This window comes from Bicyclus anynana, chromosome 3 (genome assembly GCF_947172395.1).
Source record: "Bicyclus anynana chromosome 3, ilBicAnyn1.1, whole genome shotgun sequence".
NCBI lineage: Eukaryota > Metazoa > Arthropoda > Insecta > Lepidoptera > Nymphalidae > Bicyclus > Bicyclus anynana.
Window position 1 is genome coordinate 16961193 of NC_069085.1, and position 245546 is coordinate 17206738.

Sequence of the window (245546 nt, forward strand, 5' to 3'; positions counted from 1 at the left end):
AGCTTTATCTTCTTATTTACTTACTTATTTTTCTTAATTGAATATGTTTAGCCACGCTAGCGAGTCCCTCGAGCGCTGCTGAGGCGCCAATGGATGTGCCAACACAACCTTCGCCTGTAGCGTCGCCTTCACTGAATGAAGATTCCAACGATGCTAAGGTACGTCCATTGATGAATGGTATAGAGACAAACAGGATTATAGATTCAAATTTAATTAAGGCATCATATTGCATAATTAGGTCTCAATAATGTTGGATCATTCTGAAACGTTGAATTTTAGGTTCCTAAATTATAATTATGTCTCTGATAATATAAGTAATATAACGAAATACATCATCAGTACGAAAACTGAACTTACAATTGAATTTTGATGTTAATTTTATGTTTTTGAAGTATTATTTTTTCTAAGTTTATAATAATTGAATGTATCACATATTAATGTGTGTTAATCACGTTAGCTTTATTAAATGTTTATATCAACATTTATCAAGGACGCGTAAACGTCCTTGATAAATCTTGATATAAGCGTTTAAAAAAATATCTTCACAATGCACAGCCTCCACTACTCCAGTAGTATTTAAAAAGAACTCCTGTGGTGGTAACAAAAGATGAAAGTTTGTCTAAAAATTCTTGTTCTGAAGAAATTTAGAATTATATCCAAGTCGCGCACATTAGCTTTTTATTTTTGCCATTATTTAGCATTGCAGATAACACTGCAGTTGTAATATGCGGGGGTTCAGCCCCCAAAAGTATGACTTTCAAAATTATGTTATTAATTTCATTATCGCGTGTTTCACGGCGGAACGTCGGAAGCGCGTTAAAAGTAATATCAAAGTATTAACTACAAAGTTTATTGCCTGTAAAGCCGGGTAGGCGCTTTATTATAACTTTGTACTGAGCACTCAGTTTTATACTTCGAGTTATATTTCACTTTATTTTTATTGACCTTAGACCTCGAAGACAATATAGACACATACATCTCTCCCGTTTAATAAGTAACGGAAAACATATTTTGCATTATAGCATTGAAAACCAATTAATACTGTTATATAACAAACTCTCTGGTGCAGTTGGGAAAGCCTTGTCTTTTAGCCGAGAGGGCCTAAATTGGATAGATTAACTTCTATTAATTTGAATCTGGTGGTAACGCCAAAATGATAAATGACTTAGCATTTATTTATTGGTTGAATAAATTGGCTACCATTTTAGACTGCATCCTCATTGAATTAAAAAAAATGTTTTTTTCAATTAGACTTACTTTACAAGCACTTTCGAAACGTAATAATATTATTAGATAATGGTGATAATAATTGGTCGAAAACTTAAAATTAAAGTTACGAGAGTTCCAAAGCGCTATTGTCTGAAAATAACCCACAACAAACTCAGCCAGGGTATATTTTATGAAGTAGGTTCACAGTTCACACACACACTTTATACTCACGCTCTTGTATAGTCTACAGTTTTAAATATTCTTCCACAGTCTGACAAAGTAACAGTAGCAACACAAACCGGTTGCTCGCCTGCAGTGATAGCGTCGGCGACGACTGCTGGTGCCACTGGTGGCGCGACTGGGACGGTCGCAAACGCTGGTAGCTCAACCGGCAACGACGCGCTGACACCGGACCCACATTGCTACGAGTGTCGCGTGCGATACAGAGACCCGAGGCCGAGAGACCTTGTCATGTATCTGCATGCTTGGAAATACAAGGTTAGTCATCATCGTCATCTTCATCATCATCATCGTCATCATCATCATCATCAGCAACAACATTAGCATCATCATCATCATCATCAATACACATATCATTATCATTAGCCCTGTTAACTCATCGTATATCTTGTTGGTAATGGTTTCAAATGGTGCATAAGTTCGATTCCAAGTTTCGATTTTATGTTTCCAGGCTGTGGTTAGTTACCTCCTTACAGACAAAAAAAATGATGCACCGTGAAATGATTTAACGTTTCCATCTGATATCCGTAGATATACTTGAATTTCAAATGGAAGTACCGATGAAAATGAAATACTATTTGAAATAATACAACACTTGTAACAAATAAAAAACAATAGAAAATAATAAAAAGAAATCTATACAGGTTCAACTTATTAAACATATTTGATACTTAATTGTTTTAATATTTTATTTTTATTTTATTCTTTACAAGTTAGCCCTTGACTCACCTGATGGTAAGTGATGATGCAGTCTAAGATGGAAGCGGGCTAACTTGTTAGAATGAGGATGAAAATCCTCACCCCTTAATTAAGCTTCAGTTCTACAAATTAACTTTAGTAGTACCAGTATAAATCTAGAAATGCTCTAAAATGTCGTAATCTAACTTAAACTAGTAGCATATACTTCAGAGACCTAAATCCTTTTACGAATACGTTTCAAACCATTTGGGAACGGTAACGTACCGTTTCAAAGCGCATATATTTTCAAACTACAAAGTTAATCAAAGTAACTTCAAGTGATCTTGAGCATGGGCAAAGTACGCCACGAGCGCATGCAATATGAAATAGAAGGCAAATTCATGTTATTTGTTTTAGACTTTAACTTACGCCTTAATTTTAATTACGAATACTTTATTATGATATTTTAGAATATATTTTTAATCAAGAAATAAAAGGAAATCATAACTTTAATGAAGCCAATGATTATAAATAGCGAAATATTGATTTGGAGAAATTATCACTACGGATATTTTTACCAGCTTTTATTTATTCGTAAAAGATCATATTATGAACAAACTGCACCGAATATTATGAACAAACTGTACCGAATTCAATGATTCTTATTTTACACTAAATTATATGTTTAAGAGAATTCAAATAATAAAAAGACATGGAACAAAAAGAAATGCAATTGATTTAAAATAATGTGACGGTGACGCCGTAGTGGTTCCGCAGGGAGCTATCGGCACCTACTCAGACAGAAAAAAAAAATTAAAATAATGTTACTTAATTTGATCTTTTTAAGGACGCAAAAAATTTTAATGTGGTTTTCATCACTAAATACGAGTAATTATATTGATACATGAAGATATATTATATGTATATCTAACATTCTTATATTGTTATATAGCTAAAAATTAGTAGTAATTTATATTACAACGTAATTTACTTCCTGCAGGGACCCGGCTGGGAGTACGAGACGGAGCTGCCACAGTGGGCGAGCGTCGACTGGGAGGAGCCGGAGAGTTCATAGTTATACGTTTTGACACCACTGCAGACGCGCCTCGCCACCAGTCTCCACATCTCTAACAATAATGAACACGTGATTTAGGATAAACTGATCGAGATTCTTCCAGGTCCACGTTACAATGTCAGGGCCAATATTTGTACGAATATTAGCGTGTGTAGAAATGTCATCGTTTGTCAAAACACAACAATGTAGTGATAGAGCCTCCTGTGTAAAGGTTTTTGGAGTGGTCAGTTCTATAGACTTTTGTTTCACCTAGTAGATCATTATATACGCAAAATTGTAAAGACCTTTAAAGGGACAATACAATAGTTTTACTTTAATAATCAGATCAAAAATATCGCCTAACAACAATTTGGAGAAAATGTCTTTTTTAAATGTTAGTGTAATAAAAACGAATGTATTTATGTCTACAATAAGAAATAATATGTTAAAAAATGTATGCGGAATAATATGATATAGATTCGATTACGAATAGTAAAAAACTACTCAAGAAGAAGGTGGTAATAGGTATGGCAATTTTATTAAAACAGACCATACATAAACGGAAAATGTAAATATTGATCAACGTAATGTTTTTATTGATTAAAAAGTTGACTGCGAGGCGCTAAATGACAGGGTTCTTATAAGTACGAACCTAGTGACAAAATGGATGACACCGCTAAAACTTGGCTGTTATATCTTAATGCTGAGGTAAGTTTTTATAATTAAGGATAAATTAGTTGTAAGGTAAAACTATTTTATATGCAATCATTGCACTATCAATTTTATGTTCTAGTTTCTATTCTCTTGTTTTCTAGTGGATTTGTAGACACGATTTTTTTATAGTTAGAGTTTAAATTGTAGGGTTTATTTTACCTGTTCAGTTCCTATCGGTCTAGGATGTTTCTTGAAGCTTGTTGTAGCCTAGAGTTAAGGGAATGTAACAATTTTTGTAAAAATATCACTACCATTAAAGATATAGATTTATCGCTTTAACGAGGCAGGGTCTGAACCACGATCATAAATGAATATAATAATGATATTTTAATCAAAGTCGTTTTAATATGTCACAAATGGGATAGCTCTTCTAAAAATATTTTAGTTTAATCCAAAAAAAAACTCTACAATAAAGTTTAAATTTTCAGTTTTAATAATATGGAGGTAAATAAAAGGCCCAAGCTTCTTTCGAAAAGAATATACCTTACTCTTACATAAACAGTGAAACCTGATATAAGCAATTATAAAAATAAAACAATAGTTAAATATAAAAACTTTTTTGGAATAAATACCAGGAGGTTTGTCTTTAAAAAAAGATCGTAGATCAAATTTGAGATTCCCGCCTATTAGTATGAAGCCAAAAATGAATCGGACTAATTCCTCACTGCTATTAAATAAAATAGAAACGTAACCTGATGCAGATTTAAAATTTTTATTTTTTCATGTACAAATAGGGACTCATTTATCATCATTCTGAAGAGAAAAATTTTATTTTTTAATTTAACCTTAATATTATAAATGTAAAAATATTGGACCACTGCTAAATATTTTCTTATTAAACTCGTTCATAGGACCACTCTTACTAATAGAAAAGCTATCTCTATATCGTAAATTTACAAATAAAGGCGTAAGTATAAATTTAAAACAAATTGATAATGCATTTTCGTAAGCAGTGCTAGTATCACTGCTGCGTTTTGGCTTCCATAGTTTTGAGTAGATATTTAGGTATTCTCAAGGATTTTGTACTTTAAATACAGTAATAATATTAGCGATTTTGCTAAAAAATTAAAATATTTTTTCATTTTTTATTTTCAAAGGTTCACATTCATCATCAAAATGACCGGTGCATTTACTGTTTCTTTCATTTCCAAGATCGAATAATTTTGAAAAGACATCTATTTGAAATTTCCATTCTGATTTCATTTTATTTCCTTTGTTTGTAATAACCAAAGTCGTAGACGTATTTCCAAAGAGGTGTGATTAAATGCCAAGTTAGAGTCGGTTTAAGAACATTTTCGAAGCAGCAGTTTTAAAGACATGAATAATGTTTGTTTTCATAATTCATAAGTTTTGCGTGTTTTAGGAATTAAGTGATACCAGTTTGATTTGGACGTCGATTTATTATTTATTTTTTGGATTGTTAAATAATATTCATTTATTAATACAAAATTATATACGACAGTACATTTCATTGAATCGTCATCGCTGGTAAATTCATTAGGTACATTAGTAAGTATTAAAATATAAAAGACAATTCTTGTAACTCTAAAAATATTTTCACGAGCTTTCATAAATTAATTGTATACAAAATTATATATTTTTCTTACTTGTAGTGTAGCAGTAGTGAGCGTATATTAATACGTATATGTATTATGTCTATGTACAATTTGATTTTTATACGTATATTTGCGATTATTCAGGACAAAAAAGTGTTTAATATATATTATCTGTGTTATTAAATTAGATGCCAAGTACTCGAACAACTTTTTTTTGGGATAACTGTTTTATTTACTGTTGCAACACAATATTGCACTATTGCTATATATAAAATGACTGTATATATGCTTAGTGTTAGAAGGCCTTTAGATTTTTTGTATAACGTTGCCAGTTCTTACTACCCCAATGTTAGTTAACTTGTATGTTTTGGGATCAAATCTTGTAATTAAGCATTGAGTGAAATTGCTATGAAAATTGGTGTTATCAACATTTATGTGGAAAAGTATTTTGGTTTTATGTCTTACTATCAACCGATGCCATTTTGAAAATACGAGTTCACTAAGGTTACAATTTTACACGTCGTATCTATTATAAAAAAAAACTAGCTATTCATGTTTGGTGTCAAATTATTTACCAGGATATAATAAGATTATTAAAAAAAATCATCGAAAAGGAGCGAATCCCATAGAATAATTGCATCTGGTTCAGTACCAATAATTCTCTATATTGCTTTATAAAAGAGTAAAATAGAACACACTCTAATTAGCTGGAAATACTGGAATTCTACTAACGAGTGTACCGAATAGTAAACGTATGTTATTGTCATCAATTTCTCTTGTAACTTGAAAATAAAACACATCTCTCAAACACAAAACAAAGGTGCTTTGAGGTAAAGGAAATATGGATGTATTTCTAATGTTACTATTTTTACCGATGGCAACACTAGGCTCACTCTTCTATACAGTTATATATCTCTAATTTGTGCAGTTACATGTTGATAATGAGATGTAATTCTTCATTAATTTCTATACTTTTAAAGTTTCGTCCCTTTTCGTCTTTTTTATTTAAAGTAATCGAAGACTTCGTCAGGTCATAAATGTCTGCATGTTACGTGCACGTTTTGTGATTTTTCATATATTTTGTAACTTTTTGGTAATAAGTTTTAATTTGACAATTTGCTTTGACTTCAGTACTTATTTTTATATGGCATCGGTTGATTATATATAATATATTGTGTAGTTTACCGGTTGAATTTAAAATATATGGTAGCGTATATAATATAGTCTGTGGCATATCACGTAACAGGAAGTTGATTTGACTATTTAAAAATTGTCGAATGAGCTTCTCAGGTGGATGTTGTTGTATTTTTATATAGTTGGTAAGATTGTTCATATACATTTTGTTGGATGTACGACGTAAAATATAAAGGGGTAAACGATCGAGTGTATTCGAGTAAGGTTAGGGGTATAAAATAGCGATTTTTGTCGCGAAAAACGAAATAGTTTTACTTCATTTTAAAAGAGACAAAACTATTTTTTTTTTTAAACCTTGATGCCATTCTCTGATCTTTTCCGCTTTAAAAAAAACATAAACAACTTTTGTTTATTCATTTATTAATAAGGGATTTTCATGTGCCTTCACAAAATATTGAAGAATAAAGATAAAATTGTTAATGTATGCTTTTCATTATGGCTATTTGTAATTTTTACACGTTTTTTAAATGTAGGTTTACATTTTTTGGTGATGGCGGGTTGTCTTTATAAAGTGTGACCAGAATGATATGAAATGTTTAAAAGAATCAGACGTTTGTAACATTAGTACAATTTTAATCGCAATAACTTGGGAATATTTTTGATTAAACCCAAAATTGTATTCAATATTGTTCAGTTTAATTTAGCTAAACAGGAAATTATAAAATATTTTTTATTCTGGCCACACTGACGCCCGTCAAAAGCACTTCCGCAGATTATAAAATAATAATATGTGTTGCGTGATGTAAACCAGTAATTAAAAATATGTTAATTTGTTTTGATTTCTGTTTACGATGGTGCCATACTAAATGGCGTTAAATGTACACCGACACAAAGTTATTGTTTGAATTTTATTTGGACGATGACAAGAAAGACATTTTGTTATTTTATATAAGTAATTTGGTAATTAAGGTTATAATAGTGTTCCCTTCTTTAGATTCGTGTTATGATAATTCATGTTTCCACTTAAATTTAATTAGAGTAAAATTCATCTTTGACACGCTGTGTTTTATTTACACCACCAACCACCACCTTTTTTTATTCTTTACAAGTTAGCTCTTGACTACAATCTCACCTGATGGTAAGTGATGATGCAATCTAAGATGGAATCGGGCTAACTTGTTAGGAGGAGGATGTAAATCCACACCCCTTTTCAGTTTCTACACAACATCGTACCGGAACGCTAAATCGCTTAGCGGTACATCTTTATCGGAAAAGATTCCACTGAAGGTTTCTAAGTTCAATTGCAATCAAAACTGGGAGAAATGTACTCACTTTAATATAGTATCAGATGATGGACTGACTTATGAATGGCCTACCTGATAGTAAGTGAAAAACCCATCGCCTATAAACAGCAATTATACCTCGTATGGCGAATGAGGAACACGTTCCGTTCACGTTCAGGTTCGTATTCTAGTTAGTCTATCTACCTTAGGTGTTGGTGTTAAGCCTTATGCGCCTGCAATTAAACACTTATAATTTACTAGGGGACGCCCGCGACTTCGTCCGCGTGAAATTTAGTTTTTCACAAATCCCTCGGGGTCCTATATTTTTCCGGGATACAAACTAATGTATGTGACAATCCAGAGTAAAATCTATTTCCATTATAAATTTCAGTCAAATCGGTACGTGTACTACCAAGAAAAATATTTAAAAAAAAATTTCAAAATTTTAGTTTTTTTAATATAATTAAGTGTTTTGAGTTATATTTTTGTTGTGGACTAGATATTAATAGAAGGTGGTAAAATAGGGGTTAAAAGTTTACATCCAGTTGCAGGCGAAGTTGCGGGCTTCCGCTTGTACATAATAAGTTTGGCGGTAATAGTTCCCTGGACAATATCTGACACTAAAAGCCTAAAAGCTTCTACTTCTACTAAATTTCTCTTTTGCTCCGCAAACTAAAGTGAAGCTAAAACGATCACGCTCCTTTATTTACAATTGCAGTTCCGTATCGAAGGTAATCGTATCGCAGTTCTTGTCCGTTAATGATGACCGAATCCACAAATTTTCATTTTTTTTTATCAACCCATAATCGGCTCACTGCTGAGCTCGAGTCTCTCAGAATGAGAGGGTTTAGGCCAATAGTCTACCACGCTGGCCCAATGCGAATTGGCAGACTTCACAGTTCACATACGCAGAGAATTACAAAAATTCTTTGGTATGCAGGTTTCCTCACGATGTTTTTCCTTCACCGTTAGAGACACGTGATATTTAATTTCTGAAAATGCACACAACTGATAAGTTGGAGGTGCATGCCACGGACCGGATTCGAACCCACACCCTCCAGAATCGGAGACAGAAGTCGTATCCACTGGGCTATCACGGGTCTAAATTTTCATTGGTGGGGGTTAATTCTTTGAAAACACGAACCACTATCTGCTTTTATTGAATTCTAAACTGACATGAATTTAGCTACAACCAATAATCGAAGTATAAAGCAAAATTTTCATACGTAGTACGTAATATTAAGCACACTAATACTCAGAGAGAGAGAACTCATAGTTCGAAGAGCCGATGGACGTTGGGATCCCAAGCTATTGAAATGGCGACCCCGCACTAGTAAGCGCAGCTTGGTCGACCCACCACCAGGTTAGTGTTGAGTAGGACATACAAGAGGCAGGACATTTGTCCCGTACATGACGTCACAATGTAAGAGCGGCTCAACATTTAAAAATGTACTACTTCACATTTTCTGTCGCGGTAGTTGCTTTACTCGTACGCGAGAGAAAGCGAGACACTAGTACAAAAGTCGAATGGGACGTCATTCTGTGGTCCTGTCATATAATTTTGTACTATATTCCTTAACGCGACGGAAATAGTATACGATGCGTTTAGAAATATTATTTTTTGAATTTGGATTTATTCAATTGAAAATAACTTAATAATTTAAAAACTGAAATATAATAACCAAGGTGAATCGATCTATTTTATAGGTTAAAAATAGGTTTGGCATTTAATATCAGTATGTAAGACAAGAAGTATTACTAACATAGAATACTTGTACCGAATCGTAAATCTATGATTACTAAGCTATATAATTGTACTAGTACAAACATGACATTTGTACACGTTGCTTCAAACAAAGTTCAAATATGACATTTGTATTCGTTACTTCAAAATTCAAATGTGGTGCCAAGCTTCAGTACGCCTCGCCTCATTTGAAGTGGGACATTGTACTGCCTCGGTACAAAAAAGAGGCAACACTTACAAACTCTTTTTCAAGTCATGTCCTACCCAACACTACACCAGGTGGACTGCCGACATCAAGCGAGTCGCAGGGATTCACTGGATGAAGATGCTTGGAGGCCGTTGGATCAGCTTCCACCTTCACACAGAAAGTAAAACTATAAGAAATGTAAACAGTAATTGTTATTAATTGTAAATTATAATACTGTATGACTTTTTCAAAAGAGCAACTGTTGAGTTTCTTGCCGGTATCTTCTCAGCAGAACCTGCCTTCCGAACCGGTGGTAGAATCTTTACAAATAGTCAACTGACGTGTCAAAAGTGCTTGTAAACTGAGCCTACTTGAAATAAATGATTTTTGATTTGATTTTGATTTGATTTGAAGGCGGCTCAGGATTGTGATGTTTGGAAGTCCCTACAAAAGGCCTATGTTCTGCAGTGGACGTCCATCGGCTGTTATGATGATGGTGATGATGAATACTCAGAGGGACTCGAACCAACAATCGGAACAGAAATTGCAGAAATTGCGTAAAAGATAAGAAAAACATTTCTAAGAAAAGGCAATTTGTAGGCCGTATTTCTGCAAGCGCTCTTAATATTCGTACTTTATTCATCCACCTATTGTATACGGATTCGGTTAATGGTTTCGGTCGTTTGCTCCGTTCGCGTTTAATTTTGAATACGCTTATTGTATTCAAATATTTTGTCGATAATTTATTTTAATTGCACACCATTAGGTTAACGCAAATGTTATTCAATTTATACAATACTGTCGCGTAAATATATCGGTTATGTTGGACCGTTTTAGTTTGAAAAGGACGACTTTATTTGTAAAAATAAAAAAATATACAATAATGTTCATTATTGTACAGTCATCTGGTAGTTGCTTATACATGGTTTTCTGGAAGATTTTTAAATAGGCATTTTTATAGATTCATCATCATTAGCAATCCATATTCAACTCACCGTTTAGCACGAGTCTTCTCTCAGAATGAGAGGGGTCATGCCAATAGTCCACCACGCTGTCCCAATGCGGATTGGCAGACTTCACACACCTACTTAATTAAGAAATCTCAGGTATGCAGGTTTCCTCACGATGTTTTCCTTCACCGTTTGAGACACGTGATATTTAATCTCTTAAAATGCACATAACTGAAATTTGGAGGTGCATGCCCCGGTCCGGATTCGAACCTACGCCCTCCGAATCGAAGGCGGAGGTCATATCCACTGGGCTATCACGGCTGTTTTTTATAGATTGCGATGTGATTTTTCCGAATTTTAAATTTAGCACTTCATATATTTGCACCGCAATATTTAACATTTACACAAAGTATAAGTAGGTAGAGAAAAATTTCCTGCAACTGCAAAAGTTGCAACCTCAAACAATGACGCAACGTTAAGGCGGAATTATATAAATCTGACGTGTCGTATCGTAACGCATCAGAAAAGAACCGGTAATACATTTTATATGCAACAAATCAGAAGCCATCACGACAAGTCAGAACACATAAGTGTAAACGTAGCAATACAAAATGGATACCGATTCTGTTCTGATGCGTCACGACACGACACGTCAGACAAATATAATTCCGCCTTTACGTTACGAAAACATTGTAATTAAAAATAGCAACTAATATAATTGCCAGCGCCACAAAATGTCGCCATAATTATGCCAATAACTGGCCGCTCCAATTAGCTACGAGCATACTAGACCTACGAGTACTTTGTCCATTCCATCCGTGAGGACTAATAAGTGCCTACTTTTAATTTGCGGAACAACTTTCCGACACTTAACGAAAGCTTCCCAATAGTACTACATTTTAAATAAATGTGAGAGAGAGTGATACTTATAGTCAGCCATTGACTGTTAATTATTCTCACGTTTCTGCAGCGCAAACGGCAGCGAAGACGTTTTATAAGTCGAGGCGTCATGCACGCAGTGGTGTCTTAATTTCATTTAGTCGCTTATTAAACAGCGAACGTTATTTAAACAAATAATACGTAAATATCGTCTATAATGTCGAGTTATATGGTCAGGAAGTGTAAACACTATATATACTGAAATATACTATAACGGAATTAAAGACAAAATGCATGTGTGCGCTCAGTAATGTAGCTAAATTCGTATCACTTTTTGCGGTGATTTTGTAATCATTAGCAACCCATATTCGGCTCACTGCTGAGAACGAGTCTCCTCTCAAAATGACTCGGATTAGGCCAATAGTCCACCACGGTGGCCCAATGTGGATTAGGTAGGTTACGTACCTACCTAATCCACATTGGGCCGGTAGGTAGTAATAGGTTTAGGCAGTTATTTTAGTTAAATATTATTGTTACTTATATGATATATTAATACTTAATGAGTTACTTTTGATTAATACACAAAAAAAATTGTTTTTTCCATTTTTGTTATTGAGTAGGGCAAAGAATGTAATTGCCCGACCCAGATCTCAAAATCAGATCCTTATTATCTAAACCTAAACGCTAACTACCTAATAGGTATACCAAAGCTTATGACTAAATCACGTAAAAATAATATTCTGACCAATTATGTAGTCACGAAAATCGGTTGTCACGTCAGTCAACCTCCCTATTATGACAAGGGTCGGATTATTGACGATTTGTCGCCTCAACCTGCCGACCATGTCAATCTGATCTTTGCTATAAAGAGAGATATTATTCATGGCACAATTTCGTAATAAAGGTATTTTTTATACAATAACATATGACAAGCTAAGTTGTAGTCTGGGGTGGAAAGCGCTTGCCTTGAATATGCTTATTCGCTCTTTACTTCAATTTGGTTGAGCTACATCCCCGATACCAACGCTGATTGTAGATCTCGACGCCCAAAAAACGTCCTTTACGATCCTGACGATGACATAACGAACGACAATGCTTCCCAGGCAACACAAACACAGGCTACACAAACACAGGCTACACAGCGTCTTCGTCGGCGAAGATGAGGTCCCCGATATCTGACGTCACCCAGACGTGGGCTTTTTAACTCACGATCTCGGGGGCGCCCAGACTGATACACTCAGGCCAAAACACTCTTCCCGAACGGCCCTCTAAGTCGAGGTCCGAGTCTCAGAGGAGACGCCCTTAGAGAGTCGTTCCGCCGATCTACACTGCTACTGCCTTCGGGCTCCATCAGGGCTCGCCAAACCCCCAGTGACGCCGCTTAGGTCCCATAAAGAGCCTACGTCACTTACACAATCGAGAACAAAAAATCTTTACTTCATGGTATCCACGTAGTTAGTATGTGAAAACTAAAAAGTATAGGAGGTAATGGACATTGCGAAGACGGAACCAAAATGTTTTAAACTCTATCAATCATGCAGGTAAAACAATGACTTGTCCACCAGGGAACATAAAAAAAGCAAAATTATCTGCAGTGTTGCTTCCGTGCGTACACAAGGGTGCTCAGGTATGCAAAGTCACGTCAAATATAATTTTTGAAAAAAAAAATTGAAAATTCTTGAAATTTTGAACAACTTTTTTGTTCTTTTTACCTGTCTGATTATCCGGACTAATTTCCGTGATGGCTGAATCGATTTTACTGGGAGTTTTACTGATAAATAGAGGAGGATATCGAGCAACATAATAAGAAAGAATATTCAAGGTTTCATGCGACGAAGTAATAATAGATATCATGTGTCTATCTATATAAGCAAGAGCAAGGCCAACGCCTTGCTTGCTCTTTCTCAGGCTCAATCACGTTCCGTTACCCAATTGTACCATCATCATCATCATTATCAGCCGATAGACGTCCACTGCTGGACATAGGCCTCTTGCATGGACTTCTAAACACAACCGTCTCGAGACGCCAGCATCCAGCGGTTTCCTGCAACCCACTTGATATCCTCGGTCCACCTAGTGGAGTGTCGAACAACACTGCGCTTTCCGTTGCGGGGTCGCCATTCCAGCACCTTGAGACCCCAACGTCCATCGGCTCTTCGAACTATATGGTGTTTTTGTATCATTGTGTAGTGTAAGTAATAATTATTATTCAGTCCATAAATTGGGTTAGTGTACTAGCTAGTTAGTTACATTATTCAGTTGGTAGCATTTGGTAGCGTGTTAGCAAAGTTTCGAAGTTTCTTGTCATTGTCATGTTAAGCAATTTAACTTACACTCGTTAGTCATTTTGAACTTAAGGATTCTTGTTTCGGTATTTGCATGACTTGCTGGAAAGTTATCAAATTAATTGGCCTTCACTAAATGCCAAATAACTAACGTTGAAATTAATGATCTGTTCGTGTTTTTAAAGTGAATGCCAAAATTTCAATAAAAGATATTATTATTGTGACACCACGTTCGTATTCGTTTTTAGATTACCAAAAATACTTGAGGTAATTTAAGTAGTACCTAATAAGTATAAAATACAAAACTTCGACGAACACTTAAGAATCTTTTGCTTGGGTAGAAGCTTTCTGTACCCTTGTGTAGGATACTGAAGGCAGAGATGACAGAAGCGCGTATTGTAAGAAGGTTCCTCACCCTGAAGCCCTGGCCACCAACTTGTGACCAAGCAACTGCTTGGGCATTACTATATCTCTATCTAACTATATCTCTATTTAGTAATAAATTGTTCAAAATACTATATCGGGTAAAAACACAGTGCGATGGCTTACTTATTTCCGCCAATGTAAATGGAGGCCTAAGTGGAAACTGCCTAAAAGATTATACAAACCATTTTTGACGCATACACTTCCCATCAAGAATAGCGGCGAAAAGCCACGAAGCAGTGAAAATGGCGATACGCGACACCGTTGAATATGAATTTGGCATGCAAAGGAACCGCAAACGATATTCTACTGTACCACATTCACATAAAGTTGAATGTCGGTTGTTGGAAAACAATCCAGGTTCATAATTGACGGGTACTGTTGTCTGCAGTGCATTTGTTACATGTAAATTAGAAGCTAGGCTCTACTTTTTTCTTTTGGTCTTATTTTAGCGCGGAAAATGGAAAATGTATGGAGATTGACTCAGCTTGGGTAATTATATCTGAATGAGTTATGAAAAAGTACTTTTAGCAGACTCAGAAGTGGATTACTAAAATAAGAAAACAAAAGTCAAACAAAGGTTATAAAGGTTATTCACAACATTTGTCAGGACAACTTAATTAAATCAAAATGTAAGTAAAACAAAACATAATTCAATACTCGAGACAAAAAGAGATTCTCCGTGCTTAATTCAGAATAATTCATCATCATCATATTAGCCAATGGACGTCCACTGCAGGACATAGGCCTTTTGTAGGCCAAACATCCCGATACTGAGCCGCCTGCAGCAAATCCCTACGACTCCCTTGATGTCGTCAGTCCACCTGGTGGGGGGTCGACCAACACTGCGCTTACTAGAGCGGGGTCGCCATCGCAGCACTTTGGGAGCCCAACGTCCATCGGCTCTTCGAACTTTGTGACTAGTTTGAAGAGTCAGAATAATTACTCCACGAGAAATGTTGGTGCATCGGCCATCAACAGAACACCCTAACGGACCGTACGGCGAGCGCCTTATATTGCAAGCCACTCCTGCCAGTTTGCTATTCCTTACTCGTCACGGAAACAACTAGCGCCACCTAGCGTCAGCACAAGTCGACTGAATTATTCCGACAATAGTCGAGTGAAGTCATATCCTTCTCAGACTACTATTATTCTAACACTACATTATCTTTATATCATCACTATGATATGGCCTCCTCTGTCCTAAGTATATGAATAATATTTGGAGTTTAAACCCACCACATTGCTCACAATACAGGATGCCGAGGGTTATATGTATTAACTAGCTTTATAACAACTAGCATTGAAATTTGTGTAACATCACCATCTTCTAAACTCCGAAATGAAACAGAAGAATATGTATGAAACAGAATTATATGTAGAAGAGAGCCCGAATATTTCCATGGCCCAGCCCAGGGCTTGAACCCAATCATCATCATTATTAACCCATATTCGGCTCACTGCTGAGCTCGAGTCTCAGAATGAGGGGGGTTAGGCCAATCGTAGGTACACCACGCTTGTCCAACGCAGATTGGCAGACTCCACATACGCAGAGAATTAAGAAAATTCTCTGGTATGCAGGTTTCCTCACGATGTTTTTCCTTCACCGTTTGTAACACGTGAACTGAAAAGTTGGAAGTGCATGCCCCGGACCGGATTCGAACCCACACTTTCCGGAATCGGAGGTAGAGTTCATATCCCTTGGGCTATCACGGCTTTGGCATATCCTTCTCAGACAACTCTTTTCCAATAAAATATTATTTAAAAAACACTACATGAAAAGTATACACTTACGTAGGCTGAGTAAAAATTATTTATTTTTCAAATTATTCTCTTTTGCCTCCGATTACTTTCTCTTCCTAAAAAAAAGAGATGCCTATAATTGAGTGACAGTTTCAGGTTGAGTGGACTTAGCGGCGATTGTGCTCAAGCATCCGGTTACATCACTCTCATTTCCCGTTTAACCGCTGGTTAAACGGCGCTGCAAGTTATAAGAGACTTCATCTATTTATTGGAGTTATGATTTTCATTTGCACTTATAAAATCCAGTTGACTTTGTTGGAGCATTGAATAAAATAGGACAAAGCGATAAAATAAAACCAACAAGAATTGTGCTAAATTGTTGCAAAATGCAGCAATTTGGTACAATTGTCACTATTAGTATTATTTGTATACAAGTACGTATATCATAATAACTAATTACTATAATTAATAAAATAATTATAATTGTATACCCTATATGATAATCTATTTTTTTAATAAATTGCAATTGATAATTTATTGTTTTAATCCAAACACCTATCTGTTATTTTTAATTTTAAGCATTTTTTTTGTTTACAACATTAATAACTATTTTACACATATAAATGATCTAGATGATTATATTAAGGCTCGTATTCAAATGAGGAAACGCAACGACGAACGTATGTACATCTCATAACGATTATAATGGCTGGCGTTGAAATTAACTTGACAATCAATAAACTTATCAAGTAGTCCACAAAACTAATGATTCTGACCCTAACAGCTGATGTCAACTTCGCATCTCGCAACTTCAGTCCCGCGTGACCATGATCCATGCAACTGGGTCGAAAAATCGACATTAAAAATCTCGTCGTTTGTCGTGTATGTACCCGTGCGGGTACATACCCGATTAAAAATCGTGGTATGTACCCGTTTAAATAATATTCGTAGTCCACAGAAGTCAACAAGAGCATACGAGTAGCTTATACTTTTTAAAAAATAGTGTTCAACCGGATATACATTTGTCTGACGTGTCGTGTCGTGATGCATCGATCATCATCATCAGAACTTATCGCGACATGTCACAACACGTAAATGTAAACATAAAATGTATAATACCGATTCTGTTCTAATGGTCACGACACGATACGTCAGACATATATAAATCCGGCTTTATTTACACTTGCTGTTCAAACTAAAGCATACTGTAAAACATTATAATGTAGTCACATTACAAAACCGCTACCTCTTATAACTGAAACCACACGTCATGGTGTAATCGACTCCTGATAACTAAGTTTATTTCCTCGCCGGATATAACTTTTTTCTTGCAGGACACTGTTTGATGATTGATGACAACTTGATTAAGATCATTTTTTGCCGCCTAATGGCTTTTCTGGCTGATTACCCTAATGGCCAATCTTAATAGCTATTTCCTTTCCCAAAACTCTATTGTGCTCTGTAATAGGCTCGGTATAATATCCATATTTAAAGAGATTACGAGTTAATCGAGTCGATGTCGTTTGTGGATTTCCGCTTATGGCAGACGTCCACTGCCATAAGCCGCATCGTACGTATCGGACGCATCGCATCAAATGGATTTTTAATTTTACGATAGATAAAATCCCTTCCATGCCATCCGTACGATGCGATGCACTTGTATGACTTTCTAAACAAAGAATACTAAAATCCGTTTGATGCGATCAAAGAAGCAGAATAGGGTAGTTGACTCATATCAAATATATTAATTTCGATTAGTACATGGAATAAGGGGATATATATCGATATTAATTAATAAAAGTTAAGGATTTCTTACAAAACTTAATATAATAATCATGATTCTTTTTAATTTTCTAAACGTCAAAAACGTTGTCGTCCATTTTGTGATGTCACAAGGTTACTTGATGTACTAAACGCACCGTTTGTAATCCCTTACAAACGGTGCGTTTCACAAAAATATAAGTTAACAATATTAGAACTTATATTTTTGTGAAACGCACCGTTTGTAAGGGATTTGTTATAGTGACGTCATGAAACATTTGAAATAACCATAATGGCCGACAGGCGTTTTGGCTCGTATTGTCAAAATCATATTTAAAAACTAAAATTTTCAATCTAATAGAACGATAATGAACTTCTTAACCCCACTTAAAAAAAGTGTCAAGTAGCCTATTATATTTTCAAAAATTTTACTTTCCTAATTAAGCCAACATAATAACTTTAATTACAATAATATTGGTGAAAGTTCAAAGGACGCAGTCATCCAAAATCAAAATGAATTACGAAACACGCTGAAATGGTCAACACGTAAACAAAATGCTGAAAAATTGCTACCATACAAACAAAATGTGAAATTAATAAATTGTAGGCAGGCGACGAAGCGCACTTCCGCCGAATACCGGAAGAGATACAGCTTCAATGTTTTAAATTTATGTGACGACACATTTTCAGTAATGAAATGGCCGTGTTGGTATTAATTTACTTCGGTGCCCTTAGTTCGAAATCACCCTTCGAGTATCGAGGTATCGAAGAACTTTTTTTGTTTTATCAATGAGTCAATAGACTCATCCTACTTCCAACTAATATTATAAACGTTTGTATGGATGTTTGTTACTCTTTAACGCCGCTACTACTAAAGCGATTAGGCTGAAATTTAAAATGGAAAAAGATTGTACTCTGGATTAACACATAGGCTACTTTTGATCCCGAAAAAATCCATGGTTTCCGAGATATGCGAAAAGTGATGATTTTGATGATATGAATGTCTGTTACTCTTTCACGCCTCAACTACTGAACAAAATTAGCTGAAATTTGATATTGAGATATATTATAGCATGGATTAACACGCGGGCGGGATTTCGCGGGCGTCCGCTAGTTAATATATAACAGAATCTTCTTTAATCCAATTTCTTTGTACTGATGTTAGTGACATAACACTAACAGCTCTCTTCATACCACATACACACAAAATATATCTTCATAAGTATAAGTCTCAGACCAATTATTGTATAGGACCTGCCTCGCTAGACGTTACTATTCTGTCAAAGTATATGATCAACGATCTAATGCGATTATAAAACTGTCTCTTTAGTATCTATGTTTCATAGTTGTAATCGTGTTCATCGGTTAAATAGCTCCGTAAAAACACTTTTTTGTGTAATTGAATTGTGTAAAAAACGGACAAAAACTTCTAGTTTATTATAAGATATATACAAAATCTAAGCTTGTTTTCTTCAGAAAATTACAGACAATTTTGTTTGTGACTATGAATACGATTCAGGTCCTTCTATAATTGGTCTGAGGTATAAGTATAAAAGTATGTTTCTATGACATTACTGTGTTTCGATGATCGAGAATCGTCATGCATACAATTTCGTACTAAGACTGTTGGTTAATGTAGTTTTAATAATGAATTTGGTGACATTTTCGGCGCTATTTAAAGCTTATTTTAACATTAAAAAGGTAACTTTTTTAGTGTTCCGCGCCACTGGCTGTGCATTTATTTCTGGACACCAGAAAAAAATGCAGAGTTAATTTTTACACGAAGACTTTTAGTCTCCAAAGGACAATAAGCAGTTTTATACGATCATAGCTTCAAATAAACTGTTAATTTAACAATACTGCTATTTAAATATATATTTGTACCCATTCGTAGTCTTTTCCAACTAATTGGAATGGAAGATAATATTGGTCACATTTAAAAAGATATATATGGCTTTTTTAAAATAGTCTCAGCCAACAATTATTAACTTCGTCTTTATTTATTAACCAATCACTCCTTTACTTCCTCTGCTACGTAGAACTGTCCTTGGTGCCAATTATCCTATTCCTAGATTATGTAATACCTATGATAATATCAGTTCTAAAGTTAACATTTACTCTGAATCATATACAGTTTTCGGAAAAAAATCATCTCTACTTGGTACTCTTATGACTAAAATGTGCTCATCTCATTTCATTTTCTTTCTTTCTCTTATTTTTTCTTCTTTTTCAGTTAATAATACTAGGGTGTATGTTTTTTATTTGTGATCTTTTATTTTGTAAAGGGCCAGGCTCAATAAAAACACAGCTTTTGGTAAAATCGGCTTATTTCTTTGGATACGTGTGTGGTGACCGTTGCTCGGGTGAAGTAAGAGTCGTTGGTTTTCAAATTGGTTGTCAACGAGTGACGTTTTGATTTTACTGACATTGACGTTTACCACACACGTTCCGTTTCGCCTTTTATTTAAACTCAGATATATAATACATTTAGGTAGGTACATAATATTATTAATACGCGTCGGTGACACTCTCCACCCCAGTGCGCTTTAGCACTCGCTCTTCACTGGTAGTACTGCGACGCGTGCCACCGGTCGCCTCAGCAGCCCCGACTTCGTCCGCACGTCCACGACCCGTACGCGTCCGTCCTTGCCTGGCAGCACGGCTTCCACTATGCCCCGGGGCCATACTCCTCGTGGCATATTTGGATCGGCGATGACCACCAAGTCCCCGACCTGTACCGGCTGGGACTCTCCTAGCCACTTAGTTCTTGGCAGCATCTGTGGAAGGACCTCCTTTACCCAGCGACGCCAGAAGCAGTCAGCCAGGAGCTGGGATGTACGCCATTGCCTCCTCAGGAACCTGCCAGAGTCGTTGAACTCCCCCAGCACAGGAAGGTTTGACGAGGTACCTATAAGAAAATGGTTAGGTGTGATGGCTTCTGCCGAGGCGGGCTCGACAGATACGTGAGTAAGTGGCCTGCTGTTGACAATCTGCTCCACCTCCGCCATCAGCGTGAGCAGAACCTCTTCTTTCGGGGCCTGTTCTGTGAGAACAACTTTGAGAGCTGTCTTCACGCTTTTGATTAATCTTTCCCACGCTCCACCCCAGTGGGGACTACGTGGGGGTATAAAGGTCCACGTGGTTCCATAGTTAACGGCCTCTCTCTTAAGCACTTCTTGATCTAGATCTTCAATCGACTTTCTTAACTCGGTATCAGCTCCTCTTAGGTTGGTTCCGTTATCCGAGAACAATCTTAAAGGCCATGATTTGCGTGCCGCCATTCTTCTGAGCGCCATTATCAGAGAGTCCGTCGTGAGGGTGTGTACTATTTCTATATGTATGGCTCTTATCGTCATACATGTGAATAGCACTCCATATCGAATTTGGTGTCGACGTCCTACTGTGATTTTCATTGGACCAAAGAGATCCAAACCACAGAATGTGAATGGTCGCTGATGATGTGCTAGTCGTGCTTCTGGTAAGTCTCCCATTCGAGGTGGTTGCGGTTGGGCTTTGCGAATACGACAAAGCATGCATTTCGATGCAACGGTTCTGACCGTAGGGCGCAGGCGTGTTATCCAATATCGTTGTTTCAATTCATTTACTATTGTTTCATGATTCCCGTGAGCGAATTTTTTATGATAATGCATTACAATAAGTCTTGCAATAGGATGACGCCCGTCTAATATAATAGGATGCTTGACTTCTCTTGGGATTCCAGTTGCAGCGTCGATGCGGCCACCCACTCGAAGAATGCCTTGCTCGTCTAAGAATGGCGTTAAGGTAAGTAATTTACTTTTCTTGTCTAAAATGTTTTGATTTTTCAGGTGTTCCAGGTCTTCAGCAAATGACTGAGCTTGTGCGTACAGCATCAATAACCGCTCCGCTCGCGCCATCATGGCACCATCAACTTCGCCGGTAAGCTTTTTACACACTTTATCCACGAACGCTAACACCATGCATGTAGACTTTAACAGCCGTAGCCAAGAAGAGAACCTCGCCGGATCGGGACAAGCAGGTAAGCAAGTAAACTTATTTTCTATAATGATCGTATTTACACATTCTGTGATAATTTGCTCTGTTTCAGTACCAGTCATATCTTCCGGCCATTCATCCGCATCGCAGCATAGAAAAGTAGGCCCGTACAGCCATGCGCCGCTGAATAAGGTCATATCACACACTTCTCTTGTAGCCGCGTCCGCGACATTCAGTTTTGTGGGTATATAACGCCATTCGCTTGCACGAGTAAGTTCGTCTATTTCTCCCAATCGATGTGCTACGAACATTTTATAATTTCGCGCGCTATTTTTTACCCAGTGTAATACAGTTGTGGAATCACTCCAAAAATATTTCCTGTGCGGCTTAATTCTATGCTGTTTAATTATTGTTTCCGCCAATCTAGCTCCTATAACGGCAGCTTGAAGTTCTAGCCGAGGAACCGACATTAATTGTTTTACTGGTGCTACCTTACACTTACTTGCAATGAAGGCAACGCGTATTATCTTGTTTTCTTCCCACCGCCAGTATGCGACGGCGCACATCGCTTTTATTGACGCGTCCGTAAAAACATGTAATTCCAGTTTCGAATAGGCATTATAATCGCTTGCACTGTTCGGTGCAACATACATTGCGTTCTCCATCTCGCTCGCGCGCGCGGCCGCTTGATAGTGACGCGGTAGGTATATCTTATTGATGCCTTTTAGCAAAGTTAACCATTCGGTCCACTTAGAATAAAGTTCACTATTAAGTGGTTCGTCCCATTCGATTCCAGATCGCCATGTCTCTTGTAATATTAATTTTCCTTTGATTGTGAATGGCGCTAGAAATCCAAACACATCAAATATTGACATAATCACTCTTAAAATTTCTCTTTTCGTAGGTATCTTTTTCCCCGAAAGTATGTCTGAAGGGATGCGCTTAAAAGATACATCAAAACCTAACGTGTCTATGTTAGGAGACCACATGAGGCCTAAAGTACGTTCGGAGTGCTGTTCAATGTTGAGTTTTATAGCACTAGGCCCCAATGCTTCAGTAGGGATGACTTTTAAAACATTGTCACAATTACTTGCCCAGTTACGTATTTCAAAGCCGCCTTGCTTGTGTATATAAGTTATATCTTCTATTAATTTTTTCGAAGTTTCTATATTTTCAATGCTGTCAATATAATCATCCATGTAGTGCTGTAAACGGATCGCGCTCACCGCGGCTGGCTTCGATGACTCAAACATTTGTGCGTTTTTATTTTTGATGAATTGAGCGATGAAAGGCGAACAATTTGCACCAAAGATCAAGGATGTCATGGCGCAGATTTTAAGTTTTTTCTTAGGGTTGTCACGCCATAGGAACCGTAATGCATCTTGATCTTCAGGTAAGATTTTTATTCTAAGAAACATGTCCTTTATGTCCCCCATTATTCCGATTTTATGTTCCCGGAACCTCATCATTATGCCCAGCAGTGAAACGAGCAAATCAGGACCCGTCAGCAGGTAATCGTTCAAACTTAGATTATGACACTTTGCAGCCGCATCGAAAACCAAACGCAACTTCTGCTTGTGCGGGTTGTCCACACCAAAATGGGGCAAGTACCATGTTCGCGGGCTCGGAGACAAATCTATCACCTCTCCAGCAAATTCGTTTTGAAACAAATGATTTATTCTTTCCCTATATCTTTCAGCAAAGCCCTCGCTAGCGTTCATTTTTCTTTCTATTCCCTTTAGCCTGGTCATTGCGCAATTAAAAGAATTAGGCATCCTAGCATTAGTATCTTTCCACGGCAACCCAACATGCCACCTTCCATCTATTAATTTACTAGTCTGTTCCAGATAAGCCCGAGCCCGCAGGTCATCGGAGTTTTCTCGCGGCTCAGCTGTTATACCTAAAGATTCAATCGCGAAGAACTGCCGTACTTCTTCATGAATCTCGCGAAGTAAGTATCCATTTTCTATATCTGTACTCCTGTGATTCGAGCTGAGAAGGAGAGAGGAATGCAGTAAGCTATATGAGGTTTTTCTGGTCTGTCCATGGATACACCACCCAAGCGGCGTAAGAGTTGCAAAAGGTTCTCCTGCTTTGCCTTCAAGTACTTGTAGTGGTAATAATAAATGATAATTATCTTGCCCTATCAATATTTCGGGCTTATAATGTGCGAGATTAATTTTATTTTTTACTTCAGATAAATAATCGTATCGCGTAATGCATAAATTCGAGGAATCTTGCGCAGGTAAACTCAAGTTGTCTACACTATTTCCCGTTAGCGAGTATAGTTGGCCGTCTCTGTTTGTCACAGTAAATTTCAGTGACTCGCTGTCGCATTCTATTGCATTGTTCCATGCGCCACACACGCGCATCTTTGTGTGACGTCCGTGTAAACCAACGCGCGCCGCCAGCTCCGAGTTTATTAGTGTGACAGTTGACCCGTCGTCGAGTAACGCGCTTGTAGTCTCGGTTCCGCTCGGTCCATGTATGTGCAAAGTTACTACCTTTAGAAGTACATTACGTCTATCCATAATGTGTGTTACTTGCTGCGCTTCCGTGTTCATCTCGCTGTCGTTCGGTCGAAACTCGGACTCAGGCGCGGCCGTGATGTTTTCATTTCGTAAATTGTGGTTATCGTAGTGCAATAATCGGTGGTGCGCCTTACCGCAGCCGTCCTTGTCGCACCTAGGCGCCGGGCAATGGTCTCTGTCGTGCTTAATAGGTGCAAGACATTGAAAACATAAACGATATCGTTTCACGTGATGCCAGCGATCCTTGCGTAGTGCCTTCTTAAATAATTTGCAGTCCGGTAGATTGTGAACTTTGGACCCATCGCGATCGTTACAGTAGCTGCATTTTATTCTTACATTTGTGTTAGACTCGCTTTGCACTAATACGTTATGCGACTTCGTGTAGTTTTCGGCGTATGGTTTTCTTTTATAACTGTGCTCGGGCTTAATGTAATTAATAATACTTGCGGTTTTTGTTGTTTTGACTGCTTCGTCCGTTAAAAACTCGGATAGTATGACGAGCTTAGGTTTTGTTCCGTCTATAATTCGCGGATAACTGTAGTCCGTCCATTTTGCTAACAGGACCGTCGGGAACTTAGCTAATACGGCCGATATGATGTTCATGTTTTTCAGGTACTCATCCTCTCCGATCGCGACGACTGCTGCCACGAAGTTCTGGATCTTGACCGCGAACTTGACTATATCTTTATGATATTCGTCTGCTAAGGTGGGTAATTTTTGTACATCCATTATTATTCTGGAAATAATTATGTTTGGGTTGCCAAACTGTAATTCCAGCGCCGACATTATTTTGTCGGGGGTTGTGGCTCCAATTAATAACCCCGTGACCGCCTCCTTGGCCGGTCCGCGTAGGCAGCTCCGCAGTCTCCATAGATTTTCTTTTTCGCTGAAACTGCAAACCTGCGTGGACTCGTCATATGCCTGCTTAAAATGGAGCCACTCCATCGGGTCACCCATAAATACCGGTAGCTCTTTTTGCAAGCTGTTACGGCTGATGTTGCTTGGGGCGTTGCGCAGAGAAAGGGCTGCCATATCCTTTATAGCTGTGGCCAGCGTCTGGAGCGTCCCTTCAGTGCCGCCGCTTGCTGCGACGGGCGGGCACGGCTCGTGTACAGCGGGCCGTGCTGCCTGCTCCTGCTGGCTACGGTCTAGCCATTCCTCTACATTACTAGTAGTACGCACCTCATCTTGTGGACTGTATTCATCTTCGTCATCTAGCGCCGCTACTTCAGCTTCTAACCTTTTATTTATTAGTTCTTTATCAATGCGAGCTTTTGCCTCCGCTGCCGCTAGCTCCAGCTGTGCCTTTTTCGCCCGGATGGAGGCTGAGGACCGCTTTGAATGTGCAGAAGCCCTGCTACGTGCAACTGATATGTTGCTTGGGCCACTAGGGCCCGCTTCTGCAGTATCAAAAAGTTTTTTCCGGATTTCCTCTTTAATGAGAACTTGCCTTTCGATTTCAGTGTCGCGGTGTTTCTGCTCCCGTTCCTGCCTTCCTTCGGTACGCGCAGGATTTGCCATGATGCTTGGCGGCGGAGTTTGAAACATACCTTTTATCGGCTCAAGATTTGGCTCGAAGACCACTTTGTAAAGGGCCAGGCTCAATAAAAACACAGCTTTTGGTAAAATCGGCTTATTTCTTTGGATACGTGTGTGGTGACCGTTGCTCGGGTGAAGTAAGAGTCGTTGGTTTTCAAATTGGTTGTCAACGAGTGACGTTTTGATTTTACTGACATTGACGTTTACCACACACGTTCCGTTTCGCCTTTTATTTAAACTCAGATATATAATACATTTAGGTAGGTACATAATATTATTAATACGCGTCGGTGACATATTTACTGTTCTTCTTTATTTCATGCTGTGTTTATTTGTAAATAATCACTACATAATAACCACCACACCTTAAGAAGCTTTCGCTTAAACTGTTGGATCAAGAGTCGGATACAAAAGTGATTCTTGAGACGGCGCGTATTGTGAGGAGGTTCCTCACTCTGGAGCCCTGACCACCGGTTGCTTGGACACTCAAATGTCCCGCAGCGGGAGGGTGAATTTTTTTTTTTAAATTTTTAATAATTATTTACTTATATTGTTAAAAATTAAAAAAAAAGAAGTAATAAATAAATGAGAGCCTAAAAATCTACATGATGATTTATAATTTAGTTACATTTTAGTTAGTGTAAATAAACTAAAATAATAAGTGATTGTAAATAAACCTAATAAATAAATAAATAAACTAGAAGTACATATTGGTCGTTTAGTAAAAAGTGATGCCTCGTTCTATTTTATATAACTTTTCAAATATATTATTCAGCTGTGAATAACTTTCTTCCAGGTTTCGACAGAAACATTCTATTTTTGCAGTAGGATGAAAATATTATTGAGCCAAGTTTTAAGAACTTTCTTGAGAGCGTTTGCAGTTACTTGCCATAAATCCAAAGCGCAGATTATTAAAAAACTTCTGTACTACATTTAGTTCTATGACCGCGGAACGAGCTATCCGTACACATTTTCACACTAAATTTTACCTACATGTATTTTATACAAAATTAATAAGTAAATCGTGAAAGTGAATCTAAATTTTATGACGTCCTTATTGCTATTGATTTTAAGTTTGAAATCGTGCGGGTGTAAACAATGACAGTGGTATTTGTATGTTTGTTTTGGTAAGACTCAGATGTTGAAGTGTTCGCATTCATATTCAAATAGCGCGAAGCTGCAACAGCTGAAAATTGTATGCAACTCGTCATTTAATACGTACGGGTTTAAATAAAATAAAATAAATAAATATACTTAAACAATACACATCACTATCTAGCCCCAAAGTAAGCATACAGAGTAGCTTGTGTTATGGGTGCTAAGATAGTTGATATTATAATATTAATATACATTTATATACTACATATAAATACTTATATAATGAATAAATACACACAGACACTGGAAAACACCCATGCTCATCACACAAATATTTTCCAGTTGTGGGAATCGAACCCACGGCCTTGGATGCAGAAAGCAGGGTCACTGCCCACTGCGCCACGCGGCTGTCAACTTCGTTTGCGCGGGTTACTTCATTTGTGTACGTAATATATCAAGTAAGCAATTAGGCTGAAACTAAAATAGTATGAATGACAATAATCTTTTTAACAAAAAATGGAACCCACTTCAAGGACGTATTTCAGTTTTTTTTATTTTAACTCAAAATTATTAAACCGATTTTCATGAAAATGGAATGGAACCAATCTGGAAGTATACTCTTTCAAACAAAAAAATATTTTTCAAAATTGGTTAATAAGTGACAAAGTTATGAGGTAACAAAAATTTTTTTTAATGTTTCATAACTTCGTAATTTACTAACCAATTTTTAAAATTATTTTTTGTTTGGAATTCTTCCAGATTGGTCCCATTTCATTTTAATGAAAATCGGTTTAGTAATTTGGTGTTAAAATCAAAATATTAACGTCTTTAAAGTCGGTTCCATTTTTATGTTAAAAATATTATTTTAAATATTAATGTTTAAAATATAAAAAAAAAAATTTTAAACGTAAATTTTTACATTACAGTACATACATTTTGTTTAATGAAAAACAACTTTATATATTTCGTTCTTCTCTTTGTTAGTTTTTGTTTTTAGACAAACATATCATATCAAATTTATGAGCATACTCTGTTAAAAACAACACATCCAGTCAAGGAAAAATTAAAGTTACTTTAAGTTTAATTGCAAAATAAGCTCGTTATTCATAACTTCATACAACTTTGATATTCATTCTGGTAGTCTTCCAAAACTGGGTTGCTACTTGAATAATAAACAAACTCAAATATCTCATTAACTTATCCCGAAAGTAGCTTCGCTACAGTCATTGAGTTACTACGTACTAGAGAAGACCACTTAATATTGCATCGCGTTCAACTGTGGCGATATCGCCGCATTTCACAGTTTCTTGTAACTTACTATATTAAGCGAAACGCTTAAGCGTCACGTAATTCAAATTTACCACGTTTTGGTCGCTAGAAAACAATCTAAACTAATATTATAATTGCAAAAGTAAGTTTGTCTGTCTGTCTGTTACCTTTTCACGGCTAAACCGTTGAACCGATTTGAAAGAAATTTGGAATAAGTGGAGAACTTAGGCTACTTTTTTCCCAGAATAATTCACGGACTAAAAAAAACAGAGCTTACACAAACGAAGTTGCGGGCGTCCGCTAGTCTATAAGTCATCTAGCGCTGAATATTGAATTTTAATAAAGACTTAATTAACCTCTAATAGGCCGCATAGACTACTTTAGTATTTTAGTCGAGTACGAACAATTTTTGGATTTACCGCCCAAAAATTACTCGACTAAAATACTAAAGCAGCTCCAGCATAACTCGTACTTCAATTAGACGCTGCGCTGTTTTTATGTTGCGACATGTTTTTTGTTTGGAACAGCTTCTCTAGAACGTAATACATAGTAACTCAATGGTTTCAGTATGTATTTTTTGTTTATCTGTCCGCGGAGTCACTTCGTTAACTGTTGTTTGTGTTCAACAAAATGAATGGAAAAAGAGGAAAAAGTAAAAAGCGGAAGTGGGAAGTTTTCACGATCTAATTAGTATTTTTCATTTGCAGTACTCACTTGAACTTTTTATTCGTTTAAGTGGAACAACGATCAGTGGAGTGAAAATCTATACGTTTTCCAATTGCTATTGTTAAGCGTCGTGTTAGTAGTGGTTTTCTCTTTGTGAGAAGATCATTGATTTCAATAAAGAACCCCAATTTAAGTAAAACAAGGGAAAGAATTTAACTGCCTTTTAATAATGAAACCTTCTATATAAAATAATAGCAGACGCCCGCGACTTTGTCTGATCTTAAACTTCGGACCTCTCGCAAAATCAATTCCATTCATAACAAATGTCTATCAAAAAACTACCTCCCTGTCAAATTTCAACTTTGTACGTCAAACGGTTTCGATATTTCATGATGGACGGACCTTCCGCGTTTAAATTTAAAGATGTATTTAAATGATGAAATCCAATTAAAGTAGTTATTACAGAACAAAGAAAACGCTTACGTTGTTCGAGTAGTTAATACATGTTGATGTTTTCATTCATCAGATGTTTTGATCCACGTATCAAATCATAATTTTTGTCATACCAGAATAGACGAAATAATTTTATAATAGGTTCCCGTATTTATAGGCAAGTACCCTAATACGTAGGTAATATTAATGGTTAGTACCTACATTGGAATCCGTTTTGTTTGCAGACTTTCTTTGTGTAGCACAAGAAAAAGTAAAAAGAAAGTAGAGTGGGAAGTTTGCTACATCTACTTAATTAGTTTTATTCTTTGATGATTTATTATTTCTTTCGTAAGCCATGTTCTGATTAACTTCCTTGTTTGCTATGGTTTGTGGTTCGGCTTCGAATAATGAAGTCCAAGGTTTAAACTGGATGAAGCCAACAAAGAAAACGTTATCTAGTTTTCTTACAAGAACTTCTTTTCAGTTATTTGCGCAAGGTTTTAAACTAGGAGACACTATATGTATCTTACAAATTGTACAAAATGTAAAACTCCTTCTCCAATACAAGTTCGTAATAAGTAATAAGTACAGTATAGAGTAGACAACGCATTTTAGAATCTATTAGGAGTACGCCGTAAAATACTAGAAAACCGGTGTTAGCTCACTCACAGAGTAAACAAATCCGTCGATTCAGTTCGACTAAGATGTGTACCCTCTCTACATTTTCCTTATTCTAGGGATTTTAGTAGGAATTTTTATTTTCATCAGAAAAATATAACGCTAAGAGGCTTTTACGGACCCGACTAATCTTTTCAACGTTCTTAGAAGTTCTCTTTAAACCTTTAAATTGAATGTTATTTTCTTGTAGGTTTCGTCTTATATTTTCTAACTTGTCTATTGTCGCCAATTTTGTCTACAAAATGGGGTGTATTTAAATTGTTTTTGAGTATTAGTTTCTTCGTAACCTGTAAATCGGGTAAAAATTAAGAACCGAAATATAGACGATTTTTTTTTTTAATTTTGACAGACCGACCCAGGAAATGAACCAAGTAGGTGGTACATCATGGTACCTAGCTCACTATATTAGCTGACTATTTGCTATATATTTTGCTATTATGCTATTTGAGAGCCGTGATAGCCCAGTAGATATACCTCTGTCTCCGAATCCGGAGGATGGGGTTTCGAATCCGGTCCGGGGCATGCACCTCTAACTTTTCAGTTGTGAGCAATTTAAGAAATAAAATATCACGTGTTTCAAACGGTGAAAGAAAACATCGTGAGGAAACCTGCATATCAGAGAATTTTCTTAATTTTCTGAGTGTGTGAAGTCTGCCAATCCGCATTAGGCCAGCGTGGTGGACTATCGGCCTAACCTCTCTCATTCTGAGAGGAGACTCGAGCTCAACAGTGAGCCGAAAATGGGTTGGTAACGATGCTATTTGGCGTAGTATTATGCAGAAGGCAACGTTAAATCTCTATAATACTTGTACATAAGCCTTCTACGACTATATTCGGGTATGGTTCCGTTCAACCAAAGTTGTAACAACTTTAGTTATCACATGAATTCATAAACGCACCTGTGAATGTCGGTGTTAACAATGTTCTATTTATATTATTAGGTCGGACGAATGCAATGGGTAGGGGTCTACAGCATCGTGGTTTCGATTTCCACAACTGGAAAAGTGTGAAGAACATGTATGTTTTACATTGTTCATTCAGTAAGTAGAAATAGTAATATATGGGGATATATGACATCGAAACGCGTTAAACAAACCGATTTGTTGGTAAACAGGTTTCGTTATCCGCCTCCCTTTGTAACACACTAATAAGTTAAAATTTAAGGCGGAATTATATTTGTCTGACGTGTCGTGTCGTGACGCATCGATCAGCCATCACGACATGTCACAACACATAAGTGTAAACGTCAATATACAAAATGTATGATACCGATTCTGATCTGATGCGTCACCCCTAATAATTTAAAAATTTATTAAGTTCTGTTTTTCTGACATTGCTTTAATTTACACACACACAATAAATAGAACCTAAACCCACCGTGCCACTGCACCACTGATTACTGCCGAACCGCTGTGCACCTCAATATTACTAACTCAAGCAAAACGTTCATCATAAATTAAAATATCTACCTGCTTTTAATCAAACCTAGTTAGTTTTAATTAGTTCTTAATAATTGTCTTTAATAGTTTACGTAAAGTGTTGAACTGTGTGCGTGGCGGCACCTGAACTGGGTCCTAACTGAAAATCAGTGCTGCATACTTTTTTTATTGAAAGTATGCGGCAAAATGCTGAGTTGGGGCCTTTTTCTAGGTTGTGCCACATATTACAGGGAATTCTTTAGTGCTCCACTGTTTGAGTGGACAGTTAAGCCATAATCTATACTAATATTATAAAGAGGTAAAGTTTGTTAGTTTGTCAATTTGTCACATTCTTTAAATGGGGTAATCTTCGGAACTACTGGTCCGATTTCAAACATTTCACCAGTAGAGTGCTACATTATCGGGGAGTGCTATAGGCTATATTTTATATAGGTATTATATATATTAGCTGAGTTATCACAGTTTTTGTCATACAGGTCGGACCGAAAATCCTCTTAAACAGACTTATTCGCATGCGCTGCCTTAACTATTGTGTAAAATTGAAATTAATGTATGGAGGCTTTATGTATCTTTAAAAGTTCTACAAAAAAGTCCGCGACACCATATCTCTATCTTCTATATATTAGCAGATATAGTACCTTTTGTGTTTTAAAAATTATTAATTTTATATACTTTGTTTTACGTCATTATTTATGCAACTAAACTTTAATCCTTATTAAAATAAATTACTTAATAATCACAAGGATATTATGGAGATAAGATTTGCCCTTTACAGTATGTTAATTACTTAAATAGTTTCGGAGATAATACAAAATTTCTAAAAGACGCAGAAATTCCGCTATATGACGCCCCGCGCGTTAGTGGTAGGGTAGGGTAGGGGTAGGGTAGGGGTAGTAGTAAAGTTGACATCGAATTTTACGCGGACGAAGTCGCGGGCGTCCGCTAGTATGTTATAATTTAGATTTAATGTGATATGTGGCATTACTTAAAAATAAAGATCTTTCTTCTCCTTCTTCTTTTTAAAAAATATTTAAATTGTGTGGAACAATTTTTGGCCAGTCGTAAACGGGAGATGTAATAGCGCAATCACGTCCAATGGAACGATCCTAACAATTTGAGCGCGGAAATCGATTTGTCAGAGGCGTGAAAATTTTGCACAAAATGCGCGCTGAAAAATCGTCCGGCGGCTCCCTGACGCTATTTGTCAAGGTCACAAGGCCCTAGGTCCACGATTCATGGGAAATCGATGTAGAATTCTGAAATTCCATTTGGTTACATTTGGTAAGATTCAATAATTCGAGTTTTTTTTTTAAGTATGCAAGTACTTAGAACCTCTTTGTTTATGTTCTCTGTTTTGACTGTCACTATTATCGGTTCAGCAGTGCTATTGCTATTCGATATTCGTATTTATCTCTCTCAATCTCTCTGTGATTTGTTTTACAGAAAGCGAAATAGAGTCATTGTGAAGAGCTGAATAACAGACTCAATAGTTTTACTTTTAAAATATTTTCAATTTTTAATAATCTTTTTTAAATTTAAGTTTTAACGAGAGCAGCGCAGCGTATTAGCAGCCAGTATATCTTAACATTTACTAATACGTCGTTTAATTAAGACAAAAACTGGTCCAATTACTTGCAAGTAAAATAGGAAAATTCAATAAGGAATTAATCAATATGAATTTTAAACTATTTAAGTGCCAAATTTCAATTCAATGTCATTCTTTGTCGTGATTAGGAAAAAAATATGCCAGAATTTAAACATTCAGAAAAAAACTTTCATAATTGTAAATTAGCCGGATAGCAACATTAACCCGGCAAGTTTGTATTTGAGTACGATCTCATCTAATGTCGATGCAATCGTTATTGAAAATCTTGAAATGTAAATGTCCTTATCTGTTTCTTGGCAAAATAATGATACCAGAACAGCAAATCCTATCACATACATCGTCTAAATATAGAGGTCTGCAACTATGAAGAGGTTTCCACTGTGTTTGTTATGTAATATATTCTGAACTTAACCTAACCTATATACGTGACCTAATGTAATCACACTTCTTCTTAATACAACCACGTTATTATGTAGAAACGTAGATTGGTTGTAGACATTTGAAACGCCGGTTCTGAAACCTTTGGTCATTCTTGGAACATTTTTATGGAACCTGAGTTGACTATTACATTTAATCATTTGCACGCGTCGAGTAGCATGCTGTTAGCGGCGTAAATCTTGGAGGTTCGCTGGCCGCCAGACAAAATGACGGACGGATGAATGCAACAGCAAGGTCAGCGACCGCGTGGTGTCAGCTTCCATCATAAACGTCAGGTCGTACCTATTCTTTCTTTTGTTAAATGGAGTCATGCTAAAACTACTATTTTTATATATTGTTTTTTTTAAAAGGATGCGTTACATTAATTGTTGGTGGTGATTCGGATATACCGTTCAGATTACAATAAGATTTAGAGATAACTAGACCTCTTTCGTGAGTGTTTAAAATGCAACGTGTTTGTTGTCCCTTTAGTATAAACGTGTGTAATTGCTAAGCGAACTTAAATGGAATCATCCTTGTGGATTTGGCTGGTAGCGATGTGAATTCATAACTTCTAGTGCGTTGTTCGACGGACCCACTTTAAATACCTAGCCGTGGCAGTGGTTTGGTCAACAAAAATCCAAACGCTATATCGACACCATCTAATCCCCAAGGATTGGTATAATAAAACAAATATTTGAGATAACCACTGTTTATTTACAAAGTATGTACAAAGTAACTTAACATTTAGGAAACCTGGTTTTTTTATGTAATTTAACCCATTAATATTTTGTCCTTTTAGGGTTTCTCAAGGGTTTAGCATTACTTTTATATTGTAAAAAAAAGGTTCATCTAAAAATATAGAAGCCAAATACCGGTGATTACTGTAAAAGTGTTTTTTTGTTTACTTAACCCCGCATCCTCCTACGGGTATAGATCCGAAAGCCAGAATCTCGGTGGTAACATTTGAGATTCTGGTCTACAAGCTGTATGTTTGGCTGGTGACGCACTAGAAATTTCATCCAAATCGTTTCACAAAAACCGGCACAAACTACAAGGCTTGCAGTGGCGCCTGGGGATTTTTTTATTAATCCTAAAGGATCTGTACAACGTGGGAGAGAAAAGGGAATAATAGAATCATCCGAACACCACTCTAACAATATTTTTTTTGTTTTCTGTTCCAATTTCTATTACTATAAGATTTTGTTTCAGCATAAGCTTAATATAAAATAACCCATGATCATTTTTTTTGTGATGGTGTATTTGGCATAGTTAGTTATGTTTATAGAGAAATTTAATTACTGAATTTTTAGTTATTATTGTTATTTTAAGTAACTCAATATTAATTTAATGTTTTAAAAAATAGTTGTACCATCACCAATAAATAATGTCAGGTCATAAGGAAATACAGTTTCACTCTTTGAGGAAGGATGAGCTGGTATACGAGGTCTCGATCAGATCCGAGACTCCGGGTAGTACTGTAGATGAGCTTAGGAGGCAGATGCGAGGCCTCATGATTGAGTGCCCCTCGACTGCCATATTAGAAACAAATATAGACAGCAACACCGAATTAGTAATAATTAATGATAAGTTAAATGAACTAGCCACAATTATTGAAGGATGGGGAAAATCAGGTGATAGGGGATCTATAGCAAGGGCAGAGGCCCTAGCCTATCACCTGTTTCATAGAGTAAACAGATTGAAGGTCGACGAATCAGCTAAGGTTTCAGCCAAGGTCGGGGAGGCCAGACTGAGATTAGGAAAATTTATTGCAATCATTGAAGCGTCTGGAAAAAATGTTTCAGAACAATTGTCTACATCTTCTAAGCCGTCACCTTCAGCGGAGGCTTCGGAAATAGAGTGCTCCGGGGACAAAAACCTGGCGAAGTGGAACCTAAAATTTAATGGCTCCACCGATCCGCGCTCCTTCGTCGAACGAGTGGAGGAGCTTCAGCTTTGCTACGGTGTCTCTGAGGCTAAACTCTTCAGGTCGGCGGTTCAGCTGTTTGAAGATCAGGCACTACTCTGGTACAGAGGTATCAGAGATCAGGTACGCTCTTGGTCTGACCTTAAAAATCTTTTATTAGAGGAATTTGACCCCGTCGATTATGACTATAGGTTGCGAGGAGAGATAAGATCTAGGACGCAGGGGGCTGAAGAGCCCGTGCATATATATTTTTCTATAATGGCTTGCTTGTTTGCTCGGCTGAGGACTTCGATGTCCGAGGTCGAAAAATTAGAAATTCTATTACACAATGTACGCCCAAAGTTTTCGCAGCAGCTCGCGTTGACAACCATTTCATCCATATCGCAGCTGAAAGATGCATGCAGGAAACTCGAAGCGGCCAGTCAAAGGGCCACACAATTTGCTGAGCCCGGCCGTTCGAATTCTATTTTAACTCCTGAATTTACTTATAAAAATAAAAATAAAAATGTGGCATATTTGGACAACGAACAAAATTTTCATTCAAATCAGGTTCATAATGACCAGGGTCGTTATAAACAACATAGCAAGTTGCATCAAAATCGGTTTTATAACAGCCAGGGTAAATATGAACATGGTAACCCTCACAACAAAGGACGGGTTAATGATAATGACCAAACCAGGGCAGGGCCGTCACACACTGGTAACAAATATAGAAACCAGCGGTTAGTGAGGCATAACGTACACTGTTACGGTTGTAAAACCCCTGGGTACACGAAGTTTACGTGTCCAAAATGTAACAAAGCGGCTACTAGTCCAAAAAACTAGTCTGCTCGAACGATGCCAGCATAAATAAAAAATTTAAAAAATTAAAAAGTTTCGGCACTTTGGCATCTGTTCGATTTCAACCAAAAAAGAATGATATTAGGCCTTATCTTAAATTTAAAGTAGTCAACCTTAAAATTTGTGGTCTACTTGATTCAGGAGCATGCATCTCAATACTAGGTAACAACTCTCACGAAAACTTCATCAAAATTGGTTTCAAGCTAGAAAAATTTAGTAATATCTCCTGCACCGTGGCAAATGGTGTTAAGCTGGAAAGTATAGGTTACATGTACCTACCAATAACATGTCATGACACTACCTGTGCCATTAAATTTTTTGTTATACCTACAATAATATCGGATATAATATTAGGTATAGATTTTTGGAGGGCATTCAATATCGCCCCAGAGATACTAGACTGCATTGACTATAAGTATCAACCAGCGAGCTTCTGCGAGACTTTGAGTACGAATAGGGTAAACACTATTCAGTCTTTGGAAAATCTGTCAACCGAGCAGAAAGAACTAGCAAATGCCATTATAGGGAAATTCCATGACATCTCTTTTGAATTAAAAGGTCTTGGTAGGACGTCCTTAATAGAGCACGACATCGACACGGGTGATGCTCTACCCATTAGGGTAAAACAATATCCGCTATCGCCGGAAAAGAAGGTGGCGTTGCAGGAAGAGTTAAAAAAGATGTTGGCATTAGACGTCGTTACTCCCAGTGAAAGTCCGTGGAACAACCCAGTTATTTTAGTCAAAAAGGCAAATGGTGATTGGAGGTTCTGCTTGGACTGCAGGAAGCTAAACGCAGTGACAAAGAAGGACTCGTATGCTATACCATACATTCCTCAAATACTTGATAGTTTGAAGGAGGCCAAATTCCTGTCGACTATAGATCTGTCATCTTCATTTTGGCAGATACCTCTATCAGAACGTTCACAGGAAAAAGTGAGTTTCCAAATTGAAGGGGCAGGATTATTTAAATTCAAAGTTGTGGCCTTTGGACTTTGTAATGCTCCGGCGCGGCAACAAAGATTAATGGATAAATTAATAAATCAAAACTTTTGTAGTGACGTAGACAATGGTTATGTTTTTTGTTATATAGATGACATTGTGATATGTTCATCGGATTTCTCTACTCACTTGTTGTTGCTAAATAGAGTCCTGGATAAATTAAAGTCAGCTAACTTGACAGTGTCTTTTGACAAATGCAAATTCTTTAGGGAGTCAATCAAGTATTTAGGTTATGTAGTTGATGAGTTTGGGTTACATACGGATCCTGATAAGATCTCTTCAATTTTAAATTTTCCGACCCCAACCACAGCCCGGGAAGTAAAAGTATTTTTAGGAACTTGCTCTTGGTACAGGCGATTTATTCGTAACTTTTCAACAATTGCAGCACCGCTGAACAAGCTGACCAGCAAAGGGAGGAACGCGCCGAGGTTCCAGTGGAACGAGGCAGCTGACAAGGCCTTCTCGTTGCTAAAAAATGCATTGGTGTCAGCTCCAGTATTAGCAGTTCCTGATTTTAGTAAGCCTTTCACTGTCCATTGTGATGCTTCGTCGTACGGTTTGGGGGGAATGTTGTCACAGATGATCGAGGGTCACGATCATCCGATAGCTTATGTTAGTAGATCTTTAAATAAGAATGAAAGGAACTACAGTGCTACGGAACGGGAGGCCCTAGCAGTCATATTTGCAGTCGAAAAGTTCCAAGCGTACTTAGGAAGTAGGAAGTTCACGATAGTTACAGACCATTCGTCTTTAAAGTGGTTTTTGAATTTGGAAAATCCTTCTGGTAGGTTAGCTCGATGGGGTTGCCGACTGTCTCAATTCGATTTTGAGATAGAACATAGAAAAGGCACAGACAATGTAGTTCCTGATGCTCTATCGCGACTCATGAAAGTTGAGGCAATCCATGCAATGTCTGATACACCTACCTCAGGTATGAAAGATGAATGGTATGAGAGGATAAAAAATAATTGTGTTTCTAAACCTACACACTTTCCAAATTATATGGTTAAAGATAATATTTTATTTCGCTTAAGTAAAAGCAAGTATGATCTAATAAGCGAGTTTGATTGGAAAGAGGTCATTCCAAAAGGTTTGAGAAACAAAATTATAAGTGAGAACCATTGTGAACCAACAGCTGCACACCTAGGTGTTTTTAAAACACATAGACGCTTATGTTTAAGATATTTCTGGCCGGGTATGTACAAAGACATAGAAAATTTCGTAAAATCATGTGACGTATGTAAAGCATATAAACATTCTACACAAGCAGTCCCTGGTTTGATGGGGAAACCAAAGGTATGTTCACGTCCCTTCCAAGTAGTGAGTTTGGACTTAGCGGGTCCACTTCCACGAAGTAGGTCTGGATACACATACCTGCTAGTAATAACGTGCGTTTTCTCTAAATACACTCTACTATTTCCGTTACGCCGCGCAACATCAGCGTTGGTGGCTAAAAACTTCGAAGACGGGTTGGTCCTGGTACATGGAGCGCCGGAGACGGTAATCCTGGACAACGGAACACAAATGACCGGTTCCGAGTTCAGGAATGTCATAAAGCGCTACAACGTGCCAAGGCTTCACTATACTCCTCGTTACACTCCGCAAGTAAACCTGGTAGAACGCTACAACAAAACAATTATGACCGCTGTAGCGTCGTATGTAGAAGAGGATCATCGAACCTGGGACCTAAATCTAAGAAAGATCCAGTTCGCAATAAATAGCGCGATAAATGAATCGACTGGGTTTTCACCGTTTTTCTTAGTACACGCCCGTGAGCCAGTGATAAACGGAGATTTCTACTTAGATACGCAGAGTGAGTACAAGGTAGCTATGCCACGTGATGAATATGCTGGGAAGTTTGGATGCATGGAGGAGATTTATGATAGTGTTCGCAAGAAACTTCTAGAGGCACACGCTAGGAACGCACAATATTATAACCGTAGGCGAAGAAATGCTAGATTCGCAGTAGGGGATTGGGTATGGAAAACCACATATACACAAAGTGACGCGCAAAAATTCAAAATGGCAAAGCTTGCTCCTAAATACGAAAAGTGTAAAATAGTCAAAGTATTGTCACCACTAGTATACGAACTAGAGAGGAAAGACGGTACAAAAATAGGCTCTTGGCATATTAAAGACCTAAAACGGTAGACTAACTCATATATTCGTCCATAAAGTGTATAAATACTAAGTTAGGTACTTAAACACACAAGAAGAATGGTAAAGTACACTTATAAATACAAATAGGTTACTACAGTTTGATAGAGTGATGAATGAAAGGTCAGTATAAATGATGAGGTAGGTGTGTATTAGAAATGGATGGATCAAGTTGGATTGGGTTAGTCGGAAATTCCTGAAAGGTGATTAGAGAAATATTATTATCACGCTATGAACAAAATATAGTTCGTGAGATATTTACTGTGCTGTGTTTAACACAGAGACGCTTTGTTCCCAGAGATCTGTTAGCAATCGTTGTGCTAGGAATTATTCCCAGACTCTGGGCATTTATTATGGAGTCATATGAACTCATTTCACATGGAGACTCAGTCCCATGTTGGTATATGGTATAGTGATAACATGTATTACAGTTTGAAATAGGCTGTGTTAGATCAAGCTGCATGAAGCAACAAGATCGTTTATGATATTTTCATAAGTTATTCTCCAGTAGTGTTGTTTAGTTTTAGAATTTCTTATAGAGTTAGGTGGGCGTAGTTTAAAGAAGATAGTGAATAATTTAGGTGATTGAACCTAACATTATAATAGGTAGCCGGAAATTATTGTTATTAGTTGCCGACGAGCAAAAATAGATAGAGTTATTATGTTTGCTATTATTTTATGAGAGTATAAATTCAAGATGTAAAATAGAACCAGGCATTTTTGTTACAGCAAAGGGAAACCGGAACAAGTATCTACATCAACGTTAGTTATAGTTTAATTTTAGGTATCATCGGTATTTAGGTATATATATTTTTTTTTTCTTTTACTTATATTTTCTTTATGTAGTTTAGATGAGTGTTTTATTCCATTATCAGTGTTAGCATAGAGTGTTTTTTTTTTTTTTTTTTTATAACGTCGTTACAGATGATTGCTTCTTAGAGCGCTGAGGGCAGCGAAAGTTTTTTGGTAGCAAAAAACTTCTACTATTTTGGGGGGTATTGTAACGTCGTGGATTTTAATTTTGGGTGGTCAAATTTGGAATCTCTAGGTTTGTTTCGAAAGGCAGCGACATCGATGAATGTCGTAGAGATTACGAGGTTCGCTGCTAGATGGCGCTTATATTAAAGTGCTCAGACAAATAAATATGGACAAGTAGTTGGAGCTTTATAATCTGTATATAGACTTAATATATGGTTAGAGGTATTCCACAAGTAACGAAAGGTATGGAATCCGAAACCGACTTTAAAAACAAATGTCACATATTATCTGTGCAATTTGTTGATTGTACTCTGTAAGAAAGATGAATCGGTAACTTTATAGCTTTGCTATTGGTGAGGTTTTTTATGAAGAAAGTCCCGTTATCTTCTCGTTATATACTCGGGCACGTTCGAGTTTTTTCTTTTTTGGCTGGCTGAAATTTGGAGACTTGTAGTTGACTTTCCAAAACATTAAATTTACTTAGAGGCAGTGATGTAAGATACTTGTTCCGGTCAACCATAAAAATTTCCCGTGAGATGTTAAGATGGCTACCTACTGGGAACTAGGGCGGGATATCCTTTTAAGGATGGGAATGTAATATATTCTGAACTTAACCTAACCTATATACGTGACCTAATGTAATCACACTTCTTCTTAATACAACCACGTTATTATGTAGAAACGTAGATTGGTTGTAGACATTTGAAACGCCGGTTCTGAAACCTTTGGTCATTCTTGGAACATTTTTATGGAACCTGAGTTGACTATTACATTTAATCATTTGCACGCGTCGAGTAGCATGCTGTTAGCGGCGTAAATCTTGGAGGTTCGCTGGCCGCCAGACAAAATGACGGACGGATGAATGCAACAGCAAGGTCAGCGACCGCGTGGTGTCAGCTTCCATCATAAACGTCAGGTCGTACCTATTCTTTCTTTTGTTAAATGGAGTCATGCTAAAACTACTATTTTTATATATTGTTTTTTTTAAAAGGATGCGTTACATTAATTGTTGGTGGTGATTCGGATATACCGTTCAGATTACAATAAGATTTAGAGATAACTAGACCTCTTTCGTGAGTGTTTAAAATGCAACGTGTTTGTTGTCCCTTTAGTATAAACGTGTGTAATTGCTAAGCGAACTTAAATGGAATCATCCTTGTGGATTTGGCTGGTAGCGATGTGAATTCATAACTTCTAGTGCGTTGTTCGACGGACCCACTTTAAATACCTAGCCGTGGCAGTGGTTTGGTCAACAAAAATCCAAACGCTATATCGACACCATCTAATCCCCAAGGATTGGTATAATAAAACAAATATTTGAGATAACCACTGTTTATTTACAAAGTATGTACAAAGTAACTTAACATTTAGGAAACCTGGTTTTTTTATGTAATTTAACCCATTAATATTTTGTCCTTTTAGGGTTTCTCAAGGGTTTAGCATTACTTTTATATTGTAAAAAAAAGGTTCATCTAAAAATATAGAAGCCAAATACCGGTGATTACTGTAAAAGTGTTTTTTTGTTTACTTAACCCCGCATCCTCCTACGGGTATAGATCCGAAAGCCAGAATCTCGGTGGTAACATTTGAGATTCTGGTCTACAAGCTGTATGTTTGGCTGGTGACGCACTAGAAATTTCATCCAAATCGTTTCACAAAAACCGGCACAAACTAAAGGCTTGCAGTTAACTGGATGCGAACAGCCATAATCCCTATAGGAGCCGCAAGCTTGCGACCCAGAGCGCCCTCCCGCCTAATAAAGCTTACCGCGACCATAAATGCACATTTACACAACACGATCCGATATCGTAAGCAAAATAGATGCAACAGGTTTTGAGAAATAATATTTTATTACTTCGGTTTTTTCTAGTTGTAATTGACAAAAACAGTTGGTATGTTGATACAATTAAAGAGCTTTTTACCACTATAAGCATGCTTGCGCTAATCGAGCAAACTGGAATAAGTCGGGATGATGGCAAGAGATCTGATGGATTGTCAGTGGTTCCCGGGAAATGGGGCGAGCTTTAATACGTGGAAGACTACTTGCGTTGGATATGTTTCATATCAGGGACACAGTCAAGTCCGGAAGCTGCAACAGAAAATGCTGAAAAAGGGAAAATGCACAAATATGATCAAATAATCTCTGACTATAATGTAACTTTCTGATTGAAAGTTACATTTGTTCATATTTCTGAGGAGACCCTTGGCCATGGAGTCACAATTTCCGAATTATTTCACCGCGGCTAATTACACGACAGAAGGACTGGTTCATTTTTTGCACAAAGAATCAGCTTACCTGTCCAACGCATTAAATGCAGCCACCATAATTTGTAAAAGTTATTAAAATAATGTTAAATTTTTGTATTGTAAAGTATACAATTAAGTATAAAAGATTTTGTAGGTAAATTTTAATAAACAATGCAACGCACGATTGCTAATAATGTTCAGCCTATGTATTTAAAAAAAACACTTCACTCATATTGAGACGCGTGGAGAGCGTCAGCCAAATTGAGAGAACACAGCGACAAGGGCCTGTAGCCAAGTGGCACGTCGATTCTCTTTCTACGATCGCAAACGTTTCGAAAATTCAAAAATATATAGGAGTGATGTTTGCTATCGACAGGACATGATAAAGTTGTCAATCGGATCTGTCATTCCCATACATTTTTCTAATTATCGAAGCGTTAGCGATTGTAGAAAGAGAATCAAAGTGCCACTTGGCTACAGGCCAATGTATCTTTTTGTCCACTTTATAGTTACGCGTAAGACCAGACGACTAATCGTGAAGTGTAAAACCCCAGCATTACATCACTATGAGTGGCCACTTTAGGTTCTCGTATTCTTTTCTTCTTTAGTAGGCGAGATTAAGTGATCGCTTGGAGTAGATGCTACTCTATTATCCACTTAGCACTACTTTTTCTAGAAAATGAAAAAGCCGATAGTTTCTGTTTGTGCTTTAAATATCGAGAATTTAGAAACTGTGAATAAACGTATCGTTAGTTACCATTAGTTTAGAGTTTTAGTAGCTACAACGAATATATTTTTGTCGAAGAAGAAGTAATTTAGTGGCATTCTTAGTTAATCTAACTATACTATAATCTTGGTTACTAGGGCCTTTCTTGATGAGTAAGTACTTTACCAACAAATAAATTTAAAATGAGGCTATAAATCACTAGTCATTTCACACCTAATAAATAAGTGTAATAGACTTGTTCTTAAATTAATAAAAATAAATTTGATTAATAAGCTTAAAACAATTAGATATGGTCAATATATTTTATATAACATTTTATAAACAAACCTTAAAATAAACAAGTTATGAAACGACGTGCGTTTGATGTGTACCTAGTATAGTAAAGACCATAATTCTTCAAAAGCTAAAAATTAATATATTAGTACAAAGTACGTAGAATCTCTTTCATTAATTATTCACTAGCGGACGACCGCGACTTCGTTCGCGTGAAATTCTGATTGAAGTATGTATGTCGAAAAGTAGCCTATGTGTTAATTCAGGGTTTATTCTATATCGGCGTTAAGGAGTAACGCTAACATTTCGCCTTTATAATACCTATTATTGTGATAACACAAAAAAAGGAATGCCCATCCCTGGTCCAGTCCTACCCTAACCACACGGAAAATTATTTAATATATAAAAAAATCTTGATGATTCTACTTTAATGATGAAATCATTACTTTATCTAAAAAAGTTTGCTGCAACGTTTTACGACATCTTAGATTGGTCCACTACAAGCGGACAAGCTAAGAAGATTTGACCATACAGCCTGAGTTTTACGATATTTTTTGAAGACTTAAGATTGGTTTGTTTGCTCGTTTTCTTATTTGTTAAGCTTGTTGGTAACAGAAAAAAATAATACGAAAAAAAAACATCGGTTGTCTGTAAAGTCGGTTTACTGACAATAGTTGAACGTGACAATTTCCCATTTTCCCTAGAAAAGTGATAAAAAAATGTATTTTGCTTCGAGAAACATACTTTTAAGACAATTACTTAACTCGATCCTTGATCGACGTTGTATGAGCATTCCCCACCTACACTTTTGCAGTAAAACTAATATTATGTTACTCTATATTTACCCCTTTAATACCTTCTAGCATTTCCCTTCGTAATTAAAAAAAAATCTACCTCAATATGGCTGAAAGAAAACACCACTCACCCGTCCTTCGGAAAACTGTCACGCGATGCGACAAAAAAAGTTAATGATCTAAAAGTTTCTGCACCGGAAGCGGCGCCATCTTTTCTTGCGGGACCTGTTCGGGACGGGCCATCAATATAGTTCCATGCGGGACCTGGTCGGGACGGATTTGGTCGGGGCGGACCATCAATATAGTGCAATGTCCCAGACACAGCGTTTTGTTTCGCCGTCAAGTACTTGTTACTTTGTTGCCCTTTAGAAACTACTAGCGGACGCCCGCGACTTCGTCCGCGTGAAACCCTATTACTACCCTACCCCTATCCTACCTCTAACCTACCCCTACCCTACCCCTGCCCTATCCTTACCCTACCACTACCCTAACCCTACCCTACCCCTTCCCTACCACGCGACGGCGACGGAAGCTTAAAAAATGGAATATCTTCTCCCGTTTTCTCAACATTTCCCTTCACTGCTCTGCTCCTATTGATTGTAGCGTGATGAAAAGTATACTATAATCTGCCCAGGAGTGTGAAAAAATAATTGTACCAAGTTTTGTTAAAATCCGTTGAGTAGTTTTTGTTTCTATAACGAACATAGCACGCGACGGAAGCTTAAAAAATTGAGTAACTTCTCCCGCTTTCCCAACATTTTCCTTCACTGCTCTGCTCCTATTGATCATAGCGTGATGAAAAGTATACTATAACCTGCCCAGGAGTATAAAGAATAATTGTACCAAGTTTCGTTAAAATCCGTCGAGTAGTTTTTGTTTCTATAAAGAACATACAGACAGACAGACAGACAGACAGACAGACAGACAGACAGACAGACAGACAGACAGACAAAAATTTTACTGATTGCATTTTTGGCATCAGTATCGACCACTAATCACCCCCTGATAGTTATTTTGGAAATATATTTCATGTACAGAATTGACCTCTCTACAGATTTATTATAAGTATAGATAATACGATAGTTTCTTTAAAATAGTTTCTTGGTTTCCGATTTGGCCGAGTTTGCTCTTTTGTTTCTTTATAAATAATAGGTTTTTAATTGTTTCTTTTTTAATGCTTTCTTTATAATATAGGTCTGTTTACCGTGGGTGCGATTTGATCGAATTTTGGTTATTTAAGAATTCACGGTCTTCGCATTGATATTTTTTGATAAGGATTGGTTGTTTTTAGGCTTTATAGGGGGTAATTGACTGTACTTAAAACAGGCACTATTTTCCAAATATACCATTAAAGTGTTTTTCAGATAGCACGGTGACAGTTGCCTTTCGACGTTCATAATAGGTATACGTACTAATATCTTAAATAACTGCAAACTTTCAAGAGTGAAACGAACTGTCACCGTACCCATGCTATCTGAAAACACTATAAGTATTATATAAAACCTGTGCTAGCCCCTAGCACTGACTTTGGTCTGTTTAACAATTGTTTTTTTCTTATTGTTGTAAACGTAGTGAAAATTCATCATCAAAATTTACCATATTGAACTCACAGATTAATAAATAATATGCAGATGGTGCGTACGGATTACAACGCTGTCGTACCCGTCACGAATAATGAAATTCAAAAACGAATACGTTCTCTTGTCAGTACGATACGAACCGTCCCATCAGTAATTTTCAATATTATTCAAGAAAAATGGCGTCTTAAGTTTTTAAATATTTTGAAAACTGTTCTCAATAACTAAAGAAATAAGATGGAGTATTTTTATTGGTTATTATATTAACTTAAGTAATTTTTGTTAGTGTTAAATTTTGAAATACAAATTATAAAAAAAGTTTGTATAAGCGGATGTCAAGGAGACGCGTGACTTTTGTTTTTTCTATGGATTGCACCATCGTAAATTATTAAATTGACATTATTATTACATTGAATAAATAAAATCCATCACCATCGTAAATTATTAAATTGACATTATTATTACATTGAATAAATAAAATCCATCACCATCGTAAATTATTAAATTGACATTATTATTACATTGAATAAATAAAATCCATCACCATCGTAAATTATTAAATTGACATTATTATTACATTGAATAAATAAAATCCATCACCATCGTAAATTATTAAATTGACATTATTATTACATTGAATAAATAAAATCCATCACCATCGTAAATTATTAAATTGACATTATTATTACATTGAATAAATAAAATCCATCACCATCGTAAATTATTAAATTGACATTATTATTACATTGAATAAATAAAATCCATCACCATCGTAAATTATTAAATTGACATTATTATTACATTGAATAAATAAAATCCATCACCATCGTAAATTATTAAATTGACATTATTATTACATTGAATAAATAAAATCCATCACCATCGTAAATTATTAAATTGACATTATTATTACATTGAATAAATAAAATCCATCACCATCGTAAATTATTAAATTGACATTATTATTACATTGAATAAATAAAATCCATCACCATCGTAAATTATTAAATTGACATTATTATTACATTGAATAAATAAAATCCATCACCATCGTAAATTATTAAATTGACATTATTATTACATTGAATAAATAAAATACGAGTATTACTATATTGACATAAAATAATTTATTGTATATTGACATTTGTATAACTATTGTATATTGACAATTTTGTACCAATTATTGTAATTTGTATTGGTAATTGTAATTTGTAATGTATACCTAATTATTGTATAATGACAAATTTGTACAATTTAATGTAATTTGTATTGGTTATTGAAATAAAGGCTTATTTTATTATTATTATTATGGATTGCACCGGCTTCAGCACGCAGTTTTTACAGACTCTCTCTGGTTACTGATTGAACTATAGTGGGGTCGCCAAAATACGTCAATGTTCCATTAATAAACAGGTATCAAGAGACCTTATTGTGGGCCAAGTCTCAAAACACAACAAACGCAGTTCAAAGTCAAAAAGGGTTGTACTAGTTCACGCAAATAGAAAATACCTTTACCTTTGTAAATAAAAGGGGACATCGTGTAAAAATGGGGACATCGTATAAAAATGCGATGTGAGGGAACATTCATCACTTACTTCCTCTGACGTCAAATTGCCGCGGCACGCAGCCCTGGAAACAACCCTTTACATACGGAGTAAGTTTTTTTTTATTCTTTACAAGTTAGCTGTACGACATCGTACCGGAACGCTAAATCACTTGGCGGTACGTCTTTGTCGGTAGGGTGGTAACTAGCCACGGCCTAACTCTCCCACCAGCCAGACCTAGACCAATTAAGAAAACCTCAATCGGCCCAGCCGGAGCTCGTACCCAGGACCTCCGTCTTGTAAATCCACCGCGCATACCACTGCGCCACGGAGGTCGTCAAAGTAAAGTAATATTTGTATGTATATAGGTATTCTGTGTATTTAAATTAGATAGATTTCCTGACTTCAAAAACATATTGACTAAACTAAAAAACGAAAAAAATATCATACTAAGTTCTTTATATCATATTATGTACTAACTAATGATCAGTTTGAAGGAGGTGCTAGCCTGATGATGTACCTATTAATTTATGCCATGTAAGAATATCATATAGATTTAGGTTTTTCAGACAGTGTTAGTAGTTCTTTCAGAAACGGCTTGACACAATACCTGCTTAGCACCGCCTTCAAACTGATCATCAGTTAGTACATAATATGATATGATATAATAAAACGTATAACAAGCGATCACTTTCTGTTGTTTAATTTGTCTGAAATCGATATAAGGATTAGACGTGTGAAAATAGAGAATTAAAAAAATGCAAACTTCAAAAATCTTGTATATATTATAATGTATGGGCTTGTTGCGAGTTACTCAAATAAAAAATACCTAATCTCCAAAACTACTCAACTGAAAATTTGGGTTCGCGTTCAGAAAAAAAAAAGCTACGGTACTTGTAGAAACATAGGCTGACAAACTTTCAGCCTTTGTTAAATGAGGCATATCTGACTCTCGCAGGCTCTTAGTCCAATAGGCTTAGTATAAATTAGTGGCGTGCACTCCATAGAAGCAACAATGCACAATGCTTTGGAGAAGGATTTTTTCGTTTTGTAACCTAATTGTACATATAGTGCATACCCTATTTAAACACCCTGTGCACGCCACTGAAATACACTCCATTCGTTCGTATGTCCTGCAGTAATTAATCACTCCCTTAAAACATTATGTAAATTGTCACGCGCCCGTCCACCGCTCCCGTATACGAATTACGATTTGTATACGTCGTGAGGTACCATACAGCTATATATATTATGTTTTGATTAATATTTTAATTACTAGCTGATGCCGCGCGGTTTTACCCGCGTGGTTACCGTTCCTATAGAAATACGGGGATAATATATAGCCTATAACCTTCCTCGATAAATGGGCTATCTAACACTGAAAGATTTTTTCAAATCGGACCAGTAGTTCCTGAGATTAACGCGTTCAATCAAACAAACGAACTTATTATGTCTCTCATTTATTTATTACTTTTTTTTTTTAATTTTTAACAATATAAGTATAAAATACAAAACATTATTAAAAATTTATAAAAAAATTCCGCTGCGGGAAATTTGAGTGTCCAAGCAACCGGTGGTCAGGGCTCCAGAGTGAGGAACCTCCTCACAATACGCGCCGTCTCAAGAATCACTGCCTTTTGTATCCGACTCTTGATCCAACAGTTAAGAGAAAGCTTCTTAAGGTGTTGGTCGGAGCTTTTCGCTTATTATTATTAGCTTATAATAAGAGTCTTTTTACAAGCTTTCCAGTGTTTTCTAACACGTATGTTTGATTGCCTAATTTGTGCACTTTCAAATCAAGAGTTAATAACTTAATAAGTATCTTCAAGGCAAGTTAGCTCCAACCCCATGATTGCTTTCAATCACACATGATTGTACTCAACCCAACAATTGACAGTCACCCTCAGGAATTCTAGAAGGCTCTTGGATCTCCTAAGAATCCACAAGTGCTTCATTTGCATCTTAAATTGACCTCGTGGAATAGATAACATCCTCTAAACCTTTTAAACTGAAACTACAACTTGTGCTATTGCAAACCTACGACACAAAATCATGAGTTGACTATACTGGATGCTGGGGATTATTTTTCATAACTCTAGTTTCCCATGATTCTTTACCGAAAATTAATTAAAAATGTTCAAAGAACATGTGTTCTAAAACCTCCTCCTTTTTTTGAAGTCGGTTAAAAATGAATATTTTCGGAGTAAATAATATTTCTTTTGAAAATAGATCTTAATTGTGCCCCATAAACGCATCCTTAAAATTATGACGTAGCCAACGTAACTTGAAAAGTTTTAAATGCAGAGGTAGATAAAGGCACGTGTAACATGGATAATAAGAATTATAATTACTTTGAATGAAACATAAAAAGTTTTTTAGTTGAACATTACCTTGAAGTTATGGGAAAATCTCCCAAGCATCCTGTATAAGCGGTGATTTTTTTTAAATAAAACGTAATCAAATTATATCAGAGTATATCACCATCCAATTTACGATTTGCAAAGTCGAAAAATAATTAGGCGAGCAATATTTCCCCTTTAATGCGCCCCAGCTGGTATTAAAAAGCGAAATTGGGGAAATTATTCGCCGTTACGGCCATGACGTAGAAAATATTAGACATCTGACAGCTCGATATATGAAGTGATATAAAAAGGTTCTTGCATCCCCTGGGACACGCGAGTCCCGGAATTTAGCGAGACAACTAGATGAACGTAATATTTCAAGAAAAGTTATTTTTGGAAGACAAAAAAATAATAACTCTCTCTTTGGATTTCTAGATAATGCGTCTTTAAGATCACATTAACAACTGAAGACTCCGCGTAAAATATTACAAATCAAAATTGATTGGCTTTTAGACAAGTCATAAAATCTCTGTCGTCCGAGTCTGTCACAGAGGAGTGACTCTATCAACGGTTGAAAAGCAGATTCTTACGAGAAGAGCCAGCAGATGCTACTAGGCATTTAAAAAAAAAAACAATAATCATTCCACACACGAAACGTTTAATCAAATCCAGTAATTAATTAATTACAAGTCAACGGGCTATCAACCAGGCAGATGGCCTGCTTATAGCGTTTCATTGCTTTTAGCAAAAAGCGACACGTTTTCTCCCTTCGACAGGGGAGGAGATATCATAAAGATTCCCCTCTGGCAGTGAACTAGACCACTGGGTCATGAATATGAATGAAGCAAATTTTGATGGGCAGATATTTATTTTATATTATCAATGGAATGTTTAATGTTTTGTCGGTGAGACTGTCCATTATTTACATTCTGTACATTGAAGATATTTTGAAAATTTTTGTTGGGGGGCGTTATATAATCGATACTGAAGCTAAAAATATTTTTTTTCGATATTTTGTCTGTCTGTCCGTGTTTTTTGTTATTCGGATATCAAGCTGAAACTACTGATGAATTCAAATGAAACTTGGCACGGTTTAAGACCATAATACGGAGAAGGTTATAGGATACTTTTTATTGTAAAGATAAAATATGAAGGGAGTGAAATAGGGATGAAAGTTTGTATGGCAAGTCCTTCATTTTTAGAGTTACAAATTTAAAAAATTGTTTATACAACCATAAAAAAAATACGAAATATTAATAGATTCAAATTTTTTTTTTATTCAAACTCTAAAGTAGTGAAATAGAGCTTGAAAGTTTACATTGATTTCCACGCGGACGAAGTCGCGGGCGTCCGCTAGTTTTGTATAAAAGGTACGTCTGTCAGCATGTATGCCCACGATCCTCAGTTAATACGTAGAAACGTTATAATTAAATAACAGTAACATAAAATGCGATATATTTAGAATTATGTATCTTAGATGTTTCACTCAGTGACTCCTCTTGTTAATGATTGATGATGTTGGAATTTATGAAATTTTCGCAGACTTTTTTCGTTAGACATCCTAAAAAGGAAGCTATTAACTGCCGTTTTGGTGGCACGACCTCACTGAGGATCCGAAATGACTTATGATGCTGAAATGAGGACTCGAACCGCAAAAGGCAATATTTCTTTTCCATCTCAACTAAATACATAAATGGGATTTTTAAAAATAGAAATGTACTAAGAGCTTTTCCTATTCCTTTCTAATTTAGAGAAGCACTCCGTTCACTTTACGGGAGTTTTCACTATTCCTTTTTATGAAATAATAAAAAAATGTCAGTAGCTCTATGGCTCCACTAGTAGAGGTCTTGAATTCGATTTCCACCCATAGTGGTGTGCACTTCGTAGATGTAAATATGCACTGTCTACCCAAAGGACTCTTTAAGAACCTGCCCCCTAGCCACGTCGAATCTCTTTCTACGATCGTTAACGCTTCGAAAACTAGAAAGATGTATGGCAATGACATTTGCTATCGACAGGTCACGTGATCAAGATCTGTCATTCCCATACATTTTTCTAATTTCCGAAGCGTTAGCGATCGTAGAAAGAGGATCGACGTACTGCTTGGCTAGGGGGCTGTAACGTAGACGGAATTTTCCACTTTCTACAATTTGTACATAATATAATGCCTACCCTAGTTAAATGTATTGTGTAATCTGCATCCATGCTTTTGATAAAATAAAATATTCTCCAAAAATTCTTGTTAAATACTTGGACTGTATACCAGCATTCGGTTGCAATGTACCAAATATACGCTAACATAACCCCTTCAAAATCCGTGAATGTAATACACGCTTTAACAAACAATAACATCGGCTTCACGAAAGCTTAGCAAAATACGGATACGGATATACCGAATGTGGTTAGTCCGTACCGTTGATCTATGTAAAACCATAGACAAACTGAAATTTCATTGTCTATATATGACAGTGGCCAAGGATGGAATTTAGACGAAGGTAAGCCGTCCCAAGGAAAAGGAAATTCTTACCGCTTGATAAAAACTCCGGTTTCCCATACATCCATATATATTCATTACAATATTGATTATGTATGTATGGATTTTTAAAACTAGTCTAGACTAGAGATCACATATAGCCGAAAATAAAATGTCAAGTAACAAGGTACCCTAAAGTGTGACGTATATAAAATGAATACAGCTAAACGTGAGCTAGTGATATAAATTAGAAACAACAAGCGATTTTTCTTTTTAATTTTAATGAAATGTTTAGGTTCGCGCTTGACCACGATTTCACGTGATTGATAGGTAAGATTCTCACGTTTTAAATATGCCCCAGCAAGCGAAAATGGAGACGCAAATCACCCAGGTAGTAGTTCTAGGAATGTTAATGACATAGGGATGAAACCCACCCAGAATCTGGCAGTGCGATGAGAAAATGGTCAGTCGAGTAGCCTTTTTTGTTTTTTCAATATTTGTTATAGATGTTCAACACAGAGATAGTTTGTCGTCCAGGATTTGTAAGCCGTTTTATGGGCCCCTAAATGGGAGCCCTTGACGCATCGCTACGCTACGATAAGTATGCTTGTGTGCGTGTCGGCGAAGGTAGGTAGCTCTCTCGCGCTCAGATAGTCACAGAAGTGGCTTATGTTTGAAGTGAAAAACTGTTAGGTGTTACGGGACTACAATCTAAGATATATGTATTATTTCATCATCATCATCATCATCATCATCATCATCATAATTATCAGTCTAATTTAACGATGCAGTGTTTGTGTCTACTAAATAGATACCTATTCACTGTCTCATATATACTCGGAGTGGAGGGGTAAAGACCAGTCTGTCATTGTCGTTGGTGGAGATCGCACGTCCTGTGCTGGCCATAATAGTGTAATGGTGAAGCAGTGATTTACTGCTATTACAGTAAGGACAATTGCCCTTACAAACGGCCCACTACAGGATCAAGCTTATCTCCTAATAAGAAAGAAAATATGGAACTTAGGTCCACCAAGCAGTTATAAAGGGTGGCGGGCTTAGTGTGATAATGTTAAATTGTTTTAATTTGTTGTAAAAAATTAAATTGTTGTTGCGAACAGTATCAGATTTCAAAGAAAATGTCCGGTCCGGTCCGGTATTATTTTATTATTATTATTATCTTGGGTGTGTGTATATCATTGGTTAACAACACAAAATTTAAATCTGTCCGTCGGAGCGTCCATCTCTGGTTTGGTGTTAAAAGCCGGCCGCTCGCATAACAAATGGAGGCAAATTTGAATTTCAATCCGACACCCGGTCCGTCAATGCGAAGATAAAATACGTCACTGGGGCAACAGACAAATGTTGCTTTTATTCACAGAACTCGGTTTCTACGAGTCAGATTTACACTACGAGTATAGTAGATGCCCCGGCAAACTTAGTTCTGCCGTATAAGTTTGCTTTCATCATTATCAACTCATATCGGCTCACTGTCTCCTCTCAGAATGGGAGGGGTTAGGCCAATAGTCCACCTCGCTAGCCTAATGCAGATTGGCAGGCTTCACACACGTAGAGAATTAAGAAAATACTCTGGTAAGCAGGTTTCCTCACGATGTTTTTAATTCACCTTTTGTGATACGTGATATTTTTAGTTTCTTAGAATGTACAATAAAATGTACAACTGAAAAGTTGGAGGTACATGCCCCGAATTAGAATCCACACCCGCCGAAATCGAAGGCAGAAGTCATATCCACTATATTTAAAGACCACAATGTCCACTTTGTATGAGGGTTCCAAGGTTTAAAATGAACAGTCAATGAGAATGATAATTATATATTCATTTAGTACCATAAAATCTATACTTATAATAAATCTGTAGAGAGGTCAATTCTGTACATGAAATATATTTCCAAAATAACTATCAGGGGGTGATTAGTGATCGATACTGATGCCAAAAATGCAATTAGTAAAATTTTTGTCTGTCTGTCTGTCTGTCTGTATGTTCTTTATAGAAACAAAAACTACTGGACGGATTTTAATGAAACTTGGTACAATTATTCAACATACGCCTGGGCAGGTTATAGTATACTTTTCATTACGCTACAATCAATAGGAGCAGAGCAGTGAAGAGAAATGTTGAGAAAACGGGAGAAGTTACTCAATTTTTTAAGCTTCCGTCGCGTGTACAGCCTTAATGGTTAAAGCTACATAGAAATCATGTATGACGGAAATATTCTCCTTAAAATTATCTATAAAACACAATAACATATATATGTCTATCTTTTATGGTTGAATTACAATACACAATAAACACGTGTAACTCCCGATAGCTTAGCAGTTCGGAGCTTTCTAATTATATTTGTCGACTCTTATGTTTATAACACTCATCACTCATCCCTAATTAAAAAAAATAACATTATTACCTATTTAATAAAAAAAGAATCATACAAATCGGTAAAGAAACACCAAAGTTATACATGAAATACGCTAAGCCATTGCGCGTGAATACTAATTCATGCTTTAAGGACTTTAAGGATTATTTTTGTGTAACGGTTGCCGCGCTCGACGCGACTCGCGGTGGGAAGAATAAATAAAGAAGTGCAGCCTTAATGAGTAGGGTAGGGGTAGGGTAGGGAAGGGTAGGGGTAGGATATGGGTAGTGTAGGGTAGGGGTAGGGCAGGGGTAGGGTAGGGTGGGGGTAGGGTAGTGGTAGGGTAGGGGTAGGGTTGGGATAGGGTAGGGTAGGGGTAGGGTAGAGGTAGGTTAGGGTAGGGTAGGATAGGGGTACTTGAAAGTTTACAACGACTTTCACGCGGACGAAGTCGCGGGCGTCCGCTAGTAATTAAATAATAAGTAAAGTTTTGTGTCCAGGGTGATAGTAATTGTCCAACTAAAACAACCAAATATCAAACGCACTCATGAGCGCGCAACAAATCTGGCACAGAATCTGATTAAGCCATGCAGTGGCGTTTGTGCAATAACAAGTTGTACACAAATCCGCTGCAACCTGCCGCGCCTCTCGCCAGCGCCAGCGCCGTGAATTAATAAATACGCTGCTAACTTAACTACGCTGTATTTCGGCAGGCTACTGTCACACCGTTATTGAAATACAGCATATAATATAAATCATTGAATTATTAACAAAATCCCAATGTGGTCGATATTGATCTCTCGTGGATCGGCAGAAACAATGAGTAAATTGATAAAGTTTAAAATTTGCCCTTCTATCAATCCCATCTATCCCTATCTTCTATCCAAAATATCCTTATTTGAAAATTTCAAGATATTTTAATTATCGTCACTTTAAAATAGTTTACCAATATCACCCAAGTGGAACTTCAAACTTGTCTTCAAACTTGTTCCAAGATGTCATTGAAGTCCAAAATTTGCAGCGTTGTAACTGTCCCTTTGGACAGTTATAACGCTCATGGTGTCATATTTTGTTGTTTTCAAAGGAAAACGGCAAAATATAAGACCTCAGACCACTCATGAGCGCGCAACAAATCTGGCGCGGAATCTGATTAAGCCATGCAGTGGCGCACATTTGTGCAATAACAAGTTGTACACAAATCCGCTGCAACCTGCCACGCCTCTCGCCAGCGCCAGCGCCGTGAATTAATAAATACGCTGCTAACTTAACTACGCTGTATTTCGGCAGGCTACTGTCACACCGTTATTGAAATACAGATTGTGCCATGATTCTATATGGCACAAACCCCAACATGGTCGATATTAATTTCTCGGGGATCGGCAGAAACAATGAATAAGTTAATGAAGTCTAAAATTCGCCCTTCTATCCCCAAAATATCCTTATTTTAAACTTTCAAGATATTTTATCGTCGTTTTAAAATAGTTTACCAATATCACCCAAATTGAACTTTAAACTTGTTCCAAGATGTAACTAAAGTCCACTTGCAGCGTTGTAACTGTCCCTTTGGACAGTTATAACGCTCATGGTCTCATATTTTGTTGTTTTCAAAGGAAAACGGCAAAATATAAGACCTCAGACCACTCATGAGCGCGCAACAAATCTGGCACGGAATCTGATTAAGCCATGCAGTGGCGTACATTTGTGCAATAACAAGTTGTACACAAATCCGCTGCAACCTGCCGCGCCTCTCGCCAGCGCCAGCGCCGTGAATTAATAAATACGCTGCTAACTTAACTACGCTGTATTTCGGCAGGCTACTGTCACACCGTTATTGAAATATAGCATATAATATAAAACATCTAATTGATTCTATAGGGCACAAAATCCCAATGTGGTCGATGTTGATCTCTCTTCCGATCGGCAAAAATAATGAATAAATTAATGAAGTCTAAAATTCGCCCTTTTATCCTCAAAAGATCCTTATTTTAAATATTGAAGATATCGTCACATTAAAATAATTTACCAATATCACCCAAATTGAACTTCAAACTTGTTCCAAGATGTAACTAAAGTCCACTTGCAGCGTTGTAACTGTCCCTTTGGACAGTTTTAGCCCTTATGGTCTCATATTTTGTTTTTTTTCAAAACACACTGTTCTTGAAAAACATAGCACCTATAAATCTATTAAATGTAGTTATGAATGTATTTAATAGTGTAGTAGTTACTACAAGACTGTAGCGAAGCCTAAAAAAGTGTTTTGAGATTGGCCTAAATAAATTCCTTATAAAATAGGCAGTATATGAAATAACTCAATTAATTTTGACAAATTATACATGGTGTTTTGAATACGATGTCAATGTTAAATGTTTCAGCGACTTCCATTATTTTCTTATTGACCAGTTGGCCATTTTAATAGGTTGATAATTGATAAAATTATCAACCTATTGAAATAAACAGCAAATCAACTGAGAAATGTCATCTACACACTGTATGATATGCACGAAGGGTTTTCAATGGACACCGGATGACATTTGTTACATAGAATCTTAATTTCGTATATCACTTAAACAAATTACGTAAAGTTAATGAATTAGCCTGCTGTTAATTAAAGTTTAAATAACAACGCTTAAATCTACACTAATATTATAAAGAGAAAAGATTTGTTTGTCGGTAACGAATAAACTTAGTTCTAGACCGAAAAACTCTTTCACCACCTAAATAATTATTTCCCCGTACTATAAAATTCTAAATTAATTTATTTATAAGCATTTTTGAAATGTCAAGCTATGTCATAATTTAATTTCATTTAATAGTGGTAATAATAGCCGAAAACTTAAAATTAAAGTTACTACGCGGGTGACACCACAAAGTACTGCTATTTACTAACATTTCAAGTCTGGTTCTGTGTTTGTGCCTTTGTGGTCTCATTCAATATTCTATTCAATAAGGCAACAAACATAAAACAGTGTACAAAAAGTTTGAATAAAATTCTATTGGAAATTTAACATTTCGGTGTAATAGAAAGCCAATGCGCGCAGTATCAGGAAAAATCCGCAACGCCTACGTAATTGTGTTTATTTATTTTATGCAAAGTCCACATGCGTCCAAACTATGGCTACGTTAACTTTCCACACAACACAATACAAGACTTAAGGACTTAGGTCTTAATATACTTATATTTCATAGCAGACACATGAACGAAGCTTTTCACATGTTTTTTTGGGATGGAAGTAGTCTCAATAGCCTTCTCTATCTTCCAGTGAAAAATTCATCATCATCATCATTATCAACCCATATTCAGTTCACTGCTGAGTTCAAGTCTCCTCTCAGAATGAGAGGGGTTAGGCCAATAGTCCACCACGCTGACCCAATGAGGATTGGCAGACTTCACACGCAGAGAATTTAGAAAATTCTCGGGTATGCAGGTTTCTTTACGATGTTTTCCCTTCACCGTTAGAGACACGTGATATTTAATTTCTTGAAATGCACACAACTGAAAAGTTGGAGGCACATGCCCCGGATTGGATACGAACCAACACCTTCCGGAATCATAGGCAGAGGTCCACTGGGCTATCACGGCCTTAGTAGCAGGGGTAAAAATTACAAAACAAGAACATTTGTATACCTATTAATGGTGAAACATTGTTACCTAATACATAAGAACATCTTTGTATAAATAAATTTAATGTTTCTTGCAAATAAACGATTCTGATTCTGATTCTGATTCTGAATGAATTGTGTTTTAACATTTTGTTATTTCTGATCCTCAAATATTGTTTGATAAGAATTTAAACTATCGTGAGTGTTATTTATATTAATTGATTATGACACACGGCTAAAACTCACGTGATATTAGCCGCTTCGCAGTTTGGATCGTGCCGCGATGCAAGAACCACGGCCTCCGTGGCGCAATGGTGTGCGCGGTGGATATACAAGACGGAGGTCCTGGGTTCGATCGCCGGCTGGGCAGATTGAGATTTTCTAAATTTGTCCAGGTCTGGCTGGTGGGAGGCTTCGGCCGTGGCTAGTTACCACCCTACCGGCAAAGACGTACCGCCAAGCGATTTAGCATTCCGGTACGATGCCGTGTAGAAACAGAAAGGGGTTTGGATTTTCATCCTCCTCCTAACAAGTTAGCCCGCTTCCATCTTAGACTGCATCATCACTTACCATCAGGGGAGATTGTAGTCAAGGGCTAACTTGTAAAGAATTAAAAAAAAAACCAGCTCATGACTAAGGGCTCCGTACGGGTTCGAAACTAGTCGGGCATACTCCGACTTAATACCACGTGAGTTTTAGCCGTGTTTCATAATCAATTATTATTGTTTGACAAGGTTCTTAGAAAGGCAACCCGTTCAATTTCGCAGAAAGATATATAGGTGAAACTTGTGGGTAAAACCAATTTTCAAAAGCGATTTTTGTTCCAGATCCCCCTCGAGACCGCGCCAGCCGTTATTTCACAAGTTAAATTGGCGATATCACTAATTCAGCACAAACGGAACTCGCACTAGTGGGTAGTGGGTTGGGGAGGGAAATTGGGTGTAATTTTTGATAGGTTACAATGTGGAAATGAAGAAACTTTCAAAAAGTTTCTCTAGCGATGCTAAACACATCGTTTCATTTCAGATATTCATATTGAGTTACTATTAATCTTCATCATCATCAGCCAGCTCAGACCAATTATAGAAGGACCTGTATCGTACTCATAGTCACGAACAAAATTGTCTGTCATTTTCTGAAGAAAACGAGCTTAGATTTGGTATATATCTTATACTAAACTAGAAGTTTTTGCCCGTTTTTACACAATTCAATTACACAAAAAGGTATTTTTACGGAGCTCTTTAACCGACGAACACGATTACAACTATTTAACATCGATACTATAGAGACAATTTTTATAATCGCATTAGATCGTTGATCATATACTTTGACAGAAAAGTAACGTCTAGCGAGGCAGGTCCTATACAATAATTGGTCTGAGTCAGATAGTGTCGTGCGCTCAATAGATGCAAAAATGCGCTGCCTAACCTGAGGAGTCAATAAGGAACCTGCTTTAGAAAAAGAATTTTCCATTTTGTAACTAAATTATACATATAGTGCATACAGGGTGTTCACCCAGGGTATGCAGTGCACTCTAGGTGACACCCTGTGCCACTATGTCAACCTATTCTTATTGATCGGCTTCATCTCTTATAAAATAGATTCTATTTTATAAGAGAGAAGGGTATGACGCTTAAACCCACAACGCCTTTAAGTTGTGTGATTTTTAATTACTATTAATTACTTAATTACTTGTACTTCTTCCAGTAAGCTCGCTTCCATCTTAGACTGCATCGTGAAGGTGAGAACATGAGGGTATAGGCGACTAGGGCGCCCTGCAAACTCAGACCAATTATTGTATAGGACCTGCCTTGCTAGACGTTACTTTTCTGTCAAAGTATATGATCAACGATCTAATGCGATTATAAAACCTGTCTGTATAGAATCGATGTTAAATAGTTGTAATCGTGTTCGTCGGTTAAAGAGCTCCGTTAAAATACCTTTTTGTGAAATTGAGTTGTGTAAAAAACGGGAAAAAACTTCTAGTTTAGTATAAGATATATACAAAATCTAAGCTCGTTTTCCTCAAAAAATGACAGACAATTATGTTCGTGACTATAAGTGCGATACAGGTCCTTCTATAATTGGTCTGAGCCTGCAAAGCTTCTGGAGCGAGCTCGGCTAGATGGAGTGAATCCAGAGGGAACCTACACCGAAGGACCCACGTGCAACGGTCAATCACACGGCCAAATGCGGAAACGTCCCAGAAGGAAGAAGAAGAAGAAGTAGAACGTTAGGTGAGATCATAGTCAAGTTACCTTTTCATTTAATAAAAAAAAATATTTACTATAGAAAGTAGGTTCTACTATTTTTAGGTTACTATGGAAAGTAGGTAGGTAAGTTTGACGACCTCCGTGGCGCACGAAGGTCCTGGGTTCGATCCCCAGCTGATTGAAGTTTTCTGGCTGGTGGGAGGCTTCAGCCGTGGCTAGTTACCACCCTACCGGCGAAGATGTACCAAGCGATTTAGCGTCCCGGTACGATGCCGTGTAGAAACCGAAAGGAGTGTGGATTTTGTTCCACACTCACAAGTTAGCCCGCTTCCATCTTAGATTGCATCATCACTTACCATCAGGTGAGATTGTAATCAAGGGCTAACTTGTAAATAATAAAAAAAAGGTAATAACAAACCTAAATACCTATAAGTATCTTCTATGTTTTCTATAGCAAATAAATAAAGCCACTAGAAAACGTTCCCCCAGCACTCAATTCCACACGAGGTTTTCTATTGCCAAGTCGAAAGTTCTAAACCGTAAAATGGCGGCCATTTGTAAAATTAAAGCACGGCTTAGGGTCTTTTAATGAGGAAAAAAGTGGGTCGGTCCAGCCGAGCGGATCAAATTTTTCTTCTTGTCGCCTCGCGACTAAATATAACGATATGGCACAAGTTATGAGATGTAAGAAATCCTAGCTAATATCATGGATACAAATATTTCTTACAGATTATTGTAGATTAACTGACGCCGCGCGGTTTCACCTGCGTGGTTCCCGTTTCCGTAATAATACAGGGATAATATATAGCCTATAGCCTTCCTCGATAAATGGGCTATCTAACACTAAAATAATTTTTCAAATCGGACCAGTAGTTCCTGAGATTAGTGTGTTCAATCAAACAAACAAACTCTTCAGCTTTATAATATTAGCACTTATAGATTTCTAGATGTTTTACAACAGTCTTGAGTGTTTATCTTCATTAGAAACGTCTTAGTTAACTAAAACGTTTTTACAATTAGATTTCATACAATCTGGCCTATTCACTAATTTGGTCTTTATTTATTATTTATTATTATTTATTAATAACAACCTATTAAAATAAACATCAAATCAATTGAGTGATTAATGTCGTCTACTCATACCTACTGTATGATATCCACGACGGGTTATCAGTAGGCACAGGATGACATATTTTAGATGTTACAGTCTCAATTTTGTATAATATGTCAACTAACATTCTTAAATGTCAAAGTTAGTGAATTAGCTGCTCAAAAGAGGAAATTTTCACATCTCATTGTTAGTTGTGGTCAACAACGAACGTTATTTAAACAAATAATACCTAAATATCGTCTACAATGTCGGGTTGTGTGTTCAGGAAGTGTAAAACTATATATACATAAATAAATAATGGAGTTAAATACAAAATTGTGCATGTGTGCGCTTAGTGTTTTAGCCTATTATTCGGATCACTTTTTGCGGTGTTTTTATAGGGACGTAACCGATCTACAGTATAAAATTATCATTGCCTGTATGTGGGGGTTGAAAATATTGTGGAACCACCTTTTTACCGCAGTACTGCCACTACCTGTTTCGTATAAGGCGCCAAACGGTCCAATGTTACCAACTGCACGACCACAGATAACGCACGATTTCCACAGACGACAACATTACGAATACGTTAATAACCACTATCGACTAGTATCCTACAACTTGCGCAGTAAATCGTCACGAGAACGGCCCTAAAACTTAACGTAAAAGATGGCGGCCGAGTTCCAGGAGGCGATGGAACACGACGAAAACTTCCCCGGCGCTAGACGGACGGACATGTAAATAATAGCATCTATTATTATACAAGGGCGCCCATTTTGTGGAACGAACGAGCTGCGGTTACATGACTTTGTTTTTAGGGTTTCCTTATCTGTACGCGGTCTTTGAATGAAGAAAAATGAAGATAATTTATACATTGGCCGTTTCTTTAATGAACATTACCGACATAATATCCTACTATTCTTTTATATGCGGTTTACCTACTGACACTAACATTTGGTACGGGATCGTAATGGAGTCAACGTGTTGCCATGGTTGCTCGACCGTACATCGCTAAAATCTGAAAATGTGTTACTACGCATAGTTCAACTTATAGTCCGCGTCAGCGTCAATGATTTTATACTATTAGATATGTCACTAGCGCGTCGAAACTCAGGCGATCAAAGGCTCATTGTCTTAATTTCATTTAGTGGCATAGTATACGGCTCACTGCTGAGCTCGAGTCTCCTCTCAGAATGAGAGGGGTTAGGCCAATAGTCCACCACGCTGACCCAATGCGGCTTGGCAGACTTCACACACGCAGAGAATTAAGAAATTCTCTGGTGTGCAGGTTTCCTCACGATGTTTGCCTTCGCCGTTTGAGACACGTGATATTTTGAAGATTTTGAAAAAAATTGAAGTTGGAGGTGCATGCCCCGGACCGGATTCGAACCCACACACTCCGGAATCGGAGGCAGAGGTCATATTCACTGAGCTATCACGATCTACGTGACTTGTTTACGTAATGTAAAAACAATTAGGGAGTTAGAGAGGTGTAACGATCGGTTAGCGGGAACGACTAGCTATAAAAAGCACTCGTCGTACGGTCGGCTTCAGGATGCTCGTGGCGGTCGAGCCGTCCACATTTCTTGTTGTGTAATTCTTTATGGGTTACTTGGGATAGGCGGGGAGAGTGGCATGAGTGGAAAAGGGGAGTCTTAGTTAACTGTCAAGCGATCTCTTAACCCTACATACAACGATCACAAGTTCGTGACTCAACTCAAGGTCATAATAAAATTTCTCTTCCATTCTAGTGTCTTATTTTGGATACAGTTTGAATTGTTAATTAATTTGTCCTGACAAAATATATTATGAATAAATAAATATATATTGTGAATAAGTATGTAAATAAAATAACCTTTGTTCGAAATTACTACTATACTAATCCTGTGTGCCTAGTCTTCATACAAAAAAATACACCAAATTCCAAACAAAGTAAATTGCAGCTAAAGTAAACACAACTCGTAATCCTAAAAAATAGGTAAAATTAACTGTTTGAAGTCCTTTCCCAATTGTAGGGCCATTCTCAATTTAAGAGCGTTCTGGTCCCAACACCCAACCCCGGCTTGTTGTAAATGAGAGCCATTTATATGTAGGGTCGCTTATTGTCGCGTGACCAGAATACAGCTACGAACTTGCACTATTAATGCCAACTAACTATTGAAATTCCCATGTTTAGGTAATGAACAACTTTGTAAGTGTTCAAAATCAAAATTCGTTTATTCCAAACTATTGGATAGAAGCAGGCGTTACTTTGCGGAAGTTCATCATGATTATATAATGAGTTATTTATTTTGCTATCATCCGCGAAAAGTCGACGAACCCATGCGACAACGTCACCCAGGTCCGACAAAATACTCTCTACGTACGTTTCACCCCGAAACCGGAGCATCCTCAGGAGATGTTGACTCTACAACGTGCAATTGCAAAGACTTTGAAACGGATGATAGCAAAATAAATAAATCATTATATATTCCAAACTAGCTGACGCCGCGCGGTTTCACGCGCGTGGTTCCCGTTCCCGTAGGAATACGGGAATAATATATAGCCTTATTATGAATAAGTACTTTAAACTGCGCGTGATTCTATCTCGTAACGAGGACGTACATTGTACTAGTACCTTGCACATTTTCACAATATTAAGTAATGACCGGACAGCGCAGCGGCGTGAATGCTTGCGTCTATGGAATCGCGACCGCGGGTTCAAACCTCACTTCTGGTATAACACATTTGTACTTTTTTAAATTGTTCCTATCGATTTGAGAGCAGTAGACATTTTGATGTGATATTAAAGCAGCTAATTTAATACTCGTATATCAAAAGGCAATTCAATTTGTTTCGGCCATATTGGTGTGGTGCTGTGGAGCGACGGTCGTCTGTGAAACCCACGGTGGCTTCCGTGTCACAGTACTGACATTTTGTAGTGCAATAAATAATTAGCACGTTACTTTTAGTTTTGATTGAGTAATTGCAGAACAATTCAGTGATTTGAAATTCATTAGTTTTGGTGTGTTTTGTCATCGTGCTTAGCGGGGTGAGTAGTAGGTTAAGTCATGCGCAAGATCTACGATAGGTTCGATATTATTTTGTCATTCATGCTTTGTTCTATTGTCGGTAGCCTAATGCAACGCCTTCTCGGTACGAGGTATCCTCCAAACGGATCCCTGAGGGTCTGCTCTAATGAGCTAACACTATTAGGCCTGGCAGGGTGCCTGTGAACATTAACAACAACCCCACAAAACTCTCCTGGCGTCCAACCATAGTTTTAAGTAGTCAAGTAGTTAGTTTTAGTAAAGTAGTTAGCAGTAGTATTATTGAAGTAATTGTATCTGTATAGTTGTAGTTGTAAAATAAACTCATTGTAAATTGGACTAGCTTCTGTTATTTATTAACTTAACCCATAACAGCCTATAGCCTTCCTCGATAAATGGGCTATCTAACACTGAATATTTTTTTCAAATCAGGCCAGTTGTTCCTGAGATTAGCGCGTTCAATCAAACAAACTCTTCAGCTTTATAATATTAGTATATTTATTTCGAATGGGCTCAGTTTAAAATAAAAAGGATAAAAGCTAAGTGCTAAGTAGGTAAATGACATTTTGTCAATTGATATGATGTTTATTTTAATAGATTAAGCCGTGATAGCCCAGTGGATATGACCTCTGCCTCCGATCCTGGAGAGCGTAGGTTCGAATCCGGTCCGGAATTATCTCCAACTTACGTAAATATCACGTGTCTCAAATGGTGAAGGAAAACATCGTGAGGAAACCTGCACACCAGAGAATGTTCTTACTTCTCTGCATGTGTGAAGTCTGGCAATCCGCATTGGGCCAGTGTGGTGGACTATTAGCCTAACCCCACTCATTCTGAGAGGAGACTCGAGCTCAGCAGTGGGCCGATTATGGGTTGATAATGATGATGATGATTAATAGGTTGATGATAATAAAGACCAAAATAGTGAATAGGCTAGCTGGTTAACTATTTGTAGAGACTACCACCGGTTTGGAAGGTAGGTTCTACTGAGAAGAGCCGCTCTTTTATAATCATCGTTCTTTAGAACATTTAATTATATAAAATAAATAATTTGATTTCTGTGAAGATGTAAGCCAATGGCTTCCAATGCATCTTTGTCATAATTAACTTACTTTATTTATCAGAAGTTCAAATTGTTTTACGTTTTTTGCAACTAAAGCAACATAATAAAATTAAGCTTAGGTACTACTTACTTACCCCAGGGCCAAGCCTTATGCCTCTTTATAAAAAAGAATTTGAAGCTTAGAACCACAACATTTCTATGGTAGCCATTATGGAGTACGGTGCATGGTGGCTTTGGAATTTAGCATAGTTTTCAGGGGAATGGAATAAGAGAAAGGGAACCCTTAACCGTCCAACTACAATGCGCATTTTTTTATATTTTCCTCGAAATAATCTAATATTAATTAATCTCAGGAACTACTGGTCCAATTTGAAAAATTCTTTCAGTGTTAAATACTATGTCTATTGAGGAAGGCTATAGGCTATATATATTATCCCCGTATTTCTACGGGAACGGGAACCACGCGGGTGTAACCGCGCGGCGTCAGCTAGTATGAGAATAAAGAAAAAGGAAGATGGCTCAGAGTAAATCTAAAAGGCCATCGGGTGATGTGATGATAAAATTGGAATAACATTTCCTAAGACAGGAGCATATTATGCTTATAAACATTCAACCTTCCTAAAATGAGGTAAGTGTGGCTACCACAGGCTCACTTTCTATAAACACCAGTACATTACTTTAACAACTAGACGCGGAATAAAACTATCTGTCAACTACATTAAACCTAACAGCTAAATGAAAATGAACCTTACATCACAGATAATAAAGTTTTGAATACCTCGAATTAATATAATAACGTAACACCTGTTGGTGGTCGTGATATGTGGAACAACTGGAAGTGGGAAAATTTCGTTTCAAACAATCCCAGCTTCAGAGGAAGTTAACCCATTCAGGTTGAATTTGTTTTGAAATGAATGCTATTCTTAATTTTCTTTGTCTACGTGTATTTAACTGTGAAATTGTTTTTTTATGTTCATCTAAATTTAAAATAATTCAAAATACATTTTTTCAGTTATACTTACTTTACAAGTACTTTCAGTCATGATTTAATGGTGGTAAGTAAAGTCGAAAACTTAAAATTAAAATTACGAGGGTTCTCCAAAGCGCCTTGGTCCGAGAAGAGCTTACAACAAACTCAGACAAAGTTTATTTTTTGGACTTGGATGATGCAGTTGGCAGTGCTATAGCCTGTGGTTCTCAACATAGATGACCTGGGTTCGATCCCCAGCACGGGTCAGTTGACTCATTTATTTGATTTAGGTCTGGTCTGGTAGTAGGCTTCGGCCGCAGCTAATAACCACCCTGTTGGTGATGGAGCAAGCCTAGGGGTGCCTTAGCGTGTGATTTGAAGGTTTGGTAAAAGGAAAATACTTGTTTGAACTTTGGAATTACACAGTAAGACAACAGCCGGCGTTACGTTGAGAGACGAACTGGACGATACAAAAAAGTCGCTGCACGGCGCTGGCGTCGCCTTAAAATGTGTTCCGTTTAATGCATAAAAACATATACATACGAGTACAACAGGTTTATACGCAATGGTAAGTACATTATTATTTAATTTATATTAACTATTTTTATACTTATTTGTTTTTATCCTAAGCTAATTTATTGCATATTATAATTTATTACGTTACAGGTGCTGTGTCGGCAACACACCCTACCGATAAAGGCGTACCGCCAAGCCAATTAGCGTTCCGGTACGATGTCGTGTAGAAACCGAAAGGGGTGTGGATTTTTCTCTACCACTCAACCCTTCTCCCAGCGCGCGATGCGAGCAGCTGCGCGCCGCACCGCTGCTTCGCTGTTTGGATCGTGCCGCGTTGCAACCAGCTCAACCAGCCTAAATTATAAGCCATTATTATAAGGATGCTTATAAGATCTATTTACAAAAGAAATATTATTTACTCCGATGTTATTCATTTTAAAACATGTTCCTTGAACATTTTAAAATAATTTTTGTTAAAGATTATAGCCCTAGAATTATGGGAAATACTCCCTATCACCCTGATATAGTCACTCAAGTTATTACATAGTACATAACTTGTAGCAATAGAAATGCAAAGCTATAAAGTTTCATTTTATACGCGTGCTACTTTTACGACATTCGCCTTTTCAAGTTATTGTCTTTTAATAGGGCCATACGAATAATAACTTGAGTGGGTATAAATAATAATTATACTACATGGGTGTAGGTAAATATATTGTGACGCCGCGCGGTTTCACCCGCGTGGTTCCCGTTCCCGTATGAATACGGGGATAATATATAGCCTATAGCCTTCCTCGATAAATGGGCTATCTAACACTGAAAGAATTTTTCAAATCGGACCAGAAGTTCCTGAGATTAGCGCGTTCAATCAAACAAACAAACAAACTCTTCAGCTTTATAATATTAGTATAGATGTATTGGAGTAGACTCATCCTTTTAAAGTCATAGCAGTAGCCTGGTAGCCTATGTGGTTTCAAATTATAGGAGTTCCTCAATTTAGCCATTTGGCAAGTAGATTCTTTTTCTACAAACGCTAACGCTCTGAAAACTAACAAAGTGTACGGGGATGACAGATCAGTGTGCCTAGTGGCAGTTTTCAATGTTTTCATACTGTGACTATCGCGTAACCGTAAACGCGAATTTCCAAGGAATTGAAACAGTTGTGCAGTAGTGCCACTAGATGGCGCTGTTTCAGTTCCTTAGAAATTCGCGTTTAAGGTTACGCGATAGTCACAGTCTGCTACTAGGCACACTAATCGTCAACTTGATCACTTGACCTGTCGATAGTGAATATCATTCCCATATATTTTTTTTTAATTTTCGAAGCGTTAGCGATTGTAGAAAGAGAATCGACGTGCCACACAGCTCCAGACCCTAGGTCGGTCTGTGAAAAGTATTTCTCTAGATACAAAGAAAAGCTCATTTTTTTCTGTCTTTCTAGCAATTTTCCACGAAGTCAAGTGACTGGCGACGGGATATGATTTATCATATTAAACATCTTCTATTGCTAGAGTATCCACAAGAGCGATTATCGATATCGATATCGATATTAGCGAAGCTCAAACTTATTTTATTTACAGAGAACAATTTGTTCATTATTTATTATTTTAGGCCTGAAGCTGACTCATCACCCAGTAGTGTTGGTTCAATCCCCGCCCGATGGACTGTTGTCGTACCTAATCCTACATGTTAAAAATTAATTTCATTTACACCTGACACAGTCTTTTCGGATTAATTGGAGAGGAATGAGAATATTGGTCATAATATAAGAGACAAGGCAAATATTCTTATTAAAAAAAAGCTGTATTTTTGTAAGGATAAAGTAAAAAAAACCACTTTCCCTTCAACGTAAGGACAGGCAGATATCGAATCATTGTCCTTTAGACGTTAAATTCAGTCCAGGTTAATGGTTTCGTTAAAATTAAAGCTATCAGAATACAATATTGAAACTGTAGGAAAGATGTCGTCATCTCAATGCACCTCACGGGACCACGATTAAGGACTCCGTAGCAATAAATCCACGGAATTGGCTCTTTGAAGTCTTAATGGTGCATGCGTTTCCAAATTGTAATGGTAAATCTTTTAAACTTACTCTTAATTGCCACTTAACGGAAACTCTACGAAACTCTGAAAGCGTAATGAGAGAATTTCAATGGGAAATAATATTAATGTCATAGTATAAGGCTTTAATTAATTGCCTCGATGGTCTGGTATTAAGCCTTTGCAGTTTCGGATGAGGTCTTGACTGTTGGGATTTTCTTCGTACAAAAAAATCCGTAGCAGTGAAGATGTGAGTTGTTTACTTGTTCTTGTAGAGTAAGTTAATTCGCCGGTCACTGTCATGATCATGCAGATGGTTATATAGTCAAAAGGCTATCAACTTATCACCATAAGCACAGTAAAACCAGTAGTTGGACTTCATACTAGAGGTCGAAACGCGAGCTATACCTACGCACCTCGAACGTGGGGTGATCGTGGGGTGATGATGCCGCGGTGACGAACGCACGGTGTAATAGCAGAGTAAAGATTAATAATTTAAAAACTGCTGTTTTTACCATATTTTGCATTTTCGCTGTTGGAATCGAAACCACCTTGTTGCTTGGGCATTAAAAGCTTTGCAACCGGTGGGCTAGATATTTTTATACATTTTGTATTCTAAAAGCATAATTGAAAATTAAAAATAAATATAAATAAATGCTTAAATAATAAAATTGTGTAATTAGGTATATGACGAAAACGATAATATAATATTAAATCATTATTTATTATAAGTACTACTACTAATACTTGTACAGAAAAAATGTTGTAGAATGAAAAACTTCTGGGAGTCTATATTTTTTAGCTTTATCTTTTTTTTATTTGTTCACATAGTGTGGAGGTAATACCTAGATGGCATCAACGAAATAAATATGTTTAAGAATACGACCAATCCTTCAAGGTCATTGACGTAGTATCAGCCTTAATTAAATCAACCAATCAAAAAACACGCATTTTTATTGATCACTTCCCATTTTACTACGATTTATAAAGTATTTTATTTGTTTATATAAAAAAAGTTTATTTACAATCCCAAAAATAAATGGAACCACAAAGTTAGCAAATGTAATTAAAATGCTGCAGGCGGGCAGCCCTATGACATGTTTACATACTGCGCGGCCGTAGGTATTTATTTCAAAAATACGGCCGAGTTACTATACTGCTTGTATATCTTTACTGTGCCATAAGTGAAAGGCCCACAAGCCCGCATCGGTATGGTGGAACTAAATAAAACCCAACTTTTACATAGAGGAGAAAGGAGAAGAGACCTCTGCCTTCTACTGTGCTCTTAAAGTGACTAAAGTTGGAATGTGTGGAAGATTCATGAATTGTGTGGTTTTTTTTATTACATAACTTTGTTTTTGCCAAGATATCTGAACTAATATGACAAAGTGGTATTTTGTTTGTTATCTACAAGTACAACAAGAAACAAGATATATATATTTTATCCCCGTATTCCTACGGGAACGGGAACTAATCGGGTGAAACCGTAGCGTGTCAGCTAGTTTCAAATGGGTATATTCGTGTCCTCAATTCCAAAACTTGCCTGAGTTGATAAAACATTTAATTTGTATCTTAGACCCAAAATCTTTCCAATATTCAATAATCACTGACTCGGTGATCCATAGGGACAATATTAAGGCTACATTTTTCACGCTTAGACATTTAATAAACTAACAAAATCGCATTATTATATAATGATTTATTTATTTTGCTATCATCCGCGAAAAGTCGACGAACCCATGCGACAACGTCACCCAGGTCCGACAAAATACTCTCTACGTACGTAGTCAAGTGACTTTGCAATTGCACGTTGTAAAGTCAACATCTCCTGAGGATGCTCCGGTTTCGGGGTGAAACGTACGTAGAGAGTATTTTGTCGGACCTGGGTGACGTTGTCGCATGGGTTCGTCGACTTTTCGCGGATGATAGCAAAATAAATAAATCATTATATAATCATGATGAACTTCCGCAAAGTAACGCCTGCTTCTATCCAATATTTAAAATCGCATTACTTGGAAAAAAAACTAGTCATGTCAATATTAGTGTACTTTTTACTTACTCAAAATAGTTATATTTATACTATGTGCGCTGTAGCATGGTGGGGGTGACAGTCACCTTGTGACGTTCATAATAATACATACTAATATCGTGAATCGCGACAAACTTTCAAGAGTGACGGCCTCCGTGGCGCAGTGGTATGCGCGGTGGATATACAAGACGGAGGTCCTGGGTTCGATCCCCGGCTGGGCAGATTGAGATTTTCTTAATTTGTCCAGGTCTGGCTGGTGGGAGGCTTCGGCTGTGGCTAGTTACCACCTTACCGGCTAAGACGTACCGCCAAGCGATTTAGCGTTCCGATACGATGCCGTGTAGAAACCGAAAGGGGTGTGGATTTTCATCCTCCTCCTAACAAATTAGCCCGCTTCCATCTTAGACTGACTGCATCATCACTTACCATCAGGTGAGATTGAGAATATATATAAAAAAAAAGTGTAACGAACTGTCACCCGCACCATGCTATAGAGGACGAACTGTACCTTGATTCAATTGGATATTTTATTAAATTCTGTGTTTTAAAGACATTTACAGACGCAAAAAATTTTTTTTTGCGTCTGTTAACGCACAAATAGGGCGTGAAGAATACGAAATCGAATACGCTCATCAAAAATAAAATCTTTAATATTTTTACCGCAATAAACCAGCAATAAGGTAAAAGCTATAATAAAGCGTTATAACCGGCTATGGGCTAGCGTACTCTTAAGCGGCACTTGGTAGTTTCTTGAGAAGGTGCGTATTTTCATGCGAGTTTTATTTAAATAAATAGTGCGCAGAAATTTCCCGAAGGATCGCTTGCTTGGTGGGAAATTGTTTTTCATCGGTATCGGATTTGTATTTTGCATGATCTGGGGATTTATAAAACGAATTGGATATCAAAGATAGCACGCAAAAACACATTTTCTGTCATGAAAAATGCATGAAAATAAAACTATCAAATTGTTTTAAGTTTTGGTGTTTATTTTATGTAGGTGCAACTAGAATGTTACAAAAAACTAACAAAGGCTTGTGCGTAGTATTTTTTATGTTTTATTTACAATAACCTCACACTGTCAGGTATACCCACACTAGCACCCTCAAGTCAGCAGCGGAGTTGAAGCGCGGACAGCGCTGCTAAAACTGATGGTGTATAGCTCGCCGTGTGCATGACAAGCAAAACTAAATTTCCATTCTGCTGACATGACAAGTCTGCTGCGATCATGCCAAATTTACCATGGGTTGGATTGTAATTTCAGGCAACCAATGACTTAATGACTTAACTCAAGAGTTCTCGGATTGCATCATCTCATACATTTCTATTGCTTGGCAACTTCGTTCGTAACACACTAAATGATCCGCGCGGGCCGGGGGGCGTGTAGCGATAAATGAAAAACCCACGACTCATGCACCTCACTTCCCCGCACGCACGATTTCACACCCGCGCAGTCTTTCCTCCCGTCGCCCGCATATCATAGAGGTGTCATCAACGAACTTGCCAATAGTTCAGTATTTCTAATACTATCCATTCAGTAGAAATGCAATTGCGTAGTGCCACAGTTAGTGTAAAGCTCTTTCATCATATTATCAGCCTATTTTAAAGGCCTATTAGAAGACCAGGCCTAACTTCTTATAGCACATTTCTCAACCTACAACTAATATTTAACTCATTCTCATCCCCTCCTTAGCATCGCCCTTGCTTTATTAGTACAAAACTTGAAAAGACAACGTGTAAATTTTGCGTGACATACCATACGCAAGGACGTTTATTCACTAACAAAGTGTAAAGCAAAGCATATGCAAAGTCTATCATTATATTCATAATGCATATTCATACAGTGACTCATAACAAAGACTAGTATCACGGCATACTATTCAGAAATTATATACGCGAATATTCATGAATATTCCCCGCGATAGAACGTTCCAAATACCGCAAGAACAGAGCTTTCAGTTTTTGATTCAACAATGATAAGTAAGTTTGTTCCTATAAGAGTAGGAATGTATTTCTTTTGAGTTTATTCTTTTTATCATTAAATTTATATAATTATTAATTTTATATGTTACCGTTAAATTGTAAAATACGTTAGTTTATAATCTCGTGATATTGTAATCTACCGTCATATTGTGAATTGAAAATACTGAATACAATTTGACGTGTTATTTTTCAATATATTATAATCTATCGGAAAAAGAAGTATACGTAAATTAATATAATGACCAATGAAAAAATACTCCATCTTATTTATTTACTTTTTATGAACATTTTTTAAAATATTTAAAAACACAAGACGCCATTTTTCTTGAATAATATTGAAAATCACTGATGCGACGGATCGTGTCGTACAGACTCGAGAATGTATTACTTTTGAATTTTGTATTTGGAGCGGCTACGACACCGTCGTGTTCCGTACGCTCCATCTGTACCTATATTATTAATTAATCTGTGAAGATATACCAAATTTATGCTCCTTTTCCCCAGAAAATGACAGACAATTTTGTTCATGAATTTGCGTGAGATACTGGTCCTTTTAATTGGTCTGAGGTTGCGCCATTCCGCCGTAAACTTGGCAGGTTCAAGGTTGACAAGGTCTTTGGTTATTAAAACAAACTTTTCAATCTCCTTCCAGAAGATTTGCTAAATTTAATAATAGTAAGTTACATTAATGTGATGGGGAGTGCGGAATTAATATTAATATTAAATTCATCTCGGTCTCGCGGAGGATTATACCGCTCCCTCCTGCGGCTGTGACACTGCGAACTCGTCTGCCATGGATGTGGCAATTTATATTACTACTTACGAGCAGGGTATTCAACTAGGGTATGCACTATACGTACGATTTGTTCAAAAAAAAAAAAAAAACAATTAAGGTGCGTAATGACTCCTAAGGGTAGGCAGGGCATTTTTGCTTCTATGAACTGCACGCCACTGCTTACGAGTATATACCTATTGTTAAATGGTGATAAACTAAAAAAATAAAAAATCTGGCCGTTTGTTGTGGGCTCTTCTCGGACCAAAGCGCATTTGAAACCCTCGTAACTTTAATTTAAGGTTTTCGAGTATTTATTATCACTATTATCTAATTTCATTTATAGCTGACGTTTCAAAAGTGCTCGTAAACTAAGCCTAATTGAAATAAATTAATTTTGAGTTTGAGTTTGAACTTAACAATAAAATAAATTAAATTAATATAAATACTAGCTGACTCGGCAAACTTTGTTTTGCCATATTATTATCTTTCAAAAAAAAATACTAAAACCGTTATTCAAAAAAGTGGAGTAATGGTGAGGAGATGAAAAGTAGTGTACTACCTATTCTTTGACCTGGTACCCAATATACACCTAAATTTACATGAAAATCAGTCAATGATTTTGTAGGCATGACTTTAGTGTAAAATGACGTTGTGAGAAGGCGTCTCTTTATCTCCCACAAAGCGGCACAGTATACCTAGTTTAGCCTAAATAATTCTACCCACCCCTGAAAGCGAAAGAAATAAATATAATTAAACAATACACATATAGCCATAAAGTAAGCGTACCTATCGCCAGGTTTTATGGGTAGATATTAAAATAGCTGATCTTTATCATACACTATCCTATTTATTCTTACTATCGTATTCTAGCCAGAAATGAGGAGATTCGCAGAAGAACCAAAGTCACCGAGATAGCTCAACGAGTTGCGAAGCTGAAGTGGCAATGGGCGGGGCACATAGTTCGAAGAGCCCCGCACCCCGCACTAGAAAGCGCAGTGTTGGTCGACCCCTACCAGGTGGACTGACGACATCAAGCGAGTCGCAGGGATTCGATGCAGGTGGCTCAGGATCGTGATGATTGGAAGTCCCTACAAAAGGCCTATGTCCTGCAGTGGACGTCCACCGGCTGATGTGATGATGATGATGATCGTATTCTAATCTACCAAATCTACCGGTCCCCGCGAAGCTCGAGTTAATCCACATTTAGCATCACGGACTTCCCTACCAATAGTTACCATATCCACAGTGTTTCAGTCATCACAGGGAGAGGATAATGAATCGCGCAAGTCACAGACTTTTTACGTTGCGTTAGAGCCACCCCGACAGTGAAAATTAAGTGCTTTCTATTTTGCACCGAGGAACAGTTTTAATGATTTTTTTCAAAAAAAAACTTCACGCGCCAAGGGACCACCAAGTGTACTTAAGCAGTCTGAAAATTATACACAGGAAGGTGAGAGACTTTGTGGACTTTGCTGGAATGTAGGATATTTTCACTTTAAGTCAACCTATTTTCTGAATTTTGTACTTTCTTGTTTTCTCAGTTTTTAATTTAGAAGGAAATTTTGGATTGGAACATCCATTCCTTTACAGTCCATAAGTGACGAAAATTGGATACAAAATTCGAAGATTCATGATTTCAATACCAGCTTTAAAGTATGAATCTGGCTTCCTTTTAATTCCTTTTTTTTTCTTTGGCGAATCTTTATAATTTATAGCTAAAAACCATCTCGAGCTTTCATACAAAAAATACGCATAGTATTTTACACAGACAGATACACAGACTAAATAAATAATAGAAAGAATAAATAATTTGAGCTTTTCTTTATGTCTAGAAATTTTCAGTAGGTACACATTTTCAGACTGGAGTTGTGAAAATGATGGTGTAATTCGCAAGAGCTCTTTTTTTAACGGGCGTTAAAAAAGCGTTCTGAAATGCATTTGTTCTATTTGAACGATTTTTTAACGCTAAAAATGCAAACAATTGCATTCCCAAGTATATGTACACACTTCAGCCTTTTAAAAACGCTTTTTTTCGAGCTGCGTTGCGTTTTCAATTTTAGACATTGGAAATAAACCCTCATTTAACTTCATACTATATTTGAACGCTTTTTTAACGCCCGTTAAAAAAACACTCGTGCGAATCGGGGCTTACACGTCCGAGCATAGGAGAGCACGTTAAGCAATTAGTCCCGGTCATTATCACCTTAACACCGCCTACCCGCACTGGAAAAGCGTGGTGGGTCCCATCATAATTTCTCCTTTAGGGAGAAAGTCCTGACCCTGTAGTGGATCTTTATAATGAGCTGATAATGATGATGATTTATAATAATCGTATGAAAATAAAATGTAGGTATACCAATTAACAAAAATGTAATTAATTTGCATAGCTCAGCACATTTAAGCACGGTACACCAATACCCTTTGCCCCTCCGCTGAAAAAGCTGAAATGCCTTCATTAAGCGACTCTAACGAGTACTGCAGCTTGTGAAGCGATCCCCGACTCTCCCCGCTTTTTTATTGCTACCGTACATACTCCGAGAGACAGTGCAATTATTTATACAGGTTAATACGTTTGGTTTGTCTAAAAACTTAGCTACTTACACCAGCGAACGCGCACTGCTTAGTCCGCGTTTTAAAATTTTTGCTAACTTCAGTCAGTGGCGTGCTCAAGGTTTTGAACTAAGGTAATTCCTGTACGTATAAAAAAAATCTCCAATAAAGAGTCATAAAGAAAGTAGGTACGGTAGGTATATACGTCTATGCCTACTCTAGTACCTACTACTGCCTTTACTTATGAGGCAAACATTCTTTTATTTTTTTAATAATATGCACTTGAGCCATGGTAGCCCAGTGGATGTGACATCTGCTTCCGCCTCCGATGGGTGTAGGTTCGAATCCGGTCCGGGGCATGTACCTCCAACTTTTCAGTTATATGCATTCAAAGAAATTAAACTCAAACTTTGAAGGAAAATCATGAGGAAACCTGCATACCTGAGAATACTTTGTGTGTATGAAGTCTGCCTTTGGGCCTAACTCTCTCAGCAGAGAGACTCGAGCTCTGCAGTAAGCTGAATATGGGTTGAAAATGATGATGATGAAAAAATGCACCCATTACGTCGGGCATATCTGTTTTCTGTGTGAACTTACCATGAGACCCAATATGTCCCTACTGTTATGTACCTACCTATGTCATGGTCATGAACCAAGTAATCAATTGGACAAAAATTCTAATTTATAACTTGGCCCATACATAATCTAAGTAAGTACTAATATGCACACATAAAATATAATTTTGTTAATGCAAGTTGCGAGTTTACCCCGTCGCCTCTTGGACTATTAGTCTGCGGTTGCGGTTCAAAAAGTGAAATGTCAACGAACTATGAATCGGAGAGTGGACTTTAAAAGGACCCTTTTGAAATTGTAATTGGTGATGATTAAACCGTAATGCGAGGCGGGGTTAGTTATGAAAGCAATTAAACACGAAAATGAATAACTTCACACCAGAAAATATGAAATTTAAATAACGTACACACACGAAAATTCTTTACTAGAAGCCTGTAAATTAAATATAAGTAAAAATTGAATAATATATGTAGTTAAAAATATTTTCAACAAAATAAGGACATTGAAATCATGTAGGTATGCCTGCTAAATTTTTTAAAAGAAATTTTAGTGTGATATGAACTTTATGCAATTTTAAGTTTATAATATTAGTAAATTTCTTTTTCCGATACAAAATTTCATCCCTTAACCCAGAGGAACTCATTTTTCGGGATAAAAGCAAAGCATTCCAATTGTTATTTCAATTTAGTAAACGCCCGAGACTCTGCCTGTGTAAAATTCTGTAAGTATATTACAATTTCTTCGGGAAACGTGAATTTAAAAAGATAAAAAGCAGCCTAGCTATGTTTTAACCCAGGTAATCTATCTCTATTTCAAATTTCAGTTAATTTGGTTCAGTAGTCGCGGTGTGAAAGAGTAACAAACATTCATACCATCAAAATCATCAGTTTTTCTCAAATCCCAGGAAACCATGGATTTTTTTTGGGTCAAAGAGTAGCTTATCTGTTATTCCATAGTATTATATATAGGGCTTGTGGCCATGATTCATTAAAAAGTAACGATTTTTTTATATTAATCAAGGTTTAATTTCATGATAAAAAGACACTGCAACGTCAAGATGTCGTGTAAGTAGCACGACCTCTTGAAACGTCTTGCTTCCTAATAGTTAATCCCACAGAACGTATAAAGTCATTATCTATTCTCTCTCCAGACGTCTCATCCGCAATAGAGACTGAATAGCCTCAACATCCTGCTACACCGTAACGAGCTGCATTCAGCGCACCCTTTGAATATCGAGCGGGGTAATCATCATGCGCCTCTATCATATACCTACTCTGTGTACACATCATCTTCTTAGTCTATGATTTGTGTAAAACTGAAAAGCTAACACTAGATACCAGATCCCAAATTTAAAAAAAAAATATTCTGTGTAGTGTGTGCTGAGTAGCATTCTCTGTCTACGTATACATATACCGCGTGAAACTCAGTTTATCAAAAATCCCACGGGAATCATAGATTTATTCGGGATAAAAAGTGAAGTGAGTTATTATAGGGTATAATCAACCTCAAATCTAAATTTCAGCCAAATCCATTCGGTAGTTTTTGAATACAACAGTTAGAAACATCCCGATATCCGTACAATCTTTCGCGTTTATAATATTTACGATAATGGATGGATTATGATACCTATTTAAATTATTTTTAAAGACATTGGATACCAGAACACACATCTATTTTCTATATTAGAATATATAATTAATAAAATATGAATAAGATTGAAAATGACTGGGACTTTAACATAACTATAAAGTGAAGTTCACAGGGTCACTAAGTCCTCTTGCCTACCAGAGATATTTTTTGTCTATTAAGTTCTTTTGTTCTTACGTACTATAAGTAATACAGATGTGGGTAGGAGGTGTAAAATCTACAGATCTTTCTGAGTAACTACCACCGTATCACGATAATGTGAGTACTTACATTACATCGCAAAAGAGCTAATCCTTCATAACATTATTGTATTAGATAGTACCTATTACATAACCTATTTGCTATTACATTCGAGGAGTTAATAGAAAACTTTATACCTACCTACCTAGTTACTAGTTACTTTATTTTCTTAGTTCGTTCTATGTACTACTGGGACCAAGACGGTGACAGTTTGAGGACTGGATTTTACTAACAAGAAAATATAAAGTACCCCCGTGTCTTACAAGCTAGATTCATCTAAATGCAATCGCTTACTTTTTACAATTTCTTATTATTTATAGACAAATGAATGGAAAATTGTTACCATTCATTTGTCATTTTGAGATTGTTAGTTTGTTACTTTTATTCGTTTTACAGCGCCATCTAGTTTAAACTCTTATAACTTTTACGTGACTGTGGTGTCTACTTACACACTAGATGAAATGATAACATAGCATCGTTGCGACAGAGGGCGTTGCACCATTTAAAAATGGATTTTATTTTTATTTAAGTAATAAAAATAATTATTTATTTTTCTTATTTTTTATTTGGTTTCATATAATATGAGATCCGGCTTATGGAATATATTATACCGAATAATCGAAAATTAAAATTAAGTCGGTTAAAAATAAAATGAAAACAAAGTTCAAAGCAGATAAGCTCCCCAATACCACAGCCAATACCTACTAGTTTTTTAAAGCATAGGCTTGTTATATCTACTGTGGCATAGGCCTTAGATTAATCTGAGCATTTCTGAGAGAATACTAAAGCCATTCTCGAGAAGTACTGTTTACCAAGAAATACATTAAAAATGAGGGAATAAATCGCTAGTCATTTCACACCTAATAATAATTAAAATTTACTTGTTCTTAAATTAATTGATTAATAACCCTAAAAAAATTAGATATAGTTAATATTTTTTGAATAATATTTATGAAATGACATGCGTTTTCTACCCTCATTTCTAACTTGTTTGTTATTAAACAATACTCCTCGAGTATGGTGATGGCAAGAAGATGAAGTCTACGATGGATTGTGTTTGCTTAGAATGTGCCAATCTTTCTCCGTAATATTTATCGGAAAACGCAGCTGGAAGGAGAAAAGTCCAATTTAATATAATTTATAATATAATATAATAATAATTTTCCCACAAAATATCTCAGCATGGTCCCCCGGCGACAGCGTGCTAAAACGAACAGCAAGAGGCTTTAGTCCGCGTAGGCACGAGATAAGCCAACACTAGCCGCATAGCGCAGCTCTAGACTAGATCATCGTTTCCCAACCTGTGGTCCGCGGACCCCTGGGGGTCCACGAGTATATGTGTGGGGGTCCGCGATGTCATCTCTGGGCCATACATAATTGCTAATTTCTCGTATTTGAAATACTAATTTGAATATTGAGAGGGTCTGACCTTTCAACGCGAATCTTTCTGCTTTACTTTTATTTACTTCAACTCGAACGTTTTTCATAGTAAACAGTTATGAGAACCTACTTATTTTTTATCTGTAATAACTAAAATAAATACCTAATCGGATTTTTTTACTGTTTACAGGTGCTTGATTTGCTAGGGGTCCGTGGCTGAAAAAGGTTGGGAAACTCTGCTCTAGATTATAAGTTTGCTCTCTCAACTTTGTCTAACGACTCTACATTCAAGTATCCATACGTCTAGTCTTTTCTGCAGGCGACAACGCTATTTATGCGGGTGCAAAAGTTTACGGACTTATCTGGAAAACGCTATGAAGATTGTTTTGACGACTGCGACTTTTGTGGAGTTTTATAAATGTTGAGATAGTTGCAGTAAGATAATGTAAAATAGCCAAACATCGTCTGTCATTTATATCGAGGTTTTCAATAGCGATTGCTTTGAATACCTGAGTATTTGTGAAAACTTGCTCTGTGACACCTGGGCAGATACCAGATGAGAAAGGTAACTAAAACAAAGTTGCATGTAGGTATGTTACGCGACTACTCGAAGATGCCTGGACCGATTTGGATAATTCTTTTTTTGTTTGATAGGGTTTACTCCTGCGGTGCTCACATTATTGTACATATGTTTTCTGTGCCATTACCATTAAGATGATGGGATCCTGGAGAAATCAAGGGAATCTTGAAAAAGTAGGAACGACTAGTGCGTTTGTTATTTTTTTCACTAAGTATTTTAAAGCACTACAATGTAATGAAGGTCTACAGTTGCTTTGATGATGGAGCTGAAACGCAGACGAGGGAGGAGAGATGGGACGGTTTCCTCAACGGTTTACAGGTCACAGAGCAAATCTCCGCAAATACGCAGGTACATTCAGTGCACATGAGACGCTATTAAAACCCTAATGAAAAAGGTTGTGTGAAATAGATGTGTCAGATCGCTCTGGGATCTTACTCTATTACATCTATTATTCAAATCACCTTTTAATGTAGAATTTCGTCAGCTTTGTAGTAGCTTAACTCGCAGCTGTTTTACTGAAAATAAATAAAATATATAGCTAACAATACTCAAACAAATAAATAAATTCGTTCAGTGTATAGATACCTCTATGTATATAGAATATTTCGTGAATGCGCATAAAAGACGTATTCAATTTTTAAATTGTTGAATAACATAGTTACATTATTATCTAAAGATTGTTTACTTAAAAAAAATATTTATGCAATTCTGTTACTGTGTCTGTATTACGGAACTATAGGTAATTGCTATTGTTATTTGTTTTCGTTTACAACTATTTTAAAATCATAAATGAACTACACAACATACCTATAAGGATTAATTCCTTAACTTCACATCCGTATCCGTATCCATATCCGGTATAATAATCATTCCATATCCAATCCGTATCCGAAATTTCATATTCATAACAACCCTACTAAGTAGTATATCGCACAATCAGTCAAAAATACTATTATTATTTTTTTTATCTGCACAATATAACATGGAACAAAAAATTATTATTATAACCCTAAGCTCGCCAACCCGCATCGGAACAGCGTGGTGGGTCTAACTCTAAGTTCGATATCCCCTCTCTTATACGAAGCGGTGGCCTAGCCCTGTGAAACGTCAATGTTAAATTAAAAAGAAATGTTTAAATACGGTCAAATTGAAAACCTCCTCCTTTTTATGAAGTCGGTTAAAAATAGGCTGACAATAATGTCTGAAGACAAAAGTTTTCGAGCAGTGCGTGTTGCCAGTGATGACCTATGGTTCCAAGACTTGGTCGCTAACTATGGGCCTCATGAGAAGGCTCAGAGTCACACAGCGGATGATGGAACGAACTATTTTAGGAGTATCTCTGAGTGATCGAATCAGAAATGAGGAGAAAAACCAAAGTCACCGACATAGCTCAACGAGTTGCGAAGCTGAAGTGGCAATGGGTGGGGCACATAGTTCGAAGAGCCGATGGACGTTGGGGTCCCAAGTGCTGAAATAGCGACCCCGCACTAGAAAGCGAAGTGTGGTCGACCCCCCATCAGGTGGACTGACGACATCAAGCGAATCGCAGGGTTTCGCTGGATGCAGGTGGCTCAGTATCGTGATGTTTGGAAGTCCCTACAAAAGGCATGGCATTATGTCCTGCAGTAAACGTCCATCGGCTGATATGATGATGATGATGAATGATGATGACAATCGAAATGCTTTAATCTCTAATGTTTCATAATACTGGCACTGCTCCTATCGGCAATAATTGATAAGATGCGTTATCATTTGACCTTTTAATACTTGACCTCAATAACCCGGAGATGTCTTATTGTTATGAGTAAGTGGTTTACCTGACAATTATTTAATTTCCATCCAGTAGATAAATAATTTCATGTACTTATCATCACTTATTTTAACCTCCCTCCTTTTACGAGATTGAAAATGTAGTTAATGTCCACCAAACTGCTTCCATACCTAACTGGTATGGGTGATAATGTTTAAACACTTTAATTAAAACTTAAGCAGTTTAAAGCCTTTATTTCCTGAAATATTACAATTATACAAAATACAAGATTTTAAAATGAAGTAAACCTTAAAAAATTAAAAGCTACACTTAACTACAGGATGAATTTAAATTATTGGAGTTTACTCCTTAAGAATCGATTTTTTATATATAAGGCGCCCGGTATGAGAAAAATCCGAGGGGTAAAACCAACTGAACTAACGAAAAAGTGTCACGTTTTTGGTGCGCACCTTTAGTGCGCAACTTTCTAATTTAGCTGTGAGTGTATTGAGACGTACATAGGGTATGCTGTATAGGCGACTATACCTATATACTATATGTAATTGGGCTTGTTTGTTTAATGATTATATCATTGTAAGAGTAAAATATATAATGTGAAGTATATTATAAAGTCTATTAGTTATTTTACAATTCTATACATTTAGTCTTCTTTAACATAAGTATTACTAAAGCCCTACTCGATGTGCACTGTTTACCAACAAAAAAAAGTGTCTATGTTAAAAAAAAACAAAAAGTTAGCTCGAAGCACGTCTCAATACTCGCGCCTTATAAGTGAAAGGTGCGCAACCGAGGTGCAGCAGGCCGCGGCGTGCGCACCCGCGTACAGCGTGCACATGGGTGCGATGTGCAAGTTATTGGCGGCACAGCGCACGGTGAAAGGTGCGCAGAATAGGTTGCGCACAAAAAACGTAACGCATGTCAGTTCATAACTTATTGGAGTTTACTCCTTAACAATCGATTTTTCATTTATACCCCTCGGTACGTTTTTTGTGCGCAACCTATTCTGCGCACCTTTCACCGTACGTAGCCGCCATAGCGTGCACATGCCTAGCGCGTCCGCACGCACGTGCACGCTGTTGGCGGGCGCGCACGCAGCGCTACACCTCGGTTGCGCACCTTTCACTTTTCAGGCGTTGCTATTGAAAAGAGTAAACTCCATTCGTGCGTCGGAGCTGACACACTTTTTTTTTCATGCCTAACGACAATAGCAGGGATTCACTGGATGCAGGCAGCTCAGGATCGTGGTGTTTGGAAGTCCCTGCAAAAGGCATATGTCATGCAGTGGACGTCCATCGGCTGGTATGATGAAGATGGCAAATTTTGGCCTTACGGCAAAGGCATGCTAAAATTCTCTCCTCTAACTCTTTCCACTGTTTTCTGTATGTCCATATTCTTATCCAAAGCGGTCCTAAGGTCATTTTCAAGTCATCCTCCCATCTTTTTGTTTCGAGACCTCGGCTCTTAGAGCCATTCCTTGAATACCAAACCAGAATTGACACTACAGAGTACAGACCTCCAAAAACTCGACTTGAACGGTTTTGATCTAAATGCAGTTTTGTCTGTGAATAATTAAAAATGAAAATTAGGAAAGACCGCAAGTAACAATAAAATCATAATAGTTATACCCACCTATTTTAAAAGGAAAACGTTTTTTAATTTATTGCGAAGTACCTAAGTACAAATAACTATTTGGACATTAGATATATATGCATTAGATACACACATCACTATCTAGCCCCAATTATGGGTATTAAGATAGCTGATGAATAATGAATATATAAACATAATTATAACAAACACACGTGTCAGCCACCCAGACACAGGATGCATATGCACAATAAATTTTTTCCAGTAAATAGTGGAAATTGTACCCACAGCCTTGGATACAGAAAGTAGGATCATTACCCACTACGTCACTGGGCTATCAAAACGAACTTCCAAGCGTTAAACTTTTTAAACTGTTCTAGTCTATGATGATTGCTTTCCAATCGAAGGTGTTCCACAGGGATGTATTGCACCACCGTGGTTGTTAAACCGATTTATGGATAACCTTTTTGATAGATTTGAAAAAAAAATTGTATGAACTACCTCGTTGGTCCAGTGGTTAACGTGATGTGGTTTTGAATCACGAGATCCTGGGTTCGAATCCTGGGCTGTTTATTATGAGGTTTTTATCTTCTAAGAATTTTCAGTTAAGATTCTCAGCCCGTTATTAGGAAGTTGGCGCTGTTACACCCACGTGCCTCGTTGAGCACGTTAAACTGGTGGTCACGGTCATTTTCTTAACTTGTGGTAGTGGTCGTTAATGACTTTAATTTTATCACCGATCCACATTGGAGGTGCGTGGTGGGCTTAAAGTTCCCTCTCCTATAGAGGAGGGAGGACTAGCCCTATAGTGAGCCGTTAAAATGCTTTTTTTCTTTTTTTTTATTCTTTACAAGTTAGCCCTTGACTACAAACTCACTTGATGGTAAGTGACGATACAATCTAAGATTGAAGCGGGCTAACTTTATAGGAGGAGGAAGAAATCCACACCCCTTTCGGTTTCTACACGGCATCGTACCGGAACGCTAAATCACTTGGTGGTACGTCTTTGCAGGTAGGGTGGTAACTAGCCACGGCCGAGGCCTCCCACTAGCCAGACCTGGACCAAATTAAGAAAACCTCAAAGCCGGGAATCGAACCCAGGACCTCCGTCTTGTAAATCCACCGCGCATACCACTGTGCCACGGAGACCGTCAAATGTAATGATGATGTATGAACTAAAAAAATATTGACTTCTAATGTAAATAAAAAAACAAGGAATTAAACAATTAATTTCTATAATATACATGAAACAATTGACTTACCTTGCTAAAAAATAATGCGCAAACATCCTGCAAGTAAGTAATTAATTGCTATCAACTACAGGCAAGTCAATTAAACAAAGATACTGGTACACGTAATAACCCGTTCATACTAAAGTGGTTACTCAAATACTCAATTACTCAACAGAACAGAGTCGAGTCTGCCGCGACCATAGACTGACGTGCGGTGGAATTTGATTTTTTAATTTTTATTTTTTTTAATTCTCATTGCAAAGGTCAAAATGTCGCGCGCGTTGTTACATTTAAGTGTAGCATCACTAAATACATTCGTAATGTGGTACGATCAAACGTATATAACGTTTCCGTTTGCTGTTAAAGAGATGGAAGGATTTCCTTTGAAATCGAGGAGCATGTTTCTAACTATATGGTGTTTGGTGAGTAATATCTAAGTGATAACGTTCGTAACGGTCTCAGGGATTGTTAGATCTAACTGTAAATGCTGAATCATGGAAATTGATAAGCAATAACTGCTTTATTGCAAAAACTTTTTAAGTCCTTAATTGGCTATCGTACTTACCTATGGTAGGAGCATAGACTAACAAATTTTAAGAATTCCAAAATTAGGTAAAGTCCTTTTCATTAAAGAAGTCTCCCAGACGCGGCGCTAATGTCATAATGATGCTCATGATCTTAATGTCATTTGGGTAATCAATTTTAGTTCAGTTTTAGCCGTGGGACTTCTTTCGTAAAACGGACTCTATGTATGGGTATTGCAGGATCTCAGTCCATAGAAGAGTGAAAAATACTTTCTACTACCAAACATACAAAACAATGTAATTGATTAAACAATCGGTCAAGCCATTATGAAGGATTGCGACTTCAAATATCGAGACCCGAGGTTATTATATTTTAGGAGATTTACTATATTTTCGAGTATGGATAGTCGACAGACAAGTCGTATGTAGGCAGCTTTTACTTTTTAACATTCTCTTTTGAACTTTCACTTGTTTATTTTGCGCGTGCAAAATAATTTAACGAACGAACGAAACACAATAGTTCTTAGTTTTAATTATTGTAAGTAGGTATGAATACAAAAAAGTTAAATTATACAAAATGTCCCATAAACAATGGATCAAATGCAAGTGAAGAATACATTACCTACTTATTTATCCAAAACTAATAAGATTAGTTACACTTACAAGGTACAAATAAATAGAATTTTCTTTTTATTTTCAGATTTTGCAAACAGTGTACCACTTCGTCGCATTCCTGAATGACGTCTTTGGAACGAACGCTCAGTCACCGAAAAAGACGCCTGTAATCCGGCAAATTAAAGACACCATCTTCTCCCTTGCTTTCCCAACAGCAATTTACGTGTCTATCGCATTTTGGAGCATATACGCCATAGACAAGGAGCTTATATTCCCGGAAAGAATTTCCAAATTATACCACCCAGCGCTCAATCATGTTATGCATACAACTGTGTCGTTATTTATTATCATTGAATTGTTCACATCATACAGAAATTATCCCTCAAGAAAAGTGGGTTATATGGTAACATTTTCTTTCTATATATCGTATTTAGTATGGTTCTTTATTGTCTATGCCAAAACGGGTGCATGGGTATACCCTGTGTTCCAACCTTTGAATTGGCCAATGAGATTTTTATTCATTATCTTAAGTGTAAGTGGTGCTACTGGTTTATACATTTTGGGTGAGAAAATTAACAATCTTGTATGTAAGACTCGTAAACAAAGTTATACCAATGGTACTAGCAATGGTACGACAAATGGTACGGCTAAGGCTAAGAAAAAATCATAAAACTACCTACAATCAATAAAAAAATATAAAAATTAAGAACGCCTTTCATTATCGTCTGATCTATATAGATACTATCAGAAGAATACATACAACAGAGGGTACAGTACTTTATCATAATCATTTATCATTCGACGGCCTCCGTGGCTCAGTGGTATGCGCGGTGGATTTACAAAACGGAGGTCCTGGGTTCGATCCCCGGCTGGAATTGTCTAGAAGACTGACTGGCACTAGTCTCCTCTTACCCAAACCCCCCTCCCCCTCTACCTTAGACCCATAAAGACATAATAATATATATTTTAAACACCATGCAGATTGGTGCAACATAAGTCAATAGTCGAAATATACTTGATTGTTTGTTTGCATTGAAAAGACTATGAAATTATTGGACCGATTTGAAAAATTCTTTCATCAATGGAATACTACATTATAAGGGAGTAACATGTGCTATATTTTATCCGCGTATTCTCACGGGAAAGAGAACTACGCCGGTGAAGCCGCGGGGTTCTGCTAGTACTCAATATTCATCCACGTAAGCTTTTAATTTATTTGACAATCTTGTGGTTTTCATGGCCCGGCTTATTGACAAAGAGGTAATAATTTTCCTGTGTAATTAGGTAGGTACTTAGTATCTATCTGTTAGGTATTTTAAAACATGCAAGTTGTTATTGTTTTCAACTTAAAATAACTTGGCAGTTATTACGTAGTTATAATTATTATTTATACCTACTTCGATGGCCTCCGTGGCGCAATGGGGTTCGATCCCCGCCTGGGCCGATTGAGGTTTTCTTAATTGGTTCAGGTTTGGCTGGTGGGAGGCTTCGACCGTGACTAGTTACCACCCTACCGACAAAGACGTACCACCAAGCGACTTAGCGTTCCGGTACGATGTCGTGTAGAAACCGAAAGGGATGTGGATTTTTCATCCTCCTCCTAACAAGTTAGTCCGCTTCCATCTTAGATTGCATCATCACTTACCATCAGGTGAGATTGTAATCAAGGGCTAACTTAACTTAAAAATAAAAACTTAAAAATACTTATTAAAGTAGGTACTAACAGACGCAACGCAGTTGAGGAAACAAATGGCATATTTTTATTAAATTTACACACAATTGAGACTTAATTTTTATAGCATTATAGTACGAGATCCGGCATAAAGAATGTTACCCTCATCTGTTTATTTGGGATGAGAAATTAATGATAGAAAAGATTCACATTGACACATTGCAAATAGGTTGGCTACTGAAATTGAGCCCGGTGAATATATTAAATGATGATTTTTTTTATTGAATGTATTTAATCTCCTTCCCCTCTTTGCTTAATAAGTAAAAATCGTAAACTATATTAAATAATATACCCAACAGAATTGAAAACTTAAATATTGCCTGCTTTAATAAATAAACAGTTAATTGATGTTATATAAAAATACGGTAGGTATTCAGTTATAAGTAGACCTATATGTCAAACAAAAGCTATATGCCCAATTTTACTGTATTAAAATTGCCTTTGATCTAGTTCATGGTTCATCTTGTAAGAAAAATGTGTTTGGCCACAATTTAACTAGGCAACCTATTCGCAATATGTCGATGTGAATATTTTCTATCATTTATTTCTTATCCCAAAAAAACCTAGATTAATCTTTACGATCGAACTCCCTCTCTTTTACTAAAGTACTTAATTTACAAAGGTCTATTTATAGCTAAGTGTCCCATGTAAGATGACAAGGTAAGGTTGAAAAAAGTGACCTACCTTACAGCAGTGGCGTGCAAATTACAGATGCATAAACGCACTGCATACCCTGAGAATTTATTACGAACCTGTATACGAGTAGCAGGAGGAGAGCTTTCTATTTTGTACAATTGTACGTACAGTACCTACCCTAGTTAAGAACAGTGTGCACGCCACTGCCCGACAGTATTACAGTTCAACAACATCAACAATCAACCAGTAACAATCTTTATGCTTAGTCGGAGTACTTTAGCAGTTTGGTCGAGTAGCGTAAAATTTAGCTGCTAAACGTGTCTGACTTGGTCGCTAACTATGGGTCTCATAAGAAGGCTCAGAGTCACAGCGAGCGATGGAACGAGCTATGTTAAGAGTATCTCTACGTGACCGAATCAGAAATGAAGAGATCCGCAGAAGACCCAAAGTCACCGACATAGCTCAACGAGTTGAAGTGGCAATGGGCGGGGCACATAGTTCGAAGAGTGGATGGACACTGGGGTCCCAAAGTGCTGGAATGGCGACCCCGTACTAGTAAGCGCAGTGTTGGTCGACCCCCCACCAGGTGGACTGACGACATGGGTCGCAGGGACTCGGTGGATGCAGGTGGCTCAGTATCGTGATGTTTGGAAGTCCTTACAAAAGGCCTAGGTATGTCCTGCAGTGGACGTTCATCGGCTGATATGATGATGATGATGATCAAGCGTGTTTGAACAATGAAAAATTTAGTAGTGTAGGTTAGTCTTTAGTGGAATCAATCCATTTTACTCCATTTTAACAGGTGAGTAGTGCCTCCCATCACTCGTCCACGCTCACTAGTTCACCGGCTCAACAAGTCCGAACCAGACGAAATAGTAGACGCAATAGCAGTAGCAAGTAGTTCATTAATTGCGAAGAAACAATTATGAAATTGTTCTTTTATTGATTCATGTTCGTACCCATTCGTTTTATTAATCTCACACAAGGGGGAATGCCCAACGGCCCATACAATGTCGTCCCAGAGAACCCAGGTAGGTATGCCCCCGTATTAATTCGAAACATCCAAAGTTGTAGCATTTTGTACCTACATTTTCAATAATTTTCAAATAAAATAAAACATTGAATACTGTACCGAGTTATTTTATTTTCTCGCAATCGTAGTGAAAAATATTGTGTAACACGCGGGGCTAAACCCATTATACACTCGGTTTCTATTTAGGCCTAAAAACCTCGTTTGAAATGGGTTTTTATAGCCCCTTGTATAAAAATCTACTATTTTTATTTCTAGGGCAAAATGTTCCCTGGTGGACCAAAGCGGCGAAGTAACATTTGAAGCTGTATTATTTTCTGTTACCAACAAGCTTAATAAACAAGAAAACGAACAAACAAACCAATTTTAAGTCAGGCTGTATGGTCAACGATCCTAGCTTGTCCCCATAGTGGACAAATTAAAGATGAATTAAAAATGTCGTAAAACGTTGTAGCAAACTTATTTTGTTATAGTAATGATTTAATTATTAAAGTAGAATTATAAAGATTTTTTTAGATATAAGCAAATTGCCGGGTGGTTAGGGTAGGCCTGGGCCGGGGATGAGCGTTCCCCTTTCCTCAGCCACTTCTTCTATTAAAACCATTTTATTCAGCTTAATCAGTTTATTCACTTATATTGCGTTGTAGGTTGTTTATCTTGCTAACCACCACTTATTTGTGAACTATACTCAAACAAAGTAGGAAACGATTTTTGGGCAGTAGCAAGTAGTTTAGTACGCTACTCGACTAATATGCTAAAGTAGTCCGAACTAGGCTTTAGGCTTGTAACGAGTTAGATCCAAAAAAAACTACAGGTTGATATAAGAAGAGAATTTAATACCAGAACCAGAACCTATTGGTTCACCAAAACAGCAGACACATGAATATCTTGAAATGCCGACAGTCAAAGAAGAAATAACAAAAAACGCCTTAAAACACAAAAGCCGACTGCTAGAGCACGCAAACAGTCTTGCCAAATTACTATTAACGCCTGGTAAGACGAGGCTAAGATGCACTGTGAAAGTGTTGTGTGGTGAACAGTAATAACCAATGTATATTAATTAGGGTTCATTTACACGAGCGGCAACTGCTACCGACGACCGCAGTCGACGACGTCGCTGCGGCAACAAAGGGCGGCGGTCGACCGGCGTCGACCGCCGCCGTTGTCTGCCGCCGTGACGTCGCCGACTGCAGTCGACTGTCGTTGTCTGCCGCCAAGACTACTACTACCAAAAACTTAGTTTATAGCGACCAATCACTAACGGATCTAACTAAACAAAAAAAAATATGAGGGGTACACAATAATTGCATATATTTTTTAACAAAAATATAGTATTTTTTTCATATTTAAGTGAAACATTAAAAACAAACACATAAAACATTTAAATTAATGAACACCAACAATAAGATAGAATCTATCTTATTGTTGATAGATGATCAGATACGCTACACGATATTTATTCTGTCGAAAATAAATGTAAGAAAATTTAGTATTTTTGCTTACTATACGTATATGTATGTATTTCTTCAACAGTACACAGACCCGAAATATAGTACAATACTATACAATTATACACATATGTATGTTGACGTACACAATTTAAGTATAGCATTGTACGTAGTACGGTTGGCAACCCTAGGAACATAGCTGGGCACCGTTAATCAAATAGTTAACTTCGTTAATCGTTAATCCGCTACAAAAAAAGTTAGCTTCGTTAAATGTTAAAGAGTTACATTCCGGAAGAATTAACGCAAGTTAACGTTAATCGTTAATCCGTTAATATGACTGGTTAATATCATTGTGTGAGATCCCCATTGGAAAAATAAAGGTGAGCACTGGGGAAAAATGCCATAATTTGCTTTAACTTGATTTTATCTATAAATTTAACATAAATATACAATTTGTTGATTTCTTTGAAAAAAAATCTTTCATAATTTCTTACTTGTCTAAACCATCAAACGTGTTAATCACGTGTTAATAACGTCGCGCGGTAAATAGTAGGCATTAGATTAACGATTAACGGACTTATGCATATTAACGGAAGTTAACGGGTCCGTTAACATTTTTAAAAGTTAACTTAAAAGTTAATCCGTTAATCAAAATGTTAACTTCGTTAATTAACGATTAACGGATTAACGAGTTAATGCCCAGCTATGCCTAGGAACACATGTTATGACAACAGTAAACATATCTCATACCTTGGACAACAGGTGGAATAGTACTTAAGGACCGATTAGCTCTCTGACCTCAGCAGACCTGCCCTTAAGAAATTCAACATGAGGTCTATGTGCTGACAGTTTAAATTACTGATAGTTTACCAGTATTGCTGGCTATTATGTATTCCAACGGCCCCTTTTTCGTTTCCGAGACTGAGATTGCTCTGTTTGTATATTCATTTCTTTCACCAGCTCCTTATAAACTTTACAAATACTTTTATAAAACATTAATACAGTAGTAGAACCTTTAATATACTGTTCCAGAAACGCTTCAGGGTCAGACTGATTTTCCAACTGTAATGCAATATTATATATAAACGTGCCACTGTAACTTTTATAGCAAATTGTACTTTCATATGGTGAAGTACATAAGGTGTTTAATGCATTAATTTGCTGTAATGCACATTGGAATTGGGCGAACGAATGTATTTTCTGAATATCATAACTTTTAGGCTTTTTAAGTATACTAGCATCTATATCAAAATGTTTTAGAAGTACACTGGCAGCTAACACACAATCTTCGTACTGTACTTTGTTTCTATTCAAATATAACTCATTTATTTCTATACTTTCTGCTGCATCTTGTCTCAACACTTGAAGTTTGATTGCATGTCTGTTATTAAAGTGAAAGTGACCACGTGCAGTACCAGTTTTTTCATCAATCACTTGTAACATAATGTATGACATGAATAAGCTATGAACGTGTGCTTCTGGTACATGACAATTAGAAATCCACCAAAGAATTGATATCATAAAAAGTTGAAAATTTGATGGCAACTGCTCTATCAGAGCATAATTCAAATTCTGGAGTTTGATATCAAGAAAATTGTTAAAATATTGCTTCAACTGCACATTTGTGAGTTGTTCATAAGACATATCAAGAGGTCTTTCAACAGAGTATTCTCTACCAACTAATAATTTAGTGTACCTGCTGCTTTCTCTGCTATAATACAGACAATTGTCATGACAAAAATCTGTCAAAATGTCAAAAGCATATCGTAAAATAGGTAAAACATTGAGAAAAGAATCCTCATTGGTGAAATCTTCTGCTTGTGGATTACAAACATGCAAATGATGTGCATACAAATTTAAATATGAAGTTGGTACAAGATTTTTACGAATTTTGTCAGAAAACCAATCAGGTAAAGTGTTACAAGCATGTTTTGTGATTTCCTGTACATTGAGTTCGTCTTCTTGAGAGCTACCTGCATCAGAAAAGCTTGCAGCATCTCTTTCATCATCTAAATCATCATCAGCAGTTCCACCGTCTTCATCAGTTTCAGGCATTTTAAAATCATATTTTGTAACTTCATTATGAGTCTGTAGATTGAAATATTTAATTGAATTACAGTCATTTGAATAATATCCATCAATACTCTTTTTTATTATTGTGCGAATCTTATTTTTCTGACTTCCCTTAAACCTGTCTAAGATTTTGGTTATTGCAGAGTCTAATGTTTCATTTTTCAACCAGTTGAGCAAAGCATGTATACTTCTCTGTTCTTCATTTAGTTTTTTCTTAGTTTTAGGCAATTTCAATTGACTGAAAAATTTACTAAAGACCTGCTTCTCTACAAAATCATTCCCGAGCAGAGTTGCTAGTAAAGGCAAGACTTCCTCTTGTAGGCCAGAATGTTGACACAAGTGTTGTAATTTGTATAACTTACATTCCATTGCAAAAATCTTTACACCATCCACTACGACTTGAATTGGTTTAGCTTCTAACATGTTAAATGGGATGTATAGAACATTGTAAATGAAGAAATCAGAATCATAGCTCAGTACTGGGCAGTTTAAGTGACGTGCTAGAGCAGCAATCTCATCGTCAGCTTCAAACTCACATATAGTATAGGAAATTTCCATTTCTATAAGCACCTCTCTAAAAATGTCTCTCAGCATATAAGGGAAGATCTTCAGGGAGTCTTGTGTAACTGGATCCAACAGAACAGTTCCTTTTAATTTGGATCTAAGGCGACTGAGCACCGTCCTCAACTTCCTTCTCTCGTGGCAACCATCAAATACAACATATGGGGTCACATTGCATTTTCGCAGATTCTTAAAAAAAGTCTTCGTATATGACGCAATCTTGTCATAATCGCCTCCAAACGCTGAAAAAGTGTTCAAATCTTTAAACAGCTGGGCACACAAATTATGGCCATCAATAACCAGGTTGGTATCATGTAAATGATACTTTTTGAGATACAAATCTCGTTTGTTATTTATATATGTTGTTAAGCCGCGCACACCCATCTGAAATGTTAAAACACAATTATAGGAAGCTAAATAAGTATACAAATATAACATCATTATTGATTTATAAGTGCTCAATACAGTAGTCCGCTTTGCAAACCAGTACTTAGTACTTGATCATTGATCAGAAGTCACTTCTGAAGAAGACTTCTTCATAATTAGGTAGAGAACAAAAAAGCCTACATTAAAATAATTTATTAAGTACCTAATTTGAATATGAGTCTCTCTATGTTATTGACTAAAAATAATGATTTCTTTGACTATTCAGGTATAATTACTACTAAGATTTAAGTAAATCTGAAAATAAACTTACCAAGAAAAATTGCTATTGGAACTATAAAAAATGAAACACTGAAACTACCAGACTTTAGACAACAACAAGTATAGAATTTAGAAATTAGAATAAAGACGCCACAAATATATTTAAGTTTTTATTTAAATTATTATATTAAATTAATACATTAACTTCGTAATCACAAGTAGCAATTTGCAAATTGCAATTGCAAATTTGCAAAACAAACAAGTGACAATAACAACTAAAAATTATGACCATCGATCACAGAATACAGTGTTACCAACTCCCAAAAATATTTATCCCTAAAGTTTGTGTTCAAAATCCCTAAAATCGCCTTAATTATTGAGTTGTACCCCTAAAAATAGAAATTCATAATGATTTGGAAATAAAATGCAGTAATGTTTTTTTAAGTCTTTATTTAATTTATAAAATACTAGCGGACGCCCGCGTGGAATTCAGTTTTTCACAAATCCCGCGGGAACCATGGATTTTTCCGGGATGAAAAGTAGCTTATATGTTAATCCAGAGTAAAATCGATTTCCATTCCAAATTTCAGCCACATCGCTTCAGTAGCCGCAGCGTAAAAGAGGAACAAACATACTTACTCACTTACACACTTTCACACTTACACACAAACTTTCGCCTATATAATATTAGTGTGATTACGACTTCATCTGAAGATTCGGAAGATTTAACAATTATTTTTATTGGATAAAAATTACCGCCAGTCGCAAGATCAAGAAAGAAATATTAATATTATCAAATATAAATTTAAAAATACATATTAAAGAGTCAAAAAAATCCCTGAAAATACCCCTAAATAAATCCCATCTTGCTTATTTATCCCCTAAATCTGGGGGAAAACCCCTAAGTTGGGAACCCTGACAGAATACAATACAGACTGATACTACTAAAATTAAAAATCTATGAATGTATAGGCAGATAGCTCGTGCGGATTAACTTGACACTTGGCAATCTAGTCTGGCACAAATGAGGAGGGCACGAATAATATTTTCACTACTCTTGCTCAAAAACACTGTCATATTACCACTCCACAGCGGGGCTAAACAAGCATATTAGCCTCTAGGGGCTAAAGTAATTTTGTTTTTTTAATTCTTGTCTGTTACGAGTACTAGCCTACTATAAAACGGAGGAGGTTTTATTCGAAAATTGAATCATTATAGGTAAGGCTCTGATTGTTTTGAAAAATAAATAAAAAACTTGAAATTGGAAATAAATGCAGCGTTCTTGTCTGTGGAATGCGTTCATTCTTTTATTTAATATTTATTGAAGACATGGACATCCTTTACGGTGTAATACCTTTGCCCTTTTCTCATGTGAAAAAAATAAAATTAAAAAGCGAGAATTTAAAAAACAAATAATACACACTTGATTTAATTCAGAAAATAATTGTAAATTTGTGACCGTAACTTTCATATATTTCAACATTAATTGTTATTGGTGTCTTCATCTACTGAGAATGGTGATTCTAATTTGAAGATGGATGAAATTTTCAATCTGTTACCATCAAAGTCCAGACGCATTTACTTGAATACTTACCTACGAAAAATTTAATAAGTGAAGAAAACAACAACAAATGGATTCACTTACGAAAGAAGTTTTTTAAACTATTATCTCCCACGTTTACCTCATATACTCGTTATCCATCTTCACAGTAGTCGGAAATTATGTTACCGGGTAAAAATCTCCCATAATATCCAAAATTGTAGACTTTGTACATTTTCAACTAAATAAATCATTGAATATTGAACTAAACTATTTTATTTTCTCGCAATCGTAGTGAAAAGCAGAGTGTAACACGCGGGGCTAAACCCATTATATACTCGGTTTCTATTTAGGCGGCCCTCGACTTACGTCTCAAGCCCTAAAAATACCTCGTATATAATGGGTCTTTTTAGCCCCTTGTATAACAATCTACTATTTTGTATAAATGGTATTGTTATGTTACTGACTACTGAGTGCAAAGAAAAACATTTATTTAATATTTTTATTTGCACAATTCATATGCATTAACTGTTTTAACAAATATTAATATTAACTCAATTATGTAGATTTTTATGTTGTAAGTCCCAATGTTCCCATTTGGGAACAAATATAAAACAAGTTAATTGCAGTTTTATTTGGTTAATATATATATATTTTTTTTGATTATTAGTTTGGTTTAATAATTATATTTTATTTTTCATGTGCTCCCTATTGTCTATATTCTGTAAAAAATATATCGAACAATACAGAAAAAAGTTGGTACCTAGTGGGTTAATACATCCGTTTCGTCCTAGTTTTTGGCTGAAACGTTTTCGCTTTACTAGTTCAATTTTATACCTATTATGATTTTGATATATTAAAAATTCTAGACATGTTTCTGACTAACCTAGTCAACATTATATTATTCATTACGAGTAACAGTAGCCTTTTACTTTTGGTATATAATCAAAACATATTAGTTAAGTAAATATTTTTTTTGCCAGGTGTTGATAATTGCCGATTGGGTAAACGTCAAAATAATTGGGTAAACATCGATACTTGACACTAATGGTAGTACAGTTTTGCTTGATTTTTTATAATGAACTTTGTACTTACCAGTAGTAGCTTATCTCTATTTATTGTTTGCAAAGTTCTATTTATTGGTTGATCCACCGGAATTACCGGACACATTTTACACCGGAATAATAATTTTTCATGGTCATGAGTTTCTTCAGTTTTTTATAAGATCCACACGATAAGCTAAAACTGTTAGGACCGTTTCCCTATTTCGTAAGTATAGTTTTCCTATCTTATTTGTAAATTAACACAAGTGTTACTAATAATCGTCCAAACTTAACGATATTAACAAAAACTCAACAAAAATCCAAAAATGCATAACATTTAAAACGTAACAAAGATCACAAAAATTCAATAAAAGTTCAAAAAGAATAACAAATAACAACTAGAGTTTAGCTAATGAATTTTTGAATTTCCCAGTCGATTTCAGTCCCTACTTTCATTAGCCAAACACTAAAGAATAAATTATTGCGAAACGGCAACAAAAAGATACGTTACGGCAACGGTAACTGTAACGCTCTATGGCTTGAGGCTTCTTCGCGCCTACGTATGGGGAAGTGGGAGGAGGGCTAGTTACAAGCCAGGTGCCAATTTCATTCGCACGAGTTATAATTGTAGTCTATGAACTTAAAGGGGAATTTAAAGTTATAGACCACATTTAATGAATGTATCACTACGGTATCTCACCAATTACAAAGGGTCCAAAATAGGCCTTTATTATTTATAATTTATAAGTAGATCAATAGTATTTTTTGCGGATAGAAGATACAAATTGCTGTTGGGCTAAATAATTTTCAGAATTTTTGGAACCCGTATTAATTAGATAAAAAAAAAAATTCGTTCCCTCCGCTCCTTTGTCTACAAATTAAACATAGACAACACAGAAAAAGTGTACAAAAAAAAACATACATACAGCCGAACGTAGAACCTCCTCCTTTTTGGAAGTCGGTTAAAAAAGGCCATTAAAAACACCTAGAATTCAAGTCATATCCGCGTAAAGAACACCTTTATTTTCGTGCGGCCCATAGTTACAAAATGCTTTCGCGAAACCAATTTTAAGGCCACTACTATCATTTATTTTCTCTAATTTTTATAGTCTATGTTAAAAAAAAACAAAAATCAAGTGTCAAAGTCAAATTCAAATAACCAAAAACAAAATGCCGGCACTGCTTTCAAGTTCATGTGGTTTTTAAAAACACGTGTTTAGAAGTTATTACAAATTAATTTACCATTATTATAAATTACTTAAATATAGTAGTATCGTGTTTTATGTTAGCTTTCAGAATTGTAATACGTATTACGTATTGTATTATAATACAATAAATAAATTGCGCATAATTTGTACCAGCATTCAGCACGCGTGTAATTTAAATAATTCAATAATGACTGAAGAAAAGGAAGTGCTTACTGAAAGTAAAGAACAAGAAAACAATGAGAAAGAAAACGATACCGAGGAACTGACTGACGTAGAAAGTGGAATTATACGCCAAGTGGAGTATTATTTTGGTTTGTATTGTAAACATGTACGTATTAGTGGTGATAGAGCGTGTCGAGAGAAATTGTACCATTTCTATTTTTGTCGCTCAGTGTGGTTGTGGATGAAATTAAGGCACATAAGGATTAACAATTAGCCTCAGGATGGTAGTTGCAAAGCTGTGCATAATAATATCACGTGTTTCTGGCAAGAGCGTAACGCAGGGCGCATCTTTACAAGTACTAATTTTTCATAGGGTTTCCTCTTGAAGAAACCGTCTTCTTGCCTAAGTGATAAATAATAATTTAAGTATATGGAATCAATAGACCTATCATTTTTATTAACATTATCAACAACCCATAATCGGCTCACTGATGAGCACGAGTCTCCTCTCAGAATGCATATTGGCAATGTCCTATGCATATTGGCAGATTTCACACTCTTAAAGAATTAAGACAATTCTCTGGTATGCAGGTTTCCTCACTATGTTTTTCACAGTTTGAACCACTACCCCTCGGTAATGAGTCTAAACAAGTAAGCCCACTTCCGTCTTAGATTGCATCATCACTTACCAGCAGGTGACGTCTGGTCTCTTAAACTTGGTACTGTGTATAAGTAAACCAACATAGCTGATTTCTTATCTTCAAACTGCTGAGATAAATATCTCAGCATACTTAGTGAGTATCTCGTCCAAGATCCAGGAAATTGTGATAGGTGTGTAGATCTAAGGGGCCCTAATGAGTTGTGTTATTATCACTTTGAAGCATTGATCATCACATCCTTCACTGCTTATGTTACACCTGCCCATTCGAGTCCTACTATAGTTCAGGTCATAGTCTTGCAAGTAGTTTTGAGAAAGATGTTGCTGGCATGCCTTTGGCAATAAATAACTTGCATTTATAGTGTTTTTCAAATAGCATGGGTACGGTGACAGTTTGTTTCACTCTTGAAAGTTTTCCATAATTCACGATAATAGTATGTATTTTTAACGTCATAAGGCAACTGTCACAGTACTCATGCTATCTGAAAAACACTTTAAAAGTTTTATTTCATACAATTGTAACTATAAACAATTGATTTATTGTTCATGCATGTTTGAAAAGTGTACCTTCTTCAGTTTAATACGATTCTGAAGTTGTAAAATACATTGTCATTTGATATTAGGTCATGATGTCATCACAGATTATTAAATTGCAGGTGACCTCAACTTGCCAAGGGACAAATTCCTGCGCGAACAGGTGAAGTTAGACGATGGATGGATCCCCCTGGATATACTCATCAAGTTCAACCGCCTTGCCAAACTGTCCACTGATATAGAAGTTATTGCCAATGCAATTAATAAATCTACGACTGGGCTGCTTGAGGTTTGTATTTAAAGTATTTGATAATCTGATTACTCTCTGCATATTGTCTTCAAAGAGTAAAACAATCTTTCATAGGGTTGAGTGTACTCTTCTATAACAAGATCCCAAGACTGTTAAGGACCTGCCAATGTATGGTTTAAGTAATGTGTTAAAATAAATATTTGGTTGGTTGAGCTTACTACACAGTGGATGAGTTCCTTAATGATAAGATGCTTGGAGGCCATTGGATCAGCTTCTACCTTCATACAGGAATTAAAACTGAAAGAAATTTTATTGATATAAATTATTATAATATTATATGATTTTTTTGAAAGAGCAACTGTTGAGTTTCTTGCCAGTTTGTCTCAGCAGAACCTTACTTTCGAATCGTTGATAATCTTTACAAATAGTCTTGATGTTTCAAAAGTGCATGTAAAACTTAAAATAAATGTTTTTTTTTTTATTTATTATTTGTGAAAGTCTCGATGTTTGTTACTCACATACCAAGTAAAATTGTAGAATGTTAACAATATAAAATATAAAATAAAGTAATGTGTTTGGAGTTCCCTACATGGATATTTATTTAATGTGATGACTATCTTTTTAGAATATAACTATCAAGAGTTTTATTTATATTAATTTGTTATTAAACACAACTAAAACTCAGAGTGGAGGGGAGTGAAGGTTCTGTACACTTTGACAGTTTCTGAATGTCATCTCGATGGGACCAACTCTGAACTTGTATGTCATATATGATAAATTAATATCTTGTTAATAGATCTCAGATGACAACAAGAAAGTGAGAAGAAACCCTGAAATGGCGATACCAGAAATGAACGAGGAAAGACGCAAAGAACTCACATCTCGTACCATATATGCCAAAGGTTTCCCTAAACACCATAGCCTTGATGAAATACTGAAGTTCTTCAAACAATTTGAGGAAGTGGAGAATATTATCATGAGGAGATACCTAGACAGACAAACCAAGAAGAAACTCTTTAAGGGCTCAGTTTTTGCCACTTTTAAGACAAAAGAACAGGTATGTTGTATAACTTTAATGTATAGTCCTTCCAACAATGGCCAATATAATGGCCAAGTGCAGGTTTAATATACTTGGGTCATATTAAAGAAGGCTGATAATTTCATTGTGCCTCTGAATATATTATTTAAGAAACCTACTATAACAGGATAAGTGACAGATTGCATACACATGGAATTCAGGTTTTCATAAATCCTACACTAACCATGGATTTTTCTGGGATAAAATGTAGCTTATATGTTGTTAAATCTCCTATATCTTATATTGAATGTCCCATTAAAATCGATTCAGACAAACAGACAGACGAAAATTAAAGAAAAGTTAGTCTTTTAATATTTTGTGTAAATAAATACAGTTAGTGTAATTTTTTTTTAAGAGATTATTTAATTATTTATTCAGCCAACAACAAATACATATTAATAATAAAATTAAACTACGAATTACCAAATAAAATGTAAAGAATTATTTTAAAATCACAATTTTATTTAAATATATGTTTAACTGATTTTAATTGACACAATTTCCCTACATTTTGAATAATGCATATTATTTTGATTGTTTTTGATAACCAAAAAATTCATTGTCACAGGCAGAAAAGTTTTTGAACACAAAAGATTTGAAATATGAGGAACAGGATCTACTGGTGCTGTGGCAAGATGCATATGTGGTGCAAAAGCAAGAGGAATATGCCGCTAGGAAAGACAACAAGGATAAGAAAAAAAAAAACCAGGACAAAGAGGTAACCTGCCCTTCTACTTTTAACCTTACAGCCATGCCACTGGCATATATTTTTCAACCGACGAAAGACAGACAGTTTAACAATTTGATGTTTTTTTTTATGTATACTTACTTTTTTATCTATACTTACTTACACATAACTTTTTATTGAGTAGTCTGATTTCGATATTTTTTTTTTAATTACAAAGAGGTATATTTCGGATTAAGTACCAAATACATTTTTTAATTGACCATAACAGGTTGGATGATATGGAATCATGTCATGTACCACCAGTACAACGTCGGCCCTGGAACCCCAGTTATACACCTCACTATCAACCCATATTCGGCTCACTGCTGAGCTCGAGTCTCCTCAGAATGCGGATTGGCAGACTTCACGCAGAGAAATAAAAAAATTATCTGATGTGCAGGTTTCCTCACAATGTTTTCCTTCACCGTTTGAGACACGTGATATTTAATTTCTTAAAATGCACACAACTTAAAAGTTGGAGGTGCATGCCCCGGACCGGATGCAAACCTACGCCCTCCAGAATCGGAGGCAGAGGTCATATCCACTGGGCTATCACGTCTCACCTACATAACAATAATTTACTTAAAACTAATTTCAACATAATAAAGAAGGGTGAAGAGCTCCATATTCGCACAAGATTAATGTGGCTACTCGGCAGTCACTCTAGACTATCGCTTAATAACAAAGTACTAGTGTACAAGAGCGTTCTAAAACCACAGTTGTGGATCACAGCCAGTCATTCCAATATAGAAATACTCCAGAGATACCAGAACCTAGTATACTGCAGAATAAACTCTCTGGTTCACTAAAACACTGAACACTCCCTGGTTCACTGAAACACCAGACATTAATATCTTGAAATGCATACAGTCAAGGAAGAAATAACAAAAAACGCAATAAAACACAAGCAGACGCTAGAGCACACAGTCTTGTCAAATTGCTAATAACACCTGGTACGTCTTACCAAGGCTAAAGCGATCCACCATGAAAGAGTTGTGTGGTGGACCAAGTAATGTACATAACAAGAAGAGGAGATTAATGTAGCGACCTCCAACCTAAAAAAAATCCTCTTCTATCAAAAAATCAGTTTATAGTCTATGACTATCAAACACCCGCTTTGTTTGCTTGAAATTCTGTTTTTCATAAATCCTGTGGGAAGATTGGCTTTGTGTGAAACAATTGGTGTATGTTCTGCCCCAGGGTCCAATTTATTTATGTCTTTGGAATGGTTTAGCTGTGAAAAGATAAGGGACGGATATTTATAATGTTAGTATGGATTTGAATTTTTATTTATGACTTTCAGCAAACTGAAAAGAAGGAGGAGTTCAAGTTGCCGAAGGGGACGGTGATGCACTTCAGTCAGGGCCACGACAAGATGACGCGGGAAGATATTAAGGAAGCCCTCAAACCTTTTGGTAAAGAGATACATTATTGAGCCTTGTTTTCAGTCCTTAAGGTTAAAGCTCAGACCAATTTAATTAGGTCCGGCATCGCTAGACATTACTTTTATGTCAAAGTATATGTATATGATCAACGATCTAATGCGATTATAAAAACTGTCTCTATATTATATATATTTTTAATGTTTGTCCGTTAAAGAGCTCCATATAAATACCTTTTTATGTAGTTCAATGGTAAAAAATAATTGGGTTTAGTATAAGATAATCTAAGTTTGTTCATTTGTTAATAAGATAATTTTATTTGTGAATTTGGGTGCAATATGTAATTAGTCTGAGGGTTAAAGTTATTACTTGTAAGAGTCAACTGCATATTTTTATTATTACTAATAAATTGTTTCTTTGTTTTAAATGAAAACTTCTTTACCGCATTGGGCACATTTTGGCAGGGGGTAATCTTTAGGTTACGTTGTAGGTTTTTGACACTATTTGTATGGGTTAAATTGTAAGCAGTATGTTGCGGTTCAAAATCTATCTACAGTTCACAATCTCGCAAATTAATCTATAAACTATCAGTATTTACAATTTTATGGTGGCTTAGACAATGACTTTTTCTCTTCTATTGTCAGACTATAACTGCCTAAATTGTCAGACTATAACTGCAGCCTATTCTAAATATAAAGAATATTTAGAATAGGCTGCAACTAGGTAGGTACTTCAACTTCAGTAGGTGAGGATTGAACCACAACCTGTCAGTAATGAGTCCAGCCCTTTTTTCATTTTATTCTTTTTAAGTCAGCTCTTGACTGCAATCTCACCTGATGGTAATTGATGACGCTATCTAAAATGGAAGCGAGCTGATTTGTTAGACGTGTGATTAAAATCCACACCCAATTCGGGTTCTACACGACATCGTACCGGAACGCTAAATCGCTTGACAGTACGTCGAATTGTTAAATCTCAAAGTGAAGTACTTAAAAACACACATTTGTTTTTATTATTCCAGAAGGCACAGTCGCATACGTCGATTTCAAAGTCGGCGATTCGGAAGGCTGGGTGCGCATGGCACAGGAAAACTTTGCTAAGGAGATAATGGAAAAAATTCCAGATGGAAAAATCAAAATTGGGGAGTCAGAAGTAGTTTTCCGACTCCTGGAAGGCGAAGAGGAAACTGCATACCTAGATAAGTCTATCGAGGAAATGTCGAAAAGGCGCAAAAATACTAAACAGTTTAAGCACAATAATAAGGGTAAGAACTTCAAAGGAAAACAGAATAGGAAGCGGAAGCAAGATCAGTCTGATGATGCGCCGCCAGCCAAAGTGAAGGCTGACAGTTAGTGACGGTGTAGTTTTCAAAAGGTTATTGACTCCTGACACAAGTAAAATAATATTACACAGGTAATAAAAAAATATACAATAGACAAAGATAGCTTGGCTTCTTAAATAAACTGTAACGTTAAATGGATGCCACTTTATGTTTATGTGAGCGAAAAAATAGCTCACAACGCGTTGGGGTCACAGTAAAACATCCACATGGCGAAATTCATGTTTTGGCTCTAATGGAAACGCGCACGAAATGTTGTGGCAATGAAGAAAAGCCATGACGCGTATGGAATATTATATGATTACTACGCACACTACTTTGGCGACTAACGGCTTTAATAAATACGCCACTGGCTTGGCACCGCCTTCAATGTGATCAGAAGTTAATTTTCACTATTTGATCAGCCACAACATGAATTTCGCTACTTGGTCTTTTTGTGATTGCCACAACACGTGCGCGTTTTCATTAGAGCCATAACACGAATTTCGCCATGTGGATGTTTTACTGTGATCACAACGCGTTGTGAGCTATTTTTCCGCTTACTGAGCGTAACATATATATGTATAGTGTGACTTATATGAGTAGAAAATAAATGAGAGTGCTGTAGTCAAATTATTACTGTCATTCATATGGTAACCCTGTGTTCTGTCATGCACTTGAGATTGCAACTTACTTGATAATAGTTCATATTTCACTTGAATTGATTGTTCTATACATGTGTACTTATTTTAAAGAGGATGATATTTTAATTTTTTTATTTAAATTATTTGCTTGTGTCTAACATAAATAAATTATTTTTTATTAAATAATAAAAATGAATATTTATATTATTTAATAAAAATACTTACTATCTAGCTTTGAAGTAAGCATCACTTGTTGTGGGTATTAAGATTTTAAGATTTACATATTTTATTAAATTGAAAAAAATTCAAGTCAATGTCATCATCTAATAAATGATGTTTATTGTAATTTGTCTGATAATTATCCAAATTTCCACTATGATTTTAAATTCAAAATTCAATTTCAAGTAGGCTCAGTTTACAAGCACTTTTGACACGTCAGTTGACTATTTGTAAAGATTCTACCACCTTTAATAATCTCTGACTAACTAAGTTATCCTAATAACTATACAAATCATGCCCACATGGAATGGTGTTAATTAATAATCTGAATAAAATCCGAAGAAACTCAATAATTATTGGTTGCTCTATAATTATGAGATCTTTGTGATAATGACAATAACTGTGGTGTTGCCATACAGTGAGTTTGTTAGTTCCATTTTTATGAACTTCTATTCTTTTATGTCGCATTAAATATGTGTGTATTTAAATGATCCCTGAAAACAATTTTTCGTTGCTGTATGTTTATAATGAAAGGAAAAATTATCTTGACATTTTTGTTACAAGAAACATGTTGTTACGTCAAGCCTATAGATACCATGGATAAAAGGTCAAGAATACCCGCTATAATGAATGAGGCAGAAAGCTAGAGGTTTTATGACAGACTCTACCTCATTTTAAATAGTACCTATTTATTAGAATTATAGATATAAGAACATACAATTCTAGATGGAAAATGTGTCAGGGGCCTTAAATATCTTATGTATTCTGTACTGTATAATTAGTGTTCAAAACTAATTTGGACTTAGTCCTAAAACAAGTTATAATAATATAAGCCAACTTCTAATTTTTATCAAAATTAATACATTTTTTGTATTGTAGAAGTTTGAACTATTTTGTATGAAAACTGGCATAATCGGCCCACCGCCATTTTGTTCGGTCTTTTAATTTTAAGGGAAAATGGTAGGAAACGATTCCCTCACGGACGAAGTCGCGTGCGTCAGCTAGTATTATATGTCATTAGATATCTCGGGAAGGTGACATTTTGGAGTACCATTTACCTTGCAATTTTTATTTCATCTATGTGTCCTCTACCTACACACACACACACATACGACTTTGATTGTGCACAGCGATTTGGAAAAAAAATCAAAATGGCGGCGGGTCGTTTATGCCAAAAAGGTTAAATGTCATATAATAATATGTTAAATAATAACTTAATAAAACTTGGTAGAAATTGTATGCTTGTTAAATCCGCTAGAGACATTGTTGTTTCAGGTATAATCTTAAGATACAGAATTAAAGGTTTTATTTTACAACACAGTTCTATTATTTAAACCCAATACTATCATATTATGTTAAAAAATGTTTTTTTTTTCGTGTTGAGTAAGTGCCGATGGCTCCATGTGGGACCACTACGGCGTCACCGGGGGGTTTGGGCGAGCGCAAAAGCATCGCCTGATGAGACCCGAAGGTTGATATATAGATAGAGGACGGAACGGCTCTCTAAGGGCGTCTCCTATGAGACTCTGACCTCGGCTTAGAGGGCCATTCGGGAAGGTGTAACCGTGACCTGAGTGAATCAGACCGGACGCCCCCGAGATCGTTAGTTAGTAAACCCACGTCCGGGTGACGTTAGATATCGGGGACCTCGTCTTCGCCGGCGAAGACGCTGTGTTGCTTGTGATTGTGTTGCCCGGGAAGCATTGTCGGTCGTCATGTCATCGTCTGGATCGTAAAGGACGTTTTTAGGACGCCTCTGCTTGAAGTTAGCGTTCAGGTTGGGAGTGTAGTTGCAGGCCTCAACCACTAGTTGGTTGGGATGGATGGCAGCTCTGTCGAAATAGTTTTGAGAGAGCTGTTTCATGTAACTAGCTATTGAAGGTAAATCTAAGTCTCTATGGAGGTTGTTATTGCGTACAAACCACGGTGCGCCCGTGATTTGTCGCAGAAACCGGTTTTGCAATGTTTGGAGCGGCTTTAGGGTCGTTTTGGGTAAAAAATGAATGTACGGAGAGACTGGTCTGACATTCCTCATTTTAGGAAGGTTGAAAATTCGTCAGCCCGTGCTTCTACCATAGAACTTTACCATAAAGGTAGTGTTTGCTTTGGGAGTTTGGAAGATTGTAGGTTTCAAGGGTACAGGCCCTTGTGGACTATAGAGCGTTTTTTTAAATATTTTCGATTTGTTAGAGAATATAGAGAATCTGTCATCAGTCACCAATTCGCGGCTTTAGTAGAACTTTTAAGTCGTTATTACCACGATGTTGAAGAAAAATGGTATGATGACTGGAGACATGATTCCGCATGATAGCTTGTAGTAAATTTATAAAAAAATTAGGTATGTCTGGTTGTCGCAGACTCAGACAGACAGTTGTCTATTTGACATAGTCTAGGTTTAGCTGTCAATTTATAAGCAGAGCAGACAACAAAGAGTAACCAGAGTGAGTCTTTACAAGTAACGTGTGAAGCCGGTGCAACCCATAAAAAAAACAAACGTCACGTCTCCTTGACAACCGCTTAAACAAACTTTTTTCATAATTTGTATTTCAAAATTGAACACTAACGACAAATAAGTAAATTAATATAATCGTTTGTACCGAATCATAAATCTATGAATATAATAATGAATAAAAAATACTCCATCTAATTTCTTTTTAAAAATATTTAAAAACATATGACGCCATTTTTCTTGAACAGTATTGAACATTACTGATGCGACGGTTCGTGCAATCATACAATAACACACAGTAATCTTAGGGTTCGTGTCGTACTGACTCGAGAATGTATTACTTATTGAATTTTGTATTTGGAGCGACTACGACACCGTCGTGTTCCGTACGCTCCATCTATATATTAATTATTATTGATTAATCTGTGGCAGACAATAAAAAATACTATTTGTTGATTTTTGAAATGTTGAGAGCCAAAATATTTGCTTGTGGCCAAAAGAAAAAGGATGGCAACCCTGAATGTGGTTGTGTGTTGTTATTGTCAATCTGCCAATTGTCAGTCAGTGTCACTGTCATAAATAAGTCATTTGGATTTTGAAATTGCACGATGGTTATCGAGTGTTGTGTTTATTAATTTTATTTTATCGATAATATTTTTAATATTTGCCAAACAGAGCCATTTACTCATTTTCTATACCTACAAAATGAAACCGGATTTTGAGAGTAGTGAAAACAAAGAAGATACAGTAACTGGTGATGTTATCGGAGATACGGCGTACAGCGAAAGATTTGTTCTAAAGTTGTTACTAAAATTCGCTAACTTGGACACGTTAAAGGATGAAATGAAAGAAAAAAGCTTCGAGGAAGACCTTTGCACGCTGTGGGACATGACAGCCGAACGAGATGTTGTGTTATTTTTACAAAAGCACGACGTTCTAAACTTGTTCTGTTTCGCTTGGCCTATCATTGATTCTCCTCGAATCGTTGAAGTTCTAATAGGAATAATTGGTAATATGTGTTGTCAGAAAGAAGCAGCGGAAGCCCTTTTAAAACTGAACAATTTCCTACCTATGTTGCTAGAGTATGCAAAATCTGAAGACAGTTTGACGATAATACAGTTGCTACGTCTTATAAACTCTGGCTTTTTCCTAGCGGAGGAAAACATAACAATTTGGATCGATATGTTTATTAAAGTCGGATATTCCAATGCTCTATACTTTATATTAAAGAACTCTTCAAACAAAGAGTTGTTAGTAACAGCACTTGAAAACTTTAACACAATATGTTCCTACTGTAACACAGGTATAAACAGGACAAAATTTTTCGGCCATTTCGTCTGTTCCGAGGCAATCACATCCCTGGCGGCAGCATTCACAGAGATTGCAGTTAAACAGAAAAATTGTTGCGACAGAGATGAATTAGAAAGGGTGTTAATAATAAGTTTACAAATCACACTAAATTTAGTTGGATTTGATAAATCGTATGAAGTACTCAGTGATAATAAATCAGATGTTGTCAATATCATATCTATAGTTTTCTCATATTATGAAAACAAGTTTGTCAATCAGAAAGAAATTGATATGGATTTAGTTGATATTATAGATTCTGCGAGCACAATAGTAAGAGTTTTACAAATTGGAGAACTGTGTGATTATGAGCAGTATTGCCTACAGAGCTATAGTATGTGGAAGACTTTAAGTTCTATAGCTAGGTTTGACCAAAACGGAGGCTCGAGCTTTGAAAATGATGACAAAGAGGAGCTACAGGCCTTCTCAAAGAAAATGAAGACTTCATTGAGTGTACTCATATTTAATTATCTGGACAATTGTTCTGACGAGAACTTACTCAAGGCACTGGATTTGATAAACTCAAACTATGAAGACATATTGGATTTAGTAAATGACAAATCTTTGGTGAATGCAGTATCCAATAGGGCTGCTAATTATAGGACTAGATTGAAGGAGACTGTGAACTGTTGAAATAAGTTTTTTTGCATTGTTATTTGTACACTTAACTAAAACAAAATATTTTGTATATAATTATTGTATTTGTGAGATATAGCCTTGTAGACCGATAGTATAGACAGCCCCCAACTAGCTCAACAAGGACTAGAGGAAAAGAGATTAAGAAAGAAATTTATACATAAGACAAGATTGTGTCTTAATTTATAAGAATGATCCTTGAGTGTTGAGTTGCTTGGTCAGTGTATATGTCACCATAAAATTGTAAATACTGTTAGATTATAATCTATCTTACGATTGTAAACTGCAACCTGCTTACAATTTAACATGTTATTATTCAGTAGATTTTAAGGAAGTATGTACAAAAAAAAACTGTTTTTTTTAGTATTAACAATTTTACGGCATGTGAATATGAACACCACAACTTGTAATTGTAAGGCAGAGTAAATGAAAATGTTTTCATAATAAGAAACACTTTGTTCATCATTCTTGTTCAGGTTTCAAATAAATAAGCAATGTATACCTAGTACTTCAGAATGACTAATTGCCCACAATGGCCCAAACAAATTCAACCTTGTTAATATATGAGTATAGTATGGCCTATGCACCTAACTTCTGAAGCTGCAGGTATAATAGCCATGCTGCAATATGTTTTGTACACTGCACCAGCTGTATGCCTCGCAAGTTTAGTGCATACTATACTTTTGATTACATGTAAGGATTGAAGTAAATAAAATCACAATATGTATATGGGATTATATATTTTTTGTAGACATAATAAAGCAACATTTACATTACATTATTTAAACGAGTTTTACACCGTCGCCCGGGCGGCGGACGAAAACTATTCGAATGTAACAGTACATTAACAAAACAAGCATCCCGCATGCACTCAAGCGCGCATATGCTGCATATGCACCACACAACCCACGCACGCGTCGCATATAATCCTCACATAAAAAAAAAACTTACACCACAAATACTGAAAGGGAGAACAGAGAAGGTGCTGCGCATTGGAGGTCATAGACAAATCACTTCTTGTCTTTACCTTTGTCTATGGGGAGACTCGCCCAATGTTTCAATATTGAGTTTCTTGCTTGTGCAGTCTTGAGCACTTGCTTGGTACCTTTATGTCCAAATTTACAGTTCCTACTTTTGTTTTCTTTATTCTAGGAAAAGGCAAAGGTATTACTAACAGCTCCTATTGTTAACAGTTTGCTTAAGATACAGGCGACGAGTGAACTCAAGAAGACAAAAAAAATACTGCAGACCAATAGCAGTGTATCAAAAATATTGCTTTCTATTTCCTCCCATCAAAATGAAAGAGATAGCGACATATTTAATTGGGGTGTCTACTGGTGAACAATGTATTTTTCTCTTCAGCCCCTGTAGCCATCTGGCACATCGTTTTTCTGTCTACGATCGCAAAAGCTTCTAGAGAGAGAATCGACGTGCCACTTGGGTACAGGGACTGATGTCGTTGATGCATCTTAGACCTGGAGAGGTATCTTAAGATTTGAATGTCAAGAGTATTTTGTGTGAGATTACAACACCAAGGAACATGCTCAAGACACACATTTGTAGGCCTAAAAATGTCACATATTGTGCGATAGACATATTCCTAGACTCTGTTGGGAACACCAAAATGTATTTTTTTTAACATTTTCAACATTTCTAGTCGACGAACGATTTTGTAATATATAGTGTCCTGCGCAACACCTTACTACATATACATATATATATTTTTACATTAAATGTACTTAAACACTATCTAACCACGAGCGCGGAGGCTCCGAGGCGGAGCGAAAGTCGCACATTTAAATATCAATTCGTAAATATTTAGATATTATATTATATCCGATAAAGAATAAAAAACAGAATAAAGACTAGACTTTACACTGATCAACGATTAAACTGCTAACAGCTTTCCGATTCTCTCTGACATTCAAGTTTATAACTGACTTCCACATGCTCTATATGTCTATGATCTGGCATCAGAAATATATAGGTACCCTCATCTGTTATTTAATTTATTAGTGCTATGAAATAAAAGATAGATAATGTACACATTGGCACATTGCACATAAGTTGCCTAGTTAAATTGCAGGCAAACGCATTTTTCATACAAAATCTAGGAAACCATGAACTAGATCTAATACAATACAGTTAAATTAAGCCTAAAATAAGCTTTCATTTGGCATATTATACGATTAAATAACAGATGAGGGTATTTATATAACATTGATTGTTTATATCTGGCAACCCCAATTAACCAATTAAAAGAAATTAAAAAAAATCAAGCATTTAATACTATTCGGCCGCAATTTAACTGGACAACCTATGTGCAATGTGTCAATGTGAATATTTTCCATCATTTATTTCTTGGTGAGGGTATATATTTCTCATGCCGGATCTCGTACTATATGACAGTTTTGAGACAGACGTATGTCACAAATTGCAGTGATGATTTGAATATCACAGAGAATGCGGTCACAGCAACAACGCTAGCGCTCCCTTCGGTCTACACGCAAGCTGTGGCTGGCAACACAGGCACCTTTTACGTACAAATATTGCTAATATGTTGACGATATTATGGCAGTACTCGATATACAAGAAAAATAAAAAAAAATTCCGAATTTAAATTTAAAAAAAATATGATTCGGAAACTGTTTAGTAATCGCAAATTTTTTCACTACTCGCAAATCGTCTATCGCGCTATCTTATATTTTTTTGTATGTTTGAGTGAGTACATTCTAACTAATATATCAAAATTAATTAATTTGCCAAAAAGATCCGTGTGTTGGCAGCGCTACTCAAATAAATGAGCGAACAAATAATATTATAGTTTACCTAAAACATAACATGTGACCAATTTGGAACACTGTCCCACAGGCAAATCAATAATATACATCATAATTATTTTAGACGGAGATTACGCATTCAGGAATTTTTACTTGCAACATCTTATCGATAGATACAAAGAGTGCTAATAGCCATAAGATTATAATTATTTAGCTTTCTCTCCTCGTTTTAGATCCTTTTGTCTTATAACTCAAGTAAGCATAACAAGAATACAATGTAAATCAATGATACAGAATGTACGACTTTAAAACGAAGTATATTAGGCTCATTTCACAATGTCTATGATCTCAATCTACCTATGACGTCACATATCATCTTGACAGATGAAAATGTATGGACTTTACATCAGTTCTTGAAAGCGTAACCCCCGTCTAAAGCATAGTATACCTACTTAATAAATTATATAAATAATCTGAATTTAAAAACAAGTCTTAGGTCTTCATAACATAATTATATGTCGCATGTAGTACCGTGTCGAATACTTATACATCTGATTAACTTTGATTTCAGTGATCTGATTGTCTGTGTATTTCAATGGCAATATAAAATTTTGTTGGTTTGTTCTCTATGCCTACAACTCAATTTTCTGTCAAAATCAGGTACTTTGAAAAACAAAGTTAAACTGATATACTGTTTGTTTTCAGCTACCAATGGCCTCTACACATAAACAATAATAATAAATCTATCATAAATTATAATACACATAAAGTAGACGAAAATAAACATCTTATTTTAAGATTTTAACGCTCCTTACGTAAGTCTCAATAAAAAAAAAAACAATCAGAATGTGTAGAGACCTTTAAAAATAAATATTTACAAGATGTAGCTAAAACAAAATCTTACATGAACCGAACGTAAGTGACAATAATTGTAATGACTACTTGCAAAATAAAGAGAATTTTAGTTTCAAAACAGAGGGTGACTTTTTGACAAGGGTATGTATTCCAGTTACCTTTACTACAACGCTAAAAATATATACTCTTATGCTTCATAAAACCGTTAGTATCACATAACATACACAAATTTAGGGTAGGATAGCTGCAATATATAGCCGTGCTCAGAATCTCATTGTATACATCTCTGTCGCATGCTTACAAATGTATCGCTCTCTAGAAAGATCAATTTCATTGGTTTCTGTAAACCAATCCTTATTATGCAATATAATTTTTGTTTTATTTTGTACCGAAGATTATATCTATAGATATGCCATGAATTAAATTTTTTTACATAAAATCTAGTCAGAGGCGGGTCAAATGTGGCCATGATTAACCTCGAAATAACAGTCGCTATGAGAAAACTATTTGTTTTTCAAACTGAAAACCCCCCGCCTCAAAGCTCACCGCTAATGTTTTATTTTGTCTTGTTGTAACACTACAGTTAATTTAACTGGTACACAGTAATATGTAGGTATGCATTGTTGTGTTATTGACTAATAAGTAATGAGTGCTTTTGAACTATCGACTTTGGCGGTGAGACCTAATGATATAAATATGTCACCGTTAATTTGTAAATACCGTTGGTTTATAATCTATCTAACGAGATTGTAGACTGTCAATAGATTGTGAACTCCATATACTACTCCTAGGAACCGGAACCTGAGTGGCTCAGAAGGTTAATCTATTTTATTATTTGAACGTACAAACAAAAAAAATCCTTACATTCTACCGAAAAATAACTTAATAACACGTTAAATTGTAAGCAGTATGTTACGGTTCACAATCTATCGACAGTTTACAATCTCGCGAGATAGATTAGGTATAAAATAACGGTATTTACAATTTTACGGTGACATACATATAGCAAACATCTATAGACAGTGCCAGCCATTGAATTGGTTTCAAATGGTCTATTTTTGGCACACAAGCACGTCAGGTTTACTCTATTCAATTGCCCTCGAACAATGATTAATAATTTGTAAGGTAATACTATACGACAAATGTGCTGGCAGTGTCTGCTTTGATGGGGTCACTAGTGGCGTGGGTGATGGTGACTTTCGTTTAATGAAACCTCATTATTACAGCAAATTTGAAATTATTGCACAATGTCAAATTTGACAACTGCCAAATTGGGACACGTCCTCAAATCAATAAAGCGACCGACCAGGACTATCTTAAACTCATTTAAATTATTTATTGAGTAGGCAGTGACAATTCCTCTATAAAGACACGTCACTGGATATTATCCCACTGGGTTTTTATATCATAATAATTTCAAATCTACACAGTTAAATATTGATTTCTTTTATATTTATATTTTATTATTATTAAGAGTTGTAACGAATTGATATTTTTTGTGAATATAAAATTTCATAATATATTTTTTACTCTATAACTTCCTTTAGAACCTGCAGGCAAATGTTTGGTAGACTCTACTTTGATTGTAGAACAAATCAGTTAATTTGCTCGCAGTTATGGATTTATTGAGACGTATCATCTGAACTATTTAATACGATATGTGGAGATATGCTTTTGACCGATCCAAAAATTACCAAATCTGCTCAAAAATTAACGCAAAGCTTTCACAGGCCGTTAAATACACATACAGTTTTGCCACCCGACGGAGTTGGTTCCAAAAGCGGCACAAATTATTATAAATAGTTGCACAGACAATTCCATCCGGCAGCCAAAGTGAATGTAGACTCGAGTGTCACCGAACATTCGCCCACAGATAGACTACAATAAACATCTTTGGTACATTTTGTGAGCAATAGACAAGTGACGACTGTTTGAGTAACATTTAAATATAAGCCTAAAGCGATACAGTCCACTATACGATACGGAATACTGTCGTTGCCATTAATTTTGAACCTTGCGTCCACTACCCCTCACCCCCTCAACGTAGCCGAGCTTTTGACCCTTCACTGGAATGTTCTCGACACGAGCAAGCTGCACTGTCCCAGCCCCGCAAATATTGCTTTACATAATTCATCCGAGAGTAGATACTATACGACACATCCATTTGTACTTAACACACAGACAACTATAATATAGATTAAATATTAATAGAAACAACCTAATTTCCCCGGTTCGTTGTCTTGAACGGACAGGCGTGTTAACTGTTAACGTTTAACTACGGGGGTCACACGTAGAATAAATATAGGAATACAATCTACACAGTCTGTTGAGACGGCAAGTAACGACAATCGCACGTCCTCTCGCGATATTTATAACACCGAAATACTATTAAAATCCACGCACATATATCTAGGAGATATAAATTTTATAAACGCTTTGTAATAAACTACAAAGATGCTTTTGATTTCTGCGGATGTAATCGCAGTCGCACAACGTATGGCCAACACTCGTACAGCAGCAACACTTTGTGTCGAAACCGTGCACGCTGGTGCGGCTCACGACTCGACGTCGCGCGGTCGAATGTAGCGTGCACTGTTCCAAAAGCTAACTGAAGTTTTGCTGAGCGTATCGTGGTCAGTGAATCCGCCCAATCGCACGTATAATTATATAATACTTTTTTTTATATTAGAATCGTTGCACTAGATAAGGACTAATTTGTTCGATGTGCGAATATTCGAGCGAATTCACTGGCGGAAGGCGAACTATCGACCCGTAGAGATTTCACTCCGTAGAGTCCGAGGCCGCGTATCGAGTATCGATATCGATAGACTAGGCGCCGGAGAAGCCGTAAACCTCGAGCACGCGTATTTCGAAGTCGCCACTGGGACAGAGGGGAGGGTTGTTGAAAGTGGAGCACCGGTCCGTCTTGCCGAACCGAATATTCTCGTCCATCCATATCGCCTGTCCGTCGCTGCAAAATTAAATAATAAAACAATTCAATATTTTTAAGGTAGCTAGTGTGAAGGCATGCAAGATGAAGATATTTTTGTAGGCGTAGTGCTATGAATTATCGGTGACGGTTTTTTAGGTGGATACTACCAAAAAACAATTGATTGAAGTTTGATTTGTATGCATATTATGTCTTTTTACATCAACAGTCTAAAATGTTCCGTAAAATATTCTAACAAGCTGGAAAATGGCATTTTAGGAATATTCTATTATCTCATATGTAGCATGTCTAGAGGAGAATGAGTGGGGCAAGAGTTAGGGGCAATATTAACACAAAATTATGGCCTACACTAAAGAGAGTTATTGATGTGCAGGGTTTCACCATCCTTACGCTTCTCAGTCTGTTAATGAATGAAAACTGCAAGTTGGCAATCGTAGATGGTAATTCTCCTAATCACCCGCTACAGTACTAACCCGCCACCGATGGTGATCATGGTGTTATCGGCTGCCATAAAAAGGGAGTTCCCGTGCGCGGTCTTGACTTCCTCCTCGTCGTCTTTCGTGCATCCCACCCAGGGATACTTGGCACGAGCGGGGTGCAGGCTGAAAGGTGCAATTCAGAGGATTAAGGATACCAACCCTCCTCCGATAGTGATCATCTTGGAGTCGGCGGCCATGAAGAGTTCGGAGCCATGCGAGACCCTCTCCTCGCCCTTGCCCTCCGCCGCCAGAGAGCAGCCCACCCACGGGTACTTGGCGCGCTCCGGGTAAAGGCTGCAAGCGAATACACGCTAACCATTTCGTTTTCGTGCCAGTTGCGTATGTCTGTCTTATTGTATTAAAATGTCGAATTGTGTTAATGTAATGCTCTTCATTTAAGTTACAATTACAAGTAGATCGTTCTAGTATAGTTATTATATTTCAGAAAGAAGGTTTAGCTTTAGGCACATGTAATGTAACAGTACAAACGTTTTTCTGTGTGTAAGCTAAAGGAACGTCAGCACAGTGACGCTACAAGGAATGTAACGCATCCATATAACATTTATAGTGATACAGGATACAGAGGCCAGCGAAGTGAATAAACACTAAGTTAGCAACGATTCACAAACAATATGGTGAGAATTAAAACGCGAAGGAAACCGTCTGTCTCTTTCCTCTTCCTGAAATCTTCTATCTACCTATCTCCCTCTGTCTCACGTCGAACTTTAGAGACCGCTGTCCACACTTCCAAGAATCGCAACCGCACGCACCGCTAGCATGTTTGCTATTAAGAAACCCGCCAAAAAAAAAACAATGTTATTTGAAGTAATTTTATAGTAATTGATCACTTTCTAGAGCCGTGATAGCCGAGGAGATAGTGCGTTCGATTTTAGGAAATTAAACATCACGTGTCATACGGTGAAGGAAAACATCGTGAGGAAACCGGCATACCAGAATTTTTTTTAATTATCTGCGTGTTTTGAAGTCTGACTCTAACCCCTCTCATTCTGAGAGGAGACTAGAGCTCAGCAGTGAGCCGATTATGAGTTGATAATATTCGACCACTTTCTACCCCCCCGCCACTCGAAGTGTATGGTACACGCGAATTTGTATATGATACTTTTTTTTTTTAAACCCATACTGAGAGCTGTTTCAACGCCAAAGTGAGTTTTTCCTGTCTATTACTTTGTGTCCTAGAATAATCCAGTTAGACCTCATTACAATCCTAATTGAAGGTTTTCCGTTTAAATAAGCACCAGAATATGATAATTTATTAAAGTTAAGCTGACGCTCCTTCTTTTTCACACTCAAACGCGTCTGCCTTTACACACAGTAGCGTGCACTTCATAGAAGCGTAAATTCAATGCATACACTAAGGACTCATTTGCATTGGAGGAGTAATTTTCCATTTTAAACGTATATAGCCTGCCCTAGTTAAAACCTTTGTGCACGCCACTGATTATATCCAAAATGAAACCCTCGCGAAAATATAATTTTTATATCAAATATTTGAAGACTTGGACATTTACACAATGACAATGTTTACTGAGAAATTATTATTGCAACGGGATACTCATATATCCATATTTTATTAACATTAAATGTAACGTTTTTCTGTCATTGACATTAGATCATTACATCCTGTTCATCTTTCAAAGAAAAAAAAAACTAAAACATGATATACCTACGTATAATTCTTCCATGTATTGTCAAATTGCGAGTATAGTCAAAATGGATGCAAAATAAATAAATAAAACAACAATTACAATGAAAAAGAGATCTAATGAATAATGCAAGCGATATCATAAGTGCAAGAAACTATATATTTAGCAGCACTATAGAAAATATATAGATAATTCATAAATAATATATATTGTTACCCAAGTGAGTTGTGTATATCATATAACCTCATGTAAACATTATCCCATAGACGAAAAAGCAAAAATTTCACATCAAAGAGTTATGGTTTTCTTGATTCAATATTAATGAACTGCATAGAAAATATGATATTTAAAAATCAACTAAAAACTCATTTACTAATTTATTGAGTCATGAATTTATGAATAATTTTAAATTTATTCATTGTACTATTTTTTTTCATACACTCAATTTGCCATTGTAACTAAATTATAGTGATTAGATAGCATGTGTGTAGTAAATTAATTATTTACTGTCTTTCAAACTGACGTTGGTACTGTACAGGGTGTCCCGTAATTATTGAATAAAACGCAAATGGTAGATACACTATCCAAATATCTAAAACTAATTTGATAAAATTAATTTTAGATAATCAGCTGGTGTATCTATGATTTCTGCTTTATCCATTAATTACGGCACAGCCTGTATAATGTTGGTATATATCTTAAAGTAACACAAACATTTTTAGCAATTAATAAATTATTGTTATTTTTAATCATTACAAAAAAATATTGTTTAGTTTATGTTTATTGTGCAAAGTTTCCATAACCATAGATAATAAATAAGTAGTAGTTATAGTTAGTGTGGTAAATGTGGTTTGTTCATGTGCGAAAGCGAAAAGATAGCGTGTCAAAAGCAACCGAAAAAAGCCTTTACCCGAAGAACCCAAGAAAATACAACTAAATGCTTACCAATTGTTATAAATATGATGAAAAAATACACATTTATAATTCAGAACAAAGCAATTCAGTAAAACAATCCTTACCAATTGGTAAAAGCAGAAAGTTGTAGCCGTGAATATAAATAAACAATAATATAAAATAAAAATAAAATGTCCCACAAAGTACAGCATAAACAAGCATAAAATAAAAATAAATCATATTTATTTTAGAAAATATACTTAAACTTACATACTTAACAGAATAAAACACATGATAAAAATAATAAAAATAAATCAAAAATACAAGTACGTAAAAAATTAAGTCTAAATAAACTTAATAAAGTATTACTATAAAAATAAATAAATTAGAAATGAAGCACAGGAATGATAAAATAGCATCAAAAATATGATCAAAACTGAAAATAACGGTGCTCGAGTACAAAGTCAAGAAATTACAGTAGATATAGATATATCCTAAAATTCTAAAACATTTTAACTAAAATATTTCCTAGCAAGTGCAAGTCACAAAATTTATTTTGTGTCATAAAAAGCACTAAAAATGACTGCTATAATGAATCATAAAAACATTAAAATAGCTAACAATTACGCTATAAGAAAGAAACATATAAAAATTAAAAAAAAGAAGCATTTCAAAATCAAAATATTATGTTGTTAAAGGAAAAAATAAGGAAGGAATAGTGCCAAGCCGTGTAATCTCCAAGTGGAGTGTGACTTGAACCACCACCTCTCGGTGACCAACCCTTTTACCGTCGAACTGTTGATGCTACAATGTTACCTGAAGAGGAATGTCTCCCCGGTGCCGAAGTAGGCCTGCCGGTTGCCGCGCTCGTCCTTCTGGTTGCGCTCGAACCACCGCGTCGAACAGTATGCGCCGAACACCTGCAATGTGGCAACCCATTCCACGTTATATACACAGCTTTTATTTTGTCTAATTTTTTTTTTAAATTTTTAACAATGTTACAAATACAAAATATAACACAAAACACTATTAAAAATTTATAAAAAGAAATGCGGGACATTTGAGTGCCCAAGCAACCGGTCAGGGCTTCAGAGTGAGGAACCTCCACACAGCCTTCTGCATCCGACTCTTGATCCAACAGTTAAGCGAAAGCTTAAGAAGCTTTGTTGTTGGTCGAAGCTTTTCGCTATTACACCGTTGACTGAAACAACTATCGGAACAAAAACAGTTGACTCAACATTCCACCTGGCAATAATCTCGTAAGCAAAGTCTAAGTAATTTGATTTTTTTTTATTAAGGCAATGACAGATGGTCTATCAAATCACCTAGATACCGAAAATGTAAAGAAAGCTCACCTCGTTATTGCAAGTCTTGATCATAAGCAGCGTGGGCTCATGATGCTCCACCCTCACGTAGAAGGTGGTGAGGGAGCAGCCGTGCTCCTCCGTGGTGTACAGCAGCACCGGCTGGTACATGGTGATGCGCACCGGGAGCCACGACCATAGCGTGAACAGCTGGAACGCGCAGTCAATACAGAAACACGAGCCAAAACAATTGGAACGAGAGCCAGTGACAGACAAACATGCCTCATCAAGTCTGAAAGTGTGTCAGTTGACGTTCCCACTATAAATAAGTACAGTAGCCAATTATAGAGTTTACAGCCGTGGTGGATTTGGAAGATAGGCGCTTCAAAGGATCAGATCCCAATTGTCCAAGTATAAGACGCAATTTATTGATATTTACAAGATAATATAATGAGGAATCATGTCTCCAGTCGCCAACGCTTAGCTTCATGACATCCTTTCGCAAGAAACACTTAAAGATTGATCTTCATTTGTGTTTTTCGAAGGGTTGCCGCAAAGCTAAGTGACTGACGCCTTGGAGATGATTTCTCAAATTTTGCAGAGGAAAATATAAAACAATACGTTTATACTTGAACGTTTGATTGTTTGGACTCTTAAAACCTACTATTTTCAAAGCCTCAGTCTTAACTCCATGATTGCCTACTGTATCTGCGGTTGGTACTGCCAAACTTCTAGACTTCATAAAATGAGGATCTGTCTATCAAAGGCTCTAAGTCCAAATGTTTGTAATGAAGGTAACTATTGACAATGGACATACTATGAAGTTAACTATTGTAGAACTATCGATAGTGGACATACTATGAAGTTACGAATAACTAACACACGCGATTATGATTGCTGACACTACCGCTTTAGCACAACAAAGAGTTTTTCATTCAACTGACTTAAAGATGTGTCCTGTAGACAATATTACCTTAAACCTTATAGTCAGTGTCTAGGCAAGCCACCCGTCCTACCCCAGATCTCATTATTGCTTTCCATCAGACATTATTGTAGCCAAGTTCAAGTCTATTGACCGTAAAAAAAATACTAACTGCTGGAAAGTAAACAGACTTCCTTATTTGTATATATATGAAAGACCACCGCTACTGACTGATCTAAAAATACAGCTTAAGTCACGGATTGCGCTGAAGTATGACATCGCCGATTGTTAAGCATCCGTTAAGAAAATATATTTCGAAATTCATTCCCTGCATTTATGCGGATAGTGTAAATCCCACATTCACGCGGACGACGCAAGCGGACATAAATTATTTCATAGTAGGGCAAGTAATTTAAAAATATCTACAGAAGACAATCTAAAAATCACATTTAATTGATAGCTCTTGTGTTGTGCTTGTGCGATGATCTAAAGCGGCATTTAGCCAGTAGTTCAGATGTAAATATCTAACTGTACATTGGACATTGTAAGTAGTAATTTCTAACAAATAGAATAATCTTGATGAAGTTAAATTGAATAATGTATCTTAGAATGAGCAATTTATATGCAAGAAGCTAATTTACCATTGGATTCTGACAAGTTAAAGGAATTCCAGTAAACTACTTTTTATTAAATTTTAATAAACTAAGAATATTCACGTATTAATAAAGAATTTTAAAGCGATATACAAAAGGTCAACCGTTAAAAATATTAAACTGTTACGGAGGAAAACACCATCAAAATTGTATGATTTCTATCATTGTAAATAAAAAGATCCACAGTCACAGATTTGGATTTGGAAATAGTTAATGTAAAAATAACTATTAATCTACAAACACGTAAAAATAAAGCTTTCAGTTTATTTAATTATTGCATGAACATTTTTAAAAATACTAAGCAAAGACATAAATGTTAATGATGAATCATAAGAATTGAATCAGATCAAATCGTAAAAAACAAACTCTAAGATGTGTCTATTGATGTGTATTTACATAATTCAGGGGAATAAATAGAAAGGGAAACTGATTTAGTTGATAAAATGACGATTGCATTTAATTTAAAATATCACTAATCTCTAGTTCAAAGAATGGATTAAAACAGGCTAATACATTGTCAATAACACTAAGACTTAATTAAAGATACTCATTAATATTATAATAGACAACAAAGATTACGACATCACAGCATTAGTTGTGTCGTTTTAGTGACCGCTACAAGTGCCAAGTGCTGGTGATAATTTAAACATCTATACAACACGTAAACAATATCTAAGTTCGCTATATATAAATCGACAGACAAAACGACATCGCATGCAGTATTACGATTTAATAACGATAATGTAATGTTGGATGTTAATACGGGAGACATTTCAACCATTTTTTCAGCATTAACTAGAATAATATTGAGAGAATTAGATTAAAATAACCCAAATAGTGAAGGTTCAATAAATTTGTCGATGGCAAAAATGACTCCGACGATTACAAGAATATTACTGATTAATATATTAAACATATTATTTTAAAAAAAGGAACTACAATCTAAAATCCAGAAAGCTAGCAATAGAATTATAATAAAAGTAATAATATTATTATGATAGGATTTAATGTGAACTTGTTGGTGAAATGTGTGTCTATTAGTCCTCTGCCTTTTGCAACCCGAAATAGTGCGGTGACGTTAAACATCGATATAATTTGTGTTTATATCTCTCTTAGAATTGTGTAAAGAACATGAATATGTAATGACAAACTATAACTTACTAGAAAATCTCCGTCACATTGACCAAATTATAAAATTTGAATTAAATGAACTCTCAAAAACATTTACTTATTCAATAATAAAAAATATCAGACTGTTAATGGCGATTGCCACGCCCAAAGAGTGCCTTCTAAATGAACTATTTAATCCTGAAATAATGATAAAAAAAGTAAACTGTAAATCGTAGAGAGATATAAACGGCGTCATACTTCCAAATATTATATCAAGCTACCAAGTATAACCCCAAGATAAATAGTGATATTTAATTGATCCCTAGTCGAACCTTCTGACGTAGGTCTGAAGAATGCTGGCGCTGATCCTTGAACACCGCGTTAGGGAATGGGAACCACAGGGCCAGGTGAGAGGATCGTGGGCTCTGTGAACACTCCTAGATGATAATGCATAGGATCCGACTGATGTGACTTAAGAGTTAAGACACTACGTTTTGAGAATAGTCTTTCCGAATGTTGAAGAATGTTTTTATGCACGGTAGCTTTAAATTTGATGTCTAGTGTTATATATTTACTATTATTTTGCAGTCTTATTTTCTTGGCCTACAATAAACGACTCAGTTAGGGATATGACACTAGCACAATGGAAGTCCTTTGATTTGGGGAAACCGAGCTTTCATGCAAAACTCAAGCTGTCGTCGATTTCAGATTTAATTATAAATCATGTTATTTAAATCAAATTCAAATGTATAAAAATATTAAAATTGGAAACCCAAAATAGAATTTAAGAATCACATATTAAAAATAACAAAATCTGAATCAACAATCACATTAAGATTTACAACAACAATGCAAAATAATATCGTAATGTAAAACAAAAAATCGAAGCGAACCGAACTGGAGGAATATTTAAAAAAAAAAGCAGCGTATGCTTCAATATTAAAATAAATAAACACCTAAAGAGGCAAGCGGTGCATCTAAACATCGATGATGGTCGCAAGCTCAAAAAACGGCGACATTTAGAAGTTTGTTGGTGACAATACTACGTAATCTTACTTCACTCTGGTCAAGAATCTGCGACTTGATCGCTTGGATTGGATAAACACCCATCGAAAGGGCGCGCGGGCCGGGCGAATGTGAGCCCTAACGGGAAAATCGACACAAAAGTTAGCACTCACACAAAACAATCGGTTACATGCGCCGTCACGTAATTACTAATAAACCTATTCACATGGTGTTAATAATCTCAAGCTATTTTCAACTGCCCGTCACACCAAAACTTACAGTTCACGATATCTCCACCTCACTCCATCTCACACGCATGCCATATTTCTTAATATATCAACTTAAATACATATTAATATCACAACTTAATCAAAATTCTGGACACTTGGCGAATACAACACATCAAAACATTTAGGATAACGCAAATAGTAACAAAACCATTCAAAGCCGATGCAATGATCTTGAAACACTTTTTGTGTGAGTGTTGTTTGTTGTTGTTGTTGTTCTGTTGTCTGATGAGGATCGTGTCGAGTACAATGATAACATCGATAGGACACAACATGACAAGTATTCACAAAGTCTTTCGCTACACAGATCTGAACATAACAAAAAAGTGGATTTGACATAAAGGAAAGGAGACAAAGGATAAAATATATTTTACAAGAAATTAAGACTCATGGTTTGTCTCATCGAATCTTAAGTATTCGATGTCATTGAAGTTAGTTGTGTTAGAAACGCAACCGAATGATTGAATGAGAAAGAAAAGCGAAAGCCACGCCTAATGTTGTCGTGTACGATACCATCTGTTTGCACGTTTCCTCAGACATTCTCTGCAAACCAAGTAAAATGATTTCTAATACACAATATTATTTTCATATCGTTCACATAAAAACCTTTTTCAATATGGCGTGGATGTGCATTTGGTGTAGTTAGAACTTTGTTCGCATCGGTTAAATGTCACGATCGAATATATATATTTTTTTTATAAATAAATAGGTCAAAAAGCATGGGATACCATTTACCACAAAAATTAATTGCAACTCATCAATATATATTCCCATTTTCTTAGCTTTAAATATATTACTCTCAGGAGTTACTAAAATAGCTACCAATTTGTTCATATATGTTAGTCAAAGGCCGAGCCGATAAATAGTCAAGTTCTTTTTGCCATTTTAATCAGCCTTTCAGCTTATAGCTGAATTGAATATTTGGATATCTAGAGGTACTACAACGACAAAAAATGTTTTACTATAGAATAGTTCTATATAATTTCAATTCCTGAAACTTGAACAATTCTTATAAAATAGACTGATCGGTCTTTGGCTTCCACATTATTTATAATCTTCATCATCGGCTTGTCCTGTATGTAAAAGATTACGCTCATTAGTTTATTTGTGTATGTGTGTGTGTGCAAGTGAGTGACGTACCTCGCGTATGGTGAGTGTGTGCGACATCATCTGTATGTTGACCTGCGACTGGCTGGTGGGCAGGTTGTCCGAGGACCGCGACCTCATCAGCCGCGACCCAGTGATCACCTGCTTTGACTTCAGCGTCATCTCTGTCTTTATGAACACCCGGGATATGTACTGTGAACTGGAAATATTAGACTTTTATTAACATTGTTGAGCATGATATTATCTTTATTAACAGTGTTAGTCATACTATCTTTTTCATCTTTACTTTAGTTAGTAGCTTTTTTATTTTGTTAGATTAAAATTGTCTTTATTTTCAAGTTATGGTTAGGTTAGGTTAGGCCTAACCTTCAAATTTTAGAATCCATTAAAAAATAGAAATCATCTCAAAACTTTCCAATAATAATGGGTTACGACTGTAATAAAGTCACTAGTTCTGCATTATACTATATCATTGAATTATATTTTGTTAACCTTGCCAGCAGTCGGGTTATTTAATTTTTTTAATAATGAATTTTTTAAAGCGTCGTATTTATGGCATTTGTTTCAACTGAACTGTGTAAACCGCTGGACAACGCTACTATAATCTAACATTTTGTCACTCGGAACCCTTTCTAACCTTAGTGCCCTTATACTAAAAGCGGTCCTTAGAAGCTTGGTGGGAGAGGCAGGCATGTTCCTGCAGAATTTGTCGACGGCGTGATCGACTCCGTTCTTCGTGGCCTCGGCGTACCACTCTGAGTTCTGGTTGGTGGAGTGCTTGTTGAACAGGATAAGGATCGCTAGAGCTACCCTGTAGAACACCTGTAAAAGAAAAATAATACAAACTTAAGTTGAGTTAATAGTAATCTAAAGCCTTAAACCATGTGCTAAGAGCCATTAAAACTCTGTTAGCAAATAAAGGCACATCAAACAACCACAATATATAGCGATCCAGGATATAAACAGGAAAGGAAGGGGGCACAATGCATAATCAGAGGATGATGACATACATTTGTTACATAGAATCTCAATTTCGTATACGTCAACTAGCATACGTCATAGATGTGTAAGTGAATAATTAGCCTGCAGGATCGTGGAGTAACTACAAAAACCTTATATTCCGAAAAAAATATGACGTTGAATTGGTTGGTTGTTAATTGCAATAATTTCGGCCTAATAATATCTACTATCGCTGTTATTGCCTCATTGGTCCAGACTCCAGTGGTATCCTATGTCGGTTCACGAGGTCCTGGGTTTCAATTCTGGGTCGGTTCATGGAACTTTTCTTTCTTCTAAAATAGTTTAGAAAATTCTCAGTCCGGAGTTGGTAAAAGTAGGAGAGCACGTTAAGACGTTGTTTTCCATTCCATTATTATTAACATCTGACAGTGGGGGTTAATTAAAAGTTATAACCTTAATCCCTCCAAACCTCTTTGGAGCGGCGTAACAGTTTTTTTTTTGTTTTGTGTATCTGCAATCAGTCGACAGACTGTAAGGAGATTTGATCAAATAAATTTGGCTTTACCAGGCAGGAAGACTATTGTCTTCAAGTCTGCACAGAATCGAGCACATCAGCTCGCTTTAACCGCTCAACTTTTTCCACAGTTAATAGCCCGGAGGCCGGAGGAGTGGATTGGGATGTTTCAGCAAAGGCTTTGTAACAGATAACGATTAGATTATAGTAAGGGTTACCTTAATTCCTTCATGGAAGAAACAGTCGAGCACGCGCACGAGGTGCGGGAAGGGCAGCGCCGCCAGGATCCACCACTGCCAGTCCGCGTAGATGCGCTCGGGGCCGATCGCGCCCGACAGCCGCGACAGGTGCTGCGCGGCCGACTTCTGCAACCAAGGGGCGATGCTGTACGTTTGTTGTGATAACATCGCAGTCCGGGTGGAGCTCATGGATTTTTTTTTACGTAGAGAAGAAGTCTCTCGGGCCCGCAAGGAGCCGGGGGGAGACGCGACGCCTTCTGCGCTTGGAGACTATCGCCTACCATGACTACGGTAGGGTCTTTGGGTCGGCATGTAGCCTATAGTTTGAGCCACTAAGTGTCTGAGAACGAGTTATGTTGACATCCACTATTACCCTTAGGCCCAAAGGCCTCAGCTCTGAAAGGGGCCGGAACATGAACGGGGGAACAAGATCCCCCGCGCCTTACCCAGGCAAGGAGCCTCGAGGCCTGTACTGTACCCTCACCCGACTTAGTATCTGGGACGAGATGATCTGCCTCTCACTTTTGTTTGAAGACGACTTACAATATCAGGATATTATGCAAAGTTTCTTATTCTATAATATAAAAATGAATCTTAAATTCATCGTAAGCGCAAATGTCGAACGGCTGAACCGATGTCACTAATTGTTTTTTTAGCATATTTTTTGAAGTACGAGGATGGTTCTTACGGAGAAAAAATAAAAAAGTCCAAGCGGTTGGATAGGGTTAGGATAGGGTAGGGGTATGGTAGGAGTAGGGTAGGTGTAGGGTACGGTAGGGGTAGGTAGATTATGACACAATTGGAGTAATTAACAATCATTGGTTATTCTTTTGAGTGATTATTTATGTTCCTAACCTAGGTCCATAATGGCTATAAAATCGATAGTCTCGTGGCGTGCCCGCGTAATAAATTGTTTTTACTGACGATAACAATATCTGGTAGCCAAGGACCAGAGGTTAGAAACCGGTCGCTATTATCGAATCTATAAATTCTTAATGCGTCGGGGTGAACGACATCGTACCGAATCGATCGAAACCTATTTGCCTATGTAAACAAACCGATGCCATATAGTTACTTGACAGTGTTTTGAAAACGAAGCCAGCTATCATTGCGTCGACTGATCAAAATGTACCTACTGGCACTTTTAGAAATAGATTCGTCATTTTGGAAAATATCAAAGTTTGTCAGGCTTTCAAGATAAGTACTGTAAGCGAATACGTAGTTTAATTCATAGTAGCTATAGGAAGAAAACCTAAAGGAGGTAAAGGAGGTTAGTTTCGTGGCAACCCTACACCAAGATAACGGTTGTCCGTTTTGACTTAATTTTTTTGAAACGGGAAGGATTAAACTTTACCGCAGACGCGGGCTAGGCGCAAGATCTGGAAACCATGGAAACCAATAAAATGTCTTCTGAGACATTTTATTGGTTTCCATGGTTTTTTTGAAATTTGAAATTAAAACTTGCACATGTTATTCTCTGTTTATATTAGTCGTACTTTTAACAGAACAAATAATTGCAATATCTTAAAATAGCAGCTGTATTTACAATACAAGCTCAATGACAAAGATAAAAAAAAACTTAATAGCGGTCATTATTATTTTAATACTACTTTATCAATGCTAAGATATATGTTTGCACCTCGTATATAAAGTTATTTAAATAATCTCAGGGATTGAAATGTCTGCCTATAAATCCTTTCAATATATTTGATCCAAATTTCTCTAAAAACATTGAATGTCCTCAAAGTACACAATATAAAAATGGTCCTTCAAGCCGGATATTTCGTTTCGATGCATAGTATAGGAAATTCAAAACATAACTGTACTTAAACGTGTCGCGTGTTCGATGCTATATTAAGGTACACCTGATAGCGTTATTTATATGCCGTTCGTGGTCACGCGATTCCCTTTCAGTTGGGTTTTAAAATGGTGCGTTTTGATAGTTAACTTCTTTATGTAATTAAATCTGGGGACTTACGTATAAGATGACCTTTGTTGATTAACTAAAAACGAAGTACGTAAATTAATACAACTTCTTTATTTTCATAATTTTATATATAAAAAAAAATCAAGTTATGGTTCTACCATGTTATGCCACGAAGGTAGCTGGCAGACATAAAACTTTTTTTTATATAAAAATAACATTAAATTAATTCTGTATACATGGTACAGAATTATATTACACTGTATATTTTAATTTACCAAACAGTAAACTCTAAAACTTGACTTAACTAACGCAACCTAATTATTATAATTATAATTATTAACAATAAAATAATAATTATTTAAGTGCATAGATTTAAAAAAGTCTGATTCCGTAATAAGCATTCTGCTAAGAAAAGCATATAACGCAAATTAACTAATAAAGGAAATCATCAGAGGACGTCTTTGAAGACGATAAAAATAAGGGGCTCGATTTTATTGTTTTTATTATTCAGCATTTATCTAAAGACCCCTGCTTCATACAATAAGTATAATAAAGATTAAGCGATACGGTGGTATTACGTGACGTTGGTTCGTAAAGAAAAGAATTTATGTTAATGTATAAACGTATATACATAACGAATGTTTGTACATTCAACATGCTATTAATTATTTTAACCTTTCTTTGTTTTACTAAATGGCAATCATTTTTGTAATCTTAACCGGAATTGAAGAATTAATTAATTTATCGAATATATACATATAATATATAGTCGAATTGTTGTTCTAATGTATGGATCTTATGAGACCTTCAGCGCGAATCAACAAATAACTTTGAAGCAGTAAATAATCCAAATTCAAGCTTACGGCATGTTTCTTCGCGATCTGCATGACTGTCTTCCACGTGACTTCGTTCAGGAGTTTTGTCTGTGTGATGAACATCTTTTCCTTGGACGCGACGAGACTCGCCATGCAGTGGTAGCATTCTTCCTCTGCAAAGAAGAAAAAGTTTTTTTGTCAATTTATAAAAATGTGAAACCGAGAATGTAGATGCGACCTTAACACTAACAATGATTATTGTAAATAGTTTTGTGCCTAATTATCCTTAATCTAAAAATGTAACGGGATCCAGTAAATATATTTTTAGGATCACGAGCTTCCTCTCTCAATCATACAGGACAACTTAACAAATGAATGTTGAGATACTGTAGACAGCAACACTGTCGACAAACTACATTATTGTCATTTTCCATAACTCCTATTCAAGCAAGTTAATTCAGAACTAGACTGAAATACTGCAATGCTGAACGCTTATTATTTGATCTTAATTCAACTAAGAAGCATTTACAAAAAAATTAAAAATAAAAATAAGCCAAAAATTACAGAGCAGCAGAAGACCAACATTTTATGATGATATGATAAATTTGAGGAATATTATCCCAGATTTTTTTGCACCAAAAAGTCATTCCTCGTTGAATATAATTCATTACATTATTTCCGTTTCCATTGACAGCGTCTGCTCTGCTTCCAAACTGATTCATATAGATTTATGATTGTTTATCTAAACTATATTTTTCATGTTCCCTGAGAAATACTCAAATATAAACTGGACGATATCACTGACCTCGATGTCATAATCGTGTACACCGATTGTAATTCATTGCAAGTTTAAAATGCGAAACTGGGACGCGCATGGAATAAAAAAAGAACGATTCTGTACGCCAGCGAACATCCAATTTCAACTCTCCGGCGCGTGAGATTGGCATATTAAGGGAAACGAAAGTCTAAATATCATTTTAAATCTCAAGAGAGTCTAGACTACATGGGAAATTGTGTTTTCGAAGGGCAATTCCGCCAGAATGGATGCAATTATCGCGCCAACTCGTCGAGAACGCTTCCAATGCGAACGTTAAAACGTATCTGACAAAACCATTGATTGCTATTCAGGCGAGGGCGGCGAGATTGCTTCATTTTTCTTCCATCAAACTGAAAAACGTCTTGTCGATTAAATATAAAGAATAATTGGTAATTTTCCTCATTTTAATAACATGACATAACAAATGAAATTATAGAAATAACATCGGAAAGTTTCGTGTACTTTTATTATAACAGATCCTACATCTATACTACTTATTTCAAATCACTTGAGCGCGTAATTAAAACAAACAGAAAATAAGTCTCAGGGGGTATTATATATACAGAGTTCTTCATTAAAACCAGCTTAAACATCCCTAATCTCGTTAACCATTCCTATATGATGTTTAACGAGGTTTTGTTAGTAAAAGCGCTTGTGATTCCACCAGGGAAACAATATTACTAAAAATTGCAAAATATCAAATTCTAAGCTACTTCTAAGAATTTGCGTTCATATTTCTGCGGGCATGGTTTTGAAGACATTGAGGAATACTTTTGTTATATTTGTATACACACATGTACACCTATTGCAATCAACCGAACACAAGATAAACACGAAATAAATGATCGCCCGACTTGAAAATATATTGCATGTCTTGTATTATACAGTGCCAACGGCAGTCGGTTTAAAAAAATACACACGTTTTATACGCATTACATACTGAAGTAACAGTTCATTACAGGCTCATAGTATTATCATTAATCAAATTAAAACATTTTCATGTCTAGTTGTCTATTGGCAGATCTACTACTAATTTAGTAGACATAAAACTTTGTGAATCATGAAAATGAAACTCTGCTAGCGCTGAAAATCGATTTTGTGCAAGGCAATTTTACGAGAAATGCAATTTATACGTAGCTCGTGGTTCTATGCCTATTCCGATGCGCACAACAATCCGATCAGCGCCAACAAAGGCTTTAATTGGTGTCTACTCCAAAATGATGGACAAATACATTGTATCCTGATCAAATTCTGATTATGGTGCTAGCGTAATATTTTTTATGATTATACATTTGATACTAAGTGAAAAGCCATCGCCTATAGAAGAATATCATCATTCACTGTTCATAATTATGTCCTGCCCCTTTCAAATCGTTAAATATCATCTCATAATTTCATTGATTGCATATCGAAACGCAGTTGTGTTGATAGTGTTCGATCGATTCTAGTTGTGTCAGGAAACATGATAGGGGAAGCCCAATTTAAATTGGGATCTTAGACCAGTAGTAGGTACCTACCTATATTTTGGGTTATAACAGCGTTGCAAATTGCAATACAGTTTCATTGTAGCTATTTTATGTATTATCCGTGAAAAACTGATTAATCCAAGCGACAACACCATCGATCCAAGGTTACTTTGCACTGTAACGTTGTAGAGTCAACATCTTGAGAATGCTCCAGACTCCGGATGAAACGTGCGTAGAGGATTTTCTGTCGAATCTGGTTGGTTCTATCGCTTAGATTCGTCGGGTTTTTACGGATAAAAGAACCATAAATAAAACTGTAACTATTAAATGAACTTCCGCAAAGTAACGTTTGCTTCTAAGTAATTTCCTATTCGCGTAACTGAAATACTATGAACGGCAATGACTCTTAGTGCTATCTACTATCGACCCTCGCGGAAAGCCTTCATGAAGGTTTTTAACGGCTCCGGGTGAACGGTCTGCGTTCGCAGCGTGTTCCACTTTAAAGCGGCTCATTTATTCATGAACGAGCGCGTTGCCGGCTTAGTCGAGAGCTCTTTCGACTGTTCGCAGCTGTTTTGTTATTTGGCCATTTATTTATTCAAAGGGCCCTGTAACTGTTTCAAAATGCCTCTTATAAATATAAGAGCATAAAACATACATTTTTCCAAGTGTTGATCTCCCAAAGGTTAAAATATTTTAATTGGCATGTGATCGTCTATTGATTAGAACCCATTAATCAACGTTATGTCCATAATAACACAAATACTTTTAAAGTCTCAGAGGTAACAGTTCTCGTATCACGGATTCCCTAAAATATAATTAATACACGAACTCTTCGTGGTATATCAATACACGAACTCTTCGTGGTATATCGATACACGAACTCTTCGTGGTTTATCAAAACACGAACGCTGAGTACGTTGATAAGATCGTTTAAATAGTTACTACACCTTCGTGAATCATATAAGACCACATTGACAGCGAGTGACAACACAACATTCAGGATTACCCCGGACGTCAGTATTATTCCTCATTGCCGTCTCTGAAGTTCTAACAACTCACAGAAGGAAATAGTGCTTTGGGTGAGCGAGTGAGACTTGAGTGAGCGAGTGAGATTAGTTGTGGCATCTTTTTTATAAAAGATGGTCATTGGCTCCAACTCCCGCACAACGACGGTGGTCCTCTCCCTGAATTTGGTGAGATTAGATTTATTTAAGAACCAGGACGCCCCCTTTTCGTGAGGGTTATCGTTTTTTGGCACATAAGTGTGTATGGGTGAGTTCCACATAGTGGATTGATAACTGATTGTCAGACGACAAGTAGAGCAAAGCACACTGTAAACACCGTATAAATACAGGCCTAGCTTCCACTATCATCTTTATATCAAGCAGAACAAGGCATCACTGTATAACTAGTGTAACAGGCCTAGCCTCTAGCTGGTAGTCTTAACTTTCAGAGTATCCATTACTCTCAAGAGAGTGTAATGCGTTCGAAAGAAATCTAAAAGATTTCACACCATAGGCCGCTCGGCCCTGTGTATAATTAATAAGCCATCAGAAGGTCATTAGTATGTAAAGTTTCACATATATGCTCTTAAGCATTAAGGAGTTCCTTCATGCGAAGACACTCCTGGCTGAATCATCATTTTGACTCATGAATCAAATTTCACACCATAGGCCGCTCGGCCCTGTGTATAATTAATAAGCCATCAGAAGGTCATTAGTATGTAAAGGTTCACATATATGCTCTTAAGCATCAAGGAGTTCCCCTCATGAGAAGACACTCCTGGCTTCATCATCATTTTCCATAAAAGTCCCTACTGGTCGCCCAAACAACCGACTTCGTACTATGCTTCCATCATACGATGGAAAAGCACGAGTAGAATACATCAAGCATTCAGCCAGCTGCTCTAGCTATTCATACTGAAAGCGTCACAGGCGTCAGCCCGCATGCTCCCAGTAAAGTAGTAAACATGCTCTCGGCGTCATCTGCCAATGAAAAATGAAAGATTTCCAAATAATATTTTTTCCAGTGATTTATCATTAATCTCATGTACTGAGCTTATTTTGATGAAAATCTATTTTTTTTTTTTTTTTTTTCTAAGCACCTATTAAGTTAATAAGTATGCATAATTTGTATTATATCTATATAGTATGTAAGACTTAGAGTCGTCACAGCCCGTTATGCGTCACAGTTGGTGAACAAAGAGATTTACCTAAACGCTTTCAGGAAAATCACAAATTATGTACCACCAATGTACTAGGTAACTTGACAGTGATGTATCGACTGCTACACCATCAACTGCAATAAGATCATCTTTCTTATTCATAATTCAATCAATCTTTTATTACTAATAATTTATTTTCGCTATTTTTATACAGTAATAAAATCTATGAAAGCGGAATTTTATTATTATCTAAACTAGTGTTTAGATAATAATTTCGCTTTTAAGGTCTAAGGTCAAAGGGCGGACGTTCGCGACTTCGTCCGTCCTCTTTAATCTGGCCCTGTAGTAAAATCCATTATTAGCGGACGTTTACTAACTGTAAATTACCTCCCTGCCAAATTCTATTTTCAATACATGTTGTCTCAAAGGGAACAAGCAGCGGTTTTGAGGTAAACTCGTAGTCGGCATGATTTGTTCCGACTCTTCCACCAACTATCGTCATATTTCTACCAATTTCCACTAAACCTTCATTATTGAATACCCAACTTATACCTAGAAGGTTATCTCATCATTCTTGTTACTAATACTTTAAATATCTTTACTGAAAAGTACGGGTTTTAACCAACTTTGTATTTTAATTAATACGCCATTAGACATTGTACTCACTAACAAGGTTACGTTATTCTGTCCTCTCCGCGGGCCACTTTAGTCACAGCGGGCGTTATAATCATATTATACGGAGAAAATTAAAAGCTTTATCCGATATATAAGTCTATGTAACACTATGTTCTTATATCCCTAAAGTTTCAGTAAATCGAAAATAAACAAATCTTACGATAGTAAAAGAAGATTCTCTAAAGTTAGAAGGAGTCATGGTCATATGCTTCCAATGTAATGTGACTTTGGAACATACCATAACATGTATGTAAGTATTGCAATCATACTATCTCGTTAGTCCCGTGGCAATGTGGCTTCGAATAACGAGGTCTTGGATTCGACTTCTGGCTTAAATACTAAGCATTAATTTCTTCAAAAAAAAAGAAAAATCTCAGCTCGGATTTGGGGTGTTGGTACATCGCCTCGAGAGCAAGTTTCACCGGCAAAGACGTATCGCCAAGCGATTTAGCGTTCCGGTACGATGCCGTGTAGAAACCGAAAGGGGTGTGGATTTTCAACCTCCTCCTAACAAGTTAGCCCGCTTCCATCTTAGACTGCATCATCACTTACCATCAGGTGAGATTGTAGTCAAGGGCTAACTTGTAAAGAATAAAAAAAAAAAAAAAGAAGTTAAGCCGTCGTCGGTTCCAGACCATTATCACTAACATCTGATAGGTATGCTTACAGAACCAACCACCAACCACCAACCAACCAGAATCAGTCCAAGTGGACCAATTGGAGCGGCGTGGCGAGTCCAAGTTCCATATTACTATACTCTCCTTTAAGGAGGGATATCTAACCCTTTATTGGGCCAATAAAACGATGATAATAACGATTGCTCGCGAGAATTTTAAACCAGTTTTCCAGAATAATATCCATCTATATAAACTGCATTTATTACAATGCACACTGTTTTTATCTTTTCTCTTAAATTAAGATAAATATATCTAAGCACAGATAAGATATTTTGGCTCAGGGCACGTGCGTTTTATAGAATCACGAAGTTTCGATGCACTTAGTCACCGTTTCCTCGTAGAAACCAAATTTTTTCCGTATTTACGTAACAGAAATTTTATCAAAAACTAGCAGACGCTCGCGACTTTGTCCGAATTTTAAAGAACCGTTTCATACAAATTTCCACGTATTCCCACCTGCCTCTTTTTGCAAGTAGGTAAGCCTACGTCACACGTCATCCAATATGCCCACATCACATCCCTGCCGCGCCTCCTTGACGGCCTCCTTGGCGCAGTGGTATGCGCGGAGGACATACAAGACGGAAGTCCTGGGTTCAATCTCCGGCTGGGCCGATTGAGGTTTTCTTATTTTGGTCCCGGTCTGGCTGGTGGGAAGGTTCAGCCGTGGCTAGTTACCACCGGCAAAGACGTACCGCCAAGCGATTTAGCGTTCCGGTACGATGTAAAAATAAGCTAGACATCCGACAAAACTGATCGTGTGTTTTCTTCGAGGTGCATGATGCACATCGCGACCAGTTTTATCAGATGTCAAGCCGTTAGCGCTGCAGGCATGTGGGCTTAATGGATGGTGGGTGGCTAGCATATGAGTGACGTAGGCTTACTCACAAATGACATCACTCCGAGAGATTGGCATCATATTCAAAATGAAATTTTAAAATTTTAAGTTCCAGAGATTAGCGCCATCAAACGAACTAATAGACAAACGAACTCTTCCGCCCTACAACTTCATGAACACACAAACTTAACCTATTTTTAATATTAGTGTGTACCCGTCTTGATCTATAATACAATCTGCTAGTCCTTTCTCTAGAAAACCGAGAACGGTCGTTCACCCGACTCCAAATCGCAAGTAAGTATGACCAGACGAAAACAACAATACATAATATGATATGTTATTTTATAATGTAATTATTCACGGTTTCTATTTTATCACATATGACATTCAACCTTTTCTGTTTACCGTGATAACAGTATGATATTTATGCAAGTGTCCATATCTTGAGTCTCTGTTTTGCATGCAAATGATTTGTTTAAAAGATAAGAGCACAGTTAAGTTTGCATCTTATCTAATGTTAATATTTTTACATTCTGGTGTATTTTTATCGCCGAATCTACTAAACCCATACTACAGACCTGCAGTTTTAACTGAATAGTCGAATCAGTTAAATCGTCTGTGTGTAGCGCGTCCGTCAGTTTTAACTAAACCGTAATTTCTCTAATGAGTTTGATTGAAATTTCTATTAGATAAAACTATACAGTTAGGCAGGCAGCTAAGTCAGACTACGTGTGTGAACAATTGAGAAAATTCTCTGGTATGCAGGTTTTCTCGCTATGTTTTTCTGTCACCGTTTGAGACACGTGATATTTAATTTAAACTGAAAATTGGAGGTGCATACTTTGGACCGGATTCGAACTTACGTCCTATAGAAGGCTGAGGTCATATCTATTGGGTTATCACGGCTCCCTTATCTAGATTGACTATACTATTGTGTATTTCCCAAAGTGCTGTGGAGTGTGTTATAAATCTCACTTCTTATGAAAGGTCTGCGCTTTGCAAGGGATCTCGCAAACGGTCAACTACTCGATAGCTACCTTTAAAGCGCATAGCAATTAACACAGAAGCGTAGAATAACAGATAAAAGACGAGCGGAAACATTGTTACAATAAACAACGCCAGATATTTACAGCGAGGCTCTCCAACTGTTTACTAGATGCCCGTATTCCTTGCACATGTTCCAAAGTTTCCATTTAATCTGTCACAGGGTTGCCAAAAATCTTTGATCTTCTGTACTAATAATATAGAAGAATTTATATTTTTTTTTTATAAATTTTTAACAGTGTTTTGTATTTTAAATTTATATTGACATTGTTAAAAATTTAAAAAAAAGAACTAATAAATAAATGAGAGTAAACTAGAAGAAATATTTGATTGTTTGTGAAACACTGAAACTACTGGACCAATTTGAAAAATTCTTTCACTATTAGAATACCACATTATCCCTGATGAACATGGGTTATATTTTATCCCCGGAATACGGGGAATATAGTTAGCAATATAAAATAATAATTAAAAGTTGGATGCGTTTTTAATATAAGCATCAATAGCTCCACGGTAAAAGTGCCGGACTCATCACCGTGGTTTGAAGCCCACCCGCTGGGATATTGTCGTAACCACTTCCAAATTGCAGGGGAATGGGAATGTTGATCATAATAAAAAGAACTCTTTTTTTCTTTTAAAATAAAAATAAAGAAAATAAATCCCCCCGATTAGCCTTCGAGATTTAATATTTTTCATTTGTTAGTAATGTCCTAAAGCGATGTCTTCCATATGTGTCTGATTATTCCGACTATCGCGTAAACTTAATATAAGTAGGATGCAAGTGTGAATGTCAACACGGACATTAGACGCCTTGTTGTATTAATTAATAATGTAATCTAAAATCAGAAAATGACACACTTGATGCAATGAAATAAAAAAAAGGCATAAATATAACAGCTGACAACCCTAGTATTGATAGCTACATAATAAAGCTAAGTATTTGGCATCGTCCAGCAAATAGGCAGTCATTAGACTTTAGTTATATTAGTAATGTTAGTAGTTTAATTTAGTATTTATAATGGAGTCTACGTCCGCATCCGTAATGCAATATCTCTATTATCGTTTTATTAATTCATGTACAATAAAGAATGGAAGCTATAGTTTATTTATGGAACTATCATTATCATATAATACTTCCTATTATTCTAAATCATTCTCTGTAAAAGCTGCTCGCCTCTGGAATTCCTTACCTCTCGAGGCTCGGCGTGCGCAATCTCTAGCTTCTTTCAAACAACTGGTAAATATGCACTTCTTTCCTCCTTGACCTTTTTATCATTCCGTATTTATTTTCGTTTAAATGATTTTATTTATTTGTTCATGTTTAAATAATTGTTGATGTTGTCTTGTTTCTTACTTTTTACATCTAAATTATTTAAATAAAATTTTCGTATGTATGCTTATGTTATATATATATATATATATATAACTAAACATACAAATATATATATATATATTTATTTTTAAGTATCCTTATTTATGTAGGAATATATGTAATTGTTGGTAGGTATGTATGTATATTTGTATGTGTTCATATATATATATATAAATATATTGATTTTGATTTTATATATTATTATCTAAGTGTAATATATCTTCTACTTCTCTTTTTATGTGTACACCCGTCATTATGCATTATTCCTTGTATTTATTTTCTCTTTTTTCGATTGGTTGTCTGGAAGAGATCGCTCATTAGCGATAAGGCCGCCAATTGTACATTAGTTTTTAAGTTAATTTCTTGCCTGTTATTATTATTTTTGGTGTACAATAAAGTATATTTCATTCATTCATTCATTCATTATCATTTCGATATTTTCCAGTTGCGTTGCTTTAGTTATATGTATAACTAGGTTTTAAAGCACTCCAACTTTCGTATCTTTTAATTAAGTATCTTCTTCAAAGTTTAGTTTAAGTACATTTACTTTCGTATATTTAATTAAGTATCTTCTTCAAAGTTTAGTTTAGGTCCATTTACTTTTAACAAACAATAGGAGTACCTAATAGAGCTCTTTTTGAGTAAACTTGCTTGAGAAATAACTATCACCATACCTTTTACGAAGAATCGCTGTGTTCCAGTTTGAAGGGTATCGCTTCTGGCTAATAAGGATAACCCTACCCTAACCTAACATCAGGTATACCCTGATGTTAGGGTAGGCAGGGTAGAGTATATAGCAGACGCAGCTCCGTGAGCTGAGTCTAATAAAGGTCATTTGACATCAGGTGGTTCCCTCTGCAGTGCTCTATTACTTGCTCTACTACTCGCAACAAAGCTTTTCTCCGACTATTGTACTCTGTAGCGCTATTCTGTAAAGATGTTTCTGCGAGTATAACTCGACAGGGTGAGTTTAAGAGCGCGCAGCGCGTCGGTACGATATGGATAAAATTCGAAGCGCAAGCGAGACGCCGAATTATGACTTTCACGTGAGTGAAAAGCACGGAGTGAGCGCCAAATCCATTTTTACCTAAATGCAAGTAAATTAAACAACATAACGAAAAACAAAATGGCCATGTTCAAGATATATACCTAGTTTTCTATACAAAACCAAAATTTAAGAAACTAAGTTTGCTTTTCCTGAGATTGAAAGCAAAATGTGAGTAACTAACTTTTCCAGCATCTGAGATCCAGAACCATTTGTAACCACCAAATTACATATTGCACACTCTTAACATTCGTCCTTATCTCTCTCTATTTTTTATATCATGTTTGACAGAGAGGGATGAAAATGAGTTGAAAACTCACACCGTCGATTTAAAGAAACATCGTATCATAATAGCGCATACTGATTTGAAGAAGACGTAACAGAATAGCGCTACTATTCGCACGCTGAGCTTTCTTATCAGCACGGCTATTCTCTAACGATGTTTTGTATAACTCGCAAGTGCGAGTTTTGAATTCACCTCTATCTCTCTCTCTATAACACCATACTTTAGAATGAGATAGATAGCGGTGAGTTCGAAACTCGCATTTGCGAGTTATACAAAACATCGTTAGAGAATAGCCGTGCTGTTCTATATTCAGCGACCATGTTTCGTGCGCATCAAATAATTATATAACTGCACATAATTATCCACATATTAACAATTGTTTACACTGTACATCATTGCACGTTATCACCAGTAAAGTGCGGACTGCAATATCATACGAGACACACTATTAAGAGAGCATAAATTCCGAAATATATTAACCATTAACACATGCATTACGTTATTATATTTATGGTCGTTTATCTGGTGTACGTAGAGGGTCACGTGTGTTGTGTTGTGTGAGACAAAGCAGTAAATGATTGATTGGCACATAAAACTCTCATTGTGTTTATTGCCGCGGTATCGCCGTATGCTACTTTATTGCTTCTCCACGCCCAGAGTCTTAGTGGCACTTTCCTTTATAATACGCTCATTGTGTAAAGCCTCATGGCGTTCTTATGTATTTTTAGGTATTGCTATATTACATTTTTACGTTATATTTATTTCTATACTATTTTATACTAGCTGACGCCGCGCGGTTTCACCCGCGTTGTTTCCGTTCCCGTGAGAATACAGGGATAATATATAGCCGATAAATGGGCTATCTAACACTGAAAGAATTTTTCAAATCGGACCAGTAGTGCCAGAGATTAGCGCGTTCAATCAAACAAACAAACAAACAAACTCTTCAGCTTTATAATATTAGTATAGATATGTGAAACTGATTCTTAAAATCGATGGAAATATCAAAAAAAACACAATTCGGTTATACGAAAATCAGCGTTATATTTTCCTAAAAAATCATTTTTTCCAGAGCGAGAGAGCCTTAGTTGTCAGCTTCAACTTTTAATGGGACAGAGCAGCTAATATGAATAACTAATAAAAACAATACATAAATCAAGAACTATACTAAAATATCTTACACAGGTAAAGTTTGTGATGTTGCAGGGACAAATCTGTAGATTGCCATGCTATCTATTCCAGTAATCTCTGGAAAGCCACGTTATTTGTGAGTGACACTGGCTATAGTCAAGTATTGCCACAGGAACGGAAACAGGCAGATGCTACTCACGATATAAATCAAATCATGGTCAGACGGTGTAAACAGTTGATTGCTTACCGTTATGCATCGTTTGATGCCCAGCAGTAAATTACCATCTTTACAAGAGAAAGTAATGCAAAATAGACTCCAAGTGATACATACGTTGACTCCATATTAGGTGCATAGTTTATATTGAATTACGTATTAAAGGATTTCCCACATATTCGACAACCACCCAAAGCTGAATAGAAAGAGTCAGATACGACAGTATCTGTCCCGGCATGTAGATCACACCACATCAATAATCAAAACTGCTAAATCTAGAGTTTATCAGGCCGTTTTTACAGAAAAAAAGACCAAGTATTGCGATGATAAAAAAAATCTATGTCAGTGTTAAACAAATCCATAAACTTGGATCAATATATTGTGAACAATTTATTTTTACATCTAATAAAAGTGTTTATTTAATATTAATTGGATCTTTTATCTGAAAATAATGCATGTTTTGATATAGAAAGTTAAATACAATTAACCTTTCCGATGCGACGACATTCGTAAAAGAATAATATTATTTTAAAGTACTCGTTGAGTCGACGATGGTAAGTTTCGCCTTTGTGTCCATTGTATTCATATTCGTGTGATGGCCTACTTATGTGTTACGCCATGTAACGTGCTCAAAGGTCAACGACACTGACATAACAGACGGACAAAAGATAAAACTATCTTTGGGCTAATAAGATGGAATATACTGTCAATAATTTTAATTAAAATTTATTGAAATTTATTGAAAATTATTGACATTATTGACATTTTTTTTTTGTTCGTTGGCATTTTTTTTGACATTATTTTATTTTACATTTTCATTTAATAACCAATATTCAATTATTGTACCCATAAAACCAAAAATTTAAATTTAATTGAATTGAATTATTGTACTTCTGTTCTGTTAATTTCATTTAATTTGTATTTTTTTATTTTTTGTTTGTTTTAATTTAATTTGTATTTTTTATTTTTTGTTTGTTTTAATTCAATTTGTTTGTTTTAATGTATTTGTGTGTTTTAATTTAATTTAATTTGTAGTAAATAATTTGTAATATTTTTTAATTTTTAGAATTAAGATATATATTGTACTTAGATAACATGAACTATGTATTATATTTTTTTAAATATTGTAAACGTTGTGAAGATCTGTAATAAGTTGAACATTCACCATTGGGCACAACGTATGTAATCAATATGTATACACGATACAATGTTCTGAGGTTGGTTTTCCTAAATAAATAAATAAATACGACACAGTAGAAAGAAAGGTGACAAAAGTGCATCTTAGCAAAACATTTGTGTCTAATACACAAATGTTGAATGTAAGAAGAAGTAGAAATTTTGTTCTAATATATGGCACGAATATACACAATATCGACGAAATACGAGATAATGATAATCTAAATATCATAATACAGCGACATAAGAAACAACATTAGCAAGTGAGCTTGGCAAGATACCTATGTCTAATTTCTGGTGCGACGAGATTGAACAAACAAGTCAAACTTGGCAAGTAAATGAGATTTTACGCACGCAACTATACATTGATGAATAGATAGAACAGCGGTTGGCGGAACGAAATATTTTTTTTTGTACAACGGACAAATGTTACTTGGTTGATGAATGGATGAAGAAACAGAAGAACTTTATCTTGATTAGAAGCTAAAATTAGCTATGTCCGGCAGCATAAGATAAATATACGCATATGATAACAATTAATTGTTATTTGGCAAGTTCATAAACGTGTGGTATACGCGGGAACTAACTCACAGTTGGCACAACTTCATATAAACCAGAAACGAATAAGTTATAGTCATTAACCAAATTTCAGGCTGTTTCCACGGCCTAGTATAGAGCCAGACCTCCCTCCTTATAGGAAAGGGTATATGAATCTGAGAATCACCACGCAGCTCCAATGCGAGATGGCGGGGGTTCTTCTTTTTCTACATTATTATGCTAAATTGTACTTATGAAAGAAGAAAAACATCATTATCAAAGTTCTAAGTCGAAGCTTTCATAATGCATAAGGAAGTAACATTTTATTGATTTTTAAATAAATAAATAAGTATTTGTGTAGTAGCCAAATGTCCCACAATTGGACATGAATGGGTCAAAGACCGGTTATTTTTGTACTAGAATGGGAGGTAATTGAAATGGTGACCTCGATGTGGTACGAATTTAGTGATTTATTACTACTCCATTGAAAACTCAGCATACGTTATACGATTGGAAACAATAAAAAGCAAAATTATGAACCTGATGAATACCTGCCAACGCATAAGTTTAAGTAAGCAATAATCGAACTTACTGATGAATTTCTTTGAAACTATTGGATCAGCTTTCACCTTCATAAAGGCAGTAAATGTAAAAAAAATGTTTTGATTTTAACAATTATAAATAATTAAAACGTGATGTTTTTTTACAAAACCTCGACCATTGTAAGGTTCAAGAGGAGAGGAAAGGAACCTCCCTCTCGAACTGGTGGTAGAGTCTTTACAAATACTCAAACTTGACGATTCGAAAGAGCTCTAGTAAACTAAGCCTACTTGAAATAATTTGCAGAGTATTGACGTCCCTACTCTAACGCGACGAGTGTCGATATCGGCTCAGTAGGTTATGCCATAGTTTGTCGACATGAGCTTGAACACGAATTGACAGTCGTAAAACGTCAGTGGGATGTGGGCGTCATAAAGAAGGAATTTGCGGTCTCATTATAGCTTCGGTCGTCAAATCACTTATGGGAACGTATCCAAATTAAAGTGTAATAAGTTTATGATAATATTAATACGTATTTATTAATGATATACTCATAGATATCACTTGGATAGGAGCAATTTATCAACCATACTAAGCTTTCAATCATCATCAAGTCAATCGATGTCAGTCAATAAGTCAGATAAGTATAGGGCATGGTCAGTGAAAATTTATTAACCCTGGAGGTAATCTTTATTTAATTATTTATTTATTTATTTACTTAATCAATCTTATTTGGGTGTTCCTATCCATAGTTGTGCTTATTGGTAGAAGGATGAATTATAGTTTTTAAATGTCTCTATATATACTGAAAATCGTACTGAATTTAATGATGCATGAAAACTAGAGCATTAGAAACATTTGTGACACTTCAAAGTGATTTATTAATCTACCTTAGAAATACTACCTAATATATTATTGGTGTTTTTAATTTTAAAGACCTCTATCGAAATAAATTTCAAAATACACTAGATACTCGTAAGAAAAAGTCAAAGTAAGCGGGCAACGTCAAAAATCATGGGCGTCTTACTATTTCTACAAAACAACAATTTCTTGCTGAGAATTACTTTATCAGGAAAATAAAGAAATGCAGGTGTTTATATTAAACCATTGATTCTTAATGAATGAATGAAAAACCCAAATACGATAGATGAGCTTTTTAGCTTGAATCTAGATGTTCTCGGCAATACAAATATTTGGACAGGTGTTCTTCAAATTAATTGTGCGTAAGAAGATGTTGCGGGAAATCGAGAATCTACGAGTATGTTAAAACTTAAATGTAAATTCCCAGTAAAAGTTCACGCACAACGCACAGTGAGTCACGCAGTCTTCACAAAAAAGAAATGTATTTAAGCTTTATTAGTAATTAACTACATTAAATTAACGGTGGTGTTACTGATACGAATAATTATCAATTATTATTGATATGAAATGAAAATGAAAAAAATATGAAGGTAGAATAAATATTACTAATAATTGTTTTCGACTAAGTGATGAGGCTTAGGTAAGTATTTGCAATGATAACAAAGTCATTTGCAGACCGTCTGACAAACTTAAATGTCATTGCTGTTTATATTATAGTTTTCAAATTGTATGCTACGCAAACTTTTAAAATAAACGGATCTAAAATTTAATACTGACTTTAACTGCATGTACGTTAAAACATCTTATCCTTTATTATATGATATATGACATATATTTTAAATTCATAATTTGATAAATAATGATTTCTTTCTGAATTACTTTGATCAACATTTTCACCCCATTTGAATTACATTTTCGAGACAAAAAGGTTGTCTACTCGCTCTACTCGTATTTTCGTCGTAGGTAAGTTCCAATCTACGTCTGTATCGAACATTGATCTCACCTGATGGTAAGTGATGATGCAATCTAAGAAGGAAGCAGTCTAACTTGTAAAGTGTAGGATGAAAATCTACACCTAATTTGATCAGCGGTTTAGGCTTTTAACGAATGGACAGAATTTCCTTCGTTTACTTATTTATCGATAGCCTAGCAAATCTCAACAACGAATTAAAGGTTACGTGATTAGCAGCACGAAGCCAAATAGTGTACGGTTATCGGAAATCACATCAGGACATTACTCGTTTGACTATCCAAATTTTTACACTATGTAGATAATTGATTATAAATTCAAAATTACCCAGCGATAGGTACTGCTGCCCTATTTACTGCCGAACCTTGATATAATCAATGTGATTATCGAAATTCTTTCGTTTTTGCTGATATTGTTTTAGTCGCTAATAAAATCAAATTACCCTAATTCGTGTAGAGTATTTTACTTAATGTTATTTTTTTTCATATTAATATTACCACATGTTCTTTGTACTTAACGTCCGAGCAACCTTTATTTACTTATACTCTACTTAAGTCTATTTTACTTACATACATTTTTTAATTTAATGTAATATATTAAAATCTACAATAATCAGATCTAAATCTCAATATGGCAATACGGTTGTATATTTGTCAACGTTTCTTATTTCATTAATCGTATTAGATACTCGTAAATTCAATAGAAAGCGTTATTTCGGGGAAGTTCATGGTGTTGATCAACATTAATTTATTAATTTGTTGATTGTACTGTTGTTGTTTTTGCCAAATAAAAATCTTTCTCTCTATTTGCAATTTTCCACAAAACCCTAACAAGCTACACATATATATGACGGTATCACTCACATTTATTACTTTCCTGACATGTATTTCGTAGTAAGATCAATAGGATGTTATTTACTGTTACCAATGTGTTTAAGAACGTCCGTAGACATAGGGAGACATAGGGAGGATTAAGTACAATTTTCGCTCGCTGTATCTAATAACCCTGGGATCTATATCCGCATGTATGTAAAACGTAACGAAGTAAGAGCTAAGTAATACAAACATAGCCGAAACGAAGAGCACAAATCCCATAATAAAATTCTTAAACACGTCAATTTTATAACGGCCGATAATAGATAAGCCGTCCACGTAAGAGATAACCCGTATAATAAAATACATCCAAACAATTGAAATAGTGACGTACATGTCGCATATCAACCACTCGAACACCACTATCTCTTTGAATTTACGTACACTCCATTGTTACGTACACGTGGGTTCTAAATTCAGCGGAAAAAAAGGTAAAAAATCGACCAGTATCTTCATATCATAATAATAATAAAACAGCCGAAACAAACAGCACATATCCCCGTCTCGTTCCAAATGGGCTTAGAAAGCTATATGTATATTTTATACTATACTAGCGGATGCCCGCGACTTCGTCCGCGTGAAACTCGATGTAAACTTTCAACTACCCCTACCCTACCCCTACCCTACCCTACCTCTACCCTACTCCTACCCTACCCCTACCCTACCCCTACCCTACCTCTACCCTACTCCTACCCTACCCCTACCCTACCCCTACCCTACCCCTCCCCTACCTATTCAAATTAGTTTTATATAATTAGGTGGTGTACTCGTATCTACCATTTGCGTTTTATCCAATAATTACGGGACATCCTGTATAGTTTTTACTACACAACTCGACAGTGTAGACAATATTTAGGTTTTATTTGTTTCAATAACTTTGGTTGTTTACTATGCCCTTATATGAAATTAAGACAATTACCCACCTTTGTGCATCTCACTTTCGACGCAATAGTGACATATCTAATAGTGTAAAATCTTTGCCTGTTTTTTTTCAATTTAAATTTAATTTCAAAACTTCTTTTGATGATGATAGCCATGAATGTTCGTAACGTAGTATAACGACATTCATCATGCAATTCCCACCCATAAATAAATGCACCACGAATAAGATATCATATTCATGATATGACACTAGCTTGTTTAGTAATTAAAATACAAGCCAACGTGGTAGTGGCTCATCTGGAACATACTGTAAACAAATAGGTAATCAGAATTATTAAATAATAGCAAACGCCCGCGACTTCGTCCGCGTGGAATTTAGTTTTTCACAAATCCCTCGAGAACCATGGATTTTTCCGGGATAAAAAGTAGCCTATATGTTCCAGACTATAATCTATAGATTATAATTTATCTCTACTTCAAATTTCAGGTGATTCGGTTCAGTAGTTGCGGCGTGAAAGTGTGACAAACATTCATAGCATCAAAATTATCAGTTTTCTGTACATCTCGGGAAACCATGGATTTTTCGCGACTAAAAGTGGCCTACGTGTTACTGGATTAACACATATAGTAAAATCTATCCAAACATACAAACTTTCACGTTTATAATATTAGTAGAACTAGGATTTCAATATTCAATATTGTCAAATATCGTGTGCCATGCCTGGTATACCTTATCACAAACACCTGCTATACCTTCTGCAAAATCACTTTCAACATGACTTTGTAGACAATATTTAGGTACTATTTGTTTAAATAACTTTCGTTGTTTACTATGCGACTAGATGAAATTAAGACAATTAGCCGCCTACCGCTGTTCGCCTCAGTTTCAGAACTCTATTAACATGACCTGACACAATAAAGGGCGACCTCGGTGCAACCTACGAGTGATACAACAGTGTAATAGTGTTTTTAATCGAGCAAAGTTTATGATTAAGTGGAGTAGATGGTGTCACAGCTTGTTATAGTGCTGACAGACCTGTTGTGTGCAACACGACCACGCCCTCTATTGAACATATTTCGACCTTGAATAATGACGACCTCGTGTTTTTATTAATAAGCTAGCGGGCTCGACATTCGTACAGTCTGATCATTGGCTAACAACTAGTTTTGACTTTATGATCATTATTTTTTAATCAAGCTCTACATCTACATCGAGCATAGCAAATAACGGCCTCCTCGTGCTACTTAGGGGCATAGTTACCGCCGTATCTGCCGTATCAATAATAAGGGGCCCCCGTACGACAGGGGCCCCTTAGGTACGCGTGAAAGCAAAAATTAGTGACAAATAATTTACAATATTATCTACTTAATCTGGTGGTGTTTCCCACAGAAAAAACATAAAAAAGATGCAGAAATAGCAAAAGTAAAAAAATAGCAATACTTCGTGGTACGTTAAAGAATTGGGGAAAAAACTTATGGAGATTTTTCGGTGGTTGCCGCTTGTCTATTGGGCCCCCAACTTACTTTTGATACAGGGCCCTTCTAAGGCACGCAACGCTACTGCAGCTACTTGATACTTGAAGATAAAAAAAATACTTGTAAACTAAACCATGTTGGACTAACCACTCAACATGGAAAAAGAAATTAATTTATGGTTGCGACCACGAACCCTCCAAAGGAAAAACAAAAATAAAAATTATATGAACAAGAAAAGTTGTCGAGGAGGCCAAAACCCGCAAAGGGTTGTAGCGCCGAAGGATGAAGGAGAAGTGGTTATTATTAATAAAAAAATACAAAAAAAAACTCCTTCAACTGGATTGGATAATTGGAACACCACGTATTGGAGTCCAATTAGGAGCCTCATATAAACATTAGCTTATTCAAATGCACACAAAACGAAAATTTAGTCTAAATAAAAAAAACTATCCAGTTATCCTGATTGTCAATTATTTATCTTGGTGTACGATTCGAAACATGGGCGGCTTCATCATTTTTCGTCGAACTTTCATTTCTGCGATCATGTAACGTTTTTTCAACGAAATGACATAATTATCGTCATTTTACAAAACATCGTGAGGAAACCTACGTACCAGAGAATTTTCTTAATTCTCTGCGTGTGTGAAGTCTGCCAATCCGCATTGGCCTAACCCCTCTCATTCTGAGAGGAGACTCGAGTTTAGCAGTGAGCCGAATATGGGTTGATAACGACGACGACGATGTAAAAGTTAGAATACTTGTATGTTTCTTACAAAGTCACGCAAAATCACTTATCAATTTTTAATTCTATTTCAGTTCATACAAGAAGGCATCACGCAAAACTAATAAAACACTAGCGGACACCCGCGACTTCGTCCGCGTGAAACTCGATGTAAACTTTCAACTACCCCTACCCTACCCCTACCCTACCCCTACCCTACCCTACCCTACCCTACCCCTACCTTTTCCTGATTTTTTTTTGCTATAAACCTCACGGAGCCCGAGACCTTTCCAACGAATGCAAAACCGTGGAAATCGGTTCGTGCGTTCTGGAGTTATAGCGTCAGGAAGGAAAAACCGACTTAATTTTATATAGTAGATCATAAAGAACATAACATACGTTATAATGACACACTGCAGTATAAAACCCACTGTACTGGCACACACATAAATAACGCGTAAAAATTCGTAACGACTCCTATTCGGATAGTGCACAACTATTAATAGGATTTCTTTCATATTATGCCACGAATATCTTTATAGAACGGTTGTTAAATGTTTTTGTGTATGATTTATATCGCAGTTTTATTGATGGCATAAATGTAACTATGGCCAATAATATCGGTAATAACACCTTTAGTTCTATAACGGTTTTTTTTTTTTTTTTTTTTATGTAGTATAGGCTTACGCTTGACCACAATCAAGCCTGATGGAAAGCAATGATGAGGTCTAAGATGAAGCGCGCTTGCCTAGAAGATGCCTATTCACTCTTGCCTTGAAGGTTGTAGAGAAACTAGATTAATTCCGCTTAAAGACTGTTTGGAATTTCAGAAAAACAATTTTATGACAAGAAAAGTATCGTAAGTGTTAAGTGGTAGACTATGATGTTATTTTTCGCTTTTTAGAGTAGATAATGCATTTTCAAAGTCGGTTAATTTTTTTCGTTAAATAGATATTCTTTTTTTGTTTTCAGTGTGTCCTGGCATCCGTCATTACATGTCGAATAACCGAAAACATATCCGAATTTAGCAAACTTCTCTGAGCGCAAACATGTCCAATTTTGTTTTTTTACTTAAATTATATATTTATGTATATATAGTGTTTACGCTTCTTTAACACACAACTCGACATTGTAGACATTATTTAGGTATTATTTGTTCAAACAACTTTCGTTGTTTACAATGCGACTAAACGAAATTAAGACAATTAGCCACTTTAGTCCGCCTCAGTTTTGTCGCGCTAGAGACAATAGTATAAAATCTTTGGATTCAGTCATAAGGGTAAACAGCGCATTGTTGCATCCATGAAGTGCTATACAGGGTGTGGCGTAAATAATGGATAACCCTGTACCTGCCGAAGAGCCTCCAAATGGGCTATTCGAATATAGATTTTTTTTTATTTATTGAAGTTTCGTTTTGAGAAAAATGGCTTAAGTCATGTTTTTATAAAAATGGGTACTTTCACTTACTAATTTTGCTACAGTAATCTCAAATTTTGGAATTTTCTTTTTCTGTTTTTTTTATAATATAGCTTAAGAGTTGTGCTACTGTTATTGATAAGGAATTTCTAATTCGTTACTCTAGTTTTGGCAAAAATTAACATGAAAGTTCAAAAAAGCCTTATTGATTATTCAGTTTGTTAATTTTGTACATCATATGGTTTAAAAAATCTCTATTAGAACTGATTTGCCCATTATCTTAAAAACATGCTTGCTTAATGCAGATTCCGAAACGGTATAATACTTATTACATATCGCGATATTTACGAAAAAAATTGGCAATAGTCAAGAACATGTCCTTGTTTTATTTTTATTAAGTAAATTATTAAGCTATCACAAACAAATTATCTATTGCAATTTAAGTTGACTAGGTTTACCAGTGGGTGTGTGGGTTGTTTTAAAAAATAAATAAAAAACATAAAACGATTTTTTTTTTATTGAAAAAGCTAAAACACAAAAGTTTACATTTTAAACTAAATGTTCAAAATGGCCGCCATTTGCGGCAATGCAGGCCCTGCAACGACGGATGAATGACCTTTTCAGGCGTCGTACAAAGCCAGATCTCTTTATTTCGTCAGCAGCTTGAAAAATCCGGACCTTTAATTGTTCCAGGGATGTTATCTCCGTCTTGTAGACCTTTTCTTTTAAACATCCCCAGTAAAAAAAGTCGAGAGGATTCAGATCAGGAGATCTTGGCGGCCACAAAATGGGTCCTAAACGACCAATCCATCTCTCATTGTATTCATCATTCAGGTGATCCCGGACAATGCGTGCGTAGTGAGCAGGGCAACCATCATTTTGTAACCAGTGGTTATCTGGCACATTTAAACTTCTTAATTGTTGTGGTAAAATATTTTGCAGAAAATTTAAATAAATGGGACCCGTTAGTGTCTCCGGTAGTTCAATGGGCCCAACTATTTGACCGTTTAAAATTCCCGTCCAAAGATTTACTTTAAATTGGACTTGAGCACGATCTTGTCTACATTGTCTGGGGTTCACTGCCTGCCAACTATGGAGGTTGTGCAAAATTGAGGTAGCCATTTCGTCTACAACTTGATTCATCGCTCCACAATATTTTGTTAAAGAAATCTGTATCAACTCTTATTTTTCGTAACATTATTCGGCAGAAATGCACTCTCGGCGCATAATCCCTTGTCATAAGAGTCTGCACTCTCTGAAAATGCAATAGATAAAACCTAGTCAACTTAAATTGCAATAGATAATTTGTTTGTGATAGCTTAATAATTTACTTAATAAAAATAAAACAAGGACATGTTCTTGACTATTGCCAATTTTTTTCGTAAATATCGCGATATGTAATAAGTATTATACCGTTTCGGAATCTGCATTAAGCAAGCATGTTTTTAAGATAATGGGCAAATCAGTTCTAATAGAGATTTTTTAAACCATATGATGTACAAAATTAACAAACTGAATAATCAATAAGGCTTTTTTGAACTTTCATGTTAATTTTTGCCAAAACTAGAGTAACGAATTAGAAATTCCTTATCAATAACAGTAGCACAACTCTTAAGCTATATTATAAAAAAAACAGAAAAAGAAAATTCCAAAATTTGAGATTACTGTAGCAAAATTAGTAAGTGAAAGTACCCATTTTTATAAAAACATGACTTAAGCCATTTTTCTCAAAACGAAACTTCAATAAATAAAAAAAAATCTATATTCGAATAGCCCATTTGGAGGCTCTTCGGCAGGTACAGGGTTATCCATTATTTACGCCACACCCTGTATATACGCCTATAGAGAAAGAGGCTTGGCTCTATATGGGCTGTTAAAATAGCCTTAATAATGATGTGCGATTGGTGGCACACAGTACTGTGATAGTAATCATAATCGCCACAAAAGGAGGACACTATGTAAAACATTACGAATAATAGGTATGTGAGCTGATCGCAAACCGAAGTTCCGTCATGATAATATGCCAGTGATAAGCCAACGACCTCCAACATAATAGAGGTATACATATAAAGGCGGATTTACATTTGTCTGACGTGTCGTGTTGTGAAGCATCAGAACAGAATCGGTTTCATACATTTTGTATGCGACGCACCAGAAGCAATCACGACATGTCACAACGCATAAGGCCATAAACTGCGTTAAGCGTGCCTCTCGCGTGTCCATACAAAAACGACCCGCGCGTGCCCATGCGCGTGCACACGCTCGTGAGCCCGTCGCGTGATACTTCCGTGCAATGGGGCACGCATGCACGCGACGTGATCACGCATCACGTTGGACGGGTCCACGCGCGAAGCCCGCTAGCGGGTGCACGCGCGTGCTTGTTCAGTTGACAGCGCTATCTCGAACCGACCGCACGCGCGTGCCCGGCCCATAACAAAAAATGACAAATTTTGATACAGAAAGGGTAATTGTTGAAGTTCAGTGTCGTCCTGCCATATGGGACCAATCAAGCGAAATATTTAAAGACCGGGACGCTAAATCAAAAGCATGGCTAGACATTTGTAAAGTACTGTTTGAAAATTATGATGACTGGAGTGAAGCAGAAAAAAACATACAAGGTAAGTACCTACACTCTTTATTTATTTTATAATAACGTAGGTTAGGTAAACTATTCTTTGCGCCAAATTTTTATTTTTAATAATCTATGCAATTAGTTATATATAATTAGTTATTTCAATTTTATTTGTGTCAATTAAATGTTTTCAACAATTAATCCAACTATAAAATTAAAACTCGGAATATTTACAATAATTTACCTATGTAAATATAAAATCATGCTTATATTCAAAACTAGTGCAGAGATACTGCGTATTTCTGAACATTGTGAAATTCGTGTGAACAATGTCCCATAATATTGGTATGGTTTTATATTGCTCGATAGATTCCAAAGTTCTTGCTTTCGGCCACGCGGTTATGTTAATAAAAAATGTGTGGTAAAAAACCGTGAAAATTCAATTATTGAATGTACATAAATTATAATAAATTATTTTTAAGTAAAAAAAAAACCGCCTTCAAAAAACGAAGAACTAAAAAGCAAAAAATAATTATTTTTTAATTATTCACTTATAAATATGATTTACAAGCAAAAACCGATAAAACAAATGTACTTACTTTATACCTAGTGATAAGCACTGAAACATTTTGGATTCAGTGCCAAATGAAACATTGAAGTGCGTTCAAATAGCACCCCATTGGCACCGACTCCAAAATGTGTCAGTGCTTATCACTAGGTATAAAGTAAGTACATTTGTTTTATCGGTTTATGCTTGTAAATCATATTTATAAGTGAATAATTAAAAAATATTATTTTTTGCTTTTTAGTTCTTCGTTTTTTGAAGGCGGTTTTTTTTTATATTCCTTGATTTCCATATAGGGTAAAAGTGCTCGGCAATACGAATCAAACGAGCCCAAATTTGTTGGAGCTATCTCGTTTTATTGCAGAGTTCCTATGGCCACCTTCCGGATCCAGCATCAGATCAGCTCTGTATCTTCATAAATTGCATTATCATGCAAGTTACTTCAGAAAATATCGTGGTTTTCATGGGACCAACTAGAAACGACACCCTTTCAAACAAAAAAAGAATTTTCCAAATCGGTTCAGCCGTTTTCGAGTAATCTCCGAACATACCTAAAAAAAAAAAAAAAAAAAAAAAAAAAAAAAAAGATTCCGACGAATTGATAACCTCCTCCTTTTTGAAGTCGGTTAAAAAAGCCAACTATCTTCAATAAATACTGCGATCTTGCCATGACAGCTGTCCGTCTGCAACGAAATAATCTGCGAAGTTATCGCGTAATGTATACGAATCTCTGTGGGTATTTCCAATTAACCCCCGAACTGAACGTATATGGTCTGGTATAATGACAATATCATGAAAGTCATTAATTTGACTTCTTGATCTTATAAAATTATGCAAAATACAAATTGTTTTAAGAAAACAAATTGCTTTGTCTTTTCCAACGTTCAATGGACGATGGAGTATGCGAAATTTATTAGCCATGATACCAAATGTACACTCAATATAACGTCGCGCTCTCGTTAACCTATAATTGAATATTTTTTTTTTGTAGTTTAAATCGAGAGCTCGAGCATATGGCCGCATGACATGGCTAGATAACCCAAATGCTTCATCTCCTACAATAATATAGGGCAAAGCTGCGGTTGCAGCAATGTTTGTTGGTTTATCATTGTGTATTACGGGCAATGCTTTGGCAGGAGGAATATCTATTAAGTCATTGTTGATTTGTTCGTACAATCGGCTTTGTGTGAAAATTGCGGAGTCAGATTCTTTACCCTGCACTCCCACGTTTATATAGGTAAACTCATAGTTGGCGTTACACATTGCAAGCAGTACAATAGAATAGTAATGCTTATAGTTGTAATAGAGGGAACCACTATGTGGAGGTCTTATAATGCGTATATGTTTTCCGTCTATTGCACCTATGCAGTTAGGAAACTGGGCTTGCGTTAAAAAACCTTTTTCAGTCTCTTCCCATAGCGCACGGGAAAATTTTGGTATACATTCTTCCTTTAACCTTTCAATTATAATTTGACAAACTTCTGTTACTATTTTTCTGACCGTGGTTAGTCCTGTATGATACGCCAGATGAATATCGACGAAGGTATGTCCACTGACTAAATATCTGTAATAAAATAAAATACCTGTGTTATTGTTTCAGTGAAAAAGCTGCAGCAAAGATGGAAAACTGCAAGAGACACTTATATAAGAGTGAGGTCTACTAAAAAAAAACTTAAATCAGGCTCCGGTTCCAGGGCAAATAAAACATACATTTACTATGACATGCTGTCATTTTTAGATTCAAACTCGAATACTCAAGGAGAAGAATCGGCAGACAATTTTAATCAGTCAGTAGAGCAAAACGCGTCACCGAGAACTTCACAAAATAATACGATTATTGAAGAAGATTTGATTAATATACCTAGCACCAGCTCCAGCGTTACCAAAGAAACACGATCTTCCAAGAAACGTAAGTGCGAATCGCCAACTGATTTCGAATTAGAGTTGTTAAATTGCGTGAAGAATAACACTGCAGATAATATGGACGAAGACTTGAATTTTTTTAAGTCATTATTACCAACTGTAAAAAAATTGAGTTCCTTTAAAAAATTATTATTTCGTACGAAAGTATTAGAAGCTTTGATTGATATAGAAAAAGAAATGATTATTACCATTGATGACCTTTCATTAACGCAAAATACGGTAACGAATGATTTAGAATCCTTAAATGTAAGATCAGATACGAACAATGAATAAATAGGTAACAAGAAAGACTTTGAAGATTTGATTAAGACTGTTTAATTATTAAGAACAAAAGAAAGAGAAGAACATGAAGAACTATTTAAGTTAGTAAAAAGCGCAATTTTATATTTATATTTTTCTGGTCTCACGTGCAATTATTATGATATGCAAGGGCATTCGCCAAAAGTTTACAAGCCTTGAGGTGTAATGTTCATAAGGAAAGAAACGGGGTCGATTCGGACACTTTTATCTTAAACCCTATTTTGGGGTCAAATAAAAAAGTGTATCAATAGACCCCTTTTTTACTTAATGGACCTTTTTTTTGAACCTACTCATAACATTGCTCCTTCATATGTCCTCTTCTTAAATTTAATCTTTTATGTAGTAAACTGTGATTATGATTGTGATGATAAATAAGAATTTAAAATAATATTAGTACCCGATCTAGTAATAGAAGGGAATAATTAATAAGGGAAATATTCATATGTAAAAACTTGCAATCAATATGCGTCATTATAATTAATACTTTGTAAGGTAGGTATATTAATATAATTAAGACATTTAGACTTATTGTACTGTTTTAACTGTTATTGTGTTTTTTTATTTTAAACTTGAACCTGTGATTTTATTAGTGTATTTCAAATGATTAATCAAAAACTAATTGTAACGTAGCGTTTATGCAAGACACTGTGATGACTGTTGTGATTAAGTATATAAAAAAATTAGTGAATAAGTAGGTATAGATAAAACAAAAAACGAAAACGATAAAACTGTGTAATTTAGAAATAACAAAATATAATTAATAAATGTAAGAAACTGTGATTAATATGATGATTAATAAGTGTGCGGTTATGTGTTTCGGTCCTAAGAACAGAGTGAACCACATCAAGAAAAACATTTTAAGCCATATTCAGGTGTCACTGCCGAAACAATAAGAACTTCTTCTTCTTTCTTGCTTGATGTGGCTAAACAGTAATGTGACTTACATAAATTGGCAAAAAAATATGAGTGTTCTAAACTTTTGTTAAATAATGACTGTTTTTTACATGAATAAAGATGATTATTAATATCGAAATGTCTTTACTTACCGCAATGTCATTGCAAATCGTTCCATTGGTGATACGATTGACGTAGATTTCAATCGTAGATTGTTAGTCTTCAAATAGGGCTCCAGTTTTGAATATAATTCATCATAGACTTGTAATGAAACTTTAAAATATTTGAAAAAAAACCTTTCATTTTCTCTTAATATACCAAACTTCACCACGAATTCCCCGCACAGTAACCTAGATTCAACGTACGGGCTTACTGGCTGGCGTCTTTTTTTGGCAATTCGTCGTCGCCGTCGTCTTGATAAATAATACAACATTAATTTATCCATAATTACTCGACTGTACACCTCCAACGTCAAAATTGTACTGAGAAAACTGCGACGCGGATGCACGCGCCGATGCCCGCGCATAAGCACGCGAACGTGCTCACGTGCGTGCACCAGAAGCGTGGCCCGCGACGTGCTCACGTGCGTACACACGCGTAACGCAGTTTATGCCCTAAGAGCAAACGTTACCATACAAAAGGTATGATACCGATTCTGTTCTGACGCGTCACGACACGACACGTCAGATAAATATAAATCCGACTTAAAAGTGTTACAGTCACACCAGCTGGCAGGAGTAGAATAGAATAGGATATATTTTTATTTATCCACACACAAGTAATAAAAGAAACAAACAGAATATACATAAATCTGTATGGTCGTGGTAAAAAAAGGTATCCACCTCAGCACGATGCCACAACGAGCTGTGAAACCTTGTGTGTTCACGGACGTGTCTACGACTATGGTGAACTTAAAACTTACAACAAACCAAATCTATTCTCAATGATAACAATATTTATTCAACTAAAGTTGTATCTATAAACTAACTGACTGACTATACTGGTTGCCAGGTCGCAGAAATTAAAAGCCGAAGAGTCTAGCAACTTTGGCCTGACATTTGGGTAAAAAGGCCGGACAGCCTAATTATTGATGAATTTGTGTACATCAGTATTAATATACGACAATGTTTTTCATGTAATATCAAAAGCATTTAAGATTATTATCGTAAATTTTGTTTCCACACACTCGTTGTTGGCTGATTTGCTAAATGTAAAACCTAACAAAAGCCGGACAAGCCGGACACCGTTTATTTCGACCGGACACGGGATAGTTTTTTTTTTATTCTTTACAAGTTAGCCCTTGACTACAATCTCACCTGATGGTAAGTGATGATGCAGTCTAAGATGGAAGCGGGCTAACTTGTTAGGAGGAGGATGAAAATCCACACTCCTTTCGGTTTCTACACGACAACGTACCGGAACGCTAAATCGCTTGGCGGTACGTCTTTGTCGGTAGGGTGGTAACTAGCCACGGTCGAAGCCTCCCACCAGCCAGACCTGGACCAATTAAGAAAACCTCAATCGGCCCAGCCGGCGATCGAACCCAGGACCTCCGTCTTGTAAATCCACCGCGCATACCACTGCGCCACGGAGGCCGTCAAAGTATAGTATATATAGTACAGCCTATCAGGTTGTATACGGATCCCTGGCAACTCTAGGCACGAGCGATTTGTTATGTAAATAACCGAGTAATATACCGGTGAGAAACTCTAAATATGGTGGTAGCAGCAGTCGGACCATACAGAGATTTGACAAGTGGTTTACAGGTAGAAACTAACAGTTTCAACAGTTATATAGGTCAATAGATGATGTTCACTTAATCTGCGTGAAGTAAATAAATAACATATTTAGGAACTTGAGAAATTATCACGCTATGACGTTTGTAAAAGTTTTTTTTTTCAACTTTCCATCTTACGCCCCATAAGTGGTTCGCGCGACTCAATCGCGGTCGCAGGTCGTGGTCGCAGGTCGTGGTCGCGGGTCGCGGTCGCCAAGAACCGAATGCTACCTTTAGATTTTTTTTTTTTACTACAATCTCACCTGATGGTAAGTGATGATGCAGTCTAAGATGGAAGCGGGCTAACTTATTAGGAGGAGGATGAAAATCCACACACCTTTCGGTTACTACACGGCATCGTACCGGAACGCTAAATCGCTTGGCGGTACGTCTTTGCCGGTAGGGTTTTTGTAAATCCACCGCGCATACCACTGCGCCACGGAGGCCGTCAAGATGTTAAAGGGTGACAGCCGTTGCTCTCCGAGGCACCAACTTCTCAATCCTGGACTGAAAATTTTTACTGAAAATTTTCCAACAAATAGAAAAGCTCTCTTGCATATATCTCTGTACTAATATAATAAGTATTACGTCAATAAGGCATAAAACTCTACACACAAATAAACAGACGTTCGTATTTATATTAATGTAAGTACGAGTAGAAATGAATGATATACCTAATTATCACGGTAAACGAAGTGACGGATCGAATGGACATTGGACATACAAGGGAACAATGATATAAATAACGACGCAAAGAATATATTTTTGACGACCTCCGTGGCGCAGTGGTATGCGCGGTGGATTTACAAGACGGAGGTCCTGGGTTCGATCCCCGGCTGGACAGATTGAGATTTTCTTAATTTGTCCAGGTCTGGCTGGTGGGAGGCTTCGGCCGTGGCTAGTTACCACCCTACCGGCAAAGACGTACCGCCAAGCGATTTAGCGTTCCGGTACGATGCCGTGTACAAACCGAATGGGGTGTGGATTTTCATCCTCCTCCTTACAAGTTAGTTCGCTTCCATCTTAGACTGTATCATCACTTACCATCAGGTGAGATTGTAGTCAAGGGCTAACTTGTAAAGAATAAAAAAAAAAAAAAAAGAGTAGAAATTAACGATATACCTAATTATCACGGTAAACGAAGTGACGGATCGATAGGACATTGGACATACAAGGGAACAATGATATAAATAACGACGCAAAGAATATATTAGCGAGTGTCCTTGTGATACAAGTTTGAGGCCAACAACCCACATTCATAATAATCGAGGAATATCTCGTTCGCTTCAATGAATCACGGGCATTTATTTTCAGACGGCGTGTGACATGACCAACAACCCACGTTATGGCTTGTCATCTATATTGATTTATTATCATACATTGGTGAATAGTAAACATATTTGAATACAAATAAATGTGTTTTTTCTAATATTGAGGTTTAATTTTCCCAGACTTTACACCCAACTAATTTGTCTATCCATTCAAATAAATGATAGTTGTGTGTTACAACTACCAATTAATAGACTACAAGCCCGTGTAAAAAATTGACCTGTGGAATGAACCAACGTGAATAACGCTTAGAAGGGTGTTACTATATCAGAAAATGTCGAAAACCTATTGCCGTACAAAAGTGGTGTACGGAATAAGAAGTCAGGGCAAATTTTTAATTCGCCGATAATTGCAGAAGCAATATAGATAGGTAATTAATTACAGTACGGCATTTGTGTAATTCCTTTTGTACACATCTATACTAATATTATAAATCTGAAGAGTTTGTTTGTTTGATTGAACGCGCTAATCTCAGGAATTACTGGTCCGATTTGAAAAATTCTTTCAGTGTTAGATAGCCCATTTATCGAGAAAGGCTATAGGCTATATATTATCCCCGTATTCCTACGGGAACGGGAACCACGCGGGTAAAACCGAGCGGTGTCAGCTAGTATACTATACCCGTAAACGCCGTACGTATTTCCAGCGCACGGGTCGAAAGTCAAGGGTCGCAATCGTATTCCATCAACCATATGATATAAGGTCATTGTAAAATGCACGGCATCATGTTCAAAATATTATTTAACACGGACAATAATGTTTGATAATTATGCTGCCCAAAAATTATAGTTAATATTTGTTTAAATAAATAATTATCGAAATGTATCGCTCAGAAATGACGGCATAGTACTCAGAGTTATTTTCTGATATAGTAACAGCCTTCTAAGCGTTATTCACGTTGCTTCATTTCACAGGTTATTTTGTCCATGGGCTTGTAGTCTATAAGCAAAGAAATTCTTCTTATTCAGTACATATAACTCGATAAACAAAACTCGCGTCCAGTGAGACCACGCTTTGATGTATCGACCGACTCTGGCGACGTGTGTTTATATGTGCCCGAGTGGAATTCTCTTTCGATTCGGTGCCAGTCAAGGTCGCGTCTATTTTCTACAGCGTGTCACGTGACTTTGCCGGTCGTTTATAGGAGTGGCTTTTGGTGTATCGTTACTTTTAATTTGTTCATATTCAATACTAGCGGACGCCCGCGACTTCGTCTTACTTCATCATCAGCATCATCATATCAGCCGATGGACGTCCACTGCAGGACATAGGCCTTTTGTAGGGACTTCCAAACATCACGATACTGAGCCACCTGCATCCAGCGAATCCCTGCGACTCGCTTGATGTCGTCAGTCCACCTGGTGGGGGGGGGTCGGCCAACACTTCGCTTACTAGTGCGGGGTCGCTATTCCAGCACTTTGGGACCCCAACGTCCATCGGCTCCTCGAACTATGTGCCCCGCCCATTGCCACTTCAGCTTCGCAACTCGTCGAGCTATGTCGGTGACTATGGTTCTTCGTCTAGTAGTAAATACTACTTACTTAATCCTGCTCACTTGCTAAAACCGTTCTTACCGGACGTCTACTAACTCCCACTCTTCCTCTCACTGTTGTTCACTCCCTGCCTAATTTCATCCTTGTACATCAAGTGGTTTTCGAGATTTCGTGATGACCTTTCGCATTTATATACCAAGATTAACTTCTTGTGTAGTAATTGTTTTAAACACTGATTGTAACTTTTGTTACTATGCGTGAAATTCGTTTTGAACATGCGTCTACTGTATGATGGCCATTTGTACTGATACTATAAATGCGAAAATATCCGTCCAATTTAAGAATTAACGTTTCATTCTTAAATTGGTGCAATCTATACTAAGAGGTAGAGTAGTGACTACTAAGAGGTAAAGTAGAGAATTTGTTTCATTTTAGGTAATCTTTCGATCTACTGAATCAATTTTGAATATTATCTAACGTTATTTGTGAGATTATAAGATAGGAAGCCACATTATTTGTGAGATTCATAGGCTATATTTGATCCCCGTATTCCCACAGGAACGAGAACTACGCAGGTGAACCCCAAGGGCGTCTGGCAGTTTTAAACTTTTTGCTACTCGTACCAAGTTAGAATGAACCTATACATAAGACTATCCTTATTTATGGTCTATTTGAAGTAATTGACTGATAAATAAATGTTCACGTCTCTACTAATCACTAAGCTAATGCTAACGTGTAAGTTTACGTCACCCGAATTAATATTTATCCTCGCCTTGCGTTCGTAACTAATCAGTTATGACCGTTTCATTAAAATTGTGTGTCCACTTTTATCATTCAAACGTTAAGCTAATTTATTACTATTATGTAAGACTATATAATTTATTTAATCGAGCAATTCTTCTATATGTTTACAAGATCGTAATAATTTGATAAGTAAGACAATTTGACTCGTATATCGTTACAATGACTGTTAAAGGGTTGTATTGTCGCTACTGCTATAACCTAACCCCGATGATGGTTCCCTGACGATGGACTTGGCTGATAACTATGGGCCTCATAAGAAGGCTCAGAGTTACACAGCAGGCGATGGAACGAGCTGTGCTCGGAGTGTCTCTGCGTGATCGAATCAGAAATGAGATCCGCAGAAGAACCAAACCGACAGCTCAAAGAGTCGCGAAGCTGAAAGCGCAGTGTTGGTCGACCGCCCACCAGGTGGACTGACGACATCAAGGGAGTCGCAGGAATTCGCTGGATGCAGGTGTCTCAGGATCGTGATATTTAGAAGTCCCTACAAAAAGCCTGTCTTGCAGTGTACGTCCATCATATGATGATGATGATGACTGCTACAGCACATGGACTACTTATCATGTTTTAAGATTTAAAATCTTAATGCGACAATTTTGCTTAACTTAAGGTTAGTGCGTCAAACCGAATCGCAGTAATGTTCTGAGTGTACTAAAAATAAAAAATAAATAAAAAAAAAGCCTTTTATTTCTTGTCTTACAAGTAATATATAATATTGTAGACAGATTAGTAAAAGTAATACAAGAACCCCTCTAGGAGAGGGTGAAGGCCTCCTCCAGTTCAGACCATCTCTGCCGATCTTTGGCTAGTTTAGCCCTGAGTGTACTAGTAAGCTTCAAATCCATATCCATGTTTTAGGAGAGAGGCTTTTGCCCTGCACTGACCATTTACAACGGACTGATAATTATGATGTACATTGCATACTGGCACAGCGCATAAAGCTTAATTCATCTCGATTTCAAATGCAGGCGTGCAATCAAAGCGAGAGGTTAAGAGGGCGTGGAGGACGGCCTGACCTATATAGCGGTAATGACGCCCCGAGGGAGTCAACAAGACCACTTCATAGTAAATCTCCGAGCTCTGACATATACATATTAATGTGCAATTACTATACTAAGTAGGTAATGTTAACGTTTTACCTTTTTGAGTAATCAGTCGTTAATTTGCGAAAGTCCATGACGAACACTATATGATTGGTATATTTTGCTATTCTCCACCAAAAACTGATTTAGCCATCTAAGATGCATCCCCACTAAAAAAACACTACGTACTAAACACTCTACGTACTTTTCACTGCCAGAACCAAGAAAGAAAAGAAACCTGTCCAATTAGCATATGGGCATCAGATGTTAGGGTTTAGAGCTTACACTTTAATTTACATTTGAAGTTAATTCGTTCTCGTCTCTATTGTTTAGAAAGTAATACGAAATTATTAAACATTTACTACCACTAATTGAAGGTAACCCATAAAATATTTTGTGGTAGATTACTTAACATGTACTCGACTCGTACACGATATTTGGCTGACTTAATTAAAGAGAACGGATTTTGTTAATACCGACCCGAGTATGAACTAAATTTCGAGAGGGCTCTTAATCTAGATTTACCCGACTCTTAATAAGCACTTAGCCTACTTCGTAAAATGCTGCATAAAGCATAAAGTAAAATAACTCTGAAATTAGAGACTGAAAAACTCAGGTACGAAAATTCAACAAAAGAATTTGAATAAAACGTCGAATAAAGATATGAAAGGAATACGTAGGTACCTAAATGTTACGACAAAATACACTTTCAAGCAAAGAAATCAAGACGTCTGAGTACATTGAAACAAACACTATTTGAAAGGTTAATTAATACTTTTTATAAATAAATAATTTGGAATCAATAACGTATAACATAACAATAACAATAAGCATTAATTACTTGATAATCTTAAAAAATCTAAAAGAAAAAATAGGTTGTTTTGTTTAGAAATATCAAAAATATAACGTCAATGACACAGTAAATGCAGTAGCTCGACTTCATTGCTCCCAAGTATATAATATACTTGGTCTACAATCAGAATCAAATTCAAACCTTTCCAAGTATAAATAACGTTTGTTCCTGATAAAAATACAAGAAATACATTCTAATTAACAGAGAAAAGTAAACTGTCAATCAATTTATTGGTAATTACCTGAAGGCAACATATATTTTATAATACTTTGAAATGTTTGAAAAAAGAAAAAGAACAAGAAAGAGGGTAGATCGATTTTGCCCCTAACAGCTGACTTCACTTCTCATCTCGCAACTTCAGTCCCGTCGTGACCACGATCCATGCAACTGGGTCGAAATATCGACAATAAAAATCTCGTCGTTTTATCGTGGTATGTACCCGTTTAAATAACATTCATAACATATATTTTGTTAAATAAATTCTATTTCTGGCGTACAAAACACACAAGTTGGTAATGTAATGTGGAAAATCAATACAAATATACTTATAGATAGGTAAGGTTAACTACCCAATGGGGAACTAACCGAGTGTAACAGCAAAATTGTTTTTGGTCGTCGGTGTGAAAATGCTATCGTTTACCGTATTTACAAACTTGATTGTTTCATGGACTTACTTACTTCATATAGTTCTTATAAATAGCACGTAAGCCTGTTACCTAAAAATTATTAGAAATCTATTCTAAGTATTAAATTTTAACAGTTATGAAATCACAATCAATAAGTTGTTAAAAAATACGCAAAATAGAATAAAATCTAATGATATAAATATTAGACAATAATTGTTTGGCCTAAAAGTTGGACCAACCAACAACTAAATGCGGATGTGAGGCATTTTAGACGTCCTTGAAATCGTAATAGGTTTCGAGGCTACAATAGATACCCGCCTGCATACCGGCACACGACAAAAAAAAACTTAAAAAGCTTAGCGCGTGCTTACCCATGCTTTTTATTTTTTGTTGGGCTCTTTATCAGTTAGTTTAGAAAAGCACGCCTCTAGCGGGTTTCAACTCTTTACAGGGCAAACAGGTTTTGTTATACTTTGAAATGTTGAACAAGTGAAACCAATAGCATAACATTTTGAATCAATTAGACGAAAAATAAAACTTTGTGTGGAAAAGTCATTGTTTTTACAAAACCGCTGTAAAGACTTCGATCTTGAGGAATATTTAACAAGTCCAGATATTTTGGCCTATTCAAAATCCTCAATATACCAAAGTAAATTCGGCTTAAAGACAAAGTAACTTTTACCAATGGATATCTACAAGTATATTGACCCAGTCACTGTACAACTTTGTTGGGTATAACAGTAGCAGAATACAACAGTTCCTAGACTCTATTCATATCCATGAAAAGAAATCAAGTCAATCCGTTTCTCCGTTATTGCAAGCTTGGATACGTGTTGCCACATATATTGTATATTGTTTCACTGAAACAAAGCACTCAACCTACGCTGTAGGCAAAATCTAGCCTTCAAATATTGCGCTCGTAAAAGCGTAAATTTTCATACTGTGCACGTACGTATATTGTGGCAGAATTGCGTCATAACTTCATATGTCACAGACACAGGCGTCGTCTCCGTAGGGATAATAAGAGTTTATGGCTGAATATGAGAAGTAATAAAGGCGAGGCTGTATTCTCCCAGTTTATATGTGTAATATCTTTGTCTACTTCATTAATATGTCGACCTAGTTTTTCGATTCATTCTTGCTTTATTACAACTTAAGTTATTTTCCTGCTATCAACAACCCTGAAACTAATAAAAAAAAATCATCGAGTTTTAAGTGTCAAGAATTTAATCATGGTATGGTTGTTCTTTTTTGTTGGTTGGTTCTTATCAAAAATCATCAATGGTTTCTTATCAAAAAAAAATTAAATTTATAACAATTAATTCCTGTATTATTTGTACAACAGGAATATCTTTAACTATTTGAGAATATAGAGAAAATTAAAACAAGAAACTCTACTTCACAAACGGTTGACTGGCTGGCATTTGTAGACGCAATCTTAGATAATTTAGGTACAAGATGTTATGTTTCATTACGCAACTGCGTAGTCTTAACAAAGAAACGCGATAAGCCGCCGACGAAAACTCTACGACCCTTCGCCCTCCCAAGGACGAAAGTGAAGCGGCAGTACGTGACACGGGTAAAACAAGTCGTCGGGTGTTGTGCGCAAAAACCAACAGGAAGAGTTCTGGTTACGGCCGAGTGCGCGTCGATCGAACATGTAATAGGCAGTTTTGTTCAAGCCTTTTTTCTCAAACCCCACCGACTTTTGTTCGTCGTTGAAAAGAATTGGATTTCAATTAAAAAATTAATACAGCAGCCGCATACCGGGAGGCTGGAAATCATGTATAAATGAAGCTTGGTTGAATAAAAAAAAATTGCAATGCAGTTTTTGTTTGCACACAGCCGGCTGAGAGAGGGCGAGGGGAAGGCTTTGACTTGACCTACTTTGTTGATGACAGAACTAAAAAATATTGAATGACATAATACTAGAAATGAATGTGAATATTAATGCTGGGTTTTATATAACTGCAATTCGTTTTATTTTATCAAACGTTTATATCAATGATAAATATTTTAAAATATGATTATTATCGATAGAAGATGTACTGAAGGATAATATTGAGTAGTAGTAATAAAATCCTACACGTGTTGGACTATAATTATAATATCTTCAAGGACGTTTGAAAGACACATAATCTATGATTTTAATTTAAATTTAGGACCGAAAATTTAAACTATCAATTTCTTACATATTTTTTTTCATTCAATGCCAATTTTACACGTGACTGCGTATACTCACCTGACCTGATGCAATCTAAAATAAAAGTGGGCTAACTTGTAAGAAGTACAAGTTTATTCTACCCACACGTCTGGTTTACACACCAACAAACTAAATAGCTTGAAGATACGTTTTTTGTCGATAGGGTAGTAACTAGCCACGACCGATGCCTACCGCCAAACCAAAGCTGAGCCATTTTTAATCTAGACCAACCTGAATTTAATTATATTAAGGAAAATAAACCTAATTACTAGCAGCACCGTATCAACAACAACAAAAACAGGTGATTTCAATGACAATATAAATAGTATAAACAAAACAAAAGCAATTTCGTCTTAATAAAATACAGAAAGCGATAACAACAACGTCGAACCGCAGAGCTTGTTTGTAGATAAACGCCCGGAGACTGGCGGCAGGCCAAACACTGAGGCCCAAGTTTATATCGGGCGGTCGACAGTGACATTTTTCTCACGAAAACATCGACCAAGATGACACGGCGTGAACTCTTGTATGCGATCCAGATGAAACTGGCGAATACAATTAAGTTACACTTAAGATGCCAATCGTATATTTTTTTGTAATTGCTTGACAGATAAATTATTACCTCTAAACTCAGCTCAGTAACTTCGAAAACATGAGCTTAAATAAGGTAAGGTCGTCCATTTAGGATTTCCTCCGTTTTGGAAATCGGTTGATACACATAAATCTCACGCAGTGGTTAGTGATAAGAGGCTTTACGATGCCGACGCAAACAATGAAGACGCTTTACGTGCAATACTATGGACGGTAAATTTAGATACACTCTCATAACTGATGAGATGTCACGGAGCAAATGGGAACTTCCCATGACATATTACTATAGTATCTTTAAAAATTGTTAACGTAAAAGCGGTATATACGATAAGTTTTCTATAAAAATAATTCTGAATCTACGTCTCAAAACTTTTGTAATACTGACCTGATAAACAGTTTAGATATAATCCACAAGAGGAAACAGTCACTTTTTAACCATCCGATCATTTGGTTGCGTTGCTCAAATTGACATACACATAAACTAATTCCGCTTTAGCGAGATAAACAATTTGTTTCAATTCTCAGATGCTTTCAATTTGTTTCAATTCTCAGATGCTTTCAAACACTTCAAGTGCGACAGGTGTCGCACTTCAAGTGCGACACCTGTCGCACTTGAAGTGTTTAATAATGATTTTGTTTTGGTAAATGTAAATTAAAATAACCTCTAACAAACTGTTGCTGTTCGGTCAAGTATAATTAGATTTTTTTTTTGCGTAGCAAAAGCTTTACAAATTTCGAGTTCTACAATCAAGCTTTTAGCCCTAATTATGCTTCAGCTTTATCTATCACAGTAAGCTTAAATATAGATATTATAGATTATAGACTCCAAACCATAGACATCTACATTAAAGCAAGGTCAAAAATTCAAATAAACATGTGTAAAATCGAGAGAATAACAAATAATAACAGGTGTTACACACAAGTGAGACATAGGAAATTGACAGCACTGTAGACGCTGTGCAAATCTCTGGTATGCTGTCGGCTATTAGCCGTGATCGCTCGGTTACACGTGATGAAATAGCATTCCCGACTCTGTCGCGTAGTAGAAAAGTCCAATTCAGGATCCGATATGATAGGTCCGGAGTACAACAAGCATGCAATGCGTTATCAATCTTACGTAGTTGGAATTGAGTTTGAAATAGCATGGGAGGGGACAGATTCTCTCAGGAGCAACTGGAACAGCAATTTGCCTATTGCCGAGTTCAATTATCGCCCCCCGCACTCATTACTGAATTAAGGCGAGAGCGACAGTAAATTTTGTGACGCCTCTGTAATTCCACTAAATTGTTACAACCAGTTTTTACCTGACTTATCTGGAACGTTGAAGGGAAAACGTATAATATATTTAATCAAAATATATTTTTAACCCGCGACTTGAAAAGACCGTTAAAGTTCGACGTGTCTGTCTGTGACATTGTAACTTCTAAATAATGGCTTGATTATGACGCGGATTATTTTATTTAAAAGCTGACGGGATCGAGAAAGATCATCAGCATATTTTCTAAATGATAAAATCTCACGAGGTCTAATAACTCCTCAGCATTTCTAAATGCGATCATGTTAACAAAGTATCTTTAGAAGCAATATTGTTAATGGGGCTAATTAAAGCGCCGGTGTTTAAGACGAACGCTATTCATGAGACGAGAAAACTGCATCAGTATAATTAACAGCTCCCTTTCAAGACGACAGTGTGACACATGATGTGTTAAGTGATCTCATTGATCAGATGTTACATACTACTAAATGCCACAAACATAATGATTCCCACATATATTTTACTTTTTCAGTTATCAAGCTGAGCTTAAGCTTGCCATTAATAAATGCTATTCCTTTACATGTCAAAGTTATTTTTGGAAGAAATTATAGATTCACAATTTATCAATCAATATGTGACTATATTAACAATTATGAGAATTTCCTAACTTGAAAACAAAATTAAATACTAGTATAGGTATTTCCAACTAAGTACAATGCAGTTGAAATAATTACACGTATACATGAAATACTGTCTTGCGATTGGAATGAATTTAAAAACAAAACAAGTATTCTTCGAGTAATTGTTTACAAAAGTAATCATCACTAAATTATCTAGCGCCGTTATCATTAAAAACAATAAACATCGTTGGATGATAAAGACCTCTCAGTTTAGCAATGAATTAACGGATTCAAAACAATAGCACATAAATATAATGGTTCTCTTAAATAGTAATCTTGTCATTACCAGCGTTCAAAACAGATGGCATATTACAAGCAAAGCAAAGCAACTCTGTAGCAATATGACTTTTACGATGTTCGAATTTCTTTATTTATTCGTGAGAAATATTCTTAAACCTCAGAATTCGGATGTAAAGGTAAATATACTTCAAAATTATCTGCCTTTTTGTTTTTATTAGAAGTGGCTGAATGAGGAAGGCGGAGGATCGTGTGGTGGCGCGGTCTCGGAAAGGTCTATGTCGAGCAGTGGACGAATACAGGCTGATGATTTGATTTGTTTAACGGCCAGTCCTCCCTTCCTATAGGAGAGGCGATATAAAGCTTAAGACGCACCACGCTGCTGCTGCTAGGCTAGGCTAGATTAGTAGTTAACTTACCAGGCATAAAGTGTAGTAGAGCAGCGGTGATGGGGTAGAGGCTGGGGCTGTAGGTGATGTCGGGACAGGCATAGCCGAGTACGGAGACAACGCGGTCGGCCACCGCCCGGCCCTTGCGGGTCAGGTGGTACCCGAGGCAGTGGGTCGCCTCCACAAACGGCGGGAGCATGATTGGTTTATCCGGCAGCTCCACCGTGCCGAATACCTGTAACAAGATAATTTGCCTGTTAGTTGTGTCACGGATGTGGTTTGTTGTAGGTATTTATAGAATTAACGGGACAATACATCATAATAAATATTGACTGTTCAAAATTTTACAAGGAAAGGTATGAAGACCTAACGACAAATATTGCCTAGTTCAATAATAATTTCCGCCAGTGAAATGGAATCGTGTGTTACTCAAAAGATAGATGTATAACCAGACAATATTAGCAGTCTTTCAAGTAAAAGCAGTCTCTGCTTTTAAGCTGTTTATACTCTATAAAGAGTTTTGTAAGAAAGGTAATTTCAATATGTTAGACAAAACAACATAATAAATATCGACGGCTGTACAAAATTATATAGGGAATTTTTGAAGACCTAGTGACGAATTTCCTAGTTTAAAAACTTCTGCTAGATAAATAAATACATGGATAGCTATACTCGGTAAACAGTGTTTTACGAAAAACATTCGGCTTTTGGGTGTTAAAAGACGTAATGCGAAGACATAAATAACAGCAAAGTATTCGTAACGGAGTACGATGTACAGGCAGTTAATCTTGTAGTGATCAGTAATTACAGGAGGCAACTGAATGTAGATTTCCTCTCATCTGATTACGTTAAAGACTGCCCATTAAACCTTAACAAGTTGTAGACTTTCCTAACACCTACGTTAATTACAGTAGGTTTCGACAAATTAAAAACAAGATACGAAGTATTTCCACAGGATATTTATCACGCGACACGCATAGGAATGCCGAGTTTTAAGGTATTTAACTTTTTTACATCCTGATGTCCAAATAGATGGTGTATTTTTAAAAGGACTATCGATTTGTAGAAGCCTTTCCACTTTGCACTTAAAATTACTCTAAAATCCTCCGTAAGATATGAGTGACAGCATTTCTTTCTCTCTTTATTTCTTCATCTTTACATTTTGCGTGCAATCTCTACTCTATTAAACTGATTAATATTAAAGATTGAGATCAATCAAAAGTTCTGAAGGTTATGTATCTAGAAAAGGTATATTTTTATCTGAATTCTAAATCCACCTACAACGTGGGCCAGATATTTTCGTCTGTTACAATATTTGGTTAGAGTTGTCTTGGTTGACTATAACATAACTTTGAATAGAGAGGAAATGTGCCATCTTTTATTTTATAATACATTTTATTTTCAAAGTATTGCCTTTCGAACACAAATGTGTAGTCGCAACAAATCTGAAAAAGAAATGCTAAAACAATTCTGAGATGAAGGACCTAATATCAAACAAACTTGTAGCGATATGTTTTCATGTGTAAAGATCTAACGCAAACGCAAACGTTCATATTATCATGTCCGCTAATATTTGAACATTTACGAATGCCGTCCTAACTAAATTTGCACATGACACAATTATTAAGCCTAAGGAATTAGCTAAACATGAAAATATCTGTAGATACGTTATTTAATAGGATTCCGTAACACAAAACGAAGTAATTTATTGTATTATATATCTGTTTAATGTATACATATTATAAATCCTACCTTTTGTGTCTTAATTTCATTTGTCAACTTTAACTTACTATAAAATATTTAACTGAAATTGAAATTTAATTTATTGCACTCACTATTTTGTTATTGTAGTAAAGTAAAATTCATAAATAAATATGTAAAAGATTCATTCTTCATACAAAACCAATCAATTCATACATTAGGTATTGCTGGTGGCAGCGCCATTGCAAAATGTATGAAAAAACAAAGTTCAACTTTAACAAATTAATAAAATCCATGTGAAAGTATCCTTGTTTTTGTCATGGTACGGAATCCTCATCTCTTCCTCGGCCAGTATTTTGCTTTAATTTTTTTTTAGAAAATCGTGCAACAGAGTCATAGTCGCGAATTGATTTAGTAAACACATTTAAATCTGTTATCCAATCTGTGGCGGACATATTATTCGCAAGTCGGTTCGTGATTATCCACTTTGCGGGCAAGGCCGACCGTGTTAGAACGCGTCTATAAATTATACATTTTGTCTTCAAACTGTACCTACGTATAAACTGGCTACGGACATTTGTCACATAAATGGTTTATTTTTCCTAGATTTCAATAGATTATGTTATATTAGGACATCGATTAGCTCTATAAAGGCTACTAGAAAACCTAAATAGACCGAAATCAGGATATACCGCAAAATAAATGTATGCACCAAGTAGAATTTTCAATAAGGTACGCGAAATAACATAACATCAGTGTTAAAAACACGGTATCACTGTAATCAGTGCACGAGATAACACGGAGACAAAAAATAACAGACAGCCAGTATTAAAGGCTTATTATACCTGTACAAACAGAAGCTAAATTAAATATTTTTGTTGTAAAAAAGGAATATAAAAACGTATTTTTGCCGAGAGATAAAGATAAAAGATTTAGTAGATATTTTAAAATACGTATCTGTAAATAAAACATGCATTCAAATAGCATAGTTGTTCATTTAATGAGAAAATCGTTGTTAACAAAAGTTGAAAAGGATACGTACTATAAACGTCTAGACAACCCATTTGCAGACAGGATGCATGTCAATCAGTCCAACTCGAATACATATAGACAAACAATCTTCAATGAAACATATACGGGTTCAAATTACAACTTCCTTTCAATACTAAATCACATAATGAATGTAAAATGTTCAGAGGCTTGTATAATTATGATAAAATTGAAATTTAAAAATCACGAGCTTAATCGTTGCATAATGAGTTCGACGTACGTTAATCTCGGAAAAGATAAAAAATAACGCTCCTTTAAAAGGCCACGTGTTGCGCAAAGTGGGAGCAACGACCGAAAGCGTTTTGTAAATAAATACGTAAAGATAAATAACATAAAATACAAACCAATAATCGTTTGTCACCGCGATCAACCCAGAAAAACCTGGTTGTTGGATGGCGGCAGTTGTGCTAAATATAGCTGTCAACGGAGCTCGTTGATTCGCAAATATAGTGGATGGGATTAAGAAAAAAGATGTATCTAATCGCGTGGTAAGTTATTTCAGAGGAATGTAGAACATAACACACAATCGTGAACCTACGAGTAAACTGTCTACTATGATGTAAATGTTAGATATTCCTACCGATCTACATTTTGATATTCATGTAAATAAAGGTCAAGAAATTTGTAATTGCTCAAAAAGTATTAATAAATGGCCATAAATGACTTGCACATAGAATCTATTTGAACGAGCAGAAACATGACACCTCTACAGAAATTATAGCGGACATTTCGTGAACATTCTCAAAAAGTGATTGTGATATCGAAATATAACTAAATTTCATTTAACGTATAAAACTCATCAACATTGTCGCTTAAAATATGACTCTTTTAGTTTTACGTAAGATTCTATTATCTATACTATGATGACATAGAATGACAACCTGTTTTGTAAATTTTATTATTAGCGCGTTATCCGTGCAAAAACACACACAAGTGTTCATCATGCCGTTAGATCGCGTGTAGTAAAGCCACGCCCCCTTCGCCGGTGTAGAGAATAACATGGTTTTTATGTAATGTGCCATGATGTGATGGGATAAGATTGAAGATTCATTTTGTAAGCATAGAATCCATCGTTTCCATCCTCCTTAGTCAGGGTTTCTACACTCTTTTGTTGTAGTAAGAGCTCCACAACAAAACCTGTTTTGATCTTATAGGCTCTAAAATATATGAAGGACTTCTTTTGTGTGATAAAAGCCAAAATCAATGCGACCGGACTTCCGCCCTAAGACAAAAAAGCTCAAGCAGTGAACAAACAACCTACGAATATAACGTAAAGGGAATTCCAAGGTCGAACATGTTTACATTTAACAGGTAAACCGGATTTGTGTTTTTAATTTTTTTGCTGATTTTGATTTGTAAATTTAATATATACTATGCACAAAAATTAAGGGAGCAGAAAAAAAATCCAAATTTTTGGGGGATTTTCAACAGTCTGTAACTTATACAAAAATGGTCGTACAGCAAAAAAATAAAAAGCAAATTGTAGCTCTAAGTGTTTAGTTTTTGGATCTGAGTTTGAAAATTTTTTTTTGAAAATATTTTTCGAGTAATCATAAGAAAACCACCGAAAAAAAAATTTTCGAAATTTTTTTGGTTTTTTTTTTTAATCTACGGACGTGGAAAAAATTTTTTCGACTCAACTTCTATATGGACCGGATAGCTTGTTTATTCAGATTTAATTTCGTTTTTTTTAAATCTCGATACGAGCATTTCTCGCTGAGATATCGATGTTTGAATGGAAAAAGATCATTTTGTCTTTGATTACCAATATCTCAGCAACCAATGATCGCACAGAAATTTTGAGGTTGGTTTCAAAAACTTGAATAAACTTTCTACAAGGATTGGCAATTGAATTTTGAAAAAAAATTTTTTTTTCAATCATTACATGAATTTGAAAAAGCATCCAAAAAAGGGCTTTTTGTCGTTTTTTGGAAAGTCAAGCGCCCAATCAAAAATATTGCGGAAACCACTGACGTTAAGTGTGCCTTTTACTGTTCAATATACCCACAAAAACCCTACAAAGTTTCAATTCAATCCAGCCAACCGTTTTTTCTTCCCACTTGATCGAATTTTTGAAAAAATTAAAGGAGCAAGAATTTCGTTCTGAAAATGTCATAATTTACGCTTTTGTGCTTGCGCACGTGTATGTGATGACGTAACGTGATGCATCCAAAATGACCGGAGAGAGATAGGACGGTGCATCCAAAACTATTAAAGAGAGAAGGACAGATGGAGGAGCTTACAAAAGCACATCGTGAAAAATAGACCTTGCAATAGCAATATAAACTGCAAGGTCTTTTTTGAGAAATTCTCGAAAGAAGAACCAAGAAGTTTTTTTCTCCGGAACTCATGCTACGAAGTGGAACAAGCTAACTTAATAGATGAAAATAATATAATTCCTATTAATAAGCTTATTGATAAAAACGTAAATAATAAAGACCGCTATAAGGCAGCAGAACACACGGCTGGGTTAAAAACGCAGCCGCTAGTAAAAAAAAAACGGAACACTCATTAATTCGCAACGCCTTGCGCATGGCGTGCACGCAGTCTGCGCGCGCGCAGTGTCCTTCACGCCCAAGGCCGCCCACACACTGTTTACATGCCGGCGTTAGGGTTGACGGCTGTGAGAGATTATGCAAAGAATTACTTCCTGTCTATGGGCTTACCTTGCGATTTATTCTGTGTCATACTTTGACACGCTCTACTCTGTAGACGCGGCGCTAATGTCTTAATGGCACTCATTGTCGTTTAGTAATGGCGGTTTTATTGTTATTTGCGTAAGGCGCTGTCAATTTTAGTTCAGGTTTTAACCGCGGGACTTTTTCGTGGCGTGGAGTCTAGTCTAATTCTAACATATTCGGTGTCATTAGATTTGTAAAAGCAATTTTTTTGCGAATATATATTTATCGAAATCTTTTACGCAATAGGTTTTAAAAATACATTTTTGATTTTATCAGGTTGTAGAGCGGTACTTATGAATCGAAAATAATAAAAGACTTAGGTACCTACTTGAAATATTTTAATGTTTGTTGTTAAATTTAAATGTTTAAATGTTATTCCATATCCCTCAACATTCGAACTCTCCTCGGGCGAACATCAAAAAATGTTTAATATTTTCTCTAGCATAATATATATTATTATATATTAGATTGCTATATTTTAACACATTTTCCCATTTGACAACCCTATAATTTTTTCCTAGATCTTACACATACGCAACTTTGCGAAACCAGTTTTGAGATATATTTAATACTCGACCCACCAATTATAAATAACGTAGTAAAAATGTGTATAAAAAGTCAGTAGATGTAAAAAATTTTAATAAAAAAAATTCAACCGACTTCCAACTCAAAAAATAACTTTAACTAAAAAGCAAAAAATAACATCCTACCTATGTGCTACCTTCTGATCAGTTTGAAGGCGGTGCCAAGCCAGTGATGTTTTAATTAAATACGTTTAAACTACAAAATTTCTGTGGTTATTCCAGAAACAGCTTTAATTAAAACACGAAAAAAAAAAACAGCTTTAAATAAAAAAAAAAAAAAAAAAAAAAAACATACATACAGCCGAACGTAGAACCTCCTCCTTTTTGGAAGTCGGTTAATAAAAATGTTTACAAAAACTAACTGGGTGTGTCTTAAAAGCCATACTAAGCGATTGTACCACAATACAATGTATTTCTGGCTAGGCAGACAACTTTTGTAAACTTTGTTCCTCTCTTAAATAAGCTAGAGTACTTTTTAAACATAAATATGAAAAGTGTGATTATGTCTATTTTATAACGAAAGCCTTCGACGATAGGTATACGAGTAAAATACAACGACGTTACGTTAGATAACGTGCATTTTATTCAGGCCTCCCGCTTTGTAGGAGAGGGTATATATATGGAGCTTAGACCCACCCCGCTAAAACAATACGGGTGGGGTACGGTGTTGTTGTTGTTAATGATAATATCCAGGAACGCCTAAACGTGCTCTTCGTAGCACGGGGTGTAACACCGCGACCTTCTCAACTTCGGGGCTGAGATTTTACGGTGAAAATTTCTTAGAAGAAAAGCTTAGTCTTACATAGCTTAACCTAAAACTTCAACCCGGGATCTCGTAGCTCACATAGGTTGTCCACTGGTAGCAAAACGAGCAACATGTATAATAATAGGCATCAATTCTAATATCGTTATTAGGATATTAATAGATTCATCTTTCTGTTTCGTTTATTATAGAGTTGACGCTAACAAAAATACGAACGTTTTCCTGTTTCAAGTGTGCGTTGTTATTGAGAACTTAAGCTTTTGTATTCAGTAAATTGAACGCTATCTCAAATGATTCAATATTACAACCGGTACCAGTGCAAACAATTTTAAGTGAACGCAAATCTATCATCCGATTCTTGGCAATTGTTCCAACAGTCTTTCTGCAACGGAATACATACAAATAACGGAATACATATAGCAATAGTAACACAGAGCATAATCGTTTATTTTGAGTAGGTTTTACTATATAGATACTTGTACCGTCATATACGTGACCGTATCTCGAAGTTTTAACAATAAATAGACTACATTGCCTGTGTGACCTTAGCCATTTTATAAAAGCTAGAAGATTTTTCATCAGGTGTGAGTTACTGTAGTTTGGACCATGGTGGCTCCGCGAGCAGATCAGATTTTGTAGCAGATTACAAGTTTCTACATCCTCAATTGTCGAAGTAAATACTTAATTTTTAGAAACTCATCTCGATGAAATTAGGAATTATCATGAATCCACTTAATCATTATTTCTAGAATGCACCGAATGAAATTACAGTGAGTCATTAAATGTAATCTTAGTGGAACATAATATTACGTAAATTATGGAATGATATCACAATGGCACTTACTGATTACGTATCTTGGAATTAATGAACTGTGACGCGATGAACAACACAAATATCATAAAAGCAATTTTCATTTCAATGATGCGAGTTTTAAAGCGACTTCCACACTATACATTAACTAACTATAAATTAAGCCTGAAAGTTTACTTTTTCTAAACATCAGCATTAACGATCGGAACCGTTTGACAGCAAATTAATTCCATTAAACCTGTCAAACTGACTGTTTTCCTAGGTATTTGACATTTATTTCATGTATCAGATCAAATCAAACAATTAATAATACCTACCTAATAATAATAACGTATAATGCATTTCAAATTTAAATAGAAATGTAACATTTTTAAACCGAAAGCTTCCATTAAAAGCTTCTTGCTTCAGATGTCTGTTGAAAAAAGTTAGTTCAATTAGACTTTGTTAATATTTTTCTATTTGAAGAAAATTTTAATGAAAAGTTACAAAAGAATTTACTGAGGGTTATTTAAAAAGAGCTGAACTTTGGCGTTGGAAAACTGTTGTCGCCATAATTACTTGGCATAAGCATCGTCTTACAGAGAATGTTTTATCTTATTTTCATACTTGCAGAGAATGCTTGGACGATACAAAGTGGCGACAATACACATCTTTAGAAGATGAAAACGTTGTATGATTAATACTGATACTACTAATACGTAAATAAATACATGTGCAGCTCAAGCTAAAGTAAAAGATTTAGATTAAGATAATATTTTAGAAAACATATAACCTTATAATGAAATGAAAAAATCCTCAGATTCTGACAGAATTATTTCCTACAATAGAAACTTCAGACATTTTACTGTTGCAAATGCATTCAACCTTGATGTCGGATAAGAACGGAGCACTATTAAGTGGCACTCAGCGCACGCTACTGATAATGGCTTTGATCTGGATGAACGTACATTATACGATTCGAACATCATAACAATATATTTGCATCGAAAATAGAATCCAGTATTGTCGAATATTCTGACTTATACACTTTATATACTATATATTTATATTTTACACTTTATATCAAAGATTGTAATATGCAAATTTTTCTATTTAATGCTAAAAACAAAGTAACTAAGCTAAAATGAAAAATAATTAATGAATTAAACAAAACTATTTTGATTACAATATACATATTTAATATTGAAACACCCATTTTGATACTCAACACTTGTAAAGCGAATGTAAGAGAAAATTTTAAACCAGATGGAAAATGAAGAGAGATTAAAACACAAATATTGTGCACAAAAGTATATGTCTATAAGATTTGTAAATTGCAATTGTAGAACATAACGTCGTAGTGTTTTAATTTGAATCTAGTGTTTTATAAACATGGAAAGGATTTATGTACTGAAATCATTGCAATCGTTAACAGATAAAATGTAACAATTCATCCAAAGTAAAAACTAAGTATACAATATAACATTTAGACATTCAAACATAAAGAAACAACAAATGACTTTGTCAATGAACACTTGCAGATGAGTGTACATTAAGTAGTTGAACTGAGTGTCACGTGGTTGGATTCGGATTACTGGGTACCGTGGAGCGTAGACAATGAGCACGTGGGCGTAGCGAGGCTCTAATTAGTGCGGACACAACCTCGACGCGACCTCTTGGCACGAACAATCAACAACTAATTGAATAAAGTAGACCGACATTACCGAATTGCAAATTTGATATGCTCTTTCGTTTTGAACACTTAACCGAAAACGTGTATTGTAATTAAGGAGTTGAGAAACACGTTTTCGGTGTAATGTTACGTACGTACACGATATTTTATGTTGTAAATCTGTACTTTTAAAATTTATTATCTACAAAATGTATGAAATATCCATTATTCATGATTATTTTTTAAATTTTTATTTCCACTTTAAATAACTCTAAAACGCAATAGAATCTCCGTCATTAGTTAGACTATAAGAGCAATGAGGGCTCGGTTTTCCGAAATTCATTGATTTTGAAACATTTAATTGATATTAAAAAAAAACATCGAATTGATACACTATTACTCGCTCTCGTATGCTCATCAATAAAAATCTATCTATCATATAAATTTAGTCTTTCTGTAGTTACTCAGCTAAAACTATACTATACTATAACAAAATGCATATCACTAGTTACTAGGTCAGAATTGACCGCTAGGTCCTCTGCCAAAAAACGCTCTGTATGTAAGTCTTATGTTGATTGTATTCGCCGAATAAACAAATACATTGGCAACGATATTCTCTCTTGTGGATAAGATCGATGGTACTATTTCGGGCAGGGCGATACACAAGCCGGATTCCTTCGGAAATAACTTCGCGCTTTACCATCGTAACGTACAAAGTGTCTACTCATCTTTAGCAGAAAAAACATTTATGTGAAAAATATTGATCAATGTAATATAAATACAAATAAGTACTAATTGTGTGTAGCTAAAGTTAGTTAAAAGAGACAAACATTTAAATAATTAAAATAAAGAAAAAAAAAACATTGATTAGTGAAATGAGAAAAAATCCACAAACTATACATACGCAAGTTACATAAAATTATTACCGTCAAGGCATACGAGGCAATATTGAGAATTTACACGAGCCGTGAAATGAATATACGTAAATAGAATTTCAAAGCTACATGTGAGGTGGGTTTTCTATGTGTAAAATCGTGAGTGGCAGTTGAATAAGTGACCGGGCGAGGTAAAGTAGCAACTAGCAAACGACAAGGTCTTACAGAGATTTACATAAATATAAAGGTGTGTGTAGAGATCGGTGTAGTTGCAACACCACGTGGCGTACTGAAATCCGGTTGAGCACGAAATACTAGAAAAATATGAAAGTTAAAAAGAATAAATTAAATAACAGTCTGTCTGTGCCAATAATATGACCTGGTATCACAGTACTCTATCAATGTTTTATATGAAATAAGTATTTGCATAAATGTGACATTTTGATAACACTTACTAAGAAATAGACGTAGAAACTTCCACTGTTCCACATCGATAGCCCATACAGAACATAAGGAAGGACAATTTCATCTAAGGCACGGTACACAAATGAGACTGTTTCTCGTAGTCTCTCTCTCTTTTAAATTTCATTAAAGTGAGATGATGAAAATGTATCCATACGTCCATTTTCTCTATAACTTGTTACTTATGTTTTTGAAAAGATGATCGATACCAGAACTTTCTTCGTAGAAATTATTTCACATCTAACAACATACGAATATAGCTAAGCTATGCTTTTATAAGCTAGGGTTTGATTCCGCTATTTTACACTCATCGACGCCCATAACACGCTTTATTCTAATTTGAACTTTGTGTTTATAGATTGCCAAAATACAAATGTGCTTTTTCGTCACTAACAACGAAGTTGCCATAGAAACGGCAAACAGAATACAGGAGCTAACATTCGTGTTCAACTTTTAGGCCCCGTATGTGAACTTAAGATAACTTCTATTATAACAATATTTTCATATTTTATAATATGCCCAGATGTTCACATTTCGATGTCTTATATGATAACTTTTCAACCTCGCTCATCTCGAAGGCCGCAAAGTGTTACAGCTCAACATCCTCATTCGCTTGCATAGGTTAAGTGGACAACCGGCCTAACGGTCGGGCGATGTAAACAGTGGTGACCCGATAACCCGGGAGTCGCGCTTGTTTACCGCGCCTAGTTTGATTAATAATGTGATTAACTGCGATGCAACGGGAGAGGTTATCGTTATCATTCGTTGCACTATAGAATGTGCACACTTTAAATAGATTTTATGCAGTTTCGAAACGAGCGTTATCGGTAACAAGCATAACGTTCACAACATCGAGTTTCTGCTTGTTGCTCTGGAACGAAACATGTTAATTTAAAACATCAAATAGGTGTTTGATGATTTGGATTAACATTTTATACATACCAATTGAACAACACAGGGCTGTAAAATGCAAATTTATTTGTGTACCCAGGATATCACATTTTTATCAGCGTATTTTAACAGCTCACTACAGCAACTTCTACTTCAAATAGAAGGCAGGATATGGAGCCTAATTTTCTCACGCCGCTCCTATGCGGTTTGGCGTGCTTAGTGTGAAAATGTATGACATTGTTACAATCATTACAAGTTAATGACCGGGATAGCATACAAAGTACTGAGATTTTTTTGGAAGAAAGCTCACTATTACATAACTCAACCCGCCTAGGACTCGAAACCAGGACCTCAGAATCTGAAGCCACGTTGGCTTACCACTGCTATTGAGACAGTTACCCCAATATACTAGTAAGTAGTCAGATAGGAGCATTGATACTTACTGTGGGCGAAAATAGGTACTAGATAGCCCCAAAGAGAACTACGGGACAATAGATCTCCCTTGCGCAATGCAATGAGATCAGTCGGATGTGTACGCTCCGCGCAACACGGATGGGTTAGTGGTGGCACGATGCGCATAAATTTTAATAAACGTTCTCCCAACGTCTGATCAATGGCTGTTTCCTAGCATATTTATTTTTCGATGACTCAACTTAAGTATTTTTTTATTTAAATTATTTATTTGATATACATAAATGGTTAAACAGTTTTAAAATAAAATAAGAGTTCCGTTTTTGTACTACGTAAGTTCGGAACCCTAAAAAATAAAGAAATTACCGTGTACAATATTTAAACTGAAGATTTTAAATTATATGAGTAAAACGAAGACCAGGCAGGGAACTGAACAAAAAATATGCTACACTAATTCGTAATCTTCGATGGTCTAACTCTAGCCTATATGGACGAGAACGGATTATGAGATTCTGGGTCGATATTATATATAGATCGGGCTAAAAATATTGAGTTTTTCATTCTTTAAGTAATTTATACGCTGCAATCGTTATCTAACAGTTACGTTAAATTACTAAACAATAAAAACACCTAAACAATTCACAGCGCGGCGATATGCTAAATTTTACAGATAAAACGCTTTTATCGCATGCACGTGAAAGGAATGTCTTTGAAAACATTCAGATTAGGCCTTTGTAACACAATTTCCAAGGTGTAACGTGAAACGCACGAGCATTGGGTATGTAAGGAAAATGCAACCAGATCAATAATATATAGAACATTGGGGCTAGAATAGAACTGAATAACAAAAGGTCACACATATTCCAATAAGCTACTCACATAGTATGAGCAAAGTTCAGACAATATCACAGGTGGCAAACACTTGCATGTTAAAGGACATGAATCTAATTGACATAGAATGAAATGAAAAAAATTGATCTGCAGTAATTTTCTTGTAAGACCTCAGTTAACATGTGATCCATAACTAGTAAATTGTACACAGCACAATGAGACATCAATCACCAGAGAGACAAAGGAAATCCCAACATAAGAAGCAACGCAGCAAGATATTATCGCTTCGTATAAGGTATTATAAGCCCACAACATAATGATTAACGACATACATTTATAAAGTAGATGATCTTTATTAAGCAGATATTACATTCTCACGTTATTGACTATTTATACTATATGTAATTTTTGACGCTTATTGAAAGATCTGAAGGTGATAGTTTAGATTTCGTCCAAGAAGATGTATGCTGTAAAATGGTTTAAGTTTGATTCAGAATAGACCAAATAGCCTTTAATCCCAAGTCTAGTAGTAGCTTCCTTAAAGCTATTTTCTTAAAAATATTGATGGTCTTGGAAGATAAGCTTAAATTTTGTTAAATATTAATTATTATGAGGAATAAAAATAAAATGAGATTAAGTAGACATGAACGACCCAGACATCAGAATTGATGGCTCACATGTCTGTAACGAATACATGAACTCAATCTTTTATTTTTCATTTTCCATTGAGGGACAAAAAATCTCGTAAGGTCACAGGGTCTAATCTCGCCTCCTCATGTGACAACAGAGGATTTATTTGCAAGGATGTACAACTACATTTCTTTTAAAAAATCGATACCAGCCTAATATGACTAAAACAAAGAGTATCGTTCGTAACTCCTTCTAATGTAGGTATAATTTTTTAGGTTGAAGAATATTTTGAGTACGACCCATTAATTTAAATACAAATATGGCAATTAGCATTTATTTGTCTAGGGTCGCTACAATGTATAATTTCTTTGCATAGCCTCTTTTCTATTTACACACTATTGTCTAACACGAAGTAATGTTTGCATCAGTTCTTATCACAAACAGATTCATTAGTAATTCAAATCAGTGTGGCCATTCATCAAAATGCTCGACAATGTTTATTGTATTGCACGAGTTATCACAACTAGAACAAAGACGCTTTATTTGCGGTATATTCCAGAACCACATTTGTTAAGGCAGGTGCCGATACGCAGCTGCAAGTAATTTAAAGATAGATACTGAAGCTTTCCACACATCACATGTGCTGGGCCTTACTTTAATTTAAATACTTCAATACCATTATACCTCTAACAAATTATACCATAAGAAAGATTAATCAATTAGTGCAACCGATAGATTTTCTATAGCGATTTTGTTTCTAATGACTGTCTTGAATTCGGCAAGCCTATAGGACAATTACGACCGACCATAATTACACTCAGTCACTCAGTTTACTCATACAGTACGATGACGACTAAAAATACAAACAATTATCTCTCATGTTAACGCACTCGTATATTGCATAATCCTTTACAAGGTCAAATGCTAACTTCTTATAAAAGTCAAAAGTGATCGACTACATACAGGAAAAATGCAAAGATTCAAATGTGCGAACGGAAGTTACTCGTATTTAAATTCATTTCCTAAAAGACATACGGTAAGATTGCAAGTCGAGGGTGCTCCGAGCTTGCACGGGAATTATGGACGATAGTCCTCTTACAGCCTAAATTTCCATCCAATTAAGAATAGGTAATGAAAATTCAGGGATAAAATTGATAATAAAGCTACCACGAACAATAAATCAGCCAACATCGAAATCTGATTTGAGAAGTTGAAATTTGACGTAATTATGGCATAAACTACATTACCAATTGATAGCCACAAAGCATATCTTTAAAGGTATTTTATAGTATGGAGTGCAAACAAGCTGATTTAGATAGACAATAGGGAAGAAACACTAACTATTGCAAACGACATTGGATAAAGTTTCTACGTGGGCTCTACGTATTCGTTTGCACAGGGGCAATAAACTTCGGAAAACGTGGGTGAAGTCACGGCTTCTTTCTTTATCTTTGGCAGGTTTACGAACAAACACGACAGTGATCCTGCGGTCTTAGTTTTGTTAAATAAAATAATAGATGATCAGAAGAAAGCCATTGAATGTGACGTCAAGGTTATCGGTCAGCTCGTGTACGAAACCTCGCAAGTGCAGGAAGCAGCCTATGTCTGCCTGCTCCTTTGTCGACTTCCTGCCATCGATTGTATGCTTATTCACAGCCGGTCGATCGTCTTCAAAGCCAAGGTCCTGCTAATCGCGATCAGCTGATACGTAAGGACTTACGTTTATAAAACGTAGTTTTACACATGTTAGTACGTAGACTTATTTAGTTACTTTATTGTTTCAATTAATTCTAATATTGGGAACTGTTACAGTTTTGATCTGATCTATCAATTGCATGCAGTTTCGGAACTATATTAACGCATCATTTATTATGAATTCAGTCATAGATTTTGGGTCTCAATTATGTCCTACATGCCCTCTATGCCATTAATAAGCGTCAAAGTTTTAAGGCACAAGGTAAGGTAGGTAGAGGAATTAAGAATCATAATTGCATACTTAATCCGGGATACACAAATTCCTGAATAATGAGAGCTCGCAAAATTCAATGTACAGTGTGAAATAAAACTAAGCTCATAAGACACGTGACCACAATGGAGGTGAGAAAAGCCGAAGTGTACCTACATACATCTATTTTTGGACTTGGCTCTCGGCCACCGGCGCGCGCGCATTGCTATGTTAGTCAATAATCCGGCTGTCATGAATTTTATATAACATCAAAATTTGGCAATAAACAACGGTTATCTTGCTAAGTAAATTTGGTCTCATAATGATAACGCTGTCGCGCGAGGAATCTTTATCAACGCAATTAAATAAAGAATGAGCGAAACAAAGCCAGATTCATTAATGTGTCATGTTGTTTTGTGAGTAAGGAATGAAAATCAAACACTTCTGACTGAGATGACTCTATATTTTGAATTTTTAACATCAGCCATCGGGAAATAGGAACTTAAAGTTATAATGTACTCGAAAGTTGATAGGGTTGGAGTGTTAGATTCTGTGATCACTTTCAGATGTTAATGCTCGCGACAGAGATGCGCGAGAGTTTACTGACTATTCAACACTAAGCATACTACCTACTGAGTTTTTCGTGGAAGGAAAACCCATCATTTTTGAGCCCGTTCCAGGACTAGAATCCAAGACATCATGATTTCCTGGCTCAAGTGTCTGCACTGTACAATGAAATGGAACAACATGCAAGGTAGAACGCCTTATTTAGTGCTATGCAATGTGGGTACGAGTATGCTAGCGTGCTAAGTGCAGAATTCCTACGAGTATATGGAAAAGTTAGTCGTAGAAGTGTCACGCTAGGTCGTAAAATATGCAGCAATGTTATTGTTGTAGGTCATGATTATGGCTGCAGTGTTATATGGCTACGTCACCCGAGGCTGGTGCGAGTTACGATGATTGATGACAAAGGATTAATTGTAACAGCGGGTGCCAAACGACAATATTGTTTCAAAGCCAACAAATGCACTTCAGTGATTGTTATCAATAAAACTGAAACAGGGCGATAAAATTCCGTTCATTCATGTGAAGAGGTGGCATTGTATTGTAATGAAAAACTGATAAAATCACTCCAAGTATACTAATGGGCTTAAGGTTTAAGGTTTTTGTGACGCTTTCGCTCGCCTTGCAAGAAGTTTACTGACTGATTTTGATTTGGGTCAAGTAAGTAGGTATAGTCAATTTACTTCGAGAAGGGAAGCTTGGCTTAAGATGTAAAATGTTTACGTGTTTCGTTAAAAAACGTTTCATCAGTTTTACACACTAACGAACTTAACTCTTACCACTACATCTAAAGCCAAAGAGACTTCGAAAAGTACAAACGAAAAGGGCATAAGATATCATTAGGGTGCGTATTAGAGCTTAGTGTCATGGAAGCAAATAGGTACTGTGCCCTTGTAATATCAATTACAGTACTTGAACGGGGAACTACTCATAAGCGAACCATGCGCAGTTGCAAGGTTTTGTAACCTTGAAATCATGCACCTAACTATATCTACAGACTTTATTATCACTTATTATCAAGTGTAATCGTACAACGAGCATATTCTGGATAATATTATTAACGCCTAGGCTGTGGATAATTTATTTAAATACTAGCAGATGCAGCGCGGTTTTAACCGCGTGTTCCAACCCGTTCTCGTGTGAATACGGGGATAAGATATAGCCTAAAGCACTCGAGGATAGTGTAGCTTTCCAACAGTGAAAGAATTTTTCAAATCGGTTCAGTAGTTTCAGAGCATAAGAGATCAGAGATAATGCAAACAAGCAAACAATCAAATCTTTCCTCTTAATATTAGTATAATTAGTTTACAGTATTTTTTTAGATTCTATTTAAACTTAAGTTTCAGCTAAATTATTAAAAGCGATCTTTTGCTTTTGCACCGCTCGGGGAGTCTGCCACCCTGCATAATCGGCTTTAATTTAATGTCATTACCAAGTAGACGACCTCAAAGTATCTTAAGCAGCGCCGGCTTACGTAGGCGGTTTCTAAACTCAAGGGATGACTGAATAAATCCGATTTACTTGGACATCATTTTGCCGTTTTAAGCCAAGTTGACAAATTTGCTACCAAGAGAAAAATTACCCTTTAGCATTTATGAGACAGAAAATGAGTTGTAGTGTCTACTTCAAGCTTTTTCTGTTTTTTCGATTTTTTTTATTATTTAGATAAACTAATTTTTTCGTAAGTTTGAAGATCTCCAGGGTTGGAGTTGTCATGTCATTGTCATAAGTTTTGATGTGCATCGCTTTATCTAATGGAGACAATTCTATGAAAAGAATGACGACACCTTTCCTACCATTATACTGCGAATCTAGATTATTTATAGTTTCGCGTACAAAGGAATTGATGTCAAAGCCATTGCAATGGTCATGCTTCAGAATTGTATATACCTACCAGATATCTAACATGATTCGAATCAGTTGTCAGTCGAACTTATCTGGTGCGATGCCAACGAGTCGTGCGCCTTGACCTACGTAGGTATATTGGATTGGCGTTTTAATGATGGGGGTGTTTTTTCAATGTCTTCACAATCTAGCCAAGAACAGGTGAGCATCCAGATTGATTGTTACTAGTGTCGCCTTAAAATGATCTGATAACTAGCGACCGCCCGCGACTTACTTCGTCTGAGTAGATTTCAGTTTTTCACAAATCCCGCGGTAACTATTGATTTTTCCGGGATGAAAAGTAAAGGAGGAACAAACTCACACACACACACACACAAACTTTCGACTTTATAATATTAGTGTGATAAATGATCTAAATTACATTCCGATTTCTCATTTTTTCTTTTAAGCGAAAAGTCTAGAATAAATGAAGATTGTACTTGGCTGTGCAATAAGTTTAAATGCCGAAGATAATGCCGGTTGATAACGAAACTTTACGCCATCGAAAAGATGTATTTTGATTATTGAATGGTAACACATAAGTATTCCTTGAGGTTAACTACTATTCCTTGGAATGATCTAACCAACAGACTACACAAATGTATTTATTCGTCGATTTTTACGACTTGAAGACTTAATAAACATGTCACGCTCACACTTCATTCATGCAAATAGCATATTCAGTACACATCGTGTGTTGACACAAAAGATTTGGATTTCAATCAAACCTGAGCTACGAAATGACAAAGACATCGATACACGGAAAGATTTATATATTTATTGGATGACACGGTAGTTATTGTTTTAAAACAAGTAGAAAAATAAGAGTTGGTATGCGACAGAGCAATCAAAGATGGAACCAGGTTTGTAAGTAACTCAATAACCAGGTTTGTAACTCAATAAACTTGAGCGACTTCAAAATCTTGCTATTCGGTTCATATTTAGCCTACGCAAATATGACCATATTTCTGAATTCCGTCAGAAGCTCAAGTGGCTCCCTATTCGTCGTCGCCGGGATCTGCATGTACTTTCACTTTTGTACTGTGTGTTGTTTAATCCAAAATCTCCTGTGTATCTGAAGGAGAAATTTACGTTTCAGGGAGTGCAGTCTGAACTGAGACAGTGTCGATTACTAACTCTATGTTTACCCGTGCATAAGACGAAATTTTATAAACATTCTTTCGTTGTGCAAGCCGTTAAGTTATGGAATGCTCTCCCTTTAAACATACGGCAATCAAAGACACTGGACATTTTTAAAAATGCCGTAAAGACTCATTATCTGGTGCAGTAAAGACGATCTGTATATATTATTTCTTTTCAATATAAGGTATTTATTAGTATATTTTGATATGTATTTTATTCATTATTGTAGGTATTTGTGTAATATTGTTTATGTATTAGGATGTAAATTATTTGTATGTATGTGTATTACTAATACTATGGTTATTTTTGTTTTACGCCACCTGCTGATGTCCTTAAGTTTTCCTAAACCGAAGGTTGCCTGGAAGAAATCGCTACTTAGCGATAAGGCCGCCTTTTGTATGCTGATCTCTTCTTAATTTGTTTTTTATTTCACTTGTTTTTGTCTTTGTGGTGTGCAAATAAAGTATATTTATCTTTAAGTAGAAGGGGTACGAAATTCATTTAAAAAATTAAAATTATTAAGTTGGGAGAACATCCGATACGTTGCATGGGATTGTATATGTTTTCATCATATACCAAGGTATCAATGGATCTGTTTCTAACTTGGTGTTTTTAATTCAATGTACAGGAATTACAGAATGATATTCGTCGTGCTTTAGCAATGTATCGATGGATTTACTTCTAACTTGGTATATTCGATGAAATTTACAGGAATTAGACAATCATATTCGTCATACTTAGCAAAGATCTATTGATCTTTGCTAAGTATGACGAATCAGAGAATGATATTGAATCAGAGAATTTTATTCGCCGTGGTTTAAATAGCAAAAAATTTCCCAGGCTCGAAACATTTCAAAATGTCTAGAGAACAAACAGGAAGTTAAAACTATTATTATACCCCACTTAACTATGCCACAAACAGTTAAAAAAGCTTAAGAAATCAATCGAAGGACGTCACTCACGGCTCACACAGTTTCTCAACAATCAATTGAAGCTTATTTGTATAAAAACTTTTCCAAACACACTCAACGTTGACGCACGCATCGGCGAGGCGTTTAAAATTAATCCAGTGATATTTCGGTGACGACCTTCGCTCAACTCAATTCGGAAGTGGTAAAATCACGCTGCATAATAAGGCCGGGAAGTCAACAAACAGTGATTTCATCGGTTCCTGCTAATGTACGGGGGGAAGTATTTCGAGAGCGACATTCCTTCTCAGAAAACCGGAATCTTGGCGAGCTCCTCTCTTTGCTTCGATGAGCCACGTGGCTGAAAGTTCCTCTTGCTTGATTCATCAATATTTTTCCAACATACCAAGAACATTAATATTTACAAGTTAACTTCCACTAACGGTCTCTACGCGGCATCATACTGGAACGCTAAATCGCTTGACGGTACATTTTTGCCAGTAGGGTGGTAACTGGTCAATGCCTTACTGTCATACCAGAATTGAACCAATTTAAAAAATATAAAAATCCTAAACCGGGAATTCAATCCAGGATCCCTCTGTTGAAAACCCAGGATTCCTCTGTTGAAAATTACAGCACTACCAACTGCGCCAGATAGGTCGTCAAAACAATGAGGTTCATGCTTATTATACAAATCGGTGAGTTTATTAATGACTATCAAACGCCGCGGTTAAACGCTCGCGTGGTTCCCGTTCCCGTAGGAATACGGGGAAAAATATAGCCTATATCACTCGGGGATAGTGTAGTTTCCCAACAGTGGAAGAATTTTCAAATCGGTTTAGTAGTTTTAGAACCTATTCAATGCAAACAAACAATCAAATCTTTCCTCTTTATTTGGATCAGCTTTCACAAGTAGAATGAATTATTCTATGTAAAATAAATATTGTAAAGCATGACGATTTTAAAAGAGTATCTGTTGAGTTTATCGTCGAAATCACTCAGCAGAAACTGCCTTCCTTAACTAAGACTACTTGAAGTAAACGAATTTCAATTTTATTTGGTCGATCAAAATCTCTGGGCATATAAGTTTACTTAAACAAGCAGTTATTAATACTACATTTATGAGACAGAAAATGAGTTGTAGTGTCTACTTCAAGCTTTTTCTGTTTTTTTCGATTTTTTTTATTATTTAGATAAACTAACTTTTTCGTAAGTTTGATGATCTCCAGGGTTGGAGTTGTCATGTCATTGTCATAAGTTTTGATGTGCATCGCTTTATCTAATAGAGACAATTCTATGAAAAGAATGACGACACCTTTCCTACCATTATACTGCGAATCTAGATTATTTATAGTTTCGCGTACAAAGGAATTGATGTCAAAGCCATTGCAATGGTCATGCTTCAGAATTGTATATACCTACCAGATATCTAACATGATTCGAATCAGTTGTCAGTCGAACTTATCTGGTGCGATGCCAACGAGTCGTGCGCCTTGACCTACGTAGGTATATTGGATTGGCGTTTTAATGATGGGGGTGTTTTTTCAATGTCTTCACAATCTAGCCAAGAACAGATGAGCATCCAGATTCATTGTTACTAATGTTGCCTTAAAATGATTTGATAACTAACGACCGCCCGCAACTTCGACTGAGTAGATTTCAGTTTTTCACAAATCCCGCGGGAACTATTGATTTTTCCGGGATGAAAAGTAAAGGAGGAACAAAAACACACACACTCACACACACACAAACTTTCGACTTTATAATATTAGTGTGATAAATGATCTAAATTACATTCAGATTTCTCATTTTTTCTTTTAAGCGAAAAGTCTAGAATAAATGAAGACTGTACTGGGCTGTGCAATAAAGTTTAAATGCCGAAGATAATGCCGGTTGATAACGAAACTTTACGCCATCGGAAAGATGTATTTTGATTATTGAATGGTAACACACAAGTATTCCTTGAGATTAACTACTATTCCTTGGAATGATCTAACCAACAGACTACACAAATGTATTTATTCGTCGATTTTTACGACTTGAAGACTTAATAAACATGTCACGCTCACACTTCATTCATGCAAATAGCATATTCAGTACACATCGTGTGTTGACACAAAAGATTTGGATTTCAATCAAACCTGAGCTACGAAATGACAAAGACATCGATAAACGGAAAGATTTATATTTATTGGATGACACGGTAGTTATTGTTTTAAAACAAGTAGAAAAATAAGAGTTGGTATGCGACAGAGCAATCAAAGATGGAAGCAAGTTTGTAAATAAGTACGAAATTTATTTAAAAATTTAAAATTATCAAGTTAGGAGAACATCCGATACGTTGCATGGGATTGTATATGATTTCATCATATACCAAGGTATCAATGGATCTGCTTCTAACTTGGTGTTTTCAATTCAATGTACAGGAATTACAGAATGATATTCGTCGTGCTTTAGCATTGTATCGATGGATTTACTTCTAACTTGGTATATTCGATTAAATTTACAGGAATTAGACAATCATATTCGTCATACTTAGCAAAGATCTATTGATCTTTGCTAAGTATGACGAATCAGAGAATGATATTGAATCAGAGAATTTTATTCGCCGTGGTTTAAATAGCAAAAAATTTCCCAGGCTCGAAACATTTCAAAATGTCTAGAGAACAAACAGGAAGTTAAAACTATTATTATACCCCACTTAACTATGCCACAAACAGTTAAAAAAAGCTTAAGAAATCAATCGAAGGACGTCACTCACGGCTCACACAGTTTCTCAACAATCAATTGAAGCTTATTTGTATAAAAACTTTTCCAAACACACTCAACGTTGACGCACGCATCGGCGAGGCGTTTAAAATTAATCCAGTGATATTTCGGTGACGACCTTCGCTCAACTCAATTCGGAAGTGGTAAAATCACGCTGCATAATAAGGCCGGGAAGTCAACAAACAGTGATTTCATCGGTTCCTGCTAATGTACGGGGGGAAGTATTTCGAGAGCGACATTCCTTCTCAGAAAACCGGAATCTTGGCGAGCTCCTCTCTTTGCTTCGATGAGCCACGTGGCTGAAAGTTCCTCTTGCTTGATTCATCAATATTTTTCCAACATACCAAGAACATTAATATTTACAAGTTAACTTCCACTAACGGTCTCTACGCGGCATCATACTGGAACGCTAAATCGCTTGACGGTACATTTTTGCCAGTAGGGTGGTAACTGGTCAATGCCTTACTGTCATACCAGAATTGAACCAATTTAAAAAATATAAAAATCCTAAACCGGGAATTCAATCCAGGATCCCTCTGTTGAAAACCCAGGATTCCTCTGTTGAAAATTACAGCACTACCAACTGCGCCAGATAGGTCGTCAAAACAATGAGGTTCATGCTTATTATACAAATCGGTGAGTTTATTAATGACTATCAAACGCCGCGGTTAAACGCTCGCGTGGTTCCCGTTCCCGTAGGAATACGGGGAAAAATATAGCCTATATCACTCGGGGATAGTGTAGTTTCCCAACAGTGGAAGAATTTTCAAATCGGTTTAGTAGTTTTAGAACCTATTCAATGCAAACAAACAATCAAATCTTTCCTCTTTATTTGGATCGGCTTTCATCTTCACACAAGTAGAATTAATAAGTATGTAAAATAAATATTGTAAATTTTTTAAAAGAGTATCTGTTGAGTTTATCGTCGACATCACTCAGCAGAAACTGCCTTCCGAACCAGTGGTAGTCTTTACAGTGGTAGAGACTTTACAAAATCAATTGTGCTTATTAACTAAGACTACTTGAAATAAACGAATTTCAATTTTATTTGGTCGATCGAAATCTCTGGGCATATGAGTTTACTTAAACAAGCAGTTATTAATACTACAAATATAGGTACTCGTACTTATTTAGAGTTAAAATATGCACTCGTAAATATGCCTCTTTCATGTAATATAGCATCGCTAAACATTTAAAATATGTGTTTTAAGATTTATTAGAGCTTTAAATAGCACGCAGATGCATGACGGGAGTATTTAACTCTGTACGAAATTCTTTAAAATTAACAATTATGTTGCTAGTAGAACAACTCACGAATTCGTCCGTGGAAAATTCAGTATTCCACAATTTTTTTTTGGTAAATAAGTCCAAACATAATTGGTCTAAGCCAAAGAAAGAGTTTTGCTAAATTGAGAGTCAGGCTGAATCAAAGTTCGAGGACAACAATGAATATATAAACAGTGAATATTAAACACTTAATAGATCTACATCCAGGGAATATGTGTCACACGAAATTCATGATGTATATTTCAGATTCAGGTGATAATTTTCTATCTGTTTGTCGGGGATATTTTGTATTTTTACTATACATATATAATATATATTTAACTGCCTCATTGGTCGCGTGGTTAGCTGGTTCAGCTACGGACAATGAGATCCAGGGTTCGAATCCCGGGTCAGGCCAACAAAAAAAAAGCACGTTATTGGGATTTTTCTTACAAGGAAAATCTTAATAGCAGCCTGGAGTTGGAAAATTGGCGGTGTTAGTACACCCCCGTGCCTCGGAGAGTACGTAAAGCCGGAGGTCCTGCGCCTGATCTCTCGCCGGTCATGTCGCTCGGATTTCGAGAGTGAGGGAAAAGAGAGTGCACCTGTGCTTGCGCACACACTTGTGCACTATAATATCTCCTGCGTACATGGTTAATCTCACCATGAGATACAGCCGCCGCGACCTAAAAGTCGGTCGGGAGCATATTATTATTATAATATTTTATATGTAGCGTCGCATATTCGCGGTGAGTCTTTGTGAATTAGGAAGGAAAAACGAAACGAATATTTATTTTTACGAATATGTTTAATATTCGTAAATATTAATTTAAACAGTTCATTCGATACCATTTAGAAAAACTCAATGTTAAGTTAATGTCATCCGCATCAGAAAAGCATCCTATGATTTTCCATCTTATCCTAATAGTGTAAGTTTAATATGATTAATACAAAAATTTGTATGGATGGATGTTTTATTACCCAAAAGCGCCAAAAAGGTTGACCAGCTGGCCTATTTACAATTTTGGTCGTTATTATCAAACCCATGATATGAAATGTCATCTACCTAATGTATAATAACCACCGGATGACATTTGTTCATAGAATCTCCAATGTCAACTAACATACGTCAAAATCAGATTGCTGATCTGAATGAAATTTGGCACAGAGAAAGTCTATTATATCATGGAATTGCGATCGAAACATAGGCTACTTTTTATTTTTATTCACATAGGAAGGGGCCCAGCTATATATATATTTTATAAAGGAAAAATCTAGTCAATTATAAGGAAATGGTGAATTTAAAAATATTTTTACGTGATCGAATATATACAAATGATCGTCGGAATCAATGTTATTTCGATTTTTTTAATTATTCGGGTACAATAATATCATTTATTATTATTCTTTTTTACAAGTTAGCCCTTGACTACAATCTCACCTGATGGTAAGTGATGATGCAGTCTAAGATGTAAGCGGGCTAAATTGTTAGGAGGAGGATGAAAATCCACACCCCTTTCGGTTTCTACACGGCATCATACCGGAACGCTAAATCGCTTGGCGGTACGTCTTAACCGGTAACTAGCCACGGCCGAAGCCTCCCACCAGCCAGACCTGGACAAATTAAGAAAATCTCAATCTGCCCAGCCGGGGATCGAACCCAGGACCTTCGTCTTGTATATCCACCGCGCATACCACTGCGCCACGGAGGCCGTCAAAATCAAGTATTAGGTATATCATACATATTTATAGGTAGCCCGTAGTGAAGTTAGGGCGCGCCTCTATAACTTACAATACGAGCATACGTGTATTAGTAGTTCATGAAAGCCTTAGTCATATTGGTATAGCATACTGTACCTACATGTTACATGCGAGTGAAGGTGAACCGGACTTGGTGGACATTGCCAACGCTATATTAATTTTTTTTTTAATGCTATACCAATTGAAATTAAAATCATTGTGTTCATTATAGGCTAGCGCTTTGCTGCAATTACGCCTAACGGTAAAACATTCAGCTTATATGTGCTTGGTTAGAACGCTTGTGGATTCTTATGGTAGGCGTCTACACATCCGCTTCGTATGTATCGGACGCATCACATCAAACGGATCGTAGTATTCTTTGTATAGAAAGCCATACAAGTGCGTCCATCCGTTTATTCCACATCTTCGTAGTGCAAAGAACGAATAACCACAACGTTTTGTATGCGTCAAAGAGGCGACAAATAAGTGTGCATTTGAAACCACAAAGCTCTACAAAATGGGATTTAAAATAAGAATATCTAAAAAAAAAGTCAAATCTCCATCTAATCGTCAAGATATTTAAACATAAACATCGACCTAGGAAAACATACTCCATTTTCGTGGACCATTAAAATTTTGTATCGGCAAACGCGATTTCACGCATCAAAATTTATTTCGAACCGAGCAACGCGCGTAAATCAACGGAAGGAAATAGATGGTATATTCCTGTGTGTAATATATGCATGTAGTATATTGTATACATGCTAGTGTACTAGAAGTCCGGACTTAGGTCACCTGCCGGTAATAGTGAGCTCGCGCGCAATATCGAAGGTGAACCGCGATCGCACAGAGTGCCTAGTAAGAGTTTTTAATGTTTTCATACTGTGACGACCGCGTAAACGTAAACGCGAATTTCTAAGGAATTGAAACAGTGTGCCTAGTGGGAGTTTTCAATGTTTTCATACTGTAACTATCGCGTTAACGTAAACGCGAACTTATATGGAATTGAAACAGTTGTGCAGTAGTGCCACTAGATGGCGCTGTTTCAGTTCCTTAGAAATTAGCGTTTACGTTAACGTGATCATCACAGTATCAAACTACCACTAGGTCCTCAGTTGTGCCGTAGTGCCACTATATGGCGCTGTTTCAATTCTTTAGAATTTCGCGTTTACGTTTACGCGATCGTCACAGTATGAAAACATTGAAAACTCCCACTAGGCACTCCGCTGGGTGATTTGACGTCGTGCCAACCGCGTGCCGAATAATAACAGAAACATAATGCATTCGGTTGAAAACAAGCGCGCTTGTTTATTTCATTTTGGTCGAAACTGGTCCAATTTTTCACCGACTTCAGAAAAGGAGGAGGATATTGCCTGTATGTTTTTATCTTCTCATATTATTTGCATCGTAATTTCTGTCAATACCAACAGTAGGCTAATTCACTAACTTTGACGTATGTTACTTGACATATACGAAATTGAGATTATTGTAAGAAATGTCATCCGGTACCAACTGACTTCGTGGATATCATACAGCAGGCGTAATAAATAACTTAGTAGGTATATTAATATACTAGCGGACCCGGTCAAGTTTCGTTTTGACATAAGTGCACTTATTCTCTATCCCTACGCTACCCTTCTATACCTCTACCCCTACCCTACCCCTACCTACCGCTACCCTACCGCTGCCCTACCCCTGCCCTACCCCTGCCCTACCCCTGCCCTACCGCTGCCCTACCCCTTCCCTACCCCTACCCTACCCCTACCGCTTGACTCTTAAACGTTTGTATGGGAAATAGAAAAGGGCAGTTTTTAGGGTTTTCCCGGTAATTATTTGATTTTTTCTCACTTTTTAAACCTTCCCTATACCTCCACGAACATTTCAAGACCAAGATAAGATAAATCCGTTAAGCCGTTCTTGAGTTTTAGCGAGACTAACGAACTCATTTTTATATATATAGATTCACCATTATTCACTAATTAGGTCTCAATTTCGTAAATGTCAACAAACATACGTCGAAGTTAGTGAATTCGTTGCCTGCTGGTAGACTACAGTTGGATTTTATTATTTTTGAGAGCTCAGTCCCCTAATACACTACACACAAACGTAATCAATTAATAAGCTTATTATTACTAGTTTTCACATATTTTGCAAAAGAATATCACGATTTTCCTTATTGTTATTACAAATATAATATATTATTTTTCCTTCCGATACGGAAAAGAGGTAACTTAAATTCATTTCTGAAAATTCCAAATAGCTACTGTGAAGAATTAGAATAATAATAAAAAGTGGGTTATCTCGGAGTTTCCATATGACAAACAGCACTATCTATTTGGCCCAACGGCGTGATACGAATAATAATAAATCATTTCTCGTAATTGCCTAATCAATTAGCTTCTAATTAACAACAGACTAATAATTCAGTCATCGTATTTTTGTAGTAAAAACGATAATGACACAGTCATTAAAAAAAAAGAAACTTTTTGCCCTTGAAATTTCTCGTAGGTAGGTGAGAGCTGTGATAGCCCAGTGGATATGACCTCTGCCTCCGATTCCAGAGGGTGTGGGTTCGAATCCGGGGCATGCACGTCCTGCTTTGCAGTTGTGTGCATTTTAAGAAATTAAATATCACGTGTCTCAAACGGTAAAGGAAAATATCGTGAGGAAACCTGCATACCAGAGAACTTTTATAATTCTCTGCGTATGTGTAGTCTGCCAATCCGCATTAGGCCAGCGTGGTAGACTATTGGCCTAACCCCTCTCATTCTGAGAGGAGACTCTAGCTCAGCAGTGAGCCGAATATGGGTTGATAATGATGATGACGTACCTGATCATAGTTACTACTTAAATAGGACTTTTATTTTCTGTACAAGGAGCTGAGCCTTAAAGAATAAAATTATATTATCTAGAAGTAAGGCTCTATGAATAGAACCCGTTCGAGATAAAGTGTGAATTTGGTAGGTTTTAGGGGGTAAATCTATAGATCTTAAAAAACAAGAACCGATTTTAAAAATTCTTTTACTAATCAAAAGCCGTGTTATTTGGGAGTGTCATATGGTACATTTTAACCCCGTATTCCCACGGGAACGGGAACTACGCAGGTGAAACCGCGGTTAGTCTAGTATATAAAAAATCAATAACGTAATGATTCAGCTAGGTCGCTTGTGACGTAGTCATAATAGTGTAATAGAAGTCATATATATGTATATGTGTGCGCTATTTACTAAACAAACAAATGCAATAGATATACACAGTGTCGCAATAATGAAAACAATGGGAGCGGAGAGCGTTTATCATTATTTCATTAGTACGACAACCTGCGACTGCCAGACAGCCTTCATTTAGTGAAGGCTTTGTTTGCAAAACATTGCCAGCCTAAGCTCCTGCTACAAGTAAGTAGGTACGGTAGCCAATTATAAAGTTTGAATTGTGGTGGTTGAAAGATAACAGGTTTCAAGGGTCCAGATACTCAATTGTCAAGTATACTTAGGTATAAAAGAACTCAGAATGTAAAAGAGGTTACGACGTTAGTGGTAGGCTGAATGGTACAACAGCGTTTTTGGAAGTAGAAGGGGGTTTTTAGGCGGTAGGAGTCCGGCGCTACACAAACGGGTGTCCAAAGGTATTTTTCCTCCAACGAAAAAAAAGGTACCCACTTAATAAGTAATTTTTGATATTTTTATATATCATGATAATTTCCTCCGTGGCCAAACCCTTAACTTCGTGGTAACCTTTCGATAGAGACTATAAATAGTAAATATATAAATATAGTAGGAGCATAGGATGATGAACTTTTAGCCAGTTCATAAAATGATGTGAGGTGATAAGCTCGCTTACCTTCATTAGTGTAGCGCGGTGGGTACAACTATAAGGAGATATGTGTGGCCCTGTAGTAGGCCGTTAAAATAGTTTGATAATGAAATAGAGGTATATCTGGCGATTGCAGGCCCATCAGCAGCTGTTGTTATAATCGACTGTCCATTGTTTGTTATCGACAAGTAATTGGGATGCGCGGAGCGACGCGGGCGGTGCGGGCGCGCGCACGTTGATGTCTTACACAAGGACTCACTGACATACGAATAGATCATCGCGACGGGTTCGCTGTCATTCGGATTTTTGATTTGATGTTCGCTTGATTAAAATCAAGCGAACATCAAATCTTTCGAGTTTTCGAATAATCATCACCATTATACAGGGTGCTCGGGAGTATTTCTCATAACTCTAGGGTTATTACCCTAATTTTTTGAGGAAAATTAATTAATAATGTCTAAGTAACATGTGTTCTATAATTTTATTATTATTTATTAAATTTTCGGAGTAAAAAATATTTCTTTTGTAAATAGATCTTAAAATGAATCCCATATACGCATCGTTATAATAATGACGTATTGATATTTTAAAATGCAACGTTGTCGCTTTGTTACCCAAAGGCACATGGATATCGATCCGGTATTATTTGAGTTACTTTGTATGAAAATATTTTTTTGTAAAAAAATAAAATATTAGTTATGCAGTCCGGTTCCTGTATGTGGTCTCTTTTATACCTTGAAGTTATGGGAAACACTCCCAAGCAACCTGAATATGACTTCCTGACTGAGTTGTATAAAGTATAGTCAGTTTAATAAGTTTAATTAGTTTTCAAGATAATGAAAAATAAAAATAATAAAGAAAATAACAAGTGTAGATCAATGTGCCATGAATCACGTCCACAGATAACACTTGAGATCAAAAAATGCGAACAAAGTCTACATCTCAACATCAATACAAATATAATATAACACTGTATTTGCCTAATTGTGTTGTTTCACTTTGTGATTACTGATAACGCTCCGTTTGTACGTTTCTTTTCCTCGACGACTACTTTTTGTTGAAAGAAGTTATTGTTAACACTCGTACCTTTGTTTTAAATCCTTGGAGAGACAACATAAAGGAATATTTACGCAATCGTAAGTAGGTAGGTACACGTTAACAAGTGCTATGAAAACAAGATTTAAGTAATTACACAAGTTTAAACGAGCTTCGCGAATTAAAAAAAAAAAGATGTTTTTCGGCGTTTATGTACGATGCCCATTTAAGGATTAATTTCTTATGAATCACCGGTCACGTAGCCACTCGCTCTTGACTCGAAAACACTCGACGTTGTATACGCAAACAACTTGAAATAATTGTCAATCTATCGCTAATTGAACGTAGGTGAAACATTTGATAAAATATTCGACTTTTATTGTTTACGCGTGGCTCGTTTATCAACAGAGATTGTCTGATCGTGGCCGAGAATAAACGACCTCGGCAAGTGTTTCACCTCCTTATCAGGGGGGCGAGATATGTCTTAACATTTGGGCGGCGTCACACAAAGTCACACGACCTTCACGACTCTATAAACACACAGTCGCTAGATAACATCTCCCGGAGTAGAAAATTTTCGAGAGAAAATGACTCGTTCACCTTGCGGGTGTAGATCAGTTGCGTGAACTTCATAGATGCAAAATTTTCGAGAGAGAGTCAACTCGTTCACCTTGCTGGTGAAGTTCAGTAGGGTGAACACCATGGATGCAAAATTTTCGAGAGAGAGTCAACTCGTTCACCTTGCGGGTGAAGATCAGTAGCGTGAACTCGATAGATGCGAAAATGCACAGCATTCATTACGAATCTTTAATGAAGAATTATTATCCATTTTGTACTAATTGTAAGTATTCCAACATATGATTTTAAACTTATTTCGTGGTTGTGTCCCGTCCCGTGTGGGGTGGAGTCCCGTGGTGACCACGATCCATGCAACTGGGTCGAAATAACGACATTAAAAATCTCGTCGTTTTATCGTGGTATGTACCCGTTTAAATAATATTGTAATAGTGATGTGAGGATTGCGTAAAAGCGAGAGCACTGACCTGCGTAACCATGTCCCAGTAGAATCCGTCCAGCATGGACTTGCCATGTTGGTGCTGTCGGCAGAGCGCCGGCCAGAGCGACGCGCGGATGGGGCTGTTGATGGGCCACGAGTGCTCGCGAATGAGCAGCTTTAGGTCGCGCTTGCGGCCCTGCTGCAGCAGCGGCTCGAGCTCCGCGAAGGTCTTCAGCGGCGCTTTCTTGCCTGCGAATAACGGTGAGGGTAAGCACTGCGTCCAGATCGCCGGCGGCGTGTCGGGGGCGAGCGACTCGGCGCTCTGTGCGCGGAACGCGGCGGGCTCTATGTACATGGCACTGGGGGCGCGGGGCACATGCTGTCGGTGCGCGCGCGCCGGCCGCACTGCGCGCCGCAAGCTCGCCCAGCCTCCGAGCGATAGCGCCCCGGACAACCCTCGCGCGACCCGCCCGCCGCTGCCGTCGGACGGACGCCGTTGAGGTCCATTTGACCGACTACGTTTTTTTATAATTAATTTAAATAACGTCATAATTAATATTTATTAATTTGTTTTCCATAATAAGTAGCATTAATAAGTTACTAATTAATTAAATTAACATGAAAAGTTTAGTTACCTACATCGTAAAATATTAACATCCATATAAACAGCCAATAGTTGATATAAAACGGAAAACAATCAAAAATAACTCAAATCATATTTTATTCAAATCATTAAAATATTATTTGACTAATAGGACATCAATAAAAAACATCGCTAGAGAGCCATCATAATAAAATAAAGAAATAATCTCGCCATGTGCATTGGTAAAAATAGATACCTATCCGGGCATACCCACATAACGATACGAACAAACTTTGGATACAGGCCAAAACCACTCGAGGCAAAGTCATGCAAAATTCAAGAAACAATTATAATTACTTTTAACAATAGTTTTGAAGCACTTCTCGAAAACACAATTCTCATCAATCTTTGTTATACCTACGTAGGTACTATAGATTTTTAAAAAGAACGATAATGTAGTCTCTACTATTACGACTGCTAATATTGTACGTATTTTAAGAGATCGCCCTTTGTTTTTAATTCGTCGGAGATTAAAAACTACTAGTAATCTAGACGACTAACATTATCCAATTCATAAAAAATAATACCAACCACAAAGTATAAAAGGAAGTAAAACTGATGTGTTATATATCTACATACTTTTTAAATTTGCCATTGGATCCTTTTCGGGCATGAATGAATGCTCTTAAAAAATATACAACTATCAATTATTTTTTTTCCCGTTTTGTCCTTAAATATCTCCACCCATCACTATCAAACTAATTATCCGAATTTCAAGCGGTATATTGGCAGTCGTTGGTAGATAAAAACTAATATGTAAGTTCATTAAATAATTAAATACTATAAACTGTAATAGGTACGAAAAAATATTTTTGTATAAGTATGTCAGAATGATGTTTGCCAGGTTATTATATTATAAAAAAATACAAAAATCCTACCGTCGCATTAATAGGGTTAATTCAACCGCGACTGGTAACGCAGGACTACACGACGCGACATTAAGTAAGTAAGGTAAGTATTAACTATACTTACCTCACACAATCTCAATCACTCGTCACAATAAATAAGTAAACAGCGTTTTATTTAACTGTAAACTGTCTTATTATAAAAATCAGTGACCATGGCAGAAAGCTTTTTAAGAAAACTATGTACGGATTACCACTATTTTATAATAGAAGAAGGAGACTTCAAAAAAGAAAGATGATTCTCTATTCGACGCATATGTTTTTATTAGGGTTCCGAACGTATTTTTCAATGATTGTTACGTCATAACTTCGTCATTTACTAACCAATTTTTATTGGAAACTATATAAACTTTTACCTCTTCCAAGTCAGCCCGCTTCCATCTTAGACTTGGATCGTCACTTAACATCAGATGAGATCGCAGTCAAGGGCTAAATTGTCATTGAATAAAAAAAAAGTCGCTCACGCAATAGCCACGTTTCCGTCATAGACACGAGATCAGTTTTTGTCCGTCGTTTGCCGTCACGCTCCAACTAGAACTACTCAAGCTTATCTAAAACTGATCAACGGTGACTCATGTATCGGAAATAAGTTACAAATTGATCAATAAATACATTTATAATAATCACTAGTTGTGCTACGCGGTTTCACTCGCCGTGGAAATAATTTTCGTAATTATAACGGGAAAAAAGAATTTACACTAGCGTTTATTATTATCAACCCATATTCGGCTCACTGCTGAGCTGGGGTCTTTTCTCAGAATGAGAGGGGTTAGGCCAATAAGTCCACCACGCTGGCCCAATGCGGATAGGCAGACTTCACACACGCAAAGAATAAAGAAAATCTTTGGTATGCAGGTTTGTGACACGTAACACATAATTTCTTAAAATGCACACAACTGCAAAGTTGGAGGTACATGCCCCGGACCGGATTCAAACCCACACACCCTCCGGAATCGGGAGGCAGAGGTCATATCCACTGGGCTAACACGGTTCCCGCCGGATTTGTGAAAAACTTAATAACACACAGACGAAGTCGCGGGCGTCCGCTGGTGCTTAATATTCCACAATAATGGAACTAGCAAACATGATTTTTCAAATCCGACAGATAAAATTTTAATGTCGTTAAAACAAACTTAAGAAATTAATTAATTAATTTAAATTGGCGGTACGTGTCTCAAATGGTGAGGGAAAGACATCGTGAGGAAACCTGCATACCACAGAATTTTCTTAATTCTCTACGTGTGTGAGTTCTACCAATCCTCATTTAGCCAGCGTGGTGGACTAAAGCCTGACCCCTCTCATTCTAAGAGGACACTCGTGCTCTACAGTGAGCCGAATATGGTTTGTTAATGATTGTGAAACAAACTGACAAATAAACATATAAAGTTTTAGTTAGCTATACGCACTCAAGTACCAAAGAGGGTTTATTATGTGGGTTAATAAACGTGAATTGCATAAAATTAATATAGAAGTACTTACTATAGGATCTATCACTCATCATCATGGAGGCATGAGTTAGCAGTATACATATAATATTGCGTGTAGTTGTGAAATAGGCCTTTTTTCAACTGACTTCGTCATTAATGGGTTTTATGCCTTTTTTCTCTACAAGTTAGCCCTTGACTACAATCTAACCTTATGGTAAGTGATGATGCAATCTAAGATGGAAGCAGGCTAACTTGCATGCTTATCATGCATCATTGCATGGACAGAAGTTGGATGAAAATCTACACCCCTTTTGGTTTCTACACATTGCACCAGAACGCTAAATCGTTTGGCGGTACGTCTTTGTTGGTAGGGTGATAACTAGCCACGGCCGAAGCCTCAACCAGCCAGATTCAGGTGACCCATAAATTCGAAAAGTACCTACAGGAAAAATTATTCATTCTATATTATAAAGACGAAAAAATGTTTCGTCTTTATAATATAGAAGAGAGAGTTTGTTAGTAGCGCCTAGAATTTGATTTGGACCGATTTTAATATTCTTTTACCAGTGGCATATTTTTTTGACAATGGTTTGCCAAAAAAAATATTAACAACAAACATTGCCAATACTATTAAATTGAAACTTTATCGTAAGTAGTGATAGTATTTGATTTTTGAAATGAAAAAACTTAAAACTTAATCTATAGAAAACTGACAACGAACTACATTTTTATTATCACCATCTTCAAACCATACCTAGCCTGTGCCCAATGTCGGTAGATGCTACAAACATACGAATACCTCTAGTAACGTCATAGCAAACTATATGCTATACAATTACAGATATAAAAGTAAATTACATCTAAATTAGTAACCATTTTCGATAGATGCTTAATGCCACACACCATCCGATAAGCCCACACGTCTGTAGCGCTAACGGCTTGACATCCGATAAAACTGTCAAGCCGTTGGGGCTTCAGGCATGTGAGCTTATTGGATTTGTGGCTAGAATTAGAAAAACGAATTACTAATTTGCGATGAAAAAGAAGACTCACGAATTCCGAGATTAACGAAAATACAATCTCAATCAAGTTTCTCCTTAACGCAGTTCCTTTTAACGTTTACTTTTAAAAACAAAACATATTAAAGGTTACTGAAAATCTCCTCAATTAAGATATTTCTGTGAAACAATGTAGGATATTCTGAAGAGCATCCAAAATTCTGCGGCAACGTGACGCATGCGCCCGCGCGCCAACGTTCGTACCGACCAATGATAATTTTATACTATAGATAGGTTACGTCCCTACAAAATCACCGCAAAAAGTGATCCAATAAATAGGCTACAACACTGAGCGCACACATGCACAATTTTGTCTTTCATTCCATTATATATTTATGTATATATAGTTTTTACACTCCCTGAACACACAACTCGATATTTTTTTTTTATTCTTTACAAGTTAGCCCTTGACTACGATCTCACCTGATGGTAAGTGATGATGCAGTCTAAGATAGACGCGGGCGAACTGGTTAGGAGGAGGATGAAAATCCACACCCATTTTCGGTTTCTACACGACATCATACCGGAACGCTAAATCGCTTGGCGGTACGTCTTTGTCGGTAGGGTGGTAACTAGCCACGGCCGAAGCCTCCCACCAGCCAGACCTGGACCAATTAAGAAAATCTCAATCGGCCCAGCCGGGGATCGAACCCAGGACTTCCGTTTTGTAAGTCCAACGCGTATACCACTGCGCCACGGAGGCCGTCAGAAATTGAATTGTAGACGATATTTAGGTATTATTTGTTTAAATAACGTTGGTTATTGACCACAACTAACATTGAGATGTATATAAATTACCTCTTTTGAGTGCCTCATTTATCATGCGCTAGTAACACATCTATCAGTATTTAATATCATTGGTACCGATACATATAGAACGCAAGCTTGCGATGGACAGACCTCAGAATACAGAAAACTCTAGAAGGTGTGATCACGCATAATAAGAAAGCCGTTAAAATTACTCTTTGTTTAACATGCTTTTATTAGCTTCACTACGTAAGTATATGCTATACAGGTAAAATTTTTGGACACAATGCGTGCGTCACTTTAAGTGACGGCTGAACGTGGCTTCTGGTGTTTTCTGTATTCTGAGGGGCGGGCATACCTAATTTTAGCAGTGGCGTGCACTTCATAGATGCAAAGAAGCACTGCCTACCCCAAGGACTTAATACAAACCTATGTTGGACCACAGAGAACATAATTGAACAAGGAATTTTCCAATTTTACCTTATAGTTGTACATACCCTACTTAAAAACCTAAGGTACGTTACTCTATTTAAGAAGACCAATTTGACGCAGAAATAACGCACGTTCTGATGCTGGCAGAAATCGAGGACTGTCTTCGCCGGTCAAGACGCTGTGTAGCTTGTGTTTGTGTTGCCTAGGAAGTTGAACGTTGGATGATTGTCGTTCCTTGAGTATGTCATCGTCAGGATCGTAAAAGACATTCGGAACCTGTTATTTTTCAAACCCACCATACTCCAAATTTAAATAATAATTAGCTACAGTATTTATCTATGGTACGAGCTGGACTGACAAACTTTCAGCCGTCATAAGATTAAGACTATCTAGCTACTGCAAGCTCTTAGTCCAGTAGAAAAAATGGGAATAGGCACTCGACACAAATTACGTCTAAATATAAACTTTGAACAGCTTTCATAACAAATAGTCCATGCGATTCTTTATCGTGCACTACGCAATCGCATATTGCAGAGCATCTTGAATTATACAACTGATGAATCAATTTAATTTTTATACCATTGATTAAAATTATATTGCATTAGCAGACGCCCTGCGGTGTCTATAACTTAGGTCCCGCATTACGAGGATGAAATATAGCCTACTATCGGACGACCGCGACTTCGCCCGCGTGGAATTTAGTTTTTGACGTATCCCACGGAAACCATGGATTTTTCCATGTTGAAAAGTAGCTTGTGATAATCCAGATAAAAATCTATTTATACATTAAAAATTTCAGCCAAATCGCTTCAGTAGCCACAGCGCAAAGGCGAAACAAACATATACACATACTTTGGCCTTTATACATATTATTATTGTGATAGTGTGATGTTACTCAGCGAACATGTAGCTTTTTGACGGTGTAAGAATTTTCAAAATCGGTGGAGTAATTTTTGAGTTAAATCGTAAACGAAAAAAACATACATACAGCCGAACGTAGAACCTCCTCCTTTTTGGAAGTCGGTTAAAAAATCACTATTAATAATTAATTATTAGTTTGCATAATATTTTTACACATAATCATCATTTAGGTAAATTAGTTTAGATACCTATTTAGATGATAGATAGGTTTTAAACCGGAAAAGCCTGATCGAAATTAGATACGAAAACTCCATTATTTGCTGATACATTATCATGAATCCAATTTAGTCTATTCATCCAAATTTCTTTTAAACAAAAAAAAACACAATTCAATGTTTATGAATATTTATCAATTTATTCATCGTCATTACCAGATAATTAATTACGACGAATATTCAATAATAGACGAAGGTTGTATAGTATTGTGAAATTGCAGTCCTATTCCTTAATGTTTTATTTTTATTCAATGCTAAAGTATCCCGCGCGGTTTCCATTCCCGAAGGAATACGGGGATATGATATAGCCTTTGAACTGTGGTGATCCGTGATAGCCCAGTGGATATGACTTCTGCCTCCGATTCCGGAGGGTGTGGATCGATTTCGGTCCGGGGCAACTTCTCAGTTTTGTGCATTTTAAGAAATTAAATATCACGTGTCTCAAACAGCGAAGGAAAACATCATGAAACCTGCATACCAGAGAAGTTTCTTAATTCGTGTGTGATGTCTGCCAATCCGCAGTGGGCTAGCGTGGTGGACTATTGGCCTAATCCCTTTCATTCTGAGAGGAGACTCGAGCTCAGCAGTGAGCCGAATATGGGTTGATAACGACATAATATAAGCCTTTGAGACTCACAATTAATAACGTAGCTTTCTATTGATAAAATAATTTTCAGGGAACCCCGCGATTTCATCCGCGTTGTTCCCCTTCTCGTGGGGATAAAGGTATAAAATATAGCCTATGTTTCTCCCTTATAATGAAGCTTTCCATTAGTGATCGAATTTTAAAATAGGTCAAGTTATTTCGGAGCCTGTTCGCTACAAACTAAAAAAAAATCTTTACATCGGTTTTTCGCGGATCATTTAAATCTATACTAATATTGTAAAGCTGAAGAGTTTGTTTGATTGTTTGATTGAACGCGCTAATCTCAGGAACTACTGGTCCGATTTGAAAAAATCTTTCAGTGTTAGATAACCCATTTATCGAGGAAAGCTATAAGATATACATTATCCCCGTATTTCACGGAAACAGGAACCACGCGGGTGAAACCGCGGGGCGTCAGCTAGTAAATTATGAAAATAGACACAAACTAAAAATATTCTCTCTTTAAAATATTAATTAATGATGATGTAGATAATACCTACATATATACGATTTTGCCTTATAATATAAAGTAAATTGTACAGAAACGCCCATTAGACGTTCGTTAGACGTTCGTTAAGAAAGCCTTCAAGAACGAAGCCTACAACTCGGCACGTTAATAATTCAAAGGCAGCCGAGCTCGTTTCATCTCTGAGCAAATTGTTGCCTAATGGAAAACTAGATGAAGGTGTCATTATTTGATTTCAAAGCGACTCTAGCGCCCTCTACGTTATTTGTGTAGTTAAGGCTGTTGCTAATGCCAACGACCTTGAACATTTTGACGGCCTCTATGGCGCAGTGGTTTTACAAGACGGAGGTCCTGGGTTCGATCCCCAGCTGGGCAGTTTGAGATTTTCTTAATTAGACCAAGTCTGGCTTGTGGGAGGCTTCAGCCGTGGCTAGTTACCACCCTACCAGCAAAGACGTACCGCCAAGCGATTTAGCGTTCCGGCACGATGTCGTGTAGAGTCGTGTCGATAGGGGTGTGGATTTTCATCCTACACGTAACAAGTTAACCCGTTTCCATATTGATTGCATCATCACTTACCATCTAGTGAGATTGTAGTCAAGGGTGAATTTGAAAAGAATAAACATGTCTATACTGCAGAAATGTTTTCTATACATCATCTTCTATACTACCCTAGCACTAACTTGCGGGAGACAAGTGTGGCTAAATTAACCCTTTTTTGCAAAAAAAATATCTTTTAACCTGAAATCTTTATTTAAATTGATCATTTAAAGAGCAATGATAATGTTTTTTTTGTATTTATTATTTAAGCAAGTGGTTATTAATAATATTAATTTTAATGTATATTTTATTTGCTTCGTATCCTAATGATACTGACAACATTCACATCACAACAATTAAGGTAAGAAACTTATAACTAAAGAAAATTGATAATTAAATGTTATTTGGCCAGAGACTAAAATAAATTCAATTAAAATTACAAATATATATATGTATATGCCCTAAATCTTTCATGACAACCGATTAACCATCATTAAAACGGAAAAACATGGGAAAAATATAGTTTGTCAGGAACAAGTAAGGGCAGATAATCGTGGCGAGATAAATATTTGTTAAGATAAGATTACATACTTGTGTGGTAAAGCAACGAGACTTGTTCAAATGTTAGCATATTACCATCCAACGACATCGAATAGCTAAAGCGGTAAAGCCTGATAGCCTCAAACCGCTATTTTTACCCAATCGCAGAAGAAAATTCATGATTTTTTATTATACCTAGTAAACGGACCACGCATAGGCGTGGAAAACCATCTATACTATAAAGCGGTAACGTTTGTGAAGTTTTGAGGGTCATCTCTGGATATACTGGATCGATTTTGAAGAATCTTTTACCAACAGAAAGCCACGTTATCTGTGAGTGTCATAGGGTAGTTTTATCCTCTTATTCTCAAGGGAACGGGTACTACGCGGGTGACACAGTGCAACACTTTACAGTGTATCTATGTACGAATGTATGTATTAACACGTTGTATAGGCATCGTTTCGTCGCCATCAACATGAGGCGTGGATATTAAGCCTCATATGTCAAAACCCTAAAAAAATATGGAGTGTTGTCCTAACCCCTCTCATTCCGAGACCCATATTCCGCTCACTGTTGAGGACGTGTGGAGACTCGTCTTCAGCAGTGAGCCGAATATGGGTTGATAATAATAAATATGTCTCCCTATTTTTTATACAAGATAGGCTTGACTACAATTTACGAATGTTTAAACCAGTTAGGTGGTCTTTAGTGGGAGAGTGCTAGGATGCCTATTCACTCTTGCCATGGAGGAGTTATCTCTTCACTGTAAAGCTAAATAACGTTCTTATTAGTATTTATTTAAGATTAAAAATAATATTAACGTTATATCTATAACCAGCACGAACCGAATGTGAGCGGTTCCACAGAGTTACTGATAATAATTATAATAAAATATTTTATCGCCCGCAATCCATGTAACGGCCCTTTGTTCATTAATCTCATAATTTCATAGCGCCCGAACTCATTTGTTGTTTACTTCAACATATAATTTTCGTGTAGATGGAAATTCAGAATACACGGTATGTTTTCAAAAACTTCGTTTTTTGGGTCCTACCAACACTGCGCTTACTAGTGCGGGGTCGCCATTCCAGCACATTAGGACCCCAACTTCCATCGGCTCTACGAACTACGTGCCCCGTCAATTGCCACTTCAGCTTCGCGACACATTGAGCTGTGTCGGTGACTTTGGTTCTTCTGCGGATCTCCTCATTTCTGATTCGACCACACAGAGATCAAGATACTCCTAGCATAGCTCGTTCCATCGCCCGCTGTGTGACTGAGCCTTCTTTTGAAGTATACTGCGGGGTATACTAAATATGTATTAGGTAATATCGGCGGTTTCATTCAACCTCTCGCCAGGTGGCGCGACTCCCCCACCGAACTGCCCGTCTTGTTATTGGACAGCACGTGCGCGCGCGCACATTTTGCAAGAAATTATTTCAATTACACCCATAACGAGTACGCTTGGAAGCAACCGGATACTGTTTTATCTGCATACTAGATATAATAATGATCTAAGCGCTATTAAATATAGTAAAGTATTAATATCGGAATAGAGCAACTGTTCAGTTTATTCATGTTATAGTGTTTTTCAGATAGCATGGGTACGGTGACAGGTGCCATAAGGCGTTCTTAATACTTACTTTATAGTGAATCGCGGCAAACTTTCAAGAGTGAAACAAATTGTCCCCGTACTCATGCTATCTGAAAAACACTTTGTTAATTTGCCGTTGATTTTTTCAAACTACTTAGAGCTATAAATTAATAGTGAATACGAAATCACGTGACTTGAGAATTATTAACAATAGTTAGTTGGTAATTTTCGTGTATGTCCAGTAAGGTTACTCTAAAGTTATAGAATAGGCCAGCAGACCTGCAGGCTTATTCAGTAACTTTGACGTTTGTTAGTTGACATACATAAGAAATTGAGATTCTGTGTAAAAATGTCATCAGATGCTTACTGGTGGATATCTCACAGTAAGTAAATGACATTTTGTCAATTGATTTGATCTTTATTTTAATAGGTTAATAATAAAGACCAAAATAGTGAATATGGCGGCTGAAATTATTTAGAAAATATAAAATCCTAAAATGACTCGATCTGAAAAACGAATCCAGTACATTTCCATTGCAAATCATTCCCATGCGCCAAACAGCTACTAAATCAAGAGAAAGTCATTGTACGGAAAAATTTTATGGGTAGTTTATACCTGTCATAGCAAATGGACTTCGTACAAATATTAATTTCACGTGAAAGTTAATTGTATCAAATTAGCTACCGGTCTAATAGTTGTAATCTGCAGAGCAAAGTTACATCACAAAGTAAAAGAGAAAAGAATTTTAATGTCTTTTAGTTATATGTTTTACATCGGTATTGTGTAACTGGACGATTAGTGTATCAATGGTCTAATACTATTTGCATTTACTATATTAGTATTAGTTAGCGAAAGCTCATTGACCCCTGCCCACAAATTATTTTTAGAGTAAGCGAATACTAGTTAGCTCACAATAGGGAGAGTCGCGATAGCCCTGTGGATATGACCTCTGCCTCCGATTCCGGAGGGTGTGAGTTTGAATCCGGTCCGGGGAATGCACCTCCAACTTTTCAGTTGTGTGCATTTTAAGAACATCGTGACGAAACCTCCATACCAGAGAATTTTCTTAATTCTCTGCGTGTGTGAAGTCTGCCGCATTGGGCCAGCGTGGTGGACTATTGGTCTAACCCCTCTCATTCTGAGAGGAGACTCGAGCTCAGCAGTGAGTCGAATATGGGTTGATAACGAACAATAAGCCTCATAAGTTTCAAAGCCAGAATGTCTATGTTCGGAGTATATCTATATGATCGAATCACAAATCACCGATATAGCTCAGTAAATAAGGACTGGGTACATAGTACGAAGTGCTGATGAACGTTGGGATCCCAAATTGCGCCATCCGCTTGATGAATAGTAGGGGGTCGACCAACCCTGCGCTTTCCGGTGCTGGGTCGCCATTCCAGGACCTTGGGACCGCAAATTCCACGATCCGATCTCGCAGAGAAACTCCAAGCATATCTCGCTCCATCGTCGGCTGAGTGACTTTGAGCATTCTTATGAGGGCAGACAGTAATAGTCAGCGACCAAATCTCATAACATTTTAGAAACAGGAAATTGATCACGACTTTTATCATAATTAAGATAATTAAAGTAACATTCATGCTTTTAATGTAAACTGAAATTTCCTATTACGCACGAAATGTCACAGCTCATAACCGTGTCACAAAATGTATTGCAATATTATTCCAATTTACCCAAAACAAATGCACATGAGGTTATCTATATCTACTAGTCTGTTTCAAGGGCATAAAGTGTCTGATGAGGTGATGATTTAAACCATTTGTGGGGTTGTTCCCACAGTGCTTTCATCACTAAATGAAGTTACTCATTCGGAAAACGAAAAATAATAATTTTAAGTAATATCAACTTCAGTTTCTGAAACTGAAGTGGCAATGGGCAGGCCACATGGTTCGAAGAGCCGATGGACGTTGGGGTCAAAAGGTGCTGGAAAGGCGACCCCGCACCGGAAAGCGCAGTGTTGGTCGACCCCCCACTAGGTGGACCGAGGTTATCGAGCGGGTTGCAGGGAGCCACTGGATGCTGGCGGCTCGAGACCGTTGTGCTTGGAGGTCCATGCAAGAGGCCTATGTCCAGCAGTGGACGTCTATCGGTTGATAAGGTAAGGTAGGGTAAGTAATATCAAACATGTTGGGTTGACTCTATCATTTGAAAGACATAAATTTAGTGAATCACCCATCAGGTGCGTTTATTTTCCTATGTATATACAGTTTATACACTTCCTGAACACACAACTCGACATTGTAGGCAATATATACGTATTATTTGTTAAAATAACTTTTGTTGTTTACTATGCGACTAAATGAAAGCTACCTTTGTTTGCTTCTATTTCGACGCGCTAGTGACATATCTAACAGTATAAAATCTTTGACTTAACAGTATAAAATGTAGAGTTAATAGGACTTATATTGGGTTTGTTATGTTCAGTATCGTCCAAATGATATTACATTCTCAGAGGGAAAAACAATAAAACAAGCCTTTTACATATCCATGATCACATACACGATATGATATTTAAATGTCTTTGTGTTGTAGTACATAGCGGCGACTTTAGCATATGTGTCACATACGGAAGCTTCGTAACTGATCGGAAATGGCAGGCATGGAAGCTTCGAACAATTTCAAGGGCAGTTTAATTTTGTAAGTATACGCGGGATGCATATTTCGCTGCGTGTAGTGTATCATCATATAGTGTACTAGCAGACGCCGCGCGGTTTCACCCGCGTGGTTCCGTTCCCTTAGGAATACGGAGATAATATATCGCCTATAGCCTTCCTCGATAAATGGGCTATCTAACACTGAAATAATTTTTCAAATCGGACCAGTAGTTCCTGAGATTAGAGCGTTCAAACAAACAAACAAACAAACAAACAAACAAACAAACTCTTCAGCTTGATAATATTAGTATAGTTATCAGTTAGTATAAACACGGTTATTTTTTATTCTTTACACGTTAGCCCTTGACTACAATCTCACCCCTAATGGTAAGTGATGAAGCGGGCTAACTTGTTAGGAGGAGGATGAAAATCCACACACCTTTCGGTTTCTACGCGACATCGTACCGGAACGCTAAACCGCTTGGCGGTACGTCTTTGCCGGTAGGGTGGTAGCTAGCCACGGCCGAAGCTTTCCACCAACCAGACCTAGACCAATTAAGAAAACCTCAATCGGTCCAGCCGGAGAACGAACCTAGGACCTCCGTATTGTAAATCCACCACGCCACGGAGGCCAACAAAATCACGATCATATACTTTTGACAGAGAGGTAGCGTCTAGCGAGGCCCTATGGTAATAGGTCTGTGTTTTTGTCGTATGAATGCCTAAGCCTATAGCCAAAGTCACACGTCAATTCTCTTTCTACAAACGCCAACGCTTCGAAAATTAAAAAATGTATGACATTGACATTCACTATCGACAGGTCACGTGATCAAGTTGTCGATCGCATCTGTCATTGCGATACATTTTGTTAGTTTTCGAAGCGTTAGCGTTTGTAGAATGATAATCGGCGTGCCACTTGGCTTAGGCCCCTGATTAGCATCTACTACATACTCATAGATATCTAAGTAAATATTTCTTTCATATTAATCACTGTTATCATTCTCTCTTGTTATTATATTCAACGCGATCTAGGTTACACTGATTGTTATCAGCAACGACAAATATTTCTCATCTCAGCATTGGTCCTCTTATCAATGGATCTTTATTGCGGGCTGTATGTCAACGTATAATAAAAGCCATATCCATACTAATATTATAAAGCTGTAGAGTTTGTTTGCGTGGTTGAACGCGCTAATCTAAGAAACTACTACTTACTTCAAATGAAAAAAATCGTTTTGTGTTGAATACTAAGTAGAAACAATTTATCTTTTTGATAGCCTTACTACAGGATACATAAGATCACAGGCTAAACGATATATAACATTACACTACGACATATAAGAGCGGAGTATCAATGAAAAATGTAACAAAAACGGGAAAAAAAATATTCCTTTTTAACCGAATTCCAAAAAGGAGGAGGTTCTACGTTCGGCTGTATGTATGTTTTTTAAGAACTTCCGTTGCATGCGTTGGGTAAACGGAATGCTAAAATAATGTATGACGGAAGGGGAGGAAAGTGGAGCATATTTTAAAAAAATCGAAAAAAAAAAAAGTTATGCATGAAGTCACAGACGGCCGTCATAGTTTTTTTTTTTTTTATAAATATACTTAAACAATACACATCACTATTTAGCCCAAAGTAAGCATACAGAGTAGCTTGTGTTATGGGTGCTAAGATAGTTGATATTATAATATTAATATACAATTATATACTACATATAAATACTTATATAATGTATAAATACACTGGAAAACACTCATGCTCATCACACAAATATTTTCCAGTTGTGGGAATCGAACCCAGTTATAGATAACAGCTACAGATCGCTTGTCTTTCTTATCTCTTTAAGGTGGATTTATAATATCATTATTCTGATAAATCTTCTATTAAGGCCTCAATGGCTTACTGTTAAAGAATTAGCCTTAAATGCGACGTCTTTGGTTCGATACCCGCCTGTTTGACTATTGGCGTTTACACACTTTTACGCTAAGTAAGAGGGAAAAGGAGAGTTGAAAAATTGGTTTATTACACCTCTCGAGAGCACAGTAAGCCATCTGTCTCGATTCTTATCATGAACATCTGATATTAATTAATGATAAATCCCGCTAACCTGCTTTGCAGCAGTGTGGCCCTAAATCAGCTCTACTATAATCGCACATAGTTCGAAGAGCCGATGGACGTTGGGGTCCCAAAGTGCTGGAATGGCGACCCCGCACTAGTAAGCGCAGTGTTGGCCGACCCCCCACCAGGTGGACTGACGACATCAAGCGAGTCGCAGGAATTCGCTGGATGCAGATGGCTCAGTATCGTGATGTTTGGAAGTCCCTACAAAAGGCCTATGTCCTGCAGTGGACGTCCATCGGCTGATATGATGATGATGATGATGATAATCACACTAGTATTATAAAGGCGAAAGTTTGTGTGTAAGTGTGTATAATATAATAAATAAGTAAAGTTTATCAGTTTGGGGATAAACTCTGGATCTGTAAAACCGATTTTTTTTACTAATAGAAAGCCACGTCGTTTGTGAGTGTCATAAACTAAAATGTTATTCTGTATTCATTCCCACACGAAAGGGAAATACGCGGGCGAAACCAAGGGGCGTTTGCTATAGTTATATAATTAATTATTATAGATTTAATTTGACCGCCTCCGTGGCGCAGTATGCGCGGTTTATTTATAAGACGGAGGTTCTCGGTTCGAACGCCGGCTGGGCCGATTGAAGTTTTCTTAATTGGTCCAGATCTGGCTAGTATGAGACTTCGGCCGATTTTCATCCTCCTCCTAACAAGTTAGCCCGCTTTCATCTTAGATTGCATCATCATTTACCATCTGGTGAGATGGTAGTCAAGGGCTAACTTATAAAGAACAAAAAAAGGAGGGATGCTGGTTTTGTAGCGGAGTATTCATACAAGTTGATACATTCATCATTATCAATTCATATTCGGCTCACTGCTGAGCTCGAGTCTCCTTTCAGAATGAGAGGGGTTAGACCAATAGTCCACCACGCTGACCCAATTCAGATTAGCAGACTTCACACACACAGAGAATTAAGAAAATTCTTTGGTATGCAAGTTTCCTATTGAATGTTTTTCCTTCACAGTTTGAAACATGAGATATTTAATTTCTTAAAATGCACACAACTGAAAAGTTGGAGTTGCGGACCCGGACCGGTTAAAACCCTCTCTGAAATCGGAGGCAGAGGTCATATCCACTGCGCTATCACGGCTTTACAGGCTGTAGGTTTAAGGAATTCCTTGACGATCGATCATCACTCCCCTCCTCCGCTCGTGTTGTTCTCCCTGCCCAGCCTAATTTGGTAAGATCCTATTAGAGCGGCTTTGATGGAACTCTTATTATCAGCTCTAAAAAATCGTAAAATCGTAAGTAGTCAGTTAGTTGGTGGCGTATTGTTTCCATGTGTTTAGACAGTGCGGCGCACAATGTCTCCTTGTTTCACAAACAAAGCTGCCATTGCGATGCGTGAGAATTCTGAGACCTACGACTTTGTTTAGTGATTTTGATTTTTGTAATGGTTTACTGGAAACTTGACAGCAATTTATAAGAATCTTAATTGCAAAAAATCTTTCATATCATACATCAACATACTGAAGTATGTTTGATTCTTAACCCTGGACCTGTTGGTCACAAGTCCCAGGAACCGCACTGTCAATCCATGCAATCCAAAATATTTGTCTCATACAAGCACATTAGTAAAACCAAGTTTGACAATTTTTAGAGACTCTACCTATGGTTAGAAAGGCAAATGCTGCTGAGAAGAGCTGGCAATTGACTCAACAGCTTTTCATATTACAATTATATGTCGTAGAGAAGGTAGTGTAAAGCTGATGCTTTAAAGAGGCCTATAACTAACTAGATTTGTTAATTGCGCCAGTACTTAGTGAAAATTCATTGTCCTTATTTGTGAATGAAAAAGAGGAAAATGCCAAAAAACCATCAGGACATGCATAAGAAAATTGACAACGAAAATGTCAAATTTTGCAGCCTTCTAAAATTAATATACCTACATACAGTTATGAATGAATATAACATACTACAATTAGTGTAACTAAAACTCTTGTCTACATAATTTTAGGTTTTGTTTGAATAGTGTTATTCAAAATAACTTAATTGACAATAGCCAGTCATGTCCTCTTTACACATCTCTGTTAATTTACAAAACATGAATATACAGTTGTTATTGATGTACACTTGATGGGAAAAACAAAGTTTCTTGGTCTGCGTGACTGTTTGTGCGTTGGATGTGTTTGCTCTGGTATTAGTGTGTTTGAATAGTGCCATTTTTTATACACAGCTTATTGTTAATTTATAATGACAAAGCTATATTTTTAAAGGCCAGATCTCAACATTGCAAAAAAGAATATTTGTCATATTATTGTGACAAATTGACAGTGTCTCACATAAGTATAAAACATGACTCATGACTTATACAAATGAACATATCAGAGCAGGCTTAAAAGAAAGCACATTATTTCGACATATTAATATAAAAGCAATGAGGGGATGTTCTCACAAGGGAATACAATTGAAATATGAAGTAATCATAGAATGTATCTGCTTATAGTTATTTGCTCATCGAAGATAAACCCAGAAGAGAAAAAAAATTGATAAATATCTTAGCATTCCATGGATTTACCACTTGCATGGTAAAGACCCAAGGCCCTGGTCTTATAAGTTATAACCCAGGTGAAAGGTAATCTTACACTTAGCTCCTTCCTAGCATGTTAAGACACCCAAATTATTCAGAAAATCTGTGTTTGGAATGTTAATATGTAAGTCAGGCAGAAATAGAACACATGACCATTGGTGTTGAGCAAACACCTTTACTGTAAAGCTATTGAGGTCTAAATAAATAATAGTTGACCTACACATTGCCAGATCAGCTAATAGTAAAGCTAGAGCTCGTATACATGTGTCATGCATCGAAGGTGTCACTTTTAGCTTCTATTTAAATTGAGATTATTTCGTTTCTCTTCTGGGTTTATGTGCGACCAATAAAATAACTTTATACAGATGTGTTCTATGATAACTTCGCTTTTTGAGTGTATTCCCCAGTGAGAACAGCCCCTCATTGTTTTTATATATTAAGCTGGTTCTGCAATGTTCTGTGTATCAGTTTTGAGGACAGAACCTTTGGAGAATATTTGGTATTAAAAGAATTTTCAAAATCGGTCCATAATTGACGGAATTATCGCTGGACATACATAAAAAAAAAACATACGTACAGCCGAACGTAGAACCTCCTCCTTTTTGGAAGTCGGTAAAAATTTACTGATACCTACTCTATTTTTAAATATTAACTACTCATTTAGAATGAACACACAAGCAACACATAAAATTTCCATTATAAGACAGTAGATATTGAAAAACCAACCATAATCAGTGTAGATTAGTTGCCAGCACTTGAAAACTGTCATCTCATCATTTAAATGACCTAACAGACAAGATCTTACACATATTGGTTGATAAAAATATCATCATTTGCATGATAAGATAGTTTAGGCTGAGATAGATGCCATAGCCTGTAAATATCTTGAGTCACAGTGTATATGTTTACACTACTCTAAATAGCCTTAATACATTTAAATGGTTCTTTTTTGTATTTTTGATAGGAACACAAACAGGTTGTAAAATATTTTTACCTCCAACCCCCCATTTTTCCATTGAAATGTTAGTATTTTTGCATAAGAAATTTTAAGGCAAAAAAACTCAGCTACTTTTGCTGTAAAAAATGTCTAAATAGAAAGGGATTACTGACAAGATAAAATTTAGGCAGTCGTTACCTATTGAAATTAAATGAAATTAAACTTAGCTTCACTTTCACAACTGAGCATTGTATACTTAACATATAAAGAGGCTCCAGTTTTGTCCACTGAAACATACATTATGGTGGATTTTCTGATGTATCTGGGTATGTTGTAACTTGAATTTGTCTGTTTTTCACAGATAATGGCAAAAAAATCCTGTATTCTCTATCAATTTAATGTTATAAGAAATCTTATAGAATTTATAGCAAATCTCATTGATAACATATCTTGTCTTCATACATTAAATAGAATTAAGATAACAAGTGTGATGAGTAATTTGAATGTCTTATGTAAAAATTGAATTGAAAAATTATCTTAGACAAACACACTAATTCTACAATCTTTTAATAGTGAATGATAATTTAATAAATTCTTATAGATAGCAAAGTAAGGAAGTGTTTACATAAGTCTTGGATTATCTAAACTAATATTATAAAAAAGTTCATTTGTTATGATTCAACCCTACAGATTTTAAGAATCCTTTCACTATTAAAGAGCTTTATTTTTATTTTATTATTATACAAGTTAGCCTTTGACTACAATCTCACGTAAGGGTAAGTGATGATGCAATCTAAGATGGAAGCAGGCTAACCTGTTAGGAGGAGGATGAAAACCCCTCTTTTGGTATCTACACAACATTGTACAGGAACGCATAATCACTTGGCTGTATGTCTTTGCCGGTAGGGTGGTAACTAGCCACGGCCAAAACCTCCCAACAGATGAAAGCTGTATGTTTATGTTTGAAAGCTGTATGAGCATGTTTACAGGCTATGGATTATCCCAATACTGCAAATGGTAACAGTTCTGAATAAAAATTAAAGAAGAAAAATTGCCTAATTCTTTAAATAGAAAGACTTAAGCGAGCTTACGAGCATTATGTAATTCTGTTATTTATGTTTATGATAAAGCAGGTTATTATTTAATCAAAAAATTCACCCAAGTATTTTGAATATGATTATAGGCCTCTATGAAAGGGTGAATTTATGGATTGTCAGATTTAATCCATCTTTCATCTGGCAGTTGTAACACAAAATATTTTAAAGATTTTAGTGCAAATTGCTGTTTCAATCTAAATTTGTATGAAAAATGTATTAAGCTCAAATAAAGAATTTGGATATTTTTTAATTCTATCTCCATGGTTTCTATTGGAGTATTGAGGCTTACTGATGCTCACACAAATGACAGATTGGTGTAAAAATTAATAGTACTTTATTTCATTTAACCAATTTATACTTGAGATGGGATACTAAGATTTATTAAATTTTATTATATAACTTTAGTATCACATAGTATTAACATATAGTAGTAGTATTTTAAGTTCATTAAGGAGGTAACTTAATTTTTTAGATTTATTACTTTAGTATCAAAAAATTATAATATGCTTTAATGTTGATTTTGGGGAACAAGTACCTACATTTCAATGAAAATTTTTCTGTGAGTGATATAAAAACTAATCAATGTAATTTAAGTACCTGGGGGGCTATCAGTGAGGATGGTGATCCCCGAGGGGTCGACATGCGGAGGGAAAGCCTCGTACAAGTCGGGCTCCTCTTCTAGCACTGCGGACAACATCACGGAGGGCATCCCTGCTCCGACACTGCACTGACCGACACTACACTACACTGCACAGCACTGTCTGTCCGCTCACACCACTGAGCCCATCACCGTCAGGTCGCCGCCGTCCCTCACGCCTAAGTCAAATCCTGCTGCACCATTTTCAAATCTGGAAGAAACATGCAGTTGTGACTGAACTGTACTAAGGCAGCAAATTATTTTATAAACGGCACAATCGCGCTGATACGTTATCAGTTGGCCTCCGTCGGCATAATCCTGTGATTTGATCGCAGCGCGGGCGAACGACGCCGTTCAACTAAGTAATTATCTAATTGGATATAATTAAATCTTTGTACGGATCAGCTGATCGCCCCCGCTGCCAGAAGGGGCTCGGAATTTTATTGCTATTTTAAGACTCTGCGGCAGCTGATCGGACGGTCTTCAATGTCAGCGCGAGAAACGCCCGAATTTCGAAACAGCGATTCGCGAAACACGCCTTTTTTCAATGGACCGCAAATACTCCGTAGTGAACTTACCGAAGTCTTGGCGATAAATGATGCGGTGCAGGATTTGCGACTCCGTATTTACCGCTTTGGAGTCCCCGCGGCGACTAACGTGAGTGCCCAGTTCCCGGCGCAACGTAATCGCGGATGGGATAATAGTGGCGAGTGGGAGCCGACGATTTTGCTTTGTCACTTAAACGAACCACACAGTACTAAATAATACTTCACAGAGTTATATCAGTAACTGACCATACACACGGGGACATTGTAAGATTTATTTCACTGATATGCGGACGATCCGCAACCTCTGAAACGTTTAATCTAATTATCGATGTATCCGGTGAAAGTCTTCGACGTGAATTCGAAACAAAACTTTTCTCTATAATGACTAGTCTGACTGAATTGTTACAGAGTAGAACGAGATTTTCGCTGTTATTGAAAAATCTAGCCGATCAAATGAAAATGAACTCTGCGCCTACTTTAGTCGCGATTTGCATGAAATTGGATTTATTCTAAAATAGCAACGAAACTGGAAACATTGGGAAACATTTTGTCCAGAGACTATAAGCAATTTTTATTTTTTTGCCCACCTTATTTTAATAAAGAGCATAGACAAAAACAATTTAAAGATTAGGTAATTTTTTTTACATTATTACCCATAATTACCTTAAAAATTATTTTAGAGCGCAAGAAATACTCTAGTATATTAATCTATATAGTATAATATGCTTTGACACCTATATATATTATCTATGTATCTAAGATAATATGTATTTGATCTAGATCTTAAAATAAATAATTATAGTGCGATCTAAAAGAGTAAAAAATAATTAATAAATAAATGCAATGTCGTTGTAAATCGCAATGTGGCAAGACCGCGTGTTTTATACATTATTATAAAAAAGCACGTTGTGTTTGTCACGCAAGTTTTGCCTGTTATTTTTTACATTTCAGTTTTTTAATTTTTTTTTCATGTTGAGTAAGTGCCGATGGCTCCATGTTAGACCACTACGGCGACACCGGGGAGCTTGAGCGAACGCAGAAGCATCGCCTGATGAGACCCGAAGGCTGAAATAAAGATAGAGGACGGAACGGCTCTCTAAGGGCTTCTCCTATGAGACTCGGACCTCGGCTTAGAGGGCCATTCGGGAGGGGATAACCGTGACCTGAGTGAATTAGTCCGGATGCCCTCAAGATCGTGAGTTAGAAAACCCACGTCCGTGTGACGTTAGATATCGGGGACCTCGTCTTCGCCGGCGAAGACGCTGTGTAGCTTGTGATTGTGTTGCCCGGGAAGGATTGTCGGTCGTCATGTCATCGTTTGGATCGTAAAGGACGTTTTTGTAGAAAGTAATTTTTTATTATTTTTTTATTAACATATAGTAGGTACTTTAACTATGGATCCATTACAATAGTTAAAGTACCTACTATACAAAATTGTTATTGTTTATATTTTTGATATAAGTCAACTATCCTATTGGAAACATAGTAAACAAAACATCAAGTATTAAGGTAGCTACGATCACAGTATACAGAGTTACCATAAAAACGACACTAGCACCCTAATTTGTTTTTTAATTTTATTTGTATTGCACACAAAAACGATATGTATGCTTAGCCACTATCAGTCTCGAGCAACAGCTTTACGACGTCGAGGTTAATACACCGTGCTATAAACGTGCAGTTTTAATCGCTTAATTTATAACACGATTCGATAGATTGGATGCAAATAGTTCGAATCCCTATCCTCTTAAAAAACAACTGTTATTTATCAGAGTCAATTGTCAATGTCGAGCTGACACGTGACTGCGTGACAGTTGACAGAACGGAAAAACGAAAATTCATCACAAATTCACTTTCGTTTCGTTGTGCATGTATCGTTGTTTTTCGAAAGTGATAATTTTCCTATATTATTCCTGTAATTTGTGCAAATTGACATTCATGCAGCTAAGAAAATGTCGCTGGCAAAATCCGATTGCTTGAAAGGTTGTTGAATAATAAATCAGTGTTTAAACATCGTGGTTTTGGTATGGCTCTCGTGTATTTATTATTTATTTATTGATTTCCAGATACGGTGACAGTGTTAATAAACGCTATAGGAGACAGCGATAACACAGTCAACAATGTTGTAATTAAATCCCTGACGAAGATAGCCAATGTGCATCCAAACGAAGTTATTGAAATATTTTGCGAATTGTACCGGAACACTGTAAAGTCGAACACAACGCAGCTGGGTAATATTGTGAAGTACGTATTCCATATGAATAAAAAACCTGAACAGTGCTTATAAATGGGCTATTTATAGATGTAACACCTATGCAAATATGGTCATAGTTCATATTTATTTTACAATCTCTTATATTTGTTTAGTCTATGTAAATAATGTTTTCGTATACATTGTTTAACACATATATGTGGTGCAATAACATTGACTGAATTGCTATCAAATGTAGCTTAGCAGTTTAATGTGGACTATATATACAAAATATTTTAAACACATTAAAAGTACCTAAAAAAATCATTGTTAGCCTACAAATTCTTCATCATTTGTCTTTTCTTGATACTCATAACACAATTGTTCCATGGTTAAAGAGTATAAATAAATATACTTACACAATATCACTACTTATACTTGCTTACTTATATACTTACATACTTACTTATATATACTTACACAACATCACTACTTAGCCCCAAAGTAAGCACATAGCCTGTGTTAAGGGTACTAAAATAGCAGATTTTATTCTATATATTTATATACTACATATAAATACTTATATTTTACAGTTGTGAGAATTTAACCCACTGCTGTGGATACAGAGAGCAGGGTCACTACCCTCTGTGCCACATGGCCTGTCTGGTTTGAGTCTAGATCTCAATACTGAGTTAGTCTGAAAATTCTGACAGTATAAAATGCTGTTTTTCACTAATGCTGCAGGAATAATAACCATTATGACGCATGCATAAATAATAAATAAATATATTTAAACAATACATACACATCACTATCTAGCCCCAAAGTAAGCATACAGAGTAACTTGTGTTATGGGTGCTAAGATAGTTGATATTATAATATTAATATACAATTATATACTATAAATAAATACTTATATAAATGTATAAATACACACAGACACTGGAAAACACTTATGCTCATTACACAAATATTTTCCAGTTGTGGGAATCGAACCCATGGCCGTGGATGCAGGGTCACCACCCACTGCACCATGCGGCCTCAAATTACCTATGCAGCTATGTATCAATCCAGGGTATAATTTATTTCAATTTCAAATTGATTTAGTAGTTGTGATAAGGAGTAACAATAATGAATACTTCATCATGTTTGTGTGATTGTAATATCTCATGAATATACTATTTAAATAATTTATAAATATTGTTTGTTATTGAAGGCTTAGCTATAAAATTTGTTAAGGTTAGTGTAAATTAGTTGAAATAGGACAAAACTTGTTGGAAGTGTCAAAAAAAGTCAAGCTGCCTGGGAGCTTTATACGAAAAAATGCTGGGTAATCCCCTAGAGATAAACAAAACAATGCATAGTGTATCTGCAATGACACATATCTGTCTTATAAGGAGAGTTTACTTTTACCCATTACCCATTCTATCCAACATTTCTTGGGCAAAGTAAAATTACTTTATTAAATAATTAAGGCTACCTTTAACCCCATACTCCCACAGGAACAATATATGAGGGTGAATCCACTAGGCACAGCCAGTGTAAAAAAAAGTACACAATTTGTATTTCTAGAATGTCTGAATGGTTATGTATGATATTTGATATTGAGATATAATAAAGTCATGACTAACCATCTGTTCCAATAATCCTACTGCAATATTATCCACATGACGAAACTGGACTGCACAGCTATTGTGGCTTATTTTAATTAGTGACTTTTAATCATTGTTTTGTAAGGTTTAGACAATGATGTTAAATACTGTTAGATGTGTTACTAGGTCATGAAAAATGAGGCACTCAAAAGAGGAAATTTCCACATCACAATGTTAGTTGTGGTCAACAAAGACTGTTATTGTCTACAATGTTGAGTTGTGTGTTCAGGAAGTGTAAAAACTATATATAAATGAATAATGGAATTAAAGACAAAATTGTGCATGTGTGTGCTCAGTTTTGTAGCCTATTGTTCGGATCACTTTTTGTGGTTATATCCACTATCTATCTCGGCTCAAGGTAAACTTGTCATAGAATATAAAAAAAATGATCTTACCACTTTTGTAAAAATGCTCTAATAATATTATATTTTCTAATGCAGAGTCTTAGAGCAAACATGTGTAAACCAAGTGAAGAAATTAGATCTGAAGATAGCGACAGAACTAGTGAATGCTATGCTGAGAGCAATGACAGAAAATCCATCTTATGAACCAGTGGTGCAAATGGGCGCCTCAGCAGTACTTGTGGCCATAAGTCATGAACATTTGGATCTGGTAAGTTGATTTAAAGAATTTTCTTCTGAATCATCATTATCAACCCATATTCGGCTCACTGTTGAGTTTGAGTCTCCAGAATGAGAGGGGTTAGGCCAATAGTCCACCACGCTGGCCCAATACGGATTGCTCTGATGCTCCATAGTATAATGAGAGTCAATAGTAAATATTGCTTTACTGCCACTTTTTATTTATACATACTTTATTTAGACTGAGATGTCATTGTTTTGGTCATCAAATAAACTGAGCATATTAGCACACTGTTCTATCTTATGCACATGCTGGGCATACACAAGCTTGATATAATTCAAGATGTTCAACATCGCCTTCTCTTGAGCACAACTAAGTGAACTATGGTCTTCCCTAGGTATTGCGCTCACTTATCAATCAAATGACTCCAGCGTCATTGCCTCACTATACTATCGCACACACACTGGGCACGCTCTCTGCGGTCAACACACATGCAGTGGTGCCACACATCAAGGAGATCCTGTGCAAAATGCTACCATTGCTACCACTTGTTAAACCAGATGGAGTGAAACAAGCTTTTGCTTATGGTAAGTCACGATTTTCATTCCTAATGATGCCAGATGCTATACTTGCTTGAGGATAATCAAACAGTACAGTCACCTGAAGACAGAAATTTTGCTAGTTTTGATCAAAAATACGTTTTAAGATTTTGCCTATATCTCTGATTCAAAATTTAATATTTTCTTTTCAGCATTTGGTCATTTTGCTGTTGCAGTATCTGAACAAATAGGTGACAATGTTGAAAATGAAAACATTACATCAATAAAGGATAATTTTGTAACAGAATTTTCAATAGTCTTTGATGTACTTTACAACCAATGGCTGCCCTCCCATGAGCCTAAAGTATCAGAATCAGTACTTGAAGCATTAGGCCCCATTACCAGACTTATACCAGAAAGGCAGTTTAATGAGACAGTAAACAAATTTGTACTATCGTTACTATCTTTGTATCGCAAACCAGTAATAAATTTCTACTGTATCAGTCAGTGCATTTCCTACCTTTTGTCACCTTCGCCTCTAAATCCAAAGCTTACTCTAAACGACAGTGTAATTAATGCTATTAACAGTGTAATGTTTAATCTAGTTCTTCTAGAACCAGATTATGACCAGCCACATACTGTTAAAAACCATTTTGAGGTGTTACGTTGCTTTGACCATATGGCTGGACAATTCCCAGATCAAACTGTAGAGAATTTGTTGCATTACTGTAAAAACAATCAAGAAAAAGAGAGAATGAAAGCTGTGATTATCCTGACACATTTAACGACATCTTCTCAAACATTTATCGAAAATTTTGCTCCTAAGTTTGTTACCATATTGAAAGTAATGATTGCAATGGAGCAAGGTATTAAAATGAAGAAACTACTAGTTAAAGCTATAGTCGGTCTTGTTTATAGAAATTGTCTCATGGCTCCAGAAGATTTTGCTATGGTAGAGTTTATAATAAAACATTGCAGTTACGAAGGACCACCAAATGTATCAAAAGGAGACATCATGGACCTGCACGATACTTGTAAAAGTTCTCTTATTTTAATGTGTAACACGGTCACAAGTGTTCGTACGCAATTACGGTATCTATTGCTAACTGCTCTGACTGTCGACGAGTTTACTAATTCTATGTCAACAGTTTGTCACTGTTTGACTTCCTTACTGCAAAACAATTCTGATGTTATTGCTGATGAACAGTCCGATAAATCAAATGATTTACAATGTTCGCCAGATTTAGTTTTCATCCGATGCTTGACGCACATAGTCGATCCTAACCAGACTGATATTAACAAATATTTGCTCATATTTTTGGAAGAATTTTCCGGCGATGTACATAAAAATTTGAAAAATTCTTGGACCATAGAAATTCAGAGATTATTGAAGTTTCTCGGGAAGAATGAGTCGAAAGAGCAATGGCATGGGATGCTTTTAGATCTCTTGGTTTCGGCTGTCGAACAGGTAAATAGCAACAAATGGGTGGAAACAATAGCGACATTGATATCTCAACAAGTTCTCACTAAAAAACAACCGCCCATGATAAAAGGAGTATCTCTGCAGTATTTAGCAATCCTGTCATGTCACATGTCTAATGCTGCAATCATTGAATCTGTTCTCAAGATAATACTATTTGCTCTCAAGTCTATTCCTATGGAAAGCGTCGAATACGTTAGTAAAGCCGTAGGTATTGCATCAAGAGAACACGGCGAATTTGTGCTCAACGAAATAGACGCAACGTACAAAGAAAACGAGGGAAAACGGGGAAACAAGTTGCTAAACTTTTTATCATCCCGATCTTCAAAAACAGAAGCTGAATTAGTTGTTGTGAAATACGCAGTTATAACATGTTACGGAAAAGTAGCATGCGACTGTCTCGATGTACACGTGCTCGCTAGATTAGGTGATAATGTAACATCGATACTCTTCGAAATACTAAAATCAAACCCACCCTTTGACTTATGCAAGGCTAGCGTCACAACTCTTTACGAAGTAGGAAGGGCATTGTACCCTGCCCCGCATCATAACGTGGCTCTACGAAATCGTTGGCAATTATTGAATGCGGTTTTGGAACAAATATACAATAATAATCTTGACAAGCGGAATGTCGAACTGTATCCTATGATAGTCAAAGCTTCAAAAGCTTTAACAAAACTACAAAAGGGTATATTGCCTGAAGAGAGGAATACAATATTAAGAGTTTTATTCAACAGCATATTCAGTGAATTGTCTTCATTTAAAAGGAAATACGAAATCGAGGGAAACGGGGATAAAAATGATTTACTAGCGAAGACGTTAAATGACTCCCTGAGTCTGTTGCACGAATTAATTAAAGAATTGATTATCCAATCACCATGCTTGAGCACGATAGACGATATAGTGACATTATTAATTGAATGGATTCGTCACGACAATGACGAAATTCGAACTGCTGCAGTGTTGATTCTGCAAGTAGTATTTGACGCATACATAAAGAACGTCAAACTAAACTATGAGACACCGAGCAAATTCGGCCAGATGGGGTATTTGCTTGGACTCTTCATCCCTGGTGTTGCCGATACTAATTTTCCTGTGCGCTTGACGACTATCGATTGCGTTAAATTGATAATTCAAATACAAGACTTGTATGAAGGTCACACCATAGATCCCGAAGACGAATGCATGGCTAATCTATCTCATTTGCAGAATAACATACTAACAAATGATTTGAACATGATAAGTGATTACTGCACGAAGCTGTGTGATACAATTTCGCCGAAGATACCACATTTGCATACAATGCAGTTTATCGAGAGTTTGCTACAAGGGTATGACAACCAGGAGTTCAGAAGCGTTGGCATAAGCTCGGTATTGGATGCGTTCATAGTTAAAAAAGGGCAGGACCTGTTTCAGAGTATAGAAAGGATTGTGGAAATACTGCTGCTGACGATGGACGAAGTGAACGATGAAGCTCGCATCCGGCTCATGAGACCTCTAACGTCACTGACAAGGCATCACTCCAACGCTGTCACTGCAGTTTTGTTGGCACAAAGGATACCTTTGAAACAGTAAGTGTCGAAATATTATAATTATGCAAAAATGGAAAAAATAAACGATTATACGATTGAAAATATGTTAAGGATTAGGAATATTTCATTAGTCCAGTATTTAATGCGTTTAAGCTACGAATCATACCCAATATCCTATTGTTATAAGGAGTATTATAAAGAGCGACCTTAAGAACCTACTTTAAGGATGACTTTGCCATTGGGCCATTAAATAGACTAAATATCTATATAATAGCATCATTGCATAATTTCAGATGTGTGTTAGCCTGTTGGAGATACCTAGCCCGCGACGAGAGTCTATCTTCGGCCATAGTGGATAATTTCCTGCGGCTAATGACGTCCATCGAGCTATATGAGGACCCGTATCACATTACTGACAACCACATAGCGGCATTGCAACCTTTAACTGTAAGTTTTACAGTTACGCTTTCACCTTCTGATAAGTGGGTACCTGGGCTTCCCAGGGCCGACGTTGTATTGGTCGGGTGGGCATACCCCTTTGAATTATACAATGAAGTTCGAAAATTACAGCTAATCAGCGCACTTGGCGAAATGTTGCAAGAGGAGGCGATGCGTCCGATATGTCTGTCCAAGTTCGCGGACATGTTCGCGGTGCTGTACACCACGGTGGCGTGCTACGTGGAGGCGGAGGCGCCGGCCTACGCCGTGCCGCCCAACAAGGGGCAGGAGCGCTTCGGCTTCATTCCCAACCGGGACGCCATCAAACTGTCACCCGCCAAGATCACCATCGGCACTTTCAACGCGTTCCTGGAGAGAGCTGATTGTTATAAGGTAATTATAAGAGTAGCGTACTGTGTTGCTGCAGAGAAGCTAACTAATTTATCTGCTAGCAAGAAGAAGGAGCGCTCTAACTTCATTCCCAACCAGGATGCCAAGATCACTATTGACACTTCTAACGCATTCCTGACTGAAGAGAGCTGACTGTTAGAAGGTAATCACCATAAGCGTGTTACGCTGAAGCAGAGGATTCTGCTGATGTCCCGAGCAGCAAGAGGAAGGAACGCTTCGGCTTCATTTCCAGTCGGGATGCCATCAATCATCAGATCATCATCGGCACTTTCAACTCCTTTCGGGAAAGAGCTGATTGTTATAAGGTAACTTAGCATTATCATTGTTATAGTTTGAACTGTCTCTTTGGTGGTTTATGCGGCTTTGCATAAAGAGAGGGTTCTAGCCCTTCTTTCTTCTAAGAAGTCAGTGTTATTGCATCTCGGCTCTTGCAGTTGTTGCCAAAATAGTAATCATTAGACTCCCATTGTTACGTTTTTTTGCTTGCAAATGCCTCATTGAAAATGTTTAAGAGATGTTAAAGATCTAAAGCACAATTTTTGTTATGTAAGGGATGCCATAAGGGTTTAGAGCTGATTTTTTCTTTCAGATTTGGTTTTTGAAATCCTCTATAGGTTGCGTGCTTGGAGAGTTTCTAACTTACTTTCACTGTAAACTGTAGACGTAAAACAAAACAATTTCCTGTTCAGGTGAAAGAAGCGTGTTCACTATGCCTGACCATAGAGCACGGGGACTGTTCCTCGACTCTGCTGGAGTTGGCGCCAATATTGGGCGGCGCGTTGACTCGCTCGTGTCCAGGCCAATTGGCCAAGCTTGTGACGCGCTTGGGCCAATACGCGCGGTCCGCTCTACCGCCACAAAGATGTGCGGCGCTTGCATTGCTGGCTGACTTGTTGAACTACAGGTTAGTTAGCTGACATCTCGATATATTATAATGTTACCCGCTCTACACTTTCGCGTACTTAATGTCCTGCCGCTCAGGGATTGCGTTTCTGACAGGTCGTGATCGAATGAGACAAACATATCACTACAAAGACAAACGCATAATCTTGAAATAGCGCAGTTTAACAAACTTCTACGCCAGTTCAAAGATACACGACCTGTTAGAAATACAATCTCTGAGCGACCGGACTTTACCCGTTAAAGCGTTCAGCACGAATTCACGCCGTTCAGCATGAATATTAAGTGTAGAGCGGGCTAGAAATCTAAATTTTAATAAAAAAATAATTGAGGCTACAAAAAATGCGCAGAACACACATAAACTAATTTCCAAATTTGTATTTCTGTCGTATTAATTGATTTGATTAAATTATTGCGTATCAATTAAATTATTGCGGGTTTCATAGGTAGATTTATAGTTAGCCCCTAATGTGAAGACTTGCAAAGTTTCATCCAAAATGGATGTAAGGGAAAAAGTGATGTCAAGTGTTTGACTCAAATACTCGTAATTAAAACATTATTACACTATTATTATAAAGGCGAAAGATTGTGTGTATGTTTGTTTATCCTTTGCGTTGCTACTACTGAAGCGATTTGGCTGAAATTTGGAATGAAAATGGATTTTTCATACACACACAAGCTTTCGCCTTTATAATATTAGTGTGATTTAAATTGATTTCCTTCCCTCAGGTGCAACGACAACCCTGTTCTCATAGAGTCCGTGCTGGCCACCCTCAACACGGGGTGGAAGGACGAGGACCCGCGGGTGCGGGCGGCGTGTCTGCGCGGCGCAGCCAACGTCGGCCAGCTGAAAGACCAGCACCGCACACAGGCCTTGCCAGCTGCGTTGGCCGCGCTCAGTCAAGGCGTTGACGCCCAAAAAACTGCGTGAGTATGATCAAAGCGACCGATAACCGACTCGAAAGTTATCAAGCCGATGGACGTTGGGGTCCCAGGGTGCTGGAAAGCGCAGTGATGGTCGACCCCCCACTAGGTGAACGAAAGTCATGAAGCGGGTTGCAGGAAGCCGCTGTATGTTGGCAGCCCGAGACCATGATGTTTGGAAGTCTTTGTAGGAGGCTGATAATGATGATGATGATAATGATACTCAGCGACATAGATTCTTAGCCACTGATAAATTTTGGAGTAACTCATGTATTTATAATTTTTTGGAAAATTGGAGGGTAGATTTTTATTAAGTTAAATTAATAGGTTAGTTGAAACTCTTTTTAAAGGGTCATTATCGTTTTACTTGATTGAAAAAAATATCGTATTTTTTGTATATGAAATGAAGCGCATATGAAAAAAATTTAAAGTCTTTTTGACGAGGTATTTTTTTTTATATACAACGTGTCCAAAATTCAACGATAAGCGGGCGCCAAAAGATTGACCTGCTCATGAGCACTTAAGGAAAAATAATAAAAAAAATATACCTAAATTTTTTTTTTAGTTACAAAATAAATTTTAAAATTCTTTGAAAATTTACACCTTGTATGATATTTTGAACTACCGCAGCTACAATTTCTTAAATATGCTTAAGATTTTTTTTGTATCGGAACCTAAGTAGTACTACTATTCACCACAACTCTTAAAAACACCACAATGCCCGCAGTTTTTACACAAAAAAATATCAAAATATTTTTTTTCCCTCAAATTTTTAAAGATTTTTACTTTCAGTCTACTTTGACTCATGGTCTTGCAAAAAAAAGTATGAACACCGCTATGGCAAGTTATTTTCAAAGTTGACGCAACTAATCAAGATTTCAAAATAGTATAATACCCTAGGATAACTAGTCGCAAAAAAAAAATATGCGTACCATTTGTAAACAAGAACTAAATTTCTAAAATGTTTTTGCTCCTAGAAATCACTTTTACTTTATGCACAAAATGATGTGAGTCATACGTTGCAATTTCCTAGAATTTTAATGGAACGAACGATAACATTTAAAAATAAGAGAGAGAGAGAGAGAGAAAGATAGCGATAAGTATACGTTAGAGAGGGATAGACAGATGTTCTTTGTTGAATGACAATGATGCAGGTAAAGAAAATCCTGTTCCCAGCAAGTCAGTACGCTCTGCTCCTTTGTTTACTGCGCAACTTTCCGTATTCAATTGACGTGGCTCTCGTACTAACGACTTTTGGCTTTGCATTTTGGACTGGACTTAAGTGATCTGCAAACTGAACTGACCTGGCATTATTTTGGACTGTGCCTGTGTTTTGTGAATTGGACTTTTGGTGTATTTTGGACTGTTTAGCGTTATCATGCCGCAACCATACACGCCGATGGAATACGCTAACATGCATCTCATTTATGGAGAATGTCGGTGCAATGCTAACGCTGCTAGCAGATTGTATCGAGAAAGGTACCCAAACGCTCAAAGATATCCAGATTATCGGGTATTTATGAATGTGCATCAAGCGTTTTCGGAGGGTCGTTTGCCGTCAGCTAGAAGAAACGCTGGAAGACCTAGATCGGAATGCGATGAAGAAGTTCTCAATGAAATAAACATTGATTCAACTACCTCAGTGCGTGCCATAGAAGCAGCTACGGGAATCCCAAAAAGTTCAGCACATCGAATACTAAAACGTCATCGGCTACACCCATATCATTACAGACGTGTACAAACGTTACTATCACGGGACTATCCACTGCGGATCGCATTTTGCCGAGTGATGCTTCAAAAGCATCGGGAAGATCCTCAGTTCTTGGATAAAGTACTATGGTCGGATGAAACAACCTGCAAGAAAGATGGCTATTTAAATCTTCACAACCTACACAGCTGGAGCAATGAGAATCCGCACCTGATGAGAGAAGACAAATCCCAATATCAATTTAAGGTCAACTTATGGACGGGCATTTTAAATGGAAAAGTGATTGGGCCTTTTGAATTACAAGGAAACTTAGATGGGGACAGTTATTTGAACTTTTTACAAAATGATTTGCAAGAATTACTAGAAGACGTCCCCCTAAGCGACCTTCAAAATATGTGGTATCAAAATGATGGTTGCCCAGCTCACTACGCTCGTCCTGTGAGACAATACCTAGACCACGAGTATCCGGGGCGTTGGATCGGGCGACTTGGTCCTATCCTATGGCCACCCCGATCACCCGACCTAAACCCCCTGGATTTCTTTTATTGGGGTTGTCTCAAAGACAGGATCTACGCAAAACCGATTACGACATTGGACGAGCTTCGGCAAAAAATCACTCAGGCTGCGGCACATATCAATGCTAGAAGATATGCGCGAAAAATAAAACGGTCGTTTTTAAGGCGATGTCGTGCCTGTATTAATGCCGGTGGAAAACAATTCGAACATTTACTTTAATGTTGTGTAATTAAAATAACAAACACATTTTTGGAACATAGTAAAATTTATTACTAACAACAAGAACAATTAAGAAATTTGGTTCTTGTTTACAAATGGTACGCATATTTTTTTTTGTGACTAGTTATCCTAGGGTATTATACTATTTTGAAATCTTGATTAGTTGCGTCAACTTTGAAAATAACTTGCCATAGCGGTGTTCATACTTTTTTTTGCAAGACCATGAGTCAAAGTAGACTGAAAGTAAAAATCTTTAAAAATTTGAGGGAAAAAAAATATTTTGATTTTTTTTTGTGTAAAAACTGCGGGCATTGTGGTGTTTTTAAGAGTTGTGGTGAATAGTAGTACTACTTAGGTTCCGATACAAAAAAAATCTTAAGCATATTTAAGAAATTGTAGCTGCGGTAGTTCAAAATATCATACAAGGTGTAAATTTTCAAAGAATTTTAAAATTTATTTTGTAACTAAAAAAAAAATTTAGGTATATTTTTTTTATTATTTTTCCTTAAGTGCTCATGAGCAGGTCAATCTTTTGGCGCCCGCTTATCGTTGAATTTTGGGACACGTTGTACAAACCAAAACACTATCAGCCATGATGGTCTTTATTTTATCTGTTTCATGACGTGACTTAGACACTAAACCGTAATCATTAGGTTTAGTGTTTACGGGAAAATTGGACATGCCTTAGTTTGACGTTTATTCCTTTAGTAAAATAGTGACGTCATATTTTATCTGTTTCATGACGTAATTTTTTACCTTTTGTACTCCCTTAGGTTATGTTAAAATAAAAAGCTCACACTTGTTGGTGATACTTATCATGCAAAGTATACAATCATCTACTGCTCTCAAGGAAATACCAAAATCTCCTCTAAGCTCTAACAAAATCCACATAAAGTCAAAATTCAGACTAATTCAACTACGCATTAGATCGTTGATCATATACTTTGACAGAAAAGTAACGTCTAGCGAGGCAGGTCCTTATCTAATTTGTCTGAGAGTCAAAATTACTTTGATTTTCACATCTTTTAAAGAGTTATTTTTTTAAACCAGATCACCAATAGACAACGTACCTCTAGCAGCGATCCAAGGGTTAAGTCGGCTTCTCACAGAAACGGATAAATTAGACAAAGAGTACGACCGTGAACTCGTATCAATATCGCAAAAGATCCGTCCGTTCATGAACACTGACTGCGCCCTTATGAGGGAGAACTCGATAAGGCTCTTCGGCATAATAGTTGGGATGGTGAAGTCGGACGCGCTGGTGGATCAAGCCGTTGGATCACTGCCCTGCTTCCTGTTGCACTTGTGTGATAATAATTCTGCTGTTGTGAGGGTAACTATGTATTCTTACTTAAAATCATAATTATAATAAAATTTCGGTACACTAGCTGACCTGGCAAACACTGTTTTGTCACTCAATTTCACCAACAAAATTGTCTGTCGTTTTTTGTTGGTGAATTGTATTGTAAATGTGGACAACAATCTATTCTCAGACCTACCGAATGAAACTTCATCAAAAATGGTGTTAAAACCAACAAAAAAAAAATGGTTAGTCGGTCTCCTTCAATACGGCCGACTAACACTCTAACACGAGAATTTTATATATAAGTTGTAGAAAAATATTACTTGATAAAAATATGCGTATGATATAAACATAGATTGTCAACCTTATTTTATTAATTTTAGGCCTCCAAATATACTCTTAGACGCGTATTCAAAACGTTCAACGTGAAGAAGTCGAACGATTTCGTCCAAACACACCTCGTGGACGAGGGCCGGCTGTATCTGGACGAGTTCGTGTGGGCGCTGGCGCGGCAGCTGGCGGACGAGATGCCGGCCAGCGTGGCCAAGTGTCTGCAGAGCGCTGTCAACTACCTGCACTGCGCCAGGGACGAGATCAAACCACACGCCGCTCTATTGTTGGGTGAGTATATATGAATAAACGCACCTCGTGGACGAGGGCCGGCTGTATTGGACGCACGCAAATACCAAGATCTGCAAAGCGTAGTTTAGTAGCGCCCATCAATCTGACGGTTGGCCTTATCCACAAATTTAAAGTAGCTCAGCGAGCAGCTGTGGAGAGGGCTATCAGTTATGTTATGAGTATCTCTGAAGGACAAATCCGGATGGGAATACAAATACCACATTCTGTAAAGCGTTATCTCTTAGTGCTCAGCAATCTAACTCTTGGCCTTATCCACAACTTTAAAGTCGCTCAGCGAGATATGGAGAGGGGAGGGCTATCAGTTATGTTAGGAGTCTCACTGAAGTACAAAATCCGGAATGAGGAAATCAATAGGAGAACGAAATTAATCGACGTAACCCAAAGGATAGCAAAACAAGGTGGCAGTGGAGTGGAGATGATTCGATGACATTAGGAAGGTAGTAAGAAGTGGACGAGGTAAGGAAGGATCGTGTGTGTTAGCGCATTCTCGGAAATGCCTATGTCCAGCAGTGGAGGGATACATGATTTATTTAAACTAACGCTTAGTTGTTATGCCTCATGTGCTTGACACATCTTTCAGATTAGAGCAATCTAATGCTGATTTGCGGCAGCTTCCCTGCTACTATTAAAACTACTTTTTAAATGATTATTTTTTTGAAGAAATAAGCCATACATCTTCTGCCGACTTCACGGAATAATTTCTAGACTTCCGAATCAGCACGGAATCGCATTTTATTAGTGCTAACTGCCACTTAATGTTTTCTTTTATTAAACTTTCTTATTATTAGTATTTTTCTGAGCATTTGCCCACATCTCCTTTTGCACTGACAGACATACGCGCAAACTTGAAGATTGTTGTATTCTTATCGATCTATGGAAATATTAGCCTTAAATGCAATCTCCACTAGTGTTTAATGATTTAGTGTAAAATGGTACTTAGAAGGAGTATCTTTGAAATAGGAAACTCTTTATTGCAGGTGTTCTATACTCAGAACTATACCGTATACGCGAAAAGTACCCCGAAGACACAGAACTAGACCCAGACATAACCCGGAGCGCGCGCACTAGACTATTGACACTGATAAAGGAGCCCAGTGCCCAAGTGCGGCAGAACGCGGCCATGGCTCTCGCTAACATCTGTCTAGTGTGCGCTATGGACGGATGACCGGGACGAAACGTGAGGTTCATAGCAATGGACGACGGACGATATCTCCTCCGGATATCCAAGGAGGATTTGGCTCGAATAAACCGATTGAGAAAACTTAAGAACTTTTAGATTGAACGTAAAAGCTTATACTTGCATGACTTACACCTATAGTATTGGTTTTGTTTCTGAGCTAATTATTAATAAACTAAATTCCTCCATACTAACCACAGATAGCTATAGTCATACCAAAAATAAATATGGCGTCCCCAAGCCAGTTTTACTATATTTCTGGTCAGGCTATCTTTCGTCTATAAATATCTATGAAGTTTCGTGACCTTGACCTTAAACCATTTTGTTCGCGATAAGCGTGCTTTCGCTATTTTGATTTTTTTGTCAATTTAGTGTAAACATTGAATCAATTCGTATATACTATACGTATATAGTCTTTTCAATAATGTGTAAAAATTAAAAGTGTTTTTCGCATTTTAAAAATGGGCGTAATTATATTTATATTGTCTACGAATATGTAAGATGTTGATTCGATATGATAGCTTTTACTTATATTTAGATGTGGACGTAATTCTCATTTATCTATGATTATTATTATTATTATTATTAAATATGACATGAAATCGTTAAATAAAATTATGAATTTAGATTTAAGTATTCGATTTTTAGCTTTGTATGTATTTAGATAAGTTCTGTCGTAGTATTTAAGGTGTTTATTAAATACAAATCGTCTATATAATTAAAATATATAAAATTCATTTGTAATTACTATATCTTTTGGCATTTAGAATAAATAAGTTACCAAGTTGTTACAACAATTTATTGTAGTTTGTAGAATGTTAAGGTGAGTCTACACTATGCACACCATACCATTAACCAAACCATTAACCAAATTATAGATTGTATAATTTGTGTGTTAACTATAGGACAGTATAGGTGACAGATGTCACTTTGACGTAACTTACAGTGGAATTCATAGACGTTGCAGGGCCACCCCTAGGGGACCATTCACCCGCTGAGTGTCGAATTCTCAAATGCATTCGACACTCAGCGGGTGAATGACTTTCGCTGTCAGATTTGACAATGCTTAAATCGAAATGAATTAAATAATATTGTACTGTTTTGTAGTTGCCAACTGTTTTTTTTATTGGAGAACTTGGTGTATAGCCAATTTACATATTTCGGAAAGTCTGTTTGACTTCAGATGTAGAGTAAAAAGTGGACAGACAAGCGTTGGTGTGTAATTGTAACTGTGTGTGTCTGCAGTTGTTATAACGCTCACTTAATTCATACACACAAACACGATTAGTCTCTTATCTTTTACCTCCACATTCAAAACTACACGGACTTCTCTGAATAGATTGACTTATAGTATAGTCTTATAGTCACTATACTAACTATAGCATCTGACATAGTCTGAACTCACCTTTACATTCGCGATGTTGCCTTATGTAACAATTAAATTAATATTTAACCAAAATTAATTAGAAAATGCTATAAATCATGTTACTAGATGTATACATACATGTAATTGAATTGATTTAGTAAAAAATAACAGAAATGTAGTTAACAAAATCTTGAAAAAAAAGCAAAAAAATTGAGTATTGCATTTGAATATTTTAATCTTTTTTGTGACTAAAAATAAAACCAAATTATGAATTAGAAGTTTTGAAGTATGTTCTGAATATTAAGAATATTAAGTACTTATGTATGTTGCGGATAATTATTTTGTATATTATGAAGACTGCAATGAGTGTAAAGAGAGAAATGAGTTAAGAATGTTGATTAGTCTTAAGGAATAATTGTATTTCATCTGCGGAATAATGTTTAGGACATTTTGTTTTCTAAGGGACCTAACGTTAATTAATCTTATCTGCAGGGTTATTATGTGTTTCGGTGTACCATTCAAATAATAAGTCACTACATCGTATTTCATACAGTTGCCTGTATGACGTACATAATACGTACTACTGTTATCGTAAATCGCGACAAAGTTTCAAGAGTGAAACGAACTGTCACTCGCACTACCCTACATGAAACGAACTGTAAGGACTGGTTTCTCCACTTTCTGATGTCAACTAGTCTAACTGTAAGTTTTGTAACTTTTATACATTACAGACAAAGACAAAACTAGTGAATAAGATTTAGCTATTTAAAATTTCTTTTTTAGTGGAATTGTATCCGAAACCGGCTGTGCTACTGTTAGCGGCAATTGGTTATCGTTAGGTCTCGACATTATACTTCGGTGCTTAAAATGTATCTCGTTAATACATGTTATTATAACGTTTTTGCTTAAAATATTTTATGTTGTATGTTAGTGTTTAATTAAAAGACATGTCCCAAAATGCCTTTATAATTTAATTAATGTTGTCAGCTAATGAAAAAATATACATTTTATTTAATTAATTTAAAAAAATTCGGGTGCCAAAAATTTTTTTATTTTGGGTTAATTTGGTCAACATAAAATATAGGGCTTTAAGCCCTATATTTTATGTTTTTTAAGATATAATTAATTTGTTCTGCTTAGTTGACACCCGGAATAAAGGCCAGCCTCCATACAAAATTGGGACATGTTCTTTCATGCTATGATCTTATCTATGATATAAAATTTGACATTAATATTTTATTTGTTTATTAAATATTCTTAGGTCCATTGCATATTTGACGCGGCGCAGCGTAGCGCATTATATTAGTCGTGTTAAAGTAGACAGAATGCGTGGGTTATCTTTCTGGGGTTAAGGTAACTGGTAACACCAGTCAGTTGTCTGTTGAGTTCTTTGTCTACGCTCAAGATCCTTTGCTACATGAGACAGCCTTTACTTTAATCGAATACTTAGTCAACTGATGTGATAGTATATTGTTATTAAAATCTCTGCTTCATAGATATTGTAAAATAATCTATTATTTCTATCTAGCTATTGTTTAATTGAGAGTTATAAAATAATCTGTTAAGAGATACGTACGTAGAATTAGGTATAATGTAGATTTTTATATAATTTCGGTGGAAATAGCGGTGGATAGGGAAAATAGTATGAGTAATGCTGGCAACAAATGATGCTCTAATATTGTCGCATAAATAAGCAAAATTTCTAAAAATATGAAATTCCGGTCAATATATTTATAATGGTTAACAAAACTTGGACTAAGTAGGTACTTTAGACTATAAAATAAAACCTTTTAATAGATTTAGTTTAGACAATTTTTTTTATAATACCAGTGGCGAGGCAAATCAAAATTGCCTTACCTATGTTAATAACTTAGAAATGGTTTACTTTCTCGTCTTTTCTGATCTATGTAGGTTTTTTATGGCAATAATATAAGTCATACAATACTTGAAATGACGAAATTCCAATTGTAATATTATTTCAGGTATGATTCGATAGAATTCGGTTTACTGGAAACTTTTTCTTTACGTTTGATATATTGCTGGTCTAAAATGCGCGCCACGAGATAATTGTCTATGATTGTTTTATATATCGTCATCTCTTTCGTTGCTACGGGACGAAAGAGAAATAGTGATATGTAGGCAAAATTATCTCAATAACTCTTGGCGCGCATATTATGGGAACTACCATTATAGATTAGTACAATTTGTTGTACCTGCCGCAAATTTCAAAATAATTATCTACATTTTTTTTTTGCTATGAAATGTAATCGAAAATTAATAAATTTATACAAATTATGTATTACAATAGATATCAAATTATAGTAAGTACTTATACAAATATCTCATTGCTAAGTTTGTTAGTAAAACGTTATTTGTTGCAATAAAGTTAATCAAAAGTTTCAATGGCCTTTCATTGTGATTTGTTTTTCTAATTTCATTTTAGCTTCTCGCGTTGCTGTGAACTCACAAGCGGTGCAGCTGAAAACAAAAAGAAGAGTTTTACTTACTTATGTAGGTATTTGGAATATAAAATATGTAATTTAGAACGGTTACTAACAAAAGATTTTGCGGGATCTTTTGATAGAAACTTTCACATAAGAAATACTTACCAACACAATTGTCCACTGATGTTACCTACTTGATTCTGCATAAAAGGTGATACCTACTAATCGAATGAACTAAGAAGTTGTGAAGATGGCCAAATCATCATTTAATAATGTAACTATACATAATCATTTTGGCAGTAATTAGGGTGTGCAGTTCATAATGTGTCGGATTTGGGAGCTAGCAGGGTTCAAGAGTCTAGACTTCAGGGCCATAGCCATGTGGCATGTCGATTGTCTTTCTACGCTTAAAAAATTAAATAAAAAATGTATGGCAATGACATTCACTATCGGTATCGACAGGTCACGTGATCACGTGTCGACGATCATCACGATCAGTTGTCAATCGGATCTGTCATTCCCATACATTCTATTTGTTTTCGAAGAGTAGCGTTTGTAGAAAGAGAATCGACTAGCCACATGGCTATAGGCTCAGATCCTCAATTGTCAGTTTGTCACTAACTGTGTCTTCCTCGCAAGGTAGAACTCTCGGTCGGGGTTGCAGCAGGCGCGGAGTTGTCTCCCGTCCCACGCCGCCGACTCCAGGCGCCACTCGGGGGACACGTATGGGGGCACAAGTTTTTGTAGAACAAACTATTTAAAGAAAGACATTATACAGTAGGAGTACCAAGTAGAACCTACCTAGTAGTAGCCTACAACCATTAACATATAGATCGAACCGAAAGGAGTGTGGATTTTCATCCTCCTCCTAACGAGTTAGCCCGCTTCCATCTTATTGCATCATCACTTACCAGCATCAGGTTAAATTGTAGTCAAGAGCACAGAAAACATATGAAGCTTGTAAAGAATAAAAAATCACCCCAATAAGTGATCCGAATAATTGGCTACAAAACTTAGCGCACACATGCACAATTTTGTCTTTAATTCCTATTTATTTATACATAGTTTTTACACTTCCTGAACACACAGCTCGAGATTATAGACGTTATTTAGGTATTATTTGTTTAAATAACGTTCGTTGTTGACCACAACTAACATTGAGATGTGGAAATTTCCTCTTTTGAGCGAAGCTTTTCATGCGCTAGTAACACAACTAACAGTATTTAATATCATTGCTTAAAACTATGAGAAACTGTTGAGGTCCTAGGCATCATGTTACGCGGCATCCCTCCTAATGGGTGAGGCATTATAGAGCTTTTATCCACCATGCTGTTCCAATTTGATGCTGTAACAATCACTATGGCCGATAAAGATAGGATTGGAGTTCACATCTAACAGTATTTATCATCATTGACTATAATAGAATAGAATATGGGGGTCTATTTCACTCTGGGGGATTATTATTTTGTATATTATGAAGACTGCAATGAGTGTAAAGAGAGAAATGAGTTAAGAATGTTGATTAGTCTTAAGGAATAATTGTATTTCATCTGCGGAATAATGTTTAAGACATTTTGTTTTCTAAGGGACCTAACGTTAATTAATCTTATCTGCAGGGTTATTATGTGTTTCGGTGTACCATTCAAATAATAAGTCACTACATCGTTTTTCATACAGTTGCCTGTATGACGTTCATAATACGTACTATTATTATCGTGAATCGCGGCAAACTTTCAAGAGTGAAACGAACTGTCACCCGCACTACCCTACATGAAACGAACTTCAAGGGCTGGTTTCTCCACTTTCTGATAAATGTCAACTAGTCTAACTGTAAGTTTTGTAATTTTCATACATTCAAATGACAAAGACAAAACTAGTGAATAAGATTAACTTATCACTTTCACTTGGCTGGTCGAGTCTAATGTTGTGACTCCTTACCGGTTTAGCTGGAGCCTGTAAGTTGGGCAGAGGAGCTCTGACAGCAGGTGTGAGCGTCTCCAGCACGCCGCGAGCTTGTCTCTGAGCCGTCGTGGTATACATCTGCTCGATTAGTAACTTACGTTCTCTGAAGCAAAATGTCATTTTACAAGTGGGTTTAATCCCTACATGATAGTAAGAAAATTGTCCACTTTTTTATGGAGCAAGGCCTGATAAAACAGGCTGATAGATTTGTTTTGTTTTTTTTTAAGTATTTTT

General features: G+C 36.3%; 10 protein-coding genes and 1 long non-coding RNA gene across 27 annotated transcripts in view; 7 read left to right on the forward strand and 4 right to left on the reverse strand.

The window, feature by feature from the left end:
* The window catches only part of LOC112048897 (pseudouridylate synthase RPUSD2), a 505733-nt gene extending 498093 nt beyond the window's left edge, over positions 1–7640 (forward strand). For all 4 annotated transcript variants that reach the window (XM_052891150.1, XM_052891149.1, XM_052891152.1 and 1 more), the window contains 3 exons: positions 52–158; positions 1480–1707; positions 3128–7640. In XM_052891150.1, coding sequence (XP_052747110.1) covers positions 52–158; positions 1480–1707; positions 3128–3202 — 410 coding nt within the window. In that variant the 3' untranslated portion in view covers positions 3203–7640. The remainder of the gene's footprint in view (positions 1–51; positions 159–1479; positions 1708–3127) is intronic.
* Positions 7641–20131: 12491 nt separating this feature from the next.
* Positions 20132–23763, reverse strand: LOC112053624 (uncharacterized). Its single transcript, XM_024093101.2, has one exon. It carries the CDS (start codon positions 23588–23590, stop codon positions 20387–20389), a length of 3204 nt encoding a protein of 1067 aa, XP_023948869.2. The 5' UTR covers positions 23591–23763; the 3' UTR covers positions 20132–20386.
* Positions 23764–27980: 4217 nt separating this feature from the next.
* On the forward strand, positions 27981–41905 carry LOC128199869 (uncharacterized). 5 transcript variants are annotated; one of them, XM_052891157.1, is made up of 3 exons: positions 33498–35540; positions 37644–37775; positions 41192–41905. In XM_052891157.1, the coding sequence occupies exons 1-2, from the start codon at positions 34878–34880 to the stop codon at positions 37650–37652; spliced, it is 672 nt and encodes a 223-aa protein (XP_052747117.1). In that variant the 5' UTR covers positions 33498–34877; the 3' UTR covers positions 37653–37775; positions 41192–41905. The 5 variants fall into 5 exon arrangements, 4 of the variants coding, with proteins under 4 accessions (XP_052747116.1, XP_052747114.1, XP_052747115.1 ...); XR_008252392.1 differs by lacking the exon at positions 37644–37775 and having other exon boundaries at positions 27981–35540; positions 40979–41905; XM_052891156.1 differs by lacking the exon at positions 37644–37775 and having other exon boundaries at positions 33491–35540.
* Positions 41906–64196: 22291 nt separating this feature from the next.
* Positions 64197–65010, forward strand: LOC128199867 (uncharacterized). The gene is made up of 2 exons (XR_008252391.1): positions 64197–64673; positions 64758–65010. It is a non-coding gene; the product is annotated as an uncharacterized LOC128199867 (long non-coding RNA).
* Positions 65011–85767: 20757 nt separating this feature from the next.
* Positions 85768–87452, forward strand: LOC112048892 (androgen-induced gene 1 protein). The gene is made up of 2 exons (XM_024086594.2): positions 85768–86026; positions 86829–87452. Exons 1-2 carry the CDS (start codon positions 85874–85876, stop codon positions 87411–87413), a joined length of 738 nt encoding a protein of 245 aa, XP_023942362.1. The 5' UTR covers positions 85768–85873; the 3' UTR covers positions 87414–87452.
* A 2783-nt stretch (positions 87453–90235) lies between these two features.
* LOC112048891 (protein asteroid) lies at positions 90236–95152 on the reverse strand. Its single transcript, XM_024086593.2, has 2 exons — positions 94921–95152; positions 90236–94607 (listed from the first exon to the last, which is right to left on the reverse strand). The coding sequence occupies exon 2, from the start codon at positions 94605–94607 to the stop codon at positions 92475–92477; it is 2133 nt and encodes a 710-aa protein (XP_023942361.2). The 5' UTR covers positions 94921–95152; the 3' UTR covers positions 90236–92474.
* Positions 95153–98601: 3449 nt separating this feature from the next.
* On the forward strand, positions 98602–106947 carry LOC112048893 (la protein homolog). The gene is made up of 6 exons (XM_024086595.2): positions 98602–98970; positions 100136–100302; positions 101060–101320; positions 101910–102059; positions 103372–103483; positions 104472–106947. Exons 1-6 carry the CDS (start codon positions 98847–98849, stop codon positions 104801–104803), a joined length of 1146 nt encoding a protein of 381 aa, XP_023942363.2. The 5' UTR covers positions 98602–98846; the 3' UTR covers positions 104804–106947.
* Positions 106948–108659: 1712 nt separating this feature from the next.
* Positions 108660–110514, forward strand: LOC112048894 (uncharacterized). The gene has a single exon (XM_024086596.2). It carries the CDS (start codon positions 108786–108788, stop codon positions 110058–110060), a length of 1275 nt encoding a protein of 424 aa, XP_023942364.2. The 5' UTR covers positions 108660–108785; the 3' UTR covers positions 110061–110514.
* A 272-nt stretch (positions 110515–110786) lies between these two features.
* LOC112048889 (GTPase-activating protein skywalker) lies at positions 110787–223860 on the reverse strand. 8 transcript variants are annotated; one of them, XM_024086588.2, is made up of 14 exons: positions 223357–223859; positions 222739–222989; positions 202733–202935; positions 171312–171516; positions 130577–130701; positions 127766–127912; positions 126711–126895; positions 126107–126272; positions 125480–125509; positions 124731–124817; positions 121041–121199; positions 120502–120605; positions 117287–117421; positions 110787–116669 (listed from the first exon to the last, which is right to left on the reverse strand). In XM_024086588.2, the coding sequence occupies exons 2-14, from the start codon at positions 222848–222850 to the stop codon at positions 116528–116530; spliced, it is 1800 nt and encodes a 599-aa protein (XP_023942356.1). In that variant the 5' UTR covers positions 222851–222989; positions 223357–223859; the 3' UTR covers positions 110787–116527. The 8 variants fall into 8 exon arrangements, with proteins under 8 accessions (XP_023942356.1, XP_052747332.1, XP_052747330.1 ...); XM_052891372.1 differs by lacking the exons at positions 117287–117421; positions 124731–124817; positions 125480–125509 and adding exons at positions 117122–117250; positions 124007–124099 and having other exon boundaries at positions 223357–223860; XM_052891370.1 differs by lacking the exons at positions 124731–124817; positions 125480–125509 and adding an exon at positions 124007–124099 and having other exon boundaries at positions 127766–127909.
* On the reverse strand, positions 155435–158789 carry LOC128198037 (uncharacterized). Of its 3 annotated transcripts, none has more exons than XR_008252432.1 (2): positions 158115–158789; positions 155435–156865 (listed from the first exon to the last, which is right to left on the reverse strand). XR_008252432.1 is itself a non-coding variant. In XM_052891373.1 (2 exons), the coding sequence occupies exons 1-2, from the start codon at positions 158486–158488 to the stop codon at positions 155491–155493; spliced, it is 1293 nt and encodes a 430-aa protein (XP_052747333.1). In that variant the 5' UTR covers positions 158489–158595; the 3' UTR covers positions 155435–155490. The 3 variants fall into 3 exon arrangements, 1 of the variants encoding a protein (XP_052747333.1); XR_008252433.1 differs by having other exon boundaries at positions 155435–156409; positions 156707–158789; XM_052891373.1 differs by having other exon boundaries at positions 155435–156409; positions 158115–158595.
* A 1295-nt stretch (positions 223861–225155) lies between the features above and the next one.
* LOC112048896 (maestro heat-like repeat-containing protein family member 1) lies at positions 225156–243309 on the forward strand. Its single transcript, XM_024086599.2, has 12 exons — positions 225156–225309; positions 225393–225570; positions 227610–227781; positions 228149–228338; positions 228503–231341; positions 231596–231749; positions 231873–232133; positions 232841–233055; positions 233781–233978; positions 237469–237751; positions 238105–238342; positions 239341–243309. The coding sequence occupies exons 1-12, from the start codon at positions 225279–225281 to the stop codon at positions 239526–239528; spliced, it is 4947 nt and encodes a 1648-aa protein (XP_023942367.2). The 5' UTR covers positions 225156–225278; the 3' UTR covers positions 239529–243309.
* The last annotated feature ends 2237 nt before the right edge of the window (positions 243310–245546 follow it).

Excerpts from the sequence above, each read along its gene's own strand:
- LOC112053624 (XM_024093101.2), bottom strand. The coding sequence starts at position 23,590 with ATGCCTAATTCTTTTAATTGCGCAATGACCAGGCTAAAGGGAATAGAA.
- LOC112048896 (XM_024086599.2), top strand. The coding sequence starts at position 225,279 with ATGTCGCTGGCAAAATCCGATTGCTTGAAAG. Across the intron at positions 225,571-227,609 it reads CAGCTGGGTAATATTGTGAA|AGTCTTAGAGCAAACATGTG; the intron begins GTACGTATTCCA and ends TTTCTAATGCAG. Across the intron at positions 231,750-231,872 it reads CGGCATTGCAACCTTTAACT|CTAATCAGCGCACTTGGCGA; the intron begins GTAAGTTTTACA and ends CGAAAATTACAG.
- LOC112048891 (XM_024086593.2), bottom strand. The coding sequence starts at position 94,607 with ATGGGTGTGCGCGGCTTAACAACATATATAAATAACAAACGAGATTTG.
- LOC128198037 (XM_052891373.1), bottom strand. The coding sequence starts at position 158,488 with ATGCGCGGGCATCGGCGCGTGCATCCGCGTCGCAGTTTTCTCAGTACA. Across the intron at positions 156,410-158,114 it reads CGATTTGCAATGACATTGCG|ATATTTAGTCAGTGGACATA; the intron begins GTAAGTAAAGAC and ends ATTTTATTACAG.
- LOC112048889 (XM_024086588.2), bottom strand. The coding sequence starts at position 222,850 with ATGCCCTCCGTGATGTTGTCCGCAGTGCTAGAAGAGGAGCCCGACTTG. Across the intron at positions 124,818-125,479 it reads AGGAAACGTGCAAACAGATG|GGCTCACATTCGCCCGGCCC; the intron begins GTATCGTACACG and ends TTTTCCCGTTAG. Across the intron at positions 116,670-117,286 it reads ATGATCACTATCGGAGGAGG|CGACGGACAGGCGATATGGA; the intron begins GTTGGTATCCTT and ends TTAATTTTGCAG.
- LOC112048893 (XM_024086595.2), top strand. The coding sequence starts at position 98,847 with ATGACTGAAGAAAAGGAAGTGCTTACTGAAAGTAAAGAACAAGAAAAC. Across the intron at positions 102,060-103,371 it reads AAAAAAACCAGGACAAAGAG|CAAACTGAAAAGAAGGAGGA; the intron begins GTAACCTGCCCT and ends TATGACTTTCAG. Across the intron at positions 103,484-104,471 it reads GGAAGCCCTCAAACCTTTTG|AAGGCACAGTCGCATACGTC; the intron begins GTAAAGAGATAC and ends TTATTATTCCAG.
- LOC128199869 (XM_052891154.1), top strand. The coding sequence starts at position 34,878 with ATGTCAGGTCATAAGGAAATACAGTTTCACTCTTTGAGGAAGGATGAG.
- LOC112048892 (XM_024086594.2), top strand. The coding sequence starts at position 85,874 with ATGTCGCGCGCGTTGTTACATTTAAGTGTAGCATCACTAAATACATTC. Across the intron at positions 86,027-86,828 it reads TTCTAACTATATGGTGTTTG|ATTTTGCAAACAGTGTACCA; the intron begins GTGAGTAATATC and ends TTTTATTTTCAG.
- LOC112048894 (XM_024086596.2), top strand. The coding sequence starts at position 108,786 with ATGAAACCGGATTTTGAGAGTAGTGAAAACAAAGAAGATACAGTAACT.